Source organism: Adiantum capillus-veneris, chromosome 29 (genome assembly GCF_014529385.1).
Source record: "Adiantum capillus-veneris isolate H3 chromosome 29, ASM1452938v2, whole genome shotgun sequence".
Classification (NCBI taxonomy): domain Eukaryota; kingdom Viridiplantae; phylum Streptophyta; class Polypodiopsida; order Polypodiales; family Pteridaceae; genus Adiantum; species Adiantum capillus-veneris.
Window position 1 is genome coordinate 113,525,629 of NC_140959.1, and position 224,427 is coordinate 113,750,055.

Genomic DNA, 224,427 nt, shown 5'->3' on the forward strand with positions numbered 1-224,427 from the left:
ACATTGGGCCCGCGCTGCTAGGGTCAACCGTCATAGTGCCGTAGTAGGTTGTGGGGGTGCCAGCAACGGCGTGGTGAACCAGGGTAGGCCACACAGAGAGAGAGAGAGAGAGAGAGAGAGAGAGGGTCCAAGAAAATCCATTTTCACGAACATACAAAATACCCTTTAGGATAGAAAATTTGCAAAACAACTAGCATTTTTAATAGTTTACGCTTTTTTTTGAAATTTTAACGTGATTTTTTTCCTTATCTCTAGTGTTTGGGGAAAATGTATCTCAACTTAATATCGTGTCGATTTCGATTTCAAAAATGCTGGTTGAGAGCAAGGAGAAAGGGAGAACTTCCGCTCCAAAATAGAGAAAAATAGTGCAATTTAAATTAAAAAACATAACTTTTAAAAAATTATCTCTTGACAAATTCAAGAAAGGGAATTTTGTATGTTTGGGAAAATAGTTTTTTTGAACATTGGGCCCGGGCTACTGGGGTCAACCGTCACAGTGCCGTAGCAAGTTGTGGGGGTGCCAGCTACGATGTGGTGAACCAGGGTAGGCCAGAGAGAGAGAGAGAGAGAGAGAGAGAGAGAGAGAGAGAGAGAGAGAGAGAGAGAGATGTACGGGAGTGACATGTGGTCCAAGAAAAATTCATTTTGACGAACATACAAAATACCCTTTAGGATAGAAAATTTGCAAAAGAATTGGCATTTTTAATAGTTTACACTATATTTTTGAAATTTTCACGTGATTTTTTCCCTTATCTCCAATGCTTGGGAAAAATGTATCTTGGCTTAATATCATGTCGATTTAATTTCAAAAATGCTGGTTGAGAGCAAGGAGAAAGGGAGAAGTTCCGCTCCAAAATAGAGAAAAATAGTGTAATTTAAAAAAGAAACATAATTTTTAAAAATTCCCTCTTGACAAATTCAAGGAAAGAAATTTTCTATGTTTGGAAAAATGTTTTGTCCCGAACACTGCCCGGGCCTGAGGAAGAGAGAATGAAATGCTATATTAATCTCACACACACACACACACACACACACACACACACACTGAGAGAGAGAGAGAGAGAGAGAGAGAGAGAGAGAGAGAGAGAGAGAGAGAAATGAAACCATGTGGTAGGAGATGTTGTTGATATGATCATCATCATCCTCATCATGAGAAGAGAGGAGCTTGGCCACTAGGATGACGAGCAAGCTTAGCAAAACAATGGCATTATTGACTCATAACATGTCAAGTTAGAGAGAGAGAGAGAGAGAGAGAGAGATGCTCTTCAAGTTCAGGTTGAGGAGAGTAGGGGACAAGGGCAGCTCGACTACATGAGTAGCTGGACTTCAGGAGACCTCATCGATGTGATGATCATCATCCTTATAAGAGGAGGAGAGCTTCACCATCAAGTTGAGCAGCACATAGGATGGTAGCACGGACACTCAACACAGAGAGAGAGAGAGAGAGAGAGAGAGAGAGAGAGAGAGAGAGAGAGAGAGAGAGAGAGAGAGAGAGAGAGATTATATTTAGGTTTGGGATGAGGAGAGCACGGGACGGGGGTGATAGTGGAGCAGTTGCTAGGATGGCAAATGACATTGGCATGTACATCCTCATTAGTGGAGCAGACCTTGGCCAGCAAGACAATGAGAAGGCACCAACTCCCAACACACACGAGGAATAGAATACGAAAATGTTTGTGTGTGTGTGTGTGTGTGTGTGTGTGTGTGTGTGTGTGTGTGAGAGAGAGAGAGAGAGAGAGAGAGAGATTTGAGAGAGCCATGCCACCGCCGAAGGCGGCGCCGTTTTACTAGTATAAAAAGAATTTCTATAAGAGCATCTGGTCGAAAAGCTTTCAACGCCCAAGTTGGGCTACCTGTGCAAAGTGCCACAATCATTAATTATTTTTGCAAAGTGCGAGCTGCTAGGATGTCATCATCCCCTCATGTGGAAGCGTCCAAGAGCACTTGCTTGACCATAATACACTAAAATAAGTGTGTGTGGGAGGTTGTGGGGTCAATGCTATGATTTTACTCATGGCCAGGTGGCATAAGGTGAGGTTGAAAATTCAAATCAATTTTTGAGTGTATGTGGTTCATTGCAACCGAGAAACTAGATGGGTATTTTGCTCATTTTCCCAAAAAAGATTGAACCCAATGCTTTTTCCTTCTCTTTTGTTTTTCTTTCCCTCCTTCAATTCTAAGGGATCTACCAAGATTCTTATTAAAAAAGACATGGGTCAAGACCTCCTCCTGTTCGGTCAAGTTTCTAAAACTCTATTAATTTCCCATGGATATTCGAGGGAATCTGCCAAATTTCAAAGCAAAAGGATTGTAGCCCTTGTTCATGCGTGTCCGCACTTCTCCGCTCCAGATCGCTTGTGAGCGCTATCCACAAGAAACATCTACATTGGCACTTCTACTCCTCCCTAGTGATCATCCCGTCTCCTGTCTGACTCGCTCGCTTGTCCCTCAAGGACAACTCCCATTCACAATCAGTGTGGAAAGAGAGAGAGAGAGAGAGAGAGAGAGTCGGCCTCATGTGTCACTTGAGAAGCGAAAAAAAAATCCCTCTGCTGAAGCTCCTGGCATGCCTCCCTTTTCCACCCTCAAAGGCATCGTCTTTCCTACTGCTCCAGACAAATGAATGATAGAGAGAGAGAGAGATCGCTCTGCCCACCTGCAGATTAGCCAATGTTGGCTTCGACGCTTCAGGTCTCCTCTGCTCAACTCGATGCTCGCCATCGTTGCCTACACGTAATTCCCTGCTCGTCGCGAACCATTGCCCCCAGACTCCCCCTCCTCCTCGCTCTCTCTCTGCCTCTGTCTTGACACACCTCCTGCGCTGCACATGCTCTCACTTTCCTATCGATGCTCGCGGTCGCCTTCTCCCCTGCCGATTGGCACTCATGGATTCACAGTATTGACTTCCTCAAAAAAGATGACAAATATCTCGGCTCTAAGAAATATGAATATTGCGACACCTGAACATTTACGAATTTGCTTTTCTCCTCGAAAAGAAAGTCCAACTTTTCTTAACCCCCCAACAAAGGATCTTCTAAGATACCCTTTAATACAATTGAACCCAAAATTGTGGCGACCTACTTATATAAGTCGCATGCATGACACGCCCAACCTTACTTTTTTCTTTTTCCACCACCATCGCGGGGAAGGTAGAAAGAGAATTATCCACATGCCCAACCTTACCCTTTGCTTGCATCCAAACACAAAGAGACATTAAATACACCTATTGGCGGTTTTGTAAGACTCCATTCCCTTGTGGATCTTCAAAGGTCATCAACGTCAAGGACTCTCCCTATCAATGGGTTATTCCCCCCCCCCCCCCCCCCCCCCCCCCCCCCCCCCCTTCTTTTCTCTCATCATACACACACTCTCTCTCAACACACTCACATTAAGAGACGTTTCCCACCACACCACATCCAAGGACTTCAAAAATACGACTTCAAGAATTGTTCAAGAAAATGAAAAATATCTCTCTCTCTCTCTCTCTCTCTAAAATTAGAAGGCTAAAATCTTTTTCACCCAAGGAACAATTTTGAAATGTATGTCATAATTCTCATTTATGGGGATGATGTTATTTCCTTAAGACTCCTCTACTTGCAATACGGGGGACAAAGGGGGTGAAAAAATCTATGGGCTTGTCTAGCAAAGAAATTTGGAAATTTGATTGACCTCAACCGTTGGGGTGCTAAGGCCTCTAGGAGGGCGAAAAGCAATAATTACTTGTCCTAGTCACCCTTCCCTTTTCTACTTTTCAAGAATTGTATTGAATGATGTCTCCTTTTCCCATTGAAGAATAGCATTCATAACTCTTTGAAGAGGAGTATTCTATTTGAAGAATATCAAAAGATTTAACGCCAATGGATTTGATCCTTCCTCTTTTCAAAATCACTAGTATGGCCAGCCTCTCTCTCTCCGGTGGCTTGCGTTTTTTTGGCGTCCTCCTACATCTTACTTTGCGCCAAGATGGGGATAGAGAGAGAGAGAGAGAGAGAGAGAGAGAGAGAGAGAGAGAAGAAGAAGAAGAAGAAAAGGATTTATATGTCGTAGAAAACTATTAGAGAGAGAGAGAGAGAGAGAGAGAGAGAGTTAACATTCATTAACCCCGCTGTCTTTTTTTGGCGTTCTCCTGCAGGTTGCAGCTTACTTTGCGAGAGATTGGGGAGGATAAAGCTCGAGTGGAGGAAATGAAGTTGGAGTCTGCTAAGTTGAGAGAGAAAGTTGAGGAGGAGTGCAAAATGCTGCAGATGGCAGAGATTTAGCGTGAAGAGAGAGTGCAGATGAAGCTCATGGAGGCGAAGCTGGAGCTGGAAGAGAAAACACGACGCTTGATAATCTTAGAGGGGAGCTTGAAGCTTTTTTGAACAATCTTCAGGCTCGAACAATCTTCGCATATTATAATGCAACCCTTGTTTGAAAGTAGTCAGTGGTACTGTAATCTTTGTTGAAAAAGGTACATGAATTGTGACTACCATCCTCCATTGGGGTGTGTGGGTGACTTAAGGAGAGTCTCTTTATGCCTAAATCTTTATCTCGAGATCTTTATAAGAATCAACCTAATTGTCTCTGGTGTCTCGACTCTAATGTGTGGGATGTCTCGTGAAAAGGGTTGTATATTGGACCTGTATGCTCTCATATGTTGGGCATCTCAATTGAGCCTATAGGGTGCATACTACATTGCTGCAACATTCTGTGGAGAGGGAGAGAGAAAGAGAGAGAGCACTCAACTTTTAAGTCCCTGTAAGAAAAAGAGAGAGAGCGAACTGGAGCAAGGAGTACAGTAGAGAGAGAGAGAGAGAGAGAGAGAGAGAGAGAGAGAGAGAGAGAGAGAGAGCTAGGCCGATAAGGGAGAGAGAGCGCTTCGGTCCTCGGCAAAGAGAGAGAGAGAGAGAGAGAGAGAGAGAGAGAGAGAGAGAGCTAGGCCGATAAGGGAGAGAGAGCGCTTCGGTCCTCGGCAAAGAGAGAGAGAGAGAGAGAGAGAGAGAGAGAGAGAGAGAGAGAGAACGCTCTGGAGCTGGGCCGATAGCTACACCAAAGAGAAAGAGCGCCCCTATGATCGAGACCTGTGTAGGGTACACCCGCCTCTTCACCTTCATTTTGCTATCTAAACGTCAAGAGTACAAATGAGATAGATTCATGATCCATTATATCACCCACTTCTATTGGGCACCTATTTTATCAAGGATCACACATACCCCACACAGTCTTAGCTAGTAGCACTACTAATTTCATTTTAGCATCTCTTTTTTGTACTCAAATTACATGGTATGATTCACCAGTTTGCAATGGATTGGTCTCTTAGGTCATTTTAACCTTTTGAAGACGTCAATATATCATTTCATCTCTCTCTCTCTCTCTCTCGCGCGCGCGCGCGCACACACACACGTTTGGAGTCACAATATTCTTGGCCAGCAATGGCAGCCAAGAGTGACTTAATTGGTGAATTAGCCTTCTGTGGGAATTGACAATTCTGGTTTGGAGGACTCGCATGCAGCGTTGTAAAAGAATGCCGAGAGATAGATGATGAGGCTCTAGTAGTTCTAAGTGGTGGTTCGCATCCTCCTGCGCATCTACAAACATCTCTACTTCCCATGGGAAACTCTTAGCTCTTGCTGCCGCCGAGAAGAGAGAGAGAGAGAGAGAGAGAGAGAGAGAGAGAATAAATTAAGAGGGCTTTTACACAGGCTCATGCTGCAGCTGCATACTCACATGCAAATTTGATATAAGCTTTCATGAAGTGAATTCATAAAAAAATGAACATGGATAGAAGTGGAAGTGCCCCTCATATAGAAGCTTATAGCTACGTAAAACTCCCTCTGAGACTGTATCTTATTAACCTAGTGTTTGCAGCTAAGGCTCCATGCATGCACCACCACAAACAATATAGATGGGTACTGCGACCATCGCACTGGTTTTGCCGCCTAAAGACATCGGCTCCAGTGCTGATCCTGAGCTGACAGAAGCGGCCATTCGAAAGACTTTGGATCATGATTTGTCTCTGCAAATAAGCCCACCTTCCTGTAGAGGTAGTGGACAGTGGCCGCCTGCGAAGTTAAGCTTAGAGCTTCCATTGTGTGAATCTTTTATATGTAGGGTAATTGCTAAAGACACAAATTCTGCTCATAGAAGCTCTTCCGTCTCTCTGTAAACACATGAAACACCGTAAAAGAATGGAGAGAGAGAGAGAGAGAGAGAGAGAGAGAGAGAGAGAGAAGGATGAGCCGGGCCTCGAAAGCTGGCAAATGGCAGCTACTGGCTCTTCATTCTTCTTGGCAAATGCTCAGCAGGCCAATCCAAAATCCAAGAGGCGACAGCTCTGCAGCTTCATGCCGGTCCCCTCATATATATTAAAGCTGACTCCTCATCTCCTAATGGTGGACTCTCTCTCTCGCTCGCTCTCTCCTGCCTTTTCGCCTCCCACACGGATTAGGCTCATTGTCTTCACCTTCAGGCCGCTTCTCACCGCCCATGATCCATCCACCAAGAGAGCTCCATCCTCCACGTGGACTCCCTGAATCCCCTTCTCCATGCGGACTCTCTCTCTCTCTCTCTCTCTCTCTCTCTCTCTCTCTCCACACACGCACATTGTTTCGTTTGCCATCGCTTCCCACTGGAAAGAAACCTCAAATGAGGTGTGGCTTTTTATAGCTGCACCATATTGCAGCCCGACCTACTGCCCGCAACCTGATTATACTGTCCCGCAGCCGTCGCAAGCAATGTCTCGAGAGTCGCATGGGGCTGGCGCAGTGCTGGACGTGGAGTCGCATGGCTTAGAGAGAGAGAGAGAGAGAGAGAGAGAGGCCGCAACTCAAGGAGGAGGAGAGCGCACATTCAAGTCGCAGTGCTGGACGTAAGCCAGATGACGTGGCCTAGCGGAGGTGGCCTGGCGCTGTGCAGTCAAGGGCGAAGCGAAGACGTGGCCTGGTTGACTGCACCATATAAGAAGCTTTTGCACGGATTTGCTGCCACCTGGCAGGCACACTCTGTCATCTTAATATAGATATAAGAAAACCACCCCTTAGCATGTCGGTTTAATTTTGGATTCATTAGTTTCGAGGGAATCATAGGAAGATGCCATTTAAAAAATTAAATAATTAGAGTGGGAAGGGAAAGGAACTTTTAAAGAAGACTTTTTGAGCAAAAAAGGGGAGAAGGGCACATGGAGGAGAGATAATGAGAGAGAGATTCTTTTGGCACGAGGGGGGTTTTGTTACAGGTGGTGGGACAAGCGACTGGCACAAAGCTAAGTATTTTAGTGCGAATTGGAAACTAGGGATCAACGCATCATTGTTCGGGGAAAATGTGTCTTAGCCTAATATTGTGCCTATTTCAATTTCAAAAACGTTGGTTGAGAGCAAGGTGAAAAGGAGAAATTACACCCTAATTTTTTTTAAAAAATAGTGCAAAAACCGAAGAAAAAAACTAATTTTTTGAAATTTCCTCTAGGCAAATTCAAGGAAACAAATTTTGTATCTTTGGAAGAATGATTTTTCCCAAACACTGCAGCACATGGATTCTTGTATTTTTTAACTTTTGCGGGGCACCGAGGAGGGGGGGGTATTTTACAAGTGGCCGGACAGGAGGATAACGCACGATAGGGTATATATATTGTGCTTTGTTTGTGTTTCTCTCTCTTCATCATAACACGAGACAAAATTGTATGCGAGTAAGGGGTAGGGGTCACACCTGAGGAGTGGAGGAGGATGCACAATGGCTGTAGCGGGTTCTGCACAAAATGGCATATGTGGCAGCACGCCAATGGAGAGGGCACTCCAACACAGAGGATCTATGATGTATAATAGTGAGGTGACGGGCCACTGTAGAAGAGATGCAAAAGCTAGGATTGTTTGTAGAGACGACTCCCCTAGAATGAGTTACAATGGCTTAAGTTCTGTGTATCGATGGCTTAAGCTCTGCTAATCTCCCCCGTGCCTACCCGCTCTGGCGGGATGTTCGCCTCATCTGCATTCCCACAACGTTCCCCTTTCCCCTCTCACTAACCTTCTTCAAACGCATGGGATGTAGCAAACCCCCTCCCGCATCGCACATCATTACTACTCCCGAATGTAGTCTAGTTGGCTCCCGTAGGACCTCCCCAGGTCCTGTCAAGCACTGACCCCCTCATTGCGAAAGTTTTACCACCAGAGTTCGTTGAGAAGCTTCAACACGCCCTCTCTGCACGGCACAACCTCCTCCAGAGCAAAGAGCAGCTTCCAAATGGCAAAGACTCTATCAGAAGACCGGCAGATCCTGCATCCGTTGGAAATACTTACCTTGGCGAAGGACAAGCACCTCAAGATAAGCTTTCATTCATTTTACCATCTGCTCAAGTCAGGAAAGTCGAGCAAGACCTGGAAAATAGAGCAGTGGTTGGTTTTTCTCTCCACAACAGATTTGTAGTCTTGGCCCGCCTACAAGAATATGTAGACTTAGATGAGTCAGGGGAGTACATCCCTCCTACTCAAGAGAATGTGTGTGTAGCAACATCAAGGTTGGAAGAAGAGGTTAACGCTCTTGACTACCAGGCCCTGCCCGACCTTAACAAAGAAAATAGATCTAGTAGCAATCTAGCACTTGTCCATGTTCCTAATGTCCCTACACCCATGGATGTTTTGAAGGACAAAAAACGTAACCATGCTAGTGTGGCCAAGACCCCACCGAGGCAGTCAAGCAACAACAAAAGTAAAAGAGTTACCAAATGAAACTATTGTCCTGGAGTGTAAAGGGGTTTTCACACCCCAACAAAGTCAAGAAGATAGATAACTGGAGTAGGAACAACGTCGTTGACTTCCTCATTCTTCAGGAGGTCAAAACCACTGGTCAAGAATTGATATCTACTTTGGAAGGGATCTCCAAGAAACATGTTTGGTTCCAGGATACTCACCCCCATGGTTCAGGAGGTTGTGTTCTGGGTGTCCCTGAGGATTTCAGAAGCACGAACTTGACTTTGTTCGCATTCAAATTTGGAAAGCCTTGGCTGCTCTTCGAGAACCCCTCATTGTGGTTGGGGATTTCAACATGGTAGAAACATTGGAGGACAGATTCCTCTCTAAGGGTATAACTGTCACGGGTCCAGAACGTGACGCTTGGGAATCTCTCAAACATGGGCAGTAGCTCTAGGATATAGGAAACATAGGGGAGTTCACATGGCAGAATTATGGGAAAGGGGACTTAGCAAGGAAAGCACGATTGGATAGATGCTATGTGGATGTTTCCCAAGCTAATTTTTATACTAGATTCAAGGCTAAACCAAGATACAACACGTGTATCTCTAATCACTATCCGTTAATGATAACCATTGATGACAAGGACTCTAAAGTCAGGAACAATTGGTTTCACACAGATCCCTCCTTGTTTCACCTACCAGGTTTTCAAGAGGCCATCCAAGATACTTGGTCTTGGGCCTTCACATCTAGCCACTCCCCAGCAAGGGCTTGGAGCCAAGCTATCTAGGACACTCAAAATAAGCTTATTCATTTTAGAAAGGAAGTCACGTTAATTTGCAGGAAACGAAGGGACAAAATGTATGAAGAACTAGCTAGTCTTGAAGTTTCTCCCTCCTCAGAAGATATCCAGAGCACCATTTCATCTCTGCGTCAGAGGCTTAGGCAAAAGGAGGATGTCATGTGAAAGAACTCATTAGCCTTCTTTAAGCAATGGTGGGCAGGAAAGATAGATAGACTGTACAAAGAGATGTTCAAATCCCTTAGGGAAAAAAATGCAAGGGATCAGATCCCCTTTTTCCAAGCCCCAACTCCGATAGCATCTAAAACCAAAAATTTAGAATATGTCAGAGGCCACTTTGCCTCCTTGTTCAGCCCCCCCAAGACAATGTCTCTGGAAGCAATTGAAGCCCAATTAAAAACCTATCATGCCGATCTAAAGTTATTCCAACTCAAGAGACTGCTGCCGCTAAAATCCCATCGTCCATTTCTGACATTCTACTGGCTATTGAGAGCCTCAAGCCCTATAAAACCCCCGAACAATATGGTCTCCCAGTAGAGGTCTTTCAACAATTCAAAGAGCTATTAGCCCCCTATTTGTTGGTTGTTTGGGAAGAGTCCCTTTTCCACCAAGCTCTCCCGTGTTCCATCAATACGGGCGTAATCAAGCTACTCCACAAACGAGGAGTCAAGGAGGACATGTCTAACTGAATACCTTTGACTATGCTAAACACAACCTACAAAATCATGGCTAAAGTTGTGTCCAACAGAATTTGCACCCTGATCATGAAATGTATCTCTAAGGAACAAAAGGGATTCATCAAAGGAAGGAAACTTGTCGAGGTTGTGATCTCTTTGTGGGAAGGGTTTGAACATGCTATTGAATCAGGACAAAAAATTGTTTTTGTTAAGATTGACTTTGATAAAGCCCATGACAAGCTGGAATGGTCCTTCATTCTCAGATGTTTGGAAGCCATGGGCTTTGGTGATCAAATGGTCCTTTTTATCAAGACTCTTATGGGCAATGCACAAGCAAGTGTGTCTTTGAATGGCGGTTTGTTGGATGTGTTTGCACTTTCAAGATCGGTGAGACAAGGTTGTCCTCTAGCTCCCCTTTTGTTTGCCATAGCAGCTGACTCCCTCAACTGTCTAGTTAAAGGTAGGACGGTTAAGGGCCCCATTAAAGGGATTTCCATAGTTGGTTCCGATGTCCAGCAGTGTCTCTCTCAGTTCGCGGATGACACTAATGCTCTTCTTGCTGGTGATGAATCCACCCTCTCAAAATTATAGGAGGTAATGAAATTTTTTTGTCTAGCCTCAAGGCCTCTTGTAAACCATACCAAAACTGGGGTTTTCTCACACTATGCTATCCCCGATTGGATATACAGGACTGGGTGCAAGATCATCAAGGAAGGAGAGATCTTTAGACTATTGGGCATCCCCATGGGGTTTGGCATTTCTTTGAAGGCTCGATGGGACTGGGTGTGCAACAAGTTCCAATCTAAACTCAACAGCATTCCCTGGCAGGGCGTGTTATACTCATCAACCATTTTCTCAATGCCTACGTGTTATTTTTCTTTGGATGTTGGAGACCAGCAGATTGTCATCTTTTGAGGATCTCTAAGATTTACACAAATTTTCTATGCACAGGTGACCCCTTTGTGAAGAAAAATGCCAAGGTCTCTTGGGATATTTGTGCTCTTCCAAAGCACAACAGGGGTTTAGGAGTCAAAAACCTTAATCACATTGCTCATAAGATGGCAGTTAAACTAATTGTCTTTGCCCTTCAACAACCTAATGAGGAATGGGAAAGGCTTCTATTTAGGAAGTTAACCAAATTTCGGTTCTCTGATCTCAAGGGATCCTTATCTCTATTATTTCTTTGGGAATCAAACAAGTTTCCCCAGTCGGATGTGACCTGCTGAGGTCCTTCATGCAAGCATGGAACCAACACAGAGACAATCTTCGACTTAATACCCTCTCGCAACATAGGTTCTTGGTGCCCCCTAATGATTCTATTTGGTGGCCTTGTATAGGCATTCCTCCTCTTTCTCCTCCCCTCTATAGGAAAGCCCTAATCCTCCACAAGAAGGGTCCTGGGTCGTGATCCCAGTTGTGGGATTCAGGAACCCAAGACTAGCTAACAAATATCGATTTGTCTCTTCGGTTCAGAGCCAAGCCTTGGGATCTTTCCCTCATCCGGTCCAGAATCAGGCAGTTCAACTCCACAACCCAGTATGGAAGAGAAGCAAAGCAGTCGATTCCATTCCCAACACTCTCAATAGAAGATGGAAAGTCAACTACTCCCGCTCCCAGTGGGAATTTTAAATTTAAAAATATATGGTCCTAGGCTATCGAACCCAAAAAAATTAGTATTGCTCTTGCTAATTCTTCACAAAGCGATATAGACGGGCAAGAGGGCAATGAAAGCTAATCTTAGTATAGGGATCTGTTATAGATACAAAAGGGGGGTCGAAAATATAGCCCATCTGTTTGTAGCTTGCCTAGAAAACAAACATTGTTGTCTCCTCTACTTAATACATTGGACTGCTCCCCATCTTGGAAACACCTCCTATTAGGAGACAACATAGGAATTCTAACAGTATTTTGGAATAAGGCTAGAGCTAAGTTTTTATGGCTTATCTGGAAAGAGTGAAATTGTAAATTGTTTGAAATTGCTTACCAGACCCCAGGTCTAAAAACCCTGTTGTCATCTCTAAATGTGCAGGACATTCAAATCTCCAAAGACGAGGTTACTTTATATCGAACAAAAAAGAAAATCCAGAAGGACTCCAAATTCTTCGATGATCAGGTCCAAGGCTGGGTGCTAGAGGGAGTGATCTGGACGACAATGGCCTCACAAGGGTTGATTGGGAAAATGAAATGGCCATTAAAATTGATCAGCTAGAAACAAGGATCGCTGAAGGATATTACTACCTGGAAAGGCTTCAATCAAAGATTGATCGATGTGTATAAGCTTGGATATGGTGTTACTATTTCTCAGGTTTTGTTGGGCTATGTATCTGATCACCTTTTGTATCTGTTTCTTGTACTGGTTTATCTCCCTGGTCAGGTCAAGTCACGGCTCCAATAGGGATACGGAGCTAGCGTAGGAAAGTTGATGTTGCATGTCAAGAAAGAGGTTATGGAACTCCAAAGAGAGATGCAAGCTTGGGAAGAGAGTGAAAGTGGACTAGGGAACCTTGATCAAGGAAGGAGATGTTGGAGCTATGGAGATAGAGGTTGGCGATTGAATGAGATCTCGGAGCTCTAGAGAAAGAGGTTACAGATCTAGAAAAAAAGATGTTGGAGCTACAGAATAAGAGATTGTAGATTTGGAAGGAAATGTTGGATCTATGGAAAAAGAGGTTGCAGATCTAGAAGGAGATGTTGTAGCTATGGAGAAAGAGGTTGCAATCTTAGAAGGAGATGTTGTAGCTATGGAGGAAGAGGTTGTAAATCTAGAAGGAGATGTTAAAGAGATAGAATGATGTGCGGTAGGCTACTTTACAAAAAGAAGTCCTAGAATGAGAAGAGGAGGAGAGAGAGATGTCAGGGAATTTTAGAGAGAGAGTGGGGATAAAGATTGCAGATCTGCACTTTTTAGCAGCTGAGGGGAGAGAAAGAGAGCTTGGGACACTTTTGGAGGGAGAGAATGTTAACGCTCATGGACACCCTATCACCTTCGACAACGGACACATATTATTTATTTGATTGAGTCATGGATCGGGCTTGTCTATTCAATAGGTGTGTAGGTGATCATCAACGAGAGGCGCACCCCTCATCTTATTTTTACAGTAGTTTTGCAATGACCGGCCATTGTGGGTGCCCATGTGTGAATGGTCCAAACTCTTATACCATTTGACCTAAAAATCCTCATTCTCTGAGGTGTAAGCTAAGAAGTGAAGGTGCCGTGGGAAGTGTGTGCGAGTGCAAGTGCAAGAGCAGAGAAAGAGAGACCTGCTTTGGGTGGAGCGCACATCAACGTTATCCTGTTGTTGCAGCTCCTTATTTTGTTGTATTAAAGAATAAGTGTATAATGGTTGAGTTTGTAGATGGGTTAGTAGTAAGTGGGATGTCCGGCCAGTTGGCCTGAATCCCAACAAACTTCCACTTGAAGGCCAACGCAGCCCAAGTGACCTGATATGTACCACCGTGAAGCAATCTAGTGGATTCAACCTATACCCATCAACTCACTGCAATGTGTAAACTGCTCCAAAGATAAGCCTTTCATCAAAGCATCTACTGGGTTGTCGTCAATGTGTACCTTGACCAAATCAATGAACTTTTTGGCCAAGAAATCTCTCACGAGATGATACATGACTTCAATGTGTTTTGATTTGGAGTGAAACACGGGATTCCTTGCCAATGCAAGAGCACTCTGATTATCACAATATATCACTGGAGTCTCATCAATGCCAAGATTTCTGACTAAGCGAGATAGCCATACAGCCTCTTTACTTACATCCGACAATGCAATGTACTCTGCTTCCGTAGTGGAAGACAACGTACAATCTTGAAGACATGACTTCCAAGATACTGCTGCTCCAACAAATATAAAGACATAGCCAGATGTCGATCTTCTATTGTCGACACAACCCGCATAGTCTGCATCCGCATAACCCACGATGGATGCATCACTGTTCCCGAAGCATAAACACCTGCCGACCGTACCTTTGAGGTACCTAAGAATGTGCTTCACTGCTTCCCAATGCTTGCTGCGAGGATTTGCCATATATCGGCTTACTATTCCCACTACAAAAGCAATGTCTGGTCTTGTGGCCACCATAACATACATGAGACTGCCCACTACCAAAGAATATGGTACCTTAGCCATTTCAGCTCGCTCAGCATCAGATTTGGGTGCATCTTCCTTGCTGAGTTTCAAGAATGCCTGCATTGGGGTACTCAATGCTTTCCCCCCCTGCATATTGAAACGCTGCAAAACTTTCTCAATGTATGTTTCCGGAGATAACTCAAGAATACGATGTTTGCGATCTGTTTTGATTTGCATGTGAAGAAAGTGTGTAGCATCCCCCAAATCTTTCATTGCAAAATTATTGCTAAGTGTTTTCTTCAAGTTGGCAATTTCCACAATGGATTTCCCAGCTACTATAAGCATGTCATCAACATACAGAACTAGAATGATCATCGAGCCATCATCTAGCTTTCTTGTGTACAAGCAGTGATTCTCTTTGCTCCTTTTATATCTTTGAGACCTTATACATGCATCAAATTTATGATACCACTGCCTCGAATCCTGGTTTAAGCCATAAAGTGCCTTTTTGAGCTTACATACTAGCTCCTCATGAGATGCATTCTCCTGAACAAACCCTTCAGGTTGCTGCATGTAAACATCCTCATCAAGATCCCCGTGAAGAAATGCTGTCTTCACATCCATTTGGACAAGTTCCATGTCCTCAATCGCTACAAGACCAAGTACGGTTCTAAGCGTTTTCATCTTGACCACAGGCGAGAAGATTTCATCAAAATCGACTCCCTTTTACTGTTTGAACCCTTTAGCTACAAGTCTAGCGTTGTACTTTGGATTTGGATCACCTGAGGTAAATTTCTTCTTGTAAACCCATTTGCAAGGTAAATCTTTCGCATCATTTGGCAGTTCTACCAAGTCCCAAATGTCATTAGCCAGAATCGAGTTATACTCAGATTCCATAGCCTGCTCCCACTTCACCACATCATCCATCATCATAGCTTCTTGGTAGCAGCTTGGCTCACTGTAATCAGTCAACATGTTGTAATCAAGACCTGGCTCGAAACGCACAGGTGGACAAGACACTCTAGTAGACCATCTCACTCCTTGACCATTGCTATCCGCTCCCTCTGGAGCATTGCTAGTGGAAGGTACATCACTAGCCCGTTGAGTTGATTTCACTGTCTCTGAGGCAACATCCTCAAAAGTGACTCTCCGAATCTCTATTTCCTTGATAGGTTGTTTATGCATCTTCGACTCATTGAAGATCACATCTGAACTACGGATGACTCGATGAGATTTCACGTGCCAGAGACGATATCCCATCTCTCTATCTGCACCATATCCAATGAAAATACATTTGTGTGACTTTGGCTCTAACTTCTGTCGAAGTTGTTTAGGCACATGAGCATAATCTTCACAACCAAAAACGTGTAGATGGTCATAGTGGGGTTTACATGTAGACCATAACTCTTCTGGAATCTCATAATTCAATGGCATACTAGGCGAACGAGTTATAATGTGCACTGCGGTCAAGACGGCTTCTGCCCAAAACTCTTGTTTGAGATTTGCCCTAGAAAGCATGGCTGTGACTCTTTCCTGAATCGTACGATTCATGCGCTCAGCAACTCCATTCTGAGTTGGTGTGTATGGTGCAGTAAACTACCTGTTAATCTCCCTTTTAGCACAGAAATTGTCAAACTCCTTGGAGACATACTCTGCACCGTTGTCAGTCCGCAACCTCTTGAGTTTCTTGCCTGACTGATTCTCAACGAGTGCTAAAAAATTTTGGAACACAGGAAGAACTTGATCCTTATGTTTCAAAGGATATGCCCACACCTTTCGAGTAGAGTCATCTATGAATGTCACAAAATAGTTGCCCCCCCCTAGAGATCTGGTTGACATAGGACCACAAACATCACTATGCACTAAATCTAGAGGTTCTAGTATGTTTGCCATAGATACAGTGCTCACAAACAGGATAGTCAACATAAGACAAGACAGGTAAGTAGCCAAAACGAGTCAGAGTTCTCATTCCTTTTTGGCTAATATGACCTAGCCGGCAATGCCACAACTCAGTAATAGACGGCAGATCGGCTATAGATATGTAATCATGGCCAACATCTGACACATGCATGGAATACAAGGTACCATGATTCTGACCTCTGAGTACAACAAGATTAACTTTGCGCACTATCCACGAACCATTGCCAAATGTGGTGTTGTAGCCCAAATCATTAAGATGACCAACAAAAAACAAGCTTTTAGTCAACTTGGGCACATGTGTGACATTACATAAAGTAAAGTGCGTGCCATTCCTTGGATGCAATTTGAAGTTTCCGACATCCTCAATGTCTATAGTTCATAAGCATCACCAAGTCTCACTTTGCCACAAGAGTGAGAATAAGTAGAGAACCACTCTCTATGTGGTGTCACATGGAAACTCGCACCAGAATCTACTATCCAATTCACTACATACTGCGCATCTTCTTTAACAAGAGCCTTGACAGGTAGATTTGCTGTGAAGATCAATACGTCAGAGGTAAGTGGCATAACAACCGCTGGAAGAGTCTCTACAATAAGAGCATTTGAGGACTTTAACACATTGATCTCCTCTAACTTTGCTTTGCCCTTGTTTAAATCATCAGACTTAGAAGTTTCACCGGATTGTTTATCCTTCTTGCTTTGCTGCCATTTCCTGCAATCCTTCTTCACATGCCCTTTTTTATGGCAGTGATAGCACTCGACATTACGCACAAAACCCCAAGACTTATTGCATGAGCCCCCACATTCCTTGCTTTTGGCACGACTTTGAGTGCTACCCCTCTGTCTATCACTAGCAACATACGCATCACCACCCTTCTTGCATTCAAGATATTTCCTACGAATCTCCTCGGTAAACACACTCCCAAGGACGTCATTGTACACTAGACCGGTACCAGGTGCTGAGTTGCTAATCGCAATACAGAACGTATCCCAAGACGAGGGTAAACTGCATAGCAAGAAGATACATTTGATTTCCTCATTGAAGACCAAACCCTGAGTGGTCAACTGAGTGAAAATGATATTGAACTCATTAATGTGAGTAGAAATAGTGCCCTCTTCCTTCATACGAAGGTCAAACAGCTTCTTCATCAAGAAAACCTTATTAGTGGCACTTTTGTTCTTATAACTAGAACACAACTTATCCCATACACCTCTAGCAGTTCCTTCTCCAACTATAGTAAAGTACACAGATTCGGCCAAATGCAAATGGAGGGTAGATTTGGCCTTAGCATCAAGTTTCTCCCACTCAACATCTGTATACTCACCCTCTGGGTGCTCCATGATAGGATCCAGTTGGTCTTTTTGTATAAGAAAATCTTGAATTTGCTCTTTCCAGATAGCAAAATTCGTCCCATCAAATTTCCAGATATTGTAAATATCCTTTTCACCACTAGATGACATGGCTGCAAGCTAAAGATAATATGGCAATAAAAACTGGTAATTCTAGAAAAAATTCGGCAGAGTTTCCCTAGAAAAACTGACAGAATCTCAATCCAAAACTGTCACAAGAGATCAATAACACATAAAAAGTAATGCTCTCAGAGCATAAGACAGGCGCATCAACTACTAACTGTGCATAAAAAGTCAAAAGATCTCCCAAAACTGCCAACACGGCATCAAATGCACCTAGCCCTCTCTATACATGTGCGAGGCCACAAAAAAGGGGTACTCCAGCAACCTGTATCACCGAAAGGATCTCAACATTCGAGAATCCCCTAGCTCAAGAAAACCTCACGCTATCAACCCTCACAAAAGGTTATGCAAACAAGAAACCAGCCCAATCTCTGAAAGGGCCTCCGAACCGAGTCTCAAAAACGGTCGGGACTGCCAGAAACAAGCCAAGTTGGCTCCACAAAAGGTATATATGGTAGTTTCCGCAACTCAACATACATCCACTATCAACAATACTATAAGGTGCAGTATACATGCTCAAACAGACGCCAAACAAAATGTGAAAGCAATAAACAAATCCCTGCGGGGAGTAAAACCGCTCTCAAAAGAGCTCAAGCACTATCAAAAGTGCCAAAACAATGCATATCCGCATCAAATACTCCCATTTAAATCTGTGCTGATGTTAAACACTGCAACCTGTAAGAAACCTGGATGTCATGTATGTATGCAAGAACCTGTGAGGAGATGGATGCCTGAAAAACCCGAGACTATGTCGATGCCGAAAAGCGCTCCTAATCAGCCCATAAACACCATCTCAATAGCACATAATAGGCATATAATGGCTGTATACCATCCCAAAATAGTTTATGAACAACCTACACCTGTGTCATGTACGTGTACCTGTAGTTGTAACAAAAGTGGAGTTGAAAAATACAACTCCTGAAGCGTAGCTCGGATGAAGCTTTTGAATGCACGAACAGCTTCGAAAGGGTGGTAAAACCTCAGGACACCTACTGGAAACACTCTCGTAACGCTGAATTTGTCGATGCCGAAATCGGAAACTTGTTTGCACTTTTGAAAGTGCACGCGCCCGCGAACACAAAAACGGCAAGCATAAATCTATGCTCTGATACCAGTTGAAGGTGCCGCGGGAAGCGTGTGCGAGTGCAAGTGCGAGAGCAAAGAGAGAGAGACCTGCTTTGGGTGGAGAGCATAGCAATGTTATACTATTGTAGCTCCTTATTCTGTTGTATTAAAGAATAAGTGTATAATGGTTAAGTTAGTAGATGGGTTAGTAGTAAGTGGGATGTCCGGCCGGTTGGCTTGAATCCCAACAAGAAGTGCTCTTGCTCCATCTCTATCTCCTTCTCCTTTGTGTGCTCACAGGTGTGTGTATATTTGTGTATGCTTGTGAGAGAGAGAGAGAGAGAGTGCGTGTGAACGAGCATTGCGACGGCATCGGCGGCAACAAGGCGGTTAAGCACGGCATTGACTGCGGCTCCTTCATCTTCGCAGCACAGGATCCTTCATGACGAAAGCATTGAGCGGTGAGTGTCACACCCCTTTCCCTTTGAGCTTTCTAGGATCTTCTAGTTGTGTGTTTGCAGCCTTTTGAGGCTCACACACAATGCACAGGCAAGTTCCCAGCTTCGACACGTACGGAAAAGCTTACATTTTTTGCACCGCTACCGGGGAATGCCTTGCATTAAGCTTGAGGAGCACTCAGTGCTACCTCTGGAAGATTTTCTTCCATTTGTTTTTTGTTTTTTGCTGTGTTGTGTGAGAACTGTTAAGTGGATGCAATGGGCAGATGAGCAGGTTTTCTGTTAACTACTGTTAAGTGACTGTAATGTGAAGTTTAAGCAGGTTTTTGTCAGATTCTATTAGTGTCTATAAGCTCTATTAGTGCTGCATTGTACTTGTTTTTGTTAGTTTTGCAAAATCTGTATTCTACAGGTGTTAGTAGAGCTGTTAGTGAGTGTAGACAGTGAGAAGTAGAGTAGTCAGTGAGCAGCAGAGTTGACTGTGTGTGAGTATGCAATTCTGTGCTAGACAATTAATTAGCTATTAATTACTTGCAAGGAGGCTAGACAGAGCTCCTAGGAGCTGTTGGGTGCGTGTGGATGGTCGGTGTCCACCCGACCACATTATCCTCAGGAAAAACGTTTTTTGAAAAAAAAAAAACAACCAAAAAAAATCTTGAAAATATTGAGACCAAAAACAATTTCAAAAATTGAATTTAGAAAACCTTATCCTAAAAGGAAGGGATTGGGATCAAACCCCAAGCCCAACCCTAAGCCCAGGCCTAGGCCTCAATCCTCAGTCTTATGATATACTACACACACTACCTTAGATAAAAAGACTAGGATCTCAAGTAAAGGGAGGGCATGTGGGACAAGTTCTTCAAGTCCTCCACCATCCCCTTCACACTCACTCTTTGGACTTATTAATTCTCGCCCTCTCCCCACCTAGGAAAAGACTAGTTTTAGGATTCTGAGGGTTGTACGTAACCGAATTGGGGGTTGTAAAGCACGATCCATCTCTCTAGCCAAGATGCTTGTTTTGAGCTATCATATGCCATATTTCATGGCTCGGTTAAAAAAAGGGACCAACAATATCAAAAAAATTGAGTTGTAAATACCTAAACAACTAGGTGAGCAGCCTTCACGGGCACTCACCAACATCTCTAGAGTGTTGAGGTCACATGCACCTACATTCTGGTTGTGTGCTAGAGGTAGAGCACATCGAGAGTGTCTCCATTTACGCGGGCACTCATTATTCCTCTACCTTAGACTCTAGGCCCTTAGTGGGAACCCAAGGTACAACCACTCAGGACCCACATATTACGTCTAGTGACTCTTCCTCTGACTACAACCTCATGGAGGGTTACCCGATGCCTAATCCTGATAGCTCAAGCCAAGACATGCATGCCATGGGCCCACGGTCTTGGAGGAGCGTGCTTAGCCGCTTGAAGGAAACCTTTAGTAGAGCCACTCGCTCTGAACATGGGGCTAATGATATCAATGAGGGGGTGGGGAAGTAAATTTTCCATTCATGACCAACGTAGACCCCATGCTCCTGGAGAGTGTGCACGTGAATACTCCATTCACTACACCCCCTGATTCTTCAGAGCTATTCCCCTCCAAGGTTATATTACCTGATAGTAGAAGCCTTGCCCAAGTGCAAGAGGTTGAGCAATATATCATTGCGGCTAGGGAAAAGGAAATCAAGAGCTTACGTAGGGCAGAGCAAATAAAAGAGTTAAAAGCAAAAGCCCCTATGTCAATATCCTTGCTAGGAGAGAAATCGAGTGCTCCTGAATTAGTGACTATTAAGGGTCAACCCATAGAGAGCCACATTGCATCTAGCTCAAAGGACACCCCTAGCGCCTCAATCCTAGATGGAGCATTCCTAAATGGGAACTGGGAGTACGAACTACAAGCGGAAACTCTAACCGACCTATACACAGGTCACACCTATCACAAGGGTTGGTTAGATGTCCTACAATCCACAACGGGTGCTACTAGTGTAGAGGATCAACAACAAAGAGTTTGTGAGGTCATCCATAGGGTTATTGACCTAGAGAGACAGAACAAGGGGATCCACATGCCTTCAACGGGTCTCTTGAGATTCTTGGATACAGGGAAGGCTAAACAAACGACCTTATCGCAAATAGAGACTCCCTCGATAAGTCCTATGGATCCTCTATATGTTGTTTCGTCAGGGTCTCAGTGCAATCTTAGCCCACACGTGATAGCTTTACCTTTCCAAGTCTAGCTTATCTTTCCATTGATGAAACCACGGCTACCATGCCTACCCCAATGATGGGCATGCCAAGAAAAACACCATGGGCCTCATTTGTTAGTAAAGCATCGTTACATGGTAGCTCAATGCCTGCAACAGTACCTACATGTGTGTATCAACCGTATACACCTATGGGTCCTCGTACTCATGTGGTTCCTACCCCTCCCATTGTTTCAACAACCTATGCTCCACAACCACAACACCCAAGCTCTTATTTTAATGGGACCATACCGGCTAGCATTAGCATGTCACATCCGACGTCTGCTATGCCTAGGGCCACACATATGAGCTTTGGGCCACCACATGGCACAACACCGTACCAAACTTGGAACCCAAGGGATTCCTATGCACCAAGCCCAATGCCAATACCTACTCCACATGTAGTCTCTGGAGCGCCTTCACCCACGGTGCCTGCTCACTTAGGTGACTTGGCAACACTTGCTCAAGCTATTGGTCGATCTATTGTTGAGAATATGCGTAACACACCTGATAGGGAGCTTAGAAGTAAGGAATTACAAATAGCCAAGTCACACAAAAATTTATGGAGACGGAGATGTGAGGAAGCATGTCAAAGTGTTCGAACAAATATGTGAGTCTCTAGGAGAACACAATGACGTGCATAAGAGTGATCGTCATGAGCCACAATGACCAGGACCCAAGAAGAAGATAGGAACTTACCCAAACCTTACAAAGGATATTGAGCAAGTCAAGCAATTAAGGAGTTTGGTAGAAGATACCCAAAGGGATCTGGAGCTAGCACAAAGGCAAATCCAAATTACAGACACAGTGTTCCCTATGCAACAGCAACCTCACACGGTCCATAGACCCGTAGCCATACCTAGTGTCATCCAAGAAGAAAGTGACTTAAAGTCATGGGAAAGTGAGCGTACTCACTTCTTGTTGGAAAGAATGTTTACAGAGGGACTACCTGACCCTATCGAAGAAATGGAGATCCCATCTTCCCCACGTCAAGGGACTCAACCCCAAAAGGTGCCGTTAAATATTTCCAAATAAATGGATTTCATGGCTTCAAAAGTTAGAACCACCATCATGTCCAAACTATATGGAGAACCCGAGCTATTCTTAGCTCTTCGAGCTTTCCTCAATGGAGAACTGAAAGTCGTTTTACCACAATTTTCTTAGATGGATGGAGATAGCGAGATGCCAATAGAGGAGGAACACTTAGATCCACAACCCAACCTATGTGAGAACTCTTTTGTAGAAATACCTGTTAACAAGTTGGGACAATACTTTGAGGGCGATGAATCCGTTGCGACCATACCAATCACCACCAAGGGATTAATTGTGAAGGGAATCCTTGATGGTGGCGTTGGGGTTAGCATTGTGACTAAAAATTAATGGGAAACTATGGGAAGACCTCACCTTGGAAACACAACCATAGTGGTAAAGATGGCCAATGGGTCTATTGTCAAACCTATTGCGATGCTAGAAGATCTCAAAATCAAGGTCTTCGGACATAAAATAAAGAAATACCTTCATTGTTGTGGATTTCTTTAAGCACACTATATAAGATGATCTTAAAACATCCTTTCATGAGGGACACAAAAATGGTGCATGACTGGTCTAAAAACCATGTCTACTTGCAGTTCCAAGATTCTGTCATTTGACTGGATCTTGTAACTGGTCAAGCACATCCTCTAGGAAACAAATTTATAGTTGATCATAGATCTAACACCACAGTTCACTCGGCCCCATCGCAGTATTGTGTCATAATAATCAATATCTAATTCTCCTAAATGATTTTCTCATGTTAAACTGATCATTTAATATGGGGAAGTGCCAGGGGAGAAAAAGCTAGAATATTGGTTAAGCTAGCAGACCGGCCACAGTAGGGATCCAAAGGAGGGAAAATAGGGATCCAAAGGGGGGGGGCATCTGCAAAAGATCCATGTGCAACAATGGGCTAAAAAGACCCTAAGGTTCAGCCCATTAAGACTTCCAAAATGCTAAGGTTCCAAAATTCAAAGGTTGTGTCCAAACGTCAACCATAGGGGAATTAGATGCTTGGTGTGTGACCCAAAAAGTCTTTACAAATCCCTACATAGGAGGGGGTGAGCCTTGGGAGTAGGGGATGAGAGCGAAAGTCACACACACACACACACACACAAGCTCCCTTTACACAAAGGGAATGAGGGACACATGTCAGCTCCCTAGCCCAGATGCCCACAAGGTGTACCCAATTCCTATTGGATGGCCTTGGAGGTGGACCAATGAGAATTAGGCTAGAGTAAATCTAGTTTAATTAATTTAAAAACACTTAATAAAAGAACCAATGAGAATTAAGTCCTCTAGAAGACTATTGGACAGTCTCCCAAGGGGTCTAATGAGCATTCAACAGCCTAATGGCTTGCCTGATTCCTATTGGCCAGGAGGCAAAGGGGTCCAATGAGAGTTTAGTTGAATTATTAAATTACCTAAAGCTCTCACAAAAGGGGAAAGGGGGACACATGTCAGAAGGCTATCACTTATGCTGCTTAATAGTCATTGGCTTGACCTGGGGAGGTCCAATGAGGGTAGAGCAAGAGCAAATAGCAAGAGGGCTCGCCCAAGAGAGAGAGGGGGCTGATTTAAGGCATTATCACACACACACTCACACAATCTCATGTGTGAAGTAAAGAAGACTATCTCTTCCCAAGATTTAATGGAGAGCTCATCACCTACTCCAAGCTTGTGAGATAGAAGCCTACATCGACACACTCTTGGCATGTGGATGCAAATCCAACCAAGAGCCAAGCTTCAATGCATGCTCATCTCCTCTACCATGCTAATTACTAAGCTAAGCTATGCTAATATGAGTGATTGTGAGGAGACATGTACATCTTTCTCGTAAGATACTCCTTTTTCCTCTCAATCTACTCTCATACCCTGCTAGCTCTCACCATCTTCGAAGGTGTGTGAGGTCTTGGGTCTGATACCGGGGATAATTGATGTTGTGTTTGCTAAGTGTTTTGCTTAGTGCATGAAGCTTTCATCTTCATTGCACTAGCTAGTCTTGAAGGAACACAAAGAATTGTATTGTGCAATGTCTCTCTTGATGGGAGAAACCATAATACAAAGCCTTTTGGAGGGGGGACCGGCTCCATGCAAATCCGGTCCTCAACTGTTGTCAATAGCTTAATTTCTCTCTCTTTTGAAAGTATTGTTCATGCTATCTACCTAGGTGTTATGCTTTTGGTTGCTCTCTCCACCCAAGCACTCTTGTAATTCTCATAAGGAATCTATTCTAATGAAATGCCCACTATGTTCATGCTAATTTCCGCTACACACAAGTTTTTAGGCCATTAAATGTTACATTGGTATCAGAGCACAAGGTTTCTCTTTTCTTGCTCAAGAAGGGAGGTCCTCAAGCTGGCTATAAATGGTTGGTATTATTAATTTCCTGTGAGTAAGTAGAATAGGGATTTTTCAGCCTTGTAGTGCGTTTGCCTTCGTGCAGTTAACGGGGCATCACCGTCGAGAGCTATGGTCTTAATAGTGGAGTCCTACGGGGCTTGCCTACGGCTTAACCACTATTGAGCTATTAGAAGCTTGACAGGAGCGGGTGCTGTTTTGGTGTTGAAAGACCCTCTCTTCTATTCCTTGCAATTAATGGTATTCAAGCCACGGGTACAGTAGCTTGAGTGCTTTTTCTAAAGTGGTAAAGAGGAGTAGCAACTAGGGCTTGAAGTGCCAAAGTACACCCAAAAAGTTTACACCTAAAAGTTGTTAGAATGGTTGACAATAGTAAAGAGAGTGAAATTAATGTTGATAACTTTGATTTTGCTAATGAGCAAGCTACTAATGATGCTCCGATGCTTGTTAACTATCTTGTATCTAGGCTTCAACAAGCCATGGGAAATCCATCTCTCCAAAGTGAAGTGCAACGGTAGCTCCGTGCTCATGGGATTCTCCAAGTTGATCACCATGACGAGAGAACACCTAGGAAGCCTCCTTGTGAGACTCCCAAAAGAGGTCTCTCGCCGATTCGGGAAGAAGAAGAGAATCCATATGAAGGGCTCAAGAATTTACTTCTTGATGATGCATCTCCTTCCCAAAGGAGAATTCAAGAGCCTCCATCGAAGGAACGAGAAAGAAGTGAGTCTCCCGCCACCTCGGCGGAGATGGCTCCACAAAGACGGCGGGCTAAACGCTCTCCATCACCACCAAAGCGGAGAAGACCATCACAATCTTCTCCACACCATAATTCAAAGAGGGATGATAAAAATCAAGAGAAGAAAAAGCGAGAAAGAGGACACCCTCTTCTACATCTTCTTCATCCTCTTCCTCTTATGAAAGTGATGGTGAAGACGACGCAGATCAAGACAAGAAAAAGGCGAGAAAGAGGTCACCCTCTTCTCCACCTTCTTCACATTCTTCACCTTCTGAAGAAAGTGATGGTGCAACCTTTGAACCATCAAAAAGAAGAGGCCATAGGAAATCCTATGCCGCATGGAAGAGGTCGTCCGAGTTGAAGAAATTCAAAGAGGGAGGGAAGAGCATCTCTTTCCTTACCTATGATGGTACCTTTGGTGCTACGGACAAAGTCTTGGCCTTTATCCAACAGTTCGATGCGGCGTTTGGAGATGAGGGCTTCACAGAGTCCTCTAAGCTACGCCATGTAGCTATGCACTTTCAAAAGTCCGCCAGGCAATGGTGGTCTAGCCTACGAGCCAACAGTGAAGCTCCAGGAACATGGAAAGCTTTAAGAGCTTCCATTATGAAGCAGTTTTTGGCCACCGATGCCAAAGACAAAGTACTCACCGAATGGCGAAGCTTAAAGCTCTCTCCCTATGAATCCATCCACAAATATGTAGACAAGTTTTGGGACCTACAACTCAAAGCCACTGTCTTCAAAAAGTTGGATTTTGGAGAGCAAAAGCAACAATTTTGTGCGGGCTTAACCGAAGAAATGGCAGAGTATGTCAACTCCCAAAGGCCACATACCATATCGGCGGTAATACACCATACTATGGTGGCCTCTCGAATCAATTTCCAAACGGGGGCTAAAAGAAATAATAAGCCCACGGAAAACAAGGGTTCCAACGAGCCTAAGGGGAAGGACAATGTCCAAAAGTCTCCTAAGGGCAACTCCAACAAAGCTAAAGAGAAGGGAGTTTACAAAGGTAAAAAAAAACTCTCTCCTGAAGAGCTTGAGCGTTATCGCAAGGAGAACCGGTGTTTCAAGTGCGGCGAACAAGGGCATGTGTACCGCGCTCGTCCCCAAAAGAACAACCGCCAAGATCCTCCTAGAGCTTCCTTGGTTGAAATCCAAGAGGAGGAGACTCATCAAACTCACCACAAAGGATCTCCTCTATGCCATGCTTCGGGAAAGGTAAGAGAACATGATGATTTTATTCTCTTTGACCCTGGTTCTACTCACAATTTTATATCTATAGAGTTGGCAACCAAGCTAGGCATACAAGCTTACGAGATGGGAGATGTCCTACCCGCAGACAGTGCTTTCAAGGAGCAAGAAGCTTCAATCACTCCCTTAATTGGGAAATTGAGGCTTCATGTTCAAAGCTATGTGGACAAAGAGGACTTCTTTATCTCTCCTCTCAAGCATGAGGATGTAATCCTAGGGGCACCATGGTTTGACCGCCTGGCTACCAATGTTAAATTTTGTAAAAGGAGAATCTCCTTTAAGTTCAGGGAAAAAGACATGTATATAGATGCTAAGGAAATGGGTAACACTATTCCCTTTGTACATACACCAGCTTTCAACAAGTCAATAAAGAGCTCTATTTCCGTGTACATGATTTTTGTTAAAGATTCTCAAAATGAACCTAATGCTTTAGCAAAAGAAAATAAAAGCAACCAAAAGGAATTAGAGTTATCCAATTTTCTCAAGGGGTTTCAAGATGTTTTTATTGACGACATCCCTTGTGAGCTACCTCCTAAACGAGGTAATGATGACCATGCAATTGAACTTCTTCCAGGAAGTTCACCGCCTAACAAACCTCCTTATAGAGTTTCTCAAGCTCAACAAGAGGAGATTATGCGGCAAGTGCATGAGTTAGTTGAGAAGGGCATGGTTAGGCCTAGCTCATCTCCATTTTGCTCACCTGTGCTATTAGTGCAAAAGAAACCCGGCACATATCGAATGTGTGTCGACTATAGAGCACTAAATAGGATCACTATCAAGAATAGGTTTCCCGTTCCACGGGTAGAAGACCTATTTGATAAGCTACACGGATCGAACTACTTCAGTAGGATTGACCTAAAAAGTGGCTATCATCAAATAAGGATAGTTGATCAAGACATTGTAAAGACCGCATTTCGCACCACATTTGGTCTTTACGAATACATTGTCATGCCTTTTGGCTTGACCAATGCACCAGCCACTTTCAACCGCTTGATGGAGAAGCTGTTCAGGCCTCATCGAACCTTCATTGGAGTGTTCTTTGATGATATTATCATCTACTCTAATTCATTAGATGAACACAAGCAACACCTCCAGGTAATATTTCAAGTTTTGAGAGAGAATAAACTTTATGTTAATCGAAAGAAAAGTGAATTTTTCTTGCAAGAGATTCAGTATTTAGGTCACATTATCTCTCAAGATGGCATCCAAATGGATCCATGAAAGTTAGAGGTAATAAAAGGATGGCCTAAACCAAGGAATCTTCATGAACTAAGAAGCTTTATAGGTATGTGTGCATACTATAGACGCTTCATAGAAAAGTTCTCACAAATTGCGGGACCATTACATGACCTAACAAAGAAAAGCGTGGTCTGCTAAGGAGAACAATGCTTTCGAAAAGCTTAAAGAAAAGCTTATCTCTCAACCTATGCTTACACTACTAGATCTCTCAAAACCATTTGAGGTCCAATGTGATGCTTGTGGTGATTGCCTTGGAGCTGTTTTGCTTCAAGAAGGGCACGCCATAGGCTATGAGAGTCGAAGGCTCGACCCTGTTGAGCAAGCTCTAGGCATATATGAAAAGGAACTCCTTGCAGTTCTACATGCCTTAGACTCATGGAAGCACTATTTATTGGGGACTCCTTTCATTCTGCGAACGGATCACCAAAGTCTTAAGTACTTCATGATGGAGACCAAGCTCTCCGACAAACAAATGAGGTGGGCAAATTTTCTTTCGCAATTTCATTTTCATATTGCTCACATTACTGGCAATCATAATCAAGTAGCTGATGCGCTCTCAAGATGGCCGAGAGTGAATGCGGTTTCCATAGCAACTCACAATGATCTATCCTCAATGATAGATGAGTATGCCATTGATCCTGATTTTAGAGATGTGATTTCAGCCCTTGCATTAGGGAAGAAAGAAGAACCATTTACTTTACAAGATGGTTATCTTCTCTACGGCAATAGACTATGTGTTACTAACTCACTACGTGAGAAAGTAATGTATGAATCACATGCTCCACCTTATGCGGGGCATAGAGGGATTTAGTCTACCTTAAAGGGAATTGAAACATATTTCTATTGGCCTACCATGAAAGTGAACATACAAGAGTATGTTTCCAAATGTGTGGTATGCCAAAAGACAAAATTTGATAGAGGGAAGCAAATTGGATTGCTTCAACCCTTGCCAATCCCTAATTCACCATGGGAGAGCATATCCATGGATTTTATCTTTGGATTGCCTAAGTCTATCCATGGGAATACGGGAATATGGACGATAGTAGACAGGTTCAGTAAACAAGGTCATTTTATACCTGTCAAAAAGACTATCAAAGCCCATCAAATGGCAACCCTCTTCATTTCACAAATTTTCAAGTACCATGGCTTCCCAATGTCCATAGTGTCGGATAGAGATCCTAGAATGACCAGTAATTTCTGGAAGGGTCTCTTTGATAATTTAGGGACAAGGCTAAACTTCTCTTCGGCCTATCATCCACAAACGGATGGCCAAAGTGAAATAGCTAACCTAACCATTCTCGATCTACTAAAAGCCTATGTAACAGAAGTAGATCAAAGATCCCAATGGGAGAAGTACTTGCCCTTAGTGGAGTATGCTTACAATAACAGTGTACACACTTCCACGGGAAAAACACCTTTTGAGGTAATTGAGGGAAGATCAAAAAGTACCTTGCTACTTAAGGTACATGGGAAGATCTTCGTTGCAGATGAGTATAGCTGAGACCGACAAGAATCTTTTCAAAAGATTAAGGATGCTATCTCTATCTCACATCAAAGGCAAAAGGTTGCTGCTGACAAGCACAAAAGAGCCCAAGCCTTTAAAGAAAATGATTGGGTCTTATTAAAGTTTCCCAAGGCTCGATTAAGGCACACGACGGGCAAGAATCCTACGGGACACCAAAAGTACTATGCTAAACTAGCAAAAAGGTACTATGGTCCCTTCTAGATTCTTAGGCCAATCAATGAGATGGCCTATTAACTCAAGTTGCCCAATCATTGGCTCATACACGATGCTTTCCATGTGAGCCTATTAAAGCCTTACAAAGGAGAGCCACCTCAAGAAACAACTATTGAAGACCCACCGGAGATCGAGGACCAAGAGGAGGTGCTGCAGCCCGAGTCCATTCTACGACATGAAGACAAGGTATTAAGAGGCGGTAAGACTATCTGATGATATCTTATTAAGTTTAAGAATTATCCTTTTGAAGATGCTAGATGGATGCAAGGCATACAATTAAAGGATAACCTAAACCTTGTCAATGCTTACAATGCTTTCCAAGAGTAAGCAAATGTACAAAATGTTAAAAATGAACAAAGTTTTTTGTCTTATAAGACTCTCTTTTTCTTTATTGTGCACAAAAATGAAGTAGTATGCATGCTTAGATCAAGTTTGCGGAGACGACGTCTCCCAAACACCAAGTAGAGCTTGTCACTCTACTATGGAAGACTGATAGGACTAATGTGCAGACATGCTTGCGGCAGTCTCAGGCTCTCAAGCACCAAATGGACTAGTCATCCATTGTGGAATGATGTCGTAGGGTAACATAGGGATCCTCTACCCGCTAAGAAAAGGACTGATGAATATGCTTTATCTTCTCTAGACCATAGTCGAGGACGACTATGATTTCAAGAGAGAGGTAATGTCATAATAATCAATATCTAATTCTCCTAAATGATTTTCTCATGTTAAACTGATCATTTAATATGGGGAAGTGCCAGGGGAGAAAAAGCTAGAATATTGGTTAAGCTAGCAGACCGGCCATAGTAGGGATCCAAAGGAGGGAAAATAGGGATCCAAAGGGGGGGGGGGGCATCTGCAAAAGATCCATGGGCAACAATGGGCTAAAAAGACCCTAAGGTTCAGCCCATTAAGACTTCCAAAATGCTAAGGTTCCAAAATTCAAAGGTTGTGTCCAAAGGTCAACCATAGGGGAATTAGATGCTTGGTGTGTGACCCAAAAAGTCTTTACAAATCCCTACATAGGAGGGGGCGAGCCTTGGGAGTAGGGGATGAGAGAGAAAGTCACACACACACACACACACACAAGCTCCCTTTACACAAAGGGAATGAGGGATACATATCAGCTCCCTAGCCCAGATGCCCACAAGGTGTACCCAATTCCTATTGGATGGCCTTGGAGGTGGACCAATGAGAATTAGGCTAGAGTAAATCTAGTTTAATTAATTTAAAAACACTTAATAAACGAACCAATGAGAATTAAGTCCTCTAGAAGACTATTGGACAGTCTCCCAAGGGGTCCAATGAGCATTCATCATCCCAATGGCTTGCTTGATTCCTATTGGCCAGGAGGCAAAGGGGTCCAATGAGAGTTTAGTTGAATTATTAAATTACCTAAAGCTCTCACAAAAGGGGAAAGGGGGACACATGTCAGAAGGCTATCATTTATGCTTCTTAATAGTCATTGGCTTGACCTGGGGAGGTCCAATGAGGGTAGAGCAAGAGCAAATAGCAAGAGGTCTCGCCCAAGAGAGAGAGAGAGGGGGATGATTTTTGCAAGGAATTATCACACACACACTCACACAATCTCATGTGTGAAGTAAAGAAGACTATCTCTTCCCAAGCTTTAATGGAGAGCTCATCACCTACTCCAAGCTTGTGAGATAGAAGCCTACATCGACACACTCTTGGCATGTGGATGCAAATCCAACCAAGAGCCAAGCTTCAATGCATGCTCATCTCCTTTACCATGCTAATTACTAAGCTAAGCTATGCTAATATGAGTGATTATGTGAGGAGACATGTACATCTTTCTCGTAAGATACTCCTTTTTCCTCTCAATCTACTCTCATACCCTGCTAGCTCTCACCATCTTCAAAGGTGTGTGAGGTCTTGGGTCTGAGACCGGGGATAATTGATGTTGTGTTTGCTAAGTGTTTTGCTTAGTGCATGAAGCTTTCATCTTCATTGCACTAGCTAGTCTTGAAGGAACACAAAGAATTGTATTGTACAATGTCTCTCTTGATGGGAGAAACCATAATACAAAGCCTTTTGGAGGGGGGACCGGCTCCATGCAAATCCGGTCCTCAACTGTTGTCAATAGCTTAATTTCTCTCTCTTTTGAAAGTATTGTTCATGCTATCTAACTAGGTGTTATGCTTTTTGTTGCTCTCTCCACCCAAGCACTCTTGTAATTCTCATTAGGAATCTATTCTAATGAAATGCACACTATGTTCATGCTAATTTCCGCTACACACAAGTTTTTAGGCCATTAAATGTTACATATTGTTACACATGTAAAATGGACACTGATGTTGGGAAAGATTCTCCTTATATGGATGATCTACCTAGGATGGCTGAGTCTGACAATGTGGATTGGGTCCACCTAGCAACAATCCTAGACACTTGGGGAAATAGGGGGACGACCTGGGTAACACCTGAGGGGGATGAAATGCCACCACTTGTACCATTAAATATGATAGAAGCAATGCATATAGCTTCTGTTGACCTACAATATGAAGGCTTGACTGACATTGGAACCAGTAGCGTCTCACAAGACAATACCCCACACAATTTGGAGTCAGAATTATCAATTGAAATTGTCTCAGAGGACGAAGAATCTGAGTTAAATCTTAGTGCAAATGTGGGGAAAACCATTCAGGGCCTAGTGGTACCCTAAATGACAATGTATCCAAGGAAGCAAAAGACACAAGTAGCGATTCATCTAGTGACTCTTCACTAGAGATCAACCGTAATAAAAAATTTGACAAGAAGAGTAAGAGATATAAGAGGTGATGATATCGAGCAAATGTGCGTGCTAAAATAAATGAAAAGAAATCTACCACAAAATTGCTTAATTATATAGGGGCATGTGATGCTCATCGGAAGTTGGTAGATAACTGGGGTGAATACCTTCAAAGCATTATGTGGTGTAGTCCACAACCCATTGACATCACATAGCTAGAGGCTACAAAAAAGCCAAAGTTGAGCCATACTGTAAGGAGACGACAAAATCGAGAGTTAGGTCAACAACAAAAGGAAGTGGAAGATAATCACAATCATAGAACAACAAAATATTTATTTATTTTTACAAAAAGGTTTTGTAGATAATGCTGTGCGTGGGCGCCGAGCTCACGCGTACACATAGCAGCTCCTAGCAGCTTTGTCTAACCTGTCTACAGCAAATAGCGGGAGATTTTATATTTGCAAGCTTTTTTTTTCGAGCTTTTGGAATTGAAACATTATTTTCGAGCTTTTTAATGCTTGTATTACATTAATGATATCTTCAAATATTAGTGGGCATGAGAAGAGTTTACATTAGATTGTTCATTCCTTTAATCACCAAACATCAAAGAAGAGCCTAATTGCACATATTATGATTTTTAGAAGAGAGAATCTACTTAAAAGGCATTTCTTGCCTACAAACACATGTATTATGTGAATGTGCACATTCTTGGCCTTCAACACAAGTGAAAATCTAAGGAGCACATGGTCATACATCATCCTTGGACTAACAACCATATCCACCCTTTGAAGTCTTTTTTGAATCCTCTCTTGTTATAGGTGTATCCTTTGTGATTCATATCTTGACAAATATTCAAGCTCAAAGTTAGGAATTTTGGGAGTTGAAGCATGTTTTTTGGTGTGTATCCTATGAGTACTGGCTATTTTTTGGTTATCTTTTTGTGTCACTAGAAAATGATCCAAATGTAAATTCAAAAAGCTCACAAAAATGGTTTTCATTGCAAAAGCTCGAAATCAAAAGCTCGCAACAAAAACACACTTCTAATAGAGCTAATTAACATTACCTCTGCTCACACATTGTCTAACACAAAACTGCACACTAACTATTGCACATTGTCTACACTTCCTAACATAGCAAAATTGCTCACTCACAGAGTACTCAATCTACTCATTGTCTACTGCACGTTACAGATTTACACTAACTAATAGATCTGCTAACTTTTGCACATTACAGATCTAACAAAACATGTACACTATTGCACTCAATAGAGCTAACAAATCCTGCTAAACGTGCATCTTACAGCCACTAATAGATATACACAAACTCAAACAAAACTAGTAGTGACAAAAGTGAATAGCTTCAAGAGGTAGCAATGAGTGCCGTCTTCAAGCTTAGTGCAAGGCAGTCCCCATCAACGACGCCAAAAATGTGCTCTTTGTCACTCGTGCTAGAGGCTGGGAACTTGCCAAAACACCATGTGCGACCCGCGAATGGCTACAAGCACACAACTAGATAGTCCTAGCAAGCTCAAAGGGGCAATGGTATGTCATTCACCACTCAATGATTCCATCATGAAGGATCCTATGCCGCATAGAAGAAGGAGCCGCCACCACCGCCGCACTCAATGGCCTCGCCGCACTCTCTCTCTCTCTCTCTCTCTCTCTCTCTCTCTCTCTCTCTCTCTCTCAAGCATACACACACACACACACACACACACACACACACACACACACACATACACACATGAGCACACGAAGGAGGAGAAGATAGAGGTAGAGCAAGAGAACTTCAAAGCTTACATCTCAAAGAATAAGGTTTTTAGGTCAAAATAGACCTTTTATAAGAGTTTGCCATTCACACATGGGCACCATAGTGGCGGCCGGGGGTCACCGTAAAAATGCTGTGAAAATGAAATAAGTGGTGCACCTCTCATCAACTATCACCTACATACCTATTGGACCGACAACTCTAGTCCATGACTCAATTAAATAATGATAAGGCATCCGTTGAAGGTGATCCGGGTGTCTGTAAGAGTTAACACCTGCAAAATGTTCCAAACTCCCTTTGATACATGTACATGTTGCATCATGTAAGACCACATAGAATAATTGTCCCCATCCAATCTATCCTCAGTAGCAAACATCTTGAATACATCTGTGTTGTTGTTAGCCATGGAAAATGCATGCACCTAATGTGAAAACTGCCCAAAATAAGGAGAAACTGAGTGAGATCATCACGTGCTATATAGCACAACCCACAGTAGACTGTATGGGACCTGTTATGCAGTAGTAATTGGGACTGACAAAAATTTTGCACAAAATGACAAAATTGCCTATTCAGACATGGTTGGCTGTAGTGGAAACGGAGGTCGAAATGAAACGGTAATTAAATTTTAGGCAAACCAAGCTCTGCGAGCTCACAAAAATCTTTTGTCGATCTGCTGATGCTCACCAAATCTCGTTGAAATTTGAGAAAACGAGCAGGGGTGTTCTGGAGATGCTGGTGACTAAGCCCGGGAGGACATGACCTGCTTTCATACCAATTGTTGGAATCAGGGTTGCAAGTAACACACCGCTTGGAGAAGACGAAGGAATCTCAAGGCACACAACAGAGAGTGTATTACTTAGTGTGCAATGGAAAGATGAGTAGCCCTAGAGTGATGGGCGTATATACAATGCACGAGGGAAAAAACCTCCTAAAGAGGCGAAAAACTCCCCGGTGGTCCTAGTGTGTTCACACACATTACTACCACATGTATATGGTAACAAGTTTAGATTAGTCTTATATTTTTAATCTAAGGATTCACCATTCAAAAATTACATACTTGATATAAAAAAGATGGACTCAAGCAATACTATATAAAACAAAATCTAACACTAAGAGTATCAAGCTGCCAAAAAGAAAACATTAATATATACAAGAAGTTCAAAACGTACGTTTCTCCATTTCCAAATAGTCCTCCAATGATAAATGACACTCTTCTTCTTCTTGTGGATAAATCTTCTTTTCACTAGGCACATTGTCATCTGGTTGCAACATGGATTGTTGGGTTTGAAAACCAACCCACTCTTCTATATTAGCATGGGCCTTAGCAAGATCTAGAAGCGTGATTGCTAAGGTTTTTTGCTCCTCCACTCTCTCAACCAAGCATAGGACTTCTTCTTTTTTGTTGTAGTCCTTCTTGTGCAACCAAGGAGCCATCACCAAAGACATTAACAAGCTTGTGATCTTCAAAACAATAGTGTGAATGTAGTGCTTGACCAAATCCCTTTTTTGGCTTTTAAATATTGTAAATTTGTCATGCCTTCATTTGATAATTGAAGCAATGAACAATCAATCGGCATGCGATGTTCCTTTGATCTGATCTTAATTCTTCAAAAGCATTACCTTGTCCCAAGAAGGCAGAAACTGCTAGGAGTTGAATTGCTCCTTTACAAGGATCTAATGGAAAGTGATGCATTGCACCACAACAATGGTAGCTCAGATTATCTCCCAATCTTTGAAATGCACATTGAAAATTTGTAAATTTAGTGAAATCCACACATACAAGAAAGACAAACCCAAAATTTTTTGACCGTCCACAATAGCCAAAGATCCCATCCAAAGCATTGTAAAATGTCTCCTTGCTCCACTGCAAACTACCCCCATAGTGTTTTCTCAAGTCTAAAACACATAAGCCAATAGGCATTAGTAGAGATTTCCTTCCATCTATAGGCTCACCACATATATATACCATGGCAAATTGCTAGATTCAATTTTTTGCTTTTGAAGTTGAACTGCCCATTGCATATATTTTATTGCTTCATCTGGCCAAGTTGTTTTCTTTATTCCACGCTTCAAGCTATATTTGAGCCATTCCTCACATAGCATCAAAATTGTTTTATAAATTGCATCATTGATGCTATACATGTTGGCAACGTCTTCCCAATTTGTACATGGTGGTGCCACATTCAAAGCATTGAAACCCTCAAGAAGTGCATCTTGAATCAATTTGTCTTGCTTGAGTTGCTTGATATGATCATACATACCAGTAACATCACCATCTTTTGCTCTCTTTGACAACAAAATCTTCTCATCTTTGATTTCTTGCTGAATAGTCTTTACCTTTGATTCGTCAAGGTCGTAAAGGAATCTAAATGCAGTTGTTGGGGGTTTCCTACTCTCCTCCTCTAGTCTTTCAATGATTTCTAACCAAGAATCATAAACTTCATCAGAATATGTCACCATGTCCATGTGCGCTTGTTTAGCAATCCAACTTGCTCTTGCACTCATTTTTGCCAATCAAAGAAAAGGCTAAAAAGAAATATATCCATAATAAAATGATTGAACATCGTTTTAAATATAAAGACTACAAGAAAGGAAAAAAGTGACTTATAGCCCATCCAACACGAGATACATGTCCCTCTCCAACCCCACTTGCCGCCCTTGGTGGCCGTCCTGATGACTAGATCCATTGACTTTGCAAGTGTCTCAATATTTGAGTATAAGGTTGCTTGACATACAATGCTTTAGCTTCATCATTTGCAATGGAAAATATAGCAGTTGAAACAAATGGAGGAGCATTACAACAATGCAAGCCTTTCTAAATTTATACACATCAATCAACCTTTGAAATATCTCTTTAATTTTTTGTTTATTATGGAGCAATACTTTTGCAGCATAGATTGAATGTTGCCCACCATCAAGAATCCAATAATGATAATCTTGTAACTTGCTCTCTTCTACCTTTTCTACTACCAAAGGAGTAGCCTTCTTTGTCTTTGCATTGTGCATGGGCATCAAGTATGCACATGTTGCAGGCTTAGTTGTACTGCGTGAAAATCCAAATAGCATGCTTTTAGCATGTTTTTAATCCAGAATACATGTATTATAGTGATCCAGAGCAAACCAACAATTTTGAATAGGGACATCAATATTGGAAAGGAAAATAGTTTATGTACTTGTTCATTCCACCTGTGTCTTTTTCATGTCCTTTCATGGCCTCAACTTCTAAAACCTTTGGATTCACAATTTTGATATTTGATGTTGAACCTTGTTTTGAGGATGTCAAAGATGCATTGTCTAGATCCAAAATGGAATTGGTTCCCTTAGGTACCACTTTTTGCACTTTGGCTTGCTTTTTTGCAGGTGGTCTCGTGAATCTTTCACCTTTTTTCCTTGCAGTGTGGCAATGATGGAGCTTTGAAGTTGATTTGCTGTGAGATCTGCAATTGATTCTCCAATCTTCCATTCTCAAGAGTACATGGTCTCTTATTTATTCCGAGGCATGCGTGCAAATGCATATGATCTTGAAGATAGTTAAAATTCTTGATTCATTGGAACTACAATGTCAATGCACTCTGCCTATGGATGACTATCAACTAAAGAGATGGATACTTCCACTACTTGTCCAACATCTTCAAACAGACTATCATTCTCCTTTTTTGCAATGAAAAGATGCACCTTATGATATTATGAACCCTCATGACCATGTATAATCAAATACCAATTCCTAAGATCATTGCAAGTATAGTCGATTGAGACAGCAACCCCTTGTAACATTTCTTTTTGGAGCCATCTCTTCCTCAAACAATTAAAAAAAATCATTTTTTATTAATTCCACCACTAGTTCAAGCTAGATGATCCAATCAAGTACATATAGTAAGTTTGTAAACTAGTTAACTAAGGGGGAAGAGACAAACAAGGTCCACCACTTGTCCATGCTCAACTCTAAACAACATAGAGAGTTGGGATGGCACTGGTTGTCTAATGTAGGCATGTGGAGATCATAGAAGATTGATCACTTCTCCGACCTATCGTTTAAAAAAAAACAAAATGTTTGGCCTTACAATCAGCCATGTCTCTAACCTATACATCATTGTATAATAAAAATTCACTTGTCCAAACTAGGATTGAACCATGGAAAGAAGCAAACTCCACCACTTGTTGTGTAAGCTAGTAATGGGGATGTTTGGTCTCAAGAATCATTGGTACATGGAGATAAGATAAGTTCCACCACTTGTCCAAGCTTGGATCAATTGAGATATGGAGAAAAGAAATCTCCACCAGTTGTCCAAGCTTGTCTCCACTAAACCATGGAAAACTCCAACTGTTTTCAACATCAAGGATTTCCTTTTGGTCAACTTAGCTCCATTTGAATATGGGGATAAACAAAGCTCCACCAATTGTATAAGCCAAGATCCATTGAAAGATAAAGAGAAGCAAGTTTAATCATTTGTCCAAGCTAAGATCCATTAAAACATGAAAACACCCCATGATGGTTTTATTCCACATGGGGTTTTGTTTCCAAGATCCACCAATTGTCCAAGCTAAGCTCCATTGAAGCATGGAGAGTAGCTAAGATCCACCACTCATCCAAACTATGATCCATTGAGACAATGACAAGGAAAAACTCTACCACTTCTCAAATTTAGGCTCTATTGAAACATAGAAAAACCGTATATATGTGTACATAGGGAGTTTTGTTTCAAGGTCCACCATTTGTCCAAGCTAGGCTCTATTGAAACATGGAAAAACCAGATATATGTTGTACGTGGGGAGTTTTGTTTAAAGATCCACCACTTGTCTAAGCTAACCTCTATTGAAACATGGTGTGTAGAAAAGCTCCACCACTTGTCCAACCTAAGCTTCATAGATAGTAGTTCATTTAGTTCAAAGATCCAACACTTTCCTAACCTTTAGAAAGAGGTGGAAGTATACCTAGTTATCTAAGCTAGGAATGGGGACTTTTTGTCTCATTAATTATTGAGACATGGAGAGAAGATAATCTTCACCACTTGTCTACACTTGGATCAATTGAAACATGGAGAGAAGCAAGCTCCACCAAATGTCCAAACTGGGATCCATTGAACCTTGGAAAACCCTATCTATTTTCAATATCAAGGATTTTATTTTTTTATTACTTAGCTCTATTGGAACATGGGATAAGCAAAGCTCAACCACTTGTCTAAGCCAAGCTCCATTGAAAGAAAAAGAGAAGCAAGTTTAAACATTTGTCCAAGCTAAGCTCCATCAAAACATGAAAACCCCATGATGGTTTTATTCCACATGGGGTTTTGGTACCAAGCTCCACCAATTATCCAAGCTAGGCTCCATTAAAGCATGGAGAGTAGCTAAGATCCACCACTCATCCAAGCTAGGATCCATTGAAACAATGAAAACAAAATGCTCTACCACTTCTCAAAGTTAAGATCTTTTGAAACATGGAAAAACCATATATATGTTGTACATGGGAATTTTTGTTTCAAGTCCACCACTTGTCCAAGCTAGGCTCTATTGAAACAACCCTAAACAGAATATATGTTGTACATGAGGAGTTTTGTGTCAAGGTCCACCACTTGTCCAAGCTAGAATCTATTGAATCAACCCTAAACCAGAAGTATGTTGTACGTGGGGAGTTTTGTTTAAAGATTCACCACTTGTTTACGCCAATCTCTATCAAAACATGGTGTGAAGAAAATCTCCACCACTTGTCTAACCTAAGCTTTATAGATAGTAGTTCATTTAGTTCAAAGATTCAACAATTTCCTAGCCTCTAGAGAGATGTGGAAGGAAATCTAGTTATCAAAGCTAGGGGTGGGGATTTTTTGTCTCAAGAATCATTGAGACATGAAAAGAAGATGAGTTCCACCACTTGTTCAAGCTTGGATCCATTGAAACATGTAGAGAAGGAAGCTCCACTAGTTGTCCAAACTAGGCTTCATTGAACCATGTTGGAACACGGGGAGAATAAAATCTCCACCACTTGTCTAAGCCAAGCTCCATTGAAAGACAAAAAGAATCAAGATTAACCATTTTTACAAGCTAATATCCATTAAATCATAGAAACCCCATGATGGTTTTATTCCACATGGGATTTTGGTTCCAAGCTCCACCACTTCTCCAAGCTAAGCTCCATTGAATCATGGAAAGCATCTAAGATCCACCACTCATCCAAGCTAGGATCTGTTGAAACAATGACAACAAAAATCTCTACCACTTCTCCAATCTAAGCTCTATTGAAACAGAAAAAACCGTATATATGTTGTACATGGAGATTTTTGTTTCAAGGTCCACCATTCGTCCAAGCTAGGCTCTATTGAAACATGGAAAAACTAGATATATGTTTCACATAGGGAGTTTTGTGGCAAAGTCCACCACTTGTCCAAGCAACGATCTATTGAAACATGGAAAAACAAGACATATGTTGTACGTGGGGAGTTTTGTTTAAAGATTCACCGCTTGTGAAAGCTAATCTCTATTGAAACGTGGTGTGTAGAAAATCTCCACCACTTGACCAACCTAAGCTTCATATATAGTACTTTGTTTAGTTTAAAGATCCAACACTTTTCTAACCTCTAAAAAGAGGTGGAAGGATAGCTATTTATCTAAGCTAGGAATGGGGATTTTTGGTCTCATTAATCATTGAGACATGGAGAGAAGATAAGCTTCACCACTTGTCCATGCTTGGATCAATTGAAACATGGAGAGAAGAAAACTCCACCAAATGTCCAAAATGGGCTCCATTGAACCTTGGAAAACTCTAGCTATTTTCAATATCAAGGATTTTATTATTTTATTACTTAGCTCTATTGGAACATGGGGATAATAAATGGCCCACCACTTGTCTTAGCCAAGCTCCATTAAAATGTGAAAACTCAATGATGGTTTTATTGTACATGGGATTTTGGTTCCAACGTCCACCACTTGTCTAAGCTAGAATCCATTGAAGAATGGAGAGCAGCTAAGATCCACCACTCATCCAAGATAGGATTTGTTGAAACATTGAGAACAAAAAGATCCACCACTTCTCAAATCTAAGTTTTATTGAAACATGGAAAAACCATATATATATGTTGTACATGGGGATTTTTGTTTCAAGGTCCACCACTTGTCCAAGCTAGGCTCTATTGAAACATGGTGAAACTAGATATATGGTGTACATGGGGAGTTTTGTTTTAAGGTCCACCACTTGTCCAAGCTAGGATCTATTAAAACATGAAAAAACGAGATATATGTTGTACGTGGGGAGTTTTGTTTAAAGATCCACCACTTGTCTAAGATAATTTTTTTTGAAACATGGTGTGAAGAAAATCTCCACCACTTGTACAACCTAAGATTCATAGATAGTAGTTCATTTAGCTCAAAGATCCAACACTTGCCTAACCTCTAGAGAGAATTGCAAGGAAAGCTAGTTATCTAAGATAGGAATGGGAATGTTTGGTCTCAAGAATCATTGATACATGGAGAGAAGATAAGCTCTACCACTTGTTCAAGCTTAGATCAATTGAAACATGAAGAGAAGAAAGCTACAACTAACCATGGAAAACCCTAGCTATTTTCAATATCAAGGATTTTCCCTTGGAACATGGGGAGAATCAAAGGTCATCCACTTATCTAAGCCAAGCTCTATTGAAAGACAAAGAGAAGTAGGTTTAACCATTTGTCCAAGCTAAGCACCATGATGGTCCACTACTTGTCTAAGCTAGGATCCATTGGAGTATGGAGAGAAGCAACTCCCAACCACGTCTTCAAGGTAGGGTACATAGATAATATGTGGTTTGCAGTAAAGATCCATTGACCTATAGATGAAAGGTATATGCATTTTGTAAGTTGGACATGGAGAAATAATAGAAAGACGCCACTTGCTAACCTACTATCTTGTAGCATGGGTGATTTAGTATCAAGGTATAATTGACCTATACAATTACTAAAATATGAAATATTTGGTTTTAACATTGATCACTTGTCCAACCTATAAGATTATATAAATCTCCATAACCTACTCCATCCATGCTCCATTGAAACATGGAGAGAAGAAAGCTTCATCACTTGTCCAAAGTAGGCTCCATCACTTGGCGAAGCTAGGCTGTAGGTAAACCTAGAGAGAAGAAGGCTGCATTACTTCTTCAAGCTAAGCTTGAGGGAAACATGGAAAACCCAAATATATGTTTAACATGATGAGCTTTGTTTCATCGTCAACCACTTGTCCAAGCTGTAAGTCCCACCTTTTGCTGAGACAAGCTACATTTGAAATTGAGCAGACAACACTCCACCAATTATGTCTAGTAGTATGGATGGTTTGGCCTAAAGGTCCACCACTTGTCCAAGCTACAATACATTGTATTATGGAGATTTTGGTTTGAGATTCAAAACTTTCCCACCTAAATATTTATTCAAATTCAAATTTATCACTCAAATTCAAATCTAATGGCCTAAACTTAAAATATCCCAACCAAATTCAAATTTAGCCGCCTAAATTTAAAAAAAATTCCCAAGATTCAAATTTAGCCGCCGCCAAAATTTAAAATTTTCCGTCAATATTCAAATTTGACCACCTAAATTTAAAATATCCCACCCAAATTCAAATTTAAAATATCCCACCCAAATTCAAATTCAAATTCAAGTTTTCTAAAGAAGATGTGATTATCCCGCCCAAATTCAAAATATCCTACCTAAATTCAAACCATGTGTAATCTAATTATCCCGCCTAAGTTTAAATTATGTCACTTGAATTTGGATTATCCCACCCAAACCAAAAAATAAGAGACTAAAGTGATACTAGTCTTTATAGATTTCAAGTTATCCCACCTAAAAATTGCTACAATATCAGAGAAAGTTGTATTCAAACAAGGTCCACCATCTGTCCAACCTACATACCAAGAATGGTTGAGTGTACAAGGTATTGTTTGGAGGTCCTTAAAGTCCAATGGTTCACCACTTGTCCAACCTATATCCCATAGAGAAATGCGAACAGCATACACCCACCACATGTCTAGCCTAAGCTCTTGAAAAGGAAGAAAGCCCTAGCCCATCCCTATCATTTTTTTGCATCCCAACAACACATCATATTTCTATCCACTTACTATTGTTTCTCTACTTGTCCTAGTCTCAACTGTTTTTGTGGTGAGTAGGAATTTTACTAGACTACATTATTCTATTGAAAAACCACATTACAATCAGATCTACAAATGGATTAGAGGAAAAGAAACTCAAGAGGTCTCCATCACTCACTGAAAGAATCGATCTCAAAAAATCACACAAGTAAGTCATCCGTTCATTCAAGTTTACAAGTACTATAATGGTACAGTCATCTTTGCTATTTATGTAAATACCCATGTCTACTGCATGGGTTAGATGTGAATGTCTATAAATATTATGCATGACAATTATGATGAGATAACAAACATTTGCATGTTAACGAATATATGCAAGAGGAAAGAGGATGAAGATAGCAAGAGATTAATCTTATGACTGTGTATTTTTTTTATTTTTAAGAGAGATAGCAAGCAAGAATGACAGATTTGACTGATTAGTGCATCTTTGTACATGGGAGTGATTTAGGGATGCAAACACATTAAAAAATTCTGCCCAAAAACTCTGTATCTTTGTACACAAGAAATAATGATAGAGAACCTTTAACTATACAAGGAGGGAGAGAGAGAGAGAGAGAGAGAGAGAGAGAGAGAGAGAGAGAGAGAGAGAGTTGGACCTTTTAGGAAGCTCTTGCGTCTTTATCACTGTACGCATTAGCACGAATCTGTACGTTGATGGCCTCCTGTTCATGATGACGATTTTGTACCTTGTGCGGGATGATGGCCTCGTACTTGCATTACGCGCGGCTTGTGATGTCGATCCCTATGTGCGCATGAATGTTGTACCTATGTGCGATGTATGTGTGCTTCTTCTGTGTTTTTGTGTTCTGTGTGCGCACACGTTTCTTTGTTTGTAGGGTTTACTTACTAGAATGCTATGTAAGCTACAAAACCATCTTTATAGAAATATTGATACTAATAGCTTTTGTGCTTTCTATTTTCCGATCGAGACTTTTAAAAAGCACAAATCATATTTAATCGACAAAAAACATGATCTAACATAAAACAAAAAAGGAGGATTTTTTTTTAGGTAAGGCACAAAAAATGGCCCTTTTCTAGAGCTCGTAACTCAATTTTTAACAAGAATTTGGAAAGTCTTGTGAGAACTTAAAATTTTTGTCTCAAAAGTTTTACGATCATTGAGATATCAAACCTTTTTAGTTTTGACTTCCTTTTCTCCAAAATTAGCCCGCAATTTTCAAAAGTCTAGAGAGAGAAGAAAATACAAGCATTTTTTTGCTTTCACTAAACTTTAGAGCATCGAATGGAGCCCAAAATAAAAAATTCATTCAACACTCAAAGAGACAAAGTTCTTTTACATTATGTGTACTATATTTTGTACATACAAAACATTTTTTAATTCTTTCATTAATGTGCTCAAAATTGGCACACAAAAGACGCGTTCAAAGAGCTAAACAGGAGGTTAAACACTGCAACATGCTCTTACTGCAAGTCCCCCCCCCCCCCCCCCCCCCCCCCCCCCCCCCCCCCGCCCCCCTCCTTGCCCTTTTGCTTCACTTTTCATTTTTCAGCTAATCAGCAAGTTCTACTCATTATCTCCTACATTGCTTGTAGATGCAATGAGTATGTTCTGGAAAGAGTTTAAAAGGTGCGGCAAGCCAGCAAACTTTAGCTACTTAATGAGATCAAGATCATGTGTCCTTAGTGCTAAGAATTGAGTTGGAGTGTCTTAAGGTGTTTGAAACATCCAATTATTGCATCCACAAGTGATGATTCTTGCTCTTGTGGACTTCCTTTGTTCCACAACTGATGATCCATGCCAGTTATAGGTCCCTTGCCCTTGCATGAACATCAAGTCCAACCAGTTCTCTTGGTATTGAGACTTGAAGAGTAGCTAGCTCAAACTTTATTCCTTTTCCCTTGCATTAGTTAAACATCCACTTGTTGCATAGATCTACTTACTTCACACTGCCCAAGCCAAGCAATCACCATTTCCATCAAACCCATGAGTAGAGAAAACCTCACTTGCCCACCTTCAAGCGCCCCTTATTGTCTCCATGCAACCATGTCTCTCTACTTGACTATCCACTACCATAACAAAATTTTCAACATACAAGGTCCTTTTAGCTTTGCTAACCTCGAGGCAGTTTTACTATCTTTTGCTAGAAGACCGTAGTGATTAACCTACCCTCACGGCCTTGCACCCCACCTTACAATTGTACAATTTGTTTATTAATCTCCACATGCATTCGGTGCAGATGTAGCCCTTCTAAGGAATCTATCACTTTACCCTCATCTAAAAGGCACCAATCTTATAGCTATATGTGGATTGTATCCCCCTTCTACATGTGTTTTATCCCTTCATCTTGTACATCCGCACCTTGCTAAAATTGATAGCTTTATGTGCCTTGACCCCACCTTCCTTTTATCTTATAACCTACAACTTTAATCCTCCTTGACCTTACCTTGAAAGTTAATTCCATTTTTCCACCTTGTACATTCCCCGGTCTTTCCCTCGCCTAGTTGGTGACCTAGAACTAAGTTGAACCCGACCTCATAAAACTCTAATGCTAAACCATATTAAACCTTGCCCCTTTTTGGTTGTCTTAAAACCTTGCATACCTTAACCTATCTTAAAAATTCCTCTACCTGCTTTTTATTGGATACAGTGTTATTATCATAACCAACCTCCTGTTTACTTAACTATCCACTCGCTGGACACAGTTAACAACCTACTGACACAGACTTGCACCCCACCTTACAATTGTACTAAATTGTAATTTGTAAGTCTCCACATACATCCGATGGAGATACAACCCTTCCAAGTCCACATACATCCGATGGAGATGCAACCCTTGCAAGGTCATTTATCAGTTTAGCCTATGGTAAATTGCACCAATTTTCTAGTTTGTCATCGCTTTTTTCCTTGCCAAGTTGGTGACTGGTACTAAGATAGCCTTGCCCTCATAAAAACTATAATCATAAGAAAATTTAACCTTGCCCCCATAACCCCAAGCTTCTTTTAAGCTAAACGTTTGCCTCCACCAGACTCTTGGATCAAACCTCAACCTAACCTTCCACCACACTCTGGCCCCAGGCCCAAACCTCAACCTAACCTTCCACCACACCCTGGCCCCAAACCTTAACCTAAGCTAGCCATGTACATCAAATTCATTGTTGCATAGCTCAAGACTTCAATCTTGTATAATGAAGGAGGGGTTACGACAAAATCTCTTGGAGAAATCTAATCTTCTGACCCTTATCAAGGATTCCAGTGCTTCATGAAACCCCCTAGCCATTGGTACCACTTTTATGCAATCTCTCTAAAGATCACCAAAATTAACACCTTACAAATTTCCACTCCCAAGGAATTACACCGACTTTCAACAAAGCCAATCTATTTCTTGGTATTCATCCATCACTATGAAGTTGTATACAAGCCCATTTAATGCTCAACTAGAGAAAGCCAATCTTTTTCTTGGTATACACCCATCACCATTTTAAACTCTTAAAGTTGTACACAAGCCCAATGAATGCCCAACAAATCCAATCTATTTCTTGGTCTACATCCATCACCATTGAAACTCTAAAGTTGTACTCAATCCCAATGAATGCCCACCTACCCACATTTCCCTCCAAAAGTCTTAGATTTTTTCCCTCCAAAAGTGCTTATAAAACCAATAGCCTAAAGAGAGATTTTTTTGTATTCATGGAATGCCCTGATGAGACTCAATAAGTCAAAACGCCTTGGCAAATGCCATGATGCCATGTTTTAGTAAAATCTCTCTTTTTTCCTTTGTGAGATCCCTTGTCTCCCTTTAAGCTTATGTGAAGTACTCGCACGCTTGGCTTTTATAATTAATCAAATTTTTTCATGTGTTTATAATGTGTCATAATAGCTAATATATAATTCTCCCAAATGATTTTCTCATGTTAAACTGATCATTTAATATGGGAAAGTACCAAGGGAGAAAAAGCTAGAATATTGGTTAGGCTGGCAGACCTGTCACAATAGGGATCCAAAGGAGGCAAAATAGGGATCTAAAGGGGGGGGCATCTGCAAGAGAGCAATGTGCATCAATGGGCTTCAAAGACCCTAAGGTTCAGCCCATTAAGACTTCCAAAATGCTAAGGTTCCAAAATTAAATGAAATCTTCAATGGTCAAACCTTAGGGAAAATTGGATGCTTGTGGGAAGACGCAAAAGTCTTCCCACATCCCTATCCAAGAGAGGGCAAGCCATTTTCGTAGGGGATGAGAGAGAAACTCACACACTGAGAGGTGGACCAATGAGAATTAGGCTAGAGTAAATTTAGTTTAACTCATTTAAAAACACTTGATAAAAGAACCAATATAAATTAATCTCTCTAGAAGACTATTAAACAGTCTCCCAAGGGGTCCAATGAGCATTTAGCAGCCAATGGCTTGCCTGATTCCTATTGGCCAGGAGACTAAGAGGTCCAATGAGAGTTTAATTGCATTATTTAAATACCTAAAGCTCTCACAAAAGGGGAAATGGGGACACATGTCACAAGGCTATCACTTATGCTTCTTAATGTCATTGGCTAAGCTTTGCAGGGGCCAATAAGATGCCATCATGAGCAAATAGCAAGAGGGGTCGACCAAGAGAGAGAGGGGGACTTATTTTTTGAGGCATTATCACGCACACACTCACACAAGATCATGAGTGAAGTAAAGAAGACTAACTCCTTCTCAAGCTTTCATGGAAAGATCATTATCTACTCCAAGCTTGTGAGAAGGGAGGCCTACGCCAACAACTCTTGGCTTTGTGATGCAAATCCAACCAAGAGCCAAGCTCCAATGCATGCTCATCTCCTCCATCATGCTAATTACTAATCTATGTTAAGCTATTAAGAGTGATTATGTGAGGAGACATACTTCTTTCTCGTAAGAATACTCCTTCTTCCTCTCGATCTACTCTCATACCCTGCTAGCTGTCACCATCTTCGAAGGTGTGTGAGGTCTTGGGTCAGAGACCGTGAGGGAATTGATGTTGTGTTTTCAAGTGTAAGCTTGCTGCTTGAAGCGTCCATCTTCATTGCACCAGAAATTTATTGAAGGAACACAAAGTATTGTATTGTAAAATGTCTCCATTGATGGGGGAAACCTATAATACAAAGCCTTTTGGAGGGGTAACCGGCTCCATGTAAACCCGGTCCTCAACTGTTGTCAATAGCTTAATTTCTCTCTCTTTTTGAAGTATTGTTCATGCCTATCTAGCTAGGTGTTTTGCTTTTGTTGCTCTCTCCATCCAGGCCTTTTTCTTCCCTTGTTCCTCCTTGTCTGCACCATCACTTTCTTCAAAGAGGAAGAGGATGAAGAAGATAGAGAAGAGGGTGACCTCTTTCTCGCGTTTTTCTTCTCTTGTTTTTTGTCGTCCCTCTTTGAATTATGGTGTAGAGAAGTGTGAGATGGTCTTCTTCGTTTAGGAGGTGTTGGAAAGCGTTTTGTCCACCATCTTTGTGGAGCCATCTCCGCGTGTCGAGGTGGCATGAGACTCACTTCTTTCTCGTTCTTTTGGTGGGGGCTCTACCATTGAAACTTGAGTTCTCCTTTGAGAAAGGGATGAATCATCAAGTAGTAGATTTTGAGCCCTTCGGACGCATCCTCTTCTTCTTCCCTTATCGGGGAGAGGCCTCTTTTGGAAGTTCACAAGGAGGCTTCCTAGGTACTCTCTCTTCTTGGTGGGGAGTTTGGAGAATCCCATGAGCACGTAGCTGTCGTTGCACTTCACTTTGGAGGGATGGATTGCCCATGGCTTGTTGAAGCCTAGTAACAAGGTAATTAACAAGCATAGGGGCATCATTAGTAGCCTGTTCATTACCAAAATCAAAGCTATCATCATTAATCTCACTCTCTTTACTATTGTCAGCCATTCTAACAACTTTAGGTGTAAAATTTTTAAGTGTACTTTGGCACTTCAAGCCCTAGTTGCTACTCCTCTTAACCCCTTTAGAAAATCACTCAAGCTCCTGTACCTGTGGCTTGAATATCATTAATTGCAAGGAATAAAGGAGAGGGTATTCTAATAGCTCAATAGTGGTTAAGTCGTAGGCAAGCCCCATAGGACTCCACTATTAAGACCATAGCTCTTGACGGTGATGCCCCGTTATCTGCACGAAGCAGGCACACTACAAGGCTGAAAAATACCTATTCTACTTATCAATTGCAATAAAAATACCAACCATTTATAGTTAGCTTGAGTATCTCTCTTCTTGAGCAAGAAAGGAGAAACATTGTGCTCTGATACCAATGTACCACTTAATGGTCTAGTAACTTGTGTGTAGCGAAAAATAACATAGACATAGCGAGCATTTTGTGCTTAGTATCAAACATTAAATTCAATGTAATTTTTGTCATAATCACTTGTCTAGGTTTAAAAATCAAGCAGTCCGACTAAGCTAGTTTGACCAAGCTAGGGGTTAGAGATCTTCTCTTAATTCCACGGGGAATGCCTTCCTAATGATCAATGGTTACTTAGATTCTTAATCCGATTTAGGCAGCATTGTGTGAAATGTACTAGGGCTTTCTATTGGTCTTAGTCCCTATTGACCTTTAGCTTAAGTATTATAAAGGGAGTTTACTAGTGTGATGAGCCTGGGAGGGTAACAGTGTTATATGATCCCCCAAAGTTACAAAATTAAAATGTTGAAAATGTACAAACAAAAAAAATAAAAGTGCCACAATGTAAAATCTTAAGCTGAAAGAGAAACCTCAGCTTTATTTAGTACTCCACTCACATGTATCGCCTATGGTACTAGAGCCCTAGAGCTTCCCAGTGTGGGCGCTTTTCCTTGAAAAGCAAAAAACCCAAGGCATACAAAATAAGCACACACATCAGAATTGAAACAATGTGAAAAGACTTTGGGGGGTCAAAGAAAAGGAAAAAAGTCAGACAATGATTTCATGAGCAATTCCTTTTATCGTAGCTTAACTACAAGGTCTTCTAGGTATAGCCTCTAGTCAGCCCTCGAACATGAAATACAAGGCTCTCGTGATTAAACAACTTAACTGACCAGAGAAAATTGAGAAGCTTGCCCATGGTATTAATAGTCGATCTTTAGTGCCTTTCAATCGTTAAATTAGCGACCCCAGACTTGTTTAATTTTTACCTTTACATCTGTTTATGCATTTGATTATATTGAAATTCTGTTACCAATCAAATTCTGTTTAAAATTTTGTTACCAATCAAATTGTCTACCTACAATTGCATATGCTTTTTAACTGTATATGATAATGCAATTACTATGCCAATGTTGTTTGATTTTGCAGTGATCGAAGAAGTCTAAGGACATTTATCTTAAATGCTCTTCCACGTCGATGAGCGAGCTTTTACTCAATAGCTTCCGAGGACGGAATCTACATCAGGAAGGGGGGCATGTTAACCCTCATGCACATTCCTATCACCTAAGACGGATGCCGCATTATTTATTTGGTAGAGTTAGGTACCGGGCTTGTCGATCCAATAGGAAAAGGGTAAGAGTGATCGCCGATGAGAGGCGCACTCTAACTGGAACATTCAAGGGATTAGTTGGCTAAGCATGGGCGCCCAAGTGTGAATGGGGCGAGCTCATATAAAAGTCAACTAAACCTAAAATTTACTTATTCTCTCATTTGTGCAATTGAAGAGTGCTCTTGCTCCATCTCCATCTTCTGCTTCTTCATCTCCTTGTATGTGTGTGTATGCGTGAGAGAGAGAGAGAGAGAGAGAGAGAGAGAGAGAGAGAGAGAGAGAGAGAGAGAGCATTGCGACGACGGCACGACAGTGGCATATTCCTATCACCTAAGATGAACGCCATATTATTTATTTGGTAGATTCAGGTACCGGGCTTGTCAGTCCAATAGGAAAAGGGTAAGAGTGATCGACGATGAGAGGCGCACTCTTACTGGGACATTCAAGAGATTAGTTGGCTAAGCATGGACGTCCAAGTGTGAATGGGGCGAGCTCATATAAAAGTCAACTAAACCTAAAATTCACTTATTCTCTCATTTGTGCAATTGAAGAGTGCTCTTGCTCCACATCCTTCTTCTTCTATTTCATCTCCTTGTGTGTGTGTGTGTGTGTGTGTGTGTGTGTGTGTGTGTGTGTGTGTGTGTGTGTGTGTGTGTGAGAGAGAGAGAGAGAGAGAGAGAGAGAGAGAGTGCGATCGAGCATTGCAACGACGGCACGGCGGCAGCGAAGTGGTTGAGCGCGGCGCAGTGGAGGCTCCTTCTTCTTCGCGGCGAACAATCCTCCACGACAACAAGCGTAGAGCGATGAGTGACACACCATCGCCATCTTTGAACTTACTAGTTTAGGCTAGTTGAGTCCTTGGAGCCATTTGTGGCTCGCACACAGTGTATCGGCAAGTTCCTTGCATTGACATGTGTGACAGACGCGCACAAACTATTTTTAATTTAACTTTTCATCTAGACCACATTCAAAAGTTGCCTAAGATAGATAAAAGGATGTGAGCTCACAATAGCACTATGATTCTCATGATAAAACCATTTCTTTGTTTTGCTATATTATGAAAAGAGGATTTTACTTAGTTGCATTGATTGCTTTACAATGTGGTATGGAACATATATGCCGAGTATCTATGTAGCTAAAAAAAAAGAATAATCACACAAAAGTCCAAAGAATTAGGAAAATTAAAAAAAACACCAAAAATTTCATAAAAATTCACAAAAGATGTTTAAAAACACGAGAAAAATCATAGAAGACTCTTTTAAAAAAAACACACACAAAAAAACTTATCATCACAAAAAGCTCACAAAAAAACCACATTAAAAAATCATAAAATTCACAAAAAAAACCCAAAAAATCATAGTAAAAAAAAAGAGCAAAAGACAAAACTAGATTACATGAAGCAAAATAGAGGAATCGAGTTTCTGTAAAACCCAGCCATTAGGACAGATTTTACCAGTCAAAATTGTGAATTAGGGTTGAGAATTTAAGCGTATTTTGGAGAACACCGGCAAAATCTAAGTTGTAAAACTTGCCAAAGCCTTGAATTTCACTTAAAATAAGGGAAAACCTTTGGAAAACGGATCTTAATTGATTCGTCCAAGACTACTTTTGTTTTAGCCTAGTTTTGAAAAGTGGTGCCGCAGTTTAGTTAAAGAACGTAGACGAACTATAAGAAATTTTATAAGCCACAAATTAGCAAGCGCAATCATTACATTGAAAATTGGGCCTAGAATTGGAAGATCGGGGGCACAATTCACATTTGATTCCAGATTAAGCTATTAAGAGCCTAGTTTTCAGGGTAGCTCCGATTTTATGTGAGAGCACCATGAGGCATTTTTACAGCTTTGGCACCCAAAGCCTTTCTACACCATGGTCCATGGGACTCCTAGATGGCACTACGGGCCACCTGTGTGGTTGTTTCCTCCTCCCATATCCTGATTTAGACGTCACTAAACATATCACATTTTTTTCTCAAGAGAGTCTACTGTAGCCTCCTCTTGTCAGGGCAATTTGTAGCCCAATGGGCAGTTTTATCAACTAATAGAAGGATCTTTTTCTTGGGTGGGGGGGTGAGGGATGGTGTTAGGGGGTGGGGGGGGGACTAGCCAACTAGCTAGCTGGATAACTATCCCATAATATATCATGTTATCTATAAGGCTTCTAAAGTGGTTACATTAACTGGCTAGCTAACTAGTCTTGTAGAGAGGGTAAATAGCAATACCATACTATACTAAATAATCTACAAGGATATGCAAGCGTTATAGTTATGTATGCTCTAAGGTAATAGGAATGCTCTCTTCATAGTATTTCGTATTTAATTAACAGCTATGCAACACTACCAGGTCGATGGAACGAGTGATGGAGGGAGCGATGAGAAGAAACATATAATATGGGAACAATTTATGTGTATTCATAGAATTAGGCCCCCCTTCATTGCCCACCCAAAGGATAAACAAATCAAACAAATTGTCATTAAAGTTATATACCCAAAATATAGCTCATAACTGCCTTTGGGTTGCGGTTTGCAAGGAGAGGTTTCACATCCTTTAAATGTCTATGTAGGTATGATAATTATGCAAAGGATCTGTTAAAAGTGATAAAAATGATGTGGAGTGCTTCTTACTAAGAAAGTTGGGAGGTCATGTGTAATAGAGCTTGTTTATCCAGTAGTTCTTTAGAGAAAACTATGAACACAAATTGGAAAGAAGCTGATTTCCTTGTTCCAAAAATGACAAGGTTTCTAGTATTAAAAAGACTTGATGTAAAAGAAATTCCATGAAGTGGCAGCTAGATATGTAGCTATAAGCCCTACTTTAAGCACAAAGTTACCAAAGGGCCTCTCTAATAACATCAAGAGGAATTTTGTTCAAAGAGATCCCATGAAGTGGTGGCTAGGTATGTGGCTACAAGCCCACATCAAGCATAATGTTACGTAGAGCCTTTCTAGATGGGTATTAAATCATATGACAAAGTGGTGGAAAAATATGTCGCTACAAGCCTCAGTTCAAGCACACAATCACCTACATGCTATCGTGGATTGATGGCTTAAACATCCACATTGATCCAATCCTTCCTTTGAAAACCCCTCAATATGGGGGTTAGAGGCAATTGTAGGCACATGTGAAGCCTCTGCTATCCAAGTTTCAAGAAAGAAACTCATGGTAGAGCCTTGTTGGGTGAATACCCTTAGGCATTCGAATTTAAGGAAAATAAATCCATGATCTTTTTTCTTTCTCTATGGGCTTGTGGTGAGAATAAACCCTTGTTCCAACGCACAAAAGTATGAAATTGCTTGCAAAGGGGACACATTAGAATTATGATTGTGTAGTGTGGTGTTGTGATGCCTTCAAAAATCTAAACCATCCATTAAAAATGCTTTTGTTTTCTTATATAAAGTGCACTAAATACAACTTGTTTGAAAGGAAGAGTTTTACACTAGTATGGAAGAATGCACCACGATGAGCTTTCTAAGTGTACTCTCGATGGATCCACTATATAATCATGTTAACATATCGCCTGAGTTCAGTAGGAGGGGCTCTTGAATTTTGAAAATTTAAGCAATTTAATAGAGATATATTTACAAGAGGGATTTTTTAATCCATTTTGGAAAAAAAACGTTATTCGTTTTTAAAAAAGAGGGGTCAACCTACTCATGTCCACATTTTAACAGAGCGGTTTTTTAAGTATCCTACGAGCGCACATTATATAGGATGGTGGACCCCCTCTAGGAATGACTAAAGTATCTCTAGTCATGAGCTATGATCAAAGCCATGGAAACGGAAATCATATTTAGGTAGCAATTTCTGAGGCCAAGATTGTTATAGCTAAATGTCTTACTAAAAGCTTTTTCTACCAAACGAGGATGATCACTTAGCATTGTCAGCATCCTTCAACTCGCATGGAAAAGGGACTTTGCCAATCAATGATATGGAACACCTTGCTTTGCAACACATGACTTTGCCAATGACAAATATGGAACCTTTTGCTTTGCAACACATGACTTTGTCTTTAAGTAGGGCATGTTTGTGGAGGCTGATTAGGGAGATTCTCTACTAATATTCTATGGTGAATAAGCTTTTTGAGGGGGAAATAGAAGACCGATTTTAATCTGAATGATTTTTCCCAAATACATGCAAAAGCAGCTTAAGCAAAGGTTGATATATTGGTTGCCATTCTAGAAGCTCACATCTTGATTTTGGCATATCACACCCAAGTGATCAAGATTTTAACAATACTAAACTTTAATATTTCATCTAGTTGGCCATTTAACTGGCCGTTTGGTATCGAGTACTGATAATTATGTCAAGGAAGCCATTCCCAAACATATGCAAGAGCCTAACCACAGACTCTGAAGATTATTAAGGGCTTGCAAAATTTCGTCTTTCTCACGACATAGCAATAGTCACTCATCAAAAAGAGGTACTTGGAAAGTGCATACCACATTGTGAAGTTGTGTCAATCTTTTAAGTTAGTGGTTGGTTAAGTCAATGCTTGCACAAGTTTAGCTAAGGCTCTTGCCTTCTCTTTGCTACAAAATTTGTTTGTTGTTGGTGATCGAAGCTCATGGCTAGCATCCTTGCAAGTCGACTAGGTATTAAATGCACTTAGTTTTGCTAAGTGGGCCATATTATTAAGCAACCAGATTGTACAACAACTTTTGATATTATTGCATGGAGCGTTATAATGGGTCGTGTGATCAAGTGCTCCGGAAAAGTGTCTCAACTTACAATCCCATCGCTTTAAGATTCCAAAAATGCAAGTTGAGAGCAAGAGAGGAAAGATCCCATCTAGATATTGAGAAAAAGTGTATAAATAGCAAAAATTTGCTCAAGTTTTCAAATTCTCCTTTTGGAATTCTGTATGGTCATCAAGTTGGCCATCCCCGGACCCTTGAATAGCACATGTGAATCGGTCATTTACCGTAGAATGCAAAATCAATAGATGTTAGGGTGTCTTCATGTATGATGCTTTTGAGCTCTGTTAGATATTATTATTCATGCCTTTAGGCACATCAGCATCAGTTTTGTGAAAGGCTAGTATGTAATAGTGAATTCTCTCTCTACAACGAGGAATTTGCTAGTTTAGCTTTGGCATTTCAAAGGTCCTCGAAGCATTCAGAAACAATGATTTCACATAAGTTATTGTTGCATTTCTTGCATCACTAAGAACCAAAAACTAACACACCCCTGCAACATAAAGAGATTTCTGCCAACCCTTTGGGTCACATAAAGCAATGGTTTGAGACCACTTTCTCCTAGATGTATGTGTACCGCATTCGTTGATCATTATCATTTGTGTAAGCAAGTTAGATAGACTTTTTCTTGAAGTCATCTGTCTGACCTCCACAACATCGACACTAACTGTTACTGCCTCTTCTCAAGGGAAGAAGTTTTTTATTGTGCCAAGTAACTCATGCCACCTCCGATGCAGCAATAAATTTGAAAGACCTCATGAATCTATCCAAGGAGTCTTGAACTCAAGACATGTTACTCCGTGCACACGGGGCGGGGGGGGTAGCATGTTCATGTTCATAAAAGCTGACGAACCATGTGACAAAAGCCTGACAAGTACTGGCTTCAAATTGGAACTGCCAAACTGATTGAGCATTCTCCTTGGCACAAAACTACAAGCACGCACCTCACTTACATGTAAGTCATATAGAAAACCACAGCTCAACATTAGACAACGCACAAGACGAGCAATGAGGCAATGTTGATGAATATAAGAAGTTGAATGTGTCTTATACACATGAATTCTATCCTTGGAACCTGCGAGCATATGCCATGACTAAGCATCATCATCATGGGGTGCTTAGCAGATTTTCTCTTCCACAAAAGTTGAGGATCTGTACAAATTACAGGTCGTCCAACTTGGCCCTCGTACACGAGTGTTGAACAGCATTATCAATCTGCAAAATGATTGCTAGTCTGCTTTGGTTCTCTTGCAAGCTTCCAGGAGCAATGTTAGCAAGGCTTCACACGTTTGTGAAGCATCCGGTTTATCACAGTCGTTTCGTGCAGATGAGTAAACCATCCAAGCGTGATCAAGCTTGCGGTCAGGTCTGACCACCACAGAACCAGGAGCCTCTGCATCCTCCCTGACAACTAGCCCATCACTTTTGTGGTTGTACCTTAATTCAATGTGCTTCGCACACATCGCCATAACTGCGGGAAGGGGTATGACAACAGGAAGCTTAGTAGGAGCCTGTAGCATATTGGATGCTGTCTCCGTGCTGAAAAGGTACCATGGAAGCTCAGCATGGGCTATGTGCGACATGGTTGAAAATATTTTCGGAGCGATGCTAACTTCTGTATGAAAGGAAACCACAGGAAATTCCCGAGGTAGTGAATGCTTTGCTAGAAAATTTTGCCTCTTTGTGTAAGTCAAGTCTTCCAGTGCCTTCATGTCACCCTGTCAAATAGCCAATTGATCACTTCATTGAACATTAAAAAATTATTTTTTAAAAAATTAAACTTGTTCTATAAACGAAACATTGCCACACGTCAAGCTTCCAAATAAGACCAAAAGGACCAGAACCTTCCAGTGTGCAAACAGAAGCAACAAAATCAAGACGGCAATGTCAAAAGATATAAAGACAGCAGATTTATAAAGACGATGCCTCATTCTCTTCTATAGCCTCTTTGTATGTAGCATTGCTGCTTATGTAGATGATGCAGTACTGACCTGGGATTCACCTCCAGTGTTCTAGCGCACATTAAAACTGCCTTTGGGCAGGGACAGAGGACCCAGTCAAATGGACAATGATGAAAACTTTGCACACAAGAACATAGCTGATAATTAAATGGTCTCACACAGAGATTTGAGGTGAAAGAGAGAAATTCAGCGTAGCACTTTAACAAAAAAAGCCCCCCCCCCCCCAAACAAAAAGAAAGAAAATTCTTTCCCTGAACAGAAAAATCTTTGGAGTCCACATGCATGGAAAAGAGGAAGTGGAAAACCCCATATCCCCCTTCCAATCTAGCCAATGTCTTCATCTCTTTGCCCTTGAGTGCCCAGAAAAAAGAAGTCCTGATCCCTTCCAATTTGAGCAACCAAATCTTCAACCGAGAAGAGAAGAAAACCAACATCCAACCTTGCTCCCATAACAGCCTCTCAGATGCCTGTAAGTTGTAACACCTACCTTTAAGAATAATGGAAGTAGGTCCCTCTCAAGTAGAAATCGATTCTTGTTTTCACCATGGATCCTCTTTCAAGGACTGAAATTGCCCTTATACAAGCTCCATCAGGCCTTTCTCAGTCAGAAAAAAAACTGTTGGGAGTGATACTTGATTCCAAGCACATACAAGGCATCTACTTTTTCAGTTGGTAGGAGCAGCGATTGGCCCGAGTGAAAAAATATTTGAGACAGTATGTAACGACCACCAGCAATCAAACTGTAGAAGACTTAGTCACGGAAAACACGACCACCAGAATAAGAAGACCCGAATGAACGATTCACAATCATAGCACACTTTGCACATGAGGGGCGTATGTAAGAGCCCCGTACAATGCATAGTGCTTATTTAGTTTCCACCACTTAAAGATGACTTAAAATAATATGCACAAGAGAGACTAGAAAGCGAGACAATGAGGGTTGACGATGGGCAACCCCCCCTCGCCACGTGCGCACGAAGAAAATGTATTTCTGCTCAATCCAATGCCCTTAGAATTGAGCTTACAATCAATCAACCTAAGAGTGAGCTGAAGTAGACTCACACTCAGAGTTCACGCAAGATGTCATATGTGCACATGCGTAAACACAAACTACAACATACAAGGAACGTTCCACATATATACAAGAGATAAATTCCGTCCATCTTGGAAAAAGAGCAGTAGTCCATCTTCTTCGTTGCAGTTGTGGTGAAAGAGAGCTTGGAGCTTCAAGAGGAGGGCTGAATTTCCAGGTTTTTAGGTTTGCTGTTGTAAAAACAGCAAGGGAGAGACAAATGAAATGAAATGAAATGTTATATCAAACGTCTTCAAAAGGCCAAAATGACCTATGAGACCAAACTAATACAATCTTGGTGGATCTAATACAATGTTTGGGTACAAAATAACATGAAGTAAAATAAAAGCTAAAATGAACATCAGTGTCCAAGGATGTCCAACATCGGGCGCTCTCCGAGGATGTACTGCATCAGTCGCTGAAGAGTATCATCAATGTCCGCGTTGGTAAATAACCGTACTGGATGTCTCCCATGCCATGCTAGAATAGTCATGATCCTTTGATGGAGCCTCCGTCGATGTCGTTGTGGCCCTCGTAGACGTGGGCGTCTAGCTCTCCCAAGCTCAATAACTCTATCAGTCAATATACCTCTAATACAGGTGGACTTTGAAGTCTGCTCATTTGATTGTTGAGTCTTTGCTCTAAAGAAGTCAGTGATTTTCCTCTATGAATGTCTCCCATTGTCTAATCTCCTTAAGAGACTCTCCGAGTGTTTGCGCAGCTTTAGCAAAAACATTGTGTCTGCTGCTGAAACGAGAAGGGGGATGGTGACGCGAAACTCCCAGTAGGCTGAGAAAACAGCTTCCTGCGAGCTGAGAAATGGGAAGGGGGGGGGCTGAGGCTGGCGGGTGGGCTCGCGCGCTGAGCTAGTAGCGGGCAAAGCAGAGAGCGGGCAGAGCAAGGCAGCCTGAGGGGGGATGGGGGGGGGAGGGGGGGACAGCGAAGGCGAGAGGGGGGGTATGCAGGTGCGTGCGTAGGGGAGGGGGGCGAGGGCAGCAGCAAGCTATGTTCTATAGTTGCTCCCCCCCCCCCCCCCCCCGAACACAGCAGAGATTTACTTCCAAACGATTCACAAGAGACGACACCGCCCGGTGTAGTTCCGTGCCAAGAGGTATTGGCCCCAAAGATTGACGCCCTTTCGGTATTTATTTTTATATTAATCTATGCACAAAGTACAAAGAGCCCGCGGGTGCTCACTCTCAGTCTCTGCGTCCAAATGCTCTGAGAAGTGAGCCCCTAAGGCCACTTATAAAGATTACATGGGATGCCAAAACCAGCGCCCCAAAAGCTTTTAAAATAAAAAGCAAACCGTCCAAAAAGCTGCCAATGCTAAATCAACCAGAGGCAGCAGCGCAGATTGCGGAATTCCGTATAGTGCAACGTCAACGTGTCAGCGCAAAAGGCGGAATTTCCGTACAGCCTGCCACATCAGCTGCCGTACTGTCCTGCCACGTCAACGATCAGCGCAAAATCTGGGCGTTCGTACTGGCTGCCACGTCATTGTGTGTCCGGGCACTGCCACGTCATCAATTTGTGACATACCCCCCTCTTGAAAGAATTGTGATCGCCCTCGATTACGCCTGCAAAACAGACAGAGGCCATAGGCTGTCTTAGTAGACACTAACTGTTAGTACCGACGCACTAGACACGACACATCTAGCACTTTTACAAAAACGACAGTCACATCACATGACAAATCACAGACAATTTCATTCCAAATCTCAGACCATGACCATCGGTAACATATTTAGTAATCCTAGATCCAGTCGGGACCTCACGGATGCCTGATTAACTAATCCTTATTGCAATCGTGTCTATAGAGATTTATGAGACCAAAATGCTGCAGTCATTTCGTCTTTCAGTTCCTGCACTCAAACAAAGTCAAGTACAAATCAATCATTTTTATTTTCAGGAATTCCTGTCATAAAGTCATACAACAGAATACTACTCAGTCCATTAGTATCCTTGAAACCCAAAGGGGACATCAATGACTCTATTCAAATCGGGGTAATTCGTTGACAAAGGAGCGGAGTGAATCCCCTCTTGTGCCAACCCGCTACACTAGATTCACCCTCACTGAATTCGGGGTTCTATTGGAGTAGACTATGCTAAATCAAATGCTTCAAGGTAAAGTTCCAAAATCTGAGGAGTATCTGCTAGGTCCTTCTCCTCAATCCACTTCGCATCCAATGCAACATAGTTCTTGAATTTAACCAAGAACCGCCTAATCACTTTACCTTTTATCTTTCTGTCTTTGTGTGCCAAAATCTGTTCTAGAACTAGTATCTCGTCGCTTTCCTCCACTTCGGATTGCTCATCGGACACATCACCTTTAAAAGGCTTCAAAAGACTCACATTAATAGCATTATGAATCTTCCAAGTATCCAACAGCTTGAGTCTAAAGGAGACCTCATTTATCTTTTCTTTTATCTAGAAAGGGCCATAATACCTCATGCTAAGCTTTGGAAAAAGCCGCTCTTTTCCCTTTTTCTTTCTTAGACCTTCTAGCATACTAAACAACTGCGTACAAAGTCCACATCTTTCTTGAGGCTCGAAGAAGTAACGCTCCACACCTTTCAAGGTGGTGTCGATACCACAGTGACCCATAAAAGGTGGACAATGGCACTCAGTCAAAACCTTTTCCCTCAACGGTCATTTTCTTCATCAAGTAGCCATCCCGTATGGCATATCCCGCTACTACCTCCCCATTGTGTATTCGAGTGAATACATCGAAAAAATCCGGATCTGTGGCATACTAATCAACCATGTCCTCGAAGCTTCTATGATGAATCACGGAAATAGCCAAGACTAGCAGCTTTCGAGAGAAAGCATCTGCCACCAAGTTTTTATGTCCTTGAACATGGACAATCTGGAAGTGAAACTGTGACAAGATGTTAGCCCACCGCATCTGCTTTTCCGAAAGCTGCTTCTGTGACAAGCGTAAACTCTGATGATCAATGAAGACCGTAAAATCGGCTCCGAGCAGATAATGTCGCCACTGAGCAAGAGCATGGATCACTGCCAAAAGCTCTCTCTCATAAATCTGTGTTGTCAATTTTGGCCTTGAAAACATCGGCGTTCATAGGCAATGACATGGCCTTCTTGCATTAAGACCGCTCCCAAGCATCACAATATACTTCAAATGACTTTTGCAAATCCGGCAAAGTCAACACTGGTCCCGTACTCAGTTTTTCTTTAAGTGTCTGAAAGGCAGTCACCTCTGTCATCCCCACAAGAAAGGGTGGTGTCACAAATTGTTGACGTGTCAAGCCAATGAAGAACGGAGCCTACTTCCAGATCCCGGCTGAGGGGTCTAAACCCTAAGTGAAGAAGCAAAAGCAACAAATGTACGGAATCTTGCAGTTCACGTTGACTGATGACGTGGCATCCTGTACAGAATTCCGGGTTTTGTGCTGACATGATGACGTGGCACAACTACACGGATTTCCACGTTTCATGCTGACAGTGATAACGTGGTTGCTTCTACAGATTTCCGTGATTTACGGAGGATGATTTCTAACGCCAGCTTTTTGGACGAGTTACTTTTGCACCGAATGCTTTTGAGTTTAAGGCTTTTCATGTAAACTACTTTTGGGCCTAGGGCCTTTAAATATGAGGCCATGGGCTCATTCTCTGACATGTTTCTAGATGAAGATGCAGAGCGTGGAGTACCAGCTTGTACTGTGTTGATGCTATATAAAGAAATACCAAAAGGGACGCCAATGTCACGTGCACATCTAACCCTATGTGTCACGTGACACATCCAACCCTATGTGTCGGTGGACAAGCTACAGCATGACAAGGTTCAGTTCAATCAAGTCAGTCTAGAATAGGAAGTGATCTAACACTTTTGTGAGTCTGTTCGCAGACCGTGCATGTCCAGACACTTAGATTAGATGCATATCCTCTGGTTGCACATAGCATGATCATAAGCATTCCCATCAGAATCCATGAGAATCCTTTAGGGGAATTTTTCAATGCATTTAGCCTATTTTCCCTATTTTTGACATTTTTCACTTATTATTTTTAAGTGACTTTTGTTGGAAAGTAGGTAGGGCAAATTGAGTAAGTTTGTATATAAGAAAACCCAGGCTAGCACTTTCTAGCAGAAGAGGCAGCAGGAGCACACGCTCAACAGGCAACTTCTCATCAAAACCCAAGCCCTAGCGTTTTTGCTCCACAGCAACCACCTAGCGTTTTTGGACCAGATCAGCCAGCGTTTTTGCTCTTGCAGATCCCTCGCCACAGAAGACTCAACAAGAGACCTAGCGTTTTGCAATTGCAGGCCATCCGGCGACAACAGAACCATTTTCAGCCATAGCGTTTTTTATTTGCAGATCAGCCCCGGTGTTTTGCAGATTCACCGCCACGGAACATCAAGAAACCTCAACGTTTTCAGTTTTCAGCCCTTAGACACCGCAGATCAAGTCCCGAACCTCGCAGATCTCACCTTCTCGCAGTAGTTCCTCGCCGCACGGTCAGTTTCCACAAGGTTTACAGTTTCAGCCCGGAAAACTTAGATTTCAGCATTTGCATTTTCAGCGCGTCGTCGTCGCCATCGACATCGTCACCGACATAGAGTCAGAATTCAGCAGATAAAGATTTGCACATTTCAGCCCTTAGCGTTCTCAGATTTCAGCCCGTCTCATCGTCGTCCTCATCGTCGTCGACATCGTCACCAAGTCCAAAGCATTGTAGAGATTTGTGCAATCATAAGTAGACCGCTCTCGCCATAGAGAGTGGGGCCTTCAGAGGAGGGTTTTACAACGTCTCTGGTGTCGTATTCTCTTCTGTATCTCTTAGTCTCATGCACTTCCATTCACAGTGTCCATTCACTTTGTTTGTGTCCATTGCACTCTCTCACTAAAGGAACGGAAGGCTCTCCCTTCCGTAAGTAAAAGGAACCCTTGAGCACAGTTCGGAGCACTCATCTTGAGCAAAGTTCAAACATTCATTCCGCTGTACCTAACATTGGTATCAAAGCTTTGGCAATGTTCTGTATCACTCAAGGAAAGAACCACAAGAACCAAGAGAATTTTTTTTGCTTGTTGAGGTCGCACGAACCCAAGTTCACTTGGGCGTGTCGATTCCTAATTGTGTTTTTGAAGAGTGACAAGAATCCCAGGAAAGAAGGGCTTGTCCAGCCTCCCCTTGTGCCTCTTTTCACTTATTGAGAGCAGACCGTGCACGTAGCGGCCGGCCAATCCACGTGAGGTGGGAAAACGCAACCTTGGTGTGAGCGCAAGGCCGCCAAGGGGTGCGCCCGCGGAAAAGAGCAGAACTCGGGTGAAGAGAAGATCCTTCTCAAACACAGATTGCAAGCGAAAGAAAACCTCAAGAACCTCAAGACCCCAAGAACCCAAGTTCCTCGTGAACTTAAGAACCAAAGATCATAGTGCATGGTCATCACTCGAAGCGGAATGGATACTTCGCTTGGAGGTGATGAGCATGCGAGAGGGGAAGAAGAATTTTCCCCACCAGGAGGTTTTTCCGACCCTCCCCCTTCCCCATCTACGTCAAGGATTGCACTAACTCCTATGGAAGAGTTGGAGCAGATGTTTATGTACAGGAAGTTAGAACGCGAAGCACGAAATGCAGAAAGAAGGGCAGAATTTGATCGCGAATGCAAAGAAAGAAAAGCAGAAATGGATCGCAGCCACGCACAAAGAAAAAGAGAAATGGATCGCAGACAAGCAGAAAGAAAGGCAGCCATAGAGCGTGAGCAAGAGTTGTTGCGACTCTTTTCTCAAGTGCAGGCATAGATGCAAGAGATTCGGGAAAAGGAGACTCTCTCAGTCTCTTCTTCTCCAAAGCATGACACACATGATTTGCATGATGATACGCATGATGATTTGGATGATAATGATGAGCTTGATGATTTGGATGACACTGACAAGCATGATGATTTGCATGATCAAGATGTGATTTCTCACAAGCATGATGAGTTGCATGAAGAAGATGTGATTGTTCACAAGAAGGATGATGTGTTAGTTGATACTTTCTCTAGTGAAGCTAACCTCATTGCAAATTCGATCAATCACGAAGGATCGATCTTGGCTCTCGAGCCTAGGTCCAAAGCACCCCATCAAGAAGAACCGATCTTGGCTCTCGAGCCTAGGTCCAAACTTCAAAGAACCCTTACAGGAAGTACTATGTGTTCGAATGATTCGTCAGCACGCATTGATTGAGTGTTTCATTTGTGATCATTCCTGTATTTTAGTCAGCGTTTTTATGTGATCCCTTTTCCTAGGCATGACATATTGTACGTTGAGCACGTTTCACTCATGAATGAGCACAAATGTATACGGATTTTTATGTAAGGAAGTAACATTCCATGTCTCTTCCTTGGCATGACACATTCGTAGAACGAGCACATGAAATAATGAGCACTAAATGAACGCGCTCGCTACTGCTGCTGCCCCCCCCCCCCCCCTACCCCTACGCTGCCTCCACTCCTGCCTACCCCAACGCGCTGCCCCCCTATTCCCGCCGCTCCTGCGCGCTGCCCCACAGCCACCCGCTGCCTCCCTCTTGGTATCGCGCTGCCCCGCGGGCCGCCTGCTGCTTGCCTGCACATTGCCATACTCCCCCCATCCCGCTTGCGGTCCCACACAGTATCCAGCTGCTCCAACCCCCCCACCCCCTCTTTTTTTCCTGCATATTGGCTCGTATAGCATTTGTCCTTTTGGGCAAGTGCTCGGCGCTCGTCTGCAGACCTTCTCCACCGCTCGTTCGTTTCACCACAACAGTAGACACAGATGGAGGCCCCAGCTCCGCCCCAGAGAGACTCGCCAGAAGCCCCCTCCCCCGACCCCGCTGAGCCCACCATCCGACTTACTCTTTCACCGACAGAGCAAGCGAGCCTTGCCACAGAGGTAGAGCGATTGCAGGCGACTTTCTGTTATCTGCAAGATTCTCGGCACCCGACCTAGCAGAGGAGAGTTGCGTGACCTTCTCCAGGCCCGCCTTCTCGCAGAGGGGGCAAGATCCTGGACGTGCAGATACTCGGACGAGGCTACTACCAAATCGAGTTTGAGACCTCCAAGATGGCGTCCAAGGTCATCGCCATGAGTCCACTGACCATCCGAGCAGCACGTACCCACTTTCAACAGTGGAGACATGGTTTCGACCCTGCTTCGGATGTTCTAGTAGAGGAGGCAGACATCCCCATCTCGGTCTACTTTCCTTGTTTGCGGAGGTAGTACTTACCAATTCTATCCAGGATCCGCTCAACCATTGGGACTGTCCTGGAGACACCTCGTACGGAAGCATCAGTAGCTGCCAAGGCGGCTGGCGTTCCCTCAGTTGAGTTTTGGTCAGAGACACTCACACGCTCCCGAAGGTTATTCTTTCGCCTCGGGTGAGTGGGGGTTGGTTTAGAAACAGTGTGGAGTATTCGGGCCTCCCGAACCGGTGCTTCATTTGTCGACAGATAGGCCATCTAGCGAAGGCCTGTCCACGGAGGAGGCCTCCACCTACACCACAGCCTCAGCCCCAGCCTGCCAGGGCTGGCCCGCAACCACAGACAGAGACACAACGCACACATGCAGAGCCACCCTCCGCGCTTGGGGCTCCAGCGGAGGAGAGATGGCAGCAAGCCCGTGGTAGACGACGACAGGGGCCACAACGTCAGCCTGGCACTCAGAGTGGCCCTCAGGCGCCTACTCAGCAGGCAGTGGGTTCCCACGGGGAGCCGCTTTGGTCCTCTTGAGCAGGAGGAGGTCCCTGCTCCAGCCCCCACCCCAGCTTCATCCTCGACAGCCTCTCCCCCCCCAGAGTTCCCCCCCTCTTCCTCTTCCTCCCCCCCGCCTTCTGCTCCCGCAGCCTCTTCACCTCGCCCCTCTACCTCTGTCACCCCCTCCCGCCCCTCTTCTCCACCGCTTCCCCCAGCTCCTTCTCCCCCCCCCTCCTACTCCAGCTCCACAGTCGACCCAGGGGCAGGGCCTTCTCCGGCGGCTAGGAGATCTCTTGGCAGTGCCTTTGCCACGAGTCGCCTAGCGAGAGAGGGTCAGCCTTTCTTACGGCCCCCTCTGCAGGTACAGACATCTTCCCTTGCAACTATCCCTCGTGGTCTGAGGAGCATTGACATCCGGCGCCGCTGGGACTTCTTCGACTACCGCTTCACTCGTTTTCTCGGCGATCCCTCAACAGACCATGAGGCAGCCTGCTTCAAGGTCCATGCTCTGTTCCTTGCCGCTAGGGGGACAGAGGCCTTGGACTCAGCAGTTGGTTTCTCCTTTCCCCTTTGCGGCAGGGCCCAGACAGAGTGGACTCTCGACTCAGTGTTGGGATGGTTGCATACACAAGTCCTAGAGTTCTCTCACCACATGGGAGAACTAGGAGTTACAAACATGCTAAAGACTTTGTGGCCATTGGCCAAGTTTGCGATGACACCCCCGGACTCAGCAGGATGTAGGCACATTGTGGTTTACTTCTTTGCTGATACACAGTGTTTGCCATGCTATGTATACATTCATGAGGACTCCTGGACGGAGGAGGTTGCTTTACGCATGGCTCGCTCTCCTTGGGCTTGGGCTAGGCACTCATTGCAGTCACGCCTATCTAGAGGACGCTCGGATGCGGATTACTCCCCATCCAAGCCAACCTCGAAGATAGCCCGTCTAGTTGCTGTGGCAGCATCTGTTCTCTCTCGCTCCCCATGAGGATTGTCTCATGGAACGTGCAGGGACTAGGTGAGCCCCAATTTCAACGTCAACGGGGCCGATTGCGTCAGGAGCTTCAGCGTTGCCTTGAGGGAGGAGAGATTGATCTCCTTATGCTTCACGAGCACCATCTGAGTGAGAGCCGCATTCGGCGATGTGGTCAGCTTTTGCGTGGACGATATGATACTTTTTGGTCACCTCCTTTTGGACCTGGAGGCATCCAGGGTGGGGTATGTATGACTATTGCGCACTCATTGTAGTAGGCCATTGTGGGCAGAGGGATTATAGTGCCAGGTAGGGCTCAGTGGATTATTATGCAGGTTCAGGGTGGCCTAGTGGGTTTCCTGAACATCTATGCGTCCAATGTGGCGAGTGCTCGTGCAGAGTTTTGGTCACAGATTGTTGAGTCTCTGCCGTAGACAGATCATTGGTGCATAGGAGGGGACTTCAACATGTTGGGGACCCTTCTGACAGGATTGGTGGCAGCCATGCTACTGTGCATGGAGTCGAGTTGGCAGCTTGGGAGAGGTTTTGTATGACTCTGAGGGTCTCGGATACATCGCAGCACTCTGGTTTTGTGAGGCTCCCAGACAGTCTTGCCTTCTCTCGATCGGACCGCGGAGTGGGAGGAGTGAATCTATCGCGGATAGATCGCTTCTACACTAGTGACCACTTCAGTGACTTGGGAGGGTCAGTGGGCATCCTAGCAAGAACCTCCTTCCCCGACCATGCACCAATGATCCTCACAGTGGCAGACTGGCAAAGGAGTGGGAGCACGATGCTTCGCATCCCAGAGAGGGTCTTGTTGGACTCAGCACTCGGAGAGAGGGTAGAGGCTCTCTAAACACAGGGCATGCACAGGCACGATTCTCCTATTGACAGAGTGGCCTCAGGCCTAGCTGAGATTAGCCATTTTTTTCTTCAGGAGTCTCTGGCTCGCCGGGCTGCATCGAGAGAGGCGGAGTGGCGTCTGAGACGGGGCATTGCTTCATTACAGAGGATGCAAGAGCAACATCCAGACAGTCCTTGGTTGGAGGAGTAGTTACAGCAGGCTCGACAGGAGCTTGCGAGCACAGAGGAGAGGCGACATGAGTTTGCTTTCCACAGACAGGCATCTCAGTGGACTCAGGTGGGCGACAGAGTGACTGGTGCTTTCTTTGAGACAGTGGGACCTCGGCACTCGCATGCCAAGGTCAGTCAATTGAAGAGGCCCGACGGGTCAGTTGCTTGTTAGCCCGAGGATATGCGTGCAGTTGCTACTGACTTCTATCGTGAGTTACTGTCTGCAGAGCCCCAGTCAGAGCGGCACGATGCATGCAAGGAGCAGGTTTGGGCACAGATGCCTTGTCTTGTGACTGAGGAGATGCGTCAAAGGCTAGAGATGTCGCTTCAGCTTGAGGAGCTGCACACGGCTCTTAGGGCCCTCCCCCGTGGTAGCTGTCCAAGTGAGGATGGGTTGACTCCCAGCTTTTTCTTGGAGTACTGGGACTTGCTTGGCCCAGATCTCTGTAGTGCTTTTCAGTACATTTTGCACACAGGAGTGATGCCTGACAGCATGAGTGAGGGCCTGATCTACATCATTCCCAAGGAGGGTAGCTCCTTGGATGAGATTCGACAGTGGCGCCCCATCACCATCCTCAACTCAGCCTACAAAATTCTTACCAAGGCTCTGAGCTTGAGGATTCAACCACTTTTAGAGAGCCTTATACATGGGACCCAGACACTTCTCGATTTTGAGAAGGCATACAACAAAGTTGACTGGGACTTTCTAGAGGGCACTCTACGCAGGATGGGCTTCTCAGATGCTTGGATCAGAGGGGTGTCAGCCTTGTATAGACAGGCTCACAGTCAGGTACTTTTGGCAGGAGGTAGAGGTGATCGCTTCATGCTTACACGCTCGGTCAGACAAGGCTGTCCTCTTGCCCCCTTCCTCTTTCTGTTCTATGCGGAGGCGATGAGCAGGTTTTTGGTGTCAGAGCAGGTTGGTCTACGGGGCTTAGCACTCCCTATTCGGGGAGATGAGCTACTGGACGCTGAGTTTGCCGACGACTCAGCCTTGTACTTAGATGGCCAGGAGGCCAACCTTCACGGATGTGAGCAGGCTTTGAAGACCTTCTGTTGTGCATCGGGCGCACTGATCAACCGGAGAAAGACAGTGGCTTTCTCGGTTGGTAGTGCTCCTGTGCCAGATTGGATGCCAGGAGAGGGTTTCAGGTGGATTCCCCCAGGGACTGCAGTTCGGTACTTGGGTTGTCAGGTTGATTTGGACTTGTCTCCCGAGCAGCAGATTGCTCCCCTTCTCCTGTCTATCAGGAGAAAGTTGTTACATTGGAGCTCAGCACGACTTTCTCTGGCAGGCAGAGTAGTAGTTGCCAACCAGGTGTTGTTGGCGACTATGTGGTACATCACTTCCCTGCTGGATCTTCTCGAGTTCTTGTATCAACCAGGTAGAGAGGCTGATCAAGAACTTCCTTTGGTCAGGACGTGACACTCAGATAGCCCGAGCCAAGGTGGCTTGGCAGGTCATCACGCTTCCTTGTTCTCAGGGAGGGCTTGGGATCATTGATCCAGCACAGCAGAGCAAAGCCCTTCTTGGGAAGTTCATCGTCAGAGGACTTCTTCCAAGTGAGGAGCCCTGGAAGGAGTTCTTGCTACAGCGGCTTCGTGCCAGGGTGCCTCAGTCAGGAGGTCCTTGGCAACCTTCGACCAGATGGATCTTTACAGAGATGCGCAGAGTTGGTTTGAGCAGGAGACTGAAGGACCGCTTCGCTGTGAGTTTGCTTCGATCTTGGGAGCTCTTACGGCGTGGCCTGGAGCAAAGACAGCCGACGTGCACAGAGGAGCGCCTACGGCAGCCCCTCGTCGGGAACCCCATGGTTAGCACTCAGAGAGGCCACTTGGTTGGTAGTCGGCCTCATGTTTCCTGGGGTCCCATGGCAACAGGTCCAGCGCGCTCTCTAGGTGACTGGCTAGAGTTCACACGTTTGTCAGAGGAGTGACTCCAGCTACAGGGCATGAGAGGGGTGCAGAGCATGTGTCAGGACATCTCAGAGTCAGTTCAAGCTGAGTGGCTCACGCCTCTCAAGCCAGTAGCACCCCGGTGGATGGGAGCCTTCACACGACTGGAGGTTCTCATCTCAGTCAGGGCCTGCTCAGAGACTGTCCCAGCCCTGTTCTTCGAGCTTCAGGGTAGGGGACGACTACAGTGAGTTGCAGTAGAGGCCCCGCAGGTAGCAGTGTTGTTTTCAGAGGATCCAAGTAGTGGGCATCTGTGGGAGGACTTGCGTCATAGACCCTGACCCAGAAGCTCTTGAGACTGGACACTGGAGGCTGTGGGCTTGGGAGTGTTGTCCACTGGCATGAGTACAGTGGGATCCTGGTGAGTGGCTATGGAGGGACCCCTTCTCTTCTGCAGACCACCCAAGAGTCCCCTTCTTTCAGTACACTGTTCGACTGGGACGTCATATACTGGCAGCACAGAGAGAGGCCTGCCCCGCTCCAGCACATCATTGGCAGGAGGAGGGTCTCACAGTCGAGTTCTTGGCAGCCTTTTGGGAGAGGTTGTGGGACTCCAGACAGCCGAGGCGAGTCACCTTGTTTCAGTGGCTGGTCGCACACAAAGCTACAGCAGTAGGGAGCTGGCTAGTGCATAGTGGTCTCTCGGCCCCATGTGCAGCTTGTGACCATTTGGTGGAGAGTCAGCGTCACTGTCTTTGGGACTGTCCCTCGGCCCAGCAGGTATGGCTATGAGTTCTTCGGTTGATGCTTGTTCTCTCCACGGCTCGAGAGTACACTTGGGGGGCAACGGCTTGGTCCACCCTCACAGGCCCGGCACTTTAGTTTGAGCTATCTTCCACCAGTAGGATGGTAGTGATGCAGGAGGGGCGACCTACACTCCAGCATGCTACAGAGCTTACTCCACAGGAGTGGTGCAGTGAGAGAGAGGAGTGTTGGGAGCTCATCAGTGGCCTGACACTTTGGTTCATCTGACGGGCCCACTGTTTCCGCATCTTTGAGGCTCGCCTTGTGCCACCAACAGAGACTGTTCGTGACTTTTGGCTAGAGCTGATCCATACTCTCAGAGGACAGCTTGAGGGACTACAGAGCAGCTCCGACCGCATGCGGGAGCGCCGTGAGGCTTTCCTTCGACTCTGGCGCCCTGGGCCTTTCTACACCATAGTCCAGGGTGTGCTCAGATGGCACTACCGTCCACCTGTGTGGCTCTTCCCTCCTCCCATCTCTTGATTAAGCCTCATTGTATATATGTTTTTTTTTCATTGGGAGAGTCTCCCCATCATGTTTGTTGTAGCCCTCTCTTGCAGAGGCGGTTGTAGCCCTATGTGCAGTTTTCATTAACTAATAGAAGGATCTTTTTCTCAAAAATAAAAAAGAGCACCAAGCAAGGGCATTTCTGTTCTGAATTGCCACAGTTGATTGCTTTAGATCAGAAGAACAAGATTCGATCTCATTGTTTGCATTTGTGTGGTGAACGGGTTGGCACTCCGTCTATTTGTTCATCTACATTGCATGCACAGTCTTCTAGGAAAACAAGAGTTTTGCAGATTTGCCGCGACGGAACATCAAGAAACCTCAGCGTTTTCAGTTTTCAGCCCTTAGACACCGCAGATCAAGTCCCGAACCTCGCAAATCTCACCTTCTCGCAGCAATTCCTCGCCGCACGATCAGTTTCCACAAGGTTTACAGTTTCAGCCCGGAAAACTCAGATTTCAGCATCTGCGTTTTCAGCGCGTCGTCGTCGTCGTCGTCGTCGCCATCGACATCGTCACCGACATAGAGTCAGAATTCAGCAGATAAAGATTTGCAGATTCAGCCCTTAGCGTTCTCAGATTTCAGCTCGTCTCGTCGTCCTCCTCATCGTCGTCGACATCGTCAGCAAGTCCAAAGCATTGTAGAGATTTGTCCAATCATAAGTAGACCGCTCTCGCCATAGAGAGTGGGGCCTTCAAAGGAGGGTTTTACAACGTCTCTGGTGTTGTATTCTCTTCTCTAACTCTCAGTCTCATGCACTTCCATTCACAGTGTCCATTCACTTTGTTTGTGTCCATTGCACTCTCACTAAAGGAACGGAAGGCTCTTTCTTCCGTAAGTAAAAGGAACCCTTGAGCACACTCCGGAGCACTCATCTTGAGCGAAGTTCAAACATTTATTCCGCTGCACCTTACACTATGTGTACGTGGACAAGCTACTCCATGACAAGGGTTCAATCCGGTTCAGTTAGATTAGGAAGTGATCTGGCACTTTTGTGAGTCTGTTCACAGACTGTTCATGTCCAGACACTTAGATTAGATGCATATCCTCTGGTTGCACACAGCATGATCATCAGATTTCCATTAGAACCCATCACGAGCATTTTTACAGTGCATAGACCTATTTTCCTTATTTTAGCCAATTTTCACTTATTATTTTTAAGTAACTTTTGTTGGGAACTAGGTAGGCAATTTTAGCAAGCAAGTATATAAGAAAACCTAGCGCTAGCATTTCTGGCATAAGAGGCAGCAGGAACCAAGGTTCAACAGGCACCTTCTCAGCAAGATCCCAAAGACACCTAGCGTTTTTTCCAACAAAACCCCTAGCGTTTTTCAGCAAGATCAGCCCCAGGCGTTTTTGCATAGCAGATCAGCCTCGGTATTAGCAAACACAGCAGATCCTTACCGGTTTTGCATCAAAACGAAATTCAGCCCTAGCGTTTTTGGATCAGCAGGACAAATCAGCGTTTTGCAGATTCACCGCGACGAAACCATCAGAAGCACCAGCTTTTTCAGTTTTCAGCAGTCCGTCACCGCAGTAGAGGTCCCGAACTTGGCAGATCTCACCTTCCTGCAGCAGATCCTCGCCGCACGGTCAGATCCAACGTAGTTTGCAGTTTCAGCCCGGAAAACGCAGATTTCAGCATCTGTATTTTCAGCACGTCGTCGTCGCATCGTCGCCATCAACATCATCATCGACATAGAGTCAGAATTCAGCAGATAAAGATTTGCAGATTTCAACCCTTAGCGTTTTCAGATTTCAGCCTGTCTCACCGTCGTCCTCGTCGTCGTCGACATCGTCGGTAAGTCCATAGCATTGTAGAGATTTGTGCAATCAATAGTAGACCGCTCTCGCCATAGGGACTGGGACCTTCGGAGGAGGGTTTGACAACCTGTCTGGTGTCGTATTCTTCTCTCTCTATCTCCCAGCCTCAACACCTTCATTCACAATATTTACCCAATTTGTTTGTGATCACTTGCACTCTCTCATTAAAGGAACGGAAGGCTCTCCCTTCCGTAAGTAAAAGAAACCTTGAGCACAATTCGGAGCACTCATCTTGAGCAAAGTTCAACATTCACTTTCGCTACACCTTAGAGCCAAGGTTTGGGGCCAATACTCTCTGGGGTGGAATTCCGCCACTCCGTGTCGCATGTCGTCTCTCTTTCAGTTCAGTTGTTATTGAAGTGGTAAAAGTCTGTTCAGTCTGTCTTTTCTATTGCTACGTGGTGCCTGTCTCCAGGTTCGGAACCAAACCATCATCGTGATGCAGAAGGGCAAGCCAGTCGTCCTCAAGTTCGGTTGTTTGAACAAAGCCCCGAATCACCTCTCTATTTGTTTATAGTTAGATACTTTTGAACATTGTTTGAGAAAGTATTGTTTGAAATGGATGCTATTTGTTTTAAACATGTCTTGGTGCTGATTTGAATTGTTTGACTCTGGTTTTAATACTAGTTTCATTGATTGGTGATTTCACTCCCGGGGTGGAGAAATGAGAAATATTGTTTTGGTATTGTTTGAACCTTGAAACGACGCAGCCCAAGTTTTGGGAAGCGTTTCGTTGTATGTTTGAAAACCTCGGCCGATGTCTGGGGAGCGTTCCATTGTATGCTAGAAAACCTCCGAACGACGTAGACCGATGTTTGGGGAGCGTTTGGTTGTATGCTTGGAACCTCCAAGCGATGCAGACTGGGTTGGGGAGGGACCGTTTGGTTGTACGGTCCTATCAGCTCATGGCCCGGACCTTTTTAGGTTGTTTGCGGAGGGAGTGACGAGGTAGTCGTCAAGTATCTTCATACCGCAGACCGTTTGTCTCGGGGAGTGCTCAATGGCGCTGTTCGTTGTGTCTTGTAACATACATATGTGAGCATTTGTGTTGCATTGTGATGTGCCAACCACTAAATATTCCTAATTGGATGAGATTGCCTCGGTATGTAATTTTAGCGCATCAAGACACACGTGGAAGATCAGCGCGGTTTGGGTGTGATGGCTAATTTTACTACGCCGGAATATAAAGAGTTCCGATATGGACGAAATGAGAAGCCAACTCCTTGATCGAAAGAGTCGATAGGAGAAGCCAACTCCTTGATCAAAAGAGCCGAAAGGAGAAGCCAACTCCTTAACGAAAAGAGAAAACTGATTGTCCCTCAGAATGTCCCTCGGAAATTTTTGAGCTAACTTGAGTTGTTTTGCAAATATACTATAATCGCGGACGATTACTTTCTTTCAAGCAGCGGGGATGTCACAAATTGCTGACGTGTCAAGCCACTGAAGACCGGAACCGACTTGCAGATCTCGGTCGAGCGGTCTAAACCCTAAGTGAAGAAGCAGAAGTAACAACTGTAAGGAATCCCGCAGTTCACGTTGACTTATGATGTGGCAGAACTGTACAGAATTCCAGGTTTTGTGTTGACATGCTGACGTGGCAAAACTGTACGGATTTCCACGTTTCACGCTGACAGTGATGATGTGGCAGCCTATACGGATTTCCGCGATTTACAGGGGCTGATTTCCAGTGCCAACTTTTTGGGCCAGTTACTTTTACACCAAATGCTTTTGAGTTTAAGGCTTTTCATGTATACAACTTTTGGGCCTAGGGCCTTTAAATATGAGGCCATGGGCTCATTCTCTAACATGCTTCTGGACGAAGGTGCAGAGCGTGGAGTACCGGCTTGTACTATGTTGATGCAATATAAAGAAATACTAAAAGGGATGCCAATGAAACCGGCCTGTGGGGCGGTAGGCTTTGGCTTTCACCCGAAATTCTTTACTTTAGGCGCACACACAGAGCACTTTGCAAGGTAACCGGCGACGGGAATTTAGACTTAAGTACACACACGGCTCGGAAGCTAGAGTGCTCCGAGTAGACACCGACAACCTGTAGGCCACAAAATTGGGGCCCCTTTCGGTATTTCTTTATACTTTTAGAGGGTAAATTACAAAGAAGAGTCCTCGGAATCCTTTAACTGTATCCGGCTAGATACCGCCTGTTTTGGCCAAATTTCGACAACATAACAACCTCAAAACTTGCGCAAAACCAATTCCCCTACTGGAACTCACTTCTAGTGGCATAAACCTTCTGATTCCTGCCCAAAAACAGTAAATTTGGCACACTGTATTTACTCGTTTTTGCCCTGTTTTCAGCCCTAAACAGTCCCCAAACTGTCCTCTGCCAATGGGGCACTATTCCCAATGGTTTTGGTGTCCGTATGGCTGAAAAACAATCAATTTACAGCGCATAGACAGCGCTGTGAAAACGCACCTGTACAGTGAAGTTATGACCCTCACCGGTGCTACTTTGGAGTAGCAGTTAGCTACCCCATGTTCCTGCTCAAGGAGGCTCTTGCCTCAGCACAAAAGCATGAAACCACACAACTATACATCAGCCAATGAAAAGCCCTCTTGTGGGGCATCACATAATTGCACGTAGGAGAGAGAGAGAGAGAGAGCAGTGTGTAGTATGCAGGGCATCACTCCTAGCACCACACTGTAAATGAGAGGGAAAGAAAGCACTCCATAGCTCTTAACCTGTGACAAATGCAAAATGAGGCCTCCCTCATCTAGAAATTCAGCGCCAAATTTTCTGTAAGAGGCAAGTGCATGAAATTGTGCCACTTGGCGCGAATACAAGCTTTTGCCCATTTCGGGGTTGCCGCCTAAAAATCCCCCGGCTGGTTGCCCAATTGACTTCACGGCAGAGTTGTAAAGTGTTCCCCTGGTCATACCGAAGGTAATGATGCGAACACATTTCACGGCCCAAAATAGCAATTCCCTAATTTTCAAGAGATGCTTCCGTTGGGCTCCCACTGGTCATTTGACCATCTATCCTCATTGGGACCGCATCCAAAAGTGCAATGTGGCCCAACTGTCGAATACTTTCTGTCGGTGATCCCACCTTGACTTTATGCCTTTATTGAGTTCACTTCCTAGTATCCACCAACTTGGTAAGTGCGACGGGGGACCTACATGATCTTGCACTGAACCTAGACATCCTCTTACTATACGAATCCCAGTGCCGACCAACTTCTCATCTGCAGATGAAACTACCGTTCACATTGGCCATACAATATCCGACCATTTGCAATTTCAAAAAGAGGGCCTCAAAAATAAAACAAAAATCATTGAAAAGAAACCAACAACTAAGGTTAGCAATTGCCACGCCCTCGTGACATAGTTAACAGCTGCCACGTCCTCGTGACATACCCCCCTCTTGAAATCGCAAATGTCCTTGATTGCATACCATAAATACACACCAGTGATGATCTTGTGTTGTTAGCACTCTTTTATCATCGCATGTATCCGCAAGAAAGGTCGTAACACAAAGATACAAATGACTTAATGAGACCTTCATACTTTTGTCATTTCCATCTACTACACTGAATTCATATGATGTGCTAGCTCTATCATTACCCCTCCTTTGCACACGTTGGGTTGGGGCATAGGTAGGTTGTAACCCAAAGGCTTCAAGGTAAAGCTGCAATATATTTGGTGACTCTGATAGTTCATGCTCTTCCATCCACTTTGCATCCATAGGCGGATAGTTCTTGAACTTCACCAAATAGCGTCTTGCAACCTGTCCTTTAACTTTTCTATCCTTATGTGCCAAAACTTGCTCAAGTACTAGGATTTCATCAAGTTCCTCAACTTCTGGCTGATCCTCAAATGGCATATCTTCTGGCACATCACCCACGAAGGGTCTTAGAAGACTCACGTGAAACGCATTATGAATCTTCCGCGCATCAGGCAATTTCAACCTGTAAGCCACATTACTGATCTTGTCAAGCACTTGAAAAGGCCCATAGTAACGCATACTGAGCTTAGGAAACAGTCGTTTCTTGCCCTTCATCTTCTTTAACCTTGCATTTTTGAACCTTAACAGAACCCAATCACCAGGTGATAACAGCAATTCACAACGGTGACGATCAGCAGCCTTTTTCTGCTTTGCCCGAGTCTTCTCCAAGGCAACTTTAATTTTCTTATACATTTCATCCATGTTGTCAACATATCAATCTGCCTCAAAGATCTTGTCCTTTGTATGCAAAATGGGAGTAACTTTTTTGTCGCCTTCAACAATCTCAAAAGGTGCCTTGCCAGTCGCCGAATGCACCGTATTATTGTACGCATATTCAAGCATAGGCAAATATTGTTCCCACTTGCCCTTATTATCTGACACATATATTTCAGCAAATCAAAGACAATAGAATTAGCCTCTTCTGAGTGTCCATCAGTTTGTGGATGAAACGAAGACGAGAACTTGAGCGTAGTGCCCATGTTCTCAAACAATCCTCTCCAAAACAAACTGGTCATGCGGGGATCACGCTCATTGACAATCGATTGTGGCATACCATGGAACTTAAACAAATTGTACATGAACAAGCGTGCCATCTGATCAGATTTTATCTTCTTCCTGACAGGGATAAAATGGGCCTGCTTGCCGAACCTGCACATAATGGTCCATATACCATCATTCCCTGTTGGCGTTCTTGGAAGATCAAAGATAAAGTCCATAGCAATGCTTTCCCATGGCTTATTCGGAATTGGCAATGGTTGTAACAACACTGGTGCCTTTTGCCTGTCAAACTTGACCTTTTGGCAAATTATGCATGCTCGCACAAAGGCATCCACATCTCTCCTCAGGGTAGGCCAATAGAAGAATATCTCTACCGCTTTAACTGTCGCATCAATACCACGATGCCCTGCATACGGTGGGTCATGACCTTATGTCGCAATGGCCTAGTGACACAAAGTCTGCCATGCATCATCATAAAACCATCTCTTAGGAGGTAGTGCTCATGATGTTGCCCCTCTTGCAACTCTTCAAAGATCCTTGCAAAGTCTTCATCAGTAGCATATTGTTCCTTCATGTCATATAGCTCATGATGATAAGGAATTGACACAGGTGAAATTTGTGGCTTCCTTGATAACGCATCAGCCACAACAATCTTCTTGCCTTCCACGTGCATAATTTGGAAGTGAAACATAGAAAGAATGTTTGCCCATCGCATATGCTTTTCGGATTACTTTGATTGTGTCAAGAAGTATCGCAAGGTCTGATGATCTGTTTGGACAACAAAATCAGCACCTAAGAGGTAGTGCTTCCAGCTAGAAAGCGCATGAATCACGGCCAAGAGCTCTTTCTCATAGACTTGCATTGTTCTCTCTGGCCCTTGCAAAATTCGGCTTTCGTAAGCTACTACCCGTCCATCTTGTATTAGCTCTGCTCTGATACTATTGCCACACCCATCACACTGGACCACAAATGACTTCCTGAGATCTGGCAAAACAATTACTGGATCTGAAGTCAACTTTTCCTTTAAGAGACTAAAAGCTGAAATCTCTTTTTGGGTCCATCTGAAAGTGACCTCTTTCTTTTGCACAGCGTGAAGAGGTGATGCTATCTCTACAAAATTCCTAATAAACATTCTATAGTAGGAACACAATCCCAAGAAGCTTCTGACATTGTGCACAGTCTTCAAGTCTGGCCATGTCTTAATAGCTTCGACCTTTCCGGGATCCATTCTGACACCATCCTTTGAGACTATGTGGCCAAGAAAGTGGATCTCTTCCAGGAAGAATTCACTTTTCTTAGGATTGACAAGTAACCTGTGACTATGCAGCTCTTTGAACACGAAGGTCAAGTGACGCCAATTGTCACCAACGTGTGACTACTATCTATCCTTTTTGTTGATTTCTTTCCTATTATTTATTCATTTTCACTTTTTGGAAACACCCCTCTGGAAATCTAACTGCCCTGCATTGCATAGCTAATGTAGAACTGTTCAGAGGGAGTCTAGGCCCGAGGGCAAGAGAGCACTAAGGTTGGACAAGGACTATGGTTAGCCAAAGTGGAGTCATTGACTAGACAAAGTGGAATCCTTTGCTACAGAGGCTACATTTCAGTTCTTGGTGTGGCTGCGGTGTACAAAGAGAGTCAGATGACCTAGAAAGATACAATGGCAGCATCTCCTAAAATTTAGGGAACTGCTATTTTGGGACCTGAAAATGTGTTCGCGTCATTACCTCCGGTATGACTAGGGGAACATTTTACAACTCTGCCGCGAAGTCAACTGGGCAACCGGTCGGGATATTTTTAAGCGGCGAACCCGAAACCGGAAAATGCTTGTAAATGCGCCAAGTGTCAATTTCTCATGGACTTTCCTCCTACAGAAAAATGGGCGCTGATTTTTAAGTTGGGAGAGGGCTTCAGTTGCATTTTGTCACAGGTTGAGAGCTATGGAGTGCTTCCTTTCCCTCTTATGTACTATGCGATGCCAGGAGTGATGCCCTGCACGCTACGCACTGCTCTCTCCCTCCCCTATGGCAGTATGTTATCCCCCTCTAGTGGGCTTTTCAATTGACCAATGTACAGTTGTGTGGGTTCATGCGCGATTGCCGAGGCAAGAGCCTTTTGCACAAGTACTGGATTAGCTAGCGGCTAATCCCCCGCTCGTACAAGTGATTCAGAGAGGTTTCACATGCGAAATCTCGTCCGATTCAAAGGGCAAGTAGCCCTACAGGTGCGGGAGCTCAAGGACTTGCTACGGATGCGACCGGCACGCAAAACGGAGCCCGAAACAGTGAATTACAGCCTGCTGTGTATTTTTGCAGGTTTAGGGTTTTGGCCCTAAACGGACCCTAATACCCCCAGGAGGTTCGGGGACGCGAGGGGACCGCTGTACAGGTGATCTGGCGCATTTTCGGGGCAGAAAACAGAGAATTCAGCGTGCTGCAGATTCTCGCCAGGTTTTGCAAAGTGTCCGTATGCGTCAGGAAAGTCATCCAATGCGTGGGAATACTGACTGTGAAGGGTCCTAGTACAGTTATGCTGCCGAAATCGGGTCAGAACAATTGAAATTCAGCCAAGGTTGTGCGAGGCAGCTTGTAGGGAACCACAGCTTTTATTCCCTCTGTTAAAGAATAAAGAAGTACCAAAAGGGGCGCCTAATTTAGGGGCCAGTCTGGTGTCGGTCTTCTCATACAGCTGCAATCTGGCAACCTGTATCCCTTTCCCCTTTGTTGTGTCTTGAAAGTACAGGTAAAGTGGGCGACAAATTAGATGGGTGAAAGCAAATAAGGTTTAAGTCTATGATCTACCGCCCTTTTTGGATTAAACAGGCCGGTTTCACCTATGCTCCTCTTCATTCTTCGAATAGACTATCATGTCATTGAAGAACGTCTCAACAAACTGTTGATGCGAGTGGAAAATCCGGTCCATCATTCTGTTGAACGTGGCAGGAGCATTTGTTAGCCCAAACGGCATCACTAGAAACTCATAAAGACCAAATGTCGTTCTAAACGCAATCTTGTGCACATCCTCTGGCCTTATACGAATCTGATGGTACCCATACGAATCTGATGGTACCCACTCTTAAGGTCTATCCTGCTGAAAATTGTAGCACCCTCTAAACGATCGAGAATATCATCAATTCTAGGAATAGGAAACCTATTCTTGATGGTATCCTTATTCAACACACGGTAATCAATACACATGCGCCATGAGCCATCCTTCTTCTGCACTAGGAGCACTGGGGAGCAAAAGGGTGAAGAACTAGGCTGAATCAGCCCCTTCTCTAATAACTCGTCAACCTGGCCCATAATCTCTTTCTGCTGCACCGCACTAACCCTGTAGGGAGGTCTATTTGGTGGGCTACACCTTGGCACCAAATCTATCCGATGGTCCTCAGGTCTCTCTGGCAGCAATTGCGACGGTAATAAATCAGAAAAATAGTCACTAAACTCTCGTAAAAATGTTGACCTTTCTTTATCTAACACAGATAAATTTGACTGACAATTATCTGTGACATCACGTGCAAAAATCAAGTACACAGAAAGATGATTCTTTATTACAGAAGTGATAGCAGAAGCAGATACAATAGGGACAGACTCCCCTTTGAGCTTTACATCCAAAACATAAGTTTTGCCCCTATGCTGAAGGGTGATCGTCTTGCCGAAGACATCCAGCACGCCATGTACTTTGAACATCCGGGGAATCCCAAGTAGTGTATCGCACCCTTCCAATGGCATGATATAGAACTCTTCTTATGACTGAATATGCACACGCAGTTTTCCAATAATGGGAGTAACACACTCTGAGTGGCCAGGACATGCCAACCCTACCTGTGCTGTGTACCCCATCTCTTCAGCTCTGATGCCCAGCTTCTACCTAACTCTGGTAAGATAAAGTTGGCTTTGGCACCTGTATATATGAAGATAAGTGCCGTCTGATCCCTAACTTTACCCCATGCCCTGCATAACTCGTTGGCATCTGTACTGGGCCTATCACCCACCATATTTGGCACCAAACCTACCGTGGGTTTAGGCTTCTTGCTTTTCTGGTCCTCTTTATCATCTGAGTCAGCTGGTCTTTTCCTTTGTGGACAGTTGGTAGCAAAGTGACCAGGCTGCTCGCATATAAAGCATTTCTTTTCAACCATTAGGACCTTCTTTTCCTTGAGGAATTTTCACACAAAAGGCTTCCTTTTCTGTTTCTTTGCCTGCGCTCCAGAAGTCCCGGCTGAATCCTTATCTTTAGTGACCTTTTCTGACCCCTGTGACGCTTCAAGTGCCGTTTTCGCAAAGGGCTTCTTCGCTGAATTTTTCTTTTGCTGCCCTCCTTTGTCGTTGCTCGGAACCTCACTGTCCTCTCCTTTCAACAAGGCAAGACCAGTGTTAGCAACTTCCATAAGCTGAGTGAGGGTAGCCACTCTGTTCTTGGTATAGTAGTCCCGAAGCCCTTTAGGCAGCCCACAACAATACTTCTCTATCTGCTCTGTCAATGGCACAAATATGTAGGAGGTCACTAAGAGTAACGCTTTACAAAACCTCTGAATTGTACTCCAACAAGCTCTTGCATGTAGCCGAAGTAAGTTGGTGCCAATCTGTCATGACGTTGGATTCAAATTCATTTGACAGCCAAGCAGATGCAAACATTTGCTTGTGTAGCGCAGATAGTGTGTCGTGCTCTCTACAGTGGGTGCTCCTCAGTGCAATGTGCATGACAATCTCACTCAAACAGATTGAAAACAGGAAACAATAGATAACAAATGACTCCACTATCTCAAAGAATAAATACAACCTCTGGCGTGGCAGCACACTCAATTCCAGCCCAGGACTCTCAGGTACAATGGGGTGTCGAGCCTCAGATGTGCAGGGATGGTGAAGACGTGCTCTGTGTATTGACTCACTCTAGCCGACTACGTCGCTGGACCAGAGGTGAAGAAGATAATCGCGATGACCAACCGCTACTACTCATATGTACCACCATAAAGAGCCACCAACGACTCATAAATGTCAGCCATGTGGTGACCTGGCCACGATGTCTACTAGACCAGTCCATATCTCTGCTGCCACGTGTCACTGCCCAGCCCAGAGAGTCTGTCCAGTGTGAACCAGCCTAGACCAACTGTACTAACTGTGTGTCTTGCTGTGAAAGTGACACTGTAGCCTGCTACAACAATGGGTGTTCCTCAGAGCAATGTGCGTGACAATCTCACTCAAACAGACTGAAAACAGGAAACAATAGACAACAAATGACTCGACTATCTCAAAGAATGGATACAGACTCTAGCGTAGCAGCACACTCAGCTCCAGCCCAAGACTCTCAGGTACAATGGGGTGTCGAGCCTCAGATGTGCAGGGATGGTGAAGACATGCTCTATGTATTGACTCACTCTTGCTGACTACGTCGCTGGACCAGAGGTGAAGAAGATAATCGCGATGACCAACCGCTACTACTCATATGTACCACCATAAAGAGCCACCAACGGCTCATAAATGTCAGCCACGTGGTGACCTGGCCACGATGTCCACTAGACCAATCCGTATCTCTGCTGCCACGTGTCACTGCCCAGCCCAGAGAGTCCATCCAGTGTGAACCAACCTAGACCAACTGTAGTAACTGTGTGTCCTGTGAGAGTGACACTGTAGCCTGCTACATGTTGCCCGCCACAAGACCGCTCACCGTCCCGGTGAGAGGAATACTGAAAAAACTGTGAAAAAAAAAAACCACTAGGTACTGCATCCGTATATCTTTCGTGGAGTAGGGTTAGGCCCAACCATGACCTTACATGCCTCAAAAAGTGGAGTTAAAAAAATTGCACTGCTTGCAAACGCCTTAAGCCTTTGAATAGGCAGGAACCCAATATGATTGCATAGTCGAAGAATCCCAATTAGCAAAACAGAATGAGGCTCCACTGCAAAGAGATATGCTCAGTTTGGATCCAGCACATCTTTATCGTCCCTAACCATAGTGAGAGGAAAATGACCTGGTCCATACTTGCAGATGAACCTTGCAACACTTTCTGCACAACACTGTTTTCGATAAGGGGAATGACCATAAGGTGTTACTCGAGGGATGACCATAAGGTGGGGCAACACTGCAAATATGGTTAAGCTCTATCATGATGGCAGAACGAAAAGCTTTCACAGCAACAGGATGGCCACCAGATGAATGCTCGATAACCACATGCTAGTGGGCTGAAATGTGGGGTGGGGGAAAAACTTGCGGGGTGGGGGGGGGGGGGGGGGGGGGGGGAAACTTGTTGAGGCTGAGAGGGGTGGGAGGGATAGATAGGGGCGAGGGGAAGGGAGGGGGTGGGTAGGGGCGAGGGCAAGGGAGGGGGTGGGTAGGGGCGAAGGGGGCTGGGTAGGGGCGAGGGCAAGGAGGGGTGGGTAGGGGCGAGGGTAAGAGAGGGTAGGGGGGAGAGGGGGTGGGTAGGGGCGAGGGTAAGAGAGGGTAGGGGGGAGAGGGGGTGGGTAGGGGCGAGTTGGGAGGGGTGGGGAAGGGCGAGGGAGAGTGAAGGGGGGCAAGGGGTAGGTAGAGGGAGAGGGTGAGTGGGCAGGGGGTAGTGAGGGAAGATGGCACTGCAGCAGATACATATGATGATCAGGGACATCATCAAACTCGAAAACAATATTGTTTTTGTTGTATCCCGTCTTAAGGAAGCTTCGTGAAGGGGGTTCGCTAGACACAGAGGAGAGCTTTGTTCTGGTTGGAGAAGCAAATGGTGTTGATGATGAAGGTTGGTGAACTCCTGTAGAGGGAATTTCTTCCTGCTTCTATGCTTCTTCAAAGGCTCAGGTGGCTCATTAAGTTTAGTAACTATGGAAACATTTGAAGAGGGTGTACCTTCAGGCAAAGAGTGAATAGAGACTCCATAACAAGGCATAGACTTGGTAGCATCCAACCACTCCAGCAGATCCTCATCTAACCCTTCAGGTGTAGTAGGTTGTTCTTGTTCAGGGTTGGTTTCCATTGACAAAGAAACTTGCTGCACCACGGGATCCATGCCTCCTTCTAAGAGAATGGGTTGCATCGGGGAGCCAGAAGTATGTATCCACATTGCATCGTTTCCCCAATCATGGAGTGCTTTAGTGTGTCGTAGCCATGGTCTTCCAATGAGCAAAGGAAATCCGCCCTCAACCTAGGGAAGACGAACCACAACAAAATCCAAGTTTAAAGTAAAGTCTTGTACCTTGAGAGGCACATTGTCCACGATGCCCACTGGGTATATTGTCCGTTGGTCGGCCAATGTAACTGTGAAGGGAGTAGGGCAAGTAGGCTGTTGACCTAGAGTTAACATAGTGAACTCGGGCATCAGGTTGATGCCAGATCCACCATCCACTATCACTCCTGAGAATTGCCGACCCAAAACGGACACTGTCAGGCGAGGGCTTCTATAATCAATGAGTGGAGCAGCGGGATTGGATATCATATAGGACTCTGACGGTCGCACTAAGAGGTGCCCGCCACTAGGACCTGCTCCAGGGTAAAGTGACTGAATAACTGCAAGGGTGTCACTTTTGAAACTCGCATCTAGCCGCAACATGTCATAGAGGGACACTTGTTGGAAAGTGTTCTTCAAGACTGTCTCTGCTGTAAGCTTTTCTTGTTCTACCAGTGGTTTCTCTGGTACCTTGATCTTTTGTAAATCTGAAACCGCTTCCCAAAAAGCTTCATCAATATCGGAGAGCAAAGATTTGGATTCTTTCATTGCATTGGGGGATGGCTTGTTAACAGCTGCAGTAGGTAGGGTATCCACTGGTGTGAGACTGTGTGTGGGAGTTGAACTTGCTGGAATGCTAAGACCAAGAGCGGCTCTCTGGGCCCAGGTGAGGACGCCAAGTGGCTCCTCTACCAACTGTGGCGGCTTATTTTGAGGTGTAACCACGTCGGTAGAAGGGGGCGGCTGAGAAACGGTGCTAACTGCTATCAAATTGAGCTTGGGAAAGGCAAATTCATTCTGGCTTTGACTTGGGTTCGAAGCCGTGGATGCACGAATTTTAGGGCAATCCTTACTGTAGTGATCCTTCGTTTCGGAGCAATGACGGCAAGGAGGAGACCCTTCTAGCAAGGGGCATTTGCTTTGGTAATGCCCATATTCCCCGCATCTGTAGCACAAAATGGGCCGATTCAAAGGGCGAGTTGAAGGGCGAGGTGGTCCTTGCTCCTGGTGCATTGAGTTGGAAGTGGAGGCATAGAAGCTTTGAGGTGATGAGGGAGCATGGGTATCATAAAAGCTCTGAGAGGGAAAGTGCTCTGCATACCTTGCATAGGAGGGGCTGTCAGCAAAGGTGGCATATGGTGTGGATGGCCATAGGGAGAAACCATGTTGGATGCAGGTGCAAGCCCTTGTTGAAGAGTAGGACCAAGACTTTGCTGTATTTGTCGCAATCCCTTGAGGTAGTAACAGTCGTTGTCCTCATGTCCAGATTTTTTACAGAAGTGGCAGTAAACCCGAAGGGGGCATTCCTGTGGAAGGTGCCCTGGAGAGCGGCATGAGCTACACCAAACTGTAGCCTTAGCTGACCCTTGAGCTCTTCTAGCTCGCGCTTGATCTGTTCCAATGCCTCGTGATGTGGAGGCTAAGAGAGAGGGACCTCTCCTCTTGAAGAGCTCGCTGCAACTTTAGGGCTTTCAGTTCCCTGCGTAAAGAAGTTAATGGATTAGCAGGACTTTCCGAACACACAGAGGGGTTCTCTATGTGTGGGGAGTTGTTGAACAGCTTCCTAGCCCCCTCTATCCTAGTAGATGCTGCAATGAACTCCTCCAGAGTGGCGTCGGGTCAGAGACTCTCTCTGAGTTTTTGCTGAGAAGTTTTGGGAAGCGCCTTCTCCACCCACTTCTTAATAATGAATTCACCGGGTTGCTGGGGAAGCTTGGAACCTAGAGACTTGGTTTTAGTCATAAGCTCTGCAAAAGTCTCCTCTGGCCGAAGCACCATGTTGGCCAACTCATCCAACACCTTCTCCTGGTAGTCACCTGGCTTGAAAGCTGCACAGAACTGTTGTCTTAAGGCTGCCCAAGTTGCAAAATGGTTTTCTGCAAACTGGCTGTACCATTTGTTTGCTAAGCCATCCAAGGTGGATGGAAAGAGTACCAAATAAGCATCTTCCCTGTTAAGACCACGACCCCTATAGAGAGATACAAACCTCCTTGCATGGTCGTCAGCATCTTCTGAAGAGAGTCCTTTGAATGTAGGGAACTTGATGTTTACCTTGGTCAAAACGCTAGCCAACCGCTCCATGGCCCCTTGCTGAGCCTGTTGCTCAGTAGCCTCCTGTAGCAGAATAGGAGAGAGCTTTACTGAAGAAGGTGATCGAGAAGATGTGGAACGGGAGGGAGCAAGGGGTGATGTCGTACGTGGAGGTATGGGTGGTGAGGTTGATGGACTTCTACTAGGTACCAAGGGTCGTCCTCTGTTGTAGTACTTTAGAGGACTCAGTAGTGCGCTTTGACGCTCGATTGACCTCCTTGTATGCGTCATGCAGCGACCACCAATCCAACCAAGATTTGGGCAAGAAAACCTTGAACTGGCTGAAGACTGGTCTAAACTCTACTAGACCAGGTAAGTGACTAGACCAGGCTGGACCAGGAACGAGGAGGACTAGACCAGGGTCGAGGAGAACTAGACCAGGGACGAGGACTGATTGGACCAGGCTAAGAGACCAGATTAATTGAACGAGGGCGAGATAGGACCAGACCAGATGGACTAGGGCGAGAGAGGACCAGACCAAATGGACCAGGGCGTGCGAGGACCAGACCACTACACAGTGCCAGGCAAAGTAGGCGAAGCTAGATAAACCCAACTAGCTTCAAGATGTGCACTTCACAGAGAGTGAGACTTCAGTTGAGGTCCCACCGTGATCGCCAAAATGAGAGCACCTGTAGCGCAGATAGTGTGTCGTGCTCTCTACAATGGGTGCTCCTCAGTGCAATGTGCGTGACAATCTCACTCAAACAGACTGAAAACAGGAAACAATAGACAACAAATGACTCGACTATCTCAAAGAATATATACAAACTCTAGCGTGGCAACACACTCAGCTCCAGCTCAAGACTCTCAGGTACAATGGGGTGTCGAGCCTCAGACGTGCAGGGATGGTGAAGACGTGCTCTGTGTATTGACTCACTCTAGCTGACTACGTCGCTGGACCAGAGGTGAAGAAGATAATCGCGATGACCAACCGCTACTACTCATATGTACCACCATAAAGAGCCACCAACGGCTCATAAATGTCAGCCATGTGGTGACCTGGCCACAATGTCCACTAGACCAGTCCATATCTCTACTGCCACGTGTCACTGCCCAGCCCAGAGAGTCCGTCCAGTGTGAACCAGCCTAGACCAACTGTACTAATTGTGTGTCTTGTGAAAGTGACAATGTAGCCAGCTACAGCTTGAAGTAAATCCACGTGGTGAAGTAAATCCACGTGGTGGGTGTCTGTCCTTGCATTAACAATGTTGTCCACCATGTAAGCGCATTGTCCTTTAAGAAAGTGGCAGCTTTCCTGACCTTAGAGGCCTTTGTAAAATTCCCTCCTGCATAAGCTGTAACAAACTGTTGGAAAAAAGTGAGAGCCTTTGCTTTGTCCTCAAAGCCACTGAAAGTGCTGAACTTTACATTTGCACCACCTTCTTTGTAAGCTTTCGGCTTCTCCACTGCCCCCAAATTGTCATAAGGAATAGTCTGCAACATGGGCACTGTAGTAGGCATGATCGGCACATCTTGGCCATTCACATTTTGCGTTAGAGGTGCGATATCTGGCTGCTGTCCAGAAAAACCAGCCATGCCAAAATGACCCTGTGGCACCCCATACTGGCCCTGGTTGCACTGAAAACCTTGTTGCATGCCGATGCTACCATACATGGGGTTTGGCATCATGCCTTGCATACCCCCAAACACTGTTCCTGGCATGTATGGCTGGCTTCCAGGCGCATAACCAGCCATACTTTGGAACTCTGATCCACCCCCGAAATACCCAGATGTACCGTGGATGGTGAAAAAACTAGCCTGGTATCCAGTTCCCTGTCCATTCAAAACAGCATGAGGGCTCTGAAAGGTGGCGGGCTGAACTGGCATAACCTGTGGAATAGGCGTTCTGGCCACCTGTTCAAGCACGGGAGAAACCTGTTTTGGAGCCCCTGACTCCGCAACATGAGAGTGTTCCCTATCCTGCTGAGTCGCATGAAGTGCTTGGGCTTGAGCCTCAACAAGCCCGTACATGGTATAGGTTGCCTATTTTGCTGTTGCACTGTTGGCGCTTGCAAGAACTCCATAAACCTTGGATTTTGCACCAGTTGCGAAAAGACATTCACCGCGGCAACTAACTCAGTCCTGAACGCATCATCCTCAAGTTGCCCAGTCATAAAGCCCTTAACTACTGGAGGGACATTCACATCAACAGGAGATACAGTCTGACGTGCCCGTGAGCTCTTGCCAATCTCAAAGACCATAGGAGTTTCCTGCCTGTCCTTCGAAGAGGAACCCTCTTCCATAATGTCCTTTCCTTTGTCGGTCATAGTGTAATCCCACATTCCTGTACTCTGTGTCTTTACCCAAAACAATCGAGGCTCACTTCTTGAGGAAAAAGTGATTGATGTCCCGGCAACGGAACTTTGTAACCGGTCCGTGGGGCGGTAGGCTTTGTCTTTCACCCGAAATTCTTTACTTTAGACACACACACACACAGAGCACTTTGCAAAGGTAACCTGCGACGGGAAATTCCACTTAAGTACACACACGGCTCGGAATTTAGAGTGCTCCGAGCAGACGCCGACAACTTGTAGGCCCCAAAATTGGCGCCCCTTTCGGTATTTCTTTATACTTTGACAAGGTAAATTTACAAAGAAGAGTCCTCGGAATCCTTTAACTGTATCCCGCTAGATACCCCCTATTTTGGCCAAATTTCGGCAACATAACAACCCCAAAACTTGCGCGAAACCAATTCCCCTGCTGGAACTCACTTCCACTGGCATAAACCCTCTGATTCCTGCCCAAAAACAGTAATTCAGCACACTATATTTACTCGTTTTTTCCCTGTTTTCAGCCCTAAACAGTCCCCAAACTGTTCTCTGCCAGTCGGGCACTCTTCCCAATGGTTTTGGCGTCCGTATGGCTGAAAAACAGTCAATTTACAGCGCATAGACAGCGCTGAAAACGCACCTGTACGGTAAGGTTATGACCCTCACCGGTGCCTGCTTTGGAGTAGCAGTTAGCTACCCCTGTTCCTGCTCTTGCCTCAGCACAAAAGCATGAAACCACACAGCTGTACATCAGTCAAATGAAGAGCCCTCTTGTAGGGCATCACATAACTGCACGTAGGAGAGAGAGAGAGAGAGAGAGAGAGAGAGAGAGAGAGAGAGAGAGAGCAATGTGTAGTGTGCAGGGCATCACTCCTAGCACCACACTCTACATGAGAGGGAAAGAAAGCACTCCATAGCTCTTAACCTGTGACAAATGCAAAATGAGACCTCCCTCAGCTAGAAATTCAGCGCCAAATTTTCTGTAAGAGGCAAATGCATGAAATTGTGCCACTTGGCGTGATTACAAGCTTTTGCCCATTTCGGGGTTGCTACCTAAAAATCTCCCGATTGGTTGCCAAGTTGACTTCGCGGCAGAGTTGTAAAGTGTTCCCCTTGTCATACTGAAGGTAATGACGCGAACACATTTCACGGCCCAAAATAGCAGTTCCCTAATTTTTACGAGATGCTTCCGTTGGGCTCCCACTGGTCATGTGACCATCTATCCTCATTGGGACCGCATCCAAAAGTGCAATGTAGCCCAACTATCGGATACTTTCTGTTGGTGATCCCACCTTGACTTTATACCTTTATTGAGTTCACTTCCTAGTATCCACCAACTTGGTAAGTGCAACGGGGGGACCTACATGATCTTGCGCTAAGCCTAGACATCCTCTTACTATACGAATTCCAGTGCCGACCAACTTCCCATCTATGGGTGAAACTACCGTTTACATTGGCCATACAATGTCCGACCATTTGTAACTTCAAAAAGAGGGTCTCAAAAATAAAACAAAAATCATTGGAAAGAAACCAACAATTAAGGTTAGCAATTGCCACGTCCTCGTGACATAGTTAACAGCTGCCACGTCCTCGTGACAACCAAGGTTTGGGACCAATACTCTCTGGGATAGAATTCCGCCACTCCGTGTCGCGTGTCGTCTCTCTTTCAGTTCAGTTGTTATTGCAGTGCTAAAAGTCTGTTCAGTCTGTTCTTTTCTATTGGCACGTGGTGTCCATCTTGTGACTAAGGGACTCCCTTCTGTGTCAAAATGTGCAAAGGGAAGCTACCTCTGCAAACTTTCGAATGAACCACTGGTAGTAAGAACAAAAGCCCAAGAAGCTTCTAGCTTCATCAACATTCTTCAAATCTGGCCAATCACAAATAGTGTTAATCTTGGCCGGGTCCATCTGTACTCCTACTGCTGAGACGATGTTTCCCAAAAAGTGTATCTCCAGCAAGAAAAATTCACTCTATCGGCATTGATAACTAACTTGTGATCCCGCAATGCCTGAAAGACGTGTAGCAGATGGTGTCCATGTTCTGCCTCATCCTTGGAGAAGACTAATGTCATCAAAGAAAGTGCCGACAAATGATCTATACTCTCGGAAAATCCTATCCATCATTCGGTTGAAAGTCGCTGGAGCGTTGGTAAGGCCAAAAGGCATCACCAAAAATTCATATAAACCGAAACTTGTCCGAAAGGCTGTCTTGTAGACATTTCCCAGAGCGATTCTGATCTGATGATATCTGCTTTTCAAATCAATCCTACTGAAACAAGAGGATCCTTGAAGTCGTATCATCGATCCTTGGAATTGGAAATCTGTTTTTGATAGTGATTTTATTGAGAGCTCTGTAATCAATGCACATTCTCCAAGATCCATCTTTCTTTAATACCAACAACACTGGAGAGCAGTAGAGTGAAGTACTTGGCTGGATAAGACCCTTTTCCAGAAGGTCTTTCGCTTGGTTCATGATCTCTTCATTTTGGGCTCGGCTACCACGGTAAGGTGGCCGGTTCGGTGGTGTGCTTCCAGGAATCAGATCAATAGTATGATTCTCACGACGAGACGGGGGCAACTTGCCTAGCAGGCCCTCAGAGAAACAATCAGCATGTGTATAGAGAAAATCTTGGCATTTTTTATCAAGTTCAAACATGTTCATTTTGTGTTCATCCTTTAACTCTTTCAAGTAGATCGAGTAAACAAAGAGACTGGATTTCATTAATTTGGAAATGGCCAAAGTCGATACAATAGGGACGAACTCGCCCTTCAATTTCACATCAAGTACAATTTTTCCGCCCTTTTCATTCGTCAAGGTTGCTTTCTTTGTGTAGCGCGGATAATATGTCGTGCTCTCTACAGTGTGGGTGCCCCTCAGTGCAATGTGCGAGACAATCTCACTCAACAAATGGAAACTCTCTCAAACAGAATGAAACACAGAAACAATGGATAACAACAGTGGACCAGAACATGTGGACTCGACTAGCTCAAAGAACCGTGTACAGACTCTGGCGTGGCAGCACTCACAGCTCCAGCCCAGGACTCACAGGTACAATGGGGTTATCGACGCTCAGATGTGCAGGGATGGTGCTAATGTGCTCTGTGTAAGACCTGCTCTAGACGACTACGTACAAGATAATATCACTGGCCCAGAACGACTACTCATATGTATCACCATAAAGAGCCACCAACGGCTCATAAATGTCAGCCATGTGGTGACCTGGCGACGAAGTCCACTAGACCACCGTCGGTAGGTACCCTGCCACGTGTCGCTCCCAGACCAGAGGGTCCGTCCAGTGTGAACCAGGACCAAGTGTAACCAACTGTCCAACTGTCTGTCCTGTGAAGTGACACTGTAGCCCTGCTACAGGTTGCTCGCCACAAGACCGCGCACCGTCTCGGTGAGAGGAATACTGAAAAAGCTGCGAAGGAAAACGACTCGGTACTGCATCCGTAGATCTTTCTTGAAGTAGGTGTTAGGCCCATGACCATACATACCTCAAAGGTGGAGTTAAGAACATTACACTGCTTGCAATCGCCTTAAGCCTCTAACTAGGCAGGAACCCACCATCCTGCCACGTGTCTCTGCCCAAGTGGAACCGACCAAATCAAAGACCAACTGACCAAAGCCCAACTGCAAACTACTGTCGTGTGAAAGTGAAAGTGACACTATAGCAGGCTACACTTTTTTTTTTTTTAATAACCTTGGTTTTTTTTTTTTTTTTTTAGGGCTAGGGACTAGGGACTAGGGGTTAGGGGCGAGGGACTAGGGACTAGAGACTAGGGGCGAGGGACTAGGGACTAGAGACTAGGGGCTAGGGACTAGGGACTAGGGGCTAAGGGCGAGGGGACTATGGGCTAGGGGCTAGAGGCTAGGGGCTAGGGGACAAGGGGAGGCAAGGGCGAGGGTGTAGGTAGGTGGGAGGGGGAGGGCTAGGGCGAGGGGGTAGGTAGGTGGGAGGGCGAGGGCGAGGGCGAGGGCGAGGGCGAGGGCGAGGGCGAGGGTTAGGGGGTAGGTAGGGGGGCTAGGGCGAGGGGGTAGGTAGGTGAGAGGGGGAGGGCGAGGGCGAGGGGGTAGGTAGGTGAGAGGGGGAAGGGGAGGGCGAGGGCGAGGGGGTAGGTAGGTGGGAGGGCGAGGGCGAGGGCGAGGGGGTAGGTAGGGGGCTAGGGCGAGGGGGTGAGGGGTAGGGTAAGGCGAGGGGTAGTGAGGGGGCGAGGGGGATAGGGTAGATAGGTGCACATAATGAGCACGCAGTTACCATGAGCAATACAGCGATCATGATCTTAGAATTCATCTTGCAGGACGGGCTCTGTGAAGGGAGTTTGCTATACACAAAGGAGAGCTTTGTTCTGGTCGGAGAAGCAGACACCAAAGGTGTTTGTAGAGGAGATTTCTTATTGCTTCTATACTTCTTCATAGGCTCAGGTGGCACATTAGATTGAGTTGCTGTGGAATCATTTGAAGAGGATGTTCCTTCAGGCAAAGAGTGAATAGAGACTCCATAACAAGGCATAGATTTGGTAGCCTCCAACCACTCCAGCAAGTCTTCATCTGACCCATCCGGCGGAGTAGGTTGTTCCAGTTCGGGATTGGACTCCATGGACAGGGAACTATGATGCACCACCGGATCCATTCCACCTTCAAGGCGAATCGGTTGCATTGGGGAGCCAGGGGTTCGTATCCACATTGCATCGTTTCCCCAATCATGTAGTGCTTTCGTGTGTCGTAGCCATGGTCTGCCAATGAGCAATGGGAAGCCGCCTTCTACCTGGGGAAGGCGAACCACCACAAAATCCAAGCTGAATGTGAAATCTTGAACCTGCAGAGGCACCTTTTCTACAATGCCCGAGGGGTAGACAGTCCTCTGGTCGGCCAAAGCCACTGTGAATGGGGCAGGCCTAGTGGGCTGGAGACCCAATGCCAGCATAGTGAATTCAGGCATCAGGTTGATACCCGACCCACCATCTACTATGACCCCTGAGAATTCGCGGCTCATAATAGAAACGGTTAGACGCGGACTCCTGTAATCAGTAAGTGAAGCTTCGGGATAGGATATCATGTAGGATTCGGAGGGCTGCACTGGGAGGTGCCCGCCACTAGACCCTGCACCAGGGTACAGAGATTGAATGATGGCAAGGGTGTCACTTCGAAAATTTGCATCAAGTCGAAGCATGTCATACAATGACACTTGCTGAAAGGTATTCTTCAATATAGTCTCTACTGTAGGTTTTTCTCTTGGGATCAATGTCTTCTCAGTTTCCTTGATCTTTTGTAAGTCAGCAACTGCTTCTAAGAAAGCCCCATCAATATCGGAAAGCATAGTGAAAGATCCTTTCTTAGCACTAGGGGATGGCATGTCAGCTGCTGGAGGAGGTGTAGACATTGGGGAGGAAAGGGCTGTACCTGCTGGAAGATCGAGGCCGAGGGCTGCCCTCTGAGCTCATGTGAGGACACCAGCTGGCTCCTCTACCAGCTGCAACTTGTCTTGAGAGGCAATCATATGGGCAGAAAGTGGTGGCTTGGGGTTGGTACTAACTGCTATCAAATTGATCTTGGGAAAGGTGAATTCCGGTTGGCTCTGACTTGGGCTCGCAGAGGTAGAGGCGCGTTGTTTAGGACAATCCTTAGTGTAGTGATCCTGAGCCTCAGGGCAAAGTTGGCACGGAGGAGAGCCTTCTGGCAGAGGGCATTTGCTCTGATAATGCCCATACTCTCCACATCTGTAGCATAAAATGGGCCGATTGGAGGGACGGAACGGCGGACGAGGTGGTTGTTGCATGGAGTTTGAGGGTGACGTGTAGAAGCTCTGAGGGGTTGAGGGAGCATTAGCATGATAAAAATTGGGAGATGCGAAGTTGTTGTGCATACCTTGCATAGGAGGTGTTGTCAGCAGAGGTGGCATAGGGTGTTGATGACCATAGGGTGAAACCATGTTGGATGTAGGTGTCAACCCTTGTTGAAGGTTGGGGGCGAGGCTCTGTTGTAGTTGCCGCATTCCCTTCAGATAATAGCACTCTTTGTCATCATGGCCAGGCTTCTCGCAGAAATGGCAGTAAGCTCGAAGTGGGCAGTCCTGAGAAGGATGCCCTGGAGATCGACATGAGCTACACCATACCATAGCCTTAGTCTCCTGCTGAGACCTGAGCTCTTCTAGCTCTCTTTTAAGTTGATCATAAGCCTCTTGATGTGGGGGCTTCTCCTGTCTAAGAGAGAAGGATCTCTCCTCTTGAAGAGCTCGCTGTAACTTTAGGGCTTCCAATTCCCTGCGTAAAGAAGATAAAGGATCATAAGGATTGTCCAAAAACACAGAGGGGGTCTCTATGTGAGGGGGGCTGGTGAACAGCTTCCTAGCCCCCTCTATCCTCGTAGCAGTGGCGATGAATTCCTCCAGAGTGGCGTCGGGTCGGAGGCTCTCCTGGAGTTTTTGTTGAGAGGTTTTGGGAAGCGCCTTCTCCACCCACTTCTTAACCATGAATTCACCGGGTTGCTGGGGAAGCTTGGCAACCAGAGACTTGGTTTTGGTCATAAGCTCTGCAAAAGTCTCCTCTGGTTGGAGCACCATGTTGGCCAACTCATCCAACACTTTCTCTTGGTAGTCGCCCGGCCTAAAGCTGCACAGAACTGTTGTCTTAAGTTTGCCCAAGTTGAAAAATGATTCTCTGCAAACTGGCTGTACCATTTGTCTGCTAAGCCATCCAAGGTTGATGGAAAAAGTACCAGATAAGCATCTTCCCTGTTAAGACCACGTCCTCTACAGAGAGATACGAACCTCCGTGCATGGTCGTCCGCATCTTCCGAGGAGAGTCCTTTGAAGGTGGGGAACTTGATTTTTACCTTGGCCAACACACTAGCCAACGCCTCCATGGCCCCTTGTTGAGCCTATTGCTCAATAGCCTGCTGTAGCAGAATAGGAGAGAGCTTTGCTGGAGAAGCTGATCTGGAAGATGTGGAACCGGATGAAGGAATGAGGGATGTCGTATGTGGAGGTATGGTTGATGAGGTTAATGGACTTCTACTAGATACCACAGGGCGTCTTCTGTTATAGTGCTTCAGAGGGCTCAGTAGTGCGCTTTGACGCTCAACTGACCGCCTTGTATGTGTCATGCAGTGAACAACACGGGTCTAAAACCGAACAAGTGAGGATAGTGACTAGACCACCTGGTCCAGGACGAATGACTAGACCACCTAGCTGGCAGGACGAGGAGGACTGGACCAGGGCGAGGACTAGACCAGGACCAAGGACCAAGGACAAGGACAAGGACCAGGACCAGGACCAGGACCAGGACCAGGACCAGGACCAGGACCAGGACCAGGACCGAGGACCCAGGACCGAGGACCCAGGAGGGCTGGACCAGGGCGAGGACTAGACCTGGACCAAGGACCAAGGACCAGGACGAGGAGGGCTGGACCAGGGCGAGGACTAGACCAGGACCAAGGACCAAGGACCAGAGACCAGGGACGAGAAAGGCCTAGACCAGGACGAGCACTCGGTGGACCACTGCAAGAGAGAACCAGACCAACAAGGCGAGAGACTAGACCAGCTAGATTAAGCTGAACCAGACCAAACCAGACCAACAGGCTGCACAGGCGAGGCGAAGAAACCAGCTACTCAACAGAGTGAGACTTCAGTTGAGGTCCCACCGTGATCGCCAAAATGAGAGCACTTGTAGCGCGGATAATATGTCGTGCTCTCAACAGTGTGGCTGCCCTCAGTGCAATGTGCGAGACAATCTCACTCAACAAATGGAAACTCTCTCAAACAGAATGAAACACAAAAACAATGGATAACAACAGTGGACCAGAACATGTGGACTCGACTAGCTCAAAGAACCGTGTACAGACTCTGGCGTGGCAGCACTCACAGCTCCAGCCCAGGACTCACATGTACAATGGGGTTATCGACGCTCAGATGTGCAGGGATGGTGCTAATGTGCTCTGTGTAAGACCCGCTCTAGACGACTACGTACAAGATAATATCACTGGCCCAGAACGACTACTCATATGTACCAAGGGACTCCTAGGAGGACATCACACCCTTTCAAAGGCATGATGTAGAAGTCCTCGTGCCCTAAATACCCCTGACAATGCAAGTTCGAAGTTTGCCAATGACAAGTGTAATGGCTATGTCCCGTCCAAGTGCCGCTAGAACTGCCTCTGCCGATGGTCCCATCTTGTCGGGTGTAATCTCGAGCTGCGCCGCCAATTCAGGTGAAATGAAGTTGGCCTTAGCTCCTCTATTGAAGAAAATCAGGGCTTCTTGATCTTTCACTTTGCCCCAATCTCGGCAAAGTTCTGTACTTTCATCAATCAGGCTTGGGTCAGTACCCATGCAATCTGGTACCAGTCCTACTTTCATCTTGCCTTTTCTACCACGTTCCTCTGCTACTCTGGAACTCTCTCGCCTGTCTTCAATCTGTTCTTGTTCTGCCTTTTTGGGGCACTTTGTGGAGATGTGTCCATGTGAGTGTAACAGGGAACGTGCGGAACGGCCCCTTGCCCTATCGAAACGGCGTACCAGCCAGTGCAGTCTGTCGAAACGGTGACGGGAACGTTTTAACGCTCCGAAACAGGAACGTAACAATGGAATAGGGGAAACAAATTTTGAAAAAACAGCCATTTTCACAAATTTGAAGTTGGGGAGCCACTCTCACCCTCTCTCTCAAGCTTGAAGCCACAAGCTCTCAAGCTCCATCCCTGCATCCCTCCATCGGAGTCCATCCCTCTCTCAACGCTCTGGCCTCAAGCTCCATCCCTCTATCCCTCTCTCAAGCTCCGTCCGCAACCACTAACGCGCACAAGCGACATGTTAAAACATGCCTAACCATGATTCAAATTGTGCAACTAGATATTAGAAGCTTGGTTTACAATTGTTTACTAACTTATAGGCTATTTTGAGGCTGATTTTAGCGTTTTTTTAGTGTACCGTTCCAGTGTCCCCCTCCCCATTCCGGTACCGTTCCAACGCCCCCCCTTCTCGTTCCCCGTTCCCGTTCCAAGTAACTATGGGACTCCTTGTTCCCCGCAACCAAAACACTTCCCCTCTCTGATATAGTTAGCCCTTTCTCGAAGAGTCAGTCGGGGTCGTGTATCCTTATCCTTCTTTTCTTGGGAACTCTTTTTCTTTCTACTTTCATTGTTGGAGGTATATTGGGTTCTCTGAATCAAGATCTCATCAGTCAAATTGATGTCATAGAGCGACATTTGTTGGAAAGTGTTCTTCAAGATTGTCTCTACTATAAGCTTTCCTTTTTCTACCAGTGCTTTCTCTGGTACCTTGATCTGCTGTAGATCAGCAACTGCTTCCAAGAAAGCTTCATCAATATAGGAGAGCAAAGATGAGGATCCGTGCTTGGCACTAGGGAATGGCTTGTCGACAGCTGGAAGCGGGGTATCCATTGGTGGGATCGTGGGCGGAAGAGGGGAATTGAATGGAAGTCTGAGACCCAAGGATGCCCTCTGGGCTCGAGTAAGAACCCCAGTTTGAACTTGTCATTAGGGGCCACCAAATGACGGTGTTCCACTCCACCTTTCCCAAATGACGGTGCTAACTGCTATCAGATTGATCTTGGGAAAGGTAAACTCACTTTGGCTGTGACTTGGGCTCGAAGTCGTGGATGCACGAAGTTTGGGAGAATCCTTACTGTAGTGATCCTTCGCTTCAGGGCAATAATGGCACGGAGGCGACCCTTCTGGCAAGGGGCATTTGCTTTAGTAATGACCATATTCCCCGCATGTGTAGCACAAAGTGGGCCAATTCAATGGGCGAGTCGAAGGGTGAGGTGGTCCTCGCTCTTGGTGCATGGCGTTGGAGGTGGAGGCGTAGAAGCTTTGAGGGTTTGAGGGAGCATGGGCATGATAAAAGCTCTAAGAGGCAAAAGTACTTTGCATACCTTGTATAGGAGGGGCTGTCAACAAAGGTGGCATGTGGTTTGGATGGCCATAGGGGGAAACCATGTTGGATGCAGGTGCTAGCCCTTGTTGAAGAGTAGGACCAAGACTTTGTTGTATTTGTAGCTATCCCTTGAGATAGTAGCAATCCTTGTCCTCATGTCCAGACTTTTCACAGAAGTGGCAATAAGCCCAAAGGGGGCATTCTTGTGGAGGGTGCCCTAGAGAGCGGCATGAGCTACACCAGACCATAGCTTTAGTCTCCTGTTGAGACCTGAGCTCCTCTAGCTCGCGCTTGATCTGGTCCAAAACCTCATGATGTGGAGACCTTAGCTAGAACGCTTGTGAGCTCCTCCATGCCTGTATGTGCAGAAGCTTGTTGCACTGGAGCTTGCTGTAACACAGGGGATGAGAAGTTTATTGATGGGGGGTGACTAGGTAGGTGTAGAACTGGTTGAGGGGGAAGGTAGGGGTAATGGAGCTGGTGGACTTCTGCTTGGCACGAAGGGTTGACGCTTCCTGTGGTAGTACTTTAGAGGACTTAGTAGTGAGCTTTGTCACTCTTTTACTTCCTTGTATGTGTCATACAGTAACTAGAAACCCACCCAAGCCTTGGGCATGAAGACCTGTAACTTACTGGACACTGGCCCAAACGCCACTGGACCAAGGCGAGTGACTGGACCACTTGGCTACACTTGGACGAGAGAGAACTAGACCAGGTCGAGAGACTACTAGACCATCCTATGCCTTCTAGACTTTTTTAGAAAACTGCTTTTCTTGCTCTTTCTCCACTTCTTCCGCCTTTTCTCATCCTCTCTGGAACTAGAGGATGACAAATTGTCGGAACTCTCTGAAGACGAAGAAAAATCTGAGTCATCCTTGAAATGAGCACCCTTCTTGGATTTGCTTGCCACCCCGAAACTCCACTTCCAGCCCAAATAACTAGGGAAATCTACCGATTTCCTCTTCTTCCGAGGGTGCTTCAAGCCTTTCATTATCTGGTTCATCTTCATTTCAAGAGCTTTATCCAGCTCTTTCTACGAGTACAACTTCCGCTTTTCTGCACTCTTCTACCCTTTCAGCTTTCTCCCCAACCTCAGAGGAGAATCAATGGCCTCTCGCCATCTCACGTGAATCTCATCCATCAGATAAGTCTTCAAATATTTCACATATTTCGGGTTCTGGAAGTACTTCATTAATCTTTTCACACACGTGTCAACCTGCAATTGATGTTGGTACTCTGCTATGGCAAACTTCCCCACCGAAAATTTGCCCAATTCTTCATTCTTTTCTTCAGTTCCCGCACCGGATTGCAACTTTTCTTTGCCTTCCCACCGAGAAGTGTTATCTCTGTCAGATTCTCCGCGAAAACCCATGTGTACTCTTGGGAACCCATGTGTACTCTTGGGTTCTTTATGGCTTCTGCTCTTTAAGAAAGAGCGATGAAGACGGGAGCAAGCCCAATGCGCAATGGACGAGATTGGAAGTGGCTAATAAGTCCAGGGTCGGGACACAAAGATTCTTTAACAAACAAAAAAAACTTGACGGGTCTGTCAGATTCTCCTCGAGAATCAATGTGTGATGCAGGGGACCCATCTGTAACAGACTTGGACACTCCAAGTCGAGAATCTACCCCCACACCAACAATAAATCACTTCAAAACAGTTCACAGTTCACAATTGATTCGACACAAGCCCGACGGGGTTCCGTGCCTAGAGATGTTGGCCCCAAAGACTGGCGCCCCTTTCGGTATTTCTTTTTGTATTAATCTATTGCAAAGTACAAGCGAGTGGGAGGCTCTCACTCTCAGACTCTGCGTCCAGATGCTCTAAGAAGTGGGAGGCCTGCCCACTTATTTAAAAGTTACAAGGGATGCCACAAGAAGAGCCCCAAAAGCTGAAAATCAAAAGCCTTGCCGAAATAAAGCAAAATCTCTCTGTCTCTCTCTTTCATTAGTAAAATAACATAGAGCGTTTAGCTCTCTCTCTCTCTCTCCTCTTTTGCGTAGCCAAAATAAAGCAACACCAAGCAAAAGCTGCCAGTTTTTCCGTACGTAAAATTTGCCACGTCAATAGTATGGAATTCCGTGATATGCGCCGCAAATTTCCGGCCTGTCCGTACGGAGCCTACCACATCAGCAATTCAGGGTCATTTCCGGGGGCTGTCCATGCGGGGAGGGTGTGTGTACCGGGCAGCCACGTCACCAGTTTGTGACATACCCCCCTCCTGAAAGCATTGTAATCGCAGTCGATTACGCCTGCAAAACAGACAGAAGCCATTAACTGCCTTAGCACACACTAACTGTTAGTATCGACGCACTAGGAACACACATCTAGCACATGTACCAATCGACAGTCACATCACACGACATCACTTGACATTACAGGACATCACATGACAAATTACATTCAACATTCGTTCGGATCTTAGACCATGATTTATCGGCAATGCAATTAGCAATCGCATCTGGATCCACTCAGAACCTCGTAGATGCCCGATTGACTAATCCCTATTGCAACCATGTCTATCAAGATCATTGAGACCAAAATGCTGCAGTCATTTCGTCTATCAGTTCCTGCACTTCGACAAGTCAAGAACAAATCAGTATCTTATTATCGGGAATTCCATTTCATAAAGTCATTACAGTAGAATACTGTCAGCTCTCAGTATCCTTGAAGCTCAAAGAGACATCAGTGACTCTAGTATTCAAAATTCGTGGCATCTGTTGACAAAGGAGCGGAGTAACTCCCCTCTTGTGCATACCCACTACACCAGATTTTTGGCCAAGCTGAATTTGGGGTTTCGATTGGAATAGACTATGCTAAACCAAAAGCTTCAAGGTAAAAATTTCACAATCTGAGGAGTATCTGCTAGGTCCTCCTCCTCCATCCACTTCGCATCCAATGCAGGATAGTTCTTGAATTTAACCAAAAACCGCCTTATCACTTTACCCTTAATCTTCTTGTCTTTATGTGCCAATATCTCTTTTGGAAAAAGGATCTCCTCGTTTTCTTCCACTTCGGGTTGCTCATCAGGCTCCCCATTCTCGGACACATCGCCTCTAAAAGGCCTCAGGAGACTCACATGAAAAGCATAGAAAATCCTCCAAGTTTCAGGCAGCTTCAGTCAGAAGAAGACATCATTTATCTTTTCGGAGATCTGGAAAGGTCCGTAGTATCGCATACTAAGCTGGAAAAAAGCCTCTCCTTTCCCTTTTTCTTTCTCAGGCGTGCCTTCTCAAAACGTAAGAGCACCCAATCATTCTCCTTCAATTTCAAATCACGACGATGGCAATCTGCTGCCTTTTTCTGTCTTTATTGAGATTTTTGCAAAGCCTCACGGACCTTGGCAAAAGCCATATCCAAGTCGCGCGTGTACTCATCGAATTCAAAAATCTTATCTTTCGTGCTTAGGAAGGGTGGAACCTTCGTAGCACCTTCAATAATGTCACATGACATATCCAACCCTATGTGTCCATGGACAAGCTACAGCATGATCAGGGTTCAGTTCAGTCAAGTCAGTCTAGAATAGGAAGTGATCTGGCACTTTTGTGAGTCTGTTTGCAGACCATGCATATCCTCTAGTTGCACACAGCATGACCATCAGATTCCAGTCAGATCCCATCAGTAGCATTTTTACAGTGCATAGACCTATTTTCCCTATTTTTGACATTTTTCACTTATTATTTTTAAGTGACTTTTGTTGAACGTAGGTAGGGCAATTTTGCTAAGTTTGTATAAATAAAAACCTAGCACTAGCACTTTCTGACAGAAGAGGCAGCAGGAACTCAGTTCAACAGGCACCTTCTCAGCAGGACCCCCAACAGGCTAGCGTTTTCTGTCAACAGAAGGCCTAGCGTTTTTGCACCAGATTAGCCAGCGTTTTTTCAATTGCAGATTCCCAGCGATAGTAGAACCACAGATCAGTCTAGCGTTTTGCATTTGCAAGACATCCGGCAACAGCCCTAGCGTTTTCGCAAAAGGATTCAAATCAGCCCTAGCGTTTTTGGTTTGCAGATCAGCCCCGGCGTTTTGCAGATTCACCACGACAGAACATCAAGAACCACCAGCGTTTTCAGTTTTCAGCCTTTAGCACTCGCAGATCAAGTTTGAACCTCGCAGATCTCACCTTCCCGCAGCAGTTCCTCGCCGCACGGTGGGATCCATCGAAGTTTGCAGTTTCAGCCCAGAAAACGCAGATTTCAGCATCTGCATTTTCAGCGTGTCGTCATTGCATCGTCGCCATCGACATCGTCATCGACACAGAGTCGGAATTCAGCAGATAAAGATTTGCAGATTTCAGCCTTAGAATTTTCAGATTTCACCCTGTCTCGTCGTCGACATCGTCGGCAAGTCCAAACATTGTAGAGATTTGTGCAACCATAAGTAGACCGCTCTCGCCATAGAAAGTGGGGCCTTCGGAAGAGGGTTTTACAACATCTCTGGAGTCGTATTCTCTTCTCTCTCTATCCCTCAGTCTCATGCACTTCCATTCACAGTGTCCGTTCACTTTGTTTGTGTCCATTGCACCCTCTCACTAAAGGAACGGAAGGTTCTCCCTTCCGTAAGTAAAAGAAACCCTTGAGCACAGGCCGGAGCACTCATCTTGAGCAAAGTTCAAACATTCATTCCGCTGCACCTTACAAATAATCTCAAATGGCGCCTTCCTCGTCGAAGAGTGTATCGTGTTGTTGTAGGCAAATTTCACCGAAGGTAAGTACTTTTCCCACTGAGTCTTCTGATCCGAGATGTAAGACTTCAATAAATCTAGAACCACTGAATTGGCAATCTCAGATTGCCCGTCAGTCTGCGGGTGGAAGGTTGACGAGAATTGCAACCGCGTGCCAATGTTCTCCCAAATTGCCTTCCAAAAGTAAATATGGGGTCCCTGTCAAAGACAATCGTCTCAGGCATGCCATGGAATCTGAAGATCTGGGCCACAAACAGTCTCGCTAAGTGATCCGGCTTGACTGTTTTCTTCACTGGAAAGAAATGAGCTTGCTTGCTAAGCCTGTCAATAACAATCCAGATACCATCGTGACCACTCTGTGTTCTCGGGAGATCAAAAATGAAATCCATTTATGCCTATCAAACTTGACCTTCTAGCATACCAAGCACCTGCCCACAAACTCGTCCACATCTTTCTTGAGTGTCGGCCAAAAGAAGTCTCTCTCTACCCCTTTCAAGGTGGTAGCAATGCCGCGGTGACCCATAAAAGGTGGACAGTGGCATTCAGTCATAACCTTTTTCCCTCAACGGCTGTGTAACGCACAACATGGTTTTCCTCATGAAGTAGCCGAATGGAATATCCCGCTACTATCTCCCCATCCCGTATCCGTGTAAAAATGTCTGCAAAATCTGCATTTGTGGCATACTAATCGACCATTTCCTCGAACCTCCTATGATGTATCGCGGAAATAGCCAGAACCAACGGCTTCCGAGACAAAGCATCCGCCACCAAATTCTTCTGTCCCTGCACATGGACAATCAGGAAGTAAAATTGTGACAAGATGTTCACCTACCGCATCTGCTTTTCCGATTGCTACTTCTGTGACAAGAAGTAGCGCAAACTCTGATGGTCTGTAAAGACAATAAAATCCACTCCAAGTAGGTAGTGCCGCCAAAAGCTCTTTCTCATACTGTGCTGTCAATTCCGGCCTTGAGAACAATCGGCTCTCGTAAGTAATGACATGGCCTTCTTGCATTAAGACCGTACCCAGACTACGACCACAAGCATCACAATATACTTCAAATGACTTTTGCAAGTCCGGCAAAGTCAAAACTGGTCCTGTAGTCAATTTCTCTTTCAATGTCTGAACGTCAGTCACCTCTATTTTCTATGTCAAAATATGCAAATCAGAAGCAACCTCTGCAAACTTTCTAATGAACCGCCTGTAGTACGAACACAAACCCAAGAAGCTTCTAACTTCATGGACATTCTTCAAATCGGGCCAATCACGGATAGTCTCTATCTTGGTCGGGTCGATCTGCACTCTTGCTACCGAGACAATGTGTCCCAAACAGTGTATCTTCGGTAGGAAAAATTCACTTTTCTTCGCATTAATCAGCAACTTGTGATCTTGTAATGCCTGAAAGACCTAAAGCAGATGTTCTCTATGTTCTGCCACACCCTTGGAGAAAATAATGATATCGTCGAAGAAAGTGTCAACAAATAGTCTGTACTCTCGAAAAATCTTGTCCATCATTCGGTTAAATGTCGCAATAGCATTGGTTAAGCCAAAAGGCATCACCAAAAACTCAAATAACCCAAAAGTCGTCCGAAAGGCTATCTTGTAGACGTCTCCCGGTGCGATTCGGATCTGATGATATCCGCTCTCCAAATCGATCCTGCTAAAGCACGATGATCCCTGTAATCTGTCAAGTATATCATCGATTCTAGATATCGGAAATCTGTTCTTCATGGTGATTTTGTTGAGACCTCTATAATCGATGCACATTCTCCAAGATCCGTCTTTCTTCAAAACCAACAACACTGGAGAGCGATACGGTTGAAGTACTAGACTGGACAAGACTCTTTTCCAAGAGGTCTTTCACTTGGTTCATAATTTCTTCGTTCTGGACTCGGCTCACACAGTAAGGTGGCCGGTTCCGTGGTGTGCTTCCAGGTATCAGATCAATGGTATGATCCTCAGGACGAGCGGATGGTGACTCGCCTCGCAGGCCCTTGGGGATCTTGGAGAATGTGCATTGATTACAAAGCTTTCAATAAAATCACCATCAAGAACAGATTTCCGATTTCAAGGATCGATGATATTCTTGACGGATTACGGGGATTCTCTTGTTTCAGCAAGGTCGATTTGAAAAGCGGATATCATTAGATCTGAATCGCGCCGGGAGATGTCTACAAGATAGCTTTTCGGACGAGCTTCAATTTATTCGAATTTTTGGTGATGCCTTTTGGCCTCATCAATGCTCCAGTGACTTTTAACCGAATGATGGACAGGATTTTCAGAGAGTACAGATCTTTTGTTGGCACTTTCTTTAATGACATTATTGTCTTCTCAAATGATGAGGCAGAACATAGAGAACATCTGCTATAGGTCTTTCAGGCATTGCGAGATCACAAGTTGGTGATCAATGCAAAGAAAAGTGAATTTTTCTTATCAGAGATACACTTTTTGGGACACATTGTCTCAGCACCACGAGTGCAGATGGACCCGGCCAAGATTGAGACTATACGTGATTGGCCCCGATTTGAAGAATGTCCATGAAGTTAGAAGTTTCTTGGGCTTATGTTCTTACTACCGGCGGTTCATTAGCAACTTTGCACAGGTTGCTTCCCCTTTGCATATCTTGACACAGAAAGGAGTCCCTTTCTCGTGGGGACCCACAGAGGTGACTTCCTTTCAGACATTGAAAAAGAAATTGACTACAAGACCAGTTTTGACTTTGCCGCATTTGCAAAAGCCATTCAAAGTATATTGTGATGCTTGTGGTCGTAGTCTAGGTGCAGTCTTAATGCAAGAAGGCCACGTCATTGCCTATGAGAGCCAATTGTTTTCAAGGCCGAAATTGACAGCACAGATATATGAGAAAGAGCTTTTGGCGGTTATCCACGCTCTTACTCAGTGGCGACATTACCTAGTCCGAGCCGATTTTACACTCTTCACTGATCATCAAAGTTTACGCTACTTCTTGTCATAGAAGCAGCTATCGGAAAAGCAGATGTAGTGGGCTAACATCTTGTCACAGTTTCACTTCAAGATTGTCCATGTGCAGGGACAGAAAAACTTGGTGGCAGATGCTTTGTCGCGGAAGCCGTTGGTCTTGGCTATTTCCACGATTCATCATAGAAGCTTCGAGAACATGGTCGATCAGTACGCCACAGATCCAGATTTTTTAGATGTATTCAGTCGAATACAGAATGGGAAGATAGTAGCGGGATATTCCATTCGAGATGGCTACTTGATGAAGAAGACGATGTTGTGTGTTACACAGCCGTTGAGGAAAAAGGTTCTAACCGAATGCCACTGCCCACCATTTACGGGTCACCGCAGCATTGATACCACCTTGAAAGGTGTCAAGCGTTACTTCTTTTGACCGAGACTCAAGAAGGATGTGGACGATTTTGTACGCAGTTGCTTGGTATGCCAGAAGGTCAAATTTGACAGGCATAAAGGACAAGGATTGTTACAGCCTTTTTGTCACAAACGGGAGCGCATAACAATATAAAATACATTCAGATAAATAGGATTTATCACTTATTACTGAAGCCAGAGGATATAGAGAGAAATAAATAGAGAGAGAGATAGAGAGTGAGAAGATCGACACAATACTGGGGACCAAAAGATGGGTTGGTCCCCCCCCCCCCCCGTAATAGTATCTTTATTACTGAGGAGAAGTCTATACAAGCACTTGAACCGAACGTATTACCACGTTCGTTCTAGAATAAGACTTGATGGTTCTTGGAAGCCTCAGCTTCCAATTCCTAGGGCAAAACCCTATTCCAAGGAACTTCCGTTCCTTATTACAATTCCTCGAGAATCAAGGTTCTCGCCTCTCGATCTCACCTTCCAGACTCAGGGCATGGCATCCCTACAACTCTTTTCCCACTCTCTTTCCAGAGTCCTCTTCCCGCAGAACAACTCTGCTTTCCCAGACACGAAGTTCTTACTTGGGAATCCCAACTTCCGGATCACAACTTGAGAGACTACCTCTCTCCAATCCGTGGATCTACTTCCCAAACTCGGGTACGAAACCCTTGGGCTGATCTGGCTCTAGTTCCTCAGAGCGCTTTTCTCCTACAGAGGCTCATGCCTTCCTTTGCTCCTTCTCCCTCACGAAGAGGAAGTACACCTGCAATCAAATACTCAAAGATCAGAACATGAAAATCGTTACCTTCAAAGTCTCGACGCTCGAAACGCAACTCGATTCTCGAAAAGCAATTCCTCAGAAGAGATCTCTCCACAGAAAATCCTCTCTTTCAATCCTACACACAAAAGAGGTGTGTTCTCGGGTTCCTTCTCGTAAATCAGCCCCGTCTACGACGTTTGTGGGCTGAAAACAGAGAAAAACAGCAACTTGTCGCGATGGAAACACGCTTCGTAGGCACTTCTTCGCGAGGGAACTCGCGCACTGGGTCTTGGCGACATTTGGTACACTTGGGGCAGCCATGGGCATCACCGGCAACGTCTTCTTTACGGCTGAAATCTGCAGTAGCATCTCCTCCTTGCAAAGATTGGTCCTCCTCTCTGAGTGAGGGCATGTAATGCTTTTATAGGCACGAATAGCTGCTCGCGTAGAGATCGCGACCGTTTTTTTTTTTTTTTTTCCCGTTTTGCCAGAAAAAGAGAGAGAGAAAACGCTAGCTGATCTGTTGCCTTATTTATCAGATGGCTGCCCACTTATTAAATGGCGGCCGGCGTATTTTAAAAAGTTACTCTGAACCTGCCCAAAAACTCAATAAAACCTTATCAGTTAAAAACAATGCTCTCACAGCACTTCCCAGGCGTCCCTGGATGCAATCACACGCACAATTACAATGCAAACATAAACTTCCTCGCGGGAAAGCATCTGCTTTTCCGAAAAGCAATCCCGCTTTCTCAGAAAGCATCTGTTTTTCCTCAAAGTTTCCTCTGAACCCATCTTCATTCAAGTGCTTGCTTTTTCCTTGTGCACAATTCTAACACAGTTTGGAATTTCCTCCCGACTATGGATATTCCCTTTCCGATGCACCCGTCACCCACCTTGTGACGCATCAGGAATACCCATCACCTAGTCCTTTCCTACCGAACTTACGGTACAATCTCCTTCACGATGCTCTATGTCACCCATCCTATGATGCATCAGAGATGTCCGTTCCCGGATGGTCAGATACTTCTTTCCGATGCTCCCTGTCACCCATCCGATGTGACGCATCAGAAGTACCCGTTCCTGGTGGCCTTACAGATATTCCCGTTCTCAGTGTTCCCGTCATTACTTGAAATGACGCACTAGGAATACTCTGTACTCAGATGTCTCCAGTGAGAAAAACCCTCTCACTTAAAATTCCAATAATTCATTTAGAATTATTTTTTCCTTGGTGTTCCAAGCGAGAAAACCCTCTCACTTATAAATCCAATAATTCATTTAGAATTATTTTTCTGTAAGATATAGCCAATTTAGCAACACTTTTACCCATTCCCACCCGCCCCTCGGAAAGTATTCCAATGGATTTCATTTTTTATCTCCCGAAGACACAGAGTGGGCACGATGGTATCTGAACTGTTATTGACAGATGTAGCAAGCAAGCTCATTTCATTCAAGTGAAGAAAACAGTCAAGCCAGATCATTTAGCGAGATTGTTCATTGCCCAGATATTCAGATTACATGGCATGCCTGAGGCAATTGTCTCTGACAAAGATCCCCGATTTACGAGTTTGTTTTGGAAGGCTATTTAGGAGAACATTGGCACACGGTTGCAATTCTCATCATCTTTCCACCCGCAAACAGATTGGCAATCTGAGATTGCAAATTCAATCATACTGGATTTATTGAGGTCTTACATTTCGGATCAGAAGACTCAATGGGAAAAGTTTTTGCCTTTGGTGGAATTTGCCTATAATAACACGATCCACTCTTCGATGGGAAAGGCGCCATTTGAGATTATTGAAGGTGCTACGCAGGTTCCACCCTTCCTAAGCACAAAAGATAAGATTTTTGAAGCCAACCAATACATGAAGGACTTGGGACATTGCTTTTGCCAAGGTCCAGAGGCTTTAGAGAAATCTCAGGAAAGACAAAAAGGCAGCAGATCGACACCATCGCAATTTGAAATTAAAGGAAGACGATTGGGTGCTCTTACGTTTTGAGAAGGCACGCCTGAGAAAGAAAAGGAGAAAGGAGCGGCTTTTTCCAAAGCTTAGCATGAGATACTATGGACCTTTCCAGATAAAAGAAAAGATAAATGATGTCTCCTTTAGACTGAAGCTGCCGGATACTTGGAGAATTTACAATGCTTTTCATGCGAGTCTCTTGAAGCCTTTTAAAGGCGATGTGTCCAATGATGGGGAGCCAAATGAGCAACCCGAAGTGGAGAAAAGCGAGGAGTTACTCGTTCCAGAACAAATATTGGCACATAAAGATAGAGAGATTAAAGGTAAAGTGATGAGGCAAGTGATGAGGCGGTTCTTGGTTAAATTCAAGAACTATCCCGCATTGGATGCGAAGTGGATGGAGGAGGAGGACCTAGCACATACTCCTCAAATTGTGGATGGAGAAGTGGATGGAGGAGGACCTAGCACATACTCCTCAAATTGTGAACCTTTACCTTAAAGCATTCGGTTTAGCATAGTCTACTCCGATAGAACCTCGATTTCAGCATGGGCGAATCTAGTGCAGCGGGTTTGCACAAGAAGAGAGTCACTTCGCTCCTTTGTGGACAGGTTGCTCCGATTTTTTATATAGAGTCACTGATGTCCCTTTGGGTTTCAAGGATACTGCTGAGCTGACAGTATTCTACTGTATGACTTTGTGAATTGGAATTTTCGATAATGAATATGAATAGACGAAATGATTGCAGCAATTCGGTCTCATAAATCTCTATAGACATGATTGCAATATGGATTAGTTAACCGGGCATCTATGAGGTCCCGACTAGATCTAGATGCGATTGCTAAATACGTTGCCGATTAATCATGGTCTGAGATTTAGAATGATTTTTTAATGTGATTTGTCATGTGATGTCCTGTGATGTCAAGTGATGTCTGTGATGTGACTATCAATTGGTACATGTGCTAGATGTGTTGTGCCTAGTGTGTTGGTACTAACAGACAGTGTCTACTAAGATAGTTTATGGCCTCTGTCTGTTTTGCAGGCGTAATCGAGGGCGATTACAATGCTTTCAAGAGGGGGGTATGTCACAAATCGGTGACGTGGCATGGCCCTGGGCAGAGTGGCAACAGACCTCGGTACACACACACCCGCAAAAAGCGTTGACAGGCTACTGTAGTACGTACGGAGGTCCCGGAATTTGCGGTGCAAAATCAGCTGGCATGCTGATGTGGCAGAGTGTACGGACAGCAGTACGGAGACCCTGCTTTCGCGCTGGCTGATTCTACGCAAGCTTTTGAGGATTGGATGCTTTAATTTAGCAAGGCTTTTGGGCCAGTTGCTTTATTTTTAAAAGCTTTTATAAAGTTGACAGCTCTTGGGGCTCTGCTTTTGCACATCCTTTGTAACCAATAAATAAGTGGTTAGGCCCTCACTTCTCAGAGCATCTGGACGCAGAGTCTGAGGATGAGCACCTACCCACTCTCTTGTACTTTGAACACAGATTAATACAAAAAGAAATACCGAAAGGGGCGTCAGTCTTTGGGGCCAATATCTCTAGGCACGGAACTACGCCAAGCCATGTCGACTCAAGTGTGAATTGTGAACTGTTTTAAATTGAATCTCTGTTGTGTCGCGGTAGAATCTTGACTTGGGGTGTCCAAGTTTGTTACATTTGTATTGGTCTTCCATGGTTTCTATGGCGAGAATTTTCAAGTCGCCCCATTCCAACGAGATCTGGACTTCAAAGAGAGAAGTCATATAACTGCGTGCAAATATTGTCTTGAAAGCTTGTCACGTCCTTGGAGCATGCAGTTGTGTCGCGATTAAACTCAACCACTACATAAACCCCACTCCTCAAGAAATCTTGGATTCTTCTCTATAGTTCCCCATAGCATAGATGTTGTCAAATTGATGTAGGCACTGCAATGCTTTCTTCCGATATTCACCCCGGAGAAGGTGAAAAATTGATTGTCGTGCCACCATCCTTGAAATCTTTCGGTTGGTTAGGCACAAATCCCAAGTACGGATAATAAGGGTATCCATACGGGCTCCAACCATTATAGCCTAGTGGCGCCGGCGATGGTGGTAGGGGAGGTGGGGGCAACCGCAATGGCAAAGGTGGTTGCACTCGATCAGGGTCAGATGGTTGCACCATATTCCTAAAGACTCCCACGTTCGGAAAAGACGGCTAGGAAGGTTGCTAAAATTGTGAAGGATAGACACATCCCCTTCTTGTAGTCTAAGAAAGATGAGTACCAAGGCAATTAACCAGTATTTTCCTGTCTAATTTGCAACCGTTATAACCGTAACACATCGCACACAACATTGTGTTCAAATGAACTAATTAATGAAGATCTTGTAACGTGATTGAAAAGACTTCGCACTAGATATCAGTATGAAAGGTGAGGAGAGAAGCCAAGATAGTATTAGGAAAAACTTGAGAAGTTTTAAAGCAGAAGAAACCCAAACATTATTGATAGAAATAGGAAAAAATAAATAAAAAAGAACAGAAAGGTTATCGATTTATAACAAAGTTTGAACAGGATTCTATATCCCCATGCACAGTTCGGTGATAGTTGCGTAAGCTGTCACGAGACTGTGACAAACAATAACCTTAATTTTTGGTTTCCTTTCCTTGATTTTTATTTAATTTTGGGATCCTCTTTTTGAAGTCACAAATAGCCGGACATTGTATGGCCATTGTGAAACGGCCGATGGCAGAGTGTTTCACTCGCAGCAGTGAAGGCCAGGCAGCCACGAGATGGTTGGGCTGATCGGCACTGAAATCTGACTGGTAAAAGGGTGGCTAGGCTTAGTTAAAGTCATTTAGGCCCCTCATTGAGACGTCATAAGTGGGTGGGTACTAGGAATTTAAACCAAAAGGGAAAAGTGGACATGTGTCAGCTCCAGAGCCATTCTACAAGACATCTCAGCAAGAAGGGCCGCCAAAAATCAATCTCTCGAGGTAATTTAAACCACATTGTGAAGCTACAATGTGTGTATGAGTAGTTCACAGGTTAAATACAAAGCTTGCCTTCCCCTCTGTCTTATGTAGCACGATGATTCTGGTCTCATGCACCTCTCCCCCCTTTTGAACAAAGAGCCGTGATGCCTAACTCAAGGGCTATTCATCTGTATGTACAGTTCTTTGGGTTTATGCATGATTGTCTATCACGTGACACATCCAACCCTGTGTCCGTGGACAAGCTACAGCACGACAAGGGTTCAGTCAATCCAGTCACTCTAGATTTAGAAGTGATTTGGCACTTTTGTGAGTCTGTTCGCAGACCGTGCATGCCCAGTCACTTAGTGTAGATGCATATCCTCTGGTTGTACACAGCATGATCATCAGTATTCCCATCAGAATCCATCAGATTCCAGCAGGGAAATTTTCCAGTGCATTTAGCCTATTTTCCCTATTTTTGACATTTTTCACTTATTAATTTAAGTGACTTTCCAACAAAAGTAGATAGGGTAATTTGGGTAAGAAAATATATAAGCAAACCAAAGTTAGCACTAAATGGCAGAAGAGGCAGCAAGAGCTCCACGCTCAACAGGCAACTTCTCAGCAGAACCCCCCAGGAGACCTAGCGTTTTTGGAGCAAAGCCATCACCTAGCATTTTCATCACAGATCAGCCAGCGATTTGCTTTTGCAGATTCCAGTGACAGCAGAACCTCAGAGCATCCTAGCGTTTTGCATTTTGCAGAGCAACTGGCGACAGCAGCCCACCAGGAGGTTTTTCCAACCCTCCCCCTTCCCCATCTACGTCAAGGATTGCGCTAACTCCTATGGAGGAGTTGGACCAAGAAAGAGAAGCAGACAGAAAGGCCTACGAAGAAGAAATGGCAGCCACAGATCGTGACTACGAAGAAGAAATGGCAACCATAGAGCGTAAGCACGACTTGGTAGAAGAAGAAAGTCAAGCCAAATTTGATCGTGAGAACAAAGCAAGACAAGCAGAATTTGATCGCGAGACCAAAGCAAGAATGCAAGAGATGTTGCGACTCTTTTCTCAAATGCAGGCACAGATGCAACAGGATCAGGAGACGGAGACTCTCTCAGTCTCTTCTTCTCCCAAGCATGATACACAGGATTTGCATGCTGATAAGCATGATGATTTGAATGATAATGATGAGCATGATGTTTTGGATGATTATGAGAAGCATGATGATAATTTGATTGACAATGACAAGCATCATGATTTGCATGCTCAAGATGTGATTTCTCACAATCATGATGAGTTGCATGAAAATGATGTGATTGTTCACAAGGATGATGTGATAGTGCATGCTTTTTTCTAGCGAAGCTAACCTCGTTGTAGATTCGATCAATCACGAAGAACCGATCTTGGCTTTTGAGTCGAGGTTCAACGAACCCCCACAGCACAATTCGATCCTTCAGGAAGAACCGATCTTGGCTCTCGAGCCTAGGACCAAAGAACCCTCACAGAAAGTATTATGTGTTCGCATGATTGATACACACGCATTGTTCAAGTGTTTCATTCGTGATCGTTTCCTATATTTTAGTCAGCGTCTTTCTGTGATCCCTTTTACTAGGCATGACATATTGTACGTTGAACACGTTTCACTCATGAATGAGCACAAATGTATGCGGATTGTTCATGAAAAGCTGAAAAGTATGCATTCAAGGAAGTCACATTCCATGTCTCTTCCTTGGCATGACACATTCGTAGAGCGAGCACATGACAGTATGAGCACCAAGCATGGGCATTTCCGTTGTGAATTGCCACAGTTGATTGCTCTAGATCATAAGAGAAAGATTCGATCTCATTGTTTGCATGTGTGTGGTGAACGGTTTGGCACTCCGTCTATTGGTTCATCTACATTGCATGCACAGACTTTGAGAAAGACAAGATTTTTCCACTCACTTTACATGGAATAGGTATGTTCATGTTTTTGTGTTGGAAATGGTTTCAAGAATTTTCAGCCATGGAGATTCTTGAAGACGAAAGAAGCATGACTCTAGACGAAGTTGAAGCAAGAAAGGAAACGCAGAAGACTGTGTCGCTTTCGGCACGGCCCAAATAAGCAAGCTTTGCACACCTTTATGAAGTTCAAGTATCGCACGACCCACGCATCAGAGTGGGCCGGCGAAGAGTCCCTTCTAGGATTCCGGATGCTTTTGGTCATCTCCCTCGACGCCATACAGTTCGGTACCAGTACCTCACTTTGAAAAGGAGGGGATGTCACGTGACACATCCAACCCTATGTGTCCGTGGACAAGCTACACCACGACAAGGGTTCAGTCAATCCAGTCAGTCTAGATTTAGAAGTGATTTGGCACTTTTGTGAGTCTATTCGCAGACTGTGCATGCCCAGTCACTTAGTGTAGATGCATATCCTCTGGTTGCCCACATCATGATCATCAGTATTCCCATCAGAATCCATCAGATTCCAGCACGGCAATTTTCCAGTGCATTTAGCCTATTTTCCCTATTTTTGACATTTTTCACTTATTAATTTAAGTGACTTTTCAACAAAAGTAGGTAGAGCAATATCAAGAATCAAGCGGTTGAAAAAAATGACACGCTCGTTGCTGCTGTGTTAGCCCCGCTGCGCCATCGCACCCACCCCAACCCCCCCCCCCCCAGCGCTGCCTTATCCTCAGCTGGCTGCCTCCCGCCTGACCTCAACCCCCGCTGCCCCCCCTCGCGTTGCCTTTGTCCCTGCCCGTCCACCCGCCCTCAGCCCCAGCTGCCGCCGCCTTATCCCTTGCGCCCGTTCGCTGCCTGTCCGCTTGCCCCAGCCCACTACCCCCCCCCCCCCCCCCCCCCCCCCCCCCCGCCTCAACCCGCTAGCCTATCCGTTGGGTTCCTCCTCATCGGCAACTCCCTGCAGCTCGGCATTTTCGACACCTGTTTCAATTCTTTGGAGCAGTGTTTGGCGCGCCCAATTGCAGCACCCTCCCGTCGCCCCCTTCTTACGCAACAGCAGTAGACACAGATGGAGACTCCAGCTTTGCCACAGAGGGACTCGCCAGAAGCCCCCTCGCACGACCCCGCTGAGTCCACCATTCGACTTGCTCTCTCGCCTACAAAGCAAGCGAGCCTTGCCGCAGAGGTAGAGCGATTGCAGGCGACCTCGATCATCTGCAAGATTCTCGGCACCCGACCTAGCAGAGGAGAGCTGCGAGACCTCCTCCAGGCCCGCCTTCTCGCAAAGGTGAGCAAGATCTTGGATGTCCAGATTCTCGGACGGGGTTACTATCAGATCGAGTTTGAGTCCTCCGAGATGGTGTCCAAGGTCATTGCTATGAGTCCACTGGCCATCCGAGCATCACGTGCCCACTTTCGACAGTGGCGACATGGTTTTGACCCAGCTTTGGATGTTCTAGTAGAGGAGGCAAACATCCCCATCTCAGTCTGCTTTCCGGGTTTACGGAGGGAGTACTTACCACTTCTTTCCAAGATCGGTTCCGCCATTGGGACTGTCCTGCACACACCTTGCACGGCAGCATCAGTAGCTGCCAAGGCGGCTGGCATTCCCTCAGTTCGAATTTTGGTCAGAGATACCCACACGCACCCGAAGGTTATCCTTTTACCTCGGGTGAGTGGGGGTTGGTTTCAACAGAGTGTGTACTCAGGCCTCCCGAACCAGTGCTTCATTTGCCGACAAATGGGCCATCTAGCGAAGGCCTGTCCACGGAGGAGGCCGCGACCTGCACCACAGCCTCAATCCCAGCCTGCCACGGCTGGCCCGCAACCACAGCCAGCGGCACAGCGCGCAGATGCAGAGCCACCCTCCGAGCCTGGGGCTCCAGCGGAGGAGGGGTGGTAGCAGGCCCATGGCCGACGACGCAAGGGGCCACAGCGTCAGCCTGGCACTCAGAGTGGCCCTCAGGTGCCTACTCAGCAGCAGTGGGTTCCCACGGGGAACCGTTTTGGTCCTCTTGAGCAAGAAGAGATCCCTGCGCCAGCCCCCACCTCCGCTTCTCCCCCGACAGCCACTCCCCCCCCCCCCCCAGAGTTCCCCCCTCTTCCTCACCCTCCCCGCCTTCTGCTCCCGTCACCTCTCCACCTCGCCCCTCTACCTCTGTCGCCCCATCTCGCCCCTCTTCTCCTCCACTCTCCCCAGCTCCTTCTCCCCCCCGCTCCTGCTCCAGTTTCACAGTCGGCTCAGGAGACTGGTCCTTCTCCGGCGGCTAGGAGGTCTCTTCGCAGCGCCTTTGCCGCGAGTCGCCTAACGAGAGAGGGTCAGCCTTTCTTGCGGCCCCCTTTGCAGATTCAGACATCCTCCCTTGCAGCTATCCCTCGTGGACTGACGAGCATTGACATTCGACGCCGATGGGACTTCTTCGACTACGGGTTCGCTCGTTTTCTTGGCGACTCCGCAGCAGACCATGAGGCAGCCTGCTTCAGGGTCCATGTTATGTTCCTCGCCGCTAGGGGGACACAGGCCTTGGACTCAGCAGTTGGTTTCTCCTTCCCCCTCTGTGGTAGGGCCGACACAGAGTGGTCCCTCGACTCAGTGGTGCGATGGTTGCATACACAGGTCTTAGAGTTCTCTCACCATATGGGAGAACTTGGAGTTACAGATATGCTGCAGACTTTGTGGCCATTGGCCAAGTTTGCGGTGACACCCCCAGACTCAGCAGGATGTAGGCACATTGTGGTGTACTTCTTTGCTGATACGCAGTGTTTGCCTTTCTATGTATACATTCATGAGGACTCCTCGACAGAGGAGGTTGCTTTATGCACAGCTCGCTCTGCTTGGGCTTCGGCTAGGCACTCACTACAGTCACGCCTATCTAGAGGATGCTCGGATGCGGATTACTCCCCATCCAAGCCTCCCTTGAAGATAGCCCGTCTTGCTGCTGCGGCAGCATCTGTTCTCTCTCGCTCCCCATGAGGATCGTCTCATGGAACGTGCAGGGACTAGGTGGGCCCCAGTTTCAACGACAGCCGGGCCGATTGTGTCAGGAGCTTCAGCGTTGCCTTGTGGGAGGAGAGATTGATCGCCTTATGCTTCAGGAGCACCATCTGAGTGAGAGCCGCATTCGGCAATGTGGTCAGATTTTGCGTGGACGATATGATACCTTTTGGTCAGCTACTTTTGGACCTGGAGGCATCCAGGGGGGGTATGTATGACTATTGCGGACTCATTGCAACAGGCCATTGTGGGCAGAGGGATTATTGTGCCAAGCAGGGCTCAGTGGATTACTATGCAGGTCCAAGGTGGCCTTGTGGGCTTCCTGAACATCTATGCGCCTAATGTGGCGAGTGATCGTGCAGAGTTTTGGTCACAGATTGTTGAGTCTTTGCCGCAGGCCGATCATTGGTGCATAGCAGGGGACTTCAACATGTTGGAGGACCCTTCTGACAGGATTGGTGGCAGCCATGCTACTGTGCATGGAGTCGAGCTGGCAGCTTCAGAGAGGTTATGTATGACTTTGAGGGTCTCGGATACATGGCAGCACTCTGGTTTTGTGAGGCCTTGCCTTCTCTAGATCGGACCGCAGAGTGGGAGGAGTGAATCTATCGCGGATAGATCGCTTCTACACTAGTGACCACTTCAGTGACTTGGGGGGTTCAGTGGGCATCCTGGCAGGGACTGCCTTCTCGGACCAAACACCAGTGATCCTCACGGTGGCAGACAGGCAGAGGATTGGGAGCACGATGCTTCGCATCCCAGAGAGGGTCTTGTTGGACTCGGCACTCAGAGAGAGGGTAGAGGCTCTCTGGTCAGAGGGCATGGACAACCAGGTTTCACCTGCAGACAGAGTGGCCTCAAGCCTAGCTCAGCTTAGCCACTTTTTTCTTCAGGAGTCTCTGGCTCGCCGGGCTACAGCGAGAGGCGGATCAGCGTCCAGCGTCTCAGACAAGGCATTGCTTCACTACAGAGGATGCAGGAGCAACATCCAGACAGTCCATGGTTGGAGGAGCAGTTACAGCAGGCTCGACAGGAGCTTGCTAGCACAGAGGAGAGGCGTCATGAGTTTGCCTTTCACCAACAGGCATCTCAGTAGACTCACGTGGGTGACAGAGTGACTAGTGCTTTTTTTGAGACAGTGGGACCTCGGCACTCGCATGCCACGGTCATTCAGCTGAGGAGGCCCGATGGGTCAGTTGCTTGTGAGCCCGAGGATATGGGTGCAGTTGCTACTGACTTTTACCGTGAGTTACTGTCGACACAGCCTCAGTCAGAGCGGCAGGATGCATGCAGGGAGCAGGTTTGGGCACAGATGCCATGTCTTGTGAGAGAGGAGATGCGCCAGAGGCTAGAGATGCCACTTCAGCTTGAGGAGCTGCACACGGCTCTTAGGGCCCTCCCTCGTGGTAGCTGTCCAGGTGAGGATCGGTTGACTCCCAGCGTTTTCTTGGAGTACTGGGACCTGCTTGGCCCAGATCTTTGTCGTGCTTTTCAGTACATTTTGCACACAAGAGTGATGCCTGACAGCATAAGTGAGGGCCTGGTCTACCTCATTCCCAAGGAGGGTGGCTCCTTGGATGAGATTCGACAGTGGCGCCCTATCATCATCCTCAACTCAGCCTACAAAATTCTTGCCAAGGCTCTGAGTTTGAGGATTCAACCACTTTCAGAGAGCCGTATACATGGGACTCAGACAGGTTTTGTCAAGGAACGCAGTATCCTTGACAACATCTTTACTTTCTGGGAGCCTTTTGTCCAGGCACGACTCCGTGGTGAGGACCTTGTGATTCTTCTTCTAGATTTTGAGAAGGCATACGACCGAGTTGACTGGGACTTTCTAGAGGGCACTCTCCGCAGGATGGGCTCCTCAGATGCTTGGATCAGAGGGGTGTCAGCTTTGTATAGACAGGCTCACAGTCAGGTGCTTTTGGGAGGAGGGAGAGGTGAGCGCTTCATGCTCACACGCTCGGTCAGACAGGGTTGTCCTCTTGCCCCCTTTCTCTTTCTGTTCTATGCGGAGGCGATGAGCAGATTTTTGGTGTCACAGCACGTTAGTCTTCGGGGCTTAGCACTCCCTATTCGGGGAGATGAGCTACTGGACGCTGAGTTTGCTGATGACTAAGCCTTGTACTTAGATGGCCAGGAGGCCAATATTCTCAGCTATGAGCAGGCTTTGGAGACCTCCTGTTGTGCATCGCGCGCACTAATCAACTGGAGAAATACAATGGCTTTCTCGGTTGGTAGTGCTCCTGTGCCAGATTGGATGCCAGGAGAGGGTTTCAGGTGGATTCCCCCAGGGACTGCAGTTCGATACTTGGGTTGTCAAGTTGGTTTGGACTTGTCTCCCGAGCAGCAGATTGCTCCTCTTCTCCTGTCCATCAGGAGAAAGCTGTTACACTGGAGCTCAGCACGACGTTCACTGGCTGGTAGAGTAGTAGTTTCCAACCAAGTGCTATTGGCGACTATGTGGTACATCACTTCCTGCTGGATCGTCTCGAGTTCTTGTATCAGCCACGTAGAGAGGCTGATCAGGAACTTCCTTTGGTCAGGACGTGACACTCAGATGGCCCGAGCCAAGGTGGCTTGGTCGGTCATCACACTTCCTTGTTCTCAGGGAGGGCTTGGGATCATTGATCCAGCACAGCAGAGCAAAGCCCTTCTTGGGAAGTTCATAGTCAAAGGACTTCTTCCAGGTGAGGAGCCCTGGAAGGAGTTCTTGTTGTAGAGGCTTCGTGCCAAGGTACCTCAGTCAGGAGGCCTGCAACAGGCTACAATGTCACTTTCATAGGACACTCAGTTAGTACGGTTGGTTTGGCCTGGTTCACACTAGTCGGACTCTGGACAGACTCTGTGGGCTGGGCTGGGCAGTGACACGTGGCAGGATACGGACGATGGTCTAGTGGACATCGTGGCCAGGTCACCACCACCACTCACTTTGGAGATTGGCTGGGGTGGCTGACATTTATGAGCCGTTGGGTCATTATCATCATCGGCTTCACCTTTGGTCCAGCATCGTTGTCGAGAGCAGCGAGTCTTGCACAGAGCACTGCTTCACCATCCCTGCACATCTGAGCCTCGACATCCCCATTTGTACCTGTGAATCCTGAGCTGGAGCTGAGGGTGCTGCCACGCCAGAATCTGTACATGGTTCTTTGAGATAGTCGAGTCCACATGTTCTGGTCCACTGTTGTGTCTCTGTTGTTCTGTTGTTCTCCATTGTTTCTGTGTTTCATTCTATTTGAGTGAGTTTCCATCTATTGAGTGAGATTGTCACGCACATTGCACTGAGGGGCACCCACACTGTAGAGAGCACGACATATTATCCGCGCTACAGGTTCTCTCATTTTGGCGATCACGGTGGGACCTCAACTGAAGTCTCACTCTATTGAGTAGCTCGTTTTTTCGCTTCGCTTGTGCAGCCTGTTGGTCTGGTCCAATTTCACCCTTGACAGCTTAATCTAGCTGGTCTAGTCTCTCGCCTTGCTGGTCTGGTCCTCTCTCGCCCTAGTCCACCCAGTCCTCGTCCTGGTCTAGTCCTTCTCGTCCCTGGTCTAGTCCTTCCTCGTCCTGGTCCAGGCCAGGTGGTCTAGTCACTCGCCCTGGTCTAGTAGAGTCTAGATCAATGTTCAGCCAAGTGAAGGTTGTCTTGCCCAAGTGAAGGTCTTCTTGCCCAAAGCTTGGTGGGGTTGGCGGTTACTGCATGACACATACAAGGAGGTCATTGGAGCGTCAAAGTGCACTACTGAGTCCTCTGAAGTACTACCACAAACGGCGTCAACCCTTGGTGCCCAGTAGAAGCATATTAACCCCATCACCCATACCTACTCATACGGATACCTCCATTCCTTCGACCGGTTCTACATCCTCCAGGTCACCTTCTCCGGTAAGGCTCTCCCCCATCTTGTTACAGCAAGCTAGTGAGCAACAGACTCAGGAGCAAGAGGCCATGGAGGAGCTCACAAGTGTTCTGGCAAAGGTGAACATCAAGTTCCCTACCTTTAAGGGTCTCTCCACAGAGGATGCAGACGACCATGCTCGGATGTTTGTCTCTCTTTGCAGAGGTCGTGGCCTCAATAGAGAAGATGCATACCTGGTGCTCTTTCCGTCCACCTTGGATGGTCTCGCAGATAAATGGTACAGTCAGTTTGCTGAAAACCACTTTACTACTTGGACCATGTTAAGACAGCAGTTCTGTGAAGCTTTCCGACCAGGGGATTATCAAGAGAAGATTCTAGATGAGTTGGCCAACCTGTTGCTCCAGCCCAAGGAGACATTTGCAAAGCTCATGACCAGAACAAAGTCCCTGATAGCCAAGCTGCCTCAGCAACCAAGAGAATTCATGGTGAAGAAGTGGGTGGAGAAGGCTCTGCCTAAGACTTCTCAACAAAAGCTCAGAGAAAGCCTCCGTCCTGAAGCCAGTCTGGAAGACTTTGTTGCTACTGCTACTAGAATAGAGGGAGCAAGAATGCAGTTCACTGACTCTCCTAGGTTAGATACTGCCCCTGTACTCGTGAACAATCCAACAAACCCCTTGACTTCTTTACGAAGGGAACTGGAAGCCCTAAAGTTACAGCGGGCCCTGCAAGAAGAGAGATCCTTCTCTCTCAGACAAGAGAAGCCTCCACATCAAGAGGCTTATGATCAACTTAAAAGAGAGTTAGAAGAGCTCAGGTCTCAGCAGGAGACTAAGGCTATGGTATGGTGTAGTTCATGCCGCTCTCCAGGACACCCTCCACAGGACTGTCCCCTTCGCTCTTATTGCCACTTCTGCGAAAAATCAGGTCATGAAGATAAGGATTGCTACTATATAAAGGGATTGCACAAAATACAGCAAAGTCTTGGTCCTAAACTCCAACAGGGGTTAGCACCAGCATCCAACATGGTTTCCCACTACGGCCATCCCAACTACATGCCACCTTTGCTCAATACCCTTGCTGTCCAAGGTATGTCAAGTACTTTCCCGACTCAAAGTTTTTATAATGCTAATGCCACCTCAACCCCTCAAAGCTTCTACACTTCAGCCTCCAACTCCATGCAACAACCACCTCGTCCCCCATTTCGTCCTTCCAATCGGCCCATACTCTGCTACAGATGCGGAGAATATGGGCATTATTAGAGCAAGTGTCCTTTACCTGAGGGGTCCCCTCCTTGTCGTCATTGCCCTGATTCGAAGGATCACTACAGTAAGGATTGTCCCACGTAAAGGGCATTCACGTCTTCAGGCTCGACTCAGAACCAGCAAGATTTCACCTTCCCGAAGATAAATTTGATTACTGTGAACACCATGCCTCAACCATCACCTGCTACTCATGTGGTTAAGCCACTGCAAGTGGAGGAGCCTGCTGGTGTCCTTACTCGGGCACAAAGAGCAGCTCTTGGTCTCAGTCTGCCCACAGGTCCACCTCGCCAGTTCCCACTTCCTCAATCTGGTCTACCTGACCCAAAGGACGAGTCCTTCAAAATTGTTCAGAGCAAACGAACTTCCCTGTTATCTAACATTGATGGAGCCTTCTTGGAAGCAGTGGCTGACTTGGAACAGATTAAGGTCCCAAAGGGAGCCCAGTTTGAAGGCGACAAGCCCACAGCAGAAGCTATCTTGAAAAATACTTTTCAGCAGGTGTCACTATATGACATGCTAAGGCTCAACGCAACACTTAGAAGTGACACCCTGTCAGTCATTCAGTCTCTGTACCCGGGGGCTGGGCCTAGTGGTGGGCACCTCCCTGTACAACCCTCATAGTTTTATTTGATTTCCTATCCAACTGCTCCCCTCACCGATTATAAAAGTCCTCGTCTCACTGTATCTATTCTTGGGCACTAGCTATCTGGCGTCATCGTTGATGGTGGATCTGGAATCAACCTGATGCCCGAGTTCACTATGTTAGCTCTAGGTCTACAACCTACTCGCCCTGCCCCCTTCACAGTTACATTGGCCGATCAACGAACAGTATACCCAGTGGGCATCGTGGACAATGTGCCTCTGCACGTACAAAACTTTACTTTTAACTTGGATTTTGTGGTGGTTCGTCTTCCCCAGGTTGAGGGCGGATTTCCTTTGCTCATTGGAAGACCATGGCTGCGACACACTAAAGCACTTCATGATTGGGGAAACGACGCAATGTGGATACAAACTTCTGGCTCCCCGATGCAACCCATCCTTTTGGAAGGAGGTATGGATCCAGCGGTGCAGCAAGTTTCTTTGTCAATGGAAACCAACCCTGAACAAGAACAGCCTACTACACCTGAAGGGTCGGACGAAGATCTGCTGGAGTGGTTGGAGGCTACCAAATCTATGCCTTGTTATGGAGTCTCTATTCACTCTTTGCCTGAAGGAACACCCTCTTCAAATGATTCCACAGCAACTCAATCTAATGTGCCACCTGAGCCTATGAAGAAGCATAAAAGCAGTAAGAAATCTCTTTTACAGCAGTTCACCCCCCTTCAAACCAAAGTTACCGGGGAACGGCATTATAGGGCCTTGGAACACCGGAACGGCGTTCCGGCCGGCTGGAGGTTTCTGGAACGCGTCGGAACGGAACGGCGTTCCGGCTGAAAGCTGTCACCGGAACGGACTGGAACGGGACGGAACGGGACGGAACGGCCCCAACAGCAGTTTTTGAAATTTAAAAAAATGACTGTTGGGCAGCCAACGGCCATTTTCAGCAATGAAAAAAGTATATAATGCCCCCCTCCTCCCCCATTCTTCACACACTCATCAAGCCTCAAGGCCCATTCTCCCTTGCTTGAGCCTTGCTCTCAACTCTCAAGCCAAGCTCATTCTCCCTAGCTTGCTCTCAACTCTCAAGCCATAGTGTGGCGCCGCAGCATGCCTCAAGGCTCAAGCTCTCAACCTCTCTCTCTCTTGGGCTAACTTCTAAGTTCTAACCCTCAACTTTCAAGGCTCAAGGCTCAAGCTCTCTTTCAAGCTCTCACGGAATCAAGCTGCAAGCCTCTCTCTCTCAAGCCCTCTCTCTCTCTCAAAGTTCAAGATCAAGCTCTCTCTTTCACGGATAATCCGTCATCCATGGCCTCTTCTTCTCGTTCAACCCCCTCCGTTCATGCGGGCAACACTCAAAAGGCGAAGGAATGGTCGTGGTGGGATGAAGTGACCTCGGAGGGCACCTTGTCGGCGGCGGGAGGTTCTCGTGCATGGGGATGCAAGCTATGCTCTTACACGCGGAAAGGGGGGCATGACAAAGTGAGGGCACACTTTCTTCGAGTGCCGGGACATGAGGTGAAATTTTGTGCCAACGTAACCATCGAGAAGAGGAAGGAGCTCGAGGAAAAGGATCGGCAATTCAACCATAAAGCCAAGCCGGCACGCAAAGGTATTGATCCAAAGACCCTCATTTTCCCTTCTTCCTCTCTACCCGGTGTAGGTGTTGGTGCATCTTCAAAAGGTCCAATTCGTCGCCAAAAGACCCTTGCCACCTCTTGGGACCCAAAGAAGAAGGAAGAGGTGGATGCGGCCGTGGCCCGATTCTTCTATCACGACCATATCCCATTTGTCGTAGCGAGGTATGTTCATTGTTTTATGATTCATCAATCTTCTCTCTCATTTCTTCCGTTATCGTCGTTTCCACTTTTTTGATACTAACCTCTTCTATGTTTGATCGAAATAGGTCGGAGTATTGGAAAGTCATGGTGCAACGGATAGGAGAGTATGGCACCGGCTATGTGCCACCATCTTCAGAGGCTCTCCGAACCACCTTGCTCGATCGAGAGAAGGCTATCGTGGAGCAAGCAACCCTCAACATTCAGCGTCTTTGGGCAAAACATGGCGTTTCCCTCATTGCTGACGGGTGGAGCGATACAAGGAAGAGATCTATCCATGGTCTCGTCGCATACTCCAGTGGAGAGATGTACTTTGTGCACTCTCATGATGCCACTGAGAGTGGCAAGTCCGCCGATGTTCTCTCTGCAGAGTGGACAGCGGCCATAGAAACCATCGGTGAGCAACACGTGGTGGCCTTTGTCACAGATGGGGAGGCATCAAACAGGGCAACAGCAGCTATCATAGAGGGCCACTATCCGCATGTGACAGTGTGCTTTTGCATGGCACACTGCTTGAACAACCTTCTAAAAGACATCGGCAAGTTAGACTGGAATGCTCCAGTCATTGCTGATGCAGTGAAGATGGTTACTTTCATCAACAATCACAACTTGGTTCGGAGTGAGTACCTCAAGAGGTCGGGCGGCAAAGTGCTTCTAAAGTATTCAGATACCCGCTTCGCATTCAACTTTCTTCTTGTACGCAGGCTGTCTGAATGTCAAAATGCGGTCCGACAGGTCTTCATCAGTGATGAGTTCACCACCTCCCCCTATGCAAAGACAGTTGCAGGGATTTTGTGCAAGGATAAGGCAAAGGATCTTGAGTTCTGGAAGGAGCTCAAGAGTCTAGATGCACAGGTAAAACCGGTGGTTCATTTGCTTCGAGTTTTGGATGGCATGGATCCTTGCATTGGCAAGATTTATGAGGCAATGGACCGCATGATTGAGCAGCTTGCACAGCTTGAGCCAAACGCAGAGCGATATGAGGAGATCCATGCGCTTTGCAGCTCGAGGTGGAATTCATATGCCTCTCCTTTACACGGGGCAGCGTACATGGTGGATCCAGAGTTCCAAGGTGCAGGGCAAGAGACAGATAGGGAAGTCATGAACCAATTTACAGAGATCTTAAACAAGATGGTTCTAGACAGAGATGGGCGACGCATTGTCAGAGATCAGCTGAGACAGTACAGAGAGATGCGAGGGTCATTTGGCAGTCCAGATGCTCAGATTGATCGCAGGAAAATAGGTTCAGTGCTTTGGTGGGAGGACTATGGCTATGATGGCCCTGAGCTTCAGAGATTGGCGATCCGTATTCTCAGCCAGTCAGTTAGTACCTCATGCTTGGAGCAATTGTGGAGTACCTTTAGCCACATTGCTTCCAAGAAGAGAAATCGGCTTGGAGTGGAGAAGGCTAATGATCTTGTCTTCGTCAGCGCAAATTTGAAAATGCTTTGCAAGAGTACAGACAAACAGACAGATCCTTTTACACAGTGGGAGATGGAGCAAGAGGCTTCTCAGGCGGGTGGAGATGCACATCCACCAACACCAGGTACTTCATCTGTGGCTGAGATCGAGCCGGACCTAGACCTCGATGATGAGGAATGGGAGGATGTGCATGATTTACAGCCGGCTACTACGGATTGGGAGGCCTCTCAAGCTAGTGGCTCTTGAGTCTTGAGTCTGCCATTTATCCACCTTTTTGTATGGCTGCTTGAGCCTTGCCCTCTTTGCCATTTGTAGCTACTAGCATCTTTATGGTATTTGTCACCTTCAGTCTTTTGGTATTGTGGTCACTGAAGTCTGGTTTGAACCTTGCAACCCTTATGGTTTTTTTGTAGCACCTTGGCCGCTGGCGGCCCTTGAGGCTTGTTACTATGTTAGCCATAATTAATTCCAAAGTGTTATCTCTGACTACTACTCTTGCAATTATTTGAGAGCATTGTGTATGTACTATGGGCATTGTGTTTGCTCATTGTTGTTCATCTGCCTATGTACTCTGGGCGCCTCACATCCCAATCAAGTCATAATAAGGTTAAATGGTCTTCGAATCGTGTTTTTTGTGGGTATTAGAGTCAAAGGACTCTAATACTACTTGTATTCAAACACATAACGCTAAAAAGAATAATATTTGGGTGTTTTTTTAGCCTGCCGTTCCGCGCCGTTCCCGTTCCGCGCCATTCCCGTTCCCCCGTTCTGCAGGGAGGCCCGTCGCCGTTCCCGTTCCGCGTAACTCTGCTTCAAACATCAACCCCTATGGTGTCTGCTTCTCAGACCATAACAAAGCTCTCCTCTGTGTCTAGCAAACTCCCTTCACTGAACCCGTCCTGCAAGATGAACTCCAAGATCATGATATCTCTCTTGTTCATGATAGCTACGTGCTCTTTATTTGCACCCTACCCATCACCCTACCCTTCCCATCTCCCCCTCACCCTCGAGCTAATCCCTCCCCCTCCCCTCGCCCTACCCTCCCCCTCGCCCTCGCCCCTACCCTCGCCCTCGCCCTAACCTTCCCCCTTTCCCCTCGCCCTCGCCCTTTCCCATCCCCTCGTCCCTCACCCTAACCCTCCCCTTCCCCCTCGCCCTCGCCCCCCTTCCCCCCTCGCCCCTCGCCCCTAGTCCCTTGCCCCTAGTCCTGGTCCCTAGTCCCTCGCCCCTAGCCTCTAGTCCCTAGTCCCTAGCCCCTAGCCTCTAGCCCCTCGCCCCTAGCCTCTAGTCCCTAGTCCCTAGCCCCTAGCCCCTAGCCCCTCGCCCCTAGCCCCTTGCCCCTAGCCCCTAGTCCCTCGTTCCTAGCCCCTAGCCTCTAGCCTCTAGCCTCTAGTCCCTAGCCCCTCGCCCCTCGCCCCTAGTCCCTAGTCCCTAGCCCCTCGCCCCTAGCCCCTAGCCCCTCGCCCCTAGTCCCTAGCCCCTAGCCTCTAGTCCCTAGTCCCTAGTCCCTAGCCCCTCGCCCCTGCCCACCCCTGCCCTATCTAATAAACCCAGCCTCAGCAGCAACCGCTTCTGCCTCAGCAGATGATTTCTCGTGGCGGAACCGGCCACTACGCTACTCTCAGACGTCTAGGAATGGCTAGGAAGTATCTCTTCAAGGAGCCAATAGCTATGAAATGGCTGGAATGCCTTTGAGCACATCTGATACAAGCTTTATGCCGATTGCAGCTTTGGCATCAGCCTTAGCATCAGCTCCTCCTCAACAACAGAGATTGATGTTGGGCGAGAAGCTGTATCCACTTGTAGATCATTTAGAACAGGATCACGCAAGAAAAGTTACCGGCATGTTACTGGAGATGGATCAGCCAGAAGTTTTACATTTAATTGAATCTCCTGAGGCGCTGAACTTGATTCTTCCATCTTCAGAACCCACAGAGTAGGTATCAGAAACAAGAAACGGGATCATCTTCAGTAACCTCAAGCTCCCTTTGCAACCCAAAAATTCTCGTCAAGGAGTCTACGTTTCATTCTGCTTCGTGTCAAGAAGTCTGCATTTCAATCTGCTTTGTGAACCCTTCATGCTCTTCCTCAACAACTACGACTGGCCTCTGCAACTCCTTCAAGAGCCTCTCATATGCCTCCTTTAGAGCGACTACACTTCATTGGTTTTCAGCTTGAGAAGTGCCAAGAGTTTGTTGCAGCTCTTCACACTCTACTTGGAACTTCTTTAAATTCTTTGTCATCATCTCTGCATAAGAATCCGCCATCCTGTGTTGTGATCGAGCAAAGAAACCTCCTCCTCCAAAGTTGAATTCTCTTGCCAGTTGCAATCATTTCTTGCATGGGTGGACCAAGCACCTGCTTCAAGAAAGATATACATGCAGTACCGATTGGTTTTATTTCACATTTTTTCAGTATCTCCTAGTTTTTCAATATTTTCCTCTCACCGAGACGGTGAGCGGTCTTGTGGCGGGCAACCTGTAGCAGGCTACAGTGTCACTTTCATAGGACACTCAGTTAGTACGGTTGGTCTGGCCTGGTTCACACTAGTCGGACTCTGGACGGACTCTATGGGCTGGGCTGGGCAATGACACGTGGCAGGATACGGACGATGGTCTAGTGGACATCGTGGCCAGGTCACCACCACCACTCACTTTGGAGATTGGCTTAGGTGGCTGACATTTATGAGCCGTTGGGTCATTATCATCATCGGCTTCACCTTTGGTCCAACATCGTCGTTGAGAGCAGCGAGTCTTGCACAGAGCACTGCTTCACCATCCCTGCACATCTGAGCCTCGACACCCCCATTTGTACCTGTGAATCCTGAGCTGGAGCTGAGGGTGCTGCCACGCCAGAGTCTGTACATGGTTCTTTGAGATAGTCGAGTCCACATGTTCTGGTCCACTGTTGTGTCTCTATTGTTCTGTTGTTATCCATTGTTTCTGTGTTTCATTCTGTTTGAGTGAGTTTCCATCTGTTGAGTGAGATTGTCACGCACATTGCACTGAGGGGCACCCACACTGTAGAGAGCACGACACATTATCCGCGCTACAAGGCCCTTGGCAACCTTCGACCAGATGGATCTTTACAGAGATGCGCCGAGTTGGTTTGAGCAGGAGACTGGAGGACTACTTCACTGTGAGTTTGCTTCGTTCTTGGGAGCTCTTACGGCATGGCCTGGAGCAGCGACAGCCGATGTGCACAGAGGAGCGCCTACGGCAGCCCCTCGTCTGGAACCCCATGGTTAGCACTCAGAGAGGCCACTTGGTTGGTAGTCGGCCTCATGTTTCCTAGGGTCCCATGGCAGCAGGTCCAGCGCGCTCTCTAGGTGACTGGATAGTGTTTACAGGTTTGTCAGAGGAGGTACAGGGTTTCCAGCTGCAGGGCATGAGAGGGGTGTAGAGCATGTGTCAGGACATCTCAGAGTCAGTTCCAGCTGAGTGGCTCACGCCTCTCAAGCCAGTAGCACCCCGGTGGATGGGAGCCTTCACACAACTGGAGGTCCTCATTTCAGTCAGGGCCTGCTCAGACACTGTCCGAGCCCTGTTCTTCGAGCTTCAAGGTGGGGGACAATTACAGTAAGTTGCAGTAGAGGCCCCGCAGGTAGCAGAGTGTTGTTTTCAGAGGATCCGAGTTGTGGGCATCTGTGGGAGGACTTGCTTCATAGACCGTGACCCAGCTGCTCTGGAGACTGGACACTGGAGGCTATGGGCTTGGGAGTGTTGTCCACTGGCACGAGTACAGTGGGATCCTGGTGAGTGGCTATGGAGAGACCCCCTCTCTTCTGCAGACCACCCAAGAGTCCCCTTCTTTCAGTACACTGTTCGACTTGGACGTCATATACTTGGAGCACAGAGAGAGGCCCGCCCCGCTGCAACACATCATTGGCAGGAGGAGGGCCTCACAATGGAGTTCTTGGCAGCCTTTTGGCAGAGGCTGTGTCACCAGGAGGTGTATTTTTCCTGTTGCCTTTCGTAAATAAGTATTAGATATATTTATTTTATTTTTTTACTTGTGTGTCCCGGAACCCTTGAAAAGGTGCAAGTGGACATTGCATGGCCAGTGTGAAACGGCTGCAGCCAAATGGGTTTCTCACATCGGGGATCTAGGTCGGTCAGACAGGGACTGCCCGGGCCAGTTAGCACTGAATTCTGATGAGTATGGAAGCTCGTGTGCGCCAAACTGGAATTTGGGCCACTCGTCAAGTCACTGCAACTTTATAAGTTGAAAGGGGCCAGTAAATTAACCCACATTGTAGATGGTGGTCAAATGGTAGTCTTCAATGATGGTCAGGAGACCGATAGGGACGCCATGGAAGCATCTCCTAAAATTTAGGGAACTGCTATTTTTGACCGGAAAATGTGTTCGCGTCATTAGCTCTAGAATGACAAGGGGAACATTTTATTGCTCTGTTGCCAAGTCAACTGACGCACCAGTTGAGATATTTTTAGCAGGGAAAGCCCAAACTCGGAAACTGGGCGACGTGTCAACCTGTGAGCGATTCTGCCACTCTGGGAGGCAAAAACCAGCTGCATATCAACAAAGGGGGCGCCATTTTCAGCCTCAGGTGGATTGTAGCAGGTACAGAAGCTATGGAATGCTTACCTTGCCCTCTATGCACAGTATGGTGATGGGAGTGATGCCCCGCACGCTACATACTGCTCTCTTTCTCCCCTACGTACAGTATGTTATGCCCCACTAGTGGGCTTCTCATTTGACCTATGTACAACTGTGGGGAAATATGCTTTCAAGCTGAGGCAAGAGCCTCTTTGCACAGGAACCGGTGTAGCTAGCTGCTGCACCAAAGCAGGTCCACAAGAGGGTGATAACCTCTCGATTGCGCAGTAAATTCAGCACTGTCTACTTGCTGTTTTTACTCTGTTTTGAGACTGTTTTGTGCCCGGAATGTTTCCAGAATCAAGGGGCACCAAGCCCAAGGTGCAGGGAACAGTGTAGGGACCGTCATGTGCCCAAATCAAATCAAAAACAGGATTGAACCAGAAATTACAGCGACCTGAAATTTACTGTTTCGTGCTCCCGACTGAGGGATAACGCCAGTGGGATAGAGTCCTGAGCTTGGAAACTGATTCGGATTAATTTCGGCACCGTTATGCTACCGAAATTTTGCCGAATCTGGAGTGTACTAGCTGGATGCACGTGTTATCTTCCAGGGACTCTCTTTTTGTAATTCTCTCTCTCTAAATTAAAGAAATACCGAAAGGGGCGCCAGTCTTTGGGGCCTACAGGGTGTCGGTCTCGTGTGCGCAGTGACATTCTAGTCGCTGGACGCAACTGTGTTCTCTTCCCTTCTCAGTGCTCTGTGTAAAGTTAACAGGTAATTGAGTAGTACCGCCCTCTACGTTGTACCGGCCAGTTATATGGTTCCATCGACGGGATAGTCACTTTTTCTTCAAAAAGTGCAGCGTGGATTGTTGTGGGTGAAAGCAACACAGAGCTTGTCGATATGGCAGAGAAGAGAGACCAAGTACCTGAAGAGGGATCTTCCTCACATGGCACAGAGAAAATTCCTTCAACTCTTCAAGAAGAGAACAGGTTGTTTAGAACTCAACTGCGTTGTTGCATGGACATGTTTCAGCAATTGGCTAACAACCCAAGGATGTAGGAATTCTTACAGGCTCCGACAAAGGGTTTTCAGCCTCCTACACAGGGCATGACTGAGCCGTTGCAGGAAAAGGAGATTTCCAATGCGCAGAGGACTCATGATGCTCGAGGGAAAGCCCATGTGGTTGAGCAACTAGCGGTGTCCAATGATCCAAAGCAACTTGCTTTAGCTGGACAGGAACCGTTTGTGAATGGTCAAGGGAGCAATGAACACGCTATGCGTCAGACCCTTCCATTACCTAATACTTATCCTGGTTATTTTGGAGGTGGTTCAGTGTTTCAAGCTATGGTTGGACCTTCCACAGGTTATATGCCAGGGAATGTGTTCGGGACAATGCAAACAGGCATGGGTAACCCTATGTACGCGAACATGGGTGTCCAACCAGGTTTTCAGGGTGTCTATGGCCAGTTTCGAGTGCCTGGAACACAATTTGGTATGGCTGGTTTTTCGCAGCCATACGTACAAAATGCAGATATGACAGGGAAAACAGTTGATGCGAGTGCTGGAATGAACACTCATGCAGCACCACTGTTACAGGCACCTGTTTATGATAATGTGGCTCCTTTGAGTCAGCCTAAGGATTACAAGGAAGGTGGGCAGGGAGTGAAGTTTGAAACTTTCAGAGGAACTGAGGACCAATTAAAGGCTTTGACCTTCATACAGCAGTTCGATGCAGCTTATGTTGGAGGCAACTTCATGGAATCTTCAAAGATACGCAAGGCTGCCACTCTCTTGAAAGGGAATGCGCTTCAATGGTGGACCGCATTGTTGAACCAAGGTCAAGCCCCAACAACATGGGTCCAATTCAAACAACTTTTTGCGCTTGCATGGTTGACAAACACTTTTGAAGTGGATGTGATGACCAAATGGCACGAGTTGAATGCTAAACAGTGTGCGGATCTGGAAGAGTACAATAAACGGTTTTGGGCCGCACTGTTGCCAGTCACCTCTTACAGGTTTGTGCCTTTGTCGGAACAAATTGAGAAGTACTGTTGCGGATTGCCCAAGAAAATCAGGGACTACTGCACAAAGACTACTGTCACGAATATGTTTCAATTGATAGAGAATGCAAGAGTGGCCAACAATCTGTCGAAGGGAGATTCCGATGGATTTAATAGCCACAAGAAAGGGGCCCAGGGCAAACAGTTTTCAGCCAAGGGCAATGTTGCAGCAAAGCCTTCTGAGTCTCCTGCAAAGAAGCCCTCCACTGAAGAAGCTGATACGTCCAAGAAGCAGTCTAAATCTTCTTCGGAACGAGGACAAGGACAAAAAAGAAACTTTTCTGGCCCACAGAAGAAGTCACAGGATAAGGATGACAAGTCAGACCATAAAGGGAAGAAGCCAAAGCCGAGTGCAGGACTTGTTCCAGATTTGGTTGGAGATCAGCCAAACACAGATGCCACGGAGCTGTGCAGAGCTTGGGGCAAAGTTAGAGACGAGACAGTGCTGGTTTTCTTTGATCCAGGAGCCCGTGCAAATTTCATATCACCAGAATTGGCATCAAAGTTGGGCATTCCTGCAGAGGAGATGGGTATGACAGGCGAAGCAGGTTTGGCATGCCCAGGACATTCAGAGCCTGTTACTCTCATTCTGGGAAAGCTTCGTCTGCACATTCAGAGCTATGTGGATGCGGAAGAATTTCATATTATGCCGCTTGAGGGCTGTGATGTGTTATTGGGTATCCCATGGTGTTACAGGTTGCATGCTATGGTGGATACTTACAACAAAAAGATTACCCTTGTACATAGAGGAAAGACTCGTGTCCTTGATGAAAAGTTTAAAGGCGAGTCTGTTCCAGTTGTTTCTGCTTCTGGTATTTCATCTGTAATAAAGAATCATCTTTCAGTGTACTTGATCTTTGCAAAAGAAGTACCTCAAGTTGTATCTAATTTGTCTACCTTAGATAAAGATAGGTCAACTTTTTTGAGTGGTTTCAGTGATTGTTTTTCAGACTCTTTGCCAGGGGAGTTACCTCTTGAGAGACATGAGGATCATACTATAGATCTTGTGCCAGGTTCTAGTCCACCAAATAGACCACCATACAGGGTTAGTGCAGCCCAGCAGAAAGAGATTATGGGTCAGCTCAGTTCATCCCCTTTTTGTTCGCCTGTACTCTTAGTGCAGAAGAAGGATGGTTCATGGGGCATGTGCATTGACTATCGCGCCTTGAATAAGAATACCATCAAGAACAGGTTCCCCATACCGAGGATAGATGACATTCTTGATCGGCTTGAGGGAGCGTCATTGTTTACAAGAATAGAGCTAAAGAGCGGGTATCATCAGATACGCATTAGACCAGAAGATGTCCATAAGACTGCGTTCAGGACAACATTTGGTCTCTATGAGTTTCTTGTCATGCCATTTGGTCTCACAAATGCTCCTGCCACATTTAATAGAATGATGGACAGAATTTTTAGACCACATAGAAACTTCGTGGGTACCTTCTTTGATGACATGATTGTCTACTCAAAGTCTGAAGAGGAGCATAGAGATCACTTGACCGCAGTTTTCAATGAGCTACGCAAGAATAGGCTACTCATTAATGCGAAGAAAAGTGAGTTCTTTTTGCAAGAGATTCACTTCCTTGGGCACATTGTTTCAAAGGATGGGGTACACATGGATCCCGCTAAAGTGGAAGCAACTAGGTCATGGCCAGACTTGAAATCCGTACATGACATTCGAAGCTTTCTAGGCTTATGTTCCTATTACAGGAGGTTCATCCGAAATTTTGCTGAGATTGCTTCTCCACTCAATGCACTGCAAGGAAAAGGAGTTACTTTCAAGTGGACAGCCAAGGAAATTTTAGCGTTCAAACACTTGAAAGAGAAGCTGACTTCAGATCCGGTAATTATTTTGCCAGATCTTTCTAAACCTTTTGTGGTTCAATGTGATGCGCGTGGCCATAGTCTTGGTGCAGTTTTAATGCAGAATGGCCAAGTAGTCGCATATGAGAGCAGAATTCTTTTGAAGACTGAAAGGAACTTGCAAGTCTATGAGAAAGAATTGTTGGCAACGGATCATCAAACCTTGCGATATTTTCTTACACAGAGGAAGTTGTCTGAGAAGCACATGCGATGGGCAAACATCTTGTCAATGTTCCATGTTCAGATTGTGCATGTGCAAGGGAAAAAGAACGTGGTGGCTGATGCGTTGTCACGAAAGCCCCAAATTTCAACAGTGTCAATTCCGTACCATTGTGAACTAGACGAAATGAAGACACAATATGCTAAAGATTCAGATTTTGCAAGGATCTATGACCACCTTGTTGATGGGCAACATCATGAGCACTATATGCTTAAGAATGACTTTCTCATGATGCATGGAAAGTTATGCGTTACTAAACAGTTACGGCCAAAGATTTTGATGGAAAGTCATGCTCCACCTTATGCTGGGCATCGTGGAATTGATGTGACAGTGAAAGGGGTTGAGGCATTCTTCTATTGGCCAGCTTTGCGTCAAGATGTTGACACATTTGTAAGATCATGCTTAGTATGCCAAAAAGTCAAATTTGACAGACAAAAGCAACCGGGATTGTTGCAGCCATTGCCGATCCTTGATAGGCCATGGGAAAGTATAGCAATGGACTTTATCTTTGATCTTCCAAGGACGCAAACAGGAAATGATGGGATTTGGACTATCATTTGTAGGTTCAGTAAGCAGGCCCATTTCATTCCTGTTAGGAAGAAGATAAAGCCAGAACACATGGTCAAGATATTCATGAGCAATATCTTTAAATATCATGGGATGCCTCAGTCAATTGTCAGTGACAGGGATCCACGTATGACGAGTCTTTTCTGGAAGGCATTGTTTGAGAACATGGGCACTACGCTCAAGTTCTCTTCTTCGTTTCATCCGCAAACTGATGGACAGTCAGAAGAGGAAAATTCTACTGTCTTGGACCTGCTCAAATGTTATGTCTCAGAGCACAAGGCAACTTGGGAACCCCATCTCCCATTGGTTGAATATGCTTACAATAACACTGTGCATACGTCAACAGGTAAGGCACCATTTGAGATAGTGGAAGGAGGAAAGAAAGTCCCGCCCATTTTGCAGACTAAGGACAAGATATTTGAGGCAGACAAGTATGTGCAAGATATGGATGAAACATACAGGAAGATAAAGATTGCTCTTGAGAAGACTCAGGCTAAGCAAAAGAAAGTTGTTGATCGTCACCGTCGTGAACTTGTATTTTCACTTGGTGATTGGGTACTTTTGCGCTTTGAAAAGGCCAGGTTAAGGAAAAGGAAAAGCAAGGAACGCTTGTTTCCTAAGCTCAGTATGCGATATTATGGTCCTTTTCATATTTCAAAAAAGATCAACGATGTAGCTTACAGGTTAAAGCTACCAGAAGGCTGGAAAATACATAATGCTTTTCATGTCAGCCTTCTAAGGCCCTTTGTTGGTGATGTGCCAGAGAATATGCTTGATGAGGAACAACCCGAAGTGGAAGAATTGGATGAAACCCTTGTTCCTGAACAGATATTGGCACATAAAGAAAGAAAGGTTAGAGGAAAAGTTGCAAGACGCTATTTGGTGAAGTTCAAAAACTATCCATCGTTAGATGCCAAATGGATGGAAGACTCTGAATTGGTTGATTCACCTCAGCTATTGCAATTGTATCTTGAAGCCTTTCAGATGGAACCCACAGTGACTTGATGCAGCCTTTTTGGAGCAAGGCAAGAGCATGGTTCATGATGCTCAAGAGAGTAGTTAAGCAATTGTATCTACTCTTTCCATACAGAATTTAGCTAGAGAAGTTTGTGCTCAAGAGTACACTAGAAGACTTCTATGCTTGATATATGTGTCGTAGCCAGGTTGGTGGGATTGTTTAATCGTCCCACGCTACATTTCCGGAAGCATGTATATCTTGGATTCCCATCATAGAATATATGTGATATCAGGAGATATCCGCATGTATTATTGGCATGCAAGCGAGGTCGCTTGCAGTATTTCAAGGGTGGGGTGTCTCACCAAGAGGTGTATTTTTCCTGTTGCCTTCCGTAAATAAGTATTAGATATATTTATTTTATTTTTACTTGTTTGTCCCGGAACCCTTGAAAAGGTGCAAGTGGACATTGTATGGCCAGTGTGAAACGGCTGCAGCCAAATGGGTTTCTCACATCGGGGATCTAGGTCGGTCAGACAGGGACTGCCCGGGCCAGTTAGCACTGATTCTGATGAGTATGGAAGCTCGTGTGCGCCAAACTGGAATTTGGGCCACTCGTCAAGTCACTGCAACTTTATAAGTTGAAAGGGGCCAGTAAATTAACCCACATTGTAGATGTTCGTCAAATGGTAGTCTTCAATGATGGTCAGGAGACCGATAGGGACGCCATGGAAGCATCTCCTAAAATTTAGGGAACTGCTATTTTTGACCGGAAAATGTGTTCGCGTCATTAGCTCTAGAATGACAAGGGGAACATTTTATTGCTTTGTTGCCAAGTCAACTGACGCACCAGTTGAGATATTTTTAGCACGGAAAGCCCAAACTCGGAAAGTGGGCGACGTGTCAGCCTGTGAGCGATTCTGCCACTCTAGGAGGCAAAAACCAACTGCATATCAACAAAGGGGGCGCCATTTTCAGCCTCAGGTGGATTGTAGCAGGTACAGAAGCTATGGAATGCTTACCTTGCCCTCTGTGCACAGTATGGTGACGGGAGTGATGCCCCGCATGCTACATACTCCTCTCTTTCTCCCCTACGTACAGTATGTTATGCCCCACTAGTGGGCTTCTCATTTGACCTATGTACAGTTGTGGGGAAATATGCTTTCATGCCGAGGCAAGAGCCTCTTTGCACAGGAACCAGTGTAGCTAGCTGCTGCACCAAAGCAGGTCCACGAGAGGGTGATAACCTCTCGATTGCGCAGTAAATTCAGCACTGTCTACTTGCTGTTTTTACTCTGTTTTGACTGTTTTGTGCCCGGAATGTTTCCAGAATCAAGGGGCACCAAGCCCAAGGTGCAGGGAACAGTGTAGGGACCATCGTGTGCCCAAATCAGATCAAAAATAGGATTGAACCAGAAATTACAGCGACCTGAAATTTACTGTTTCGTGCTCCCGACTGAGGGATAACGCCAGTGGGATAGAGTCCTGAGCTTGGAAACTGATTCGGATTAATTTCGGTACCGTTATGCTGCCGAAATTTTGCCGAATCTGGAGCGTACTAGCTCGATGCAAGTGTTATCTTCCAGGGACTCTCTTTTTGTAATTCTCTCTCTCTAAATTAAAGAAATACCAAAAGGGGCGCCAGTCTTTGGGGCCTACAGGGTGTCGATCTCGTGTGCGCAGTGAAATTCTAGTCGTTGGACGCAACTGTGTTCTCTTCCCTTCTCAGTGCTCTGTGTAAAGTTAACAGGTAATTGAAATAGTACCGCCCTCTACGTTGTACAGGCCGGTTATAGGCTGTGGGACTCCAGACAGCCGAGGTGCATCACTTTGTTTAAGTGGCTGGTTGCACGCAGAGCTACAGCAGTAGGGAGCTGGCTTCTGCATAGTGGTCTCTCGGCCGCATGTTCAGCCTGTGACCAGTTGGTGGAGAGTCAGCGCCATTGTCTTTGGGACTGTCCCTCGGCCCAGCAGGTGTGGCTACGAGTTCTTCGGCTGATGCCTACTCTCTCCACGGCTAGACAATACACTTGGGGGGCAGCGGCTTGGTCCACTCTCATGGGCCCGGCACTTCAGTTTGAGCTATCTTCCACCAGCAGGATGATAGTGATACAGGGGGGGCGTCCTACACTCCAGCCTGCTACTGCAGAGCTTACTCCACAGGAGTGGTGCAGTGAGAGAGAGGAGTGTTGGGAGCTCATCAGTGGCCTGACACTTTGGTTCATCTGGCAGGCCCGCTGTTTCCGCATTTTTGAGGCCCGCTCTGTGCCGCCAGTAGAGACTGTTCGTGACTTTTGGCTAGAGTTGATCCATACTCTCAGAGGACAGCTTGAGGGACTACAAGGCAGCTCCGACCGCATGCGGGAGCGTCGCGAGGCTTTCCTTCGACTATGGCGCCTTGGGCCTTTCTACACCATTGTCCAGGGTGTGCTCAGATGGCACTACCGACCACCTGTGTGGCTCTTCCCTCCCCCCATCCCTTGATTTAGCCTCATTGTATATATGTTGTTCTTTCATTGAAAGAGTCTCCCCATCATGTTTGTTGTAGCCCTCTCTTGCAGAGGTGGTTGTAGCCCTACGGGCAGCTTTCATTAACTAATAGAAGGATCTTTTTCTCGAAAAAAAAAAAAAGTAGGTAGAGCAATTTGGGTAAGAAAATATATAAGCAAACCAAAGTTAGCACTAAATGGTAGAAGAGGCAGCAGGAGCTCCACGCTCAACAGGCAACTTCTCAACAGAACCCCCCAGGAGACCTAGCATTTTTGGAGCAGAGGCATCACCTAGCGTTTTCATCACAGATCAGCCAGCGATTTGCTTTTGCAGATTCCGGCGACAGCAGAACCTCAGAGTAGCCTAGCGTTTTGCATTTTGCAGAGCAACTGGCGACAGGAGCAGAAATTCAGCCCTAGCGTTTTTGGTTTGCAGATTAGCCCCGGCGTTTTGCAGCTTTACCGCGACGGAACAGCAAGGAACATTAGCGTTTTCAGTTTTCAGCAATTAGCACCCGCAGATCGAGCCCCGAACCTCGCAGACCTCACCTTCCTACAGCAGTTCCTCGCCGCACGGTCAGTTTCTACAAGGTTTACAGTTTCAGCCCGGAAAACGCAGATTTCAGCATCTGCGTTTTCAGCGCGTCGTCGTCATCGACATCGTCACCGACAGAGTCAAAATTCAGCAGATAGAAGATTAGCAGATTTCAGCCATAGCGTTTTTGAACAGCAGTAGAAAGATTGCAGATTTCAACACGTAGGTCGACTTCGTCATCACCATCGTCGTCGTCGACATAGCTTAGACTTGCATCAGTCTCATGCATACCATTTGTACCAGATTGTGCAATCATAAGTAGACCACTCTCGCCGACGAGAGTGGGGCCTTCGGAGGAGGGTTTTACAACGTCTCTGGTGTCGTATCTCTCTTCTCTCTCTATCTCTCAATCTCATACACTTGCACGTAGTGTCCATTCACTTTGTTTGTGATCAGAGCATTCTCTCATTAAGAACGGAAGGCTCTACCTTCCATAAGAACAAAAGGAACCTTGAGCACAGTTCGGAGCACTCATCTTGAGCAAAGCGCAAACATTCATTCCGCTGCACCTTACATTGTCGAGGCAAGAGCCTCTTGCACAGGTGTACTGGATTAGCTAACTGCTAATGCCAAGCAGGTACAGTTTGATTTAGAGAGATTTCTCGCAAGAAATCTCGTCTAAATCAAAGGGCAAGTAGCCCTACAAGTGCAAAAACTCAAGGGCTACCTATAGGTGCGTTCGGCACGCAAAACGAAGCCAAAACAGAGGATTACAGCTTGCTGTAATTTTCTGCAGGTTTAGGGTTTTGACCCTTTTTGATGCCTGAGAGTCCCAGGAGCTTCGGGAAAGCTAGGGAACTGTCAAACAGGTGTTCCGGTGCATTTTAGAGGCGAAAAACAGAGAATTCAGCCAGCTGTATTTTCTCACATGTTTGTAAAAGTACTCTAATGCGGGTGGAAAGTCACCTATGACATGGGGATTTTGGCTATGAAGCCTCCTACTGTTGTTATGCTGCAGAAATTGGGCTAGAGTAGACAATTTTCAGCCCACTAAAAGTGGGACAGCTTGTAGAAGTTTACAGGTTTTCTCCAAGTTAATTGGAATAAAGAAATGCCGAAAGGGGCGCCAATAGGGTGTCCCTGTCTACTTGGGAGCACGCTGGCTACCAAGTCGTGATTTGTTTTCAAGTGTTGAATTTCAGTACCAGGTTTATTCGTGAAGTTACTTTGTGTCTTAAAGTACATGCAAAGTTAAACAGCATATGGATCGGGTGAGAGCCAAAGTTTACCCCCCTTTAGTGAGGCTACAGGCCGGTTTCATAAGCAAAAATCAAACACATAAGAAATGCACTGAGAAGAACGTCAATCTACTCTAGGTGCATTTTGTGATGAGATAAAAGCAAAAGATCATTTTTGGCTTTGGCTGCTAGTATTTTTCCTCCAAATTGCAACATTCTTGCCTTCTTTGGCATAGTTTTAAACAGCTCTTGATTTACATGATTATAAAGCAGAGTTACCTTGACCATTTTTTGAATCAGTAATTCAAGAAGATACCGTGTCTGAACATCTGCAATCTGTCCTTCTCTCAGCATGTCAGAGGCAATAGGGCTTCCTCCGTAAGGACTCTGAACCAATATAAGTCCAACAACCTTGTCTCTTAGAGACGGCCAATTTATGGCCACAGCTGCTGCTGCGTCTACACCTCCCTTGCTGTGTCCCAAAACTGCCACTTGCTTGCCTGAACCCCAGTACAATTCCTCGATATAATCTTTCAAAACAGATGCATTTGTCTCTACAGCAGCCTGCAATAATTTAAGTTACCTATCAAAACAGGCAAGGAAACCACATTCAAACATTTTTGTGTGATGGTGTTCAAAGCATTGTGATGTACCTCACTATGTATTTTTGCTATATGGCAAGTCAGTCCAAGCTTTAAGAAATAAGCCTTTGTGTCCACAAAATATAATGGACCATGATTGCTAAACAAGCCTGCCCATAAACACCGTAGAAGTTACTTTCTTGAAAAAAGCCGCCTATCATCTAATTTTCAGGTGAGGGGCTGGATCATAGACCTGGTACTAAGAGGTAGACCAGGTCATCTGGCAGAGAGTGCACTCCATGGCTGCAGAATACTTGTCAGAATCAAACTTCCAGAAATATCTACATTCAAAGCAAAGGAAAAAATGGCCTGCTTCGTAACACCATGACCTTACATACCACACTGTCTCAAGAATTTGCCCAAATCTCTGTGTCCGGTCCTGAACACCCACAGAACCAGGTAATCGTTGCAGCCAACCGATATCATCCATAGAACCTCTCCATGTTGTTTGCACTCGATCTAACATTCTGCACAGGAATCTAAGCATAAATTTCCTGAAAAACCTAAGGCAAAAATAGATGGTATGGTATAAACTGAGAGACAACAATCTAGTCGTTCTGTCATGCTAAGAATGACCATCTAAACCACATGCACAGAAGGGCCCGCAACAAATGCTGTGATAATAAAATAAAGATGTCAGAATGCAACAGAAAGGATGGTGACACACACAAGAGAGTGAGAGAGGAGAAGATGAGAGGGGCAAGAGAGAAATGAAATGAAATGAAATGTTATATTAACGTCTTCAAAAGGCCAAAATGACCTATGAGACCAAAAAGTTACAATTGGGGAATCTGATACCATGTCTGAGTACGGAAATTACAAAGTTACAAAGAACTAACACTAAGGAGAAAGGAAATCGGGGGGGGGGGGGGGGGGGTGGTGGTTTGTGGGTTCATATGAAATCTCTCATCGGTCACTGTCTGATCTCATCGACCTCCTCCATGGTCAGCACCCTGGTTGGGCGTCTTGCATGTCGAGCTAGAGTGATCTGTATCTTCTGTTGCAGCCTTCGTCGGTAGTGGGAGACCCCCCGAGGTCGTGGACGTCTGGATCTGCCAAGCTCAGTGGCTCGGTCAAGCAGTGCACCTCTAGTATGAGTAGGCTCTGAGATCTGCTGTAATGACTGCTCCGTTGGCTCTCCTCTGGCTAGTGTAAAGAAAGCTGTGATTCGTCTTTGAGATTGTCTTTCCCCTGATGTCCTCAACAAGCTCTCCCTAAGTCTCCGCAGCTCTAGTAAGAACAACCCGAGACACCTCTGATCCTTGTATCTCATGACTCTAGAAAAAGGTCCGAACCCTTCTCTGAACAGGCAGTGGAAGCGGCCGCATATCTCATAGTATGCCGGGCAGTGACATGTGTAGTGCAGCTCTGTCTCTGCCGGCACCCCTCGAAATCGGCCTGTCTCGATCTGAAGCTGATGTGAGGATGTACATATCTGTCCAATAGCGCATCTTATTCCTTGAGATAAGTGTGTATCCATGTATGCAGGCCTAGTCACAAAGCCGTCCTCCGTGAGTTGGAGAAGATGCTCTCTGTAGAAGGCCATCTTCGTGCAGAACTCCTGTGTCAGCTGTATCCATGTGCTCCTGGTATTTAGTTGAATAAGATCCTGACGTATGAGTCTGGTGGTCTCTGTCCGTGTGAGAGACAAGGAGGGTGCATCCAGGGAGTATTGAAGCGGAGGTAATCTATCCATGTTGAGACCATGCGACTGAAACCATGCTGTCATTTGTCCATACCAACATGCTGTATCACCTTGTAGAGCTAGTTGTCGAGATGACTCCAGGGCAAGCCGAGCGTATCTGTCCTTGGGGAGTGCATAAAGAATACTGATCTCGTCAATGCCTCCACCATTGGGGGGGGGGGGGGGGGGGGGGGGGGGGGGGGGGGCCCAGCTCGGCTCGGATAATCTCATGTGGTACTGAGGCCTTAGCCCGAATCATCAGAGCCATCATAGAGACCAGAGGCCTCTCCATACATCTCCATCCATCTGTGTTGCCAGATCTCCCATGGTGGTCTACTGAGGGTCCCCATATCTGAACTCCATAGAGCACAGCTAGAGTCACCAGAGTGTCAAAAAGCCAAAGCTTTGTTCGCGGTTCCTGAAACTGAACCTGCGAACACATCTTCTCCAGTCCACCCAAAGCTGCATATGCTCTCGTCAGTCTAGTCTCAGATGCTCTCCTTAGTGAAAACACCGGTCCACCGAAGACTACCCCAAGATAGGTATATGCATCTGTGTACTCCACAGTCTCCTGGCCATACATAAATGTGGGTGCCGACCTCCTGACCCACTGTGGTGTGGTGTTGAACACCATAACCTTGGTTTTCCCCAGATTGACAGACAATCCACTATCACGAGCAAATGAATGCAGAGCATCCAAATGACGTTGCATCCCCTCTGGAGAGTCAGAAATCAGCACAATATCATCAGCATATAGTAACAGCGGAATCCATGTCCCTGCTAGCTGAGTCCCCCCTGTCCCCCTGATGCTCTACATAGTCCGAAAACTCATCCACATACATCCCAAAAAGAGTCGGGGATAGGGGGCATCCCTGCTTTACTCCAATATTGGAGTGGACCATGTCAGACATTCCCTCAATGGTGCATACCCGCCCCATCACTGTCCTGTATAGAGCCAGAATACCCCATATCAGCTCTGTAGGCACACCCATGTCCTGTAGTCTGCGTATAAGTCTAGCTCTCGGCACTGTGTCAAAAGCGTTTGCGGAAATCCGCAAAGCTACAATAGATCCTCCTACCATGGTGTCTACCCTCCTCAATAATAGCTCTGCGTGTCAGAATCTCGTCAAGAGTGGAGAAACCTCTCCTGAAACCTGCTTGCCTTGGTGTTCTTATGCCCTCTCGCTTTGCCCATCTACTCAGCTCCTGCTCAAGAACGGATGCATACAACCTAGCTAATGTGTGACCAACCATGATGGTGCGATAATTCGCGGGAATCATGGGATCTCCTGACTTGAAAATAGGCACAATCGTAGAGAAGACCAAGTCTCCGGGAAGCCTTCATAGCTCGATTAAACATCATAGCCAGGAGCTCTGCAAGCATATCTCTGGCATGGATGAAATGCTCTGCTACCAGACCATCATGATCATGTGCTCTCCTTGTCTTCATCCTGTCAATGGCTTTCCTTACCCTCTCAGCAGTAAAGAAAGAACATGTCTCCGGGCATGTCTCTAGTGGGTCCAGCACAGGTGGTTGCCCTGATACTGTGTAGAGAGATGTGGCATATTCCCCCCATGTCTCAGTGGAGGTGACCGTTGGTGGTGGTGAATGCTCGTGTAATAACCTCCATGCTTTGCCTGAGTCCTGACTTATAAATAGCTGATAAAGATCCCGCTCTAGCTGAGATAGATGGGTCCTTTTCTTTCGTCGCACTTGGCAGCGAAAGATAATCCCTGATTGTCTGTGTGGTAATACCCATGAGCACTTCCCTCTGTAATTTGATCCTCGTCTCTCTGCACTCCTCATCATACCAACTGTTCTGGGGCATGCTCCCAGATCATCTCCGTGTGGGCTGGCTGTGGGGATATGCTTTTGATGCTGCATCATGGAGCGTCTCTGTCAGTATCTGAGTGAGTTCATCTAGTGGCCGTCCCGGCTCTTGGATGCATAGCTTTCTGTATATCTCATCCATATACATAGAATCCGTCTCCCTCATGAAGGTATACCAAGTGTGTGGAGACCTCTCCTAATGGAGCTGTGCTGAACTGAAAGGTCAGGGTGAAAGACACGATAGCATGATCAACTGCTACTCTAAAATCCTGAAAGAATGGAATGAGATCTGGCTGGGCCATAACATAATCCAATGTGCTGGCACCATGTCGGTGTGGAAAGCAAGTAAAACCTCCGGCTGTCGAAAATCTTTGTAGGCCATTCACAATGGCCAATCTGTGTGCGATTCCCATATCTATCAAGTATCTGCCATATTCAGTGTATTCTTCATCTTGTGATAGTCTGGATAGACCCATCTCTGTGACATCCAGCTCCCTAAGCATCTCTTCGGAATTATAAAACATTGTCTGGTGGTGGGCAGTCCTAGCATAGAAATCCCCTAGTATGATAATGTCACCATCCTTGGAAAACTCCCATATGTCATTATCCAAAATAGCAAAGGGGGATTGTCCTCTAGTTGATGAATGTAGAGGTATCTACCCGTTTCTGCCCTGAGCCTCACCCACATGTACCTAGTCTGTTCATCCTTGCGTGCTATATATATCAGTGGCTGCACTTCCTCGCTGAATAGAACTGCCACTCCCCCTGAGCCCCGTCCTCGATGCTCCGATTTGGTCTCCTGTCTGCATGTAACAAACTGCTGACGTGTCAAAGCCTAAAGAATGGAGCCAACTTACAGATGCCAGCCGAGGGGCCTAAACCCTAAGAAGAACAAGTAACAGAAGGAGTCCTACCAACTTATGGGGACCCCGTTCAATGGGGCCCCAAGTGACATAAAGGATTCAAATAAAGCAAGAGCCGCACACACACACAAATTGATGACATGGCAGATTTTTCGAAAATTGTGTTGTCATGATGACGTGGCAAGCTGTACGGAATTCCGCGTTTTGCGCTCGCTGATGATGTGGCAGGCTGTACGGATTTCCTTGTGCTATGCCATAGAAACAACAAAAACATGCTCGCAAAGGAAGTATTCATCACGTCTCTCTCTCTCTCTCTCTCTCTCTCTCTCTCTCTCTCTCTCTCTCTCTCTCTCTCTCTCTCTCTCTCTCTCTCTCTCTCTCTCAGAAGAGGTCCTCTCTCAACGGAAGAGTTTGAGAAAGCCAAAAAAGAAAAGTTGTGCTTTAAATGTTTGGGAACTGGACATAGCAAAAAGGATTGTCCCACTGGGAAATCTGCTGCTCAAGACAAGGGGAAGGAAAAAGCAATGCACATGGTGCAGCTTTTACCTCTTGAGTCCTCTTCCCAGTTTGCTAATGTGGAAGTAACACACACCGAGGCGGTGCATGAGTGTTGTATCACGGCCTCCATCGAAAGAAACCTTTGGGGAGAGTACGGCAGAGAACGAAATGAGTGGGGGGCAGGGGGGGGCAGCACTGTCGGAATGTGTGCGGTCTAGCTGGGAAGGTGCAAAACCTCTAGCAAGGGCCTTTAAATATGAGGTTATGGCTCATTCTCTGGCATGCTTCCTAGAGAAGGTGCAAAGTCTGGAGTACCAACTTGTACTATGTTGATGCAATATAAATAAATACCGAAAGGGGTGCCAAGGTTTGGGGCCAATACTCTCTGGGGTGGAATTCCACCACTCCATGTCGCGTGTCGTCTCTCTCTCTCTTTCAATTCAGTTGCTATTAAAGTGCTAAAAGTCTGTTCAATCTGTTCTTTTCTATTGGCACATGGTGCCCGTCTTGTGACACTGCAGGCAACCGCTCACCTGTGGCATGGATTGTCCAGGTGCTTGATGCATCTCAGAGTGGAAAATGATGTCTCTCCCCGTGAAGCTATCCTCAAAGGCCCCTACATCAAGACGGAGTGACCCATTACAATTCCAGGTTGCCATCTTTACTGTGGTCCCATAGGTCTCGCACCGTCATGTGGGACGTCGCTCCAATATCACCACCTTTCCATCCCTGTAAAAAGCAATCTTCCCCTATTCCCTTGCTGCTCTTATTTCCGGCATTACTTCTTGCATATGAGCAATCTGCGAGAGGGTAAGGTCATCTCCAAGAAAGATGCCAGTCTTCTTTAGAGTCGGTCTCTTCTTCAAGAAGTCTTTCTTCGCTTCCATGGAGGGGAAGCGGAGAATGAGTGCCCTTTACTTCGAGGTTTCTCTATTGCTCCCACTTTTCTTAGTGCCCACTCTCCAAGCCCTCATATGCGTTTGCTCGCTGACTCCCACCAGAGTCATGAGTTCTTTCACCTCTTTATCCACATTATTTTGGTCTCTGAGGCCATATATCCTTACGTGTAGGCCCGTACACATCTCCTTTGCTCCTCTTCTAGTGTCAAGTTGATGATGGTTGGCATGAGAGTGGGGGTTATTTCCTTGCCTTTCCCTTTCTTGACAATCTCGATCCATTTTTCGGTCTTTTCTACTTTTTGTTGGGTCTTTGTGATGACATCTACCCACGAGGTCGTCGTTTCTTTTTGTTGCTCCCCACCTTCTTTGATGGTTCGCACTTGTTCCTTAATCGTGTTAAGCTCTTCAATGACAGAGGGTTGAAGCTCTCCTTCTTCGAGGTCATTCTGCGATCGCACCTCTGCAAGCTCTTTCTTGAGTAGTGCGATTTCCTCATCTTGGTCCTTCACGTGATCCTCGAGTGTGTGTATCGTGCTTTTCTGTACTGCCACTCGTGCGTCGACTTCGTTAATAGTATCTAAGAGGTGGCGGTTGATCTTGCTGATGGACTCGCTCAATTCTTCTTTGCACTTTTGGATGGCATCCTCCACTGGGTCATCCTTGCTATTTTGCTTCTCATGGTTGAGAGGCCGCAGCAAGAGAGGGAGAGGGGGACAGAAGCGAAGCAAAGAAGTTAATTTTTATTTTTTTTTCCCTCTCTCTCTCTCTCTCTCTCTCTCTCTCTCTCTCTCTCTCTCTCTCTCTCTCTCTCTCTCTCGCGCGCGCGCGCGCGCGCGTCAGCCTGAAGAGTCTTAATACGATCTCCATTCTCCATCAGCTTGTAGCAGGGGTCGCCACATTTGCGGGTCGGGTTCGATGGATCCGCCTACCGAAGGGGAAGGGCCGAGTGTAGATAGCTACACCACCCCAAAAAAAACAACAGCTACATTTAAGCGGAGAAACAGAGATACTGTACTATCTACAGGATCATTACGAGTGGGGAAAACGTCCAAGATACATGATGAACTAATGATGGAGAAGGTCCAGGTGATGCTCAAATCAGAGCTAAACTACATGAGAGATGACATCAGGAAGGAAATGCACGCGAGCGCTGAGAGCTACAGGGAGACAAGATGAGAGAAGTAAGGAGAGAGATCCGGGGGATACAGAATGAGGAGATTCAGAGCTTGAAAACGGAATTACGAAACCTAATCAAGGCCGAAGTAAATGTAACAGAATGCGTTATGCAAAAGAAACTCGATGAGGGAGTAGCAAGTTTTGAAGCATGGAGAACAAATATGGAAAAACACATGGGGGAAAAGGATGCAATAATCAAGGAGCTAAAAGGAGAACTTGCCGCTTGCATATCTGCAACTAAGGAGAAGGGAGATGACCAACCTTCGGTGCTGAAGGAGCTCGAGGACATGAAGGATCAGATGAAAACTCTACGGGAAGGAGATGAACAAAAATCGAAAACGGCATCTTCATGTGCGGAACGTCTTGTGAAGACACAAGAAAAGGTTGATGAAGCAGAGAAATGGATTGAGGATGCGAAGAAAGGGAAGGCCCAGATGCTCGAGACCACACCTACTTCTACCATTATTAATATCACCATTGAGGAAGAGCAGAAAAGGAAGACTCGGGCTCTGCATGTGCGGGTCACAGGAGTCAAAGACAAAGAGAATGTAGATGAAGAAGTGAAGGAACTGCTACAACGCATGGGCATCACAGAACCTACTCACACAAGTGCATGGAGAGTGGGCAAGAAAGGAATCGATGAGAAGGGAGATGTAAAGGATAGGGCACTTATTCTCCGATTCCCGAAAATAGAAATAAGGAAATAATTTCTAAAAAAGAGGCCAGCTCTTAAGAAAACCGGTATTTTCCTGGGAGATGACCTTACATTGGCACAAGTGACACACATGCAAGAGTCGATGCCAGAGATCAGGGCAGCAAGAGAATCGCCTTTTATAGAGGAGGGAAAGTAGTGGTTCTAGAAAAGCGCTCAGCATGACGGTGCGAGACCTATGGGGCGACGCTCCGGATAGCAGCGTGGAATTCTAATGGATCATATAGGCTAGATGTAGGTGCCATGGAGACATCGTTCTCTTAGGAGACTTTAATGCCAGAACGGCCAACTCTCAAGCAATATTCTATGATACTTCTGAGGAAATGCTCAAAGAAGTGGATTTATCACAGAGGGGGCTTACTAGAAACTCACAGGATAAAGAACACACTAAATATGGGCGACATCTCATGGAGATGGCAACTATACATGGTTTGGCCATACTTAATGGTCTAAAGAATTTCCCGTTATCTGGGGGATTCACATGCTTCCCGCACAGGCATGGGGCCAGTACAATGGATTATGTCATGACTTCACCAAGCTTTATTTCTAGTATCAAGGACTTTAAGGTGGGACCCAAACCGGTTGGGATTGCAGTGGATCCTGCTCTATTGACCTTATCAATCTCCTTCCAATACAATGCCTCCCAAGTACAAAGGAAGAAGACACACACAAGATATACTTTCACGCCAGAAACTGATTCAGTCTATGTGGAAAAGATCTATAATAGGATGTGGACAGCCAAGCCAGTATATACTATAGAGGAGATTACTTCTCAATTAACAGAGATACTACATGGAGCAACACAAGAGGCATACCCACATACTCAACCTGACCAGAAGAGAGGATCTGGGAACATGCCTCAAAACAGTTGGTATGACGAGGAATGCAGAGAGACGAGAACCCAGGTCCAGAAAGAGCTTACACTTGGGATCATCACATATAAGCTGTCTCGGATTGCTCTTCGGCGTATAATACGTCGCAAGAAAAGGGCATTTTTAGCCAAACTGGAGAAGGATTTATATCAGCTCTTCTTGAGTCAGGACTCACATGAGGCCTTGCGCTTATTTCACGAGCACTCACCGCCTCCGACGATTACTTCTCCTGAGATCTGGGGTCAATATGTAACATCATTATATATGGTATCTGGACAGCCTCCATTACCAGATCCGCTAGAGCCATGCCTTGCTACTAGTACTTTCTTTACTACGGAAATGGTGGAAAAAGCCATTGATAAGATGAAGACAAGAAGAGTATATGATCATGATGGTTTAGTAGCAGAACATCTGATCCATGCCAGGGATCTACTTTAAGAAGTCCTTGCTCGTCTGTTTAATCGGGTCAGTGTGAAGGATTACCTGAATCTTGGAAATTATCTACTATCGTACCTATTTTCAAGTCAAGGGATCCTATGATACCCGGGAACTACCGTACCATTATGGTAGGTCACACTTTGACCCGACTGTACGCATCCATTCTTGAACAAAAATTGAGTAGATGGGCAGAGAATGAGGGCATAAGGGCAACAGGACAAGCTGGATTCAGAAGGGGTTATTCCACTTTAGATCATATTCTTACGCTCAGAGCCATTATTGAGGAAGGAAGACCAAACGGGAGAAGGATGTATTGTTGCTTTGTGGATTTTCAGAAAGCTTTTGATGCCAGATTGATGCGCAAGATGCAAGAGTTAGGGGTCCCCAAAGAGATTATTTGGGGGATCATGGTCTTATACGGGTCAGTAACTGGTTATGTACGTACTCCAGAAGGGGATTCCGACATTGTTCATTCCACCGTTGGAGTAAAGCAGGGATGCCCACTTTATTTGGTATGTACATAGATGAGGTATCAGATTACATTGATAGAGAAGGTGACAGAGGTGCTCAACTTGCAAGGTCATGGATCCCTTTGTTGTTGTATGCAGATGATATTGTATTGATAGCAGAATCACCAAATGGAATGCAGAGGCAGCTAGATGCATTACATAAATTCGCAGAGGACAGTGGACTGTCGGTAAACTTGGGTAAAACCAAAGTTATGGTGTTTAACACCACACTGCAGTGGGTTAGGAGATCGGCACCTACATTTGCATATGGCCATGATACAGTAGAGTACACAGATGCATACACATACCTTGGGGTGGTATTTGCAGGACCGAAGTTTACTCTTAAGAAAGCAGCGGATGCTAGATTATCCAGAGCCTCTGCAGCCCTGGGTTGGAGAGGATGTGTTCACAAGTGCAGTTTCGAACCACGAACAAAACTTTGGCTCTTCGATACTGTGGTGGCTTCGGCTATGCTTTATGGGGTCCAGATTTGGGGACCATCTGTGGATCAGGATAATTAGAAGTCAATGGAGAGACCTTTGGTATCTATGATTTCCCGAATGATTAGAGCCAAGGCCTCCGTACCACACGCGATTACCCAAGCGGAACTAGCGGCCCCTCCGATAGAAATTGAAGCTCTTACCAAATCAGTGTCCTTTATACATGGTTTGTGGGATACAAATAATGGCCGATATACTAGACCGGCCCTCGAATCCTCTCGACAATTGGCAATGAAAGGGGATACATCATGCTGGTATGCGCAACTGTCCTCGTGGTTTCAGAGACACGGGTTCAGTATGGAAAGATTGCCCCCCTTCCAATACTCTCTTGAGGCTCCACCATCCGACAGGATCTTATACAGTTGGATACTAAGAGGACATGGGTAGACCCTACACAAGAATTGGGCACGAAGATGGCCGACTACAAAGAAAACTTCCTACAACTATCTGAAGATGGATTTGTGATTTGCCCGAGTTACATGGATACCCACATGTCTCATGGTTTTAGATGTGCTATTGGTCAGATTCGTACATCCTCACACCAGTTGGAAATTGAATTTGGCAGATTTAGGGGAATCCCACCTGAGAGCAGAATTTGCAGGTTATGCGGAATGGAGCCAGAGACCAAAATGCACTATATATGCCACTGCACAGTATACTATGAGATACGTGGGCGTTTTCATTGCCTCTTTAGAGAAGGCTTTGGACCTCTAGATAGTATCATGCAATACCAAGATCAAAGATGCTTAGGCTTGTACCTACTGGAACTACATCGGCACAAGGATAATCTAATGAGAAGACAAAGAGCACTACAGCCTCAAAGGCAGATCACAGATTTCTTCGGATCGAGAGAAGCAGGAGTGGAAGGGGAAGCAAGAGGCCAGCAGCCAACACAAAGGAGTACCCACATTCACACCAAAGGCACCCTAATTGACAGAGCGATTGAGCTTAGAAAATCGAGACGACCACGACCAAGATGCAGAAGCACACTTCACCGGAGGAGACTACAACAAAGGATTAGAAGCATTCTAGCCAGACACCCAGAATGCTCCTAAGAAGTTTATTTAATACTTTGTATTTAGTTTTTTCACATTTACTTTCACACTTTTCACACTTAGTACTTTAGTACTAAGGTACCCAGACATTGTAACAGATTCACCACTTTTGTATCAGTTTGGTTTCATAGGTCATTCTGGCCTTTTGAAGACGTTAATATAACATTTCATTTCTCTCTCTCTCTCTCTCTCTCTCTCTCTCTCTCTCTCTCTCTCTCTCTCTCTCTCTCTCTCTCAGGGCAAACCTGCCACGAACATACCCATTCCATGTAAAGTGAGTGGAAAAATCTTGTTTTCCTAAAAGACTGTGCATGCAATGTAGATGAACAAATAGACGGACTGCCAAATGGTTCACCACACACACGCAAACAATGAGATCATAGCTAAACCCGCGATCTTCAACGGCGGGACATCAAAAGCAAAGTACGCAATATCTACTACCAAGACGATCACAGAAGGTGCGAGCCAGCGATGCAAACGCACTGGGTCACCAGGAATGTGACCGGGGTTGCAAAGTAACGCGACTCCAATGGAATGTGGTAAACCCGGCAGCAGATGCCCAACCGTGGCTCAAGGTATATACAGAAGACATGCCCATGAGGCGTAGTTCGAGTCGTCAATTCTTCGGCGAGGGCTCTAGGTGAAGAGTCCCTCCATGCTCATCAAGCATCCATCAAGAGGCAAAAGCAGCGGCCAGTCATCGGGCAGCCGCAAGGGCACAATGCTAAGTGTCCCCTTCAGCAATCACCTTCAATCGGCCTCCAGTTAGATCGGCCCTCAGAAATGAAATTTCTCATCAGTCAGGCTCGTCAGGAGTTGACCAGCACCTTGTGAAGAGGTAAGCGGACCCAGAGTCAAACGTGACTATCATCCATTGAGCTTCAACCTGGTATTGGTATGGCTTGGTAGAGCGGCTTGAAACCGGTCCGTGGGGCGGTAGGCTTTGGCTTTCACCTGAAATTCTTTACTTTAGACACAGAGAGAACGTGCAAAGGAAACCTAGAAGCACACACGGCTCGGAAGCTAGAATGCCCCGAGCAGACGCCAACAACCTGTAGGCCCCAAGATTGGCGCCCCTTTCGGTATTTCTTTATTCTTTGAGAGGGTAAACTACAAAGAAGAGTCCTCGGAATCCTTTATCTGTATCGAGCTAGATACCACCTGTTTTGGCCAAATTTTGGCAACATAACAACCCCAAAACTTACGCGAAACCAATTCCCCTGCTGGAACTCTCTTCCACTGGCATAAACCCTCTGCTTCCTGCCCAAAAACAGTAAATTCAGCACGCTGTATTTACTGGTTTTTGCCCTGTTTTCAGCCCCAAACAGTGCCCTAACTGTCCTCTGTCAATGGGGCACTATTCCCAATGGTTCTGCATCCGTATGGTTGAAAAACAGTCAATTTACAGCGCATACACAGCGCTGAAAATGCACCTGTACAGTGAGGTTATGACCCTCACCGGTGCCTGCTTTGGAGTAGCAGTTAGCTACCACTGTTCCTGCTCAAGGAGGCTCTTGCCTCAGCACAAAAGCATGAAACCACACAACTGTACATCAGTCAAATGAAGAGCCCTCTTGTGGGGCATCACATAACTGCACGTAGGGGAGAGAGAGAACAGTGTGTAGTGTGCAGGTCATCACTCCTAGCACCACACTATACATAGAGAGGAAAGCAAGCACCCCATAGCTCTTAACCTGTGAGGTTCTCAATGAAGCATTCCCCCAGCATAAATCGAGCGCCCCCTCTGCTACCCTTGACCTGTAATGCATCTATGAACAAATAGATACAAAAAGGGGAAGATTTCCATGGCTGCCAAAACCTGCGTATCGCTGAAAACGCAGTAAAACAGCCCTGTAAACACGCATCTGATGCCTTCCAATGCTAAAAAGGAGCTCCATGGTCCTAGGTAAAGTCATGGGAAGCTCAAAAATGGAGAGAAATGGATGAAAATCAGAGTTAACAGCCTCCAAAACTGCTCCAACTAGTCACTTACGAGTTCTCTTCTCCCAGACTTGGTAAATTGGCCAAAAAGTGCCACTTGGTACTCATACATGCAATTTCCCCGCAATGGGCTTCCCGCTTAAAAATCTCTCAACTGGTGCATCAGTTGACTTTGCAGCAGAGTAATAAAATGTTCCCCTTGTCATTTTGAAGCTAATTACGCGAACAGATTTCACAGCCCAAAATAGTAGTTCCCTAATGTTTAGGAGATGCTTCCGTTGGGCTCCCACTGGTCATCTGACCATCTATCCTCATTGGGACCGCATCCAAAAGTGCAATGTGGCCCAACTGTCCGATACTTTCTGTTGGTGATCCCACCTTGACTTTATGCCTTTATTGAGTTCACTTCCTAGTATCCACCAACTTGCTAAGTGCGACAGGGGGACCTACATGATCTTGAACTGAGCCTAGACATCCTTTTACTTTACGAGTTTCAGTGCCGACCAACTTCCCGTCTGCGGGTGAAACTACCGTTCAGATTGGCCATACAATGTCTGACCATTCGCAACTTCAAAAAGAGGGTCTCAAAATTAATCAAAAATCATTGGAAAGAAACCAATAACTAAGGTTAGCAATTGCCACGTCCTCATGACACGGCCTAAGATAAGGGACCGACTCATTCAAATACAGCCTCCGCTGTCAACAAGGACGGCGAGGTGACTTTAGCATTGGCACTTCAAGCCTGGTGGCACAGGCTCAGAGTCACAGTGGCAGTGGCTCATCTTCAGAATGCAAGCACATGCACATAGACCCCTGTGGCAGGGTCACGGGCAACGTGACAGGCTGTCCCTCGTTCAGAACATGCAAACCCAGCATCATCGAGCTAAAGGGTACAAGGAATGAAGAATGTACAGGGAGTGTGATCTTTGACACGAATATCGACGGCAAGTGCAGATTGTCTACAAGGGCTTCGAACCCGAATAGCAAACAAGCTTGGACGGAATCTCCAACTTAAGAACTCACAGGTAGGAAAGAAAAGCAAAGCAGTTCAACGGCCTAGGCTTGGGAACCTTGATCGTCATAACAGTGGAGCTAAGTGAAGCATACCAGAATCTCCTGGGCAAGCCCCCATGGGAAATCGGAACAGCACCGCCGTGGATGGAGGGCGCGTTAGGAATACTCCACCCTCATGCAAGTGGGAACCAAAGGACTAGAAAGACACCACTTCAGAGGAAGTAGGAACAGGTACAAGGATGCTACCACACAAAATGTATCAATCATCTACAAAGGACAGCCGCGAGCTATAAAGCACCCGGGATGGGATGGGGTCACTCATCCTTCTAAGTATCTCCTCGATTGTGTTGGGCGCAGTTCAAAGACGCGGTGACTTGAAGAAAGACAACATTCAACAACCAGCCGCCAGCCAGCGTATATCCTAAGATACAAGGCCTGCTTCAACGCAGTCAGGGCAGAGGAGTAGAGCCAAGGCTTCTTCACCGTGCGGAGACAACGAGATGTCACCCCAGCATGTAGTCCAGTGGGACTCTCTCGAGGTCAGGCTAGACAGCCCCCTCCATTCAGCAACATCAGCAGCAGCGAGGTAGGTGCCAAGGAAGGTCCTCCTCAGCATCGGCAAGACGAGCTGGCAGGGAAAGGCCGCGCTCTATCAACGTGAGGTCGAGAGTACCTCTTGAGGAGAATTCAATCGGCAGGTGAAGGTAAGATGACCGGATCCTAGCCCCTATCTTCAGCAGGTGAGCCAAGCAAGGCAACAATCCCCAAACTCAATCAAGACGCAAGCAGTAACCAACTAACAGATAATCAAAAGCAGGACCGAGTGCCTACGGACTATCAGGCTACAGCTAGAGCCTCAAAGCAGCGAAGTGAACTTCAAAAGCAGGACCGAGTGCCTACCGAACATCAAGCTACACTAGAGCCTCAACATGCAAAGAGATAGGATCTTCACAAGTAGGACCATGTGCCTGTAGACCATCAAGCTATGTAAGGGTCAGTTAGCATCAGCAAAACCGGGGACCCGATTTCGACTCGGGTGGGACCGTGCCTCTTTTCTATACAGCGAAGCCAGGGACCCATAAGCAGTGGACCGAGCCCCTTCAGCCATGCTGGGGACCCAACTCGATTTGGGTGGACCGCGCACTTCTTCTTCGAAGCCGGATGACCCAGAGATGGTGGCCCGAGCACCACAGCGAAGCTGGAAGCCAGCGAACGAGCAGGCCATGCATCTTTTTCCTTAGCACACAGATTCGGGGATAGTCCCCCCACAAAGATGGCTCAACGCAAGAGCCACATGAGGAAGGCCCCCCCACAAGAAGGCCGGATGTTGAGTGATGCCTCCCGCAGTGACGGTCTACGAGATAGCACTGCTCACATTCATAAGCCAACATCAGCCCAATCAAAGTAGGCACATCTTCAACAGAAGACAGGCAATCAAGGCTATGTCCACTTAGCGGTGACATAGACCCAACAAGCAAATCCACCTACATCCGGGCTCAGACAGGAGCCCCTCCAAGGTAAAAACAGCAGATATGCCTACATCCGGCTCACAAGGAGCCCATCCAGGTACCACGAAGCGTACACCTAAACTCGGCTCATACAGGAGCCTCTACAGGTACATTGAAATCAAGACCTATACTCGGCTCAAACAGGAGCCTCGGCAGGTGCACATGCAATCAAGCCCAACATTCGGCTCAAGATGGAGCCTCACGGGCACACAAGAAAAGGTATGTGGTGCAACCACATCGGGCTCAAGAGAATGAGCCGCACCATCAACCCTCTTTCTTCCAACCGCACTTTCAACCCTTCATCCAGATCGCAGTGGATCTAAGCAAGGGAAAACAAGAAGACCCAAGATGAGTGATTCTCAAGTTTGTTTTTCGTCGGCCAACGAAGGCAGGTTTGTTAAGAACAAGTCAAAGTTCTTCCAGATCTAAACAGATACATGTGAGCATTCAGGCTCAACTCAAGCGACAAGCTTCAAGCAGCTAACAAGGAACAGAAGCGGATCGGCCAATCTTCTTCTCTACAAGTTAACTACTTCAAGTCTTGCCCTCAAGTTTGCAAGACTCACATCAGAACATTCAGGTTCAATCGAGTCCTAAAGTATGCCAAAGCTTCAAGGTATCAGTGGGATTGACTCTCCGGCAATCTCAGGAAAACCTTGGTTTGTATGCCAAGGAAGGAATCAGATAGGCTTCATCGTTTTGGTCAAGGGACGGACCGGTGCTCAATAAGCCTAAAAGGTACCCTTCTGCAACGTACCTTACTTCAACGAGCAGATAAGCTCATATCAAAGACTTCCTGGTGCAGAGATTGCATCCTGTGCACCAAAAAGATATGCTCGCTTCGCGTTTCATGGAGAGTAAGTTACTCTGCCGAATTGGATCCTTAGGCTTGATGCCGAGGTGTGTGACCCCTCCTAAAGATTTGGCCTTTGGATTTTCCTTCTTGAAGCACTTACTGAGTGCTCATGTAGACCTTGCAATCAACTCAGCTAAACGCGAAGTGGACCTTCGCCCATGCTTGGTGCTCATACTTTCATGTGCTCTTTCTACGAATGTGTCATGCCAAGGAAGAGACATGGAATGTGACTTCCTTACATACATACTTTTCAGCTTCTCATGAACAATCCGCATACATTTGTGCTCATTCATGAGTGAAACGTGCTCAACGTACAATATGGCATGCCTAGGAAAAGGGATCACATAAAGACACTGACTAAAATACAGGAAACGATCACGAATGAAACACTCGAACAATGTGTGCGTATCAATCATGCGAGCACATAATACTTCCTGTGAGGGTGCTTTGGACCTAGGCTCGAGAGCCAAGATCAATCCTTCCTGAATGATCGAATCGTCCTGTGGGGGTTCTTTGGACCTAGGCTCGAGAGCCAAGATCGATCCTTTGTGATTGATTGAATCTGCAACGAGGTTAGCTTCGCTAGAAAAAGCATCCACTAACACATCATCCTTGTGCACAATCACCTCATCTTCATGCAACTCATCATCCTTGTGAGAAATCACATCTTGATCATGCAAATCATCATGCTCGTGAGAAATCACATCTTGATCATGCAAATCATCATGCTCATCATTATCATTCAAATCATCATGCTTATCATTGTCATTCAAATCATCATGCTTCTCACAATCATGCAAATCCTCTGTGTCATGCTTTGGAGAAGAAGAGACTGAGAGAGTCTCCGTTCCCCAAATCTCTTCCATCTGTGCCTGAACGTGAGAAAAGAGTCGCCAGAACTCTTTGTTGTGTCGGTCGCTCTGTTCTTGTCTTGCTTTGGCTTCCTTTCTTTCTGCTTCTCTTTCTGCGTGTCTGCGTTCCATTTCTGCCATTCTTTCTGCATATCTTGCTTCGCGTTCTAACTTCCTTTTCATAAACATCTGGTCTAAAGCCTCCATAGGAGTTGGTGGAATCCTTGACGTAGATGGGGAAGGGGGAGGGTCAGAAAAACCTCCTAGTGGGGAAAATTCTTCTTCGCCTCTCTCATGCTCATCACCTCCAAGCGAAGTATCCATTCTACTTCGAGTAATGACCATCCATTGAAGTCGTGGGTTCTTGTGGGTTCTTGGGGGTCTTGGTTCTTGGGGTTCTTGAGTTCTTGAGGTTCTTGCGGGTCTTGAGGTTCTTCTTTCGCTGAAGGATCTTCTCTTCACCCGAGTTCTGCTCTTTTCCAAGGGCGCACCCCTTGGCAGCCTTGCGCTCTCACCAAGGTTGCTTTTTCCCACCTTACGTCGATTGGCCGGCCGCTAAGTGTACGGTCCACTCTCAATGAGTGAAAAGAGACACAAGGGGAGGCTGGACAAGCCCTTCTTTCTTGGGATTCCTATCACTCTTCAAAAACACGATTAGGAATCGGCACGCCCAAACGAACTTGGGTTCGTGCGACCTCAACAAGCAAAAAAAATTATGTGCTTCTTGTGGTTCTTTCCTTGAGTGATACAGAACACTGCCTAAGCTCTGATACCAATGTAAGGTGCAGCGGAAGTGAATGTTAGAACTTTGCTCAAGATGAGTGCTCCTGTGCTCAAGGGTTCCTTTTACTTACAGAAGGGAGAGCCTTTCGTTCCTTTAGTGAGAGAGTGCAATGGACACAAATAAAGTGAATGGACACTGTGCGTGAAGATGTATGAGACTGAGAGATAGAGAAGAGAATACAACACCATAGACGTTGTAAAACCCTCCTCCAAGGGCCCCACTCTCTATGGCGAGAGCGGTCTACTTATGATTGCACAAATCTCTACAATGCTTGGACTTGCCGACGATGTCGACGACAATGAGGACGATGACGAGACAAGCTGAAATCTGAAAACTCTAAGGGCTGAAATCTGCAAATTTTTATCTGCTGAATTATGACTCTATGTCGGTGACGATGTCGATGGCAACGATGCGACGACGACGCGCTGAAAACGCAGATGCTGAAAACGCAGATGCTGAAATCTGCATTTTCCGGATGAAACTGTAAACCTTGCAGCGGCGAGGAACTGTTGCAGAAAGGTGAGATCTGCGAGGTTCGGGACTTGATCTGCGGTGTCTAACTGATGAAAACTGAAAACGCTGATGTTCCGTCGCAGTAAATCTGCAAACGTTGGGGCTGATCTGCAAACCAAAAACGCTAGGGCTGAAAACTGATCTGTTGTCGCCGGATGTCCTGCAAATGCAAATCGCTAGGCTGATCTGTGGTTTTGTTGTCACTGGGAATCTGCAAATGCAAAAACGCTGGCTGATCTAGGGTCTTGATGCAAAACGGTAGCCTCTCTGCTGTGTAGCAAAAACGCTAGGCCTTGCTGGGGGTTCCTGCTGAGAAGGTGCCTGTTGAGCGGTGCTCCTACTGCCTCTTCTGCCAAATAGTGCTAGTCTAGGTTTGCTTATATACAAACTTACTCAATTTGCCCTACCTACTTTCCAACAAAAGTCACCAAAATAACAAGTGAAAAATGTCAAAAATAGGGAAAATAGGCTTAATGCACTGGAAAATTCCCCTGAAGGATTTTGATGGATTCTGATGGGAATGCTTATGATCATGCTGTGTGCAACCAGAGGATATGCATCTATACTAAGTGACTGGGCATGCACGGTCTACGAATAGACTCACAAAAGTGTCAGATCACTACTAATCTAGACGGACTGGACTGACGGAACCCTGTTATGCTGTAGCCTGTCCACGGACACATAGGGTTGGATGTGTCACGTGACACTCTCTCCTTTTCGAAGTGAAGTACTGGTACCAAACTGTATGGCGTCGAGGGAGATCGCCAATAGCATCCGGAATCCTGGAAGGGACTCTTCGATGGCTCGCTCTGATGTGTGGGTCGTGCGGTACTTGAACTTCATAGCGTTGTGGGTCGACGAAGAGTTTTTCAAGGATTATCCAGAGTTGTTGGCAGACTACAAGGAAGCCATGCAGCTCTGATACCATGTAAGGTGTAGCGGAAGTGAATGTTTGAACTTTACTCAAGATGAGTGCTCCGAACTGTGCTCAAGGGTTTCTCTGTTCAAACATTCACTTCCGCTGCACCTTACAATAGATATGGTGAGACGAGGCATTCAGAGTCTACAGCACCGCCGAGCCACGGACCACACCGAGCTTCAGGGTGAGCATTTTATATAAGCTACACACACTTTGGCTCCATTGATTGCACACCTGTTCAACAGGGCATTGGCAGAGGGATTTCCAGAGAGCTGGACTATGCATACTATTGTGCCTTTATATAAGGTTGGAGACCGCATGGTTCCAGCCAACTACAGGACTATCATGATTGGTCATATCATGGCCAAGATTTATGGAGCAGTTTTAGAGTCAAAGTTGAGCAGATATGTAGAGACCGAGGGGCTACGCGCCTCCGGACAAGCAGGCTTCAAACGCACATTCTCTACTGTGGACCACATCTTCACTCTCAAATGCCTGATAGAGCAGTCACGAAGCCGAGGGAGACGCCTCTATTGTTGCTTTGTGGACTTCCGCAAAGCCTTTGACACAGTCCCCAGAGAGAGACTACTACAATGACTCATATCTCTTAGGATACCACCGGACATGATATGGGCCATATATGCTTTGTATGAGAGAGTGTCAAGCACGGTCAGATGCCCAAGAGGACTATCAGATAGCATCACTAGCACCATCGGGGTGACACAGGCGTGTCCACTCTCCCCTACTCTATTTGGTTTGTACATAGATGAGATGAGGGACCTACATACGACAGAGGAGGAGAAAGCGCCGACCTATCAGGCACTCAGGTACATATTATGCTATATGCATTATTTTACTCGCAGAGTCACAGGAGGATCTCCAGCTCCACATACAGGCTCTAGACTTATTTTGTACACAAAGAGGAGTGACAAAGAACTTTGGCAAGACCAAGGTTTTGATATTCCACACATCAGGCATTGTTCGGAGGAGATCAGTTTTTCTTTTGAGGGCAGCCAGATTGAGGTAGTAGAGTCATATGTATACTTGGGCATCACCTTTACAGTCAGGACTGGCCGCTTCTCTATGGCACATGCAGCCTGAGATCGCACCACACGAGCGTATGCAGCTCTAGCCATGCTTGAGAGGAAATGCCATCAGACACATTTCCAGGAGCCCTGCACGAAGAGCTGGCTATGTGACACTTTGGTGACACCAGCTCTTCTATACGCTGCCCCAGTGTGGACCCCAAGATTATCAGAGCAGGCTTGGAGCAGACTCGAGAGGCCACAGATATTGTTGCTTGCCCGGATGATCCGGAGCAAGCCATCAGTCCCACATGATATTGTGAGAGCAAAGTTCGGTGCACCACCCATGGTAGTGGAGACGCTATTTCAGACAGTGGGATACCCCCACAGGCTGCGAGACATGAGGGCAGACAGTCTACCTCGCCTTGCTCTTGAGGCCTCCTGCGGGCTAGCAGACTCTAGGGATGAGAGATCATGGTACGCGAGTGTGACTAGATGGCTTCAGACATACGGCTACTCTATGGACAGATTGCCTCCCTCACAGTATGATCCAGATGCACCACGCCAGGCCCTCTCACACACTAAGAGGAACACAGTTATCAGATATGAGCTCATACAAAGGCATGTAGAGCAGACTTGGCTCACACCTTCGCAACCATTGGCCACGAAGATGGCATATTACAGAGATCATTTCCTTATGCTCACAGAGGACAGGTTCATACAGAGGCCCCACTACATGGATATATATCTACCACATGACATGAGGGTAGCCATCGGACAGCTCAGAGTATCATCCCACCAGCTTGAGATTGAGAGCGGCAGAGCAGCACGGGTCCCACGCGAGGCCAAGATATGCAAATTATGCAAGCAGGAGGTAAGAGTGTGAGAGCCACTTCTTATGCAGATGCCCTCACTACGAGGAGATCACATCACAGTACCCCACTCTATTTGACAAGCCAGAGGTCTCATTACAGAAAGTGATGACATCATTAGATCAGAGACTACTTGGGAGACTCTTGGTGGAGATGCACCAGCATAGAGAGAGAGCCCTCCAGATGGGGGAAGGTGGAGGATCGGACAGGCAGACACCTTACAGACTACTTCCAAGCTAGAGTACCCATGCAGCCACAGCCATCCACACATCAGGGGATGACTTTGATACGAGCTGAGGAGGCCAGAGCTAGGCGGAGACCACGACTACCAGGATATCGCTCCAGGGCCTCTCAGAGACACAGACGAGAGGTCCAGGCCATCAGGGATCGACATACAGCATATATTCAGAGGAGGGCAGAGCAGACACTAGACATGGCGGGCATAGCCAGAGTCCTCACATCAGGCTCACGGATGTACCAGATACTACACCCTGCCATCACTACTGGATGGAGCTGATGTACCACACCACCCCCCTCCCTCCTCCCCTCACTCTCACTACACACATACATGCCTCTTTATGTACACCGGATGTTTTGTTATTACCGGGTCACCCCCACATCCACACACCGGATGCTTTGTTATTACCCGGTCACTTACCACACTACATTTTGAACACCGGATGCCATTATTACCCGGTCATTTTGCACATACCAGATATCCAGAGGATATTCACATTTTTGTACATGGATCTGTCTCATAGGCCAGTTTTCTTTGGCCTTTTGAAGACGTAAATAAAAGCAATCTCTCTCTCTCTCTCTCTCTCTCTCTCTCTCTCTCTCTCTCTCTCTCTCTCTCTCTCTCTCTCTAGTCTCCCCCTGGGTGAGGGGCTGCCCTGTGGGGGGCATTAACAGCCCAGCCCTGCCCCACCTGAACTCCGCGGCCTTGCCCACTTACAAGCTCAAGCCCGCCCTGGCCTCGCCTCTGCAGGTCGAACGTTTCACAGCCCCGGCAAAGTTCTTGCCCCTCACGAAGGTCTTGCCTGCACGAACTTCTGGTTCACTCTCGGCTGCACGAGCTGCTTCTGGTTTAATCTCGGCTACACGAGCTTCCAGCTTTTGTTTTGTTTTGAGAGCACTGGGCCGAGATTGTTTCTTGAAGCCCTGTGCTCCGCCCTGTTGCGTCACTTGCAGGTAGAATCGAATCAAAGGATACTCCCAATTCATGCTCTGCTTGGAACCGCCTAAGCCTATTTAAACAAACTCTCTACCTAGGGTTTGTTCCCACGGTAGTCGACCCTCTCCCAGAATGAACACTCCTAAGCCCTCCGCAAAGAGCCGACCAAGCTTCGCAACAATCGTTGCAGCCCCAAGCAAGCTCACATAAATTGCTCAACTCCAAGCAGCCCTTGATCAGGTAATGGAGGAGAATCGCGACCTCAAAGCTCGCCTTGGCAAGCTTGAGGCACGCTTTGACTCCATGGTCGAGCTTGCCGCCGACAAAGCAAAAGAAGTCGAATCAAAGGTTACTCCAGCCCAATCGATCGCCTTTGCCAAAGTCCAAACCTGCGTGACAACAGAGCTCCGCGAACAAAGACTTCAAGAAGAAAATGCCCTCAAGGTTCGCATTGGTGGGCTCCCCTCGCCATGGTGTACCATCGAGGACACTCTCGAGGAAGCGATCACCAAGCTCAACGACATCCTTCAACCAATTAACATCAAGCCTGAAAAGGTTTCTTGGATCAACGATACACACAGGCAAGTGCCACCCGAACACTGTCTTCTTACTTTCAAAGATAGAGAGGATAAGATGCAGTTACTACGACAAGCCCGACTCCTCAAAGAGACAAAGATTTGGATCAACGAGGAGCTGACCACAACTCAATTGAAGATAAAAAAGAGAGAGCTCAAGAAGATGCACGAAGCCCGCAAGCAAGGTAAATGGGCAGTCTATCGAGGTGGTAAAGCCATCATTCAAGAATTTCGAGCCCCCAAAAAGGCTCTGTCCAACCCTCCCTAGATCTTGTTTCCTTTTTTTTCCCTTATCCCAATGATTGGACCCTCAGTCCTTAACTGATATGTATCCGATGGCTTCACTTAGAAGCAACAAGTCAATGTAATGTCTTTTGTGATGGTCCCATGGGTCATATATGACCTACGTGGACGATAAATCTCTCTCTCTCTCTCTCTCTCTCTCTCTCTCTCTCTCTCTCTCTCTCTCTCTCTCTCTCTCTCCAGTTGGATATTAAGAGGACATGGGTAGACCCTACACAAGAATTGGGCACGAAGATGGCCGACTACAAAAAAAACTTCCTACAACTATCTGAAGATGGATTTGTGATTCGCCCGAGCTACATGGATACCCACCTGTCTCATGGTTTGAGATGTGCTATTGGTCAGATTCGTACATCCTCACACCAGCTCGAAATTGAATTTGGCAGATTTAGGGGAATCCCACCTGAGAGCAGAATTTGCAAGTTATGCGGAATGGAGCCGGAGACAGAATTACACTACATATGCCATTGCACCCTATACTATGAGATACGTGGGCGTTTCCATTGCCTATTTAAAGAAGGCTTTGGACCTCTAGATAGAGTCATGCAATACCAAGACCAAAGATGCTTAGGCTTGTACCTACTGGAACTACATTGGCACAGGGATAATCTAATGAGAAGACAAAGAGCACTACAGCCTCAGAGGCAGATCACAGATTTCTTCGGATCGAGAGAAGCAGGAGTGGAAGGAGAAGCAAGAGGCCAGCAGCCAGCACAAAGGAGTACCCACATTCATACCAAAGGCACCCTCATTGACAGGGCGATTGAGCTTAAGAAATCGAGACGACCACGACCGAGATGCAGAAGCACACTTCACCGGAGGAGACTACAACAAAGAATTAGAAGCATTCTAGCCAGACACCCAGAATGCTCCTAAGAAGTTTATTTAATACTTTGTATTTAGTTTTTTCACATTTATTTTCACACTTTCACACTTAGTACTTTAGTACTAAGGTACCCAGACATTGTAACAAATTCACCACTTTTGTATCAGTTTGGTCTCATAGGTCATTCTGGTATTTTGAAGACATTAATATAACATTTCATTTCTCCCCGCATGCAGACTTATTCTCTCTCTACGTTTGAACTCTCCTCTTTCTCTCTCTCCACTTGAAAAATCCCCTCTTTCTCTCTCTACGCCTAAAAAACGCCTAAAGAGTCCCCTCTTTCTCTCTCTATGCCTACAAAACTCCTCCTCTCTCTACGCTCTGGGACTACACTCTCTACTCTAGGAAAAATGCCCATTGTCTCTCTATGCAAGGGCTGCGGGAAAGAGGCAGGGGGGGGGGGGGGGTCGCCAGCGGGGGCACGGGGCGAGGGAGAGAGAGTGGGAAGGCGAGCGAGCGGGGGGGGGGGGGGGGGGGGGGGGGGGGGGGGGAGGGGAGGCCAAGGCAGTCGCGAGCTGGGGGAGGGGGGCAGCGAGCGAGCGAGAGAGAGAGAGGGAAGGCGAGCGAGCAAAAGCGCGCGAGTAGGAGGCAGGGGAGCAGCGAGCGAGCGGGGGGGGGGGGCCACGAGCAGGAGGCAGGGGAGCAGCCAGCGAGCCAGAGGGGGGGGGGAGAGAGCGCGCAAGCAGGGGGCAGGGGTGCAACGAGCGATGGCGAGCGAGCAAGGGGCGGGAGAGCAACGAGCGAGCAGGGGAGCAGAGAAAGAGAGATGGGGCACAACCTACGGGCAATCTCTATCAACAAGAGGTACAAAAGGACTGCACACAATCTACAAGTAAGGAATTACCCCCACTCCCCTGCTAACTGGGCTCCCCGACCCTACATATCCCAACCATGACCCAGGCCTAAACACAATCTACCAACAAGGGGTGCCCCCTCTCCTGTAAATGGCTCTAGCTGAACTACTTGACCCCACATATGCCACCCATGACCATAAATAGTAATTGACCTGACCGGACTCACTATGGGCACTGTCCAAGACTTGCAAACCAAAGACTAGCCTCACAAGGCTGGGCACAGCCATAAGGAAGCCCTCTCTCTCTAGATCTAGACGGGAAACTAGCAGATGAACCTCGAAAACTCTTACACCTCCTCTCACATCCTGGTGAAGAAGAGACATCTACCGGTGCTCAGGTGCATGATGTGGGCACCCTCAGAGGAGTATGTGTTGGGTTAAAGGCCCAAATGGCTCCTTTTGTGTATAGTTTTAAAGGTTATTAACCTTTGGCCAAGTTCACATTGAACTTGGCCACTAACTTTAAAATTGGTCCTAAACTTTTGATAAAGGGAATATGAGCCCAATTTTGGCTCACTCACTTATTCCCCTCAACTATCGTGTAGCACTCTCTCTCTGCTATCTTCATTCCCTAGCACCCCCTTCTCTACAAGCAGTCGCCCCTCTCCAAGGCACAAGCCCTGCACTTCTCCTCGTGCTCTTTCACTTGCACACACCGCTTCGCGCTCATCAACTGGTATCAAAGCCAAATTAGGGTTTGCTCCCAAACCTGCAAACGCTGATTTTTAGCCAAGGAGGTCAACTTTCACGCGAGATTTTGCAATTTCATCGCCAAAGGACTCGTCCCCGGACACTAGAGGGCTCCCGGCAAGTCAAATTGACCTAAAACGGACTGAAATTAGGTCAAAATAAACAAATTTCAGGTTATGACAGCAAAATACAGGTTTTGCAATCATGTATTAAGGTGTGGGAACATCTTTGCTAAGTCCTCGCTACCCGAAAACAAAGAAATTGCCGAAAAACAGGTCCCAAAACAGGTGTTTTCAGCAAATTTCAGATTTACGCACGTTTTTGCAAGTGTTTTTATGATGCGTCTACATTGGGGAAAGTGCAAATTGATGCAATCTACGCACATTTGACAAGTTTTGGCTATGTATGACCATTTGTGGCTCATTTTTGTGCAATTTGATGCTACAAATTGGGGCTTTTGCTCATACATGCTTCTAAACGTTGTGCATTAGCCTTATGTATGTTCTATGAGGCTAAAAACAACTAAAATTGTTGTTTTTTAGCACAAATTCACTCGCTAAAATTTCCTGCGCATAAATTTCAAAAATTGTTTTTTGTGTTTAAATCGACCTATTTTGCCCCAAATTGCCCATGTGACCATTTGGAGCTGTAGTGCACACTCCTGTGAGGTTATACTCCGGCTTTTGTGCACTTTGCCCAAAAATTCAGCGTATTAGCCCTCTTATTCGTGCAACTATGGCCTCATCTTCTTCGGATGTGGAGAATCTCTTCGAGATTAGGAGGTTCGATGGAACAGGTTTCGACCTTTGGAAGGACAGGATCCAGGGAATCCTATTTCTTAAGGATTGTGAAGGAGCACTTGAACAAGTAAAGCCACAGAATATGACGGACGAAGCATGGGTTAGCATGAATAGGAAGGCAATTACATACATTAAAATGGCCATGACCGATGAGACAGTCATTGATTTGAAAGGTCTCACAACTGCTTTTGATGGTGGAAGAAGTTAAAGGGGATGTATGAGATTTACAATCATGCATGTTCCATTGAGGGTATTCGCACTGTGCATCTCTCCATAGATGGCACAAATGAGCTTGTCTTGCATGATGTTAGATACGTGCCGGGAATCAAGAAGAGTCTGCTTTCTATTGGTCAGATGGATATGCATGGTTACAGCATCTTGTTTGAGAGAGGATCATGGAAATGACTAAAGGCTCAAGGCTGATTGTAAAGGGCACAAAGAAAGGGACACTTTACTGTATGCATGGAAAGGCCGTGTTGGGTAAGTTTATTGCATTGGCTGAAATTAACTCACATGGAGTTGTGGCACAAGAGGCTTGGCCATATGAGCCAAAAGGGCCTCTCTAAACTTTGTACTTTGAACAAGCTTGATGCTAAGGGCACAAAGCTTTACTTTTGTAATGAATGTCAATATGGCAAGCAAGTAAAGCGTTCTTATTACTCCGGTGTCTCTCGTAAATCTTGTGTGCTTGATCTTGTACATTCTAATGTATGTAGCATGCCTACTAAGTCTATGGAAGGTGCATGCTATTTTGTCTCCTTTGTTGATGATCATTCTAGGAAAATTTGGGTTTATTTGCTTAAATCTAAGGATGAAGCCTTTGCTGCGTTTAAGAAATTTCATGCATTTGTGACCACCCAAATAGGTAGAAAGCTAAAATCCTTGCGTATGGACAATGATGGGGAGTTTACAAGTGCTGAATTTAACAAATTTTATGAAAATTTAGGCATTAAGAGAGAGCTTACTGTGCCATACAACCCCTCTTCTAATGGTGTGGCTGAAAGATTCAATACGACACTTTGTGAGAGGGTGAGATGCATGCTGTCCACAGCTAATCTCTCTCATGGATTTTGGGGAGAAGCTTTGAAAACTGCAGTCTATATATGCAATGATCCCCTCACATGTCTTTGAAAGGTGACATCCCTAAAGAGGTTTGGTCTGGCAAGCCTGCTTCATATGATCACTTACGCATTTTTGGTTGCGAGGCTTTTGTGCATGTTAGACCTGAGTTGAGGAGTAAACTAGATGCCAAGTCCATTAAAGGCCTTTTCATGGGATATGGTGAAGAAGGCGAAATGGGTTACAGGATTTGGTTACCTCAACTCAAAAGGGTTATACGCAACCGGGATGTTGTTTTTAATGAGGCAAGGCTGCTTCAAAACAATTGTGCCTCAAAGCATGACCATAAAAGGGTCAAATTTCAGCATGACCAGCCACCTGTTAGGCCTATTCTTGACCCTCAGGATGCACCACATAAGGCTGAAAATGTAGATGATCCAGTGGCGTTTGAGCCAGAAGATGTTGGGCAGCAAATTGAGGCTCCTAAAGGACATTTGCAGCCACAAAACAATGCTGAAAATGGTGCTAAAAATGATGTACAACAGCCCATTGTTGATGATTTTATTATGCCCCCTGATGTAAACCCATTGCCAAATAATGTGGATCATTGGGTGAGGCAGTCTACTCGTCCGAGACGGCCCGTGAGTAGATATGATCCCTCTTTGCATTACATTATGTTGACAGATGAGGGAGAGCCTCTTACATATAAAGAGGCAAAGACATGTGAGCACAGCGATAGGTGGGAGCTTGCTATGCAGGAAGAGATTAAAGCTTTGCAGCTAAACATAGACTTGGAGTGCGTGTTACAAGGCAAAGGGACCAGCGCATATTGTATTTGCCGCAAGAAAAGTACATTGAAAAGGTGCTGGACAGATTTAACATGGCTGAAGCAAAGCCTCTTAGTGTGCCATTACAACCATATGTCAAATCTCAAAGGATAATTGCCCCAAGTCAAAGGAAGAAGCCAATGGCATGCAAAGTGTGCCTTACGCTTCAGCTTGTGGTTCACTTATGTATGCTATATATATATATATACCTAGATGAATCCAGGATAAGCCCAGATTCACCCTTGAAGGAAACTCCAAGGTATAGCCCCATGGTAGTCACCCACAAGACAATATAACCATCAGCTCCATCATGCATAGTATTGACTAAATACCACGACATCCCCACTAACGTCGTCAGTGCCCAATAGTGGGTGTAGAACTAGGTACTAACATATGCTCCCCAACACAACACACACCACACGCACACACACATGAGCATACATCAGCACAAAGTTCAGCATGTTGAGTTTCTGTCATGACTCCGGAGATCAAGGGCAGACTCAGCCATAATGAAGCCTAGCACTAAAAGAAGCATTAAATCGGAAAAATTAGCACAAAAATGAGGTAGTTGATAAGGCATACGCACCACAAAAGATAGAAAGAATTAGCACAATATCAACTGGTCGTAACTCGATCGAAAACTTCACAATGTGAAGTCTGCATGTCCGCAATACGACTAAAGAATATACCTAGATGAATCCAGGATAAGCCCAGATTCACCCTTGAAGGAAACTCAGGTATAGCCCCATGGTAGTCACCCACAAGACAATATAACCATCAGCTCCATCATGCATAGTATTGACTAAATACCACGACATCCCCACTAACGTCGTCAGTGCCCAATAGTGGGTGTAGAACTAGGTACTAACATATGCTCCCCAACACAACACACACCACACGCGCACACACATGAGCATACATCAACACAAAGTTCAGCATGCTGAGTTTCTGTCATGACTCCGGAGATCAAGGGCAGACTCAGCCATAATGAAGCCTAGCACTAAAAGAAGCATTAAATCGGAAAAATTAGCACAAAAATGAGGTAGTTGATAGGGCATACGCACCACAAAAGATAGAAAGAATTAGCACAATATCAACTGGTCGCTACTAGGCATGACATAGCCCATGCAGTGGGAGTTGTGAGCCGGTTTATGGCTAATCCAGGCAGGATGCATTGGGATGCAGTGAAGTTCATAATGAGGTACTTGAAAGGGACTAAAAACAAATGCCTCTGCTATGGTAAAGGACCATTGGAGTTGAAGGGATTTTGTGATTCTGACATGGCTGGTGATGTGGATACACGGAAATCCACAAGTGGCTATGTGTTTACTCTTGCAGGAGGTGCTGTTTCATGGTGTTCTAGATTGCAAAAGATCGTTGCATTGTCTACGACAGAGGCTGAATATATTTCAGACACTGAGGCTTCCAAAAAAGCCATTTTTTTAGCACGTCTATAAAGCGAGTTTGGTTTGCCTGACAAGGCACCTATGCTTGGTTGTGATAGCCAGAGTGCCATATGTCTGGCAAAGAATGCCATGTTTCATGCATGCACAAAGCATATTGATGTGCGGTACCACTTCATTCGAGAAGTGCTTGAGGATGGCCTTATTACATTGGTTAAGGTCCATACATCACAAAATCCAGCAGATGCTCTCACTAAGTGCTTACCCAAAGCACAACATCAGCTATGCATACAGATGGTGGGAGTCACGTAGCTTAAAGGCACCATTTATGCCTTTAAGTGGGAGGTTGTTGGGTTAAAGGCCCAAATGGCTCCCTTTTGTGTATAGTTTTAAAGGTTATTAACCTTTGGCCGAGTTCACATTGAACTTGGCCACTAACTTTAAAATTGGTCCTATACTTTTAATAAAGGGAATGTGAGCCCAATTTTGGCTCACTCACTTATTCCCCTCAACTACCGTGTAGCGCTCTCTCTCTGCGCTATCTTCGTTCCCTAGCGCCCCCTTCTCTGCAAGCAGTCGCCCCTCTCCAAGGCACAAGCCCTGCACTTCTCCTCGTGCTCTTTCACTTGCACACACCGCTTTGCGCTCATCAGTATGCTCTGAGTCTCACAAAAAAAGTCGACCCTCAAATAGGTGATAGCAATAGCACAACTAAAATGATAACCACATGGACTGAACGGATATAATGGAAGCATGCATGAGTCTATAAAACTTAAAACAGACAACAGCGAAACACATAAATTGTTGGAGTCTACAATGCTGAAATATAACAGATGGGTTTCGTGCCATATTTAGGGTGTGATTATGATATCACTTTCCAGATGCTTTCTCGCTTGATGTTATCACACACGAGCTGTAAACGAGGCTTATCCCCAACAGGAGATTCATTCACCAATGTTGGATGAAAGACCACCTTAATGGTCACCATACACTCTGCCTCTATCTAAATCTGTATGTCACCTGACAGAGACTTTGCTTCTCACTTCATGTACGTACAGCACAAACTCTACTGGAATCTTAGCTGTGAGAGCATCACCACATGCACAGCACAAGAGCAAACCACGTCTCATCTGTCAAAAAATAGCAGAGCCCTATACACATCGAGAGGGCTCCGTACAAGATTCCCGCTTGCCTGGTCCAGTGTCACAAACTGAACCCTGGAGGACCCCCTTCTTTTCTGGAAGAGTCAGACATCACAAGCTTGTACATAAACTACTCAGTGCAGCATGCAACTTGTCCTACATCATTCTGCATGAATTTCTGCACCCCACTACTTAACAAACCAAACTGCACGACTCTACAGTAACCATGGATTGTTGGATGGTCTAAAAAGTCTGTGAATAGTGCTTGATGCCAACAGAAGCATCAGAGCTGAATGAATAAGTGATCTAGTGCCCCAAAGTAGTACAAAATACAAACAAGAGAGACATGCATGATGGCCAGAAAGAAAGAAGGCTGACATCAATACTTGGTTAGTCAAGCATGAAAAATGTGAAATGAAGCCAGGATTCGATTAAAGGACACGAGCCTTGGTACAAAGTTAGGGGACAGACTTGGAATATTATGCATTATCAATCAACGTTTGCTATTGTAGACAAAATGCTGCAGGTTCTTTTGTTTGGAAAGGCAACATCCAGAATAACTCACCCCTGCCATAAAAGAGGTGGAGTTCCCAATAAGCGTTGTCCAAACTCCATAAAGGTGGTGCTTGTAGAATTCAGAATAGCTGTTGCCCTTTCTAGTGCAAGGTTTTGCCTTGTGGCCAGATCCAGGCTGCTAGCTGTTGAAGAAGCAGAACTTTTATTCTGGTCAATGTTTGAAGATGATACTGAAACTGTTGTGCGCCCTTTCTCCTCAACTCTCTGTGTGCTCGAGGTAGCCCCAGAAGCAACATCATCTGTCACAGCCAAAACATATCCTTCTTATGAGAAGTAAATTCTAAGAGTTTTTGATAAGATGCAAATAACGAGCTGCAAATGTACGGAGACAAGTCGACTAGTCTGTGTAACCTAGTATAGCTGTTTGGTAATGATAATATAGCCTGAAGCAGCTTCGCAGATAAGCTTACCAAGCAAGGTCGCTAATCCACGTCCAAACGAAGACGCAGTTTCAGTAAGTGTCATTGAGGCTTGATTCATAGCAGGAAATCTGCTTAATATTTGCAGCATATCCCAAGGCTTTTCTGCAGATGCTGTTGGTAGTCTAGTAATTACCTGCAGCAAGTACCATGTTAAACTGTCATATAGCATGAAATAAATAAAAAATTCTAAGAAAATTGCATCTGACATGTGTAAACACAACAGCAATTCCAACTAACCAGAAGCATGACAGCATGTTATGCAAAAAAAGGAGAGTATTGAGTTCGGCATTCTTGACATTGTGCTTTCAGAATGTCTTTTTGTTTGTATAGTTTCTGGCTAAGCCATTTGGACTACTTTCAGCAGAACAATCTTCCAAGAAGACAAAAGATTTGATAAGACGTTCTTTGATGACATTATTGTTTTCTTCAATCTGAGACAAAACACAGAGCACATAACCAAGGTAACTGAAGCTCTAGCCTCTTAACACAGAAATGGTTGATCCTTAATCGTGAGAAAAGTCAGCCTTCATGAAAGAGTTTCATTTTCCTGGCCATTTGATTTCACAATTCAAAGGATGGTGTCAGCATGGAATCTGCAAAGCTAGAATCAATCAGGAACGACAGCTTTTGACAACTTGAAGGCAAACCTTACTTAAGGGCAGTTCTGATCTCCCAGACCTTCAAAAATTGTTTAAGATGCCCTGTGATGCATGTGGTAGTAGCATTGGTATTGTGCTATAGCAGGATGGTCATGTGATTACCAATGAAAGTCGACTTTCAAAGGCAGAACGGACCCTATTGGAAAGAGCTTTTGGCTATGGTTCGTGCTTTCGGTTCTTAAGTCACTTTTGCTATTCAAAGTTTGCAGTAGATCAAGTTGTAGCCCTTTTCTCGGTCATCAACTGAGGTGCTTCAACCCACTTTTCTCTTTACAAACTTCTTGACCTTCTTCTTTCCCTTCTTGGTGTCTTTCTCGTCTCCCTTGGTCTGCGACTGGTCCATCTGAAAGGTCAAAGATCCAATGAGTAGCCGTCCTGAAGATAGCCCATCAACTCTTGAATGCTATAAGACTTATGCTTCACGCAATAACTATCTCTCTCTCTGTCATCAAGTAATCCACAACAATAGTGTGGCATTTGCTTCTCTAATGAAACCAACCGAGAAGTAGCCACTGGAAGAAACATATCCCAAAAAGTGTCTTGTCCTCAGTCATCCTCAATGTAAGGTGCAGCGGATGTGAATGTTGAACTTTGCTTAAGATGAGTGCTTCAAACTGTGCTCAAGGGTTCCTTTTACTTACGAAAGGGAGAGCCTTCCGTTCCTTTAGTGAGAGAGTGCAATGGACACAAACAAAGTGAGTGAACACTGTGAATGAAGGTGCTGAGACTGAGAGATAGAGAGAGAAGAATACGACACCAGAATGTTGTCAAACCCTCCTCCGAAGGCCCCACTCTCTATGGCGAGAGCAGTCTACTATTGATTGCACAAATCTCTACAATGCTTGGACTTGCCGACGATGTCTACGACGATGAGGACGACAACGAGACGGGCTGAAATCTAAAAATGCTAAGGCTGAAATCTGCAAATCTTCTATCTGTTGAATTCTGACTCTATGTCGGTGACGATGTCGATGGCGACGATGCGACGACGACGCGCTGAAAATGCAAATGCTGAAATCTGCGTTTTCCGGGCTGAAACTGCAAACTTCGTTGGATCTGACCGTGCGGCGAGGATCTGCTGCAGGAAGGTGAGATCTACGAGGTTCAGGGGTTCTACTGCGATGTCTAACTGCTGAAAACTGAAAAGGTTGGTGCTTCTGTTGGTTCTGTCGCGAAGATCTGCAAAAACGTTGTTTGTCTTGCTGATCCAAAAAACACAAGGCTGAATTCTATGCTTGCGGTGGAAATCTACTAATGCTAGGTCTGATCTGCTGTCATGCTGTGGAATCTGCTAACGCTAGGGCTGATCTGTTGTTGTGCTGTGGCCGGGGCTATTCTGCAATGCAAAAACGCCGGAGGCTGATCTTGATGCAAAAATGCTGGGCCTTCTAATGGCTGAAAATGCTAGGTTTTACCGCCGGTGGGGGATCTTGTTGAGAAGGTGTCTGTTGAACGCGAAGTTCCTGCTGCCTCCTCTGCCAGAAAGTGCTAGCGCTAGTTTGCTTATGTACTTACTTGGTAAAATTGCCCTACCTAGTTCCCAGCAAAAGTCGATTAAAAATAATAAGTGAAGATTGGCTAAAATAGGGAAAATAGGTCTATGCATTGTAAAAAAGCTTTTGATGGGTTCCGATGGAAATCTGATGATCATGTTGTGTGCAACTAGAGGATATGCATCTAATCTAAGTGTCTGGACATATACGGTCTGCGAATAAACTCACAAAATTGCCAGATCACTTCCTATTCTAAACTGACTGAACTGAACTGAACCCTAGTCATGAAGTAGCTTGTCCACGTACACATAGGGTTAGTTGTGTCACGTGACATCCCCTCCTTTTCAAAGTGAGGTACTGGTACCGAACTGTATGGTGTCGAGGGAGATCGCAAACAACTTCTGGAAGAATCCTGGGAAGGACTCTTCGCCGGCCCACTCTGATGTGTGGGTCATGCGATACTTGAACTTCATAAAGGTCTGCAACGCTTGCTTCTTTGGGCCGCGCACAAAGCGACACAAAGGCTTTTGTGGCTCCTTCAATGCTTCAGCTTCGTCTATGGTCATGCATCTACCTTCTTCAAGAATCTCCGAAGCTAAAAATTCCTGAAACCACTTCCAACACAAAAACATGAACATACCCATTCCATGTAAAGTGACTAGAAAAATACTATTCCTTCGAAAAAACTGTGCATGCAATGCAAATGAACAAAGTGATGGAGTGTCAAACCGTTCATCAAACATACGCAAACAATGGGGTCGAATCTCAACTTTCCGATCTAAATCAATCAACTGTGGCAAAACACAATGGAAACGCCGATGCTTGATGCTCAATCTTTCTTGTGCTCTTTCTGATACTGTGTCATGCCAAGGAAGAGACATAAAATGTGAATTCCTTGAATGCAAACATTTCATCTTTTCATGAATCATCTGCATACATCCGTGCTCATTCATGAGTGAATCGTGCTCAACGTGCAATATGGCATGCCTGTGAAAAGGAATCACATAAGGACGGTGACTAAAATACAAGAAAGCATCACAAATGAAACACTCGAACAATGCATGCTGACTAATCATTCGAACACATAATACTTCTTGGGAGGGTTCTGTGGACCTAGGCTCGAGAGCCAAGATCGGTTCTTTCTGAGGGGGTTCTTTGGACCTAGGTTCGAGAGCCAAGATCAGTGCTTCGTGATTGATCGTCTCTACAATGAGGTTAACTTCACTAGAGAAAGTATCAACTAACACATCATCCTTGTGAACAATCACATCATCTTCATGCAAATCATCATGCTTGTCATTATCATGCAATTCATCATGCTTGTCATTGTCATTCAAATCATCGTGCTTATCATAATCATGCAAATCATGTGTGTCATGCTTTGGGAAGAAGAGACTTTGGGAAGAAGAGACTGAGAGAGTCTCATTTTCCTACTCCACCTGCACATCAGACAAAAGTCGCAAAAACTCTTTCATGTGTTGGTCGCTCATCGCTTTTCTTGCTTTGTTCTTGCGATCAAATTCTGCTTGTCTTTCTTCGCGCTCACGATCCAAGTCGGCTTGTCTTACTTTGGCTTCCAAGAGTGCTTGCTCGCGCTTACGCGCTATGGCTGTCATACTTTCTTGGTACTTACGATCAATCTCTACCATTCTTTCTGTTGTTCTTGCTTCGCGTTCTAACTACCTGTCCGTCATCATCTTGTCAAAAAGCTCCATAGGAGTTAGTGCAATCCTTGGCATAGATGGGGAAGGGGGAGGGTCGGAAAAACCTCCTGGTGGGGAAAACTCTTATTCGCCACTGTTATGCTCACCATCTCCATGCGAAGTATACATTCCACTTCGGGTGATGACCATCCACTGAAGTCTTGGGTTCTTAAGTTCACGAGGAACTTGGGGTCTTGTGGGTCTTCGGTTCTTGGGTTCTTGAGGGTCTTGAGGTTCTTAAGTTCTTGAGGTTCTTGAGGTTCTTGCGGTTCTTCTTTCACTTGCAATCTGTGTTAGAGAAGGATCGTCTCTTCACCCGAGTTCTGCTCTGTTCCGCGGGCGCACCCCTTGGCGGCCTTGCACTCACACCAAGGTTGCTTTTTCCCACCTCACGTCGATTCGCCGGCCGCTAAGTGCACGGTCCGCTCTCAATGAGTGAAAAGAGGCACAAGGGGAGGCTGGACAAGCCCTTCTTTCTTGGGTTTCCTGTCACTCTTCAAAACACGATTAGGAATCGACACTCCCAAGAGGACTTGGGTTACGTGCGACCGCAACAAGCAAAAAAAATTATGTGGTTCTTGTGGTTCTTTCCTTCAGTGATACAGAACACTGTCAAAGCTCTGGTACCAATGTAAGGTGCAGCGGATGTGAATGTTGAACTTTGCTCAAGATGAGTGCTCCAAACTGTGCTCAAGGGTTCCTTTTACTTACGAAAGGGAGAGCCTTCCATTCCTTTAGTGAGAGAGTGCAATGGACACAAACAAAGTGGGTGAACACTGTGAATGAAGGTGCTGAGACTGAGAGATAGAGAGAGAAGAATACGACACCAGAATGTTGTCAAACCCTCCTCCAAAGGCCCCACTCTCTATGGCAAGAGCGATCTACTATTGATTGCACAAATCTCTACAATGCTTGGACTTGCCGACGATGAGGACGACGACGAGACAGGCTGAAATCTGAAAATGCTAAGGCTAAAATCTGCAAATCTTCTATCTGCTGAATTCTGACTCTATGTCGATGATGATGTGGATGGTGACAATGCAACGACAACGCGATGAAAACACAGATGCTGAAATCTACGTTTTCCGGGCTGAAACTGCAAACTTCGCTGGATCTGACCATGCGGCGAGGATCTGTTGCGCGAAGGTGAGATTTATGAGGTTCGGGGATTCTACTGCGAGGTCTAACTGCTGAAATCTGAAAATGTTGGTGCTTCTGTTGGTTCTATCGCGAAGATCTGCAAAAACGTTGGTTAGTCTTGCTGATCCAAAAACGCTAGGCTGAATTATGTGCTTGCGGTGGAAATCTGTTAACGCTAGGTCTGATTTGTTGTCATGCTGTGGAATCTGCTAACGCTAGGGCTGATCTGTTGTTGTGCTGTGACCGGGGCTATTCTGCAATGCAAAAACGCTGGAGGATGATCTTGATGCAAAAGCGTTGGGCCTTCTATGTTAGGTGCAGCGGAATGATTGTTTGCGCTTTGCTCAAGATGAGTGCTCCGAATTGTGCTCAAGGTTCCTTTTGGTTCTTATGGAAGGGAGAGCCTTCCGTTCTTAATGGAAAGTGCTATGATCACAAACAAAGCGAATGGACATTGTGCGTGCAAGTGTATGAGACTGAGAGATAGAGAGAGAAGAGAGATACGACACCAGAGACGTAAAACCCTCCTCCGAAGGCCCCACTTTCGTCGGCGAGAGTGGTCTACTTATGATTGCACAAAGTGGTACAATGCGTATGCAATGGACTGATGCAACTTGGGACTATGCCGATGACGACGACGGTGATGACGACGACGACTTTAGGGCTGAAATCTGTGGTCTTCTATCTGCTGAAAATCTGCAATTCTTTGGGCTGTTTTGGGTGGCTGAAAATGACTGTTTTGGCTGCGTTTTCGAGGGCTGAATTTAGGGATCCTCTGCAACCAACTAGGGTTGAATCTACTGTCGTCCAATAGGGCTGAAAACGCTGACCATCTGATGCGGTAAGGGCGGAAAACCAAAAAAGCTGATTTAACTGCTAGCGTTAGTGAAAACGCTGGCTGTTCTGATGTGCTGGCGATGGTGCAAAACTGAAAAACGCCAGGGATCTGGAGGTCTTAGCGATGTCAAACTGAAAACGCTGGGGTATCTGTGGCGAGGATGGAGACCAAAAATGCCGAGGATGCTGATGGGGGTTCCGGCTGAGCGAGAAGCTCCTGCTGCCTCTTCTGCCAGAAAGTACTAACTTGGGTTTGCTTATATATTTTCTTAGCAAAATTGGCCTACCTACTTTTGTTGGGAAGTCACTTAAAAATAATAAGTGAAAAATGTCAAAAATAGGAAAAATAGGCTAAAGTCACTGGAAACTGATTCTGATGGATTATGATGGGAATGCTTATGATCATGCTGTGTGCAACCAGAGGATATGCATCTATGCTAAGTGACTGGGCATGCACGGTCTACGAATAGACTCACAAAAGTGCCAGATCACTTCTAATCTAGACGGACTGCACTAACTGAACCCTTGTCGTACTGTAGCTTGTCCACGGACACATAGGGTTGGATGTGTCACGTGACATCCCCTCCTTTTCAAAGTGAGGTACTGGGACCGAACTGTATGGCGTCGAGGGAGATCGCCAAAAGCATCCGGAATCCTGGAAGGGACTCTTCGCCGGCCCACTCTGATGTGTGGGTCATGCGGTACTTGAACTTCATAAAGGTCTGCAACGCTTGCTTCTCTGGGCCGCGCCGAAAGCGACAAAGTCTTCTGTGGCTCCTTCGATGCTTCAACTTCGTCGAGAGTCATGCTTCTTTCTTCTTCAAGAATCTCCATGGCTGAAAATCCCTGAAACCATTTCCAACACAAAACCATGAACATACCTATTCCATGTAAAGTGAATGGAAAAAATCTTGTCGTCCTGATAGACTGTACATGCAATGTAGATGAACAAAGAGACGAAGTGCCAATCCGTTCACCACACACATGCAAACAATGAGATCGAATCTTTCTCTTATGATCTAAAGCAATCAACTTTGGCAATTCACAACAGAAATGCCCATGCTTGGTGCTCATACTTTCATGTGCTCTTTCTATGAATGTGTCATGCCAAGGAAGAGACATGGAATGTGACTTCCGTGAATACATACTTTTCAGCTGCTCATGAACAATCCGCATACATTCGTGCTCATTCATGAGTGAAACGTGCTCAACGTACAATATGTCATGCCTAGGAAAAGGGATCACATAAAGACGCTAACTAAAATACAGGAACCGATCACGAATGAAACACTCGAACAATGCGTGCGTATCCATCATGCGAACACATAATACTTCCTGTAAGGGTTCTTTGGACCTAGGCTCGAGAGCCAAGATCGGTTCTTCTTGAATGATCGAATCGTCCTGTGGGGGTTCTTTGGACCTCAACCCGAAAGCCAAGATCGGTTCTTCGTGATTGATCGAATCTACAACGAGGTTAGCTTCGCTAGAAAAAAGCATGCACTATCACATCATCCTTGTGAACAATCACATCATCTTCATGCAACTCATCATGCTTGTGAGAAATCACATCTTGATCATGCAAATCATCATGCTTGTCATTGTCATCCAAATCATTATGCAAATCATTGGCATCCAAATCATCATGCTTATCATTGTCATTCAAATCATCATGCAAGTCATTGTCAATCAAATCATCATCATGCTCCTCCTGAATCTCTTGCATCTGTGCCTGCACTTGAGAAAAGAGTCGCAACATCTCTTGCAATCTTGCTTTGTTCTCGCAAGCAAAGTCTGCTTGTTCTTTGTTTGTCTTTCTGCGCGCTCACCATCCAATTTGGCTTGTCGTTCTTTGGCTTCCAAGCGTGCTTGCTCGCGCTCACGCGCTATGGCTGCCATTCTTTCTTGGTGTTTACGCTCCATTTCTGCTTTTCTTGCTGCATTTCTTGCTTCGCGTTGTAAATTTTGTTCCAAAAACATCAGCTCCAACTCCTCCATTGGAGTGAGTGCAATCGTTGTCGTAGATGGGGAAGGGTCGGAAAAACCTCCTGCTGGGGAAAATTCTTCGCCTCTCTCATGCTAATCACCTCCAAGCGAAGTATCCATTCCGCTTAGAGTGATGACCATTCTCAAGTCATGGGTTCTTGTGGGTTCTTGTGGTCTTGGGTTCTTAAGTTCACGACGAACTTGGGTTCTTGGGTTCTTAAGTTCACGAGGAACTTGGGTTCTTGAGGGTCTTGAGGGTCTTGAGGTTTTCTTTCGCTTGCAAACCGCGTTTGAGAAGGATCTTCTCTTCACCCGAGTTCTACTCCTTTCCGCGGGCGCACCCCTTGGCGGCCTTGCGCTCACACCAAGGTTGCTTTTTCCCACCTCACGTCGATTGGCCGGCCGCTAAGTGCACGGTCCGCTCTCAATGAGTGAAAAGAGACACAAGGGGAGGCTGGACAAGGCCTTCTTTCTTGGGATTCCTGTCACTCTTCAACAAAACACGATTACGAATCGACACGCCCAAGCGAACTTGGGTTCGTGCAACCTCAACAAGCAAAAAGATTCTTGTGATTCTTTCCTTGAGTGATACAGAACACTACCAAAGCTCTGATACCAATGTTAGGTGCAGCGGAATGATTGTTTGTGCTTTGCTCAAGATGAGTGCTCCGAATTGTACTCAAGGTTCCTTTTAGTTCTTATGGAAGGGAGAGCCTTCCGTTCTTAATGGAAAGTGCTATGATCACAAACAAAGTGAATGGACATTGTGCGTGCAAGTGTATGAGACTGAGAGATAGAGAGAGAAGAGAGATACGACACCAGAGACGTTGTAAAACCCTCCTCCGAAGGCCCCACTCTCGTCGGCGAGAGTGGTCTACTTATGATTGCACATAGTGGTACAATGCGTATGCAATGGACTGATGCAACTTGGGACTATGCCGATGACGACTACGGTGATGACGACGACGACTTTAGAGCTGAAATCTGTGGTCTTCTATCTGCTGAAAATCTGCAATTCTTTGGGCTGTTTTGGGTGGCTGAAAATGACTGTTTTGGCTGCGTTTTCAAGGGCTGAATTTAGGGATCATCTGCAACCAACTAGGGTTGAATCTGCTGTCGTCCAATAGGGCTGAAAACGCTGACCATCTGATGCGGTAAGGGCTGAAAACCAAAAACGTTGATTTCACTGCTAGTGTTAGTGAAAACGCTCGCTGTTCTGATGTGTTGGCGATGGTGCAAAACTGAAAAACGCCAGGGATCTGGAGGTCTTAGCGATGTCAAACTGAAAACGTTGGGGTATCTGTGGCGAGGATGGAGACCAAAAACGCCAAGGGTGCTGATGGGGGTTCCTGCTGAGAAGGTGCCTGTTGAGCGGGAAGTTCCTGCTGCCTCTTCTGCCAGAAAGTGCTAACTTGGGTTTGCTTATATATTTTCTTAGCAAAATTGCCCTACCTACTTTTGTTGGGAAGTCACTTAAAAATAATAAGTGAAAAATGTCAAAAATAGGGAAAATAGGTTAAAGTCACTAGAAAATTCTCCTGATTGATTCTGATGGGAATGCTTATGATCATGCTGTGTGCAACCAAAGGATATGAATCTATGCTAAGTGACTGGGCATGCACGGTCTACGAATAGACTCACAAAAGTGCCAGATCACTTCTAATCTAGACTGACTCGACTGACTGAACCCTTGTACTGTAGCTTGTCCACGGACACATATGGTTGGATGTGTCACGTAACATTCTGATGGCTAAAACGCCGCCGGTGGGGGATCTTGTTGAGAAGGTGCTTGCTGAATGCGAAGTTCTTGTTGCCTCTTCTGTCAGAAAGTGCTAGCGCTAGTTTGCTTATGTACTTGCTTGGTAAAATTGCCCTACCTAGTTCCCAACAAAAGTCACTTAAAAATAATAAGTGAAAATGGGCTAAAATAGAGAAAATACTTTCAAAATAGGTCTATGCACTATAAAAATGCTACTAATGGGTTCTGATGATCATGTTGTGTGCAACCAGAGGATATGCATCTAATCTAAGTGTATGGACATGCACGGTCTGGGAACAGACTCACAAAAGTGCCAGATCACTTTCTATTCTAGACTGACTGAATTGAACGAACCCTAGTCATGAAGTAGCTTGTCCACGTACACATAGGGTTAGATGTGTCACGTGACACTCAATTGGTTCCTTCAAATTGTCAACCGTGATGAGGCGAACGTCCTCTTGAACACCACTCAAGCACGGGCTGTTTTTTTTTCCCCCCGAAAAAAAGATCCTTCCATTAGTTAATAAAACTGCCCATAGGGCTACAAACCACCTCTACCAGAGAGGGCTACATCAACAACATGGGGAGACTCTCCCAGTGAGTAAACAAAATATGTACAATAAGGACTAAATCACAAAATGGGAGGAGGAAAGAGCCACACAGGTGGATGGTAGTGCCATCTGGGCGCACCCTAGACCGTGGTGAAGAAAGGCCCGAAGAGTCCTGTTGGTGGAGGCTAGCTCAAAATGGAGCGTAGGGCCCCTAAGGGTACACCAGGCTGTAGCACCCCAAGTGTACTGCCGCACTGTGGAGAACCTGAAGCCAAACTTGTTGTGCCATGGGGCAGTCCCACAGACAGTGACGCTGACTCTCCAAAGGTTGGTTACAAGCTGCACAGGCTGCCGAAAAGCCACCATGTACTAGCCAGCTCCCAACTGTTGTAGCTCTGTGTGCAACTAGAAGGGAGACTCTTGGAGAAAGCAAAGCTTGCATGTTCAGTGCGCATCTTCAAAAAACTGTGTTGAACTCATTTTGCTCTGTCACGTTGGGCATTCCATTCGAAGCTATCAAGCAAGGAATGAAAGTATCTAAGACCCTTGACAGAAATGTGATTGATCGATGACTAATATCTTTGTAGAAGTGTTGGATTGGTGGAGTCTGGTGCACGAGTACATAGAGTACGTGTCTATTGAAGAAAGTTTCTGTTCTTTGGCAGTTTTGCAGGCATAATCGAGGGCGATTACAATTCTTTCAAGAGAGGGGGATGTCACAAAAAGATGACATGGCATGCCCAACTCAGAGAAATGACCGAGTGGACAAAAGAAATTGAACCCAGGAGAACTTTAAAAGAAGTTGTGGCCGAGTGGGCTAAAAAGGGGTTAGGAATTTAAAATCCTAACCCACCAACTTAAAAAACTTGTGGAGCACCGGCCAAGGGACCTAAAACCCTAAAAATCGAAAGCTTAAACTCTGAGGCTGATTTCCATAAATCGCGCTGGCTGTGCCACATGGCAAGCTCCGTGATTTGTGTTGCTGATGCTGACGTAAGCAAATTTCCGCGTTTTGCGCTACTGGCAGATTTTGGCAGCCTTTGTGTGGGATTTTGGGAGCGGATGCTTTTGGTTGAAGTGCTTTTGTTTTAAGTGCTTTTGGGGCTCTGCTTTTGGGCATCCCTTGTACTATTTATTTATAAGTGTCCCTAGGGTCACTCTCTCAGAGCATATGGGCGCACAGTCTCGGGGAGAGTTGAAACCTCGAGGAGCTGTATTTTGCGAACCTAATAATAACGAAATATCGGAAGGGGCGCCAGTCTTTGGGGCTAGTGCGTCTTGGGCCTTGGCTCGGAACTCCGCCGTGCCTTGTCCACTCTCCTCTCTCTTTCTTGTCAAGTTCAATGATTTTGCAATTTATGTTCGTGTGTTGCTATTGAGTCTGCACTGTAGAAGCTACCGTAAACTGTAGCAATCACCCAGAAACCGCATGGTGTCCGGTCAGTAGGTAGGGTAATCCAAGATGAGGGAAAAGCCAGACTCAAAGCCTCTGAGAAGAGGTGTGGTCAGACCAAGTTTTCTGCACCGTAATCATCATATATGAAGAAGAGAAGCCAGACTGAGCAGTATGCGCTGTGAAGAACCTCTGAGAAGAGGAAAGGCCAGACCAATCTGTCTGCACCGTCTTGCCTGTATCTCCTGCCTCCATATCCTCCAGTCTCAACCAAGACAAAATCCATTCCAACAACACCACTAACCCGCATCTCGGTGTGGCTCTCAAAGTGAATGAGCTGGGAGTGGCCTGTTGCCCAGGTTGGGGGATAAGTTTGTTGTAAGGTTACCGAGGGTGAGTGTAAGCAACTCTGAAGGTAGCAATCCAAATGATCAGGAGTGTAGAAGAGCAACTGCACTACCACACAAGCCAAGCTCCGGGTGACTCCAGATATAGGTGCATAATAATACCTAATCTCCCGCATCTTGCGGGGTAAACTCTCCAAGAGAGTCCAAAGCACTGCAGACCCACTCCAATCTGTAGATCCAAGCAATGAACCTGCCCAAGAAGAGATCCAAGATCCTCTCCCTAAGTCCATGTAAATGCTCCTGTGTAAGCAAGTGATATGACATGTCGAGGTCAAGTGGTAAGTGTCTGTCCACCCAAGATGGTGGCGTCTTCTCTGGGAATGTCAAAATCCCATATGCCATGAGCATGGCCATATCTCGTGTGAACTCCTCTGATGAGTGCATAGAGCCAAAGACAGAGTTACATCAGATACAAGGCCGCTTTCATTGTCTATTCAGAGAGGGCTTTGGACCCCTCGCTAGAGTCATGAGATATTAGGATCAGAGATGCCTCGGGTTGTTTTCGCTAGAGCTACGCAGACACAGGGAGACTCTTTTGAGGAGATCAGACAGTGGAAGACATTCACAGAGGGAGATCATTGACTTCTTTAGAGAAAGGACTTGGCAGTCAGACGAGCAAGCTTCATAGCAAACTTCAGAGCCCACCTATATTAGAGGTATATTAGTAGACAGAGCCATTGAGCTCGGAAGAGCTAGAAGCCCAAGTCTAAGAGGGCGACCACAACACCGACAAAGGCTCCATCAGAAGATAAGGACTATTCTCGCACGACATGGGAGACGTCTAGTACGACTATTTACAGAGGTGGACATTGACAATGCTCTTCAGCGATCGATGCAATACTTTCTTGGACAATGCCCAATGCCGCGCATCCTCGGAAATTGATGATGATGATGATAAAGTCTAAAGATGATGATTTTACTTTTTTCACTTTAGTTCATTTTTATTTTTATTTTGTACTTAGACATTTCTATTATGTTCACTTCCTGTAAAGAGAAAGCCTCTAGCTAGACAAGTCCCCACATCTGGTCAGCTTCTCCAAATAAGAGCTCTAGAATAATATGTGCATTCCCAATCTAAACATTCTCATTGGCAAAACATGCAGACTGCACACCTTTTAAACACATGAACACACAAGAAATAACACTCATGTAGCAAGAGTAAGCAATCATCACGCATGGATACCTCAGATGATGAAGTGGAGGTCTCTTCCAATGCCATGTCACTCAATTCAATAGCTTGAGGTTTCTTGCCCCCAGGGTCTGCATCAAAACATGTAGATACAAGCAATTCTGTGAGTGAACTGCCCATGTAAAGACTTGTTCATGTGTGCACAGCGCCACACACACACAAACACAAACACACGCACGCATATGCGGGCACAAAATAAGCAATATGAACGCAGAACGTTACCTGTGATTGTTGGTCTTCTTGCCATCGAGCAGGTTTCCCTGTCTGAGCAAAACTTGTAGCGGTGATCGAGTTCGACCGACAATAGTCTGAAAGACTTCCACTAACGCGTGAGCTGTACTGCTCGAGAGGAAAGAGATGCAAGAAGAAAGATACAGTTTTCAATTTAAAAAATTCTCATTTCAAATTTGAAGTGCAACTTAGCCACCTTTGAGATTTCTTTATTAAGCGTGAACGAGCAAGGGCTACCCATGGCATGTTGTCAACCTCGTAGAAGTAATTAGCCTAGGTGAGAGGCGGCAGACATCCATTCTGTAATCTCCAGCACCTCAAGGCTCAGCCTGAGCTTGAGGTTGTTTTGTAAATTCTATGTTGTGCTTAATACAATCCACTCACAAATTGTGAGTTTTGAGAAGAAAAAAAGCAAAGTCTCACCACAATCATAAGGGTAATTGGTTGCAAGGTGCTTGTGAATCATTGAAATTAGAAAGAGCACAATTGGTTGCATTACTACGGGTTGCAAGGTAAATCAATGAAATAAGAAAGAACACGATTAAAGGCCACCTTTAAGTGACTAAGAGCTGAGTCTTGCCACAACCATAAGGGTATTTGGTTGCATCATTATGGGTTGCAAGGTGAATAATTGGAAATTAGAAAGAACACAATCAAGTGCTTTTCATTTTGTTGGAAAAGAATTCTCTATTAATAAGGAGAAGAAGACTTTGCCATAATATTAGCTTAATCCCTACCTTTTTGGCCTAGGGGCATAGTGATGTATGTTGCTTTTTTGACAAAACATGAAAACAAATTTTTTTGTATTTCTATGTAATTGAAAAATCTACTATTGATGACAATTGATTGATTCACTTGCTACGATTACTAACACCATCATAACTCCATATTTTTCCATTTGAAAATCGGATTTTCCTCAAGAATTTCTTTACGAACCTTGTGAAAATTCAAATTATGTGGAAAATAGATAGGAGGGAAGTTTAAGGGATAATCTTGGGATGATGATCGAGCATACTTGAGGTGGGTCCATCGCAATTGAGAGCAATGGCAAAGTATTGAAGTTGATATAGTGAGCAGACATTGGTAAAAGAGAAGATATAGGCCACCAAATTGCAAAGGGCCATACTAGAGATATGAAGGCTACCTTCTAAGACATGTTTCACGTAGTAGAGGTGATGTTTTTGGTGGCATTGCATAGGTGCAGTAGCTAGGTAGCACACAAACACAACAACAAGGGTCTTGAATGCAGCCGACATAGCAAGTGAAGCTAGCCATTGTAGCACAGGCACCTCTCACTTGTGCATACAAATGGTTTGAGCCCACAACATTTCATGTTCAACTTATAGAATCTAATGGTTCACTCTTGTAGCCTTGACGATGTTGAACAACCTAATTTCGTGTCGAGGCTCTCTGATGAGCGCTACCATTTGCATCACTCTAACACTGGCATTCAAGTTCCTTTTTAAGGTCATTTTTTGTTGCACATTTTTTTCTATATCAGTTATTATTTTGAAGGACTTTCTAGACATGTTCATTGCAAGTCCATATATGTGCATTGTGCTCTCGGTGTCGAGCTTGCTTTGTGTTAACATTGGCATTAACTTGAAAGCAGAAGTTATGCCACTAAGTTGATGGTGAATCCTCTCCTTAGCACAAGCAATATTAGAGAATCTAATACTTACTTTTAGATTCAACGGAATTTAACTATGAAAGGAGAGAGTTTTCCCTAAAAGAAAGACGGTCGGGCTGATTTCTTTACACAAGTACACTTTGAAAACACTATAATCATGCACACAATTCAAAGAGAGCACACAATTAAGATTGACAACTTGATGAGGACCAGATTTGTTTGGAGCCGGTCCTCCCTCCAAAAGGTCTTGTATTATAATCCTCTAAAAAAAGATATGTAATGGAAATGGACTAATATAGCGGAATTAAGAAAACTGTAATGAGCATTTTTATGAGAATACTTTAAGAAAATAGAGGGTGAACTTGATTAGAGGTAACAACATAACCATTATATTTGATTAACTTGGCATGAACAATACTTTGCAAGAGAGAATATTAGAGAACTTGACAACAGTTGAGGACCGGATTTATGTGGAGCCAGTCCCCCCTCCAAAAGGCTTTTGTATTATAGCTTCTCCCATAAAGAGTGACTTGGTACAATACAAGCTTTGTGTTCCTTGCTACCTTGATGGTGCAATGAAGATAGAGAGTTTCATGCACCACAATTATGCCCATAACTTAGCTAAATGAAAGCATTAACTTGTCCCCGGCCTCAGTCTCAAGACCTCAAACACCTTCAAGGGTGGAGAGAGCTAGCAGGGAATGAGGGTAGGGAAGGGGTATTCTTACGAGAAATAAATAGTGTCCTCTCATACCATTACTCATAGAGCTTAGCATAGCATAGTAGCATAGTAATGGAAATGAAGAAGATGGCTAGCATAGCATTGAAGCATGGCTCTTGGTTGGATTTGCATTCCATAGCCAAGAGTTGTTGGTGTAGGCAACTTCTCAAGCTTGGAGAAGGAGATGGAGTTCTTGCACTTTCACAAAGTGAGGATGAGAGCATGTGAGTGTGTGTGAGAGAGAGTATACCCCCAAGCACCCCCCCAGCTTTCTTTGGTCGAGACCCCTCCTTGTAGCTCATCCTTGAATTTGATTGGACCCTTGCAAGCCTAGCCAATCACATGCTTAGGGCATATCAAGCAACAAGGGTAGCATTTGGACAAGTGTCCTCCTTACCCCATTGAGAGAGAGGGCTTGATAATGCCTAGATAATTATTTAAATAAACTAAATTCTCATTGGACCCCTTTAGAGGTCAACCAATAGGCTTTAGGCACCTTATGAGGGCAACCTGGGGAGGAGCTTGACATGTGTCCTTGTTGCCTCTTTCGACTTGGCTTGCCTTGAGTGAGTGTGTGTGTTCTCTCTCATGCCCCTTGGGAGGAGCTTGACATGTGTCCTTGTTTCCTCTTTGGACTTGGCTTGCCTTGAGTGTGTGTGTGTTCTCTCTCATGCCCTTGTTTGTAGGGCTCGCCCCCTCTTTTTTAGGGATGCATGTTGACTTTGAGAACACCTCACCCCTTGAGCACCTCAGTCATGAAGCCCCTCAAGCACCTTAGTCATTAAATATGACAAGAACCTCAAGCACCTTAGTCAGCAAGCATGACAAAAAGCACCTTTAGTCAGCAAGCATGACAAGCACCTCAAGCTTGGCCCTAGCTTGCCTAAGGTCTTAGGTCTAAGTACTTTTAACACTAATCTTGGGAGGTCTTTAATGAAGCTAACCCTGACGTCTTTCAAGCTCCATTAGCTAGCATTTCTCTTTGACAAGCCACCTCTCCTTTGGACCCATTGACTTTGGTCACGTGCTCATATAGATCCATAAGCACATGTCTATATTCTAACTCTTGTTCCCATTTATTCTCCCACATTAAATGATCAGTTTAATATGAGAAAATCATTTGGGTTAGTTAGATATTAGATTTTATGACACTACCTCTCTCTTGAAATCATAGTCGTCCTTGACTATGAGGTAGAGGAGATAATGCCTTAGTCATTAGTCTATGTTTTTTAGCGGGTAGAGGGTCCCTTTTTACCCTACAACATCATTTCAGAATGGATGACTAATCCATTTGGTGCTTGGGAGACTTAGCTGCCGCAAGCATGTCTACTGTTGAGTCCATTTCATTCTCCCAAAGTAAAGTGACAAACTCTACTTAGTGTTTGAGAGACATCACCATCACAAACATGATTATAAGCATGCATACTTCTTAAATTTGTGCACAATAAAAAAAAGAACTAGTCTTATAAGACAATAACATTTTTTATTTAAAGAAGTATTTACATTTGCTTACTTTCTTGTATCATTGTAAGTATTGACAAGGTTCATACTATCCTTAAGTTGTGTTCCTTACATCCATCTAGCATCTTCAAAAGGATAATTTTTGAATTTAATAAGATACCGTTAGATAATCTTACCATGTCTTAGTATCTTGTCTTCATGTCGAAGAATCGATTTGGGATGAAGCACCTCTTCTTGATCTTCGATCTCGGGCGGGTCCTCAATGATTAGTTCTTGTGGTAGCTCTCCTTTGTAAGGCTTAAGTAGGCTCACATGAAAAGGATTGTGAATGAGCCAATGGTTGGGGAACGTGAGTTGATAGGCCATCCCATTGATTGGTTTTAGGATTTGAAAAGAACCATAGCATCTTTTTGCTAGTTTAGCATAATACTTTTGGCCCGTAGGATTTTTTCCCGTAGTCTACCTCAATCGGGCCTTAGGAAATTTGAGTAGGACCCAATCATTTTCCTTGAAAGCTAAGGCCCCTTCTGTGCTTGTTGCAGCAGCATTTTGCCTTTGCTGCGAGGTGGATACAGCCTCCTTAATCTTTTGGAAAGATTCTTGTAAGTCTCGGCTATACTCATCAGCAGCGAAGATCTTCCTATGTACCTTAAGTAGCAAGGGACTTTTTGGTCTTCGTTCAATAATTTCGAAAGGTGCCTTCCCCATAGTAGTGTGGACAGTGTTATTGTACGCATACTCTACAAGAGGTAGATACTTTTCCCATTGGGATTGTTGATCTACTTTGGTAACATAGGTCTTAAGTAGATCTAGAATTGTAAGGTTGGCTATTTCACTTTGCCCATCCGTTTGTGGGTGATAGGCCGAAGAGAAATTAAGCATAGTACCTAGATTCTCAAAGAGACCCTTCCAAAAATTACTGGTCATTCTAGGATCTCGATCCGACACTATTGATGTTGGCAAGCCATGGTGTGTACAAATTTGGGATATAAAGAGGGTTGCCATTTGGTGTGCCTTAATAGTCTTTTTGAGAGGTATAAAATGTGCTTGTTTACTAAATCTGTCTACTATTGTCCATATTCTCATGGATGGACTTGGGTAGTCCAAAGATAAAATCCATGGATATGCTCTCCCATGGCGAATTAGGAATTGGCAAAGGCTAGAGCAATCCAGGTTGCTTCCCCCTATCATACTTTGTCTTTTGGCATGCCACCCATTTTGACACATAGTCTTGTATGTCCGTCTTCATGGTAGGCCAATAGAAATACGTCTCTACTCCGTGAAGGGTAGGTTGAATCCCTTGATGCCCTGCATAGGGAGGAGCATGGGATTCATACATCACTTTCTCATGAAGAGAGTGAGTAATACATAGCCTATTTCCATAGAGAAGATAACCATCCTGCAAGGTGAATGGATCTTCTTTCTTCCTTAAGGCAAGGGTTGAAATTACATCTTTAAAATCGGGGTTAGTAGCATACTCATCTATCATAGAAGATAGATATTTGTGAGTTGCTATGGACACTGCATTGGCTCTTGGATGTCATGACAGAGCATCAGCTACTTGATTGTGCTTGCCAGCAATCTGAGCAATATGAAAATTGAATTGCGAAAGAAAATTTTCCCACCTCATTTGTTTGATGGGGAGCTTGGTTTGCATCATGAAGTACTTGAGACTTTTGTGGTCCGTTCGTAAGATGGATGGAGTCCCCAATACATAGTGCTTCCAAGTGTCAAGGGCATGTAACATCTAGTAGCTCCTTCTTGTAGATGCCCAATACTCGCTCGTTGAAATTGAGTCTTCAACTCTCATATGCTATGGCATGCCCTTCTTGAGACAAAATTTCTCCAAGGGAATATCTAAACCATCAAATTGGACCTCAAATGGTTTTGAGAGATCCGATAGTGTAAGCACGGGTTGAGAAGTAAGCTTTTCATTAAGCTTTTCAAAAGGACTTTGCTCTTTAGCAGTCCATAGGTCCTACTATTTGGGAGAATTTAGCTATGAAGCATCTATAGTATGCACACATACCAATAAAGCTTTGTAGCTCATGTAGATTCCTTGGGTTAGGCCATCCTTTTATTACCTCAAGCTTGTTGGATCCATATGGATACCATCTAATATGACCTAAGTATTGAATCTCTTGGAGGAAAAATTCACTCTTCTTTTGGTTAATGAAAAGTTTATTCTCCCTCATAGCTTGAAAAACTGCCTGGAGGTGTTGCTTATGCTCCTCCAAAGATTTGGAGTAGATGATAATATCGTCAAAGAACACTCTAGTGAACTTGCAATAGGGCATAAAGATTTTCTCCATTAGGCGGTTGAACGTGGCTGGAGCATTTGTCAAACCAAAAGGCATGACAAGATATTCATAAAGAACAAACGTTTTACAGAACACAGTCTTTACAATATCTTCATTCACTATCCTTATTTGATGATAGCTACTTTTAAGGTCAATGTTGGGAGCAAGGGTGGGCTTCCACCCTTGGCCATGAAATTCAACAATTTGACTAGCCATGATGGAGAATGGAAAAGAGAGAGATGGAAAACGAATATGTTGACACATAAATAAGAGATGGAGATGTTGACATATCTACACATAATAGTACACAGAGAAAAGAAGGAAGGACGGAGGAAACTCTTATACACTCTTACACAAGAAGATGCCATAGGGAAACTCCATAGCCCAAGACATAAGTTAAGAGAGGGGAAAGGGAAAAATTGAAAGCATCTACACAAGAAAGGCCTAAAGATTGCGCCTCAAAACTCCACGGCACCTCTTGTGGAGTTTGGTATTTGATATTTGATTTATTATTGGTGCCAAAAATTGGAGGCCCCTCTTTTACACTTTAGTCCTACTTTAGTTATCAGTGGTACACATTACTTGTTGCATGACCTTCTTAGGGTGGTTTCTCACTATCCTATTTACAAAGAAGCCATAGTGGCTTATTGATAAAAGATCTAAAATATTGTGCTAGGATAAAATGACTCAAAGAATTTTTATTTTTCGGCGCCTCCTCGTCAACTCCCAAAATTCCAATCTACAAACCATCATGCACTCACTACTAATAAAATCAAATAGAGAGCACACAATTAACCATTAAGCCAGTTATCCCAATTGCAGTCAACCACATGCAACAGGAGGGTGCCCAGTCTCGTAACATCCCTCCCACCACGGATAGCAATTGTCCTCAGTTGCTCATTAAAGAATCAACTGGACATGAGTGATGGAAAGTGTGGAGAAGGTCTAAAAGTTGCGAAATAAAATTCAGGCATCCACTTGGAAGCCTCTCTAGGGTGGCCTCTGAAGGTCAAAAGATAGCGGTTATAAACCATGCCAGTGCGTGTGGTGGTGGTCTCATGATCAACTACAAGTGTAGGTAGGGGTCCTCAAAGATTCTAAAAGGCTATGTGGAATGCATTGTGACTATGCTTATGAGAAGAGAAATTAAGTATTAAAATACATTACAAGGTTAGGTGTGATGTTTAAATATGCTTCAAAATTACACGATGATCCAAAATATAGCAACTGTCTAAGCATGAGGTGAGGACACGGAGAAATGATAAAATTTAAATAGTCCTCCTGCCCAACATATCCTGCATTAAAACCCTAGAAGGTGGCACATAAAGTATGCACAAATGAGAATTTTTGAAAATAAGACCACTAGAAATTTAGTACCTCGTAGGGCTAGGAAGCCTGATGTCTGGATGTAAACAATTCAGGAGATGTGGTAATATATGCGCTTTTGAAGAGTATAATAAAATACCATTATGGAACAATTGGTCTATTGCAGTATACAGACATCTTTATATCTTTGAATTTAAGCTAGCACATAAGTAGTCAATCAACGATGTAAGTTTATCACATGTCAATGACTTGGTATTTGGATGTTTTAAAAGAGTGTGAACCATTGTAAATTGGATACTTATCTATAGTTTGAAAATACCATTATGGAACAATTGGTCTATTGCAGTATACAGACATCTTTATATCTTTGAATTTAAGCTAGCACATAAGTAGTAAATCAACGATGTAAGTTTATCACATGTCAATGACTCGGTATTTGGATTTTTAAAAAGAGTGTGAACCATTGTAAATTGGATACTTATCTGTAGTTTGAAACTCACAATCCTCGAGAGTTTTTTGTACTTACAAGTGATTGTATTTGTGATCTGTCAACATTAGAACTAAAAGTGGCCTTTATGCCATGATTAGTAGCATGAACATTGAAAAACATATAATATGGAATTATCTATGATAAACCAGAGTTGTCAAGTAATGATCCATAAATGATAGAAAACTGATAATTACCATGAATGAATGTCAACAATTTTTGTTCTAAACAGATAGAAAGCAGAGGAACTTACAAAAGTGAACAATCATATTCAGAAACACACACTGGATATGTCATATGACCAAAACAAGCCCAATCTGGCAGCTTATTGAGTGGATAGATTCCAACGATATAGGAAGAGAAATGATACGGGTAATGGGAATTATATGGTTAGGTTTTTGACATAAAACTATTGTTTGATAACCCTTGAAAACTTCAAAGGATGTCTTTGGAACTGTTTCAGTGTTAGAAAATACACTTATCAATATATTTGATATGTAGACTCGTGGTGAGATTATCCTTGGCGTGGCATGATTAAACTTGGAGGCCATGTGCCTTAGCATCGGTTGTCAGAGTACCTGTCAAAAATACCTCAAACCAAGACTGCTTGGTCTTGATTAGTAGCTATACAAAGTTTCAGTGTTGAACCATAATCAGTAAGGGAAAATGATGGATGAGTGTTCCATCTGCAGGAACCCAATTTAACAATCATCTATGAAGACAAACACTTTATATACCATGTAGCTAATATGTGTCCCATTTGGTGTGGTTCTTGATAAAATTTGATCGATCATGGTTAGATTGGATGCAGTGAGTTTCTTATAACCGAATAAGTCACTTGAAAATACTCGTTGTAAATATGAAAGTATTGAAAATAAATCTTGTGAACTATATTAATAAACATGGTAATCTTCAGGGTAAAGCATACATAAGCATGAGTTTGAAATTACGATCTATGGCATGGTTGAGGTTAATGATACCTATCCGTAGTGTCCAGGGAAGGGTTTTTTGAACTTAACCTTTTGATGATTGGTGTATTTAGATGATTGATCTATTTTGAAATGTCTTCAAGTTGTATCAAGAAAGGTGGCTCCAGTGAAGGTGGCATGCGAAGTCTAGATGATGTAATTTGCATTGTTGATACTTTGAGAATTCAAGAAAATTAGGTTCTTTCTCAGAATGAGCATTGTCCTCTTGTGGCTGGGTCTATTGAGGGTTGATATGGAAGCTCACACAATTCTAGAGTGGTTAGGGCATGCGTTTTTTAAAAGTTTATCCAAGCACTGCTTGAGCTCGAATTCATACTCTCCTTGTAGGGTGGTTTTGGAGACCATTACCATCGGGTCTCCTTTGAAACAAGCACGAAAGAAATGGTAGTCCATGGCTACTGTAAATTCTATCGACACTTGCCTCAACGAATGTCTCCACAATATTGCCTTACAGGCTACGGGGAAAGAAAAGTCCCCTGGGTGGGATGGGCTAATTGTCGAATTTATCTTAGAACTCTGGGAGGATATCAAAATCCCAATAGCACAACTAGCAACAGGGCTCGAGGGTCATTTGGATTCCAGCCTAAAAAGAGGGTTGATCAAACCTATCCCCAAGCTGGTTTACTGCTCTTTGTTGAAGCATTGGAGGCTTATCTCTATGATGACATTTTCGTACAAGATCATTGCTAAAGTGATTGCTCTAAGGCTGGCTCCAACCTTGAATAAAATCATCAAACCCCACCATCATGGATTTATGAAAGGTAGGTCAATCTATGACAACATCTTGGCTGCCATGGTTGGTATTGAATACTTCTAGTATTTTCCTAGAGACTTTTAGCAGTAAGGTTTATTTATCCTAATTAATTTTTAGCTTAAAATAGGGTTTTTAATGCATCATAATTACTTAAAATAATTAACTAATTATACTATAATTATCACAACTAGATGATAATGTTTCTTAACTCTGGTAATTACCTTGTAATTTATGGAAGTTAGTTATCTAATTTTACCTTTTAATTTATAGTTAAAATCATTCTATTTTAGTTTAATTAAATAGCTAGATTTTCTTTTTGATCATAAGCTAATTATCATGGCTTACTTATGATGTTTACCAAGTCTCATAGTTATCTTATAATTATGCAAATTGAATAGATAATTTCTCCCTTTTATTTTCGACTAAAATTAGTCTATTTTGGCTGAATTAAATAGCTAGATTAATCTTTTGATCATACACTAATTATCACGACTGACTTATGATGTTTAATAACTTTGATAAATATTGTTTAATTGTCTAACTTGATTAGCTAATTTTCCTCTTTTATTTTTTAGCTAAAATCAACATGTTTTGGCTTAATTAAATAGCTAGATTAATTTTATGATCTTAAGCTAATTGTACAAATTACTTATGATGTTTACTAACTCTAATAGTTATCTAACTTAATTAGCTAATTTTCCCCTTTTATTTTTAGCTAAACTTAGTTTAATTTGGCTTTATTAAATAGCTATATTATTATTTTGATCATAATCTAGTTATCATGGCTTACTTATGATGCTTACTAACTTTGATAATTATCTTATAGTTATCTAACTTGATTAGCTAGTTTTTCCCTTTTATTTTTATCTAAAATCAATTTATTTTGGCTTAATTAAATAGCTACATTAATTTTTGATCAATGAGATAATTACCTCGTGTTCTTAACAATATTTCTTCCTTTGATATATATATATTGTGATTTGTTTTACTGATTTCCCATTAGTTTTATAGCTGAAAATAGCTAATTTTTTTTTAAATAATTATAAAAATTAATCAAAAATTATGATATAATTCTCCTAGCTTATTAACAGTATGATTAAGCTCTAATAATTATCTTAGAACTAACTAAGTTTGTTTAATGAAATCTATTAATTAAGGCCAAAATTAATCAATCTAAATCTTAATTAGTGTTAGCAATTAAGTAGATTATTAATCTTCATTAAGTTCAAGTAATCAACAAATAAATAATATAAATTAGAGTGTTTAATAGTAAATAATAATCTCATCTTCTTTAGTTAATATATTGATTAAGAAAAATAGATCTAAATTACTAATTAATAAGGATTAGCATAATTACCTCGCTTAATTACTTGGTTTTTCTCCCTAACTGATTTTCGTGAAGTATCTCTCTTGCGTGAGAGATTTCTTTCCAGGACTCCGAGTCTGAGAGAAAATGAGAAACCTAGGGTCCTATTTATAGTTTTTCTAGCACACATAGACTCTCTCTGGCTAATTTAGTCAGTTCCTTACAGCTCAAGCAGCCCCCCCATCTTCAAGAAGGCGCCCCTTGCTGCTAAAAATGTCCCTGGCAGGTCCAGATATCCTCTCTCAGTACCTGCCTGCTCTAAAAATCAAGCCTGCTAATTTTTGGTGCTATTTTTTGCTATGTTAATAAATATTTGAGAAAATATCCTAAGGGTTATAATGAAATTCCTAGATTTAATGATTACTAAAAACCATCTTATACTAAAAGTTGAAAAGTATGCATTCAAAGTTATTGAGCTAGAGATGCAAAACAAAGGGATCCACATGTCTTCAACGGGTCTCATGAGATTCCTGGATATAGGGAAGGCGAAGCAACCAACTTTATCACAAAATGGAGACTCCCTTGATAAGCCCGATGGATCCTCCATATGTTGTTTTGCCAGGGGTCTCAGTACAATCTGAGCCCACAAGTGATAGATTTACCTTTCCAAGTTTAGCTCATCTTTCTTTTGATGACACCACGGCTACCATGCCTACCCCAGTGATGGGCATGCCAAAAAACATGCCATGGACCTCATTTGTTAGTAAAGCACCACTACATAGTAGCCCAATGCCTCCAACAATACCTACAAGTGTGTATCAATCATATGCACCTATAGGTCCTTTTACTCATATAGCTCCTACCCCTCCCATTGTTTCAACAACCTATGCTCCACAACCACAACATCCAAGATCTTATTTCAATGGGACCATACCAGCTAGCATTAGCATGTCACATCCCATGCCTGCTATGCCCAGGGCCTTACATATGAACTTTGGGCAACCACATGGCACAACACCGTACCAAACTTGTAATCCAAGAGCAACATATACACCAAACCCAATGCCTACCCCCATTCCACATGCAACCTCGAGAGCACCTGTCCCCACCATACCTGCTCACTTAGGTGACTTGGCAACATTTGCTCAAGCTATCGATCGATCCATTGCTGAAAATATGCATAACACGCCAAATAGAGAGCTTAGAAGTAAGGTAGTGCAAATAGCCAAGCTCACACAAAAATTTAGTGGAGACAGGGATGTGAGGAACCACATCGAAGTGTTTAGATAAATATGCAATTCCCTGGGAGAACACAATGATCTGCATAAGAGTAATGCTTTAAGCTTGACCTTAAGTGGAAAGGCAAGGGATTGGTATAGAACCCTAACTGGGTGGAAGAGAAAACAATTTACCCTACTCTTAGGAGAATGTTCTTGAAAGAGTACATACAAGAGGGAGTGCTTTGGGGTGTAGCGTCTCAACTCCAGAAAGCCCAACGAGAGGAAGGAGAGTTGGTGAGGGACTTTATTAGTCGCTTGAAGCATTTAAATTCTCGTTGTAATCCAAATGAGTGCTCCAATAAGAACCAATTGCTTAATAGATTCATTAGGTGACTACGATATGAGGATATCTACAATGGCCTATTCATTAGAGGTATCACCACTTGGAAAGTAGTCACCACCAATGTGATTCAATTGGAGGATAATTTAATGATTCAAGGAGAAAGAGTGTCTGTTGAGCATAAATCTACTAGTTCGCAAACATTGGCGCATGAGCCAACGACCAGAAAGCCTATTGCTAAAGAGCCAAAGATATCTGAGATGACCTTAGCATGTCTCAACAAGGCCATTCAAGAAAGCCTTAGAGACAATTGTGCTCCACAAAACAATCATATGTATCCAAGAAGGGAGCAACAATGGTGCTCAATTTTCTATTCTGCATAGTACCAATGAATTCCCTACGTTTAAAGTAAAATACAATGGCAATTGCAATGCATATTGTAGGTATGGTCATCAAGCCAAGGATTGCATAGTATTTAAACGCGCAATGGCCAATAGACCAACCTTAGCATGGACAGACACACCTCGAGTGCCTGCATTGATATAGGCCCCACCTCTTGAACAAACGTCAGAACACATGGTTCCTAGGGCCAAAAATGTTGTTCAAACAACACCCTTACCACCTCCAGTGCTAGGACCGCAACCATCACGTACGAGAATCACTTCTGTGAATCAAGTGGGTTGTGAGTCATCTATTGCTTGTTTGGAAGGCTGTGAGGAAGATATAAGCCCTAATATTGACTATGGGATGATGCACTTGAAGAAACTCTACAATATTACATGGAGGATTATTGGGGACAAGTCAAACATGTTTATCAAGTAGCTGCTCTTGTGGCAAGAGGCCAAAATACCAATTTCACTCCCAAGAGACCACCTCTTCAATGCTACAAGTGTGGGATTCCACATCGTGTAGCCGTTGAATGTCCTATTAGGCTACAAAAGAATGCCACACTAATGCAAACCAATCAAACGAGCACGTCTACAATGCCGATACTCACGTGTCATCGATGTGGCATAGATTATTTGATTGCCCAATGTCCTAATAATCCAAATGCGCCAAAGATCACGCCATTGAACTTGATTGAGGTTACCAAGGAGCCATCACAGCATACACCTGTGGTACCAGTAAATGTACTTACACAATCAATGCTCCAAAAACAAAATTATATCCTTGAAGAAAGAGACACAACATCAATTTTTCCAATCTTGGAAGAAGAAGAAAGCACAAAGGAAGAGATTGCAAAGCAGCGAAGTTAGACCCCAATTCAAAGACCAACATAGGGACTGGTGACGTCCTGGTATATATGAATGATGCTAAAGAGGATTCTGGTTCAGGTGAAACCATGGAGACTAAAACAACCACTAGGAAAGAAAAAAACCAGGAATATTGACATGAGCCACAATGGCCAGGACCCAAGACGAAGATAGGGACTTACCCAAACCCTATAGAGGAGATTAAGCAAGTCAATCAATTAAGGAGTTTGGTAGAAGAGACCCAAAGGGATCTAGATCCAGGACCTAGGCAGATCCAAATTACCAACATAGTGTTCCCTACGCAAAAGCAACCTCACATAGTCCATAGACCACTAGCCATACCAAGTGTTATCCAAGAAGAAAGTGACTTTAAGTCATGGGAAAGTGGGCGTACTCCCTTCTTGTTGGAGAGAATGTTTACAGAGGGATTACTTGACCCTATCAAAGAAATGGAGATTCCATCTTCCTCACATTAAGGGGCTGAAGCTAAAAAAGTGTCGTTAAATATTGCCAAATTGATGGATTTCATGGCTTCAAAAGTTAGAACCATCATCATGTCCCAACTATATGGAGACCTCGAGCTATTCTTAGCTCTTTGAGCTTTCCTCAATGGAGAACTGAAAGTTGGGCTACCACAATTTGCACAAATGGATGGAGCTAGGGAAGTGCCAATAGAGGAGGAACATTTAGATCCACAACCCAACCTAGATAAGAACTCTGTTGTTGCAATACCTGTTAACAAGTTGGGACAATATTTTGAAGGCACTGAATCCAATGTGACCATACCAATCACTACCATGGGATTAACTGTGAAGGAAATCCTTGATGGTGGCATTAGGGTTAGCATTGTAACTAAAAATTGATGGGGAACTATGGGAAGACCTCACCTTGGGACTACAAACATAATGGTAAAGATGGACAATGGGACTATTGCTAAAGCTATTCGGATGCTAGAGGATCTCAAGATCAAGGTCTTTGGACACAAAATAAGGCATACCTTCATTGTTATGGATTTCTCCAAGCACACTATGTCATCTGAGATGATCTTAGGGCGTCCTTTCATAAGGGAAGCAAAAATGGTGCATGACTAGTCTAAAAACCATGTCTACCTGCAGTTCCAAGATTCTTTCATCCTCTAGGAAACAAATTTATAATTGATCATAGATCTAACACCACAATTAACTCGGTCCCATTGCAGTATTGCTACACGTGTAAAATGGACACTGATGTTCGGGAAGATTCTCCTTATATGGATGTTGTACCTGGGATGATTGAGTCTGACAATGTGGATTGGGTCCACCTTGAAGCAACCATAGACACTTGGCAAATAGGGAGACGACGTGGGTAACACCTGAGGGGGATAAAATGCCACCATTTGTACCTTTAAATATGATGGAAGCAATGCATATAGCTTCTGATGACTTATCAGATGAAGGCTTGAATGACATTGGAACCAGTAGCATCTCAAAAGACTCTAGCCCACACGATTTGGAGTCAGAATCATCAATTGGAGTTGACTTTGAAGACGAAGGATCTGAGTTAAATCTTGCTGCAAATGTGGGGACAAACCATTTAAGACCCAGTGGTACCCGAGATGACAATCTATCCGGGAGAGAAGAAGACATGAGTAGCGATTCATCTAGTGACTCTTCATTGGAGATCGGCCATAATAAAAAATTAGACAAGAAGAGTAAGACATATAAGAGGCGACAATATTGAGAAAATGTACATGCTAGAATAAATGAAAAGAAATTTACCGCAGAATGGCTTAATTATATAGGGACATGTAATGCTCATCGTAAGTTAGTAGATAACTAGGGTGAATACCTTCAAAGAGTCATGTGGTGCAGTTCCCAACCCATTGACATTGCACAGTTAGAGGCTACTATAGAGAGCCAAAATTAAGCCGTACCGTAAGGAGACGAAAAAATTGAGAGTTAGCTCAAGAACAAAACAAAGCGAAAGAGAAATCACAATCTACAGAACAACAAGACCCCTTAGACTTACATCCTACACATGAGCATTTCAAATCCTACACCACGGAGGAGCGTAAGGTTGTGTATACAAAGGCCCAAAGAACACATATTGCTAGAAATAATGGAGTCTATGATGGTCCCGTGATAGTTAAGGAAATAGAGTTAGTAGACCTAGATGAGGAGTCCAAACCTGTTTTCATTGCCCAAGATCTGACAGAGACTGAGGAATATGTACTCAAAGAGATTCTCAAGGAATTCAAGGATAAATTTTCTTGGACATATCATGATATGAAAGGTGTTCCACCTTCTGTGGTGCAACACACAATTCCCATGAAAAGCATGGCTAAACCAGTCCAGCAACGACCCTACCCAGTGAATCCTAAGTATACAAAGATTGTTCAAGAAGAGATTGAAAATCTTGTCAAATGCAGATTCATATACCCTATTGAGCACTTAGAATGGGTGTCTCCAATAGTTATTATGCCAAAAAAGAATGAAAAACTCAGATCGTGCGTGGATCTCAAGAAGGTCAATGCCGCCACTAGAAGAGACCATTACCCCTTGCCATATAAGAGTTGCAGGGAAGGAAGCTTATAGTTTTTTAGATGGGTACTTTGGCTACAATCAAATCACAATTGCACTAGAGGAACAAGCTAAAACTGCTTTTATAACTGAATTTGGAGTGTTTGCATTTCGTGTTATGGCTTTGGGCTTAACCAATGCCTCTGCTACCTTCCAAAGATTAATAAACACTGCTTTTAGAGAATATTTGATGGAGTTTTGCGAAGCCTTCTTAGACGACCTTTGTGTTTATTCCTCTTGGAAAGAACATCTATCATGTTTATGAAAAGTGTTTGAAAAGTACAGACTGTATTGTATCTCATTAAATCCTTTCAAATGCCAATTTTGGATTGAACATGGAGTCATTTTAGGGCATATAGTGTCCAAAAATTGGATTTCCACATACAAGAGCAAAATTAAAGCCATTTCTGATTTGCCACCACCTACAAATCAGAAAACTATAACACTAGACTGGTAACCTAACAGGACATAAAAGTGTCCTTTCAGGATTTTGGAAAAAAATTCCAAAACCATAGTAGATCCACTCATTTTGAAAAACCCTTTCATGAGCTTATAGTTCAAGGACTACTACATATGGGAAAAATGATAAACTTGTAAGATTTCTCATCCCTTGGTCACTACAAGCCTCCAAAGTTGATGGACCAGTGCATTTTGCCTGAAACAGCAATATCTTACGGTTGATTGCATATAAATAAGAGTGGCGATTTTTGTAGGACATGAGATAAAATGCCCCATTAACTTCAATGGGTTGGTGATCAAAACATATGGTTGCTTTTACCTCACCAATATTTTTTTGGGAAAAAAAAATAGGTACAAAAAAGTTGCATTTTTGCCATTCTGCGGACCTATCATCAAAGTTTCTATAGTCACGCTCAATACACATACTATATACATGTTTTCTTAGTTCCCTTTGGACCTTTGGATTCAAAAGGAGCCATGGAGCATGTCAAAAGAATAATGGATCTCTTACTAAGTGGAACCTTGGGGGCAATGATAAAGTGCTAAATACGGCAAACATGAAAAAACTCTGTTTAGCTTTATGACCTCTAGAAACTTATAGAAACTACTCAATATCTAGCCAAGTTTGTAGTTTATGATTAGATATGGTTACTACCTACAAAATACACACAATTGGCCTAAGAAACTAGCAATATTGAGAAAGTTATACTTGCTACTCTAAAATGTCTCGTATTCTTTGCAATCAAAAAACTCAACCATCATCATATACTATGCAATATAGCATATTAGGTCCCCCAAAACTCAAGGAAGATTATATTTATGTTATATATTACACTTACATTATCAAAATTGAATTTGGTTATCAAGAGAGTCACCAAAAAAATCATAAAAGTGCTAATTTTGACCAAAAAATAGGATTATGCAATTCTTGTAACTTGGTCATAACTTTCAATTTTAACACTTACCTCTCCCTACAAACATCAAAACATCTTGAGAACTATGAAGGCTTATCCTCTAGCAATCTAAACCTCACAAACATGAAGTTTAGAGTGGTATAGTTGCAAAAAATGGAAAAAAGCCCAAAAACAGGACCCGTTTTTTCACACAATTTAGGTTCAAAAATGTTGTGCAAGAGTAAAGTTAGTGGTGAAATCGATATTCCAAAAAAAGAAGTCAAGTTTTTTTCAGCTCATAAGGCAACTTTGTGGATATATAGCACCTAGAAATTCATTTTCATACTCTTCAAATATTTCAAGCAAAATGGTCACTTAACAGGACACAAAAGTGTCCAAGGACATAAAAGTGTCATGTTACCATTCTAGTGATAAAGGAGTTCAAAGGTTCATGGGCCATGTTGGCTATTACCGGCGGTTTATTTTAAACTTGACCAAGATAGCTCGCCCATTGTACACGCTTCTTATTGAGTTCCACTGGACCGCAGAGTGTGACCATGCTTATGAGTTATTAAAAAAGGTCTTAACAAGTGCTCCCATTCTATGAGTGCTCGATTGGAATGTAATATTCCATGTGCATATTGATGCCTCAAACTTTGATATTGGGTGTGTTCTAGCTCAACCAGGAGAACATAAATCGAACTACCCCATTTTCTTTGCAAGTCGTCAATTAAATGATGCTGAGAGGAGCTACACCACTACAGAGTGAGAAGGTTTACTTGAAACACAAAAGACCCATCGTGATATAATAGAGAGAACATACAAATGGGTCCCTAAAGCTTCTTTAACGAAAATTTTTTATGCTAAATAACAGAAGCCTTGTAAGAAACACCCGATTCAATCCAAAACATGTAAAAAAATGTTGCGTTGGATTCCTTAAAGACTATTGGAAGCCCAAGGCTACTATGAAGGGAATGATCAAATCTGGGTGCCAAAACATAATTTGTGTTCTTACCTATCACCTATAGACCCATGTGAGTCAAATCCTGTTAACGATAACGCCAATTGAAGATCGTGGGAAGGGAAAGATCACAGAACACTATACACCTCATCCAAAGCTAGTTTGGGTACCAAGTGATAACGACTTGTTTCGCTCGGCTCAATTATAGAAAAAACAAATGAAGCTTCTTACTCTTCGTGTAGTTGTGTAACAGAAACACAAGATTCAACACAACCTCCACCTACCATTGTAAATATCCATACAAACAAGAAAGAATTTGAACCTTCCGTTGTAAGTTCACCACCTACACCAACATTGCAAATAAAATCATGGGAGAGTACCTTACCACCCTTGCAACTAGATAAAATGCCTAGGGTGGTCGAAAACTATTGGTCAAAGTCTTCACCATGGAACAATTGGTTTCAAAAGATGATGACATCATTACAAAAGGTATGATCTACCCAAGGAAGGGAGGAGTGTTTGATGACATCCATCATTCACTTGCTCCCCTCTTAACCTTCCTCCCTGACCTCTCAATGTTCTAATCTTAGTGAATATATATATATATATAGCCTTATACTCAAGAAAACAAAAATTAAAAACGTAAAAGAGCAAGAGCCACCAAACAAAAAGCTGGAAACCTACAAGTTCTAGTACATGACCTAAAATCATAAAAACAATTATGCACAAAGGACATGACCTTTTGACATGACCCTTATAATATTTGCACACTAACCATCATCTATCTGTGTGTACATATATGGCTAGTACGCTAGAGTCATCCACTCCTACCTTGGGTGAGAGGTACGCTCTTTACTTTTCACAAGTGTTTCACATAGTCTAGCCAGTGCTTTCTTGTGAATAGGATTTGGTAGATATGCTAGTGTGTGAGAAGAATTTTGAGGAATTAGAATGGCTCATACGTCTCTTGACCACAATTGATCCATATTTAGTAGAGGATGTATCTCCAATTACACACTTAGTAGAGGACGCCTGCCTTAGTAGAGGACATCTCTCCGATTGCCTTTAATGATGGGGAAGAGTTACATGATTACACGGATGGCACATATGGTCTCATGAATGGACTTTTGTTTTTCTCAACGATGGCGAGGATAGGGGCTACCCACCCATCTATTCAATATCCTATTTCCTTGACTCTCTAAGGGGGGGGGGGGGGGTGTGCAAATAATTAGGTAAGGGTTCTTTATGTTGCTTGATTGTGTTCAATAAAGGTCAGTGCCTCATGTGCCTCCTAGAGGTATTCCTTGTGTTTTCTAGTGTGTGCAAGAATGCATTCCAGTAATTGCAATTTTGAACTTCATGAAATCCTTGTCTCATTCACTCTTAGAATCGAGCAGGATCATCAACAAGAACAAGTGTTTCTTGTCTATTTGCATTGCCTCTTGTCCTTTTTAGCATCCATGTTTGCTTGTTTTAATTGTGATTGGTAGCACAATATTCAACACATTTATTTAGTATTAAAACATTAGATTAATATAATTTTTTTGTCATAATCCCTTGTCTAGGTTTAAAAATCAAGCAGTCTGACTAAGCTAGTTTGACCAAGTTAGGCATTAGAGATCTTATCTTAATACCATGGGAAATGCCTTCCTAATAATCAATGGTTACTTTAGGTTCTTAATCAATTTAGGCAGTATTGTGTGCAATGTATTAGGGCTTTTTAGTGGGCTTAGTCCCTATTAACCTTTAATTTAACTATTATAAAGGAGTTTATTATTGTGATGAGCTTGGGGAGGGTAACAATGTCAATATGACCCCCCAAAATTACAAAATTGAAAGAATGAAAAACAAACAAACAAAAAAGCAAAAGTGCAATATTGTAAAATCTTAAGCTGGAAGAGAAATCCCAGCTTGATTTGGTACTTCACTCACATGTCTTGCATATGGTACTAGAGCCCTAGAGGTTCCCAATGTGGGTGCTTTTTCATGAAAATCAAGAAGGACCATAAGTGTTTCAAGTGTGGGGAGCAAGGACATGGCTATCGTTCTTGCCCCAAGAAGAATACTCGCAATGAGACTCCTAGGGCTTCCACCATCGAAGCTCCAAAAGAGGTTGCCAACATGAAGTTCCCTGAAAGGAGAATCTACTTCACCTACAGGGGAAAGAACATGTATATAGATGCTAGTGAGCGTGGTCGCACTATTCCACTTGTAAATCCTCTTGCTTTGTATAAGTCAATGAAGAGCTCAGTTTCTGCGTACATGATTTTTGTCAAAGAGTCTCTAAAAGATACTAATGTTTCATCAAATGTAAATGGTAGGAATCAAGAAGAGTTAGACTTGTCTAATTTTCTAAAAGGATTCCAAGATGTGTTCATCGATGATATCCCTATGGACTTACCTCCAAAACGAGGGGATGATGACCATCGCATTGAGCTCCTTCCTGGAAGCTCACCACCTAACAAGCCTCCTTATCGAGTCTCACAAGCTCAACAAGAGGAGATCATGAGGCAAGTACAAGAGCTGGTAGACAAAGGGATGGTGAGGCCTAGTTCCTCTCCCTTTGTTCTCCGGTCCTTTTAGTGCAAAAGAAAGATGGTACATACCGTATGTGTGTGGACTATCGATCATTAAACCATATCACTATCAAAAACAGATTTCCTGTACCTCGGGTAGAAGATCTGTTTGATAAGCTACAAGGCTCTACCTACTTCAGTAGGATTGACCTTAAGAGTGGCTATCATCAAATAAGGATAGTGGATGAAGATATCTTAAAGACCACGTTTCGCACAACGTTTGGTCTTTATGAATATCTAGTCATGCCTTTTGGCTTGACTAATGCACTAGCTACGTTCAATCGTTTGATGGAGAAAATTTTTAGACCATACCACAAATTCACTAGAGTGTTCTTTGATGATATCATCATCTACTCCAAGTCTTTGGAAGAACATAAGCAACATCTCCAAGTGATTTTTCAAACATTGAGGGAGAACAAGCTTTTTCTCAACCAAAAGAAAAGCGAATTCGTCCTTCAAGAGATTCAATACCTAGGTCATATTATCTCTAAAGATGGTATCCAAATGGATCCATCAAAGTTAGAGGTAATAAAAGCATGGCCTAACCCAAGAAATCTACATGAGCTAAGAAGATTTGTTGGTATGTGCGCATACTATATACGCTTCATAGCAAAATTCTCTCAAGTAGCAGGACCACTACACGACTTAACTAAGAAGAACGTTAAGTTTGTATGGACTGCTAAGGAGCAAAATGCTTTTGAAAAGCTCAAAGAGAAGCTTACTTCCCAACCAGTCCTCGTGCTTCCGGATCTCTCAAAGCCATTTGAGGTCCAATGTGATGCTTGTGGTGATTGCCTTGGAGCATTTTTGCTTCAAGAAGGGCATGCCATAGCATATGAGAGCTGAAGGCTCAATATTGATGAACGAGTCTTGGGCATTTATGAGAAAGAGCTTTTAGCTGTTCTACATGCCCTAGACACATGGAAGCACTACCTATTGGGGACTCCATTTATCCTACAAACTGACCACCAAAGTCTCAAGTATTTCATGACGAAAACCAAGATTTCCAACAAACAAATGAGGTGGGCAAATTTTCTTTCGCAATTTAATTTCCATATTTCTCACATAGCTAGTAAGCACAATCAAGTGGTCGATGCACTTTCACGACGACACAAAGTTAATGCGGTGTCTATAGCTACTCACAATGATCTATCCTCTATGATAGATGAGTATGCAACTGACCCTGACTTTAGAGAAATAATGTCAGTCCTTGCTTTGGGAAAGAAAGAGGAACCATTCACCTTGTAGGATGGTTATCTTCTCCACGGCAATAGGCTATGTGTTACCCATTCCCTTCGTGAGAAAGTTATGTATGAATCCCATGCTCCTCCATATGCGGGGCATAGAGGTATTCAACCTACTCTCCGAGGAGTAGAAACGAATTTCTATTGGCCTACCATGAAAGTGGACATACAAGAGTATGTTTCAAAATGTGTAGTATGCCAAAAGACCAAGTATGATAGAGGAAAGCAACCTGGATTACTCCAGCCATTGCCTATCCCAAATTCACCATGGGAGAGTATATCCATGGATTTCATCTTTGGATTACCCAAGTCTATCCATGGGAATACAGGAATATGGACAATAGTTGATAGGTTTAGCAAGCAAGCACATTTTATTCCTGTCAAAAAGACTATTAAGGCACATCAAATGGCAACTCTCTTCATATCTCAGATTTTCAAGCACCATGGATTACCCCCATCCATCTTGTCAGATAGAGATCCTAGAATGACCAGCAATTTTTGGAAAGGTCTCTTTGAAAATCTAGGAACAAGATTGAATTTCTCTTCGGCCTATCACCCACAAACAGATGGCCAAAGTGAGATAGCCAATCTTACGATACTCGATCTACTCAAAACTTATGTTACCGAAGTAGATCAACGCTCACAATGGGAAAAGTACTTACCTCTTGTAGAGTATGCCTACAATAATACTGTACATACTTCTACGGGAAAAGCACCTTTTGAGATCATTGAGGGAAGACCTAAAAGTCCCTTGCTACTCAAAGTACATGGGAAGATCTTCGCCGCCGATGAGTATAGCCGTCACCTACAAGAATCTTTTCAAAAGATTAAGGAGGCTATATCCATCTCTCAACAAAGGCAAAAAGCTGCTACTGATAAGCATAGAAGAGCCTTAACGTTCAAAGAAAATGATTGGGTCTTACTCAAGTTTCCTAAGGCTCGATTAAGGCAAACGACGGGCAAAAATCCTAAGGGCCATCAAAAGTATTATGCTAAACTAGCAAAAAGATACTATGGTCCTTTCCAAATCTTGAAACCCATCAATGAGACGGCTTATCAACTCAAGTTGCCCAACCATTGGCTCATACACAATGCCTTTCATGTAAGCCTACTTAAGCCCTACAAAGGAGAGCCACCAACTGAACCAATTATTGAAGACCCTCTCGAAGTTGAAGACCAAGAAGAGGTGCTACAACCCGAAGCTGTTCTTTGGCATGAAGACAAGGTACTACGACATGGTAAGATTATCCGACGGTATCTTATTAAGCTCCAAAATTATCCTTTTGAAGATGCTAGATGGATGCAAGGAATACAACTTAAGGATAGTATGAACCTTGTCAATGCTTACAATGCTACATTAGAGTAAGCAAATGTACAAATTTCTTTTAAATGACTCATGTTTTTGTCTTATAAGACTAGTCCTCTTTTTAATTGTGCACAAATTTAACTAGTATGCATGCTTAGAATCATGTTTGTGATGACGACGTCTCTCAAACACCAAGTAGAATTTGTCACTCTACTTTGGGAGAATGAAATGGACTAAAGAGCAGACATGCTTGCGGCAGCTATGTCTCCCAAGCACCAAATGGATTAGTCATCCATCTTGGAAAGATGTCGTAGGGTAAAAAGGGATCCTCTACCCGCTAAGTAAAATTGACTAATGACTAAGGCTTTATCTCTTCTACCTCATAGTCGAGGACGACTATGATTTCAAGAGAGAGGTAATGTCATAAAATCTAATATCTAATATCTAATATCTAACCAACCCAAATGATTTTCTCATATTAAATTGATCACTTAATGTGGGAGAATAAACGGGAACAAGTGTTAAGATATAGACATGTGCTTATAGATCTATCTCAACACGGGGCCAATGGTAAAGGGGCCCAAATGAGAGATGGTCTATCAAAGATCAAGGCTAACAAATGGAGCATAAGACCTTAGGGTTAGCTTCATTGAAGACCTCCAATAATGTGTGTAAAAGGCCTTTGACCTTAGGTAAGTTAGGGCTGAGCTTGAGGCGCGGGAACCCGACCCAGCTCGAGGTGCTTGTCCTGCTTGTCATGCTTGATGACTAAGGTGCTTGAGGTGCTTGATGATTGAGGTGCTCTAGGTGCTTAATTATTGAGAAGCTTGAGGTGCTTGACATGCTTGAGATGCTAGGGTTGCACTTAAGATGAGAACCCAGCCCAAGCTTAAAGTGCTTATGAGCCAAGCTTGTGGTGGGAACTGGGCCTATGCATGAGGGGCTTGAGGTGTCAAAAAGTAAAATATTCAATCCCTACAAGGAGGGGGCGAGCCCTACATGAGGGGGGATGAGAGAGAACACCCACACACTCACACAAGGCATGCATGGTACAAAGAAAGCAAAAGGGACACTTGTCAAGTTCCTCCTCATGTTGCCCTCATGGTGTGCCTGAAGCCTATTGGTTGGCCACCCAAGGGGTCCAATAATAATTTAGGAGATTTAATTAATTGATTTAGCATTTATCTATCCCTCTCTCTCAAAGGGGAAAGGGGGACACTTGTCTCAAGGCTACCCTTGCTGCTTGTAATGCCTCCTGCTTGTTATTGGCTAGGCTTGGAGGGGTCCAATGAGCTTCAAGCATGAGCTACAAGAGGGGGTCGACCCAAGCAAGCTAGGGGGTTGCTTAGGGGGTATACTCACCCACACACACTCACAAACACTCTCCTTGTGTGTATGCAAAGTGCAAGAGCTCCCTCTCCTTCTCCAAGCAAGTAGAGGTTGAGAGCCTACACCAACACTCTTGGATATGGAGTGCAAATCCAACCAAGAGCCATGCTTCAATGCTTAAGCTTTCCATCTCCTTCTTCTTCATTACTATGCTATTATGTATGCTAGCAACAAGAGTTATGATAAGTGAGGAACTAATTCTTTCTCCTACGAAATGTTTCTTCTTCCTCTTCCCTACCCTCATTCCCTGCTAGCTCTCTCCACCTTCGAAGGTGTTTGAGGTCTTGGGACTGAGGCTTGGGATAGTTAAAGCTTTCTTCAAGTTTATGTTATGTTTGTGATGCATGAAGCTTTTCATCTTCATTGCATCACCTAGGTCACAAGGAACACAAAGATTGTATTGTAACAAGTCTCTCTTAATGGGAGAAATCATAATACAAATGCCTATTGGAGGGGGGACCAGCTCCACATAAATCCGGTCCTCAACTGTTGTCACACTTCAAAAAGGGAAAGGACATGTCAATGATTGCCCTCACGAATCCAAAAGTGCCCAAGGTAAATGAGGCCAGTGGGACTAGAGAGAATGAAGCCACTACAACATTGGAGGGGGCAAGGGACGCTATCAAAATGGAACTAGAAGGGGTAGAGGCAGGGGAGATTTCTCTCAAAGAAGGATGAACTATTATACTTGTGGCAAGTATGGCCACTTTGCAGCTCAATGTCCAAATACACCGAAGCCAAAGGTAGCTGACCAAAAACTGTCAAAGCCAGTACCCGTAAGAGTGGTCACAAGGAGCAAAGGAGTAGTGATTGAAGAAATCCATACTGAAGAAGATAGTCAAACTACTAAGGCCAGAAAATGTGGAAGGCTAAGGATAAAAAAAAAGATAGTAGTTGAATGGCAAGAACAAAGGGATCTTGCAACAAAAATCACTAAAAATCTATTAAGGAAGGCGCCAGAACAACCAAAAAGTTCAGACACTTGGACCATTCACAAAATACCACCTCAGTCTTCAGAACCAAAACCGGAGAAGGTAGCAAATGTACTAGATGAGTCTATGATTGCTGCAATACAAAGCCTAAGAGAAGAATCAAGGTAAGTCAGAGCAGACATGTCCGAGGCAGGATGTACTAGCCTAGGGAAGAATCGGGTGGATTTGTCACAAAGCCAACCAGCAACTACAAGAAAACTAGTTGAATGGACTGTGAAGATTCTCAAGGGGAGAAGTCTTCTGGTTCAAACATCATGAGCTTAAACAATGATCAAGATGAGATAAATGTTAAGGTCTGTGATTGGATTTAGAAATTAATTGTAGAGTTGGATGACATTCGATGCACATTGCCTAAGGAGGCTAAATTTATCAGTCATAAGAGAAAAGTAGAAGCAAAGGCTAGAACAGTGGATTTGGCGGCTATCATAGATGATGAGATTCTAGTAATCCAAATAGACTACAAGCTCAGGAAACAATGGGAACCATTATCTGGTATTATTTTGGATGGAGGAGCGGGAGTGAATATTCTTAGCAAGCATCTTCGACAAAAACTGGGAATAACCGAGATTAAGCCAACTCCCTTCATAATAATAATGGCAGATCATAGGGTGGTCCAAGCCATTGGTCTCATTGAAAACATGCAGATAAGGGTGGAAAAAGAGAAATTTAAAACCAGTTTCTTAATGTTGGATGTGCAAGGGGCCTATGAAATGTTGTTAGGAAGACCATGGCTAAGAGTTGTTGGGGCATGATACATGATTATGCAAACCAGACATTGACTATTCAAGGCTTCAGTAGGAGAATCCTGATAAAGATAGATAACACTAGATCATGGAGGAAGGCACTAAGACCGAAAGGATTGTGTAATAAGTATGGTACAAAGACGATTGAGAGGTTAATGATTATGTTGCTGGCATTTGGACAAATAAGGAAGTTGAATCATTGGCTAAGAGAAAAGGGAGGTGGGCCAAATTGGTTGCTTCCAAATGATCAAGAATTAGAAGAATGGAATCTTGGCTCAGAAGAGAAACCCAGAATGATTAAAATCAACAAAAATCTAAGGCCAAAAATCAAGGAAAAAGCCAAGACATTGTTCCAAAAGTATAAAGACGTATTTTCTTAGGAACATACAAACTTGAAGGAAGTAGATCCAGAAGTATGCCGTCAACGCATACCATTGAAACCTAATGCTAGATTAGTAAGACCATAGAGATACAGAATGAACCCCAATTATGCAAAGAACGTCAAGGAACAAAATGATTTGCAAAAGGCTGGATTCATTACAGAGGTAGCAAGCAGCGAGCGACTGGTTATTGCCTATAGTGGTTGTCCCAAAGAAGGACGGCAAGCTCAGAGTGTGTGTCGATTAAAGGAAACTAAATGCCAAATTGGGACCAAAGTTTTTGCAATGCCAAGAAACACAACATATTGGAAGAGTGTTGACCGTAGTTATCTTACACGACATCCAGAACCTTTTCGTCAATTCTTTATCTACATCGATGATAGTCCAAGGGATTGGTTTGCCAACCTAAGGCTACTTCAACTTAGGATGTGGTTAGGTCTAGAAGATATGTACTACTACTTGGCAATGTGCTCCCAAATGCTAAGGATTGTCGAAGTTGCCAAGAAGTTTGAAGCACTTGCAGTTCTCATAGGGAAAGAGAAGCTAGAAGATAACTATAGACCACGTTGTTGTGTGAGAGTTCTAAGAGAATACCGAGTCATAAGAGTTAAAAGAGTATTTATAGAGCTGGGTCCAAAACATCAAAAATATTTTAAAGAACTCATCAAAATTGAATTTTGATAAATATAGAGCATAAACTAAGTTTTGGTCCACATGTGTAAGTCTTCTCTCTCCCTATCTTGTTTTTAGATGGATCTTCTTGATCGTCTAGATGACCAACAAAATCATTTGAAACATTTGGTACCCCGCTTTGAATACCCACACTACATTCCAAGATTCTCGAGCCTGCAAACCAAGGCCGCCAAAATTGGCAAGTCATATGCGGTTGGTAATTGACATGTTGTCAACTCCTATGGCCTTCACATACCACATATCTCCCATAAAAACCCAAAAGAGGTTGTGAAAACCCCAAATGGCACACCAATCAAGGCAATCAATTTGGCACATAATTGGCCCCCGTTGAAAATTCAATTGTCCATATCTTGTTCGTTTGAACTTTGATTGTTGATCCGCAAAGATGGACATGCACCGTACAATGAGAACTTCAGGCTCATGCACTCACTTCATCTTTGACTCATCATTTGTAGTTGTCCAATTCGATACGAGTCTGCAAACCACTTTTAACTGCAAGTTGCCTTATCTTTCACTACGTAGCTCCTTTTGGGGAGCCGTTTGGACCAGCTTGTAGTCCATACTGAGAGCCACCTTTGGCACTCCCATTTTATCACTTTTCACCCTTCAACCTTCCATATTTGACATGCACCCTGGCATAGCCGTCTGTCCCTAAAAACCATATAAGCATACATAATCGTTGCACCTTACTCGGTCTTGATGCCTTGGGAGGGGTCTCACATGAGAGAGAAGGTGTGAAGGGTGACCACCATCCAAGTGGGGGTTCTCATGCGGCATGCTAAAAATGGACAAGTGTTTGATAAAAATGGGGATTGCCAAAAATAGATCACACATCCTATGGGGGGGGGGGGGGGGGGGGGGTCATTTCCAGGGAGTTCTCTAGGAAGGAGAAGGAGAAAGATACTAAGGAAGAAGGAGGTGTTTTTGAAGAGCAAGGGAGAGTTCTCACAAGCACCCGGGGGATTCACCATGGAAAACTTACCGCACCACGTAAGTGCAAGGGAGGGGTTTTTTTTTACAAGTTACATAAGCGTATAAGTTAGGGGCAGGCCCCCGATAATTTATCTCCCAAGCTTAAAAATAAGGGAGGGGGTATCATATTTATTGGCTGGGGGGAGGGGAAGTGAGAAAAGGGAAAAATGAGAGAAAAGTTTTGTGTTTCAAAATCATGGCTTCCCAAAAGAGTCTGCCCTTGAACTCTTGAGTCAATAGCTACAAAGATCCATGCAAGAATTAACACTTCTTTGTATCAATTGCTTGTTTTGTGATAATAGTTCATTTGTTGAGGGATAAAAGCTATAAAGAGTTTGTATAGATGCAAATTTACACAAAGAACCTAGCACAACTATATGACAATGTTTTTTGAGTAATTTAGATGGGGCAGAATTGGATGAGTAGCTAGAGTGCAAGCTGAACGGGTACATAGTTTGAAAGTCAAACTAAAACACATTGAGGATACATCTAGTTATCAACATAAGTGGTTCCTTAGTACGTTGCCAGTCACTATGCTACACGCTCTTTGACTATTTTTACTCAGTTAGATCATGTGAGACCTAAATTCTATATGTAAGATAGGGGTATGATAACTTTTTGCATTGATTGCCATACAAGCGTAGAAAGGGGGGTCATATTCCCTAATATGAGTCGTATATAGGGGTTTTATCAAAGTTTTCTGCTCGCATGTGGCGTACCGTTTTTTATATAGAGTGAATCCCCCGGGCACAAACGTTGTATCCACTTTTTTGGATGAATCAAGCACAATCCCTATACGGTTTTGTCAATCCCCCCACCCCCTTTTTGTACTCTACTATTTTCTCTCCTATTGTCGGTGTTGGTGTGTGTGAGTTGCCCCCCAGACCGTTCTTTTGTGTGGCTCAAAGAGTGAGCACGAGAGAGAAATGTTGTGTGGTGTTAGTATGTGTGATTGAATCCAGGTTGCTATTGTGTGGTTTGGGATTCACCGAGGTGTGGACAAGCTTGTTGATTTGGTGGTTTATAGGTTATGTGGTGAAAATTGCATCAGTTCTTGCATGATTTTGAGCGGATAGGGGTGTTGTGATCATCATGGGCTAAAGAGAGGCAAACTGTTAGTGTTTTTGGGTGTGTTTGCATTGCCTCTTTCCATCTTCTGGTGCCCCCATTGAGGAGAATTTGATTGCTTGTTGGTTTGATCAAAGAAGTGGTTTTTTCATAAAGAAGTGATGGCAGCAAAAATCTATGGGGCAATTCTCATTGGCAAGCAAAATGAGGAGTAGATGGCAGATTTTGAGCTATATATGTTGTTGTTGCATATGCCAAATAAAGATAGCAAGATGCAGATGATTCCATTGTTGATGCAAGAAAAAGCAATTGTATGGTTTTATGCTTTGGACGGAGAACCAAGGTTGATATGGGTGGCTCTGCAGGCTAGCTTTCTGCAAGAATTTCATAAAGAGGTATCCCCGGTTGATCTGGATGCAAGATTTAAGACCTTAAGGTAGGATGTGAATGAAGAGTTTGGTGTTTTTCTTAATTGTTTTGAAGAGTGTTGGACAGAGTTCACATCTTCCATGCAATTGGCCTATGGTGATTACTTCAAATTAAAGAAGTTCATGGTGATGGGGAGGAGGTTAGGGTGGATGATGGCGTGCAGAGGCCATGGCGAGAGAGGAAGCAAGAGACAAAGAGAATCTCGACACAGCAACAAGGAAAAAGCAAGCTATCATTGATTAAAAAAGCTATTACATAAATATGTATAACTAAAACTTTCCATGCATACTGAACCTAGAGTTGAAGTGTGACTGCATACTACAAAGGAAGTTCCCACCACGGGCTTGACACATTGGACTCCGGGCTTGAATACCCAACACCCCCCCCCCCCCCCCCCCGCCCCCCCTCCCGGCCCAAACTACCAACAAAGGACTTGATACAAACTATGGCAGAGTTCAATCACCTGAAACTATGAGTAGAAGCCCCCTCCCCTGACAATAAAATAAATGTGTGTGCACTTCCCTCAAACAACCATTAGTGTGAGACTACAAGAACTCATAATCAAACATAAAAGGGTGGTCTTACCACTGATGTGTGGCAGTGTCTATAACCCGTACATTTTATTGACAAATGACTGACATAAAACAAACTGAAAAACTACAGGACGTCACTACGAGAAGCATTGGTGCTTCACCATCTTCATCACATTAATTCATGTTGACCTCTAGTTTATTCTTCTTAAAACACTTATCCTAAGGATGATTGGTCTTTCCACAATGGATGCAAGGATTTTTCCTGAAATAATCCTTAGTTTGATGATTGTTGCGGCCATATATCGCACAAGGTCTAGTGCTGATAGTAGGCGTGGTTGAAGTTGTAGTCGAAGTACAACCACGAGCTACATATGTAGTAGGTATGGTAGAACTAACACGTGGTACTCGTTTTTCTTCTTCCTGCAATGAATTAACAATACCATCCAAAGAAGGCGGCGAATTCTTCTCCTTTAAAATAGTTACAATTTGATAAAATTTTGCAGGTAGGCTGTTAAGGAAAACAGCTATAAGATCTTCATCTGACATAGGGTCTTCAACATAAATTAGCTGAGTGCGGATGCTTTTCAATCTGTTATCTAAATCTACAATATTCTTGTCATCACGCATAGAAAGAGAATACAGCTCCATTTTAAGGCTCATTTTTTAGTACTTGGCTTTAGGACCAAATCACTTTTGCTAATTCCATCCAAGTAGCATTTGAAGATTTATGTCATCCAAATAATGAATAAAATCATCTTCCAAAGATGTCAAAATAATACCTAATGCTTGCTCGTCCTTGCGTTGCTGCTCGGTGGATAGTGCTATTGTAACAGCAAGCGAATGTGCTTGCTTCGTCTGTTGATAGAGACTTGACTACGCTCCAAAGATTCTTTCGCATCAAATATCCCTTCACTTTGATTTTCCAAGTGTGGAAGCCGGATCCATTAAATCAATCCACCTTTGATGCCATGCGTGATATGCTTTGTGATATGCCACAAAAAACCCTTGTTGATCAACCTCTCAAGTGATGTTTTGAAGTGCTTTGGTAATCCCACCAATTAATGTGCAAATGTTGATAAAAATTCTTCAACTTGTTGCTATAATGTCCGTCCATACCTTGGCCATGCAACATTTTAATATGCATGCAAAATTGCACACAATTGAAGTCCTTGCCGTCTAGAGGCGTTTCAAGATGCACATAGATGCTATGTGCAGAATTTCACCTTCTTTGTCGCCTTGGTGGACTTTGAAAACCGCCTAGAATTTTAGTGCATTTTGAGATGCTTGTTGAAGCTACAACGCTTCACCAACCCACCAAATTCCCTTCATTTTGAGATGATGTAGCCACTACCGCAGCTATTGCAACTATGCCACCAGAAAGGCCGCCATTCTAGAACGCCCACGTGTAGACCTGTCGACTAGGTCTGGAGCACAATCGATGGCATTTTAGAATGCTTATCAAAATGTTGTGTGCTAACCCACCTGCACGGTTATCTACCCACCTGAGGATGCCTACCTCTGCTGCTGTGTGTTGAGAGATGATGCCCGCCACACCTACGGCATGGGTGCTCTGATTAATAGGGGTAATGAGGAGATTAGGGTGGATGGTGGCATGCAGAGGCCATGGCAAGAGAGGAAGCGAGAGACAGAGAGAAGCTCAACATAGCAACAAGGAAAAATCAACACTATCATTGATTAAAAAAGCTATTATATATATATATATATGTATGTATAACTACAACTTTCCATGCATACTAAACCTGGAGTTGGAGTGTGACTGCATGCTACAAAGGAATTCCCACCACGGGCTTGACACATTGGACTCCGGGCTTGAAAACCGAACACATGGCGTGCTTGCATCCCAAGGTTCAAGAGAAGGTGGATTTTGAGAGTCCAAAGAATTACAATGGAGAAGTTGTAATTGCATAGGCAAAGAGCCAAAAAATCAAGAAAAAGATTGAACAAAGCGCATTGGGGTTGAAGCTATGGCTCTCATCCCAGTTCCAAGTCCAAGAGAAGAAGCCCATGCAAAAAGTCAAACAAATTAAGGTCTGGTGGCAAACCCCAACAATGGGTACATATTGTTCAAGGTTTAACTGAGCAGATGCAAGAGCTTCATTTGAGTGTCATGGATAGAGGTCAACCAAGGGCTAGAAGAGGCAGGGCTAGGCCGTTGCATGGAAGATGTTATAAACGTGGAGAGGAGGGCCACTATGCTCCAGATTGCTCACTTCCACCGAGAGAAAAAGATGGCATATACCCATTGTTTGATGGAGGCAAAGGGCAAGCACAATTCAATGGTCAGAGAGAGAAACAGGCAGCCCCGTCAAGTAATGAAGAAGTGCCTAGAGTTAATATCATTGGGGTGAATAATCTGGATGTGGATGATTTGGAAAATAAAAGGACAAGAAATGAAAGGGAGACAGAATACCAAATGTGAAATTATGTCTCGGAAGGGCAAAGAGAAGGTGAATGAATGTTGAGAAAAATCGTAGTCAAGCAAGAGAAGGCGTCGTCCAAAGATCAAGTAGAAGGATTTCCAGAATATGATTTGGTGAGTGATGTTCAAATCTAGGTTCTTTTAAAATCTTTCACATTATGTATATCCTCTCCAAAAGTTGAGTCACCACATTCATAGTTTCTAGTGGACAAAAGATGCACAACTAGCCTTTGACAGGGTGAAGGAGATTTTATGCCAGTTGCCAACAACGTGTCCTCCTAACAATAAAGGATGACTTCTATGTTGCCATGACGGTGGGTACAGTGGCTATTGTCACTGTGTTGATGCATAATTTCCATAAACAAGTTGTTGAAGTTTTTTTGAAGCAGTGCAGTTTAAGCATGTTAGAAGAGAGAAAAACCAACAAGTAAATCAGTTGGCTAGTAGTCGTGTACAGACTCAATTAGCATATAGCACCTATGATGTATGTAGGTAGAGAGACCTTAAACGAGATTGATTATTTTTTGAGCACATGTCAATGTTTGGAAGGATTGTCAAAACGAAAAAAGAGAAGGATTGTTTAGAAGGCTTGCAAGTTCATTTTGGTTGGCAAAGATCTGATGACATATGGTCGAGATGGAGTGCTATAGTGTCCTCTATAAAGAGAAAATTGGCATGGTTTTGGAGCAATGCCATGAGGAGAGCATAAATCAAGGCAAAGATTAGGTACTTTTCCATGTTCTTATAGCTAGTTTTTGGTGGCCTTCTATTGTACGACATGTCCACTATTGGTGCAAGATGTGCTACGAGTGTCAAACTATGGGTGAAAGAAGATTGGTAGCCAAGCCACAAGGGACTATCATAGCTCAAGATACATTTGAGAAGTGGGTTTTGGATGCTATTGTTCCATTACCCAAGTCCACAAGCGATAAGAAGTCATTGATTCTCTGACCAAGTGGGTTAAAGCTAAAGTGATAAAAGGGGTAAATTCTCACATGGTTGCAAGTTGTTTTTGATTGCATATGTTGCCGGTTTGGAGTGCCTTGGGTGCTCATGTATGATCGCAGTCAAGGATTTCGGAGTAAGTTGGTGCATGCATTAGTGGACAAGTTGAGCATTTAGCACAGGTTTCCTTCTCTTTATCGTCCACGGTGCAACGGTCTAGTAGAGACTGCAAATGGACAGATTATCAAAATGCTCACCAAGTATGTGTACAAGCAAATCAAAGATTGGGAAGCTAGTGTTTGTGGGTGTACCAGACTTCTTATAAAGTTTCTACCAACTTTACCCCTTATGACTTGGTCTATGGAAAAGAGGCAGTGCTATCGGTGCACGTCATGTTAGGTGCATTGAAAGGTATTGGCATATTGATAAATCTCATCAAGATGTTTTGCAGGATATAATAGCAATTCTTGAAGCTTTAAAGATGGATTGAAAAGTAGCAACAAATTTCCATGTGAAGCAACGGGAGAAAAGAATGGCAAAGTTTAATCAACACCTGTCGAAGAAGCAGATAGAGAAGGGAGATTTAGTGATATAATATGAGAGCTACCTTGATTTCACTTTCCAAAAGAAGTTCAAGAAGAAGTGGACTGGGCCATATAAGGTGGTCCATCACGTTTTCCCCACAGTGGTACCTATCAGCTGATGAGGATGAATGGTCGATTTCTCAAACACAGGGTGAATGGCGTGCGTCTCAAGCTATATTTTGTAAGGGAGTTGGTGCTTGTGATGCATCAAGTTTTGATTGAAGGGGTTGGGCAACCAACCTAAACAGGATCCATTTACACCACAAATAATACTTTGGACATATATTAGTGTTTTTTGCTTAGCTCACAGTGTTTGCTAGTTTTGCAATTTCCAAATTACAATAGTCATGTTTTTTGTTAAATGTTCAACAAGCGGGTTGTGCAATGATGGTGAAGCTAAAGTTGGTCGATGCTACAACGAGTTCAATGCATTTTTATGTGTGCTCTCAAGGTGATGCAAAAATGGTAAGGTTGCTCTAAAGGTAGGGCAAGCGAAGGGCAGTGGATATGTATGCTTTATGTGGCTTTTTGGGCCACAGTTCTCTACTATGGTGCCTATCAAAGCTGGATGGATGAAGTGTGAAAAGTGTAAGAGTGGAAGTGCCAAAGGTGGCCCTCAGTGGGATCTATAAGCTAGTTTAGATGGCTTCTCAATCCGGGCTACAAGGTGAAAGTTATGGCGGTTTGAAGTTTAAAGTGGTTTGCAAATCCTTGTCGGACGGGGCGGTAGCAATTGGTGGATCAGAATAGAAGTGAATGCATAAGCTTGAAGTGCTCATCTTATGTTGTATTTCGGTCTTTTTGGATTGACAATCAAAGTTTGAATGGCCAAGTTATGAGTAGCTAAAGTTTCATGGGGGCCAATTGCGTGCCAGTTTGACAGCCCTCGGTAGGTGTTCCATCTGGGTTTTTTTTAAGTTTTCCAAGGTTTACATGGATGCTAGGTGGTAGGAGGAGATTACAAGAAGTTACGGGGTGCCAATCGAGATCGCGAGTAGTGGCAAGTTGAAGTTGGAGGACAACCATAGCGGTGATGGGTCAGATCACTTTTGGCAGCTTTTGGGCGCATCGTTCACGATCGTAAAAGAGTCTAAATGGGGCAGAATCTTTGATGATCGAATCTAGAAATGCATACTCCCACTGTGGCTTTACAAAAGGCCAATCAAACACCAAAGGGAAGCATGGGAGTTTCCACTGGGGGAAAATATGTGCTTCTTGTGAACTTTTGGGAAGGGTTTTTTAAAGCCTCAAGGTTTGGAGATGTAGGGCAATGCCACATGGCAATTGAATGAGCCCGTAGGTGAGGTGAGAGATCATGGGGAGAGGGGTACATATACAATGTTGAAACCCTCTCATAAGGCATTGAAGAGAGTGAGGAAGCTCCCTCTTGACTTGGCTATGGCACCATTGGCGCTCAGTGCTGCGTGGGTGATGTGTTGGTGCCACTTGGCGGCCTCACAGTGTTGCACGGTGATGCAATGTTGCTACGGTGCCGGACAGTGGCGGGCAGTGCCGATGTGGAAGTTGGAGCCCAATTTGGGGTGCTTTCATATGAGTGCCCATGGGGCGCTTTTTTTAATTGAGAGGAAAGCTACACTCCCCCAACAATGGCTTCTTCGTTTCCTTGGGAGGGGTCTCACATGAGAGAGAAGGTGTGAAGGTTGACCGCCATCCAAGTGGGGGTTCTCATGCAGGCTAAAAATGCACGTGTCCGATAAAAATAGGGGTTGCCAAAAATAGATCACATGCCCCCCTATAAGGGGGATTTTTTTGGTCCTTTTTAGGGAGTTCTCAAGGAAGGAGGAGAGAGCTGCTAACAAAGAAGGAGGTGTTTTTGGAGAGAAGAGGAGAGCTTTGACAAGCATTGTATCCACTTTTTTGGATGAATCAAGCACAATCCCCTTACGGTTGTCAATCCCCCCCACCCCCCTTATGTTCTCTTCTATTTTCTCTCCTGTTGTTGGTGATGGTGTGTGTGAGTTGCACCCTAGGCCGTTTCTTTGTGTGGTACAAAGAGTGAGCGAGAGAGAAATGTTGTGTGGTGTCGGCATGTGTGATTACAGCTGGATTGGTATTGTGTGATTTGAGATTCACTGAGGTGCGAACAGGCTTGTCAATTTGGTGGTTTATAGGTTGTGTGGTGCAAATTGTGTCAGTTCTTGCATTCTTTTGAGTGGAGTGGGGTGTTGTGATCATTATGGGCCATACAGAGGC

General features: G+C 44.7%; 3 protein-coding genes across 4 annotated transcripts; all 3 read right to left on the reverse strand.

Moving 5' to 3' along the window:
* Positions 1-56,424: 56,424 nt before the first annotated feature.
* LOC147419782 (uncharacterized) lies at positions 56,425-187,411 on the reverse strand. 2 transcript variants are annotated; one of them, XM_086505655.1, is made up of 10 exons: positions 187,025-187,101; positions 174,569-174,918; positions 174,154-174,463; positions 173,905-174,049; positions 173,484-173,733; positions 142,225-142,353; positions 142,080-142,129; positions 141,899-141,996; positions 141,525-141,809; positions 56,425-57,179 (listed from the first exon to the last, which is right to left on the reverse strand). In XM_086505655.1, the coding sequence occupies exons 3-10, from the start codon at positions 174,160-174,162 to the stop codon at positions 56,691-56,693; spliced, it is 1,455 nt and encodes a 484-aa protein (XP_086361781.1). In that variant the 5' UTR covers positions 174,163-174,463; positions 174,569-174,918; positions 187,025-187,101; the 3' UTR covers positions 56,425-56,690. The 2 variants fall into 2 exon arrangements, with proteins under 2 accessions (XP_086361781.1, XP_086361780.1); XM_086505654.1 differs by lacking the exons at positions 174,154-174,463; positions 174,569-174,918 and adding an exon at positions 187,253-187,411.
* On the reverse strand, positions 57,747-94,610 carry LOC147419783 (uncharacterized). The gene is made up of 2 exons (XM_086505262.1): positions 93,637-94,610; positions 57,747-57,861 (listed from the first exon to the last, which is right to left on the reverse strand). Exons 1-2 carry the CDS (start codon positions 94,608-94,610, stop codon positions 57,747-57,749), a joined length of 1,089 nt encoding a protein of 362 aa, XP_086361388.1.
* LOC147419784 (uncharacterized) lies at positions 94,668-95,753 on the reverse strand. Its single transcript, XM_086505263.1, has one exon. It carries the CDS (start codon positions 95,751-95,753, stop codon positions 94,668-94,670), a length of 1,086 nt encoding a protein of 361 aa, XP_086361389.1.
* Positions 187,412-224,427: the final 37,016 nt, after the last annotated feature.

Bases quoted from the DNA above. Each gene is read 5' to 3' on its own strand.
- LOC147419784 (XM_086505263.1), bottom strand. From the start codon at position 95,753: ATGACCAAAACCAAGTCTCTGGTTGCCAAGCTTCCCCAGCAACCCGGT.
- LOC147419782 (XM_086505654.1), bottom strand. From the start codon at position 187,277: ATGGCAAGAAGACCAACAATCACAG. The intron at 141,810-141,898 runs GTACATCACAAT...AAATTATTGCAG, and splicing joins TAGCAAAAATACATAGTGAG to GCTGCTGTAGAGACAAATGC. The intron at 57,180-141,524 runs GTAACTCTGCTT...GCTATTTGACAG, and splicing joins TGATTCAAAAAATGGTCAAG to GGTGACATGAAGGCACTGGA.
- LOC147419783 (XM_086505262.1), bottom strand. From the start codon at position 94,610: ATGTCTACACCTCCTCCAGCAGCTGACATGCCATCCCCTAGTGCTAAG. The intron at 57,862-93,636 runs GTATAGAAGCAA...TATGGGAGCAAG, and splicing joins CCACCTGAGCCTATGAAGAA to GTTGGATGTTGGTTTTCTTC.